We start from the raw sequence: 286540 nt of genomic DNA on the forward strand, positions 1-286540 counted from the left end.
CAGGAGACTGAGGCCAGAGAAAGTGGGCACATACCCAAAGGCACATGAGTTTTCTTGGGTTGCCTGGGTACATCTAAATGCACAGAATTGAGGTATGGGGAGAAAAGGGCCGACTTCCGGAGGGCAGGGAGCGCTGGATGCCTTGGCAAGGGATCTGGAGGTGATCAGTATTGTCTGAGAACCGGGAAGGAGAACAAATGCTGAAGATGGGGACCCAGGGGCGCAGGGGAGAGCAGAAAGGGAATGAAAATCAGGAGGGCAGTTCAAGGTGTGCGGGCACGTGGCGGGGATCCACGAGCAGGAGCAGAACCAGAAAGGGGAGACATTCTCCCCACCAGGATGGGGAGAGTGGGGTCTGGGCTGAAACTGGGGGGTTCCAGGGAGTGAGCGGGGTCTGGGAGTGTCAAGGGGGTGTTCCGAGGATAGCGGGAGATCGGAGCGGTGGAGGGGAAGGGCAGAAGCCAGAGGGTCGCAGGTCCCTGGCGGGGTTTCTAGCTTGCGGGAGGCGGCCCCCGGCGAGTGGGGAGGATCGGGTCCCGGCGGCTCGTAGGGGCGGGGACTAGCCGGAAGCGGGAGCCGGAGCGCCCCGCCCCGGCCGGTCCAGCCCCCGCCCCCCGCCTTCGGGCTCTCCTCCCGGCCGCCTTCCAGCCAGTCCGCCCGCCAGCTCCGTCTGCTCAGACCTCTCGGCTCCACTGGCGGCGCGCGCGGCGGTGAGTGAGGTGCGCGTTGGCTGGCGGCGGGGGCGCGGGCTGGGGTCGCCGACGGGGAGGAGGCAGCGACCGGGGTGCTGATCCGCGGAACTTCGAGCTGGTGGTGGGTGGAGAGCGGGGTCGGTGCGGCGCGAGCACCCGCTCGGGACTCCGCGGGAGTGGTGGCCGTGTCCCGGAATCCTGGCGGGTCCCCGGGGTTCGAGGTGGTTGGAGGGCGTCGGAGTCCCGCCGCGATCTTCCGCGCGGGGCCGGCGAGGCCGGGCTTCCAGTCACTTGGCGCTTGTTCCCGCCGCAGTCCAGGCTGGGTCCAGTTCCTGCTCCCCGAAGTGAGCCGATCGCCCGCGGATCGCGCGCGGTGGGGTCATCCCGCCCCCACCTGAAAGAGCGCCCCGTGTTGGTCACGGGGGCCTCCACCCCGGGAGAGCACACCCCGAGGCTTTTCAAGGAAGTCTTGCCTCGCTTGGTGGCTGCTCTCTCAAAGTTGAAGTTTCCATACTCTTTATCGCCCGGCGATTTAGAAACAAAACCAACCAACCAAACAAAAAAAGCCCAACAGATTTCCGACGCCGGTCCCAGAAATTCGACTTCTGGGGTCCACGATATCTGCTTTTCCCCGCCATCCCCGGCTCCAGGGGGTTCCTCATAGTATTTAGGACCGCTCTCAGCGGACACCGGCGGGTCTAGGGAGCCCACGAGAGATGAAAATTCGGGACACAGAGCAAAGTCAGCCAGGGCCCTGGCTAGAGCCCTCGCGGGGAGGGGGTGTGGGGGGGGGTGCGGGTAAGGTAGGCACTCTGTGAGCGCAGGGATGGGCCGGGACCCCGTCCACTGCCGCTGCCAGATACATGCCAGTGGCACAGGATGGCGAGGTGGACATTGGCCCTCCACGCCCAGCTAGGTAGGTGGCCTCTTTCTCTTTGGTTTCCAGGTCACTGTGATCTGGGCAGTGGGGTCATTGTTGTGCCAGAAACCCTTCCATCAAGGTCAGGACAGGAGGTGATGGGGAAATGGGGTATTCTGGACCGGCTGTGCATTCCAGGGATCAGGCCAGCTGGTCTTTGATTAGTTTTCTGGCTTTTGTGCTTCCGATAAGTGGGGCTGATGTCATTGCATGTCGGACTGAGCTTTGGTGGCTGGGAAATCCAGTTTCTGGAAGGCACAGGGCCTTCCCATCTTAGTGCATCAGGATAAGACTCGCCCACCCGTCTTCCCAAGGGGAGTAAACCCTTGGCTGGGTGAGCTGGTGCTGGTTCAAGGACTGTCTGGAACGCTGGTTGGCCCTGCAGTTCCCCTGGGGCTCTTTTAAGGAACGTTGTGGTTTGCATTAGTGTGTGCTTGACTGCCTCCCTTATCTTCTTACCCACCCACCCCGGAGTCATCTCTGATTGACTCTTACAATGAGACTCACCTGGATACCGTGTCCAGCATGAGCTGGTATCTGGGACTCTACCAGTGTGTTTGGTTTTATCGAAGTTGGATTAGTAGGCCTGCAAGCAGGTGACTTGCTCTACCTGGCGTAGAATAATACCCATGCTGCTCCTGGCTTACCTCTCAACCAGTCCTTGCACTGGGGTTTAAAGGTGCCCCAGACTCTCTAAGAAACATCTATTGTAGATCTACGATGGGAGGGGCCCATCTTCCCCCTTTCCTGTTTCTTGAAGGCATGAATAATAGATGCTTTTATTCACATTTGTGAAAGTATCCTCATTATAGTGTTTTTGTGGATTAAGTGACTCATTGATTGATCTGAGATGGAGGATCAGTTTCTTAAGTCTCTAAATACTAGATTGAAGTCATTTCACTGTCTCTAGTGAGTAAACTTTCCTTTGTTCCTTTAGTCGCTTTTACTGGATGGTTGTGGGGAAATAAAATGCTATTCTAGCCTTGTAAAGGACACAGAAAAAATGGCTCTAGGTTCTGAGGGGTTTATGCTGCAGGTGGAAAGTGGAAAAAAACACAGGTGGATAGTCAGTGCTCAGCAATCCCCTTGACTCAGGAAGGATTGAAAGAAATGGAAAGGAGTGAGCTATGAAGGAAAATTTCATAGGAAAGCAGAGACCTGAGAATACACATCACAGAAGGTACATGTATTCCAAATGAGCAGAAGAGGCTCAGCAAAGCTTTGGAGGAAGTGCAGGCCAGCCCATAGTTGAGGACAGTAAAAGGGAAGCCACTGAGAGCAAAGGAACTGGAAGGCATTTCCAGCCCAACTTCATTTTCAAGGAGATAGGGCATGCTTCCTTGCTTTTACCCACGACTGGCAGTGCTATGGTGCCACTCTGAGAACGGGAGCATGCCCATCAAGGACTTAAAATTCTCCCACTGAAAAGGAATCAACCCCAGCTACAGTGATGGTGGGAAAAAATGAGTTCCATGACTCAGAGTCCTAGAGTCTTGACACTGTGACTTGTCTTCTGTGTTTGTGCTTTTACTGCAATGAAAATAGCTCCCTGGGCAAGGTGGTCCGTCTCACCAAGCAAATAGCCTTCCTTAACTCTGCTGTACTTCAGTACCTACGTCCCTGTCTTTGGTGCCTGTTCCCCTTGCCTCCCAACCATGGCCAACTGGTGTTTACTTATCGGGGTTATTTGAGCTCTAAGTGGTACTTTCCTGGGTCCTCACAATTTCGTCTTACTGTTTGCACCTGTACTGGAGCTCAGGGCAGTCGGGATAACATTTTTGTAGCCAGTGAAGTTGTCTTTTGACTGCAGATTATTTCTGTAGAAGAACTGTGTGTACTTTTATAAGACTTAGGGCCTGGACAGAAGAAAGTAAATATCACGGGTGTCTCATTGGCAATTCCCTGTTTACCTAGTAGGTAGGAAGTTAATTCACCAAGATCCGAATTTCTTCTTCGTGGGTGTTAACATCAGGGAAAATAATGGTGAAGAATTTAAGCTATTTAGCTCATGGGGGTTTTTTCTTTTCTTTTTAAAAAAAATTTATTTATTTTGGGAGATCTAACCCATGCCCCCTGCAGTGAAAGCAAGGAGGAAATCCTGACCACTGGACTGCCAGGGAATTTCCTCTCGTGGAGTTTTAGAATTGACAGCGTTCCTGGGGTAAATGTAAGAGCTTAGCATTGACTCACCCTATCCTTGAGTCCAGGGAGATTATTCATAAAGGCTGCATTGGTATTTTTTAAAGTTATGTAAAAAATAACAATATTACAGAAAGCATGAAAGATAACGAAGAGTATCTGGTATAATCTCAGCCTGTGAATGAAACAGCTAACATCAGTTTTCCTTATTTGGCGGCTTCTTGTCATGGTGCCTGTTTTTTTATGAAGTTGTAATCAGGGTACGTATAATTTTGTCTCCTGATGCAGTCCTATTAATGTTCTCATTGTGCTGTTTCATCAAAAACCGTCATTCATGTGGAAACTGGGGATGTGGTTTCACCAGGAATCCAGGGGGGGAATTGTTTCCCTTTGATTCTGGGGGCGCAGCTCAGCTCCCCAGTGGAAGCATTTTCCATTCCACAAATCACTGTAATTTGTATTTAAGCCATATTTGAACCTGACTCTCAGATTGTGGTCACTTTATCTTTGCCTGGCGAAAGAAACTGAATTCGGAAGATGGAATGTGAAAACACGTCTCTGAAATCTTTCCCTGTGAGCTTCTGTATTTTTAACAGAGGTAGACTGAATTTATTTGGGTTCGTTGGCCTAAGAACCTTAGTGTAATTTCTCACTTCCTCTCCTGAAGAGAGTTGGAGATCCCAGTTTCCCTTTTTGTCTAAATTCTTCCTCCTAATAGATTGTAAAGAATAGTTTTCTACAGAGACCGTGAAAGACCAGCTCTCTTTGACCTCCTCCGCTGGTTCTCCACCTTGTGTACAAACTGGGCTATTTTCTTAGGAGGCCCGACAATTTGCATGCGTGTGTGTCGTTCTTTTTTGCACAGGAATGTCTTTTTCCCTGGGGTCAATTCTCTAATGCTTGTATTCTTTTCTGGGGCCTGGACTGTGGGGGCAGGGAATGGAATGGAATAATCTTCCCCTTTCTCTTCCTGAAAGAACTGAGGATTAAGTTGGTGGTGAAAAAGCTGCCTTATCTTCTCTCTGAAGGCCTTGTCCTTTTGTGTGTTGATCTAATACCTAAATCCAGAAAACTGTTCTATACACATCAGGAGGATGTATTTTTAGAAGTTTATCACCTACCTGTGGCCACCTATTTGTGGCCAGGCATCAGTGTGCAAATGCTGGGAGGAGATTCCTTAAACTTTAAGGCTTATTCACTTAAAATGGGGGTATCTGTGTGTCTGTCTGTCTGCCTACCTACCTGTGTATCTATCCGGTAATTGGTAATCATCTATCTATCTACCTGTGTACCTATCTAGTAATCGGTCAGAGAGAAATACTAGAAACCCTGATCATCACCCCAGCCTCCACTTAATCCTTCCCATTTAACCGAAATACCTGAGGGGAACGAAATACCTGAGGGGAAATAAAACTTTCTTTAAAAAAAAAAAAAGTAAATTAAACTTTAAACTTCTTTTTAATGGCAGCTTGATTTTTTTTTTTTTTTTAATTAAAAAAAGACTTATTTATTTGTTTTTGGCTGCACTGGGTCTTCGTTGCTGGGCAGACTTTTCTCTAGTTGCAGCGAGCGGGAGCTACTCTTCAGTTGCGTACGTGGGCTTCTCATGGCGGTAGCTTCTCTTGCTGTGGAGCATGGGCTCCAGGCAGGCGTGCAGGTTTCTGCAGTTGTGGCGCAAGAACTTAGTTGTCCTGAGGAACGTGGGATCTACCCGGACCAGGTATTGAACCTGTGTCCCTTGCATTGGCATTCAGATTCTTAACCACTGGATTACCACGGAAGCCCTGTTTTGTCTTTAAAAACTGAACTTGTATGCTTTTGGTTTTGTTTTTTTTTTAATATTTATTTATTTGGCTGTGTGGGATCTTAGTTATTGCGTGCGGGATCTAGTTCCCTGACCTGGGGCCCTCTGCTTCGGGAGTCATAGTTCACTGACCTGGGGCCCTCTGCTTCAGGAGTCTTAGCCAGTGAACCCCCAGGGAGACCTCCATCTGATAGTTTAATTTTAGATTTGCCAGAAAGTAGCAGTTACTGCAAGGAGTTTTCCATCCGCCCCTCCCCTAGTTTCCCCGCTGTGAATGTCTTCCCTCATCTGTGAACATCGCTGTGAATGTCTTCCCTCATCTGTGAACATCTTACATCATCACCGCAGGACTTGTGTGAAACTAGGAAACGAGCGCTGGCACCTCACTGTCGCCCACCCTCCAGACACTGTTTGACGTTTCTGCTAATGTCCCTTTTTCTGTTCCCAGACCCCATCCAGGGTACCACGCTGCATTTAATCACACCTTCACCAAGTCTCCTCCTGTCTCCTCAATCTTTCCTTGTTTTTCATGGCTGTTTCTAAGCAGTAATGGGGAAAGATTTTGTAGAATTTCCCTCACATTGGGTTGGTCTGATGTTTGTCTCGTGATTCTACTGGGGTTACCGATTTTGGGGGCGAAGGCCACAGAGATGAAGGGCTCTTCACTTCACAAGGGGGTACAACATGATACCCAACATCGCTGCTGCCAGCTTTCCCTGTAGCAGAGTTCCTCTTTTTCCTCTCTTCATAGACCATTAGCCTTTCCTTCCTCCAGGGGATCTTCCCACCGCAGGGATCGAAACCAGGCCTCTTGCATTGCAGACAGATTCCTTACCAGCTGAGCCACCAGGGAAGCCCAAGAATACTGGAGTGGGTAGATTATCCCTTCTCCAGCGGATCTTCCAGACCCAGGAATCGAACCGAGGTCTCCTGCATTGCAGGCAGATTCTTTACCAACTGAGCTATCAGAGAAGGCCTCACTCAGGAGAGGAAGGGTCAAGATTAAGCTCTACTTCTTAGAGAGAGAAGAGACTTCCCTGTAGCTCAAACGGTAAAGAATCTGCCTGCAATGCAGGAGACCAGGATTCGATCCCTGGGTCGGGAAGATCCTCTGGAGAAGGGAATGGCAATCCACTCTAGTATTCTTGCCTGGAAAATTCCATAGATAGAGGAGCCTGGTGGGCTGCAGTCCGTGGGGTTGCAAAAAGTCGGACACGACTGAACAACTAACACACAGGGGGCTAAGATCCAACATGCCTTGCGGAGCATATTAAAAAGCAGAGACATTACTTTGCTGACAAAGTAGATGGACGAATGTCCATCTAGTCAAACCTATGGTCTTGGGTTTCCCTGGTGGCTCAGGTGGTAAGGCATCTATCTACAATTCGGGAGACCTGGGTTTGATCCCTGAGACAGGAAGATTCCCTGGAGAAGGAAATGGCAACCCACTCCAGTACTCTTGCCTGGAAAATCCCATGGACAGAGGAGCCTGGTAGGGTACAGCCCAAGGGGTCACAAAGAGTTGGACATGACAGAAGAGACTTCACTTTCACTTTCACTTAGAGGGAGGGTGCTTCTACACATTTGGAATTCTTTAAGGAAATTTGTCTTTTCTGTATTTAAAAAATACATACTCCTCTGCTCAATGTTATGTGGCAGCCTGGATGGCAGAGGAGTTTGGGGAAGAATGGATACCTGCATCTGGGTGGCTGAATTCCTTTGCTGTCCACCTGAAACTATCACAATATTGTTACTCAGCTATACTCCAGTATAAAATAATAAGTTTAAAAAAGTAAAAAAAACATAAAAAATACATACTTCTCTAGTTTTCTACTTCTAAGTAAGTAATCAGAATGTAAATTCATAATAAAGATAATGAACATACTATACATTATTCATGAAACTTAATAAGAGAGTAAATCAGAGTTCTCATGCAAAGAATTTTTTTCTCTTTCTTTGGTGTTGAGACTACGAGAGGGTGGAGGTTCAGTAAACTACTTGTAATCATTTCATGATGTGTAAGGGAAATCATTATGTTGTACACCTAAAACTTACACAGTTGTTGCTGTTCAGTTGCTAAGTTGGTGTCCGACTCTTTGTGACCCCAGGGACTGTAGCCCGCTAGGCTCCTCTGTCTTTGGGATTTCCCAGGCAAGAGTACTAGGGTGGGTGGCCATTTCCTTCTCCAGAGATCTTCCCAACTCTGGGATTGAACCCACGTCTCCTGTGTTGGCAGGTGGATTCTTTACCACTTTAGTCACCTGGGAAGCCCCCCAAACTTATACAGTGCTGTATGTCAAACTGGAAAAACTACACCCTGCCATTACACTCTTTGAGCTTACGCCATAGATTGCCCCATCATATATGGGCTATATATGCCATCTATGCGCATGAAATCTCTGGCTAGGAGGTGGTCTGTGCGTCGCTTTCCCCAGAGCTCTGTGGAGGGAGAATCCAGAGAAACAAGGATCCCAGCCCTTCCCCAGAGGGGTGTGATGCGGGCCAGTTAGGGAAACAGAATCTAATTTGCAGACAGGAAGCAATTAAGGCAGATGAGGGAGGTGAACATCATCCAGGGCTGGGATTGTTACAGATAGGCCAGGGGATGGCTGAAAAGACTGCAGGAGGTTAATGCTTACTTCCCTGTCTTCACCTGGTCTCGCTGAAGGAAACAGTTTTATAATTCTCAAAGACATGACAGTTATAAAACCTACAGTTGTCTGGAATATGGCCAAAATTAAGGAAATAAGCAAATAGGAGCCTCCCAAGTAACGCAGATAGTTATCATCAAGACAAATGCCCAGCTTGTTGACTTTCCTTATGGGAGGCTCCCAGGGAAGCTAGTAGCTCTTACTTTACATCGAGTTCTTACCCACGGGAAGCCTTCAGAAGCCTTGAAACAGCAATGGGGGGATGGGATGGGGGCTGTGTGCAGCCTGGGGTGTCACAGAACCACAAGACTCCGAGGTGAGCGTTTTCTTATCTTTTTTTTTTTTTTTTTTTTTTTGCAGACTCTTAAGGAGGCAGAGAGAAATAGGGGATCATTTTAGAAAATGATTAAGAGACTTTCAGGGGAGGGATAGTGAAAAAGGGCCTCGGTCAGATGGTCAGATGATAGCAACCCCAGGAGTTACAGCAACACCAGGAGTTACGAGCCTAGAGTTTTTGTCGTGTTGATTCTGTGATCTGGGGAGAGAAGCCCTTGGCGATGGGCCTTTGGGCCTTTGATGTGTGTTTATACTGACGGGGACTTGTTGGGTGGCTTTTGCTGTGGCTGCTTTCTCCTGGTATTCTAGGTTTTGAGGCTTATTTTTAGAATCTGAATTATCCTTGGCAGGAGTTGCAAACTTGGAGGGGGTTTTTCAAGTCGCTTTTGGGCTGCTGGTTAATGAAACAGAACCTGCTTGGGAGGCGGGGGTCCCTCCCTGAAAGATTCGGCCCCGTCCCCACCTCGCCCGGACCAGGCTTATTTTTTGTTTGTTTTATTTTGGTTGTGCAACGTGCGGGGATCTTAGTTCCCTGACCACGGATTGAACCCGCACCCCCTGCAGTGAAATCGTGGAGTCTTAACCATGGGACTGCCAGGAAGTCCCAGGGCTGGACTCTTGATGGTACAAAGGCTCCCATAACCTGGCCCCACCCTCCTGGCCAATCTCTGTCATTTCCCCAGGGAACACGGGTGTGCCTGCCTCTGCATCCACCTCCTATTTCCCTTGCCCGCATCCTTCTCTTGTCTCAGACCTTCCGCTTGCCTTAGAATCTGGGCTCAGTTTCCCCTTTGTGTCTGCTCCCATGTCTTCCCAGACTGATTCACTTTTCCTCCTCAAATGGGTTCCTTCAGGCCAGTGAGGGAGGGCCCATGCAACCCTGCCCACAGTCCCACATCCGTCCTCAGCTTTTAGAACTTCCCGCATGAAAAATAGACCACAGTGCAAAACGCAAAGAGAAGAGTTTTGCTGTGGCCGATAGGATGTTGGTACAGATTTGGGACTGAGATAGAGGAAGCGGTGGTGTGCATGTCTTCTCACCAAAGAGAAGTAATCAGTAACTTGAAAATCTGTCTGCGAACCCTTAGGGAGGGGCCGAAGGCCAGCTGATGGGCATGAAACACCAGTCATGGGACCAAGGACTGATGATGTCATGTCACCCAGAAGTGGGAGGATGTGAGAGACCAACCTGGGAAGGGCAGATATGGGGTTTGCAGAAGAGGCTCTTTGTCCCTATTAAAAAAAAAGTTTATTATATTTTAAATTTAATTTAATTTTAAAGCGTTTAATTATAAGTATGTTATAATTAATACAAATTATAGAGAATAGATCATAGAACTACACATTTATTATGTTATAATTATATTTAACTTAAATAATTTCTTAATTTTTTAACTATATAGTATTGCTGTGGCTCAGTATACAAAAGACCGAGTCTAAGAGTGAAAAGCATTCATCCAGCTACATTCCCCAGTGTACCTCCCTCCTCCTTTTACAGGCAGCCACTGTTATCTGTTTCTCCCCCCACCCCCCCTTTAGGTTGGGTGGTTCGGTGAAAGCGCTGAGTCCTAACCTCTGCACTGCCAGAGAATTTCCGGTTACTGTATTACTTCCTTGTGTACCCATTTGGAGACATTTCATGCCTATTTTATAAGGAAATGTGTATCCTTCTTCCTTGTACACCAGTGATGGCCTGAGACGATAGACACCATTTGGGCTTTTTTTCACGCAGTGATCTGTTAATATTGCAGGGATATCTGTGTTTCCACACATGAAGTTCCTCGTTCAGTCTTGATGGTCGCATGCCATTCCCCTCTGTGGGTGGAGCGTAACTGGTCTACCCAGTTCTCTGCTGGTGGACAATTAGGTGGTTTCTAGCAACAAGGCAGTGGGTTACCTCTGTGTGCTCAGCATTTGTCACTGCCTCAACGCATGGCGTCAGCTCCGATGCACATACCTAGAGGAGGAATCTCTGGGTTAAAGGACTCCTGCGTGTTACATTTTGGTAGGTGCTTCCACGGTGTGAGACTCAGTTTACCTCCCTATCAGGCCTGGGGGAGAGGCCAGCTCTGTGTTCAAACAGTTTGCCCTTTGCTAAAGGTGAAGATGGCAGATGTGGGGTTGAGGAGTTGAGGGGGCTCTCAGGGTTGTGTGCAGACCCCCAAGTCCCTGGGGTCCTTCCATGGAAGGGCTGACCCGGAAGAAGATGGAGGTGCAAGGCTAAGCTAGTGAGGAAGTCCTTCCAGAGAAGGTGCCAGCAGCCTTGGGAGACGAGGACAGTAAATGGGAAGTGGGCTTGGAGGGGTCATGGCCGAGGGTGGAAGGAGATTGGTGGTCCCGGGTGAATCCGAGGACGTGGAAGAGAAGCTCGCAGGCAGAGGGGCTGAGGATGCAGGCTGGGGTAGCGGGGGCTTTTATTTTTACCTTTCTTATTTAAAACATTTATTTATTTATGGCCCTGCCGGGTCTTTGTTGCTGCTTGGGCTTTGTCTAGTTTCAGAGAGCGGGGGCTACTCTCTAGCTGTGGTGTGCGGGCTTCTCATTGCAGTGGCTTCTCTTGTTGAGGAGCCCAGGCTCTTATCCAGCGTGCACGGGCTTCAGCAGTTGTGGCTCCCGGGCTCTAGAGCACAGGATCAGTAGTTGCGGCGCATGGACTTATTTGCTCCATGGCATGTGGGATCTCCCCGGTTTAGGGATCGAACCTGTGTCTCATGCATTGGCAGGTGGATTCTTTACCACCGAGCCACCAGGGAAGCCCTGTTTTTACCTTTTAATGAGGAACAATTTGAACAAGCTTAGAGATTAGGAGGGGCTTCCCAGGTGGTACTTGTGTTAAAGAACCTGCCTGCCAATGCAGGAGACACCGGAGACACGGATTCGATCCCTGGGTCAGGAAGATCCCCTGGAGGAGGGCATGGCAACCCACTCCAATATTCTTGCCTGGAGAACCCCGTGGACAGAGGAGCCTGGTGGATTGCAGTCCATGGGGTCGCAAAAAAATCAGACATGACTGACTAAGCACAAGCAAGCCTGAGATCAGGAGAGGAGCCAGCTGAGAGGGCAGGGCTGGCAGAAGGGGTCATTGCTGGAGCAGCGTCCCTGGGATGTGGCAGGGCGTGGTGGGGTGGCCATTCTCGTGGGCTTTAAGTAGAGGTTGAGCCCGGAGAAGAGTTCCTGCTGAGCTGAGGGTGGGCGGACAGATGCCTGGGAGCTAGGGTGGGAGGTTGAGGGGCTCAGGTCCCTGCTGGGGGGCACTGCTGTGGGAGTGGGAGAGACCCTTTGGGAGTCCGCAGGGCTGGTGGGAATTGGGCAACCCAGCTAGGAGTGGACAGGTTTGTTTGCTCTGCCTACTGTAAGAGATTACAAGCCTAGTAGCTGAAATAACATGTTTCTTATCATACAGTCTGGAGGTCAGGAGTCCGCAATGGGTGTCACTGGGTGAGACTCCAGGCGCTGTTCTCCTGGAGGCTCTCGGCAAAAGAGAATCTATCTCCTGGTCCTTTCTAGCTTCTTTATTTTGTTGTTCGGTCGCTCAGTCGTGTCTGACTCTTTGGTACCCCATGGACTACAGCACACCAGGCTCACTTGTCCTTCATTATTACCCGGAATTTTCTCAAATGTATGTCCATTGAGTTGGTGATGCCATCCAACCATCTCATCCTCTTTCGTCCCCTTCTCCTCCTGCCCTCAATCTTTCCCAGCATCAGGGTCTTTTCCAATGAGTCAGCTCTTCACATTAGGTGGCCAGAGTATTGGAACTTCAGCTTCAGCATCAGTCCTTCCAATGAATATTCAGGACTGATTTCCTTTAGGATGGACTGGTTTGATCTTCTGTCCAAGGGACTCTCAAGAGTCTCCTCCAGCACTGGTGTTCAAAAGCATCAGTTCTTCTGTTCTCAGCCTTCTTCTTTATGGTCCACCTCTCACATCCGCACATGACTACTGGAAAAACCAACTAACAAACACCTATGTATCTTGGTCCATGGCTCCCTGAGCCTATTTCAAAGCCAATAGGGCCTTTTCTATCTTTGAGGCCCTCCTGCCTCCATCTTCTAAGGACCATTGTGGTTGTCTTGGGGCCACTTGAATCATCTCTTCCTCTCAAGGGCCTTAACCTCATGACAGCTGCAAAGTCCCTTTTGCCATTTAAGGCAACGTGTTCTGGAACTTCCCTGACCGTCCTGTGGTTAAGACTTCGTCTTTCAATTCAGGAGGTGCAAGTTTGATCCCTGGATGGGGAGCTAAGATCCCACATGTCTCCAGGCCAAAACCCAAAACATAAAACAGAAACTGTAAAAAAAAAAAAAAAAGAAACTATATTGGATGGCATCCCCGACTCAATGGACGTGAGTTTGAGCAAGCTCTGGGAGATGGTGAAGGTCAGGGAAGCCTGGCATGCTGCAGTCCATGGGGTTGCAAAGAGTGGGACATGTCTTAAGTGACTGAACAACATATTGTATCAAAGTAAATAAAAACTTTAAAAAAAAAGTCGACATTTAAAAAAAAATCTTTAAAAGATAAAAATAAGTATTAACAAAAAAAAAGAACCACATATTCTGGGAATTGAAAGTGAAAGTGTGAGTTGCTCAGTCATGTCCAACTCTAGGACCCCATGGACTGTAGCCCACCAGGCTCCTCTGCCCATGGAATTTTCCAGGCAAAAATACTGGAGTGGGTTGCCATTCCCTTCTCCAGGAGATCTTCCCGACCCAGGGACTGAACCCAGGTCTCCTGCATTGCAGGTGGATTCTTTGTCGTCTGAGCTGCCAGGAATGAGCCTTCTGTGATGAGGATGTGGACAACTTTAGAGGGCGTTACTCTGTCTCCCCAGTGCGGGTGAGGGTGGGAGGAGCCAACTCTAGGCGGTTTGGACAAACAAGTAAAGGCGTGAAGGTAGTGGCCTGAGAAGGGGCGAGTGTGGTGTCAAGGGATCTGCGTTCTGCCTTCTGCCGGTCTGTGTCGCTGCGAGCAAGCAACCTCCCCCTCCTTGGACTTGATTCCGCCTCCCTGTAAGTAGTTAAATCTAATGCTTTTGTAATGACGCAAGTGCCCAGTGTTCTGAGCACATGCAACCCTGTGAAGGTGGGGGTCCGATTATAATTCCATTTTCCTGATGAAGAGACCGAGGCATGGAGAAATGAAACACATTCAGACTGCCTAGAAGTGACAAGAGCTGCATTTTGAACTGAGGTTGTATGCTTCTTTCTTTCTTTCTTTCTGGCTGTGCTGGGTCTTTGTTTGCTACTCGGGCTTTTCTCTAGTTGTGGGGAGCAGGGGCTACTCTAGGGGCATGGGCTCAGTAGTTGTGCTCCCGGGCTGTAGACACAGGCTAAGAAGTTGCAGCACATGGGTTTAGTTGTTCCACTCGAGGGATCTTCCTGGACCAGGGATCGAACCCATGTCTCCTGCATTTGGTAGGTGAATTCTTTACCACCGAGCCACCAGAGAAGCCCTCCAGGTTTTTGCTCTTAAATATTTGACTTGTCTTAAAAATCCTATCATCAAAAAAAAAAAAAATTCTATGGTCTTAACTTTCTTTGGGCCCTTTCTGTTCCCCTCTATGTGCCCGCACCTGCTCACATTCTTCCATGTCTTCTCTTTTCCCCAGATCATTGTTGGGTATGCAGGCTGTGGTCCACGTCAATCCCTCTGACCTCTTAGAGATGGGTGGTACCCAGCCATGCTTGTAAATAACAGGACCCTCACAGGTGTTTCTGAAAACCCCACACACGGCGGTATCAGGTACCAGGCACACACATCCCACCTCTAACGTCTCTGAGCTCAGTGGCAACGCTTCTCCACCAGGTCAGGTCCTGATTGGAGTCGGCGATCAAGCCCGCGTGTCTTCTGCAATTGCCCAGGGAGAATTTACTCAGCATCAGGAATCACCTCTCTGTCCTCCGTCTCCTTTATTTTTGAACCCTGCTTGCCTGTCGGTCATTTCACCAGAAAGGATTGGAGCTGGGAAGGAAGAAAATCACCCAAGGCTCCTTAAAGCCCCTAGTTTCTGCCGAGCTCCCCCCTCCCATCCTTGCTGGTTCTGAAGCACTGAGGGTGGAGGTGCCTGCAGAAGAGTGAACTCTCTCCCCCTTCTTCCTGTCCACGCACGTCAGCAGCAGTTGCTGACGTTCATGGTGTCTCAGGGTAGAAGGTCATTAGAGTCTCTGCATTTTCTTGACACCCATGATGAAAGACTGTCATTTCTGGAGAATGCATGACGCACCATCTGGGTTAGATGAAGTGGCTTCGGAGCCACACCAGGGACCAGGTGATGAATGTGGAGTGATAGGTATTACTGAGTTTGGGCTGGTGGTATCGAGGCGCCTGTTCGGAGTCCAGATCTTGGATGGATGGTGGAGCTGAGGGAAGCACCCCCTCCTCACTCTCTTCTGAAATCCCAACCAGAACTGGGAGTGGTTGTTGACAGAATCCATGTGCACCCCTTCACCAGAGCCCCAAGATGAAACTTAACATTGAAGAGAAAAAAATCAACTAATCTTGAAGTTTGGAGGGTGTGGCTTTTTTTTTTTTCTTTCTGTTTTTATCTTGTTGGTGTTTGCTTCCCTTTTCAAGTTCTTTCTGCCCACATCTTGATCTTGTGCCTTGACATCGCAGGGTGCCCTGTTGAGAAGAAGTATCACTCTCTCCAAAGAACTCTGGAGGAAACAAAGGATTCCAGACCAGTTAAGCGATTCCAGTTCTGGAGCATATTTGCTGATGCTCAGATCAGATCTGGCCATCACGCTACCTTGAACTGAACTGTGAGGGCCATCTATTACTGAGGTCTGTTGTTAGTGATATCTTCCTATCTATCGTTGTTCAGTCACCTAGTCCTGTCTGACTCTTTGCAACCCCGTGGACTGCAGCCTGCCAGGCTCCCCGTCCTTCACTATCTCTCGGAGTTTGTGCAAATGCATGTCCGTTGAGTCAGCGATGCTATCTAAACATCTCATCCTTTGCCGCCCCCTTCTTTTGCCTTCACTCTCTCCCAGCAGCAGAATCTTTTAACATCTTTCTATTTAAAAAGCTTTATTTTGGTTAGATTCTAAGTTGAAGCTCTTAAGGTTAAGTTCCTTCCATTTATGTTTACTTCCAAATCTGGATGCCATCCAAGATGGATTTTGGTGTCCTTCTTATGCATAGGTATCATCTCCAAATATATGTGGGAATATCGGGGTGACCAACTTGTTCTGGTTTGCCTGGGACTTTCCCAGTTTAAGTACCAAAGCTCCTGTATCCGGGGAAACTGCTCCATCCTGGGTGAACTGGGACAGTGGGTCACCCTGTGAAGTACCCATCATGTTTTGAGCTTAGTTCTGAGCGCTGGGGATGCAGATGTTAATAAATTTCAATCCCTGTGACCAGTAGAACAGAGCAATATGTGTAATGACAGCTAGCACTTGCTAAGGGCATGCGTGTCTCTCATTGCCCTGTGTCCCTGTCACAAGTGGATTCATTTAATCCTCCTAAGAGCCTCGTGAGGAAGAAACTGTGAGTATGCCCATTTCACAGATGGGAAAACTGAGGCACCAAAGTCATGCTCCAGGGAACTCAAAAGCGACTGACCACAGGCCATCTGGCTTCAGACCATGCACCACTGATTTCTGCACCGTGTAGAGAGGTTTGGGAGGAATTAGTTCTTCCCTGGGAAGGCCAGAGATTGCCTCTTGGAGGAGGTGACAGGTGAGCAAGGATATGATGGGTGAGAGGGATTTGCAGACCTGTGGGGAAGAAAGGAAACCGGCAGGCGGGTGAGAGGGGGCAAAGAGGAAAGAGCTGGGCTCGTTTGGGGCCATCCAAGCAAGGCTGCAGACACGTCAAAGATTTGCATCCGTGGTGGGAGGTGAAGTGAGAGGGGCAGGGTGCGGAGTAGCGGTGCAGTGTGTCCTGAGAACCCCTGGGCGACCCAGGACCTTTGGTCACCTTAACTAGGGGGCACATTGGCAGCTCTCTGAAAGACCCCAGTGGTCTCTCTTAAGTAAATGAGCCACTGGATGGCTGAACTAAGGCCAATGGATTGGAGCTTAAATTACAGTCCTTGGCTTGTAATATGGAGACTGTAGAGATTTCTAGCACTGCCTCTTTTCTTTCTTTTCACTTTTTTTTTTAGTTTTTTGCTTCATGGCTTGTGGGATCCTAGTTCTCTGATCAGGGATGGAACCCATGCTCCCTGCATTGGAAGCACCACATTCTAACCAGTGGGCTGCCAGGAAATTCTGCTAGCACTGCCTTTTCTTTTTTTTTTAAGTTGTTGTTGTTCCTCACGTTCACCAGACATTAAAATTCACCATCTGAACGTGTACAGTTCAGCGGCATGCAGTCCATTCACAGCGCTGTGCAACCATCCCAGCTCCAGAACATTTTCATCACCCTCAAAAGAAACCCTGTACCGGTTCCCTCCCAGCACCCTCACCCTGCACCCCCAACCCCTGCACCCCTAGTTGGTTTTCTGTCTGGATTTACCTATCCTGGACATTTTGTATAAATGGATGGAATCACACAATGATTTCGAGTCTGACTTCTCTCAAAGTCATGTTTTTGAGGTTCACCCCAGCGATGTTTTGGAACTGCCGTTATCAGTGACCGAGCTGGTCGGCTGACCATCTCTAGGCTTCCTAAAAGTCCAGCCCCTGCTTCTGAATTTAGGATTCCAGGCAAACACTGCCAGGCTGGGCCCCCATGCCCTTCACTGAGCACCTGTACAATCACAGACAGAGTAAGTTGACTCCCAGAGCTTGAGTGAGCTCCACTGAGGTGTTTCGGGGAATTCTGTTTAGGCCAAGTATTTTTAGGAAAAAAATCTGGTGCTGAAAGTGACTTGGAGTTTATTCTTGCGTCTTGAGGTTTCAGGATCAATTCATTAATCACAGCTCAAAGAGAGAAGATGGCTGTGCCCGTCGGCATGGCTTCTCTCCAGGATTTTGAGGGCTTTTTCCTCCTGTCTTTCAACAGAGGGGATATTAAAAAGCCCAATCTGAGACTCAGATGACGTGGCGTTTGCTCTTTCTTCCCTGGGAGCTGCAGCAGGCGGTAGAGGTATCCCATCTCCACACGGTTTTTTAAACAGACGTGGAATCTCACAGGACCTCCCTGCTGGCCCAGTGGTTAAGACTCCGTGCCCTCACTGCAGGTGGTATGGGTTCGATCCCTGGCCGGGGAGCTAAGATCCCATATGCTGCATGGCACAGCCAAAAAATAAAAATTAAACAGATATGGCATCTCAGAATTCTGAGATCACCTCTTCATTGCTGCTGCTCTAAGTCTCTTCAGTCATGTCCAACTCTTTGGGACCCCATGGGTCATAGCCCGCCAGGCTTCTCTGTTCATGGGATTCTCCAGGCAAAAATAGTCGAGTGGGTTTCCATTCCCTCCTCCACAGGATATTCCTGACCCAGGGATCGAACCTGCGTTTCCTGCATTGCAGGCGGATTCTTAACTGCTGAGCCACCGGGGAAGCCCGAAAGTGAAAGTGAAAATCGCTGAATCATATCTGACTGTTTGCGACTCCATGGACTATACAGTCCATGGAATTCTCCAGGCCAGAATACTGGAGTGGGTAGCTGTTCCCTTCTCCAGGGATCTTCCCAACCCAGGGATTGAACCCAGGTCTCCTGCATTGCAGGTGGATTCTTTACCGGCTGAGCCACCAGGGAATCCCCATTGCTTGGCTCCTCCAAAAAGAGCAGGAATTGCTCTGTGGATATCTACCGTAAGTTGATCAGTGACTCCTGGACCCCTGATCATCATTAAAGAAGCAGATCATTTTGAATTGAAAGTCCTCAGTGACAAAATTAGTTGGGAGTCCTTAATTTGTTGCTGTTGTTCAGTCACTTAAGTCATGTCCGACTCTTTGCGACATTATAGACTGTAGCCCGCCAGGCTCTTCTGTCCAGGGGCTTTTCCAGGCAAGAATACTGGAGTGGGTTGCCATTTCTTCCTCCAGGAGATCTTCCCCGCTCAAAAATCAAACCCATGTCTCCAGCGTCTCCTGCATTGACAGGTGGATTCTTTACCAACTGCGCCACCTGGGAAGCCCCGGAGTCCATAAATGGGCAGGTGTATTTTAGAATCTTGTCTTGGGTATGTGGTGTGAAAGTCTAGAAATTAATCTTCAGAAGTGTGAGGGAGGTAGAGAAAAAAAGAGGTGACCTGTCACCTTGGGTTCAATTGATTTTCCTTTCACATTTCTTTGAAGGGTAAATTGTGTGAAATGAGTTGCTGATTGTGTCTGGATCTCCCAGCCTGGGAGGTATTTTGGTGAGTTTTAAAGAGCTCCAGAGTCCAAGGGGGCATGGATTTTAACCCCAACCCTGCCGTTTCGTCTGTGTGACTTTGGACAAGATTCTCAGCCTCTCTGGGTGCCCAGTTTTTTCATTTGTATTGAAGTCTATTTTGTCTGATAATGAGTATTGCTGGTCCAACTTTCTTTTGATTTCCATTTGCATGGAATACCTTCTCCCATCCTCTTACTTTTCATCTGTAAGCGTCTCTAGGTCTGCGGTAGGTCTCTTTTAGACAGCGTATATATGGGTCTTGTTTTTATATCCATCCCACCAGTCTCTTTTGGTTGGTGCATTTAATCCATTTACATTTAAGGTGATGATCGACATGTATGATCCTATTACCATTTTCTTAAGTGTTTTGGGTTTATTTTTTGTAGGTTTTTTCCTTCTCTTGTGTTGCTTGCCTAGAGAAGTTCCTTTAGTTTTTGTTGTAAAGCTGGTTTGTTGGTGCTAAACTCTCTTAACTTTTGCTTGTCTGTAAAGCTTTTGATTTCTCCATCAACTCTGAACGAGAGTTGCTGAGTAGAGTATTCTTGGTTGTAATTTATTTTCTTTCATCACTTTAAATATTTCGTGCCATTCGCTTCTGGTTTGTAGAGTTTCCATTGAGAAAGCAGTTGATAACTATGGGAGTTCCCTTGTATGTTACCTGGTTTTTTCATTTGTATAACAGGTTGATGGTATTGTAATTTTTCATTCCTAACTTACTGTTGTGGGGATGGGATGATGGCAGGTAAGGGTGTGAATTACAGGGCCCCTTGCAGTAAAGTAAGATACCGTTACGGTTCATCTTAATGTAGTTGTGAATCTGGGGTGGTTGGGGTATGAGTAGTAGATACTGCTCAGCCAAGTAGGACCTCTGTATTCAAAGATGTCAAAATAAGGCTGCTTATCTGCAACCCCTGAGCACCCTTTACCTTCTTCCTGGGGTGAGGACCCAGCAGATTCAAGACCAGAGGAGTGACCCGTGTAGGAGGAAGCGGATGCCAGCTAGCCCAGCCCTGCTTGGCCCCTGTACAGCAGCAGGCAGTGTCCCCCAGTCTGATCCCCCCTCACTCCATCTACCTCCCTTTCTCATGGCTCATGAGATTGAAGTTGCAAGAGGGCTGGGCCTGCCTGGAAAAGAACATGCAGATGTCAAGGACCCTAGGACTTGGTCGGTAAAAGGAATGAGTTCGGACAATTGCATTTATGACACCAAGAAAAGAGGGGTCACATATCAGAAGGACTCAATGAATAAATGTGGGTGATTTGGGATACTCAAATATTAACACCTCTTTCCAAATAGTGGGTTCTCAGTGAGGACCCATGGGGAAAAATCAGTTCTTAGGGGAGGGGAGAGGGGGCAAAAAAAATCTTAGATATCACAATGATGTGTGGCCCTCCAAAACTCAACCCTGCCCAACCAAGTCTTATTTCTTAGTATTTAATTTCTCTTGTTAGGTGGAAATTAAATTATATTCAAATTCATTAATTGAATTTGAATATAATTTTTTTTTTTTCCCTTGAGGAAGGGGGAGAGGAAAAGAGCGGAGGCAGCTGTAACGAAAGCAAGGTTGGGAAGTCCTGCTCTGAACTGGGTTCGATGAATGAGCTACTCCCAGACTCATTTCTGTAGGCCCAGGAATAAATAGCGGTATAACCCTCCCTGACCATTTAAGAGAGTAACTTTCACCCACCCAGCAAATCACTGAGACTTGGAACAAGGGATGTTTTCAGTTAGGGACCCCAGACTTCCAATAGGCATATTTGTGGATGAGAAAATGGGGGCCAGGTTGGTGCAGCTGGTCACGGGCCAATTTCCAAGGTCAGGCCTGGTTCTTCTTGCTCCAGGAATGCATCTCTTCGTCCCTCAGAAATGCCTCTTTTTTATACACAGTGGTTGCATTCAGCTACATAACATTCGGCCCCAGTGCAGCGTGGAAAGGCAGGGCCCCTGGTTCAAGAAGTATTTGGAATTTCAGCATGGCGGCCGCATTCAACTGAGCTTGGCAGGCCCTTGTGCCCATAGGGTCCCGTGGGACTACATGGGTCGCGTGCCCGGGAGGCCAGCCCCAGTCACATTTTCCATGTTTAAAAAATGAGTTTGAAATGCCTCTCTCTGGATTTGGAAGGAGCTAAATAAAAGAGTCATTCTGAGATGGTGAGAAGAGAAATCTCCAGCCCTTAACATTTCCCTGATTCCTGTGGGGGCAGGTGGAAGGTGGGTGGAGAGTCCCCTTCAATGTGTCCTTTTAAATGGAGAGTCGAGAAAAGCTACTCTCAGGGGCTTAATAACAAAGTTAAACAACTGGGGAGGGAGGAGGGAGACCCCCTTGTTTGTTCCTTTATTCCCCCCACAAAGCTCCCCGTAACTATGGCAACCTGAGTTCTGCAGAGGCCTATACCCAAGCCACCCGGGGGGCAACCAAAGGATTCTCAAGGCTGTGCTTTTTTTTGTGGCAGAACTGTGGCTTTGCTGTTTTGTTAAACTCAGAGTTGCTTTCCTGTAGTTTCCAGTTTGTCCCACATGAATTTCCAGAATTGTGCTCTGGAGCGATGGAAGTGTTCTCTGGTGGCAGTGGAGGGTGTCTGCATGTGTCCCCATGTGTCTGTCTGTGTCCGAATGTCCGTCTGCCCTTAAGCGTTTCACATTGTGGGGGAGAGGAGGAGCAGATGGAGGCCAGTTGAACAACCACCCATTCTGGAAGGGTGGTTAAGTGGGTGGCTCGGTGGGCCTCCTGATCTTGGGGGAAATCAAATTAAAAAGAAATGGGGGATAGCGAGAGGGGGGCAAAAAAAATGGGGACTCACTGAAGTGGCATTTCCTGGCCTGGGGCCTTGGGGAAGAAAGCAGGCTGTGGAATTTATTTAGAAAGCTTTTGAAGCAGCTGGTTATGTTTTTTTCTTAAAAAAAAAACACACACACACACACACATAACCCATTCTAGGCTGTTGGCTCTTGTTCTTTTCAGAATTATGAGCGTGTTTATGTGGCTATTTGATCCAAAAGCCGCGTTCCCAAGAGACAGTGTCCTAAAGTTCCAGAAAATAGGACGTGACTACAAGGAAGCTGATGACGGCTAATAAAAGGGGGCAAGGGTGGGTGGGTGTTCATTTCCAGAACAGAAACCCAGGGCCTTCCTTCCTTGAGATGTCTTGGAAAGAACCCCGCCTCCCCCCAGCTTTCTCCCTCCTGCATGCTCTGCCTCAACAGCACAGTTCACAGTTCCCGGCTGAGTTTCTTCCGTTTCGGAGGAGAGAGGCAATCACTCAGTCATGTCCAACTCTTTGCTGCCCCATAGACTGTAACCCACCGGGCTCCTCTGTCCATGGAATTTTCCAGGCAAGAATACTGGAGTGGGTTGCCATTTCCTTCTCCAGGGGATCTTCCTGACCCAGGGATTGAACCCAGGTCTCCTGCATCGCAGGCAGAGTCTTTATCGTTTGAGCCACCAGGGAGCCTTTCCCCTTACAAAGCACTCTGCTTGCAATCGTGGCCGACTGTGCTGTTTTAGACTTTCTGGACCCCCCACCCCCACCCCCGAGATGCTTTCTGCCCTTGTGGTGTTTTAAATATGACTCATTTTTCATAATAAGTGGCGCGGGCAGCTCCGGGGGCTGCCTTTCCTGAGACAGGAAGGGACAGTGAGTCTTTGACGGTCAGCACGGATATAAAGTACCTGGAAGCCCCAGGCGACTGTATTCTCCCAGCTGGGTCTCCTCCAGCCCAGTCCACAGATAGGGGCTGCGGGGTGCGGCTGGCGGGGGACAGCCTGGAGGGGACAGCAGCTGACTTCAGAGGTGACCCTGGTAGAGACGTGTCCTGGGGCTGAGGTCTGTGGCCAGCTTCCCCGCCCACTTCTTCTGTTTCTGGGTACCAGAGGAAATTGACACAATTATGAACTTTAACCACTTTTCACAGTCTGTTTCGGTTTTAAACCCTAAACCTGTTTTCGCAGAGATGTCCTGTGGTCCTTCTGGTTAACTCCTCCTGTACGGTAGACCCCCAGCCCCACTCACACATAGGGGCCTTCGGAACTGTGTTTCTTGTTTCTCTTACAGACCTTCTGCTTCCTTTGCCCTGTTTAGGGTGAACCTTTCTTCTAGAACCTTCCTTGGCTCCCATCGCTGTCCCATAGGACCAGAAAGAGAGCCATGTAGGCAATTCAAAATTGTTTGCTACTGCTTCTGCTGCTAAGTCGCTTCAGTCGTGTCCGACTCTGTGCGACCCTATGGACGGCAGCCCACCAGGCTCCCCCTCCCTGGGATTCTCCAGGCAAGAACACTGGAGTGGGTTGCCATTTCCTTCTCCAATGAATGAAAGTGAAAAGTGAAAGTGAAGTCGCTCAGTCATGTCCGAAGCCTAGAGACCCCATGGACTGCAGCCTACTAGGCTCCTCCGCCCATGGGATTTTCCAGGCAAGAGTACTGGAGTGGGTTGCCATTGCCTTCTCCATCAAAATTGTTTAGTAGCTACATTTAAGAATCCACCTGCAGTGTGGGAGATCTGGCTTCAGTCCTTGGGTTGGGAAGGTCCACTGGAGAAGGAAATGGCAACTCACTCTGGTATTCTTGCCTGGAGAATTCCATGGATAGAGGAGCCCGGCGGGCTACAATCTACTGGGTGGCAAAGAGTCGGACATGACTGAGAGCGATGAACAGAACCATATTTTGAAAAGTAAAAAGAAACAGGTGAAATGAACTTTAAAAAGCATGCACGCTAAATCGTGTACGACTGTTTGTGACCCCATGGACTGTAGCCCACCAGGGTCCTCTGTCCATGGGATTTTCCAGGCAAGAATACTGGAGTGGGCTGTCATTTCCTGCTCCAGGGGATCTTCCCGATCAGTGAGCAAACCCAAGTCTCTTGCATGTCCTGCTTTGGCAGGTGGATTCTTTACCACCTGGGGAGCCCAAAATGAACTTTACCAACATATTAATTCTGGCTATCTAAAAATATCATTTTGATGTGAGAAGTGAAGTGAAGTCGCTCAGTCGTGTCCGAGTCTTAGAAACCCTATGGACTGTAGCCTACCAGGCTCCTCTGTCTATGGGATTTTCCAGGCAATAGTATAGATTTTCCAGGCATTTTGATGTGTAGACATATAAAAAAATTATGAATGAGATATATCACATTCAGTTCAGTTCAGTCGCTCAGTCGTGTCCGACTCTTTGCGACCCCATGAATCGCAGCACGCCAGGCCTCCCTGTCCATCACCAAGTCCCGGAGTTCACTCAGACTCACGTCCATCGAGTCAGTGATGCCATCCAGCCATCCCATCCTCTGTCGTCCCCTCCTCCTCCTGCCCCCAATCCCTCCCAGCATCAGAGTCTTTTCCAATGAGTCAACTCTTCACATGAGGTGGCCAAAGTACTGGAGTTTCAGCTTTTATCATCATTCCTTCCAAAGAAATCCCAGGGCTGATCTCCTTCAGAATGGACTGGTTGGATCTCCTTGCAGTCCAAGGGACTCTCAAGAGTCTTCTCCAACACCACAGTTCAAAAGCATCAATTCTTCGGTGCTCAGCCATTAACATTTTTTAAATGTTTTCACATCCAGGGTGTATTTTACATTTACATCACATCCCAAATCGGATGCTAAAATTTTATCAGAAACGTTTGATCTTGATTCAGAGTTCCTTCAGTTTGCTGTTGAAAAAGTAGATTCACATACCCAAGGCATCCCAGACTTACATAAAAGTGTTCTGATGAATGAATCATGTATCCTTTTGTTGTTGTTGTTGTTCTGACTTCGCTGCACAGCTTCTGGGAATCTTAGTTCCCCAACTAGGAATTGAAGCTGGGCCGTCAGCAGTGAAAGTGCAGAGAGTCCTAACTACTGGACTGCCAGGGAGTTCCCTGTATCCTATTTCGATTTTCTTTTTTTAAGGTTTGTTTGTTTTTTGGATGTTCTGGCTCTTTGTTGCTGTGTGCAGGCTTTCTCTAGCTGTGGCGAGCAAGGGCTACTCTTCATGGCGTGCACGGGCTTCTCTTGTGGAGCACAGGCTGTAGGCACGAGGGCTTCAGTAACTGCAGCTCCCAGACTCTAGAGCACAGGCTCAACAGTTGAGGCCCATGGGCCTACTTGCTCCGAGGCATGTGGGATCCTCCCAGATCAGGGATCGAACCTGTTTCTCCTGCGTTGGCAGGCTGATTCTTTACCACCGAGCCTCCAGGGAACACCCCTGCCACCCACCCCACCCCCATATTCTATTTTAAATTTAAATCACTTAAATATAATTTTAGCCATTCTGTTCCTCGGTCACATTTCAAGTGTTCAGCCAGCCTTGTGTGGTTGCTGGCGGCTGTAATGGACAGCCCAGATAGAGACCATTTCCCCCATTCCAGAAAGTTCCCTTAGATAGTCCAGGCTTATAGAATAAAGTCCAAACATCTCCGTGGGACTTTCAAAATTTTCTAGAACCCAGCCCCCACCTGTCTGGCTTTACTGATTGATTTTTCTGCACGTTCATTTTCCCATGCCTCTCTTTCCACTTTGAAAGCCCTTTCATCTCTTCCCCCAGAGAAATCTCTTCTTTCGGGCTGGGCTGAAAAGCAGAGTGTCCTTGAAGGAGTCTCCCCCTTTCCCCGCGGCAGAATGAATGCTTGCCTCTGCTTCCACGGGTTCTAGAAGAAGAGACAGGGTGCGTGGGAAGCAGCACCAGGCCAGCCAAGCCCCCGGCCCGTGGCTCACCGCCCTCAGAACTCAGGGCCTCGTTTCTCCTGAGACAGGTTTGAATGCATCTTCTAACTCAGCCTTAGCCCTGCCCCGCTGGAAAGCAGAACCAGACAAAGGACAGCACTGTGTCCTTCTCCAGCGGCCCCGGGGGCAGCCGAGCATGGGACCGCAGACAGGAACACGCCCCGGGTCCAGGCCATGTAATTCTAGGCAGGCATCAGCTCTGCGGGGAAAAAAAAAGACTTTTCTTGGCCCTCACAAAAGGAAATATGTGCTCTGATTCTCGTTTGTCAAAATGTGAACTGCTTGGTGTGTGTGTGCCTGTGTGTTTACTTTAAAAAAAAAACTATAACATATTGAAGAAGGAAATGGCAGCCCACTCCAGTGTTCTTGCCTGGAGAATCCCAGGGACGGGGGAGCCTGGTAGGCTGTCCATGGGGTTGCAAAAGAGATGGACACGACTTAGTGACTAAAACAACAGCAACAACATACCATATTAAAGAATATTTTTCCTATTACTTAGGCTATCAATTGTAATCAGATATATTAAAAGCTACAAATACTCCCCAGAATAACTTAATGAATGCATGATAAGAAGTAAAATAAAAACCTCTAGCATATATACAGAAAAAGGGCACATAATTGTACAACTCTGCTGCTGCTATGCTGCTAAGTCACTTCAGTCGTGTCCGACTCTGTGCGGCCCCAGAGACGGCAGCCCACTGGGCTCCTCCGTCCCTGGGATTCTCCAGGCAAGAACACTGGAGTGGGTTGCCATTTCCTTCTCCAATGCATGAAAGTGAAAAGTGAAAGTAAAGTCGCTCAGTCGTGCCCCACTCTTAGCGACCCCATGGACTGCAGCCTACCAGGCTCCTCCGTCCATGGGATTCTCCAGGCAAGAGTATTGGAGTGGGTTGCCATTGCCTTCTCCGAATTGTACAACTCTAGTTTTCACAAAGTGGACATTCCTATGTAACCACCCCAGATGAAGAAAGAGAACATGACTAACCCTCTTCCCCTGCTTCTAGGCTCCACTTCCCCTTCCCAAATTAATCACTTTCTTGACTTCTAGCCCCAGGGTTCCTTTCTGGACTTGAGGTATCTAGCATTACATGGTATGCGTTTCTTGGCATCTGGCTTGTTTTGCTCAGTATTCCTTTTGCCATAGTTTGTAGTTGGGTTTTGAAGGCCTTTGTTTTTTCCGTCCCCTGAAACACTGAGTAAAGGTTGCAGCGATTAATGAAAAAAAGCGACAAAAGAAAAAACATTAGATGTGAAAGATTGTGGTTAGGTGATGGTTTCAAGTGTGAAAAAGCTTCTGCTCACATTTGGCTGATGTTTGCCTTGGGGATTTTTTCTCTCTCTCTCTCTTTTTTCCATAATTTAATTTACTTTTGTCTTCGTTGCTGCTCTGGATTTTCTCTAGTTGTGGCGATAGGGAAGGGGCAGTGGGCTACTCTCTAGTCGCGGTACATGGGCTTCTCATTGCAGTGGCTTCTCTTGTTGCAGAGTGCAGGCTCTGGGGCCTGCGGGCTTCAGTAGCTACAGTGCACAAGGTCTAGAGTACAGGTTCAATAGTGGTGCATCGGTTTTGTTGCTCCGAGGCATGTGGGATCTTCCTGTTTTAGGCAGATTCTTTACCACTGAGCCACCAGGGAAGCCCCTCCCCTGGTAAATTTCTAGTTTTGGGTGATTTTTCTCTTGTTATTATCTACCTTTTATTTATTTATTTAAATGAAAATGCAAAGGATGTGCAATACCCAAGGCAATCATTTTTTTTTTTTTTTTTGGTCAGCATGTGGGATCTTAGTTCCCTGACCAGGGATCGAACACGTGCCCCCCGCAGGAGAAGTGCAGAGTCTTAACCCCTAAACCACCAGGGAAGTGCTCTACCTTTTAGCTTTACATAGGGAATCTCTTGTTAAGGTGGTCCTTCCTGGGTCTGGAAGGGCTGATGGTCATTCCTTTTGTGGCTTTTGAACGAGGCTGGATACTGGTCATTTCCTGATCATCTGTTTATCAGGAAGAAAATGAAAGACTGAGGGTGGAAATGAAGAGACTGGACGGGGGCGGGGATGTCCATGGAGTTGCTGATCTGGTGTCTTCTGGTTTTGCTTTAGGTAAAATGTCTGTTCCAGGATCCTACCAGGCGGCCGCTGGGCCCTCCGCGGTGCCGACTGCACCCCCATCCTATGAAGAGACGGTGGCTGTCAACAGTTACTACCCCACACCTCCAGCACCCACGCCTGGGCCGAACACGGGGCTCATGACGGGCCCGGATGGGAAGGGGATGAACCCACCTGCCTACTACACCCAGCCAGTGCCTGTCCCCAATGCCAATGCAAGTACGTACGTACAACTTGCTGACCCCCTTCCCTTCTACTGCAGAGGGCACAGGTTCGATCCCTGGTCGGGAAACTAAGATCCCACATGCCACTTGGTGCAGCTAGAAAATAATAGGAATCCACCTGCAATGCAGGAGACCCAGGTTTGATCCCTGGGTCGGGAAGATCCCCTGGAGAAGGGAATGGCAACCCACTCCAGTATTCTTGCCTGGAGAATTCCATGGACAGAGGAGCCTGGTGGGCTTCCATCCATGGGGTCATAGTCAGACATGAGTGACTACCACTTTCACTTTCAAATTGATAAAAATAATTTTTTTTTAAAAGGAGAGCCACCAAAGCGACTCTGCCCGAGTCTAGGCAGTCAGTCCAGCTTTCCCTGTTCTGAAATTTCACATCTAGTCTTGGGTTCCATGTCAGGGAGGCTTTTGGCTTTTCCATAATATAAGGCATGGTTCATGAGCTTTCCCAAGTTGGACATCAGCTAGTCCTCTGGTGTTCATCACAGGGGGATGACCACCTATCCCAGAAAAATGTGGGAATGGGAGCTTGATTTGGGAGGCTCTCGCCCTTGCTGCTGAGGTTTGTCTGGAGAACCCTTGCCCCGAGGCTAGGGGTGGAGTAGGAGAGGGAGAGAATGCAGCCCATCGAGCAATGGGTAGGCTACAGCCCACCCCCAGCTCATCTTGAGTGCAGGCCACTCCCGTACCTTCCAGACTTTCTTCATGACCTTTCCCTTTGTTACTTCCTGCTGCTCAGATGCACTCAGGTATGTTGCTGATTCAGTGTAAGCAGCTCAGAGAGTGGGCCCAGGCATCAGCCTGCCTGGGTTCATCAGCCTCCTTGTGCCTCAGTTTTCCCCATCTGTAAAATGGGGCTCATCAAGTACCTACAACCGGGGACTGTTAAGGTTAAATAAAGCTCTATGAGTAATCCTGGGATAAACATGAACTGTCATTTGGGGGCCTTCGCTGGTGGTCCAGTGGTTAAGACACTGTGCTCCCAGTACAGGGGATTCAGGTTTGATTCCTGGTCAGGGAACTAAGATCGCACATGTTGCGTTGCCAAAAGATAAAAACAGTCGTGCTGAAGTGACTTTGACTACTCCAAATGGAAGATAACAAGGCTTTAGACTATTTTATAGATCCCACTCTGATCAATAAGTAACTCATTCTTGCAGCCTCAAAAAACTTATTAAAATTTACCTTAGTGCTAAATTGTGCTTTAATACTGCTCCTCTGCCAACAAAGGTCCGTCTAGTCAAGGTTTTTCCAGTGGTCATGTATGGATGTGAAAGTTGGACTGTGAAGAAAGCTGAGCGCCGAAGAATTGATGCTTTTGAACTGTGGTGTTGGAGAAGACTCTTGAGAGTCCCTTGGACTGCAAGGAGATCCAACCAGTCCATTCTGAAGGAGATCAGCCCTGGGTGTTCTTTGGAAGGACTGATGCTGAAGCTGAAACTCGAATACTTTGGCCACCTCATGCGAAGAGTTGACTCATTGGAAAAGACTCTGATGCTGGGAGGGATTGGGGGCAGGAGGAGAAGGGGACGACAGAGGATGAGGTGGCTGGATGGCATCACCGACTCGGTGGACATGAGTTTGGGTGAACTCCAGGAGTTGGTGATGGACAAGGAGGCCTGGCGTGCTGTGATTCATGGGTTGGCAGAGAGTCAGACATGACTGAGCAACTGAACTGAACTGTTCCTCTGCCGGGGATGGTGTGTGTGCAGGAGCTTTCTATTAATAGGGCTTTCTAGGAGAAGTAAGTCTGGTTAGCTCTGGGTGGTAATGTCCCCTAACACAAAGATCACAGAAGTGGCATTTCAACAACATAAAAAAGAACAGAAGGAAGTTACTTTGACAGAACTATGAGCTTCAACAACTTGGCCAAAAATCAAAAGAAACACACTAAGCCCTGAGGGCTTCGTGATTTCCATCACCTCTGGTGCTCTTCTGTTGCTTGTGGATGTTGTCCACGTCATTTTCTCTTTTTAGCGTGACGTCACATATCCCTAGCGTGTATCAACATGGTCCTCCGACTTTAAAGAACTGGGTCAGTATTCCCTGGTTTGGTAAGTGCCAGCCTTATCTCTGGACGTTGGAGCTAGTTAAGGAGCCCGTGTGAAATGAAGGCTTGTGTACGGAGGATTCACTGTATACCAGCACGGAATGAGGTTCTTTACCATCTTTGTCCCATTTAATCCCAGCGACGGCTCTTACTGCATTTTTTCAATAACACCTTTATTGAGATAGAATTCCCGTATCATAAAGTTCACTCTCTTAAAGTATACAGTTCAGTGGTTTTAGCATATTCACAGAGCTGTGCAACCGTCAGCACTCATTCCAGAACGTTTCCATCACCCCAGAAAGAAACCCCATTCCCGTTAGCAGTCACCCCCTCAACCCCCCTGCTCCTAACCCCTGGCAACCACTAATCTATGGATGAAGAAAATTGAGGCCAAAACCCATCACATCACTGTTTCTGAAATTACCATGTGCAGACCACCTTCATAGAACCACTCAAAAGCTTAAAAATTGGTTTGGGGACCCTGCCCCAGACCTGCTGAATCAGACCATCTTGAGGGCCGGGCCCAGGAATCTGCATTCTGTTAGCTCCCCACTTGAGTCCAGAGATGGTCGAGTTTGAAGCCTGGTGGAACTGGGCCAAGTCTCCCCAGAAACAGTCCTCCCCACCTCCCCCCTGCAATCTTGTGTGTGGAGGTTTCAAGAGCCCCTCAAATGAAAATTCTGGAAGTCTGCCACTGTTCTCTCTTGTCATCTTTCTCCTCTTAACCCAGTCCCCAATTTGTTTTGGTAAAATACACATAAAATTAATTGCCTGAAGCATTTCAGTGCACGGTTCAGTGGCATTAAGTATGTTCCTATTTTTGTGCAATCCCTACCACCTCACATCTCTGGAACTCTTTACATTTTACAAAACAAACTCTATACCTATTAAATGGTTGCTCTAATCCCTCTTATCCCCCAGCCCTGGCACCCACCATTACACCTTTTTTTTTTTTAATGTGGACCATTTAAAAAACCTTTATTGAATTCGTTACAATATTGCTTCTGTTTTATGTTTTGATTATTTGGCCTCAAGGCATGTGAGATCTTTGCTCCCCGACCAGGGATGGAACCTGCACCCCCTGCATTGAAGGCGAAGTCTTAATCACTGGACTGCCAGGGAAGTCCCCATTCTTTTTATCTCTGTGAATTCGGCTACTCTGGTTGGCTCCTTTATGTGGACTCATACGGTATTGGTCTTTTTGTGACTGGCTTATTTCACTTAGCCTAATGCCCTCAAGGTCCATCCACGTTGTAAAATGGATCAGAACATCCTTCCTTTTTTAAGGCTGAGTAATATTCCACTGAATGAATGGACCACATTTTGTGCATCCAGTCATTCACGGATGGACGTTTGGGTCACTTCTACCTCCTGGTTCTTGAGAACAGTGCTGCCCTGAACACGGACGTGCAGGTATCTGTCGAGACCCTGCCCCTCTTGGTTCACACGTAACGGATGTCTCCCCCGAGACCCTGCCCCTCTTGGTTCGCACGTAACGGAAGTCTCCCTCGTGTCCTGATTGGCCGGTGTGTTCTGTTCCCCTCATCAGTTGCCGTGCAGACCGTCTACGTGCAGCAGCCCATCTCCTTTTATGACCGCCCGGTCCAGATGTGTTGTCCTTCCTGCAACAAGATGATTGTGACGCAGCTGTCATACAATGCAGGCGCCCTCACCTGGCTCTCCTGTGGGAGCCTGTGCCTGCTGGGGTAAGTCTGGGCTCCACTCACACCCTGAGCGCTGCCGAATTCCTCTCCTCCAGGATTTCTTCTCCATTACGGGATGTGCCCTGTAGAATGTTGAGCTCGCCTCTCTGGTCTCTCCCCACTGGATGCCAGTAGCTCCCCTGCCCCCGTTGTTACAACCCAGAAATTGTGCACAGTTGGGGACTCCTGCTCTCGATCCTGTCAGGGCCTAGAGGCTGCTCACCTGTCATTTGTTCTCAGACCGCTCCCTGCGTGTCGCGACAGGCGAGGCAGCCGGGTGCATCTGTGCAGGACGATACCCTTGGGGATTTCTTTTTCTTCTAGAATTTCATGATCTAAGTAATAATGTTTGTTTGATTCGGAGAGAAGCTTTAAACAATGTGTACATTAAAATACTTTATAGTCGTCTCTTCAAAACTTCTTATCCTTTTATGACCCCCAGTAGCTTTCTGTTGCCTCCACAAGGGGAGTGTGTAAATATTTATGTCTGAACCGAGGGTATTATGTTGAAAGAGATAATACTTTCTGTCCTGGGAGAAATTTGAGGAGGCACCACGTAATTTTTTTTTTTTCCCCCAAACAAAGGCAGGCAGCCTCCGTATTCCTGGTTGTGTGAGTCACTTGGCAAACCTCAGGCGCTCCTTTCTCTTCCTTGAAGGAAGCGGGCTTTGCGTGTTTCTTTTCAGAAGCCTTGCTTGGCTGTTTCCTCATTTTCTGCTTGTGACCTAAAAAAGAGAAGGAATGATAGTTCTCTTCCTAATTTCAAAGAGAGGCTCAAAGCCCCTAAGAGCTTAATTGACTTCCTTGAGGACTTGTATAGAGTGGGGAAGAAAGGATACTGAAAATGCGACATAGAGGTTCATCATCTTTTGGACGTTCCTGTTGAAACTGACTTTGTCTTTGAAATCAGGGAAGGACAAAATGGAAAAGTTTATCCCATATTGGCCCCTGGCTTTCGAATGGAGGCAGCTTTTTGTGTCCCTTCCTCCTTTTTCTTCCTTATGTGCAGTAGCGTGTTCTCAGGTCCTGCTTCTCACTGCTGTGTGGCTGTGGGCAGGTGACTTCACCTCCCTGTGCTCCAGTTTCCTCATCTGTAAACTGAGAGTGCTAATGCCTCCCTTGGGGGTGGCGGGGTTTGTTGAGGATAAACTTGGTGAGTGTGTGTGCATTGACCCTTGGAGCCAGAGGTTAGGCTTATCTCTGCCCTTATGTGAACCCAGGTAAGCTTAGGCAATAGGAAATTCCATTCATGAGATTGTTTCCTCATCAGGTTACTTCCGGATCCTGCTTTATATAAACCAGTGGCTTCCTGTAAAATGCTGATTTTTTTTTTTTTAAACTGTGTTTTTGGCCAACTTTGGGTATAAGGCTGTGGGGTGTCTTCTGACACCAGCCAATGCTCCAGCACCAGGTGGGTGTCCAGTGATTCCATTCAATTCAGACACTAATGACCTGGAGTTCAGTACAGACCCCCACAGCTTAAAGGCTCACTCCCACAGCTGGCCCCCGACTTCAGATGCCAGTCAAAAGTCCTGGATCCCTGGTCCTTCAGACCAGTCAGGGATCCTGCTAGTTGCTCTTCAGGTCTGATAATACGCTAGAATGGCTCACAGAACTCAGAATGGCACTAGTCTGACTTGCATTTACTGGTTTATTATACAGGAGACAAACGGACAGCCAGATGAGGGAGTAACAGGGTGAGGTCCAGATGGGTCCTGAGAGCTTCTGTCCCTGTGGAGCTGGGATGTAGCCACCTTCTGGGACATAAATGTGTCCACCAACCCAGAAGCTCTCCAAATACAGTCGTTCAAGAGCTTTTATAACCTAGTCCTCAGCCCCTCACCCCTCAACCCCTATTCCACCCCACAGGTCTGTGGTTGGGGCTGAGAGTTGTAAGCCTCTAGTGACTTAGTCTTTCTGGTGACCAGCCCGTCCTGAGCCTGTCTAGAGACCCACCCCAGACACCCTCCGTAGCATACACTCAGGTGTGATGGAGAGCGATTCCTTGTGAATATGAAGATGCAACTCCATCACTCAGGAAATTCCAAGAGTCTTGGAGCTCTGTGCCAAGAACCAGAGACAAAGACGGAATATCTTTCTTCTTACACCTCAGGCTGTAGGAAGGTCCTTCCTGCTGAGAGGTCCTTCCTATGTGTGCCGATGATGGCTTATGTAGGTTAAAGGACATAATTTGTGGGACTTTATTTGGTTGCTGCTGTGAGAAGCAGCTTCTCTGTATGGAAAAACGATCAGTTTTCCAAGACAGAAGTCAGCAAACTACAGTCCAGGGGCCAAATCCAGCCCCTTGTAAGTTTTATTGGAACATGTCACGCCCTTTATGAACAGACTGTGGCCGCTTTCACGCTTCAGTGACAGAATAAGACCCGTGTAGCCTGAAACACGTTCTCCCTGGCCCTTTGTAAGAGAAGTCTGCCGATTGCAATCTAAGACTTTGAAAGATGCCCCAGTGACTGAAGAGTTGATAATACGCCCAGGACAGTCTGTCTGTTGTGACAGCCTTGGCGAGAGTTGGAGCTGCCATAACAAATTACCATAAACCTGATGGCTCCAAACAAAAGGAATTGTTTTCTCTCACCATTCTGGAAGGTTCCCAGGTGGCACTAGTGGTAAAGAACCCACCTGCCAATGCCAGAGATGTAAGAGACATGGGTTCAGTCCCTGGATTGGGAAGATCCCCTAGAGGAGGGCATGCAACCTGCTCCAGTATTCTTGCCTGGAGAATCCCATGGACAGAGGAGCCTCGTAGGCTACAGTCCTTAGGGTCTCATACAGTGGGGCCTGACTGAAGGGACTTAGCATTCTGGAAGCCAGAAGTCCAAAATCAAGATACCACGCTCCTTCGGAAGGCTCTAAGGGCAGAATCTATCCTTGCCTCTTCCAGCTTCCGGAAGTCCAGGTGTTCTGGGTCCTGGCTATATCTCTCTTGTCTCTGCCTCTGTCTTTCCATGGGCTTTGTCTCTCTCTCTGTATTTCTTTCTTCTTTTGAATATTTAGTATGATAGAGTTTTCTTATTAATTAGTTAATTTTATTTCTGGCTGCACGGGGTCTTTGTTGCTGCACACAGGCTTTCCCTAGTTGCAGTGAGCGAAGGCTGCTACTTCTCATGGTGGTGGCTTCTCTTTGCGGAGCACTGGCTCTAGGCGCTTGGGCTTAGTCACCCCACGGCATATGGAATCTTCGCCTGACCAGGGTTGGAACCCGTGTCCCCTGCATTGGTAGGCAGATTCTTATCTACTGCACCACCAGGGAAGTCTCACCTCTCTGTATTTCTGTGTGTCTTCTTCTCTTATCAGGACCCCAGTCTTTGAGTTTAAGGAGCCCACCCGACATGATTAAGGAAGATCCTATCTTGAGATCCTTAATTACATCTGCAAATACCCATTTTTCCAAATAAGACCACATTCATATGTTCCAGGGGTTAGGACTCTGACATATCTTCCCAGGCGGTTCAGTGGTAAGGAATCCCCCTGCCAATGCAAGGGACCCAGGAGACACGGGTTTGATCCCTGAGTTAGGAAGATCCCCTGGAGAAGGGCATGGCAACCCGCTCCAATACTCTTGTCTGGACAATCCCATGGCCAGAGAAGCCTGGTGGGCTACAGTCCGTGGGGTCGCGGAGCCCGACACAGCTTGAGCACGCACGCACGTGCTGTTTGACGGCTGCCGTCCAGATCACAGTAACACGCCGTGTGTGTCCCCTCTTTTGTTCCAGGTGCATCGCAGGCTGCTGCTTCATCCCTTTCTGTGTGGACGCCCTGCAGGACGTGGACCACCACTGTCCCAACTGCAAAGCTCTCCTGGGCACCTACAAGCGTTTGTAGGACTCAGCCAGGCCTGAAGGGAGCCGTGTGCTGCAGGAAGGCCTCTCCGACTCTTCACCCAGCCCCTGCTCCTGGTGAAGGCTCTACCTTGGTGGTCTCGTGTCTCCAGGGGCTCCACCTTCGTGTCTTCTTTTGGGGGGAAAATATCGCAAAAATCACACACCTCCAAACCCCAGAAATGACTGCTCGGAGTCGTGCACAGACATGCAAAGACATTCTCCTTGAGTGCTGGGTCCAGGGTTTTCTGTCTCCCTCCTCCCCCTGACCGTGACCCCAAGTCATTCCATCTTACTGTGATCGTTGTCCCGTCTGAGTATCTTCTGGTGATTTGCCACTGGCTGGCTTCTATTCTTGCCTCAGTGGGCCTTTCTCTCAGTGGTCTCCAAATCAGAAGCCCCAGACTGCCTTATTTTGAAACTGTTCTGGCCCCAGTACGGCTGAACCAACCTTTAGTGCCTACCACCATAGCCATCTGTTTCCACTTCTGATGACAAAAACCTTATAGACTAAGGGCTTGGCTCTCAGATTCTGTAGCTGCAGGCTTTTAAATAGCACATGAGTTCACTTTAATTTTTTAATTTGTCTCTAAGTACAAGCAGGGGTTATTCACACCCACATAGCCATGAGGTCATAAACGCAGGCTAGAAATAGAAGGCTGGATCTTATCACTGATCTGCCTTCTTGGGACCAGATCCTCAGCCACTTTCTACGAAGGGCTTTTTTCTGGTAGAGTGATTGTTTTTTATATTAACACTTTTTGTGACCTTCTTTTGGTCTTAAACACCTTTGAGCATAATTTTGAAAGAAGGGACTTACAGAACCATTATCCATAACCATATGACTGGTATCATCTTCCTATTTGCCAGTGCACACTCACTTATTTTTTTTTTTTTTTGCCTTAACAGGAAAAGTAATGGATAATTTCATCCACTGCCTTTTCTTGGGTTTAGTGTATTTCCTAGAAACCTCTATAATGGAACTCATTAAAGTTGGGCCCTTTTGGGGTTCCTAATGGATGTTTGGAAAGACAAAGCACGTTTGAGCACGTCTGGGTACCATGGTGCTGAAAAGCGTGGGGACCCGACTGTTTCAAAGGCCTCTGAAGTCTGGATTTTATTTTTCAGAAATACAGTTTGTTTGTATAACATCGGAAGACATGATTCCTAGGACTGAAGCAGCAAGCTAGAGTTCTCAGTTCGCTGCTGTGTCATCTTTGAAATCAAGACAAAGCCGGGCTGGACTTTCAAGAGTCCCCGTTTTGATAATGAATAGGCACAAGGAATGCATGTGAATAATACTGTGTAGAAATCAAAGCCTAGACGTTGATCAAAAATCTGTATATTGGGTGAAAACTATAGTCATAACCCATTGATTCAGCTTATTCATTTAACGTTTTGAAACTTCCAGTAATTATTTTTGCAATGACTATAGATATACTTCATAGTACTTTGTTCTCTGCTTTTCAAAAATAAAGTCTTTGGTTCACTCCGTGAACTATTTATCAATTCTTGCCATGTGAAGAAAGGTCTTATGTTGTGTTTCCAGCTGTTGTTACAAAGAGCCTTTATTTGTTCCATAACAGTACAAAGTCCTTCATGATAGAAAACTTCAGACTGGCTGAATATCCTGCGATGTCAACATGAGCGATGGTGAGTTGGGTGGATGGCTAGTGAGTCAGATTTGAACATGAGGCCGTTGGAACCCAGTAAACATCATTAGTGGCAGCAAGCCGTAGCTTTCAAGTTTTAATAAGATGCACAGAAGGAAGCTGTTCTCATTCATGCTCCGAACAAAACATGCTTTGTTAATTGATCGGGGTAGATGTGAGATGCTAGAAGGAGGGCATTGTAACTCGCCAGGACTATGAATGTCATCCCCTCTTTTCCTACCTGGTGATAAAACTTCATTTTGGAAGGTGACGGTAAACTGTGTCATTGCCGTACGACTTTTATCAATTTAAACCCTAACTTCTGGTTTTGAAAAATTGCCACTCACCCCAATCATGAGCGTGTATTTTTCTTTCTCTTGACAAAATTGAAGGCCATGCATATTTAGCAGTTTTGCTCAGATGGTGGCATATAAATTGTCTCAAACTGTTATCCATTACATATGCAGAGTCTTCAAAATCTTCAAAACAACAGCCCTATTTCAAGGACTGTAACATATATAGTCTGCAGAACTTGAAAAATAACATCGGATGCCTGGCACTTGGCGTGTTCAGTAGACATTCCATTTTATCGTTCTAAGTACAGGCTTATCTGTATATTTTTAACAAATTAAAAGACTATTTTGTGCTGCCCTGTTTGTTGGGGACTTGGGAATCTGTTGGAAGCACTGCATCACATTCAATTATTGCAAGAGCTTTATTTTATATCTACTTGGACCTCAAAGAAGAATTTGTATGAATTTCAAACCCTGAATGGCTGTATATCTTGTTTGTATACCTTGAGTCCATCTAGGCCTTGTACATGCAAGTTTGGGTTTGTGTCCTATTAACAAAAAGAAATCAGTTTATTGCATCTGTTTTAGCCAGCTTAGAGCACGTGACTCATTCCTGGCCGACCGCAGCATTACCCATGAAAATGTTTTCTCTGGGACAACTGGCTCCGCAGTTGCTACCGAGAACACTTCTATGGGGCCCTGAACTATTTATAAAATGTGGCTTCATACACTCACACACAAACTTGGCTTCAGTTTTCTCCCCAGCGACAGCCTTCCGTGTTTGGGATATTAAAGTCCTGCTTTGACTTTCTGGGCTCCAAGATCTCTGTGTAGGAGTAAGTGTAGACGTTGGAATTTTACTTACAAAATTCTGATTTGCATTTTGGATCCTATTAAAGTTATCTCCTGTATTTATGACTCAGATGTTTACAATGAGTCGTCTGTTTTTCATGGGCGCACGAGTGAATTGAAAGTAGATCCAGCAAGGGCGATGAAAGAGAGAAACCCGGAGGTTTCTTTCTTTTTTTTCTTAAGTCTGAAGAATGTTAAAGAAACAAGAATCTGAGGCTTGGAAAGACTGGGAAAAAAAAAAGAAAGAAAAAAGTTCATGGCCAAGTGTACAGTCGAGTGCATTTAACTGTTTTGTGACTGTTCTCTGCAGTTTGAGGAAAAGTATTCACACATATAAATACCTTTTTTAAAATTTTTTTACTCTTTCAGGTTATTTTTTTAGAGCAGTTTTAGGTTCGTAGCAAAATTGAGCTGAAGACACAGAGATTTCTCATGTACTCCCTGCCCCATGCATAGCCTCCCCCATTCTCAACATCGCCCACATTTGTTACAACTGATGAACCTACACTGATACGTGATCGTCATCCGGCATCGGTTGCGGGCATTAGGGTCACTCTTGCTGTTGTACGTTCTCTGTGTTTGGACAAATGTAGGATGACCTGTATCCACCATCTCAGGATCATACAGAGTGATTTTACTCCCTAAAAACTTTCCTGTTCCTGCCCGCCTCCCCCAGCCCCCAGCCACTGTTCTTACTGGCTCTATAGCTTTGCCTCTCCCAGATTGTCATAGAGCTGGAAACATACACACGGGAATCAGCCTTCTCAGAGCGGCCTTTTTCACTTAAGAATATGCATTTCAGGTTCTCTACGTCTTTCCATAGCTTGGCAGCTCATTTCTTTATTATTCAGATAATATCTCTTCGTTTGTTGTTGTTCGTTTGGTTGGATTTTGGGGCTGTGCCTCACAGCCTGCAGGGTCCTAGTTCCCCAGTCGGATGGAACCCTCGCTCCTGGCAATGGAAGCATGGAATCTTAACCGCTGGATCCTTTACCCAGGAAAGTCCCAGCACTTAAGCTATTCTTACTGCCCTGTCTCAGTGATCTCCTCGTACCTGGTCTCTCAAGTGGGCAAACTCAGTGTAGCCCGTGTGTGCCGTGTCGGTGTCTTCAGAGAACACAGGATTGTACACCCTGTGTTTATGTAGCTGTGTATGTGTGAGAATACTACTGGGTTTAGGTTTAGCTGCTTGTTGCTCAAGAAGAACCCGACTCCCCGCTGTTGATCGGGGCAAGAGCTTTGAAAGGGGAGTTTAAGGGAGGCACAGGTAGGGGGTGGAGCTATATGCAGAACAGCAGTCCATTCCCACAATCGCCTTGAAGCTGGTGGTGCCGTGGCCTGAGGAACATCATCTTGATTGCTTTAGGTACAAAATTCCAGGGTCAGTTTGCCAGCGTTTGCTTGAGGCCAGTTCTCAGAATTTTGTAATTTGGAGCAGCTTATGTCATCGCTGCTGTCTGGTCATCTTGCAGTTAACTTCTTTCACCCCGTGGGGGTTTTAGGGTCTGCAAAACACCTCAAAGGGTATGGCTCAGAATATTACCGATAGCCCTTGAGAAACTAAAGGCCCTTGACTTGTTTAAGGGCTTCACTACTGCTATTTTGTCTTGCTCGACTCTTCTTGTGTGTCTGCATTTTCTCACTTCTCTGATTAAATGTATTCCTTGGCTAAAGTTTCTCTACAGACAAGAGGCAGGCAGAGGACATGGAGTGGTCTGTCCTGGGGAGATGCTCTGTTACAGGGGGGAGTCACAGTGCAAAGTGAGTGCCAAGGGCAACACCTGGGAACCTCTAGTCTAGCACGTCTGTGGTTTTCATGTATCATTTTTTAAAAACTGTTTTGTATTGGTGGTAGAGCCAATTAACAATGTTGTGATAGTTTCAGGTGAACAGCAGAGGGGCTCAGCCGTACGTATCCATGTATCATCAGTTGACTTCTGCTGTATCCGAGGAATTGTACAGCTTGGATGCCAGATACCCCTGCCTGGAAAGCGTGAGCCTCGACCCAGCACTGCCCTGCCTGCCAACACTTCCTGGCTTTTTGTTGGCTGTTGTTTCAAATTTATGTTTAATGGGAGGATAATTGCTTTACAGTGTTGTGTTGGTTGCTGTTGCCAGTAACTTGAATCAGCTATAAGTATACATGTATCCCCTCCCTCTTGAACCTCTCTCCCAACAGCACGTCCCACCCCTCTAGGACGTCACAGAGCACCGAGCTGAGACCCCTGAGCTATACAGTTGCTTCCTGATAGCTGTCTATTTCACACATGATGGTGTACATGTGTCCGTGTTGCTCTCTCAGTTCGTCTCACCTGCTCCTTCCCCCTCTGTGTCTCTTCTCTCTGTCTGTGTCTCTGTTCGTGCCCTGCAAATAGGTTCTTCGGTACCATTTTCCAGTGGCTTCTTTATTGTTTCCTTTAGGCTAAAATTCATGTAACATTTTAAAAAAATTTTACATTGGAGAATAGTTGCTTTACAGTTCTTGTGTTACAATAGTTGTGTACAACACAATATAGTTGTGTATATTGTGTACAACAATCGTTGTGTTAGCTTCCAGCATACACCAAAATGATTCAGTTATGCATATATCTGATCTGAAAAAGAATTAGAGCCTTTTCCCATATAGGCTTTTACAGAGTATTGAGTAGAGCTCCCTATACTATACAGTGGGTTTCTTGATGATCTGTTTTATGTATAGTAGTGTGTATATGTCAATCAAAACCTCCAGTCATGTAACATTAAAGTGTATAATTCAGTGACGCCTGGTGCATGCACAGTGTTGGGCAGCTCACCACCTTTATATCGAGTTCCAAAGCATTTCTATCAGCCCAACACAAAACTCCGTACCCTTAAGCAGTATCTCGTCACTCCTCCTGCCCCAGCACTGGGCAACCACCCATTTGCTTCTGTTTCTCTGGAATTACCTATTCTGGATACTTCATATAGACATAATCACACTTCATGACCATGCACATCTGGTTTCTTTAACAGGTGTCACGTTTTCAAAGTTCATCCACACTGTAGCATGTACTCAGGGCTTCGTGCCTTCCAGTGGCTGAATAGTATTCCATCGTAGGGGTATGCTGCATTTTGTTTGTCTCTTTATCACATTTTGGTGATTGTGAATAAGCCCGCTGGGAACATTTATTGGCAGTTTTCTGTGTGGGTATATGTTTTCAGTTCTCTTTGGGTTGGAATTGCTGGGTCATATGGTAGTTCAGTTTAACTTCTTGAGCAACTGCCTGAGAGCTTCTTCTTTTTTAAGTTTGTTTGTTTGTTTGTTTTAATATTTATTTATTTATTTGGCTGCCTCCGAGTCTTAGTCGCAGCACTCAGGATCTTTGCTTGTGGCGTGTGAACTCTTAGTTGCAGCATATGGGATCTAGTTCCCTGACCAGGGATTGAACCCAGGTCTCCTGCATTGGGAGCACAAAGTCTTAGCCATTGGCCCACTGGAGAATTCCCCCAATGGCTTCGTAAAGCCGCTTCTGGCTTAGACTACCATTTGGAACTGCTCTGGCCTGGAGAACTCTGCTCTGTCCTGCAGTGTGAACTGTTTGGAGCAGCCAGGTAGCGACAGAGCTGGGCTTGGAGCAAGAAGACCTGTGCCCTGGGCTGGCCTGCCCCGGATCCTCAGCCGACCTGAACCCCACTCGGTCCTCTGGCACTCGTGATCTTGGGTGGCCTCAGCTTGCAGCGAGGCTTGGCTTCCCAGCCAGAGACAGGCCAGGTTGCTGTGGTGAAAGCACCTGGTTGGTGGTCAGCGACAAGGGCCCTGGCCCTTTGGCTCCTGCAGAAAAGACGGGAAGTAGTCAGCAAAGTAAAGTATTTATTAAGAGGGGAGAAACAAGTGCAGTACATGTAGATGGCACACAAGCGGACTTGGGGGGAGAGAGTTGTGCCCTCGTGGCAGCTTGAATCACTTTTATGGGGTATTTCTTCCGGGTTTCCTTTGGTTAATCATTTTGGTTTGCCTGGCTCACTTCCCATATTTTCTATATCTCAGGATCCTCCCATGTGTGCGCACGCATCTCTTAGCCAAGATGGATCCGACCAAAAAGGCCTCTGGGTGGAACGTCCCTTGACACAACTCCCCTTTGGTCTCCAAGGAGCCTTTCTGTGTGTGTGTGGTTGGGAAGGTCTCCTGACTTCAGGAAAGAGACTTAGGTGATCTGGACAGGGCCTAGCCTTCTCCTGTAATTGTCCAGCTTGTCTCATCTTGGAGTTTCGGACCACGGCGGGTAAATCTCCCACCACTTTACCCTGGGGGGACCCATCTACCGCCTGCCTCACTCCCACTGAGCCTGAAAGAGGAGGAGGGGTGGATGGTGCATCTCGGCTCCTCTGTGTGGCCTCTGAGAGGTTCAGCTGTTGGTCCTTTGTTTACCCGTATGCCCAGCATGGGAAATAGTAAAGGGCGGGGTGGGAGCACTGACCTCTGCCTCATGGAACTGATGGTAGAGGGGGAGAGAGAGACATCAAATAAGAAAACCTAACACTTCCAACCTGTTACAAACCAGGAGGGAAAAGTGGAGGAAAATAGCCGACTGTAGTGATTTTACTTGTGGGGGAAGGGCACCTCATCCTCGCAAATTATCCAGTCATTCTGATGTTTTCTTCTGCCCAGGGGGCAGCCTTTATGTTTCAATGCCAGAGGAGTCTGAAAGCTGTGTTAGGAAAGTTCATTTCTGTTCTGTGTCTTTGCGTGATTTCATTTGTTCTGTCTCCCTCTCTGGGTAGAATCACTGGATGCCTTCCATTTTCTTTGGAAGAATGAAACCTAACCATTTTCTCTAGCTCCTGTCTCCAGATTTCCCCTTGATACCAGGAAGGGCAAGGCTGGCTTCGAGTAAGTGGGTGGATTCTGGCCAAGTGTGGTCAGTAGAAAATGTCCCATTGGCCCAGAGGGCCACAGGGTTCTCCCAGGTGCCTGCCCACGGTCCCCTCGAACCCGAGTATCCTCAATAAGAGTCTGGTGGAGAAAAGGGAAAGTGAGAAACACTTGACAATCAGTTCTAGGGTTTCCCTGATGGCTCAGATGTTTAAGAATCCACCTGCATTCAGGAGACGGGTTTGATTGCTGGATTAAGATCCCCTGGAGAAGGGAATGGTTACCCACTCCAGCATTCTTGCCTGTAGAATCCCATGGACAGAGGAGCCTGGCGGGCTACAGGCCATAGTGTTGCAAAGAGTCGGACACGACTGAGTGACTTAACACTTTCACTACTTTTTTGCTTTCAGTGGGGTTGTTTCTTTTGCTTGGTTCTGGGCATGGGAGGGGTGGGAGCTGTCCCAGCAGAGAGAGCCGGGGAGGTAAGAACCCTAACAACTCTTTAAGGTTATTTTCTAAGCCATAATCTGCATTTCTTGTTCATGTCTAAAATTAAAGTGGGAGGAAAATAAAAACCCTTATCATAAGCCTGATGGAGGGGTGGTGGGTTGAGGTCTCCCCTTTCTGCACATGCTTGAACTTGAAACCCTTACACAGCAGGGAGCTCCCAGCAGCTGGGGGTGGGTGTTGGGGAGGGGTGTTGGGAGTGGGATAGGGGTGGGGACTCTAAACTCATCGGTTTCATCAGTGGAATCTGATCACTGCTGCCCACAATGATGTGATTTAGAGACACTTTCCCTAGTTTCACTAAGGGCCTTTTTTTTTTTTAAAGGAAGTACAGTGAATTCGGGCTTCCCAGTGGTGCTAGTGATAAAGAATCTGCTTGCCAATGCAGGAGACGTAAGAGATGTGCGTTCAATCCCTGGGTTCAGGAGATCCCCTGGAGTAGGAAATGGTACCCCACTCCAGTACTCTTGCCTGGAAAATCCCCTGGACAGAAGAGCCTGGTGGGGTACAGTCCGTGGGGTTGCAAAGAGTCAGACACAACTGACTGAATGCACACACACATAGTTACTTAGAGTTAGTTTCAGTTGTATAACCGTGATTCAATAAATTGCATTATTATAAAATGTGGGCTATATTCCTGTGCTGTCCAGCATATCCTTGTAGCTTATTTGTTTTATATTTAGTAGTTGGTGCCTCTTAATCCCCCACCCCATCTTGTCCCTCCCCACTTCCTTCTCCGAACTACTAACCATTGGTTTGTTCTCTGTGTCTGTGAGTGTTTCCATTTTGTTATATTCTTTTGTTTACTTTATAGATTCCACACATAAGCTGTGGTTGTATTGGTTTACTTTTTCCTGCTTTGTGGTTTTTCTAACTAGGTATTTTCTTCCTCATTTCATCTTCTTCCTGCTGTCTGTCCTAAAGTCGTAGATGAGCTCTGGGTGTGTGTGTGTGTGTGTGTGTGTGTGTGTGTGGTCTCTGTGAGGGTGCATGGGGGTCTGGACTTGTGTGTGTATGTGTGTGTGTCTGTGTTTGTGTGTGTATGTGTGTGTCTGGGCTTCGTCATTGTGCATGTGTGTGTGTATATGTGTGTCTGGGCTTCATCAGTGTGTGTGTGTGTGTGTATGTGTGTGTCTGGGCTTCATCAGTGTGTGTGTGTGTATGTGTGTGTCTGGGCTTCAGTGTGTGTGTGTGTGTGTGTGTGTGTCTGGGCTTCGTCAGTGTGTGTGTGTGTGTGTGTGTGTGTGTAGTCTCTGTGAGGGTGCCTGGGGGTCTGGACTTGTGTGTGTATGTGTGTGCGTCTGTGTTTGTGTGTGTGTGGTCTCTGTGAGGGTGCCTGGTGGTCTGGACGTGTGTGTGTATGTGTGTGTTGGTGGATGTTTGGGGAGGGGTAGTTCTAGGTGTCTGTGATGTGTGTTTCTCTGTAGTCACCGTGAGTGGTTCTGTGTGTGTATGTGTGTGTCTGGGCTTCATCGGTGTGTGTGTGTGTGTATGTGTGTGTCGGCTTCATCAGTGTGTGTGCGTGTGTGTGTGTATGTGTGTGTCTGGGCTTCATCAGTGTGTGTGTGTGTGTGTGTGTGTAGTCTCTGTGAGGGGGTCTGGGGGTCTGGACTTGTGTGTGTATGTGTGTGTCTGGGCTTCGTCAGTGTGCATGTGTGTGTGTATGTGTGTGTCTGGGCTTCATCAGTGTGTGTGTGTGTGTATGTGTGTGTCTGGGCTTCAGTGTGTGTGTGTGTTTGTGTGTGTGTGTGTGTAGTCTCTGTGAGGTGCATGGGGTCTGGACGTGTGTGTGTGTGGGTGTGTTGGTGGATGTTTGGGGAGGGGTAGTTCTAGGTGTCTGTGATGTGTGTTTCTCTGTAGTCACCGTGAGTGGTTCTGTGTGTGTGTGTGTGCGTGCGTGCGTGCGTGCGTGCGTGCACACTTGCAGGGAGAGAGAAGTGACAGAGCTACTCAGAGCTGCATTCCCTCCGGGTTTCCCTTCAGTCCCCGAGCTTGCGAGGCCTCCAAGGACTTCAGGCCAACCTACCCAGCAGGGAATGGCTGTCACCTTGCTGATCTCAGGGACTGAGAAGGTGAGAACAGTGGTTTTTCCACTTCCTACACGTAAACCACTTGCAGTACGGCGTGGGCGTGAGCGTGCCTGGCCTCCCTGACCTCGTCAGTCACTCCCCATGGTAGACAGGTGACTCTGCTTGAGAAAGACTTCCTGAACCCTCCACTGCAGGACCAGGCCTGCCCATCGCACTCAGCCTGGGCTGCGGGAGCCTTTACAAACCTGTGCGGTCTGGCCACACTCCAGACCAACTGGATCGGAACCTCCCAGGGTGGGGCCGACTTCCCTACTGGGCACCTGGGGCATTTGATATTGTTAGGGGCTCGGGGAAATGAACGATTTTTAAAATATTTTTAAATTGTATTTATTTATTTTTGGCCATGCTGGGGGTTTGTTGCTGTGTGGGCTTTGCTCTAGCTGCCGAGAGCGGGGAGGGGCTGCTTGTTGCAGTGGCCTCTCTTGTCGGGAGCACAGGCTCTGGGGTGTGCGGACGTCAGTGGTTGCAGCTCACGGGCAGTACTGCAGACCCCGGGATCTGGAGCGCAGGCTCAGTAGTTGTGGTACACGAGCTTCGTTGCTCTTTAGCATTTGGGATCTTCCTGGACCAGAAATCAGACCTGTATCTCCTGAATTGGCAGGTGGATTCTTTAGCCACCAGGGAAGCCCTAAAATTTTTTAATAGGAGGGAAAAGCCTGAATAAAATAATAATGAACATATAATAATGACTCTAACCTGGACTACATTGCTCTTCCTATCAATGCAGCCTTAAAATATACCTTTCAATATAGGAATAGTTTTAAGGACAGAGGGGCCCAGGTCAAAGGCCCTGGTCTACTGTTTATGGGATAGAATCAATCTTGCCTCCCTTCTTTCAGTAAAGGTTTACTGAGTGTGTAATGTGCAGGGAGGTCTTCCCAGGTGGTTCAGTGGTAAATAATTAGCCTGCCAATGAAGGAGATTCGGCTTGGATCCTTAGTTCGGGAAGAGAAGGAAATGGCAACCCACTCCAGTATTCTTGCCTGGGAAATCCGATGGAAAGAGGAGCCTGATGGGCTATGGTCCTCAGAGTCGGACACGACTTAGCCACTGAATAACGGCAACAATGTGCGAGGAGGCAGCCTCCTTGGTCTTGGGGAGTTTAAGTAAGAACTTCATCATTTGGACTTCCCTGGGGGCTCAGACGGTAAAGCATCTGCCTACAATGTGGGAGACCTGGGTTCAATCCCTGGGTTGGGAAGATCTCCTGGAGAAGGAAATGGCAACCTACTCCAGTATTCTTGCCAGAGGAGCCTGGTAGGGCTACAGTCCGTGGGGTCGCAAAGAGTTGGACACGACTGAGTGACTTCACTTTCCTTTCATCATTTTAGGATTGTTTTGCATGTTATGATAAAGTTATCTTGTGTAGAACACTTCTATAGGCTTCGCCAAGACAAGAACTCTTCCAGATGGAAAAGAAAAACATCTTCACCAGTTTACAGATAAAATAATAACAGACACAGAATAAGCTGCTGAGCAACCCACAGCTCAGTGAGGACTTCTGATACTATTAATAATATATACCTTGGTCTTTTTAAATATAGATTTCTGGGGCTTTTGCTCGGAGATTTGGATTCAGAAGGCCTGGGAAGGGCCCCAGGAATATGTATTTTTATATAAAAGCACCCAGCTGGTTCCTAAGGGTAGGTGAGTTTAAGAAATGCTGCTCCATGTGGCCTGGGGCCAGATCAGCCGAGAGGAGGAACTGAAGTCAGCCCAACGGAGGGGCCCACTCGGCACTATTGACGTCTGGGTCCAGATCTTGGGTGGGGGCTGTCCTGTGCCTTGTTGGATGTTGAGGAGCATTCCTGACCCCTACTCACCAGATACCAGAAGCACATGCCCCAGTCGTGACAACCAAAAACTCTCCAGATGTTGCTCAGTGTTCCCACGGGGACAGAATCACCCCACCGAGAGCCCCCTGGGCTAAGTACATGGGCTGAATCCGACGTTTCCTGTGTTTGGGAGGTGGGGCGTCCTTCACTGCCTACGTGAGTGCTCAGTTGCTCAGTCGCGTCTGACTCTCTGTGACCTCTTGGGCTGTAGCCCACCAGGCTCTGTCCATGGGATTTTTTCAGGCAAGAATACTGGAGTGGGTTGCACCTGTCTTTAAAACATAAAATATGCCCATTTCCAAGACTCCCCTGATGTCCAGTGGCTAAGACTCCACACTCCTAATGCAGGGGGCTGGGGTTTGATCCCTGGTCAGGGAACTAGATCCCACATGCCACGACTAAGAGTGTTCATGCCACAACAGAAAAGATCCCACGTGCCACAACCAAGATTGGTGCAGCCAAATAAATAATCAAATTTAAAAAATTTTAAAAAACATTTCCATCAAAAGGAACGGAGCACAGACTCCTGCTACCATGTGGATGAACCGTGACAACATGGCACTCAGTGAAAGACGCCAGTCAGAGAGGCCAAGTCCTATGAGTCCATTGGTATGAAATGTCCAGAATAGGTGACTTCGTAGAGACTGAGCACAGATTGATTGCAGGTGAGGAGCTGCTGCTGTGGCTGCTGCTGCTGCTGCTGCTAAGTCGCTTCAGTCATGTCTGACTCTGTGCGACCCCATAGACGGCAGCCCACCAGGCTCCCCGTCCCTGGAATTCTCCAGGCAAGAACACTGGAGTGGGTTGCCATTTCCTTCTCCAATGCATGAAAGTGAAAAGTGAAAGGGAAGTCGCTCAGTCCTGTCTGACTCTTAGCGACCCCGTGGACTGCAGCCCACCAGGCTCCTCCATCCATGGGAGTTTCCAGGCAAGAGTACTGGAGTGGGGTGCCATTGCCTTCTCCTCAGGTGAGGAGGGAGAGTACTTAAAGGACATGGGGTCTCCTTTGGGAGTGATGAAAATATTCTGGAACTAGATAGAGGGGGTGGTTGTACATCATGAAATGTACTAAATGCCATTGACTTGTTCACTTTACAACAGCTAATTTTTTTAAATTTATTTTTAATTGTAGGATAATTACAGTATTGTGACGGTTTTTGCCATACATCAACATGAATCGGCCATGGGTATACACATGCCCCCTCCCTCTTGTATCCACCTCCCATCCCTCTTGGTTTTCACAGAGCACCCATTTTGGGTTCCCTGAGTCATACAGCAAACTCCCACTGGCTTACAATAGCTAATTTTATGTTAGAAAGGTTTCATCCCAATTTTTTTTAAAAAGTGCCAATTTGTATAAAGTGATAGTTGGTAGGAAGGGACTGGACTGAATCGTGAATGCAGCATAAATTGGATCTGTAAATGAGGTCATGACCATTCAGTGTAATAAGAAACATAACATGTAATTAAGTAATATTTTTAAAGCAAGGATAGAATTTGAGGGCTGAACCTCAGTACTGCTGTCTTTGGAACTGGTACAGTGCCGGGTTACAGTAAGTATGCCATATGAGCTTGTTGAATTTGAGAAGCAGAAGAACTGAAAGCAGATCCATCAAGAACTGTCACTGAGCCATGTGCAACCTGCTGTATGGCTGAGGTGTATCATTTCAACTTCCTGGGCTGAGTTCCTCTCTTCTCTAAAAAGAGGCAGGCTTATTCTTCCAGTTCTAAAAGTCTGTGCTGGGAAATGCACAGATTCAAGGGAAGGCTCTGGAACATGCCAGAACATGCTGGAACATTCCACGGGCTGGCTCTCTTAGGGTATCAGAGGCAAGCTCCTGGGTGAGCTAGGAAATCCTTCAGGACACAGGTTTGGCATTCAAGTGTTGCAGGAAGGGGGACCGCTTCCAGGGCCTAAGAGTGGGCTCTTGTCTAATATTCTGACATAAGTTGTCTGAGGAGACACATGTGCTGACCAAGCAAGAGACTTTATTGGGAAGGGGAGCCCGGGCAGAGAGCAGGAGGGTGTGGGAACCCAGGAGAACTGCTCTGCCATGTGGCTTGCAGTCTCGGGTTTTATGGTAATGGAATTAGTTCCTTGGTTGTCTTTGGTCAATCACTCTGACTCAGGGTCCTTCCTGGTGGGGCACGCGTTGCTTAACCAAGATGGATGCCGGCGAGAAGGAGGTGGTAAGACACGTGGTGTCTCCTTTTGTCCTTTCCGGATCTCTTCCGGTTGGTGGTGGCTCATTAGTTCTGTGTTCCTTACTAGGCTCTCCTGTCGTAAAGTAACTCATGCAAATAGTTATAATACTATGGTGCCTGGCCAGGATGAGTGGCTTCAGTCTGTTTCCCCAACACAGGAGTCTCAGGACCAGGCAGTTTCCAGCTTTGATAAACAGGGTCAGAATAACCTAGCAGGTAGACTAAACCAGCAGTCCCAAACTTTTTGGTACTAGGGACAAGTTTTGTGGAAGACAATTTTCCACTGACCGGGGAGTGGGGAGGATGGCTTCAGGATCACCTTTATCGTGCATTTCACCTGTGTTGTGTTAGATTCTTTGCCACCCCAAGGACTGTAGCCCGCCAGCCTCTACTGTCCATGAAATTCTCCAGGAAGAAGACTGGAGTGGGTTGTCATTCCCTTCTCCAGGGGATCTGCCTGACCCAGATATTGAATCTGAGTCTCCTGCATTGCAGTCAGATTCTTTACCATCTGAGCCACCAAGGAAGCCATTGTGCACTTTATTTCTAGTATTATTATGTCAGCGCCACCTCAGAGCATCGGGTATTAGATCCTGGAGGTTGGGGACTGCTGGACTAAACTAAACAAGAACTGGCCACCTGGGTTCCCTCCCAGCCATCTGCTTTCAGGCATGGTCTGCGTCAGCCCACTCGGCTTACGTGAGGATGGAGCCACCTCTGCAGTCATCTGAAAGCCCCCACATTCTTTTCATAGGTGGGCCATGGGGGTCGCCTCCCTCCCTGCCTGGCCCGTGAATGCCACCTTTACAGTGACTCTTTTACATTCACTGGCCTGAGGCAAAGCATTTTTTCCTTGGGTCATGATTAATGGAGCCCATCCCCTGAAAGCAGAAACAAATAAATGCTTGAGCTCCTCACTGAGCTCACTTATTAGCTCGCAGCTGTTGTGAATGGAATACCGGGCAGGTGTGTCTGTTTGGAGGAGATGGAGGTTGGGACCAGGTTAATAGAAAGCTGAGAGGCTGGCGCAATGGCTGATGGGTCTCTGAGTAGCAGGTGATGGGGGAGAAGGTTCTGGGAGGACCCGTCTGCCAAATACAGAGACGTGCTCAGACGCCCCTGTAGAGTCTTCTCTGCAAACAGCTACTGACGGGGGGCTTCTGGGTAAGAACTTGTTTGTATGCTTTTGGTAACAGCTTTATTGAGATGTAATTTACATACCATGTTATCCACCCTCTTAAAGTGTGCAATTCAGTTTTTTTTTTTTTTTAGTATATTCACAGAATTTTGCAACTATCGCCACAATCTGTCTTAACATTTCTCTTACCCCCGAAAGACACTCACCCACTCCTAGATCTAACCAAGCACTAAGCTATGTTGTCTCTACAGATTGGCCCATTCTGGACTTTTCTTATGCTTGTAATTGTATACTTGTATTCTTGTACTTGCTCAGTTGTGTCCGACTCTTTGCACTCCATGGACTGCAGCACACCAGGGTTTCCTGTCCTTCACTATCTCCTGGAGTATGCTCAAACTCATGTCCATAGAGTCGGTGGAATTGTATAGTATGTGGATTTTTGCATCTGGCTTTTCTCTTAGCACATTTCTGAGGTTTATCCTTGTGGCACGTGCTGGTACTGCATTCCTTTGGATGGTCAGATAATCTTCCCTTGTGTGGGTATACCACATCTCGTTTATCCGTTCTTCTGTGATGCCTACTGTTTTCTAAGGAATTCATGGGTCTAAAATGACTATTCATTGTAGTGGCTGTTCAAGAAAGAATTAGCTGGGCGCCATTTGTCAGTGAAAAGTCTTTTATTATGGTGGCAAGCCGAGGTTGGAACTTTGGAGGGTGAAAGGGGCTGTTGTTTATGATTATACCAGGCAACGGGTGTGAAGTGGGGCTGTGCTGGGCAAACCCAAGGGGTGGATGCCTTCGTTCCAGGGCTAAGTGAGAATGCTGAGCGGTCTCCTTCGGCAGACCCTGGGCTGAGGACTCTGGGTCCTCGAGAGGCCCAAGTGTAAATTTTTTTCAGGCCTGGTCAAGTAATGACAAAGTCCCTACCTGACAGCACCCCAACCCCATCCCTGGGGGAGGATGGAGAGGAGCTGTGCTCCCTGGCGTGTTTGGTGACAGCCAATGAATTGCAGTCTCTGAGGGGAACTGCAGACCAGGCCCAGATCCTCCAGGCTGCTCTGCAAGCCTGCATTCCTCCTCTTTATCTGGGGTTGAGGGCAGGAGCCTGCCTCGGGTGCCCCTGCTATGACCCCACTGGACTCAGAGCCTCCACTCCCCTCCCCCACCCCCTCCAGCTCAGGGTCCATAAACTGCCATAGAATTTTCTGGGGGGGCTCCCTCAGTAAGTGAGAAAAGCCTCACATTTGGGCTGATCCCTTCCAGGTTGCTGGTTCCCAGGGGGCAAGTCAGCGCTTTGTTGGCTGTAGGAAGTGATGCAAAGTTTAACTCCTTTCATTTGGGGCTGGCTGGTTGCTTGACCAGGCAGCTCAGCTCGCTCACTCCCAGCTGAAGCTGGGCTCCTGACATTAGCTGGAAGGGGGATTGGATCTTTGATTGTGAAGTGGTGTCTGGGGGTGGGGAGGGGTGGAGCTGGTGTATTAAATTTAGAATATGCAGACTATGACTGTCTGAAATAGGCCCAAGCTCCCACTCTAGGGAGAAAACCCAGGGTTGTTTTGATTAAAGGTATAGTTTCCATACATTCACGCAAATGAAATAAAGTCACAAATGTATTATCTGCAGAAACAGTGGAGGTAGCCTGCTTTGCAATCAGCTGGGTGTCAACTTAAAAAATATTCATGGCCTAAAAGTTGAGAATTATGTTTTATTTGGCGGGAATTTTTAGGTCGCCAAGCCTGGGAAGCAGCATCTCAAGTAACCCTGAGAGAACTGCTCTGAGGAGGCAAAGTGGTGAGGGAGCCAGGTTATATAGATTTGCAGCATTCAATTAAAAAATAAATTAAAAAAAAAATCCCAGGGAAGCAAAAAAAATTTTTTTTTGGCAACAAAAGGCGGGTAGTCTGAATGTCAAAAGATTATTGCTAATTAAAGGAAAACCAGGTATTTTAAGGAACTTAGAGCTTTTCTATGTATGGGTAGATGCAGGAGTCTGGGCTCACTGAAATCTTTCCTTTGGTATACATCTCGTATCTGGGGCCGGTATCCTGTTTTCACATCCTGGGTTTCCTTAGGACTCACGGTAGGGACTGGCTGCAGCCTGATGGCTATTAGAGGGCGGGCTTCTTTCCCTGTCTTCTCAGGGGTCACCATTGGTGGTGGCTGCAATCACTGATGACTGTGACATCCACTGTTTACTGATATGGCAGGAAATATTCCATTTGTCGTGGGGGAAGGACAGTCCTCTACCCCAGGTCACAGCGAGCAGGAGATAGAAAGTGAGCACCTGTATGGTTCCTGACCTGTGGCTGGGGCAGAGGTCACTCACTTTTCCCAGGCTCTAAGTGGTTAAATAACTCTTAAGTGGTTATTTTTATTTATTTATGTTTATATGTATGTATTTATTTTTGGTTATTTCTATTTTATTTTTTGTTATTTTTATTTATTTTTGATTATTTTTATTTACTTTTAAGTAAATAAAAATTTACTTTTAAGTATTTCCAGATAAAATACTATAGGTTTATTTAAAACAATTCTCACCTTGAGTATGCAAAATACAAACACCACAAAATGTTCATTTTTTTACTTTATAGTTTACCAATATACAAAATAGAAGTTTGCTTAAATTTAAAGTACATACTTTTTTAAGGCAAAGAACTATATAGAAAAAAAAATTGTTCTGCTTAAGGCATACTTGGGAATAAACCATTGTACAAATTATTGCACATCTGAAACCACGGTGCATAAGACTGCAGAGAAAGGTTAAAGTAAGCCAGGTGCGTTTACCTGACTTAGGTTTAAGTGTTTCTTCCTTTTTCTTTTTAATTTATTTTTGGCTGTGCTGGGGTGTTGGTTGTTGCTCAGGCTTTTCTCTGGTTGCAGCATGCGGGCTTCTCATTGGGGTGGCTTCTCTTGTCGTGCAGTCTAACCTCTAGGACACATGGGCTTTAGCAGTTGTGGTACATGGTCTTAGTTGCTCCGAGGCAAGTGGGATCTTCCTGGATCAGGGATCCAACCCGTGTCGCCTGCATTGGCAGGTGGATTCTTTACCACTGAGCCACCAGGGAAGCTGTAAGTGGTTATTTTTAAAAGTGCTCTGGGAAAAGCAAAGCAGGAACTTGGTGGGGGTCGGTGGGGTAGGGGATGGGGAATCCTAAACCCAGAGCCTAGAAGTCCAGACTCTGGGTGTCAGCAGGGTTGTCATACTATAAAATGTTTGTAGACAGAAAAAAAAAACCAACCCTGCCTGTCACGTCATTTCATTAAATAAAGAATGTTGTGATCACCAGCCACTGCGGCTGCCCTGGAGGGGAGTTCAGGGTGGAGAAATTCAGGACACAACAGGGCAAGAAATCGAGAGATGAGTTGTTGAGCAAGGAATAGCGACTTATCTGGAAAGCCAGCAGACTGAGGATGGTGAACTAGTGGCCCCTCCAAACCGTCTTCCCTGAGACAGAATTCAGGCTTTTCTGCTAAAAGGGAATGGGAATGGGGCGTCAAATCCTCCTCCTGTGGAGACTCTGGAGACTCCTTTTTTTCTCCTACAGTCCTTCACAGGTGGGCCAGGTCAAGATGTTTCCTTTAAGATAAACAAAGGTATTTTAGCTTAAGGCTCATTCTATGGAAGGCAGGGTTCCCAGAGATGGGCCTCTAAATTTATAATTGAAGCTTCTAGGCAACATTCCTTTCATGATTAACTTGTAGCAAAGGCAACAGAATACAAAGGTTAAAGAAACAGATCCAATATGGGGTCAGATTTGTTCCTCTCTATTGTAATACTGGCCCTAGGTAAGATGTATATTAAAGGAGTAATTTGGGGCTTCCCTGGCAGCTCAGTTGGTAAAGAATCCTCCTGCCAATGTAGGAGATACAAGAGACAAGGGTTCGATCCCTGGGTTGGGAAGATCCCCTGGAGTAGGAAATGGCAACCCACCTCCAGTATTCTTGCCTGGAGAATCCCATGGACAGAGGAGCCTTCACAAGCTGCCAGTATTACATCCAGACTTCTTGGCCCTTTCACTTATAAACTATTTTTAAATAAACATATGCCCCAGAACAAAGTTCAAATGGCACGGAAACAGGAGAGAGGTGGGCAGGGCATAACCTTTAAAAGGATGACGTGACAAACTGGTTAGAACCAATTAGGTCCAAGATGGTGGATGATTCGACTCCCAATAGATCTTGACCTCATTATACACTCATTGTAATATAGTAGCATGAGCTAAGTGACACCCACCCACCAGCCCCATGACAGTTCCAAGGTTGACCATCAAAGGACAAAATTGGGAGGTGGCCCAGTTCCTGGAATCTTCCCACTCATTAGCCTATGAGTTACCTAGCTCATAAAACCTAACCACCCCGTATTTCTTGGCCTTTCACCTTCTGAGATGGCCCACACTCTATGCAATGTATATGTCTCTAAATAAATTCACTTCTATCACTTTGTCTCTCATTGAATTCTCTTTTGCCGTGAGACATAAAGAACCTGAACTTCCTGAAGTCCTGAGACCAGGTGAAAATGTTAGTCATTCAATTGTGTCCGACTTTTTGCAACCCCATGGACTGAAGCCTACCAGGCTCCTCTGTCCATGGAATTCTCCAGGCAGGAATACTAGAGTGGGTTGTCATGCCCTCCTCCAGGGGATCTTTTGGACCGAGGGATTGAACTCAGGTCTCATGTATTGCAGGCAGATTCTTTACCACCCAAGCCACCAGAGAAGATGAGGAGAGGTGTGCAATCTCAATTAAAAGACAGTGGGTTCAAGTCCCAGTGTGAGTTGCACGGTTTCATTAAGTGAACAATGGGCTTTCCTTCACAACTCTGGTGGCTTATTCCGTTGTTTTCCCCAGATGAAACCACTCTTACCAGTTCCTGCTGGGTCCTTCCAGAGAGTTCTATACATTAACAATTGTATTTTCTGTCTTCTATCTTTTAACATACAGTCCTGGCATAAAACCTGCAATACCCGGCATCTTGTTGTTGTTTTTCTTTCTTTAACAAAATATTTCAGATCTGGCCCATTTTTTCCCTAAAGTTACACATTACTCCATTGTGTGGATGTATTTCTTTGTGTAATTCACCTGACCTGTACAAAGGACAGGGTGGTGGCCTCTAGCCTTGGGCTATCACAGGCACTGATGCTGGGAATGAGCTTGTGGATTTGTAAGCAGATAGGAGGTCTTCAGAGAAAGGGAACCAGGCATGACTTTCTTGACAAAAAAGAAGCCATTTTTAGCCTAAAGCCATCTTGCGATCTAGGCCTGGCCACAAGGCTTGCCCTTGAACAGGACTCAGTAATTAATGTTCTTAAGGGAAGTGAAGAAATGCAGGAGCAAAGAAAAAGCAGTCAAAAAACAGTAGTTTAGCAATAAAACGGAATCCCACTTCCTCCTCAAGGGATGTACGGAACAGTCTGCTACATCTTTGAGTTCTATAGAAACTAAGGTTCCCACCTGGGTGGAGGGTGGGATGATGGGGTCAACTTTCCTGATTTCAATCAACTAAAGCTTGGACTCTGTTGACTTTGGTCCCAGCACTATGCTGAATTTTCCTTTGCCCAAGCCCCTTCATGAATATGCATGTACTCTTAACTTAAAACTACTCCAATTTTGCTGTTCAGGAGACACAGCTTTGGGAAAGATGACTGCTATTCTCCTTACTTGAAAAAGTAATGAATCCTCCCTTCTATCGATCTTTGGCTTTCTTGTTTCATTTGGCCTGACACCCACCAAGAGGTGAGCCCAGTTCTCAGGTAACAGATTTACTGTTTTTCCCTCGAGCAAGTACAGTGGTGGTCACGTAGCCCCGAAGATGTCCACACACAAGACCCTGGAGCCTGTGAGAATCTTATGGCCAGGGGACTTTGCAGATGGGGTTAAGTTTGTGGGCTTTAATATAGGGAGATTATTCTGGATTATCTGGGTGGTTTCAAGGTGGTAAACTGAAGGGAGTGAACGTCGCTTAGTCGTGTCTGACTCTTTGTGACCCCGTGGACTATACAGTCCATGGAATTCTCCAGGCCCAGAATACTGGAGTGGGTAGCCTTTCCCTTCTCCAGGGGATCTTCCCAACCCAGGGACTGACCGAGGTCTCCCACATTGTGGTCAGATTCTTTACCAGATGAGCCACAAGGGAAGCCCAACAATACTGGAGTGGGTAGCCTATCCCTTCTCTAGGGGATCTTCCCGACCCAGGAGTCGAACCAGGGTCTCCTGCATTGCAGGCGGATTCTTTACCAACTGAGTTATGAGGGAAGCCTCCAGGGAAACTGAAGAATGACCCCCAAATATATTCACATTCTGACCACCCAAGGCCTCGTACCTGTGGCCTTAGGGGCAGGAGTCAACAGGTAAGAACCTTGAGATGGGGTTCCTGGATGATCCTGGTGAGCTCACTGTCATCACAGTGGTCCTTGAAAGGGGGAGATGTCAGAATTGGAGGAGCAGGTGTACCAGGACGGAAGCAGAGACTGAAGTGATGGATATTAAAATGAAAGAAGGGGCCACAAGCCAGGGAGTGTAGGAAGCCTCCAGAAGGTGGTAAAGGCAAGGAAATAGATTCTCTCCCCTCAGAGCCTCCAGAAGAAATCAGTCCGGACAGCATCTTGATTTTAGCTCAGGAAGATAGATCCTTGTCAGACATCTGATCTCCAGGACAGTAAGAGAATAAATGCCCATGCTCGTAGGTCACTGTTTCTGGTAATTTATTATCATAGCAACCATAGGAAACAAATACTCCCAGTCTATCACGTGAGCAGATAACTTTCTCTGGCTGGAGGTAGAAAGATGTAATGGAAGGAAATACTCAAAGCACACAAGGGACCACGAGGAAGTCCTGAAAAGGAAAGTGGGCAGGCTCTGGGAGCAAAGTCAGGCTTCCAACTGGAAATGGACACCTCAGTCCCGCAACTGCAAGGAACTGTGTGCCGCCAACAACCTGGATGAGCTTGGAAGCAGATTCATCCTGTGAAATAAAATTCATATTTTATGGCAAGAAAACTTGAAACATAAAAATTTCTCTTCTGTTCTTTGGCCTCCCTTTGGCTCTCTGTGCATTGTGTATCTGCATTATGAATCTGTTGCAGTTCAGTCACTCAGTCGTGTCCGACTCTTTGTGACCCCAAGAACTGCAGCATGCCAGGCTTCCCTGTCCATCACCAACTTCCGGAGCTTGCTCAAACTCATGTCCATTGAGTTGGTGATGCCATCCAACTATCTCATCCTCGGTCATCCCCTTCTTCTCCTGCCTTCAGTCTTTCCCAGCATCAGCGTCTTTTCCTGTTGCAGGGAGGAAGCCAATTCTGACTCCATGTTGGAACTGTTTCTTTGACTTGCCTTTCATTGCTTTTGTTGTTATAATCATACAGAATGGTTTGCCTCAGAAAATTCTGCCCCTCTGCCTGACTGTTAAACACAAGTGCCTTTATTCAGAACCCTGTCCACGTGTAGATGGCAGGAAGGAAGACATTAACACATCCCATGCCTGAGGTGCCATTCTAGGAGATGTTTGCAAGATGAATGGCCTTTTTACTTTGCTTCCTCACTTCCCCTCATCTCTGATCTATAAAAGAACCTGGCATCCAGACCCCAATAAAATGGTTATTTTGAGGCACTAGCTTGCCATCTTCTAGGTCTGCCGGCTCCCCGATTAAAGTCTCTTCCTTGTCTCAACACTTCCTCTTCCGGACTCATTGGCCTGTCATGCAGCGAGAACAGCGAGCTTGGGCTCAGTAACAAATCGACAAAACTTCTTCTATTAGCAGCATTGCCTGAAAAAACACATGCCGTCTGAAAGCTGAGAGTTGTTTTATTTGGTGGAAAATTTTAGGACTTCAAGCCTAGGGGACCGCATCTCAACTAACCCTGAGATAATTGCTCTGAGAAGGGAATAGAAGGGCAGTGGAGGAGTCAGGTTATATAGAAGTTTGCAGCAAAGGGCGGGTAGTCTAAGCATCAAAAGATTTTTGTTAGTTAAAGAAAACTAGGTATCTCAAGGAATTTAGCTCTTTTCTATGTGGAAGATGCAAGAGTCTGGGTTCAACTGAAATCATTTCTTTCATATGTATCTCAACCATCTGGGGACAGTATCCTGTGATTTTTCATATCCTTAGCTCCTTGCTCACTGTAGGGAGTGGTGGCAGCCTAAAGACTTCAGGATCACAGAGATTGTTCTTTCTGGATGCCACTGGGGCTCAGAAATTCACTTTGGAGGGCTGGAATCACTAATGACTGTGATGTCCTTGTTTACTGAAATGGCAGGAAATACTCCATTTCTCAGCAGGAATACCTGTTCAACCATAAAGAGCAACATTCTCCCAGCATAAACATGACGATTCCCTAAAATATAACATTTCTTCTTGAGCTTGTAAGGGGTCACATGACCTACTACAATGATGCTTCGATCTAGATTATATAAACTGTCAATAATGTCTTCTGATGTACAGTCCTCTGTCTCAAAAATATTATATAACTATGCTTTGACTTCTAATGGGGATAATAGTTCTCAGAGCTTTCTGAGATGCTCTTCCTGGGTTTGCTCAAATAAAATTGTCCATTTCTTTCTTAGAATGACTAATTTTTCATCAACAATCCCTAGAGCCTCCAGGAAAGAACACAGCCCTTGGTGGATTAAGAAATGGCACATCTAAGAACACTGAAGTAGTATGCAGCTGTAGAGAAGAACAAGTCAGATCTGTGACGTTTTGTTAAAGAAAAAAATAGGCACAGTGTTCCATGTTTTAGGTCACCATTATACATTAAAAGATGGGACAGAAGGAAGAAAGAACATGTGGCTTTGCTTGGCAATATGTAAAATCCCCTGGAAGGATCCACCAGGAAAAAGTAACACCTTGATCTCAGCCTGTGAGGTTTGAAGCAGCTGAGCTGTTGTTGCATTTGTTGCTCTTCTGTCCTCCAAGACTTTGAGATCATAAATGGGTGTTGTTTTAAGGCACTGAACTGGTGGTAATGTGTTATAGCAGTAGTAGGAAACTAGGTAATTAAAAAAAAGTATCTTTTGTAGATTTGGGTCAAAAGTATATTTAAAAGTGTATTTAAGTGTATTTAAATTTCCTTGTTCAGTCACGAAGTCGTGTCTGACTCTTGGAGACCCTATGGACTGTAGCATGTCAGGCTTACCTGTCCTTCACTGTCTCCTGGAGTTGGCTCAAACTCATGTCCATGGAGTCGGTGATGCCATCCAACCACCTCATCCTCTGTTGCCCCCTTCTCCTCCTGCCCTCAACCTTTCCCAGCATCAAGGTCTTTTCCAATGAGTCAGCTCTTCACATCAGGTGGCCAATTGGAGCTTCAGCATTAGTCCTTCCAATGAATATTTGGGTTGATTTCCTTTAGGATTGTGTAGTTTGATCTCCTTGCTGTCCAAGGGGCTCTCAATTAAATTTTCAGTTCAGTTCAGTTGCTTAGTCATGTCCGACTCTTTGTGACCCCATGGACTGCAGCATGCCAGGCCTCCCTGTCCATCACCGACTTCCGGAGTTCACTCAAACTCATGTCCATTGAGTCGGTGATGCCATCCAGCCAGCTCATCCTCTGTCGTCCCCTTCTCCTCCTGCTCCCAATCCCTCCCAGCATCAGGGTCTTTTCCAATGAGTCAACTTTTCGCATGAGGTGGCCAAAGTATTGGAGTTTCAGCCTCAGCATCAGTCCTTCCAATGAACACCCAGGACTGATCTCCTTTAGAATGGACTGGTTGGCTCTCCTTGCAGTCCAAGGGACTCTGAAGAGTCTTCTCCAACACCACAGTTCAAATGCATCAATTCTTCGGCGCTCAGCTTTCTTCACAGTCCAACTCTGACATCCATACATGACCACTGGAAAAACCATAGCCTTGACTAGATGGACCTTTGTTGGCAAAGTAATGTCTCTGCTGTTTAATATGCTGTCTAGGTTGGTCATAACTTTCCTTTCCTCCTCAAAGGTTGTGCTCATTTCCGCCCTGCTGTAGTACATGGGATGCTTGCTTCCCACACTGTAGCCGTTTATCTCAGTGCTTTAGCTTGGTCTATCTGGCAGAACAGGGTATCACCTGGTAGACTTAGGAAGTTTTACTGAGGTATAATTGACATACAGCAAACCATACATATTTAAAGAGAACAATGCGATACATTTTGACATGTTTATGCCAGTAGAACCATGATCACAATCAAGATTGGGAAAACACTCATTAACCGCAAATTTCCTCATTCTTTGTGATGTAAATTCCTCTTTCCATGCAACTCGCTTTCCAAATTTTCAGTTTCTAGTATTTCGTGTAAATGGAGACACAGTTCTCCCCGCTCCAGCATCTTTCAGAATAATTAGTTTTAGGTTCATCTATATCCATGTATATACCAATAGTTTGTTTCTCTTTATGACTGAACAGTGTTTCGTTGTGTGGATTCACTACACTGTGCTTATTCATTCACCTATTGATGGACATTTGGATTGTTGCCAGTTTTGAGCTTTACAAGCAAAGCTGTTATGAATATCCATGTCCAAGTCTTTGCATGGACCTATGCTTTCTTTACTGTTGGTTAATTATCTCAGAACAGAGTGGGTGGGTCAAACAGCAGGGGTATGTTTGACTTTTGGAGAAACTCACCTGGTAGCTTTATTTTGTATTTCTTTTATGGCTGAGGTCGTGTCTTTAGTTTGATAATTTATTTCTGCATTGTTTTCTGTGAATAGGATGCTCATACACTCTGTCCATTAAGTTCTCTGTCTCTATTTGTAGTGCTGTTTTCATCATATGGTAATTCCCACGTGTACTTGGCTCCTTTCGGGCTCCTCTCTTTTCCACTTGAACATAATATGGAGCCAGAGGACACCCGAACAGTAATTTACAACCCCTTCATTTTGCCAATGAATAAATGAGTCCAGAGAGGTCAGGTGACTTTTCTAAGATCACACAGCTAAATGAAAAAGTAAAGAGATGGGCTACCCCTCCCCACCAACCCCAGTGTTTCCAATCACATTAGTAATCAATGTGGAGCAGTCTTCACTTTGAAGATAAAAGATATGGCAGAAAATAGAAGTCACACAGTGTCTGGTCTCAGATCACAATGGAATCAAACTCTAAATCAACATCAGAAAAACTGCTAGAAAAATCCTCAAATACCTGGAGACTGAAACACAGATTTCTAAATAACACATGAGCCGAAAAGGGAGTCTCAAGAGAAAGTTTTAAGCATTGTGAGCTACATGAAAATGCAGCTTGTCAAAATGTGGGATTCAATGCAAGAAGTGCTTACAGGGGGATTTATAACACTGAATGCATATATGAGAGAAGGAGAAATATCTAAGGTCAACAAACTTCTTCCTGAGGAAACTAGAGAAAGAAGAGCAGATTGTAGAAAGCAGAAGAAAAGAAAGGATAAAAATCAGAGCAGAAACCAATGAAGTTGGGACAGGAAACCAGAGAGAATCAACAGATCCGAAATCTAGTTCCTAGAAAAGATAAGTTGACAAGCCTTTAGCCAGGTTAATTAAGGAAAAAGAGAAAGGATGCAAATTGCTAACAGCATAAATGAGGGATGAGACATCTTTACAGATCCCATGGATGTTAAAAAGATAGTCAAGGAATAGAAACAACTCTATGCCCACAAATCTAATAAACTACATGAAATGGACCAATTCCTTGGAAGACATAGTCTGCCAAAGCCCACACATGAGAGAATAAACAATCTAAACACACATATCTTTTACAGAAATTGAGTCAAGAATTCATAACCTTCCAACACAGAAATTACCAGACCAAGTGGGTTTACTGATGAATTCTACCAAACATTTAAGGAAGAAATTACACCAATTTTCTACATTCTCTTTCAGAAGATAGAAGCAGAGGGAATAATTCCTAATGAATTCTAGGAGGCCAGCTTTATCCTATGAAAATCAGACAAAGACACTAAAAGGAAAATTATAAAACAATATCTTATGAATCTAGATGCAAAAAAAAAAAACAGCAAAATATTAGCAAATCAAATCTAGCAATCCAAGCTTTCCCCCTGAGATCAGGTTCAAGACAAGGACATCTCTTTTCACTACTCCTTCTCAACATCTTATTGACAGTCCTAGGTAATTCAAAAATGTAAGCGAAGGATACACAAGGAAGAAATAAAACTATCTTTCTTCACAGATGACATGATCACCTATATAGAAAATGTGAAAATATCAACCAGAAAGAAATCTGAAACTATTCAGCAATTATAGCAAGATTGCAGGATGCAAGATTAATATACAGTAGGGACTTCTTTGTGGTCCAGTGGTGAAGACTGTATATTGGCAGTGTTGGGGGCGTGGGTTCAATCCCTGATTGGGGAACTAAGATCCCATGTGCCATGTGGCCTGGACAAAAGATTAAAAAGTTTAATATACAGCAGCCAACTGCTTTCCTATCTACTAGCAATGAACATGTGGAATTTGAAATTAAAATCAATACCATTTATATTGTGTGTACTCAAATGTGTCTGACTCTTTGTGACCTCATGGACCGTAGCTTGCCAGGCAACATGCAGTTGCAGAAGACCCAGAGTAGCTAATACAATATTGGAGGAGAAAAAGTGGGAAGATTGACACTACTTGATTTCAAGACTTAAAATAAAGCTATAGAATTCAAGAGAGTGATACTGGTATTAGATAGATCAGCAGAACCCAGAAACAGGCCCTCATAAATATAGTCAACTAATCTTTGGCAAAGGTGCAAAGGGAATAAAATTGAACAACGACAGTCTTTTTAATAAATGGTGCTGGAACACTTGCCAAAAAAAAAAACTAGACACAGACATCACACCTTTCACAAAAATTAGCTCAAAATGGATCACAGATGTAAATGTAAGTCACAATGATAAAACTCTTAGAAAAAAATCGAGATGACCTGGGCTTTGATGATGACTTTTTAAATTTAACACCAAAGACACGATCTATGGGAAGAAAAAAAATTGATAAGCTGGAATTAAGTAAAATGTAAAATGTCTGCCTTGCAAAAGACACTGTCAAGAGAATGAGAAGATCAGTTACAGACTGGGAGAAAATATTTGCAAAAAATACATCTGATCAAGGACTATTACCCTAACATATCCAAAGAACCCCTGAAACAACAATAAGAAACAATTAAAGTGTGGGACAAAGACCTTAACAGACACCTCGCTAAAGAATGTGTACAGATGGCAAATAAGCATATGAAAAGATGCTTTGCATCTTATGTCATCAGGGAAATGAAAGTTAAAACAATGATGAATACCATTACATGTTTGTTTATTTAGGATGTGCGGTGTAGCATGTGGAATCATAGTTCCCCAGCCAGGAACTGAACTCAGGCCAAGGCAGTAAAAGCCCAGAATCGTAACCATTAGGCAGCCAGCAAACTCCCAGTACAGCTACTTTGGAAAACAGTGCAGTGATTTCTTACAAACTTAATTACAGCCTCACCATATGATCCAGCAATTTACTGGATCATATTACTATTTACCCAAGTGAACTGAAAACTTATATCCACACAGGAATCTCCACATGGGTGTTTATAGTGGCTTTAGTGTAATTGCTAACATTTAGGAGCAACCAAGGTATCCTTCAGCAGGTGATATAAACTGTGGTACATCTAGACAATGAAATATGATTCACCTCTAAAGAGAATTGAGCTATCAAGCCATGAAGAAGACATGGAGGGAACTTAAATGCATATTGCTACGTGAAAGAAGCCAATAGTAGGCTATGAACTGTGTGATGCCAGTTACATGGCACTTTGGAGAAGGCAAAACTATAGAGACAGTAAAAACATCAGTGGTTACCAGGGATCGGGGAAAGAGGGATGAACAGGCAGATTACAGATTTTTAGGGCAGTGATGTGATACTATAATGGTGGATATATGTCATCATACATGTGTCCAAACCCATAGAATTTTCAGCACCCAGTGAACCCTAAGGTAAACAACGAACTTTAGGTGATAATGATCTGTCATCTAAGGTTCATCGGTGGTAACAAATGTACCTTTCTGATGGGGGATATTGACAGTGGGGAAGGCTAGGCATGCGTGAAGGCAGGGGTATTTGGGAAATCTCTATGCCTTCCTGTCGATTTTGCCATGAACTAAAAACTGCTCTGAAAAATAAGGTCTTGAGAAACATGGCTGAAGTGTTTATAAAGGGCACATCGCCTATGAAAGTCTTTACCCGCTTAAGAAGAGCTCACTGCACCCCCTACCGGTCAGTTCTCTACAGTGCGGCATCTCCTGTCTGCTCTATAAAATCGTGCTGTCTTTGTTGTTCAGTGGCTCAGTCGTGTCCGACTCTTTGTGACCCCATGGACTGCAGCACGCCAGGCTTCTCTGTCCTACACTATCTCCTGGAGTTTGCTCAAACTCATGTCCACTGAGTCGGTGATGCCATCCAACCATCTTCAATCATCCCCTTCTCCTCCTGCCTTCAATCTTTCCCAGCATTGGGGTCTTTTCCAATGAGTCAGCTCTTTGCATCAGGTGGCCGCAGGATTGGAGCTCTAGTTTCAGCATCAGTCCTTCCAATGAATATTCAGGGTTGATTTCCTTTAGAATGGACTGGTTGGATCTCCTTGCAGTCCAAGGGACTCTCAAAAGTCTTCTCCAACACTATAGTTCAAAAGCATCAGTTCTGAGGCACTCAGCTTTCTTTATGGTCCAACTCTCACATCCATACATGACCACTAGAAAAACCACAGCTTTGCCTAGACGGACCTTTGTAGACAAAGTAGTCTCTGCTTTTTAATACGCTGTCTAGGTTTGTCATTGATTTTCTTCCAAGGAGCAAGTGTCTTTTAATGGCTGCAGTCACCATCCACAGTGGTTTAAAAAGCAGGCTTCTTATTTTTGGTGGCTCTGACTTGGGAGTGATGGGCCTTATTTTATCCTCTGTCTTATTTCAGTACTAGAAGCTTTCCTCCAGTTCTTTGCCACCCCAATCCTGCAAATTCTTTCAAGGAGGAAGCAGCTTAGTTTTCGGTGGGAGGATGAGGAGGTAGGAAGTCTTGGCTAGGAGAGGCTGATTGTGAATCAGATCCTTGAATCCTGGTGCTCCATCCAGCCAGTGCACCAGGTTTTTGTCCGGTAATGATGGACATGGGGAAGAGAGGCCAGAGATGCTGGGAGCCCTACCCTGGTCAGTTCCAGTAGCCTGGGTGATGGCAAACCCAAATGGCCATCAGAATGTCCTGGGGAGAGGAAGCGGGAGAGCCGCCCCCCACACCAGTGGTTCTCGTTTTCCAGGCCTCTACTGTGATGCTGTTATGTTAATTGAGAAATATCATATAGAAAGTTGAACCGTTTTAACTTTGCTTTTTAAAAAAGTAATCTGTATTTGTTTGGCTGCACCAGGTCTTTAGTTGCTGCAAACACGCAAACTCTTGTTGAGGCATGTGGGGTCTAGTTCCCTGACCAAGGATGGAACCTAGACCCCCTGTACTGGTAGCACGGAATCTTAACCACTGGACCACCAGGGAAGTCCCTGTAAGGTTTTCTTCCAGATTCCTGACTGTGAAAGGGGAAGGAATCTAGACGTGTGGGCAGAGACCAGAGTCTCCTGGAGGAGAAGATGGAGAAAGTGACAACCACTGAGCAAAGCTGCCCAAGTTAACAGCTTAGGGACCCTGGAGCAACCCTGGGTTAAAATCCTCAGAAGCTGCGTGACTTTGGGCAAGTGACTTAACCTCTCTGTGTCTCTTCTTTTTGTTTGTACAATGGGATGCTGCTAGTTCAGCCTGGCGGGTTGTTGGTGATGGGGGTGGGCGGTGGGAAGGTTTGACTGAATGAGTTAATGTTCAGTGAGTGTTTTGCCTTGTACCTGTACAGGTTTTTAAAAAATTGAGATATGTTTGCCACTTGACATTGGATAAGCTTAAGGCATGTGACCCATTAGTTTGATACATTTATACTGCAATACTGTTGCCTTTGTAGCCTTAGCGTCATATATAATGTATTTCTTATAGTGTTGGGGAAACTTCAGATCTAGACTCTTAGCAAGTTCAGTATTTACAATAGCATTTTGTTGTCTGTAAACACTGTACTGTGTATTAGGTTCCAGGACTTATTTCTCACCCAGTCACAAGTATATAGTTTTCTAACAATATTACTATCAAGTCTTCGAAGTCCTGAGAAATCTCTCCTCCATAAGCTGTTCCCAGTGATTCCCTGACTAGGGCTCTCCTTAGTACATTTCATGTTTTTTGCGTGTGCCTCTCATTTCCCTTCTAGAATTTTAGCTCATCCAGGCCAGCCCAGCCGCATATCGTTTTCTGCTTTTTCTCACAGTATTTAGTAGCACGCCCTGCCCATAACGCATCGTGGGGCCCCAGGCAGCTGTAAGCTGAGTGGCCATTGCCATCTTCAGCCCTGTGTGTTGGGAGTTTCTGTGCTCACGCAGTACAAATGCTTGAGCTGCAGGAAGGGAAGGTGAAATTACTGGTTTCAAAATATAAAAGAAAATGACTCGGGCTTCCCTGGTGGCTCAGTGGTACAGAATCCGCCTGCCAGTGCAGGAGACACGGGTTCGATCCCTGGTCCAGGAAGATCCCACATTCCTCACAGCAACTAAGCCCGTGTACCACAACTGTTGAGTCTGTGCTCTATAGCCTGTGAGTGGCAGCTCCTGAAGCCTGTGCGCCTAGAGCCTGTGTTCTGCAACAAAAGAAGCCTGCACACCACAACTAGAGAGGAGCCCCTGCTCACTGCAGCCAGAGAAAAGCCCCCACAGCTACAAGGGTCTAGCACAGCCATAAATAAATAAAATTTAAAAAAGAAAATGGCCCAAGTCTAAAAGCATAATTGGTTATTTCCATAGAACATAACGTGTCAGTCAAGTTGGTGTTCATTTAAGAAAGCTACATTTAACTGTTAAGAGGTGAATGAACAAACAAATGTGCTTTACCCACTCGATGGAACAATATTCAGCTATAAAAAGGAATGAAACACAGAGGCTAGTACATGGCTGAACCTTGAAAATGTGGTGCCCAGTGAAAGAAGCCAGGCATAACATGCCACGAGTTGAATGACTCCATTTCTAGGAAGTGTCCCAAAGAGGCAAATCCATGGAGACAGGAAGCAGACCACTGGGGACCAGGGACTGGGGTGACGGAAATGAAGAATGACCGCTTGTGGGGGGTGGGGGTATCTTTCACGGTGATGAAAATGTTCTAAAATCGGTGCTGGTATTGGTTGTACAAGCCTGTGGGTGTACCAGAACTACTGAATTGTGTACTTTCAATGGGAGAATTGTATGACCTATCTCAATGCACGTGTGCTCAGTCATGTCTCTTTGCGACCCCATGGACTGTAGCTGGCCAGGCTCCTCTGTCCAAGGGATTTTCCAGGCAAGAATACTAGAGTGGTTTGCCATTTCCTTCTCCAGGGGATCTTCCCAACCCAGGGATCAAACCTGCGTCTCCTGCACTGGCAGACGGATTCTTTACCATTCTGCCACCCATCTCAAAGGGGTTTGTAAAAAAGCACATGTGGGGCTTCCCTGGTGGTCTAGTGGTTAAGACTCTGTGCTTCCACTGCAGGGGGCATGGGTTCGATCCCTGGTTAGGGAAGTTCCCTGCATGTCGCATGTCATGAGTTGCAGCCAAAAAAGAAAAAAAAAAAAAGGAAAGCACACTTATTGTGGAAGCAGATGCATAAGAGGAGGGGCTAGTCCATGAGACCTGCAGGGGCTGAAAGAGGTGGTAGCTGAGGAGCTCGGCTGCCTGCAGCCCGAAAACCAGGGGGTGCCGGTGGATGGCAGGGAGCCTGGGAGTACGTGTGAGTGGACCCTCAGGCTTCCCAGAAGACTTGCCCTGCTTCTCTGCTGGTGGTCCTCATGTGTGCAGGAGGGAGGCCTTGGGCCTGAAGCATGGAAATAAGACCCCTCAGCTGCGGAGAGCCATTTCTGAGGCTAGGCTGGCCCTTCTGTTTACTTTGCCCACCCTAACTAAGTACTGGGAATAACAAACCCCAAATCAGACCTCAGAACTCAATATGGTGGTGATGGTTGCATAATGTCACGAATGTACTCAATGCCACCAAATTACCACTTTCAAATGGCTAAAATGATAAATGTTATGTTCTAGCCATTAGACCACACACAAAAAAGGGCCAACCATGCTACACTGCCTTCTGCCCCGAGAGCTCTACAAGACTTGAAGAGGCAAATCTTTTTCTTTTTTTCCTAGACAGAAAAGGGATTTTTTTTCCCCCTCACTGATCAGAAGCACCCCCTCCCTCCCTCCCTCCTGGGGCTAAGAACTTTTTTAGAGGCTTCTGATTGGCTGGGTCTTTGCCCTGGAAGCCCCCTCCTCTCCTTCCTATCCCCTGCTTGCTGGGAGAGTGGATTGAAGCTGAACCCTCTCCTTTGGGAGAGAAGGCTCCTTTCTGGACTGTTTGGAGTTGCCCTGCAGAGAAAGGCTGGTGGCGTGGGGCTGCCTTGGGCCAGCGGCAATGCCAGCGCTCCTGGGCTTCCTTGGTCTGGTCCTGTTCTGGGTGCTGGTGCCAGCGACTGCAGGGAGTAAGTAAAGCTGCTCAACCCTATTCTGTTGGGGCGAAGGGGCGGCAGCCCAGATCCACTTGGGATGGTGTTTTTATAGCCAGATGCCTGTTTACCAGTCCTTCTGCACATTCTTGGTTTTACCTTTCATGCGGGGAGAAGGAAGGAGAGATTACAAGTGGGTCCCTCGTCTCTCTCTCACTCCCATCTTCCACCAACATCCTCTGGAATCCAGAGTCCAGATTTGAAATCCTAAGTGAGGAAACTCTGACTTCTAGGCTCCCCAAGCCTGTGTGCAAGGATGCTTAGCAGTCTGCACGGTAACAATGTGAGATGAACTTTAATTTGTTGTCTGTTTATTGCAGGAAGGTATAAGACAGTGCTATCTACTAAAAATACAGTGCAAGCCAATATGTAATTTTAAATGTTCAAGTAGCCACATTTAAAAAGTGTTAGAAGGTAAAATTTTAAAGCATTTTTAAAATTTTATTTTGGTTGCCCTGATATTCATTGCTGCGCATGGGCTTTTTCTAGTTGTGAGTGGGGGCTTTTTAAAAAGAAAAACAACTTTTAATTTTGTACTGGGTTTAGCTGATCAGCAATGTTGTGGAAGTCATTTCAGGTAAACAGCAAAGGGACTCAGCCATACATATGTAAGCATCCATTCTCCTAGCGGAGGCGTCTCTTGTTGAAGAGCACTGGCTCAGTAGTTGTGATGCGTGGGTTTAGTTGTCCCACAATATGCGGAATCTTCATGGACCAGGGATCCAACCTGTCTCCCTTGCATTGGCAGGTGGATTCCTAACCACTAGGATCACCAGGGAAGCCCTGAAATTAATGTAAAAGTATATTGTAATTGTTGTTCAGTCGCTAAGTCGTGTCTGACTCTTTTTTACCCCATGGACTGCAGCACACCAGGCTTCCCTGTCCTTCTCGTCTCCTGGAATTTGCTCAAATTCATGTCCATTGAGTCAGTGATGCCGTCCAACCATCTCATCCTCTGCTGCCCCCTTCTCCTTTTGCCTTCAATCATTCCCAGCATCAGGGTCTTTTCCAATGAGTCAGCTCTTTGCATCAGGTGGCCAGTTATTGTACTTGACCCAAAATATCTAAAATATCATTAGAAAATGTAATCAATATAGAAATTATTAATGAGTTTTATTTTCTGTTCTTCGAAATCCAGTGTGTCCTTTATACTTAGAACATTTGAATGCTAAATATTCATTGCAAATGCTTGATCTCTTATTAGATATCTTAAAATGTTGAGTTGAAAGAGATGAATGAGGTCATTATGCTTTTGACTTTGGGAGTGGGGCATGATGAGGTTTTAGTATTGAGTGGAGAAGTGCTTATTTGAGACAGTAAAGATGGGAGATATGAAACAGTCATCTCAACCATTCTGGGTAAGACAGAAGTAGGGGTTAAAGTCAAGGCATGGATCCTGAGGTTTTATCAAACAAGGTAAATTTGGGCATGAAGCAAGACTATTTATGGTGTATTCTGTAGAATGTGATAAGGCAAGAGTGGGGCTAAACATGCAAAGAATTCTTGAAAACACTAGGTTTATATCATAGTACTATGCTGCTGCTGCTGCTAAGTCACTTCAGTTGTGTCCGACTCTGTGCAACCCCATAGATGGCAGCCCACCAGGCTTCCCCGTCCCTGGGATTCTCTAGGCAAGAACACTGGAGTGGGTTGCCATTTCCTCCTCCAATGCATGAAAGTGAAAAGTGAAAGTGAAGTCGCTCAGTCGTGTCCGACTCTAGCGACCCCATGGACTGCAGCCTACCAGGCTCCTCCATCCATGGGATTTTCCAGGCAAAAGTACTGGAGTGGGTTGCCATTGCCTTCTCCATCATAGTACTATATCACTTTGTTTTATATAATGTGCTTTGTGGAGAATGACGATTCCATCATTTAATAAAAATTAGCTCAAATCCCCACCCCCAATTCTTTCACATACTGAGTCGTTTCAAACATCTTTTAAAGTTTTCCACGGGGAGTGGGAGGGAGGTTCGAGAGAGAGGGGGCATGTGTATACCCACGGCTGATTCACACTGGAGTATGGCAAAAGCCAACGCAAAGTTGGAAAGCAATAATCTTCCAATTAAAGCATTAAAAAAATTTAATTAAAAAGTTTTCCGATAACTGACTTGAGCATAGGTTTTAAATTTTATTAAAATTACATAAAATGAAAGGCTTCTTCATAGCACCAGCTACATTTCAGATGTCCACTAGCCACATGTGGCTGGCAGATACTTCCCAGACAGTGCAGGTCCCGTCACAACTGTTTTGTTCACTGTATTTTCCCTTGTTTGCCTCTCACACAGTTGGTGCCTAGTGAGTCTGTGTAAATAAATGAATGGGAATCAGACCTGACCTCTGAGAAAGCTGAAATGAGGCTCGATTTCATTCCTGAGTGGTAGAGATGACATCAATTTCAGTCCATTTCCAGTCTGTCCCTAGAAGTGATGAAAAGATTTATCACTCCCCAGTTTTTGACATTTCCCCCTTCTTGGTTGATACGTTTAGTAGGATAATTGAATGGTCTTTGTTCTTCAGAAACTTTTTTTTAAAGCTTTAGATATGTCTTTGTAAGTGCTTGAAAAATGGAAGGGAAACAGACTTGGTTCAAGCAGAATGCTCTCCGAACACCCCTTCTTCCTGGGAGCTCGTGGTAGACCCAGGCTTGCAGGCATCACTGCTCTTGGCGTAGCTGGGCAGAAAAAGCTGATGCAGAGGTTATCGGTGGAACAAAGAAGCTGAATGCTGGATCTGTGCACAACTGGGAGTTTAATGGTTATGCACGAACATGTTTAATTTGGAGCCCAGGGTTCAAGTGATCAAAGAGCTGAAGGCAAGTTGGCAGGGAAATTGATTGAGTTAAATATCTTTGAAATGTGATTTTATCCATTGATATTCTACTTTAATGCAAAGAGTATTTTGTTGGATGAGCCAAAACATTCAGGGGAAGCAAAAACTCTGCCAAATACCCTACTGTTTTCTATTATTGCAAAGGTTTAAATGAAATGGCATAAAATATACTTTGCCCCCATTTTGGGAAACTATATTTTTCTTAAGGGATTAAAAACAGGCTGGCACATGTCATGATTACCAGTTGAGGCACAGTGGGGTGGTTTTGAGAATAGAAATGCTCTTACTGGAAAGTCATTCTATGAAAATGGCTGCAGATGGACCCCTGGCTAAGGCTGTTCTGAAAGGATATGGATGATGTCCAGGAAATGCCAGGCATGTGGCTGGAAGAAAGAACAATGAGGAGTAGGTGGAAATGGGGAGTCTTCAGGTGAGGGTTGGGATGGGCGGGTGGAGAGAAGACGGGCCAGGGAAGAGGTCTGAGGGTCCCCAGCAGAGCATCCTTGGCAGCCTGAGGAGGTCCCTGGCTGTTCTGCTCATACCCTCATTGTCTTGCAGCTTAGATGGTGGGTGAATGAGGTATTATGAGATCGACCAGGGAGCTGAGCCAGATACCATCCTTCACTGCCACAGTCTTTCGGGCTTGCCTTTGTTGGTTCATCCATTCCTTTATTCACTCACTTATTCCTTTGTGACAATGTAGTGGTTAAGGCTGTGGACTCAGGATGCCTGGGTCCAAACCCTGGCTCCTCTCCTAACTATGTCTCAGGCTCTGGGCCTCCGTGAAATGGGAGTAATGATCGCACTCATGACAGGGAACTGTCAGGATTGAAGGCGCTGAATATATAATTTGTTTGGAACAGCGCTTGGCACATGATAAATGCTATATGCTACATGTATTCATTCATTCATTCATTCCAGTATCGACTGGGAACCAGGCACTCGGGGATGCAATTTTGATGAAGATGACCAAGATAGTGAAATCATTAACATTTTTATAAGCATTGTGAAGAGAATAGGATGTTAAGATAGGGACTGACAAGGGGGGGTTTACTCTGGACAGGGAGACATGCTCACGCTGGGGTCTGAAGGAGCGTAGGACGTGAGAACTGGAGGAAGAGTGTTGAGACCAGAGGGAACAGTGTGTGTAAAGGCCTTGAGCTGGAGAAGGAGCAGCATGACTGGAGGTCGGGTGGGGTGAGATATGGCCAAAGGGGCAGACAGAGGCCGGCTGGCTTGGGAAGGATTTTATCATGAATGCATGTGGGTTGGGGTGGTTGGGGAGAGACTTAGGAGCTCTTACGCAGGGAGTGATGCGATTAGATTAAGGGCTTTAAAACATGACTGTAACTGTTGGGAATGAACTGTGGACACGGAACAGTTGGAAGGCTACTGCAGTGGTCTAGGTGAGAGAAGATGAGGCTTTGCCTGGAGCAATGGCTGTGGGGATCGAGACATGAATGGAGAGAGAGAAGGATGGAGTAAGGGAGAGAGGGATGGATAGATGGATAGAAAGATGGACAGAGAGAGACCGACGGATAGATGAATGAAAGGAGGGGTGGATGGGTGGATAGAGGGAGGGAGAGACAGACAGATGGCTGGAGGGAGGGAGGGGTCCACAGAGAGGTGGATGGAGGGAAGGAGGGATGAGCTGACGGAGGGAGGGGGGCTGGAGACCTGATGGAATTGGCAGCACTTGCCGACACGTGGGGCTTGGGGTGATGATAAGAGAGAAGGGGAAGCACAGCTTCCAGGTTGCCAGCTCGAGCAGTGGGAGGACCGTGGTATTAGTATCCAAGATGGGGAAGAGTGGGGCGGCTGGAGGGTGCATGGAGGTTACTCCCAGCTGCGTGCGAGAGAGGAGAGCGGGAATTAATCTCTTTTTGTCCCCCTGGCCCCTTTAACGTCCTCTTTCCAGAGCAGGTCAGTGGCCTATGGGAGGGAGCTGTCACATGTCTCCTCCTGGCCTTGCCCTGGTTCCATCTGATTTGTGATTTCAGAAATGCCAGACTCGCTGGTGGGGCAGGCGGCCTCCTGCATGACTTCCTGCACAGGTGAGTTTCTCCGGACACCTTATCACACTTCTGGTGAACTCAAGACGAGCGGGGTGGTGGGAGGGGTGTGGGTTTGGGGAGGCGAAGCTGATCATGGCCAGGTCTAATTAGGGACAACCCCTGAGGGCCTCAGCCACATTCCCAGGGAGACCAGTGGGGAAGAGCAAGACTAGTTCTGCAAAGGCCACCCAGTCATCAGCATTTAGAGAAACAAATCACACACTCAGGTTAAAATGTCCTTAAACCATCCCAGCCCTAAAGCCCTGGGGCTTTCCCTCATACTCTGCGGTCTCCAGGTGGAGTAAAATCTTCAGCCAAGTGATTCTATTTGCATCATGGGGTGGAGTAGATGAGAGAAACTGGGGGCAAATAGCTTAGAAGGAAGCATTTTCGGAATGTGAGATGTGGTTGTATTTTGAGCACAAAGAAATGAACATGAATGTGTTCATTCAATTTCAAAGCCCAGGAGAAGGATGAGCTGTCATAATTAATGCTTTAATGGTGTTTTGCAATTGGTCTGTGGTCTAAATAGAAGGTTCGGGAATCACAGACTCTCTGCTCTTGAGATCCGATCTACCCCAGAGTACCTCCCCCACATCCCCACTATCTCCAATACCTCCAGACTAGCCAGTTCTGCAGCTCTGTGTTCTGAAAAGATCAGGGAACTCTGTCCAACCCACCCCGCTGTCCCTGCTGATATCCACCAAGGCAGTAGATGAGGAATCATCAGTCAGTCAAGGTTTGGATTCCAGCTCTGCAACCTTGGGTAAGTTAGTTAACCTCTCTGAGCCTTGGTTTCCAATTCTGTAAGATGGAGAAAATAAGAGTACCCACTTCAAAGTTGTTATGAGGCTTCCAAAAGCTAATGTAAAATAGATCAGTGGTTCTCAACCAGGATGACCGTATCTACCAGGGACATTTTGCAAAGTCTGGAGACATTTTTGCTTGTCCCAACTGGGGCGTGCCACTGGCATCTGGAGATGCTGTTGAGCATCCTATAATGCACAGAACAGCCCCCACAACAGAATTATATGGTATCAAAATATTGATACCACGGAGGCTGAGAAACTTGAGTGTATAAAGCCCTTAGAAGAAGGCCTCGCACGCGAAACACTGGGTAACATTGATTAAGCACTCCTTGTGATTATCTTCGTTTTCTTCTTCACTCTCTTGGGGTCTGCAGCCTTCCCCTGAGCTGGGAGCAGGAAGCTCACCAGCCAGATGAGAGGGGAAGGTGACAGTTAGGATGCCTAAGTAGTCCAGGTGGAGCTGAGTCTCAGAAGGTGTCAGATTGTCAAGGTGACACCGTGTGCCCTCTCTCTGCCCTCCAGGGTCAGCTGATCCTCACCTCCCCGTGGGCACCAGATACGTCTATCACTTTTCCACTAACACCAGCACCAGCCTGCAGGGGGCCCAGGTGGAGGGGAGTGGCCTTGGTCTGCAAGGCTTGGTCACCCTTGATGTGCTTGGTCCTTGCCAGATGGCCTTACAGGTGAGTATCACTGAGTAACCAGGGGGTCATGTTGACATGGGGGAGGGCCACAGGGAAGCCACAGCGCCTGAAATCAAATTCAAGCGAGGGCTCTAGAGTAACATGGGAATGTGGCACCATTTTGGTTGTAGAGGGTGCCAGGGTAGATCCAGTGTTGGGAGGAGTGGAGATTAAAGAAGGAGTGAAGGGTATTCCTTGGAGCAGGTATAGCCACAGGATGGGATCAAGCTATGTCCTTGGGAGAATCAGTTCAGTTTGGTTCAGTTGCTAAGTTGTGTCCAACTCTTTGCGACCCAAGCACACCAGACTTCCCTGTCCTTTACCATCTCCTGGAGTTTGCTCAAACTCATGTCCACTGAGTCGGTGATGCCAGCCAACCATCTCATCCTCTGTTGTCTCCTTCTCCTCCTGCCTTCAATCTTTCTCAGCATCAGGGTCGTTTCTAATGAGTCAGTTCTTTGCATCAGGTGCCCAAAGTATTGGAGCTTCAGCTTCAGCATTAGTCCTTCCACTGAATATTCAGGACTAATTTCCTTTAGGATTGCCTGGCTTGATCTCCTTGCAGTCCAAGGGACTCTCAAGAGTCTTCTCCAACACCACAGTTCAAAAGCATCAATTCTTTGGCATTCAGCTTTCTTTATGGTCCAACTCTCACATCCATACATGACTACTGGAAAAACCATAAATGGAGGGTCACAATTGGGAAATTGTAGGTCCCAGGGGTGAGCAAAATCAAACCAAATCAAGGCTTTGTAAGCAAAGGAGCAGACTATGATGGACAGCCCAGACCCAGCTGGGGACTCCAGGCCTGCCCTGGGCATCTCTGTACAGGCACACCACAGAGAGATTGTAGGTATGATTCCAGGTCACTGAAATAAAACAAATATTGAAATAAAGTGAGTCACACTAATTTTATGGTTTCCCAGTGTATATCAAAGTTACGTTTGAACTAAATTGTAGTTTATTAAGTGTGCAACAGCATGATGTCTATAAAAAGTACATAATTAAAAAATACTTTATTGCTGAAGACAGCTAGTTATCATCTGAGCATTCAGGGAGTTGTAGTAGTCAGATTAAAGATCACTGATCATAGACCATGCTAACAAATATAATGAAAAAGTTTGAAATATTGTTAACACCACTAAAATGTAACACAGATGTGAAATGAACGAATGCTCCTGGAAAAACTGAAAGACTTGCTCAATGCAGGGTTGCCACAAACATTCAATTTGTTAAAAAAAAAAAAAAAAAAGGCGGTATCTGGGAAGCACAATTAAGTGGAGCACTGTAGAACGAGGTCTGCCTTCATAGACAGTGGTGGTACTGGGTTAGGTCAAAGTGGAATTATGAGCTAGATTCTCTTAGTGGCTGTAGTGATGAAAATCTTTTTCATCAAGATTTTCCTGAAGCTTTCTCATGTTCCTGCAAGCGGAAATGCCTGACTATTCTCTGGTCTCTTTCTGATGACGCTCATGTGTTTCCTGGACAAACCTTCCCACTCTGCATAAATGGCTGCCTAGTTTCCACTGAAGTCTCATGTCCCATTTGTAAGGGGTTTTTGAACTGACTGGAGTGTTTGCTGATGAAAGTTTCTCAAAACTGCTTTGTTATGTTTTCATGTAGACCACAGGATGGAGTCTTTTGTGAGGTGGCTCTGAGCTGCCTCTGACGTCCTAAACTATCCAAATATTGGTTTCGGTCAGAATTGCCACTTTGCTGTCCTTTAAAGTCCATCAAAACTGTAGAGGTTGTTTTTTCCACAGTCTTCACAAGGCAAATTGTGTACTGCTGCAATTTTGTTTGTTTGATTTGTTTTTAGCATTAAAAAAAATGGATACTGTTGAACGTTGACAAGGGCAGAAAGAAGGGGCTTGTTTCAGAGACTCGTGGCACAGTGAATTCCCTGGCAGTCCAGTATCTAGGACACCATGCTTCCACTGCAGGGGGGCACAGGTTTGACCCCTTGTCGGGGAACTAAGATCCCAAAAGCCACACAGTGTGGCAAAAAAAAAATTGTGTCATAAATGGAAAATGTACAGCCACTTAGGAGGCAATCCATTAAGTATATTTTTGTAGGAAAAGGGTGAACATAAGTATTAAGGACAATGAATTTTACAGATTGAACACTCCTGTGTAGCCACCTCCAGATCAAGAAACTCCCATAACCTCCCTCTTTCTCTCTTCCAGTCCCTTCTCCCAAAGGCTCCCCTGAGTTCCAGCACCATGGATTAGTTTTGTTCATCTTTGAACCTCTCTTTAATGGAATCATGCAGGAGGTTCTCTTTTGTGCCCGGTTTCTTCTTATTTTTTATTTTGATTTTTTTTTTTGATCATGGTAAAATATACATAATATAAAATTTATCATTTCAAGTGTTTCAATAGCAATATGTATCCTCCTGTTGTGTAACCATCACCACCCTCCACCCCTAGAATGTTTTCATCATCCTAAGCAGAAGCGCTGTACCCCTTAAATGACATGTATATAGTTTATTTATTGGCTATGCTGGGTCTTTGTCGTCGCGCATGGGCTCTCTCTAGCTGCGGTGCTTGGGTTTCTCATTGCCATGGCTTCTCTCATTTCAGAGCATGGGCTCTAAGGCACGTGGGCGTCAGTAGTTGCTGCTCTCAGAGTCTAAGCATGGGCTCTGGGCTCAGTAGCTGTGGTACACAGGCTTAGTTGCTCCATGACACGTGTGATCTTCCCAGATCAGGGATTGAACCGGTGTCCCCTGCATTGCAAGGTGGAGTCACACTCTCTGGACCACCAGGGAAGCACAGGATTAGTTACTCTGAAAACGTGAAATCACGGGGCAGTGAAACCATGTGATACTATAATGACAGACACATGTCATCATACGTTTGTCTAAACCCATAGAATGTACGACACCAAGGAACCCTCATTTTTATTAGGGGCTTTGGGTGATGGTTATGTATTAGTATAGGGTCAGCAGTTGTGACTAATGTCCCACTCTGGTGGGGGATGTTGATAATGCAGAAGTCAGGGGGTACATGGGAAATTTCTATACCTTCCTCTCAGTATTGCTATGAACCTAAAACTGCTCTAATAATAATAATAATAATAATAATAATAATAAAAGTGAAATCAGTCAGCTTAGGGATGCAGGGTTTTTAAAAATTGTTTTGTTTTTGGCTGTTCTAGTTCTTTGTTGCTGCCTGGGCTTCTCTTTAGTTGGAACTAAAGGGCTACGGTCTAGTTGCCGTGTGCAGGCTTCTCATTTCAGTGGCTTCTCTTGTTGCGAAGCACGGGCTCGAGGTGCTCGGGCTTCAGCAGTTGCTGCTCCCGGGCTCTAGAGCACAGGCTCAATAGTTGTGGTGCACAGGCTTAGTTGCTCCGTAGCATATGGAATCTTCCTGACCTAGGGATCAAACCCACATCTCCTGCATTGGCAGGCGGATTCTCTAGTGCTAAGCCACCAGGGAAGCCCGGGATGCAGGTTTTACGGGTGATTTTATTTTTCATCTTTAGAGAGTCCATCTTCTTTAGCAATAAGTACACACATGTGTGAAACCATGGTGATCTGGGGACATCCAAGTCTTCTTTTCATGATGACAAAGCACTTTTTGTTTGCTTTGCAATCCTAGCTTACTTTCGTTTATACTGTGTAGCCATATGAATCTCTCACTCAAACTTCCAGGGCCTTTTGGGGAAAAATGAGAAGCTAATGGGGCTTCCCTGGTAGCTCAGCTGGTAAAGAATCTGCCTGCAATGCAGGACACCCAGATTCGAGCCCTGGGTTGGGAAGATTCCCTGAAGAAAGGGATAGGCTACCCGCTCCAGTATTCTTGGGCTTCCCTGGTGGCTCAGCTGGTAAAGAATCCACCTGCAATGCGGAAGAAGCTAATGAGAACTTTCTGTACAGTGAGTGGGGAGCAGAGGGGCCTGACTGTTTAAATTATTTACCCTGGAGATATTCAACGTCTACCACCTCACATTAGAACCTTCTGCTCAATGGGCAGATCTCCCTGCCTACCCCTCCCTCACCAGCATGAATCACGAGGAGGACCAGAACTACTTTAGCTGGGGGAGGGGGCGCTGGTGTGGTCCTGGAATATCCCAGGAGAGGTCACCAACTCAGTGCATCCTGCTTCAGCTCCAGCACTTCCAGCTGACATCCATCCTGGGGTCCAAGGTGGAAGTTCTGAAGCAGTCGGAGAGTTTGAGGTAAGATGCTGGGCCTTGCTCCCCATGGGGCTCCCTTTTCCAATGGCCACTGGGTGCACCAGATTGTATTGAAAGAATCCAGTTAGGGTAACCCCCTTACATCAGAAAAAGGCCATTTTGGATTGAAGTTCAAAGAGGATTCCATCTTTGTTTTGACCTTATAAACACCCAGACCATTGATGAGGACCATTGGGGGTTGTTGTGATGTGGGAGCCTTGAGGGGCTCCAAAGAGCTTCAGATAGCCTTCCCTTATCTGGAGGAAGGAACTCTCGCCCCATATTTTCCTGGATGTCACTCTCAGCATGTCCAGATTTTATGTCTGCCCAGCACCCTCTGGGCTTCATCTTTAAGAACATTCTGGAAGACACTGGGCACCATTGAGGCCTGCCCTTCTCCTCCTCCTCCCTGCTGAGATGGGGGTTTTCCCTGGAGACCCATAGCTTCTTTCTCCCTCCCCAAGCCAAGCTCCCCTTGGTGACCCAGCCAAGCCTGGAATTCTCCCTTGGCGTGTTTCCCAGGGACTCCTGAAGTGGCTTCCGGGCCACAAAGCTCAGTCCAGCCGCCAGTCTGAAGACAAGCCCATCTCCGCAGATTCCTCTTCCTTTTTAATTGCAAATTCATTTGTTTAAAAAAAAATAATAAAGCCTTTGTGCAGGGATACAGGGATGGTGGAGCTGTCAGGGGCAAACGGATCCCCACTGAAAAGCTTAGGGGGTCCTCTTCGAGGGGCCAGTCAGGGCTATTGTCCCTGGGGAGTCTCATCAGAAATGCTAAGTCAGTGCGCAGGGCTGTCAGCTCCTGGAGAGACCAGACTGACACTAGTTATTCCAGAAGGGTCGGGAGCCATTAGCATTTCTCTTGAGGCCTGAGGCCCTGGGGGCTGCCACGGTGGGTGGGGGAGGGGGGCGGGAGCAGACTCCACGTGGAGCTGGAGAGGGGGCAGTGACCTCCCCCGGGAAGTTCAGTAGGGACTCTTGTGTCCCCCAAGGTTCTGCTTGCTGGCTGCCCGGTGGGGTTTGGGGCTTTGCCAGTTTCCCCGTCATCACGGGGCACCTCCCTCTTCAAAGCTCCCCACACAAAGAGCAGTACTCCCCAAGCCCTCACCCCCAACTCTATCCTCTCCCTCACCAGGCTATACCAGACACAGGCTCCTGGTCTGTGTCAGGTGAGGGGTGACGGGAAGGGCACTGGGCTGAATTCTGGACCCAGCTCCTCCCAGACTTGCTGCGTGATCCTCTCCAGTCGCTCTCCCTCTCTGGGCCTCGTTTCCTCCTTCTACAGTGCTGGAGCCTAAGTCACTTCTGCCATGGTCCGTGTGCGGGTTGGAAAAAAATTTCCAGACACCAGGCAGAATGAGAGGAGAATAAAGTTTGGTAGAGTGGGAGACCCTGATAGAACAGCAGGCTGGCTCAAGGGAGAGCCAAACCCTTTTGCAGGCGAGCAGCCACTTTTTTAGAGCCTCAAGACAGAGAAAATTCCTCCTGGAAGGGTGGCATTATGTCATTGGTTGGGATGCTATAGGGTGGGTATTTTACTTAATGGGGGTCAGGGTTAGATCTGGAGGCTCATGGCAACAGTTGCTATGGGGTTTGGTCAGTTCCAGAGATTTTTATCCTGTGACCTTGGTGCAGGGCTCCACAACTTCCAGCTCAGGGTGTCCGAGACCTGTGACCTCCAGAGCCATCCTGCCTGGGTTCGGATCCCAGCTGTGGCCCTGAACAAGTCACCTTACTGCTCGGACCCTCAGGTTCCTTCCTATATAACGTGAATGGGCTGGGAAAATAAGTTTTGCAATGCAGGACGCCCTGGGAAGTTCAGCTTTTTCTTTTTTTCAAGCTGGGTTCACCCATTTTATTCAGGTGGTGACAAGGCTGGGAGTAGCTTCAAGCATAGACTTGGCTGTCTTTTGTGTGGTTTCGCTGAGACCTGGCTGGAGAGCTGAGCTGAGTTAGGAAGCCAGGCCATTTGGGCGGGGTGTGGGGATAGCTGGGTGCTTCCTACGGGACTGACCTATGGGAGGGGCCCACGCTGGAGGGGCACGGTTGCGTAGCAGAGAAGAGGTGCCCTGGGGCCTTAGATGGGCCAGTGCCCCCTGACGGCCACCCCCGCGCAGCGCTGTCCTGGGCCGGGAGCCCCTGCGCCTTGTCCTGCAAGCGGGGCGCGTGGTCCGCCTGTGCCCCCGCCGAGCCGAGCCACGCTGGGCCCTGAACGTGAAGCGGGCGGTGCTGAGCCTCCTGCAGAGTCATCCAGGTGTCCGCGACCCCCACACCGTGGAGGAGGTGAGTTCTGAGTCTCGAGAGGCGGGTGGGTGATGGAGTGACGGGGAGCAGGGCGCTGACTGGGTCCCGCTCGCCCAGGTGGACATCCTGGGCAGGTGTCCCACCACGTACCAGCAACTCGGAAGCAGGCTGCACAAAACCAAGGCCCTGGGGCAATGCTCCCTGCGCCGGGTGCGCGCCTCCCTGCGCTCGCAGGCCCTGCCCGCTGCGGAGGAGGTGAGAGCGGGGCTCGCCCCCACCCTGTCCCTTCTTGGCCCACTCCCTGTTCTCTTCTCCTTCCCAGGCTCTGTCCTTTCCCTCCCCCACTTGCTCATCTCTCATCCTCCTCCCCCCTCCCCCCCCCCACCGCCTAACGCCCCCCCCCTCCCCCCACCGCCGACTTCCCTGTCCCTCCTCTTCCCGTCTCCTTCTCTCTCCCCGTCTCCTTCTCTCTCCCCCTCTCCTTCTCTTCCCCACTCTCCTTCTCTCTCCTCCACGGTTCCCTGCAGATGAAAGTGTTGTGTAAACAGTTCAGTTCAGTCGCTCAGTCGTGTCCAACTCTTTGCGACCCCATGGACTGTAGCACACCAGGCCTCCCTGTCCATTACCAACTCCAGAGCTTGCTCAAACTCATGTCCACTGAGTCGGTGATGCCACCCAACAATCTCGTCCTCTGTTGTCCCCTTCTCCTCCTGCCCTCAATCTTTCCCAGCATCAGGGTCTTTTCAAATGAGTCAGCTCTTCGCATCAGGTGGCCAAAGTATTGGAGTTTCAGCTTCAGCATCAGTCCTTCCAATGAACAGTCAGGACTGATTTCCTTTAGAATGGACTGGTTGGATCTCCTTGCAGTCCAAGGGACTCTCAAGAGTCTTCTCCAACACCACAGTGTAAACAGTAGGCATCTATATAAGGATAGGAGGTGATCACTATTAACATGACTAATACAGAGTCTCAGCATCTAGAAGCGGCTGCAGGACTGCAGATACCGGCTTTCTTCATTTTCCAATTGAGGCTTTATCCTTCCTCCCCTTGGGGTGACTTCTGACTGCTCTTTCTTGCCTCCCTTGGTCTCCCACCTCTGTCTATGGGGAGAGGGATCCTGAAGCTCCAAGGTAGTCCCCACTGGGCTTCCCCCAGCCTTGGCTGTTGCTACCAATTTGGGGGTTCCTGGGGGTTCCCTCACTCCCATGGTCTGAGCCTCCGCCTCTTCCCCACATGGTCCAGCAGTCTGGCCTGGCCTCCCGTCTGACCTGCGTCCAGAGTTTGCAGGCCGGCGTGCTGCGGGAGGCCTCCTGCACACAGCTGGACACCGCGGGGCCCCTCTCCAGGGAGGCAAGTACTGCACCGATGTGGACCTTTTCCTCGCTCTCTCTGCTGCAGGAGGTACCCCTGGACCCAGCTGTCACAGGTGATGGGGGTAGGGGTGGGCTGGGGTGGCCCCTGGACCCTTAGGTGAGCCTCCCAGTCTCCTCTGACCAGAGGGGCTCCAGCAAGCAGAGGCTCCACTGCTGTGTCCCTGTCTGGACACCCTTGAACACCTTCTGAAAGTGGCCATTGTCAGGGTCGGCCTCTTTTTCTGGAAGTTTCTGTTGGCGCACATGGCTCTCAGGCTTGGTCTTGGCTTCCTCTCTGGGTCGTTCTCAGTGGAGATGGCATCTTCTGGTTCCCAACTTTAGTGGGAGAATCTACCTTACACCTGATGACCCTTCGACCTGACCATTTTGGGAGCGAGCTGACTCAGGTTTCCTGATTTTTTGGAAAGTTCCTGCCAACATAGAGCATCCCCTGGAGCATGGTTCCCTTCTATGATTTTTGTACAGAAAGAAACAAAGCAAGGCATGCATCTGAGGGAAAGAGATATATATATTTTTCCACGGTGAAAAAAATGGCTGTCTCCCTGAATCAGGAAATAAGGGTGGTTAATTCTTACTGCTGACAGTTTGGAAGGATTTACTGTGGGCCAGTATCTGTGCTGAGTGCTTTATGTGGATTATTTAATTTAATTCCCATCATGACCCCATTAGGAAGTTACTGTTGTTTGTAGTTATATTTTTTTCACTGAAGGAAGCTGTGTCCAAGAAGTAAAACTGACGTGTCTGAAGTCACAGAGCTAATGAGAGGCAGAGCTGGGACTTGGACCCGTGGGGTCTTTTCCACAGCCCTGGTGGATAATCAGGTTTGTCTCAGAGAACAGACTTGCTGCCTGCACCACCCCAGGGAGAACCCAGCAGATGGGGACTGAAGCCCTGGGTCTTCCCAGCATTCCGTTTGGTTCCATGGAGCACAGGCTGAGATCCTAGGCTGACCTGCCCCCCGAGGCTCCCTCAAACACAGACACTGGCCATCACTGGGGCATCTAGTTTCAGGACCTGCCTGTTGGTTGACCATTGAGTTGAATGAGCTTTTCATCTTTTTTTTTTTTTTAAACAGGTGTAATTGAGATGTAATTCACATACTGTGTAGTTCATGCATTTAAAGTGAATAATTCAGTGGCTTCTAGAGTCAGAGTTGTCCATCCATCATCAGAATCAACTTTATGACATTTTTGTCACTCCAGAAGAAACCTTGCACCCATTGGCCATCACCTCCTGTTCCCCCAGTTCCTGGCAACCACTAATCTACTTTCTACTGCTAGATTTTTCCATTCTGGACAGTTTGTATAAGTAGAATGAGATAGTATGTGACCTTTCATAACTGGCTTCTTTCACTTCCCATAGGTTTATCCTATGGGATGAACCTATCTTCCCATGGTTCATCGTGTTGTAGTATGTGTCACAGTTTCATTTCTTTTTCTTGCTGAATAATCTTCCATTCCACGGAGGAAGTTTCCATGTTTCGTCTGGCAATCCCCAGAGGGTTTTGGGGTCACCTTATTGGGCCCATCCCTTACTGATGGGTGCATGGACTGTTTCCCGTCTTTTGCTTCAGCAGGAATGCTGGCATGATTTTCTTGTGTGTGTTCCCCTCCCCTGTTGCCAGAAACATACTGGAGGGAGCCTTGGCAGGGTGTGGGAGTGGCTCCCAGGGGTCCTTCCACTCACTCTGACATTTCCCCCCATGCGGTCATCCCTGCTAAGAACGTCTCACCTCAGATTCAGACAGTGGAGACTTAACCCCGAGCAGCTTGTTGTACGAGTGGGAGGAGACCCCATCCCAAGCTACAGTGGCCACAGGGGCTGCATCAGTGAGGAGGCTGTGCCTGGCTCCGGCCACAAGCTTTGAGGTAAGTGGCTTCTCCAGCCCCAGGCCAGGGTCTGCCTGGGGCCTGGGGTCCTGGGAAACCCTCCTCTTCCTACCAGATCCTTTCAGGTGCACTTGGTAGAATATTCAATATTAGAGATGCTGGGTACTGTTGGGCAGGTTATGCACTGCACAGCTGTGCCTGGCTGTGAAAGCAAAAGGAAGAACTCTACCAGGTGTGTGCAAACCTTGACCTAGTGCTGACGGGAGAGGAGCCTGGAGGAGGCCTCCTTCTCATCGGCCTGTCTGCGGGCACATGGGCCTTTAGGGCCCCCAGACCAACCTTCTGGACCTGGCCTGTCCTAGAGATCTCTCAGGACACACACACTGTACACGCACACCCCCACACACACAATCTGGAGGAAAAAACGCAACACCCCCCCCCTCCCCGCCACATACCCACCCCACCCACACACACACAATCTGGAGGAAGAGATGGCAACACACACCCCCCCACACACATACCCACCCCACCCACATACACAATCTGGAGGAAGAAATGGCAACCCACTCCAGTATTCTTGCCAGGATGATCCCACGGAGAGAAGAATCTGGTGGGCTGTAGTCCATGGGGTCACAAAAGAATCAGACGTGACTTAGTGACTAAACAACAACGAACACACACAAAGAATATATTGAGGCTTCCCTGGCAGTCCAGCACTTAAGACTCTGCACTTCCACTGCTGAGGACCTGAATTCCATCCCTGATTGGGGACCTAAGGTTCCACAAGCTGTATGGTGGCCAAAAAGAGGAATGTATTGAATTTGTATAAAATATGTTGAACATGTAGTCAGTAAATATAGACTATATGTATGTATGTACTGAAGACTCAGATACACACACACACTGTACATTTTGCGTGTATGTAGCAGAGACACGCTTGCAGCTGGCTCTTCACTGTTTCGGGGGCCGGGAGCCAAGGCCCCAGCTCATTGCTCTCTGGAACCCCTGACCTGGGGGGCTCTGTGGGGGTCAGAGAAGAGTCAGAGAGCAGCCCCAAGGAGAGGGCCCACAGCCCCGCGAGGTGGTGCTCCAAGCCTGAGGCTAGAGGGTGACAGAACTGGCTGTTCGCCCAGGCACCCTGGCCCCCTCGGCAGGGACTCTCACCCTGGCACTCCTGAGCCCCTGGGGCGCCCCGTGCACTGTCAGATGTTTAGCTGCCTCCCTGACCTCTACCCACCAGTGTCAGCATCGCCTCCATCCCTGTCACGATAACCCAGTGTCTCCACGTGTTACCCGAGTCCCCTGGGGAGCACGCTCACCCCCACTGAGAACCACTGCTCTGCCTCCTGTGTTCCAACCTGCCTCCTTCCCTCTGGCCCCAGAGCCTCACCCCCGGCCCCCTGACCGGGCATTTCCCCAGCAGAGGCAGCTCAGGGCCAGGCATGTCGTCGGCCTGTCTCCCCTCCTGCAGCCTGGCAGCAATGGCCGCAGAGGGCGCAGGGCGGCTGTCCTGTCTTTATAGCGCTAACAAGGAAGCAAATTGTTCCCACCAGGGAGGTCCCCTGGGCTGGGGTGAATTGCTGAGGACTTTGTTCCTGAAAATAGCTTCTTGGGGATGCCTGAGTGCACATCAAGCGTGCTTCGCATCCCTCTCCCCGGGAGAGGGCCCACCGGTTACCAGGGGGATGGCCCGTGGGCTTCCGCTGGGAATGCCTCTGCCCCACCCCATTGTTGGTAGGCAGGAGACAAGATGGGTTTTTCAGTTTGGAAACAAAACCAGGGCTTGGGACTCAATAGAGAGCAAATTCCCCAGCCTGACCCTCTGCAGAGAGGCCCCGGGGATTTCGATGTGAGGGGCAGAGGCCTGGGGTGGCCAAGAGCCTGGTGGAGTGAAGGAGAGGATGGGGAGAGAAGGTGGGCGGGTCAGTGCCCCCCGCGTCCCCAGGCTGCCAGGGAGGACGCCTGAGGAGCGCACAGCTCCTGACCACCATTCTGGGATACTCAGAGCACCCACCTCCCAGACACTGACTCAACACCGACTCTGTACAGCCAAGCATGGATGGTGGTGTGCCAGGCTGGCTTGTACTGACTTGCCAGAGCTGATGGTTAGCCTCTGGACATCCCGCAGGTTGGTTGCTAAGCAGACATCACCAAAGATGAAGTTATACTCTAATGAGAACCTGCTGTATAGCACAGGGAGCTTTATCGGTCCTCTGTGGTGACCTAGATGGATGCTGGAGCTAACTCCCTTCAGTTGTGTCTGACTGTGACCCCCATGAACTGTAGCCCGCCAGGCTCCTCTGTCCATGGGGATTCTCCAGGCAAGAATCCTGGAGGGGACTGCCATGCCCTCCTCTAGGGGAATCTTCCCAACCCAGGGATTGAACCCAGGTCTCCTGCGTTGCAGGTGGATTCTTTACCCTCTGAGCCACCAGGGAAGCAGCAATACTCCAATTAAACAAAAGATTGTTATACCCCTTTACAGTGAAAATGAGTCATATTCAAAACGAAGGTAATGAGTACTCAGTATCATCGTCTGCTAGTTATTTCACTACATTTTTATCTTTGCGCTGGTGGTCACTGGCATCCACTGTGGGTTAGAAACAAGCCGCGATGGCTTGCTTCTCTACGGTGACTGCACGTCCGCGTTCAGTGATGTTACCTCGGCTGCTGGTAATGGCCACAGTGGGAGTATTGATACCATGGAAACTGTCAATCGGGGCTTTTTATCTCCCCTCTCCAGGGCCTTGAGTACAGGATGCTGGTTAAGAGTGTGGGTTCAAGTCTCAGCTCTGCCACTTAGTAGCCCTGTGGCCGCTGTCACCTGACTTAAGTGCTCTGTTAAGTGAGGAGAGTCATAGCCCCTCGTAGGGTCAAGGTCAAATGAAGTGGTGCCTGTAACGTGCCTAGAGCAGCGCCTGGCCCTCAGTGGAGGCTCCACGCAAAGCAACCATTGTTATTGTTATTACTGCTATGCATCAATGTTGCTGAGGAGGGCATGGCAACACACTCCAGCATTCTTGCCTGGAGAATCCCATGGACAGAGAAGCCTGGCAGGCTACAGTCCATAGAGTCACAAAGAGTCGGACACGACTGAAGTGACCACACACACACCCACACACCCACACCGGCTCCGCCAGCAAAAGTCACACAATCGGGATGCTGCCTACCCTGGGGGCAGACACTCTGGTGGGAGAGTTGGCCCATGACACCTGTTTCCTGTTTGAGTCCGGCTGAAGTCAAGCTGTGTGCACAGAACTCAGTCCCAGCCACTGAGAGCAGAGGAGGCCTGAGCGATGCAAGCCCATCCCTGCAGCCGTGGACCCCCGGCTGGGTGGGGTGAGGACTCACTCTTGACCAAACCCAACAGGAAGCCAGGAACCTCATCACTCTTTCTATGGCTTTGGGTTTGGGCTGAGGCAACAAATCTGAGACTGAGGGGGCATGGGGGAGGGAAGGCAGGATGTGGGGCCAGCATCCCAAACCCACTATCTCCTGAAACTCCTGAGAGGTGTGGGCTCTGAATAGAGTCCTTTATTTCCTCGAGTGTTTGGAGACTTGGTGACTGTGCTGGTCAGACCTGTAGACAAGGGGCGAAAGCTGCAAACCCCTGCCGATTAGCCATCACTGTTCATAATTCTGAAAAACGTTCACATATTTTCTTTAGTTGGAAATATCAGACACTTTGTGAAATATGGGAGGACTCATTACAATAATTACGATCATCGTAACATGTTGTTTAGTTGCTCAGTTGTGTCTGACTCCTTTGCGACCCTGTTGACTGTAGACTGTCAGGCATCTCTGTCCATGGGATTTCCCAGGCAGGAATACTGGAGTGGGTTGTCATATTCTTCTCCAGGGGATCTTCTTGGCCCAGCGATCAAAACCACGTCTCTTGCATTGCAGGTGGATTCTTTCCCACTCAGTCACTGGGCTTTTATTAGAGCATAAAGTCCACGAATATACACGCCATCTCTCCTTTTCACCCCCATGTCCCTGGCCCATGTATGCCTGGCACATAGTAGGTGCCCAAGAGCTTGTTAAACTAAAAAATAAAAATGGGCCAGCCTGTGTGCCAGGAGCTTAGGATTCAGTGGAAAGAAACCCATATGAGTAGCCTCATCTCTTTGGGTCTGTGAAGCTGTGGGAGGTACTGGAGTTCCCATGTTCTTTGGAGCCATGTTGATGGCTCAGCTGATAAAGAATCTGCCTGCAATGCAGGAGACATGGGTTCGATCCCTGGGTTGGGAAGATCCCCTGGAGAAGGGAATGGCGACCACTCCAGTATTCTCACCCAGAGAGTCGTGTGGACAGAGGAGCCTGGGGGGCTACAGTCCATGGTGTTGCAAAGAGTTGGACACAACTGAGCGACTAAGCATATCTGGAGACAGGGGGATGGATGAGGTGACCTTTGGGGTTCGAGTCTCTCACGCTGCCCCCTCTGATTTCCAGGCCACAGAACTGTTCCTGACGCTGGTGTCTGAGCTCCGAGGCCTCTCTGCGGATGAGCTCATTGGACTCTGGGGACTTTCTTTTAAATGCCGAGACAACTGGTAAGGGGCTGGGCCAGGAGTTGGCTGGGGGGTCCTGGTGGGGCTGGATAATCTTGCTGCTGTTCTAGGTCACCCTCGAGAGATGACCGTGACATTTCAGCTCATCCCTGTGATATGTTATCTCATTCCTGACTTGTCCTTCTGTCTGGGGACATCTGCCAAGAAGACGATTAATCGGGGAGCTTGGAGGTTCCCACGGGGGCTGGAGACTGGAGGCTGCGGAGACTGGAGGCTGCGGGGCCTGGCGGGGATAAAGACAGGCATTGTTCCCTCCCCACACAGGGTGCCTCTGGCAGGGAGCCGGAATTAGCATTCCAATGTGCCTTGGGTTCCCTTTTGCTGGGAGTGGGGGTTGCTGAGCAGGGCTGGGATCCACCCCCACACCCTGCTGATATGGGGCCAGCAAGGGGTATAGAGAGGCCCCAAGGGTGGAGGGGAAGTTCTGAGTCCTGCCTCCAGGGGCAGAGGACTGTAGAGGGTTGAGGGGGAAACCTGTAGCTCCTTTCCCAAGTTCAGCTGTTCACTAGGCCCACAAGATCCAGATTTCAGGTGTGTGAGCTTTTCAAAGGCTCTCAGATCTTGAGACCTGAAAAATATTTTATTGACTCAGAAATAAGAAAGAAATCCCCCCAACCCGCTGCAGCCCACCATATCAACATTGTTGTTTAGTTGCTAAGTTGTGTCTGATTGTTTGAGACCCCATCTTAGCCCACCAGGCTTCTCTGTCCATGGGATTTCCCAGGCAAGAATGCTGGAGTGGGTTGCCGTTTCTTTGTCCAGGAGGTCTTCCCGACCCAGGGATTGAACCTGCATCTCCTGCATTACAGGCGGATTCTTTACCACTGAGCCACCAGTATGTTAATCGTTCAGTCATGGCTGACTCTTTGTGACCCCATGGATGGTAGCCCACCAGGCTCCTCTGTCCATGGGGATTCTTTTTATTTTATTTTTTTTTACTTTACAGTATTGTATTGGTTTTGCCATACATCAACATGCATCTGCCATGGTGTACACGTGTTCCCCATCCTGAGCCCCCCTCCCACCTCCCTCCCCATACCGTCCCTCTGGGTCATCCCAGTGCACCAGCCCCAAGCTCCTGTATCCTGCATCAAACCTGGACTGGCAATTCGTTTCTTATATGATATTATACATGTTTTAATGCCATTCTCCCAAATCATCTGCCCCCCTCTCCCACAGAGTCCAAAAGACTGTTCTATACATCTGTGTCTCTTTTGCTGTCTCACATACAGGGTTGTCGTTACCATCTTTCTAAATTCCATATATATGCGTTAGTATACTGTATTGGTGTTTTTCTTTCTGACTTACTTCACTCTGTATAATAGGCTCCAGTTTCATTCAACTGATTCAAACTATTAGAACTGATTCAAATGTATTCTTTTTAATGGCTGAGTAATTGTGTATATGTACCATAGCTTTCTTATCCATTCATCTGCCATGGGGATTCTGCAGGCAAAAATACTGGAGTGGGTAGCCATTCCCTTCTTCAGTGGATCTTCTAAACCCAGGGATCAAACTCAGGTCTCCTGCACTGCAGGCAGATTCTTCAGACAGTCTGAGCCACCAGGGCAGCCCGTGAATCAACATTATCACATGTCTATTTGAAGGACTACAAACTTAATAGCTAATAATGCACAGATACCTTCCAAGCCTTTTATCTGTGTTCACGCATTTAATCCTGACAATGACCCCATGAGGTAGGTGGTTTTATTCCTATGCAACAGTTGTAAAAGGAAACCAAGGCACAGAGCAGTTAGGAAACTTGCCCAAAGTCACACAGCAGAGTTTAGATTTGAACCCAGGTGGTCTGTGCTTATCCATCAAATTCTTAGGGTCTTAAATATAAGTGATACTTGGGCACATTTTAGCTGTCTTTGCTGTAGGGAGGGGCCTCTGAGTCTCCATGTGGAGTTCCCTATTCCCCTGGTGACTCACCCTACTTGTCACTTGGGATATTCCCACAAATCCCTGTGTCTCGCTTGTCTACCTAGATGTTAGGAGTCAGGGAGGTGGGGAAATCATCCCCAAATCTAGAAGTTTCCAAGACGACTGATACTCTTGAGAGATTTCTCTTGCCCTCACCTCGTCCTCCATTTCTGCCCAGAGCCTGGTTTTCCTGGGCCCAAATCTATAAGGGAAAGAGAGGAAATACAAGGGCAAGAGATGGGAAGGGCAGGTGGGATATCTCCAGAGGAAGAGGCTTGTGTTCCTGAGGCCTCATGATCATCTTGGAGCTGGCCCAGTCATGAGCATTCCCATTTTATAGATAAATAAATTGAGGCCAGAGACTGTTTATGGGCAGATGGTGTGTGCGAGTCAAGGGTGGGTGGGATGCCTGGCCCTCTGAGTCTGTGGATGTCACTCATCAGGGTTGATAAGGTGGGGGGCCCAATCCGCTCCACCCTGTGTACCCTGCTGCCTGTGTGACCCATCCCTGGGAGCCTCCCATTTCTACTGTAATTGAGGCACCCATTCAGCCATCATCTCCCCATTTAGACTCATCACTATGCAAAGGTTCAAAACCTTTCCTGAACATACAAACCTTTCTGTAATTTCAAAAAAAGAAAAAGGAAAGATTGTGATGTTGGGCTGAGAGCATTAGAGGTTTACTGAGGGGCTTCTGTTTAACGCGGGGCCACCTGCCAGTTGTTGACTCCTGTTCTACGCAAGGGATTCTTATCCTATGAGGTGAGTGTGGTTGGTTTGGGGAGAGCGGTGGGCAGGGACTCACATCGCCCCAAACTGCTGTGTCTCTAGAGTGGGCTGAATTGCCAGGGTTTAGACTGGGTTTCCTTGGCAGGTCAGAGGGTAAAGAATCTACCTGCAATGCAGGAGATTCGGTTCAATCCTTGGGTTGTGAAGATCCCCTGGAGAAGGTGATTGGCAACCCACTCCAGTGTTCTTGCCTGGAGAATGCCATGGACAGAGGAGCCTGGTGGGCTACCGTCTGTGGGGTTGTACAGAGTCAGATACAACAGACCGAATAACTTTCAGACAGGGCTGCTGGTGTCTCCGGGGCCCTAAGAGCACAGGATCCCCACCAGGCTGCCTGGGTCTGGCTCAGCCCCTTTCTGGGTGTGTGAGCATAGACACGTCCCTGCCTTACCTCTCTGAGCCTCTGATTGCTCCCAGATGACCGGAGGCTACATGAGGGAGGCGTCCTGGAGGACACTTGGGCGTGTAGGCCGCCATCGTGACGTTCCCTGGGCCTCTCTCCGTGTCAGGCAGCCGCTGGTGGATGCCCTGCCCTCCTGTGGCACCGAGGCCTGCGTGGGCCTCATGGCAGAGCTCATCATGTCCGGGGAGGTGGAGGCAGACGAGACAGAGGCGTGGCTCTGGTCGCTGGCCTTCGTCCCGGAGCCCACAGATGCTATGGTCCGCGTGCTGCTGGTGAGCCCTGTGCCCTGCCCCAACCCATGTGGCCCCACCCCTGCTCTGCTGCTGATTGGACGCAGCAGGGAGGGACGGGGGACCTGCTGTCCTCCAGGGTTTGTGCCTCTGCCTGGTGGGGCCAGTGGAGGCAGATCAGAGAAACGGGGTTTGAGTCTCAGCAGTGTCCCAGCCAGCTGCATGATCCTGACCTATCTGAGCCCGTTTTTCTGGTCTGTAAGACGGAGATCGAACAGTATTTGCCTCTTGGGCTCGTGGTGAGAAATGAGATGCTGAATGTAAAGCACTTCTCTGGATGCCTTGTGGGGAGACCCAGCAGTTTAGAGCTGCTGTTGTTCTTGTAATCAAGCGTATTTAATGAGTCTCAGGATTAAGAAAGCGTGTGAAACTAGGCTAGGGATTTTTAACAACCCAAGGAGGTCCTATTTAACCCCCATGATGCCTCTATGATGTAGGTGCTCTTATCCCTCCCATTTTACAGATGAGGAAACTGAGGCCCTAGGAGGCTGGGCAGCTGGCCCAGGTGATGCAGCTGCTGTGCCTTTTTCTTGAACCGTGGGGCGTGTCCTCATTCACCTGGGAGCATGTCCTTAGTCGGGGGGCGTGTCTTCACCCACCAGGGGGCGGGCTCACTTGTCACTCCTCACTCTGCCCTCCCAGATTGACAGGGGGCCAGGATTCAGAGGCCACCAGTGGGGAGTGTATGGGAGACCCCTGGGCTGGCTGATGCGGGGGAGGGGTCTCCAGCAGGATCTCAGTCCCTCATGCTGGTCGGACTCTTGACTAACTGTCCAGGTGGAGCATGGGGAGCACTCACCCCTGTCCACCCCCCACGCCCCCGCCCCTGATGCCTGCGTTACAGTAGGGCCAGTCCATGCAGGCTGTGTGGTTGGCTCCGTTCAACAGGGAACCAGGCACTGAGTCACAGCCAGGCCAGGACTGGACCCAGGGGGCATTGCTCACAGCCTAACAGGTGACACGGTGGCCACACAGACAGCAGTGCCCTGCAGGGCCCGCGGGGACTCAGCCAGTGCCGGGCGGGGTTGGGCGTCCCCTTCTTTCCTTTCTTTCTCTCCTCTGTTTGCTCAGCAGAAGTGCAGAAGTGTGGGGGGTGGGGGACTTAGGGCGCAGACCCTGGTGCGCGATACCACCCCAACCCCGCATTAGAACCCAGCCTAGTCCCTTACCAGCACGACCTTGGGCAAGGTGCTTTCTTTGCCTTGGGATGGTGTGGACTGATAGGCGTTCTGATGTGGACTAAGTGTTACATACACACTGGTGTCGTGGCTGTGGCCACTTGCCAGGGACACACAGGGAGCAGAGCAGGTGGGTCCCTGGGCTGTTGGAGTCCAGGCTCTTCGCTCGCCTGTCTCCTGCCGTTTCTCATCCTGCTAGCCCAGAGCTTGTGCCTCTCAGGGCTGTATTTGTTCTCTCATCCCATCACAAGAACGCACTGACCCCCAGTTGTGACAGCTTATTCTGTCTCCAGCCTGGCCATGTGTCCCCTGTCAGCCTGAAATACTGTTGTCCAACCTGGATGCAAGAAAAGGTCTTCTGGGACATTAAAAAAATAATAATTTTATTGGTTGATTTAATTTTGGCTGTGCTGGGTCTTCACTGCCGCGTGGGCTTTTCTCTAGGTGCAGCGAGCCTGGCTACTCTAGTTGTGGCGCGTGGTCTCATTGCCGTGGCTGCTCTTGTTGTGGAGCACGGGCTCTAGGGTGCACAGGCTTCAGTAGTCACAGTTCCCAGGCTCTAGAGCACAGGCTCAGTCTTTGTGGTGCTTGGGCTTAGTTGTCCCGTGGCATGTGGAATCTTCCTGGACCAGGGATCGAACCTGGGTCTCCTTGCATCGGCAGGCAAATTCTTTACCCCTGAGCCACCAGGGAAGCCCCCTGGGGTATTTTAAGAAATGCTCCCTGCAGGTCCCCCACGGGCAATTTATTTACACCCTCAGGAGTCCGGGCGGGGGTGCATCTGTATTTTTAGGAAACATCCTGTGGGGAGGCTTGTGAAAGACCCCTTACCAGGCTTCTTGGCTGGGGTGGGGGCCGGTTTCTGTCCCCAGCCTCTGCTGCAGGCCCCGGGGGCCAGGTCCAGTGCCTTCCTGGGCATCTCAGCTCTGGTGCACAACCTGTGTATGTCTCTGGATGGGCCCTGTGAGCAGCTGTCTGGTGTCGGCTCCCTCGTGAGGATCCTGGGAGATGCCGTGGGTGCCAACTGCACCTTCCGGGAGCCCTCAGACGCTGATCAGGTGAGGACAGCCCACACCTGGGCATGGGCCCTTGAGGGGGTCCCTGCCAAGCAGGCGAGCTGTAGACTGGGCGGGTGGGCTGGGCGCCACCACCGGCCTCAAGGCCCCACCATCATCTTGTTTCAGCTCCTGTTCGTGCTGAAGGCCATTGGCAACGCTGGCCGGGCGGCCACGGCTCTCACCCCCAAGCTGAGCACTTGTGCCTCCCTGGAGAGCTGCCCCCCTGAGATCCGGCTGGGGGCTATCCAGGCCTTCCGGAGGGTTCCCTGCTCTGCAGACGTGAGCGCCTGGGAGTTATTTCACTGGGCTTGGCATTGGGCAGGAGTGGGTCTTGAACCACTGTTAATGCACGTCTTCGCTTGCTCATTCATTCATCGCATTTAGTGAGCACCTACTATGTGCCGGGCACTGGCATGAACCAGGTGCCCAGGTCTCTGCTGTCATAGAGCCTATATCTGGGGTGGGGGGGCATGTATTCATCGAATACCCAAGTAAGCGAGTGATTACAAACACGCCACACGTAAACGATCTGTGCTGCAAACCCGCTGGTTCAGGAGTCAGCAAGGTCCTTGGTCGACATCCAGCTTGTTGCCTGTTCTTGTAGGTAAAGTGTTGTTGGAACACAGCTCTGCCTGTTCATTGACGTGTGGTCTGGGCTGCTTCCTTGCTATGATTGTGGAATTGAGTAGTTGCAAGAGCAACTGTATGGTCTGCAAAGGCAAAAAAAAAAATTGACCATCTTTCCCTTTACAGGAAGTTTGCTGACCCTTGGACTAATGTGGCTCTTGTCTCATTTAGAGTCAGGGTCCTTCCTGTGATTTGACCACTGACCCACGAGCACCTCTTGGCTTCATTTCCTGCTTCCCTCACCCCCGCTACTCCTGCCCAGCCATGCTGGTCTCCCTGTTGATCATCAAGCCTCCTGGGCTCACTTCTGCCTCAGGCCATTTACACACGCTCTTCTCCTTTCCTGGAATGCCTTTCCTCTGTATTTCCCTAGGCTTTACTCCTTTATCTACAGAAGGTTTTTACTTAGAAACCACTTTACTGTGGGGGATCTTCCTTGGCTTCCTTTCACCTGCAAAACCGACCTTTTCAAGCTCCCCTAGGCATCCGGCTTCCCTATTTTATTTTTCCCTTTTTAGCAGTTATGGGCTTATCAGGTGGTACTAGTGGTAAAGAACCTGTCTGCCAGTGTAGGAGATGCAAGACACATGGGTTCAATCTCTGAGTCAGGAAGATCTCCTGGAAGTGGGCATGGCAACCTGCTCTAGTATTCTTGCCTGGAGAATCCCATGGACAGAGGAGCCTGGAGAGGGATACAGTCCATGGGATTGCAAAGAGTCAGACACTACTGAAGTGCCTTAGCATGCAGCAACGTACTGTATGTTCTCCTGCTTTACTATCTGTCTCTCTGCACCAGAATGTAAGCTTCAGATGGACGAGTGGGGTTTGTCTTGCTCACAGCTGTTCCCTTGCACCTGGCTGGGCACATGATAGGTGCTCTGTTAATATTGCTGCATGAGTGGATGGGTGGATGGCTGTGCTGTGAAGGGAACCAGCAGGTGCTAAGGGAGGGAATCGCGGGGTACGGGAAGTGGCTTGCTTAGGAAGGTGGGCAAGGGGAGTATCTGTAGAGGGAATACCTCCTGTGAGTCTGCTGCTATGGTGTTTTCATAGATGTTTCACAGATGATGTTTTCTTGGAATGTAGCCACACCTGCCTGTTTACCCATTGTTTGCATGGTGCTCAGTTGCTAAGTCGTGTCTGACTCTGTGACCCCATGGACTGTAGCCCACCAGGCTCCTCTGTCCATGGGATTTCCCAGACAAGAATACTAGAGTGGGTTGCCATTTCCTTGTCCAGGGGATCTTCCTTACCCAGGGATCAAACCTACGTGTCATCTCCTGCACTGGCAGTTTGAGTCTTTACCACTGGCATCACCTGGGAAGCCCTTACCATTGTTACCTGTAGAACTTGTTAAGGCTCTGGGCTGGGGCTCTGGGAAGTTAGGTATTAGCAGTGACTGGGCAAACTCCCACGTCCCACAGTCGGGCCACAGGTGAGAGTGTCTGGGAGCAGTGGAGACTTTGGGAGAGCCAGGTCGAGGCAGCGGGACTCCTGCTGGAGCCAGGGCAGACAAGGGGACATGGCGCTCTTGGGTGGGGGTGGGTGTGCTCTGGGTGATGGCTTTCCCTTTGCCCGAGGCAGCGATCCGTGCTCTCCAGCCTGTACCAAAACGCCGAGGAGGATCCTGAGATCCGCATCAATGCCTACCTGGCCCTGATGAGGTGCCCGGGAGAGGAGGTGTTTGCCCAGGTGCGGCGTACCCAGGCCGGAGAGCAGTCCACCCAGGGTGAGCAGCTGCAGGTGGGGGGCAGGGGCTGGCCTGGGTGCCACCTGATGGGGGCGGGGTTTCCAGAGCACTCTGCCTCCATCCCTCAGGTGTCTTCCCATCCCTTTCTGTTCCCCTTCTTTTGCCACGCCATCAAGACAAATAGCCTCACATGCTCTCCTTACCCCGGTGGCAATTGAACAACCCAGAAGTTGCTTCTCTCTGATCCTCAGTTTCCTCATCTGTACAATGGGGTGACAGTCGCTGAGCTCCTTTCTAGCTTTGGCCAGGTTGTGGCACACCACCTAAAGGAGAGAGGAGAGGAGGAGAGACTCGAGGCAGATCAGGGACAGTGTCTGCGAATCTCAGACCCCTTGTGGGGTCAGAGAGTTCCTTTTAAACAGGTAGAACTTCATAAAATAGGCTCAGCTAATTTTTGAAGTTTTTTCCCTAGGACACAGTGATTTGACATAATTCACAGTGAGTTGAGAGTCTGGGGACTGCCTGACTGGGTTCAGGTCCCAGCTCAGCCACTTCCTACCTGTGTGCCTTTGGGCAAATGACCAAACCTTTGTGAGCCTCCGTCTCTCCATCTGTGAAATGGGGGTAATAACAATACCTTCCTCATAAAGGAAGCATAAAATGAATGGATACAAGAAGGCATTTAGAACATTGTAAGTGCTGTATGCATAGCTGTTAACTGTCAGTGTTATTATCACTACTGCTGTTATTGTTGTTGTTCAGTCATTCAGTTGTGTCCCACTCTTTGCGACCCCATGGATGGCAGCGTGCCAGGCTTCCCTGTCCTTCACCGTCTTCCGGAGTTTGCTCAAAACTCATGTCCATCAAGTCAATTATGCCATGCAGCTATCTCATTCTCTGCTATGATTATGCAGCCAAAATTTCAAAGCAGACGGCAAGATACAAATGGAAAGTTAAAGGCCGCCTTCCTTGCCTAAGTCCTATTTCCTGAAGGCACTGACTTTGACCATTCTCTTGTGTGTCCCATCAGAACATGTAGTGCGTGTATGAACATGGATGTGTTACTACCGTAACAACAGCAGCAACTCCGGATCACGGTGTACACACTGTGCCCCTTGTCTCTGCCTTCAGTGTGTCCAGGGGCTCTTTCCACATCAGGGCACTTGGGCTCTTAGCTGCAGCTGCGGGATTCTCCACTAGGAGCTTAAACCATAGTCCGCTTTACCAGTCCCCAGTGATGGGCATTTAGATTTTTTTTTCTGGTCTTTTGCCATGAGAAACAGCAACCAAAATGAATGTCTCTGTCCATCCCCCTTCAGACCCTTTTGCTAATCTAGCCGGAGGATAATTTCCCAGAAGTAGCCAACATAAAAGGCTTCCCAGGTGGCGCTAGTGGTAAAGAGCCCAGCTGCCAACGCAGGAGACGTTAAGAGATGTGGGTTTGATCCCTGGGTTGGGAAGATCCTGTGGAGGAGGAAATGCAACCCACTCCAATATTCTTGCTTGGAGAATCCACATGGACAGAGGAGCCTGTCAAGCTACAGTTCCTAGGGTCTTAAAGAGTTGGACATGATGGAAATGACTTAGCACGCACACACTCAGCCAACATAAAGGTGTGCACACACGTTTAAAAGTCTGATGTGATGCTGCTAAACTACTTTCTAAAGAAATGACGCCTCCCCAGCCCCCAAAGGGAAAGAAATGGTGCTACTCAAAGCCGCAGTTTGTTCTTGGCAGTTTCTAGGGTGGGATGGGATGTGGGGCTGTTCTACACCAATAGACCACTGGGCCAAGCCCCTCAGAGGGGGTCAGCCAAGGGGCAGCCTTAATAGAGACCCTGGGGTATCAGGCTTGTGTGTTGCCTGATGGGAACAAAAACATTCTCACCTCTGTTTCATGGTGGATTGTTCTAGAAGCCCCCTGCTGGGCATTCTGAGAGCCTGGGATGAGCAAGGGGGTTGGTGTTCCCAATTAGAATAATATCCTCTGTTGGACTGCTTCCACTGGGTGCACTCATTTCATTTTTAACTCTCCAGAGAGCCTCAGAGGGTCCCCATCACGGATTGCATGTTTACCCTTTCCCAACCCTAAAAGATACTCAGTCCTTTAGGTCCAGACTCTGCCCTTGACTGATCTGTGCAAACTGCCCTGGGAGATGGGTCATTATAGTTCATTTTACCGATGAGGCGACTAAGGCTCAGAGAAGTGGAGTGACCAGCCCAAGGTCACACAGCTCATGAGTGGTGGAACCGGGATGCAGGCTCAGGTCTGACTTTCAAACCAGGGCTTTCCCCACTCTCTCAAACCACTCCAGTTCCCACTGGGCTCCAGTGGGCTCCCTTTTCCTTCAGGAAAGTACATCAGAATGCCCTGCGCAGCCTAGATTTCCAAGTTCCATTAAGGCGCTTCTGTTTGCTGTTTATCTACAAAAAGGACGTGGTTCTCAGTAGCTAGGCTCCTGAGAAGCCCCTGGTGGGTAGAAATAGCAGGACCTGGAGCGGGGGGCTGGGGGTGTTTTCTCTGTACTGTGTCAGCTGTGGTTCCTCCCTCATCGCCCTCCCCTCCTCTCCCCACTGGCTGCAACTGGACTCCAGTGGGCTCCTTTGTGTGGAGTCATCTCCTGCAGCTGTTGGAGACGGACGACCCCTTAAAACAGAGCCTCCGGGAAGCTGTCCCTCAAGACATTCTTAGCCGGGAGTTCCATCCAGAGGTGTGGAAACACTCGTCCTACTCTGACGTCACCTTCCGCTCAGGTATGGGCATCTCTGGCCAGCGCTGTCCTCCTTGGGGACCACAGAGGCTTGGGGACCCGGGAGTTCTGACTCTGGAGGACATGTGGATAAGCCTGAGGCCATGTCTGTTGCTAAATGTCCAGATAGTCACATGCCATCTGCTTGATTTTTTTTTTTCCTGTATCTTCATAGCAACCTGGCATTTTTGTCAGAAGAGGTAAAAAATAGTTAAATATGAGCCACATCATAGCATTCAATAAAATAGTACTTCCGTCTTTTCTCTAAACTGGTTCTTTTAAACTTACTGTTATGCTAAAAGAAAACCTCTTATTGCTACTCTTAGCAGAAGATTAGTTTAATTCTAAAAATAGGGTTGTCCTAAAAAGAGATGCGGTGACCATGAAACACTGTTGTTGAATTCTCACGGGTTCTTGCCTGCTGAGGGCGGTGAGAACTGCTTTTCCCTGGGTTAAAAGGGAGATTAGCATCAACCAGAGACAACTGCTTCCTTGTAATTAAACAGAATCAAAAAGAAACCCCATTCTAGGTTAAGTATCCAACCCCCCTCAGCTACTTGGAAAACTAGGGGGCAGGGTGGGGTGCTGTGGCTGCCCCCACCTATCAGCAGATCTGGGTACATTCGTGACCTTCCCTCTGCCCTTGGTAAGGCTTACTTCTAAGCTTCCTGTCCTGGCTGAGAGGATGCACCGTGTGTCTAGCCCTGTCTCCAGCCCCTTGGCTGTCAGCTCCTGCCCGGTGAGTGGTGTGGTGGGCACTGATCCTTTCTCTCTCTTCCAGCATCAGGCAGCCTGGGAGCCAACCTGGAGGGGACCCTTCTCTTCTCTCCAGCCTCCTTCCTCCCCCGTTCTGCCACAGCCAACCTGACCATCCATGCTCTTGGTCATGCCTTCAACCTCCTGGAGGTAAGAGGGGGCCTTGTTTCAGTCTCTTCAGGGTGTCTCCTGGGCTTGGGGCCAGAAATCATCCCATCCATCCATCTTTCCATCCCTCACTTGTTATCTATCGATCTACTCCCAGCCCCCAACCTCCACCTACCCATTTATCTGCCCATCCACCCATCTATTTATCCAGCCTACTGACCCATACATAAATCCATACCTTTATGACCCCCATATCCCTCCTGCTCTCCCTCTCTCTCATCCATCTATGTGCCTCCCATCTCTCTCCATCTACCCTCTCACCTACTCATTTATCTTACCAGTCATACACCCATCCACCCACCTATCTATCTATGCACCCACTTAGCTATCCATCCACCTATCCATCACCCCATCCATACAGTCATCCATCCATCCTTCTCATCCACCGATCCATTTATGTACCTTCCCACCCATCTCTCCATTTACACTCTGATCCGATCATCTATGTATTCTCTCAGTCATCCGCCCATCTATCTGCCTGTTTATTAATACTACATACCTACTCATCTGTCCACATGCTCTTCTATATGTTTGTACATCTGTATCCATCCATCTTTCCATCCATGCTTCTATCCTCATGCATCTATTCGTTCACATACCCCTACTATCTCTTCGTCTACTCTCTCATCCACTATTTATTCATCTACCCTTCCGCCCATCCATACGTCTGTCTGTCAGTCTCCCCACCCGCCCTTCTCTTCATGTGTTCTTTCACTGACCTATCCACCCTTGTATCCGTCTGTCCATGAACCTGTCATCAACTGCACAGTATCCATCTTCTACCTAACATGTGCCAGGAACTATGCTGTGTGCTGGGCTCAGAGAATATGATGATGATCAAGAGATGTAATTCCTGCCTTCTTGGTGCTCACAGCCCAGAGAGGTAGACACATAAGAAATGAGTAGACACGTTCATAAAACAACGGCAACTTTAAGTAGTGAGTTTAGAGATCTGAAGGATGGACGGGAGCAGTCATGTGAAAAACCGAGGTAAGAACCTTCCAAGGGGAGAGAGGGCAGTGTGTGCAACGTCCCTGAGATGAGAGAGGGCTTAGTGTGTTTAAGGAACAGAAATAGATTAGAGAACAGGAGGAGAATGTTAAGATGGGAGCTCGGGGAGGGAGCAGGACCATGTTGAGGAAGGGTTTCAAGTTGGGGAGTGACACGCGATTTGAGTGTGGAAAATGATTTGTAAGGGGAAGCAATGGAAAAGGGATGATCTCTGAGGTCATGTGCCCAGCAAGCTTTGAAGTAATATAACACCTTGGGGCCCTTCCATCTCTTCCCCCAGGTCCCTGGAGCTTGTCTGAGGAAGGGCTCTCTGTGCCCTATCCCAGCGCTTTCTAATTTATGGAGAACTGGGGACTTACCATCCAAACTTTGCCTGCTGGGCACCTGAGCTTAGATCTGCCAAGGGCTGAACTTCTGGTAATTTCTCTAAAAATGCCATCATAGACAGCTAGATGAGAGGTCGGAAGGAAAGGATGTAAGAATGAGTGAATACGTGGGTGGATGGATAGGTAGATGAAATGAAGGAAGGACTCATTAATTCATCCATCAGATTTTGAGAATCAGTCAGGTCATCTGTTAGGGTTCTCCAGAAAAGTAGAACCAAGAGGGTTATAGAGGCTGACAGGTCCCAGAGATCTACAGTCAGCAGAGCTGGGAGACCCAGGGGAACTGATGGTGTACTTCCCGTCCAAAGGCAGGAAAAGTCAGTGTCCCAGTCTGAAGACAGTCAGGCAGGAGGAACACCCTCTTATTTGGAGGAAGGGTAGCCCTTTGTTTCATTCAGGCCTTGAACTGATTAGATGAGGCTCACCCACATTATGGAGGGCAATCTGCTCGACTCAGTCCACTGGTCTAAATGTTAAACTCATCCAAAAACGCTCTCACAGAAACATATGTAATAACACTGGACCAAATATCTGGGCACCCTATAGCCCAGTCATGTAGACACAGAATTAACCATCTCACCAGGCATTGAGTGCACTTGGTGAATGAGACACAGGTCCCTGCTCTTATGGAGCTCAAAATCTTGCAGGGAGACACACAAATTAGTCTGAGTGTGACCTTGGAGTATTGTGCTTGACACTCAGAGGAAGGGGTAATAAATTTGGTTGAGGGTGGGGAGGGGAGATGTATGGAGCCGGTAATATGGGAATTCAGGGAAGGCATCCCAGAGGTGGTGACATTTGAACCAGGCCTCAAAGAATTGATCAGAATTCTTGCTGTGTGGCATTTGCCAAGCAGATGTGGAGCTGAGATTTTATCTCTCGACATTTGGGCCTGGATGGGCCCTACGGAGCCTGGAGGCCCCTGTTCAAGCTCCCAACCCCACAGCTCTTGGTTACTATTATAACCAAGTTACTGTTCCCTGAGCCCCTGACTTTCCTTCCCAGTTGGGGCTCCGTCTGGAAAATGCTGAGGAAATGGCCCGCAGGCTGTTTGGCCCCAAGTCATTCTGGGGGCAGGAAGAGGAGAGACAAGCCCAGGCGAAGGAGCCCCCAGAGGCAGAGCCAGGGCCCACACTGCAGCCGGCCGACCCCGCCTGTACAGGAGAAAGGTCCAGAAAGATGAGAGACTTGCAGCAGAAGGTAAGGGAAGCACCTGTGCCCACCTCATTTCACCCTCCCCCCTGTCAGGTGCCAGCTTGGGCTTTGGGACTGGGGGACTCAGGTGTCCATGAACTCTGACCCTGCCCTCCCACCCCTACCCCCTTACAGAAGCAAATTGCTGGTCAGATCTCAGCAGGGAGCTGCTAGCCTGCCTTCTTTTGAAAAACCATTTGATATATCACATACTTAGAAAAGTACCCACCTTGGAAGTGTGTTTCCATCAGTGAAACATCCTTGTAACCGGCACCCAGACCCTCATAAGCTCCCCAAAGGCACCCTTCTGCCTCTCTATTCTGGTTTACCCACCCATAACCAGAGGTAAGCAACCACTGTTCTGACTCCTAATAGCACTGAGTAACGTTAAAAATCAGCCTTGTTGAGGTGTAATTGCCCTACAATAAATGGTATGTGTTTAAAGTGTTGACACATACTGTTTGACAAGTTTTGACATATGTAAATACCGTGAAGGGGCTTCACTGATGGCTCAGTGGTAAAGAATCTGCCTGCCAGTGCAGGGGACAAGGGTTCCTTCCCTGGGTCAGGAAGATGCCCTGGAGGAGGGAATGGTGACCCACTCTAGTGTTCTTGCCTGGGAAATCCCGTGGACAGAAGGACTGTGGCGGGCTACAGTCCACGGGGTTGCAGAGTTAGACATGATTTTGTGACTGAGAAACAGCAGCAATACACCATGAAACCATCATCGACTAAATCAACATATCCATCACCCCCAAAGGTTTCTTAGTGCTCCTTGATCCCTTCTTCCTGCTCCACCCCTGCCCCCCTGTTGTGATATGCTCTTTCTGTCACAATAGATGAGTTTGCATTTTCTGGAATGTTGCGTAAATGGAATCATGCAGCATATACTTTTGTCTTTAAAGCATGTGCTGCTTTCTGGCCTCACTTCCTCTATTCAGTGTAATTATTTTGCGATTCATCCATCGTGCAGGGTGTACGAATAGTTTATTTCTTCCTGTGGTCAAGCAGTGTTCCATTGTAGGGATGGACCACAGTCTGTCTACGTGTTCACCTGTTGATGAACGTTTGCGTTATTTCCGGTTTGGGGGCTGTTACACGTAGGGCTGCTATGCACATTTATGTACGGGGTGGTGGTTTAGTTGCTAAGTTGTGTCCAGCTCTTGCAACCCCATGGACTGTAGCCTGCCAGGCTCCTCTATCCATGGGATTTTCCAGGCAAGATATTGGATTGACTTACCATTACAAATCTACATATAAACATATGTTTTCAGGTTTCGGGTAAATATTGAGGGATGGGATGGCTGGATCATATGTTTAATTTTTTAAGAGATAGCTAAATTGTTTTGCAAAGTGGTTGTACTATTTTGCATCCCCACCAGCAGTGTATCAGAGGTCTAATTCTTCCACATCCTCGCCAACACTTGGTAGGATTAGACTTTTTAGTTTTAGCCATTCTAATAGTGTGCGGTAGTATCTCATGGCTTTATTCCCTAATGTTGCTAATGTTGAGCATCTTTTCATGTGCTTATTTGTCATCCATGTGTCTTTGGTGAAGTGTATGTTCAAATATTTTGTCCTTTTTTAAAAAAAATTGGGTTTCTTAAGAGCAAGTTTTGAACATTCTTGATCTATTCAGAACACAAGGCTTTTATTAGCTGTGTGACTTGCAAGTATTTCCTCCCAGTGTGTGGCATGGTCTTTCCATTCCCTTACAGTGTCTTTTTCTGGCCATGCTGGGCCTTCCCTGTGGCGTGCAGGCTCCTCTAGGTGTGGCGCCCGGGCTCTAGAGTGCATGGGCTCGGTAGTTGCAGTCGTGGGCTTCTCTTGGTTGTGGTGTGTGTGCTTAGTTACCCCACAGTATGTGTATCTCAGTTTCTCAACCAGGGATCAAACCCATGTCCCCTGAGTTGGAAGGCAGATTCTTAACCCCTGGACCCCCAGGGAAGTCCCAACAGTGTCTTTTAAAGAGCAGACATTCTTGATTTGGATAAAGTCACGTTTATCCATTTCTTTTATGTCTAGTGTTTTGGGTGTTAACATCTAAGAAGTCTTTGCCTAAAGCAGTGTTACAGAGATTCTTGGAACTCTCTGGAGACTTCCAGAGTTCTCTGCGCAACATTTTCCCCTCTTGTACTCTGCCCTGCAATGTCCAGTCACCTTGGTGTCCCCAGGCTCCCAGATCCATAACTCCAAGAGTCTGCCCTGCCCCACTCTGTTCCCCTCCCAGCCCCTCAGCCTGAACTCCCTCCAGGCGGGGAGCTGAGGCTCACCTTGCTATTTCCTGTCTCTTGGTTGTTCATCTCTCATTACCTGATGGTGTCTAATGTCTTGGGAACTTTCGTTTAATCTGTTTCATCTGAGTTTCGAGTTGCTCGACATGGGGAGGTAAATCCAGTCCCTGTTACTTCAATCTGGTTGATAGTAGAAGTCACGTCTAGTTCCTTTTGTGAACTTTATGTAAATGGAATCATTTACGTGTACTCTTTTGGGAAAAAAAAAATGAGGTGACATTCACGTAACATAAAGTTCAGTTCAGTTCAGTCGTGTCCGATTCTTTGTGACCCCGTGAATCGCAGCACGCCAGGCCTCCCTGTCCGTCACCAACTCCCAGAGTTCACTCAGACTCACATCCATCGAGTCAGTGATGCCATCCAGCCATCTCATCCTCTGTCATCCCCTTCTCCTCCTGCCTCCAATCCCTCCCAGCATCAGTCTTTTCCAATGAGTCAACTCTTCACATGAGGCAGCCAACGTACTGGAGTTTCAGCTTTAGCATCATTCCTTCCAAAGAAATCCCAGGGCTGATCTCCTTCAGAATGGACTGGTTGGATCTCCTTGCAGTCCAAGGGACTCTCAAGAGTCTTCTCCAACACCACAGTTCAAAAGCATCAATTCTTCGGCACTCAGCTTTCTTCACAGTCCAACTCTCACATCCATACATGACCACTGGAAAAACCATAGCCTTGACTAGACGGACCTTTGTTGGCAAAGTAATGTCTCTGCTTTTGAATATGCTATCTAGGTTGGTCATAACTTTCCTTCCAAGGAGTAAGCGTCTTTTAATTTCATGGCTGCAGTCGCCATCTGCAGTGATTTTGGAGCCCAGAAAAATAAAGTCTGACACTGTTTCCACTGTTTCCCCATCTATTCCCCATGCTGTTTAAAAATATACAATTCAGTGATATGTGATACATTCACAGGGTTGTGCAACCACCCCATCTGTCTAGTACAAAACATTTTCATCACCCCAAGGAGACCCCACCTCCGTTAGTGGTCACGCGCCGTACCCTCATTTCCCAGCCCTGCCAGCCATGAATGTGCTTTCTGTCTCGATGGATTTATCTATTCTGGACATTTCTTATAAACAGAATCATACACTGTGTGGCCTTTTGCGTCTGGCTTCCTTCACTGAGCATGTTCTTGAGGTTCGTTTGTGTCATAGCATGTATCAGTACTTCATTCTTTTTTTCTATCCCACAAATAATTCCTTTCTTAATTGAAGTATAGTTGATTTATTCTGTGATGGTTTCTGGTGTACAGCAAAGTAATTCAGTTATACGTGTGCGTGTGTGTGTGTGTACATATGCACTTTCTCAGATTCTTTTATGATATTGAGTATATTTCTCTGTGCTCTATAGCAACTTCCCTGAATGGACTTCCTGAACTTCCCTGCAGTGGTACAGTGGTTAAGACTCCGTGTTTCCACTGCAGGGGATGAGGGTTCAGTCCCTGGTTAGGAAGCCAAGATTCCACATGCCTCATGGTGCAACCAAAAAAGACAAAATTTAGGAGCTTCCCTCATGGCTCAGCTGGTTAAGAATCTGCTAGCAGTGCAGGAGACCCGGGTTCGATCCCTGTTTCAGGAAGATCCCCTGGAGAAGGAAATGGCAGCCCACTCCAGTCTTCTTGCCTGGAGACTTCCATGGACAGAGGAGCCTGGTGGGCTATAGTCCATGGGGTCACAAAGAGTCAGACACGACTGAGTGACTTCGCTTTCACTTTCGTGCAGGAAGTCCTTGTTGTTTATCTGTTTTATATATAGTACTGTGTGTATGTTAATCCCAAACTCCTAATTTATCCCTCCCCGGCCCCTTTACCCTTTGGTAACCGTAAGTTTGTTCTCTATGTCTGTGGGTCTCTTTCTGTTTTGTAAGTAAGGTCATTTATATCATTTTTTAGATTCTACGTATAAGTGATATCCCGTGATGTCTGTCTCTGACTTTACTCAGTGAGATCATCTCTAGGTCCATCCACGTTGCCGCAGATGACGTTATTTCATTCTTTTTTATGGCCGAGCAGTATTCCATCGTGTGTGTGTATCTCTCATCTTCTTTATCCATTTATCTCTCAGTAGACACTTAGATTGCTTCCATATCTTAGCTGTTGCTGCTAGAAACATTAAGGTGCACGGTGTGAAGCGCTCTTGATTTGCATTTCTCTAGTAATTAGTGATGTTGAGCCTGTCAGCCATCTGTATGTCTTCTCTGGAGAAATGTCCCTTTAGATCTTCTGCCCGCTTTATGACTAGGTTGTTCTGACACTGAGCTGTGTGAACTGTTTATGTATTTTGGAAATTAATCTTTTGTCAATTGCATCACCTGCAAATATTTTCTCTCAGTCCATAGGCTATCTTTTTTTGTTTATGGTTTCTTTTGCTGTGCAAAAGCTTCTAAGTTTGATTGCTACTATTGCTGCTAAGTCGCTTCAGTCGTGTCCGACTCTGTGTGACGCCGTAGACAGCAGCCCACCAAGCTCCTCCATCCATGGGATTTTCCAGGCAAGAGTGGGGTGCCACTGCCTTCTCCTCTAAGTTTGGTTAGGTCCTGTTTATTTTCCCTTTTATTTCTTTTGCCTTGGGAGACTGACCTAAGAAAACATCGCTACGATTTATGTCAGAGAATGTTTTGCCTATATTCTAGGAGTTTTATGGTGTCATGTCTTATGTTTAAGTCTTTAAGCCATTTTGAGTTTATTCTTGTGTATGATGTGAGAATGTGTTCTAACTTCATTGATTTACAAGCAGCTATATAGCTTTCCCAGCACCACTTGCTAAAGAAACTGTCTTTTCCCCAATATATATTCTTATGTCCTTTATCATAGATTAATTGATCTTAGGTGTGTGAGTTTATTTCTGGGCTCTCTAACGTGTTCCATTAACCTATGGTTCTGATTTTGTGCTTCATTCCTTCTTAAGGCTGGATACTATTCATTGTATGGATGAACCATGTTTTGCATGTCCCTTTACCCACTCATGGACTTTCGGGCTGCTCCCATCTTATGATTGTGAATAAAGCTGTCCACATCCTCTTTTTTGTGTCTGACTTCTTTTGCTTAAAGTATGTTTGTGAGATCACTCTGTGTTGCTGTGGGTGCTTGCAGCTTGTTCATTGTCCTTACTATATAGCATTCCATGGTGTGAACAGACCACAGTTTCTTTATCCAGTTACTTTTGATGGGCTATCCATTTACTGTTAACAGTTTCCTTATCCATCTTTAAAGCCAGCGTCTGATGTTTAGGTAGTACATTCTTGTGCATGTCTCTGTGGTGAATGTGTGTGCATACACTTGCTCCGTGTGTGCACAGTAGTGGACTTGCTGGGCAAGGGGTGTGTGTGTGTGCTTCCTCTGGTTTCCCACTTGATACTAGTACTAAGTATTTTTCTTACTGAAAACTTACTGTATGTAAACATTTTAATACCCATTCTGTGGGTGGGGACCTTACTTTACATAACCTTTTCCCCACCAGTGGATACTGAGGTTGTTAGTCCCCTTTTGGTCTTATAAATGTCATGTCCATGTACATCTGGGGGTGATCAAGCTGGTGGCTGAGGCATTTCCTCACCTGTTCACTCACTCACCATCAGCTGTGACCCACACACAGCCCAGGAACACAAAGATGATCAGGGTGTGGTCCCTGCCGTCAAAAGCCTCTTGGACTAAGTCTGAAGCCAGTGAGTAACTTGAATGAGGGCTGTGGATTGGATATAAATGTTTTTTCTTAGAATCACAATCCCACAATTTCTTAGAATAACACAATTGGTCTGTTATTTTCTCACTTTTTTTAAGGCCTTTTTTTTTGTTTAGGTTTCTTTTTTTTAATCAGTCAGTTAACTTTTGTCTGCTCTGGGTCTTTGTTGGTATGTGCGGTCTTTCTCTGGTTGTGGCGAGTGGTGGCTGCTCTTCATTGTGGTGCTCGGCCTTCTCACTGCAGTGGCTTCTCTCGTCGCGGAGCACAGGTTCTAGGTGCTCGAGCTTCAGGAGGTGCAGCGTATGGGCTCGGTAGTTGTGGCACATCAGCTTAGTTGCTCCGTGACGTGTGACATCTTCCTGGACCAGTGATTGAACTTGTGTCCCCTGCCTTGGCAGGCGGATTCCTAACCACTGTGCCACCAGGGAAGTCCTGTCTTCTCGCTTTTGGTATATATTCACTTTGCAAGATATATTTTGCACAAGTGCAGTGAGGAGTGGGACTTCCCTGGTGGCTCAGATGGTAAAGTGTCTGTCTACAATGCGGGAGACCTGGGTTCGATCCCTGGGTCAAGAAGATTCCCTGGAGAAGGAAACAGCAACCCACTCCAGTACTCTTGCCTAGAAAATCCCATGGATGGAGGAGCCTGGTGCAGGCTACTGTCTGTGGGGTCACAAAGAGTCGGGCACGACTGAGCAACTTCACTTCTTCAGTGATGAGGGACAGTAGTCCTTGGCCTGAGTGCTGGAGAGACAGCATGGTGGGGACCGTGGTAGACAGGCTTGCAGCTCAGGCCTCGGCTCACTGGCAGCCACCGCTCAGTTCTGAATGCCTGTTGCCCTTTTGGAGAGGGGGAGACTGGGAGGCAGTGGGAGACAGGCCAATATTTCTCTTTTTTTTGAGAAGCTGGGTATCTGGATTTTATATAAAATCTTCCAGGTTTTAAATAGTAGAAAAAAAAAAAAAAATACATACTGCCTGAAAAATAAAGACCAAGAAGCTGTCACAGACCAGAGGAGACTGAAGAGACTTGATACCAAATACCATGTGGTACTGGATTCAATCCTGGAACAGAAAGAGGGTGGAAGGGAAAAACTGGTGAAATCCGAATAAAGTCTGGAGTTTAGTTAAAAGCATGTTGGTGTTGGTTTCTTCGTTTTCACTGTGCGTCTTGGTCGTGTAAGATGCTAACAGTGGAGGAAACAGGGTGAGCTGTACATGGGAGCTCTCTGTACTAGCTTTGCAACTTTTTCTAAAAATTTTTACTGAAGTGTAGTTGTGGCTCAGCTGGTAAAGAATCTGCCTGCCATGTGGGAGACCGGGGTTCGATCCCTGGGTTGGGAAGATCCCCTGGAGAAGGGAAAGGCTACCCACTCCAATATTCTGGCCTGGAGAATTCCATGGACTATATATAGTTCATGGGGTCGCAAAGAGTCAGACACGACTGAGTGACTTTCACTTTCATAGTTGACTTACAATATAGTGTTAGTTTCAGGTTTACAGCAAAGTGACTCAGGTTTCCATATATGTATGTGCTGTGCTTCGTTGCTCAGTCATGTCCGACTCTGTGCGACCCCATGGACTGTAACCCTCCAGGCTTCTCTGTCCATGGGGATTCTCCAGGCAAGAATACTGGAGTGGGTTTCCATGCCCTCCTCCAGGGGACCTTCCCAACCCAGGGATTGAACCCAGGTCTCCCACACTGCAGGCGGATTCTTTACCAGCTGAGCCACCAGGGAAACCCCCATATATGTGTATCTACTCTTTTTTAGATTCTTTTCACATATAGGTTATTAACAGAGTATTGAGTAGAGTTTCCTGTGCTGTATAGTTACTTATTATCTATTTTATATGTAGTAGTGTGTATGTGCGGAGAAGGCAGTGGCAAGCCACTCCAGTACTCTTGCCTGGAAAATCCCACGGACGGAGGAGCCTGGTAGGCTGTAGTCCATGGGGTCGCTATGAGTCGGATTCGACTGAGCGACTTCACTTTCACTTTTCACTTTCACGCAATGGAGAAAGAAATGGCAACCCACTCCAGTGTTCTTGCCTAGAGTATCCCAGGGACGGCAGAGCCTGGTGGGCTGCTGTCTATAGGGTTGCACAGAGTCGGACACTACTGAAGTGACTTAGCAGCAGCAGCAGCAGTGTGTATGTGTCAATCTCAATCTCCCAGTTTATCCACCCCGCTTTCCCCTCTGGTAACCATAAGTTTGTTTTCTATATCTGTGACTCTATTTCTGCTTTGTAAATAAGTTCACTTTAGTATCATTTTTCTGGATTCCACATGTAGGTGATACCATATGATATTTGTCTTTCTCTGTCTGGCCTACTTCACTCAGTATAACAATCTTTAGGTTCATCCATGTTGCTGCTAAGGGCGTTATTTCATTCTTTTTCATGGCTGAGTAGTATTCCATTGTACCACCTCTCTATCCATTACTCTGCTGAGGGACACTGGGGTGCATCTATGTTTTTGAATTGCAGTTTTGTCTGGCTATATTGCTGGATCATATTCAGCCTGGATCTTTGAAAGCCTCTATTATTCACACACGCACATTGCACTGGGTGTTGGGTAGACTGTGCAGGTATAAGAAAGTATATCTGTAGGTTCTGCCTGTGGACCATGAGTTTTGCAAGTCCTGTTCTGAACCCCACAAGCCCTTGACCTTTCTCTCCAGCTGCCCCTTCCCCCTCCCAAGGTCCAGGGGCCTTGCCCGGCTAAGCCAGACCTGTTCCTGGTCACAGGTGGCCCGGAGGCGCGGGGAGCGGCAGGCGCTGAAGTGTCAGCTGAGCATGAAGGTGTTCGGGCATGAGTTGAGCTTTGTCAACTGTGGGGCGATGGGGAGCCGCGTGACTCACCAGTCCCTGAACCTGGCTGAGCTTGCCATCAAACTCCTGAAGGTACCTCAGGCTGGGCTTGGCCCATCCCTGCCGTCTGACCTGATGATGTTTCCTTTGATGCTTTGGGGGAATACTAAAGTACTTTCAAACTCAAGAGCATGAAATTTGGAACCAGACTGCTCAAGGTCAAAAATTGGCTGCACCGCTTACTGCCTTGGGCACATTGTTGAATTTACCATGGCCTCAGTTTCTGCCTCTGTGAAATGGGCATGATAGAATAGTAGTAATAAAATCTACTTCATAGAGCGGTTGAATCAAATGACTCAGTGCAGTAAAAATGCAGCAAAGTGGAGTGTGCCTGACACTTACTAAGTGCTCTGTACCAGGTGTGCAAGCACGGCCCACACCCTGGGTGGGCCTGGATGCCTGACCTCTGACTATGACCTGCAGTAAACTGTCTTGGTTCAAACCCTAGTTCTGCCGGTTTCTAGCTACATGGGCTCAGCTGGGTTATTTTTATCTCTTTGGGGGCTCTGTTTTCTCATCTGGAAACTGGGGACAATGATAAGGTTCTGTCTGAGGGTTGTGAGGGGCGAGTGAGGGGGTCATGTGCACTCTACTGTTCTCTGACTGCAGGGCCAGGAGGTTCAGGTGAACCGGAGGCTGAACCTGGTGATGGAGGAGCTCACGTTTCCCACCATGTCCGGCCTCCCAGCCCGGTTGACCCTCAATGTCTCGGCTGCCGTCGGCATCCGGGTCCGAGGGACAGCCGACTTCCAGCAGCGCTCAGATTTCTCTGTGAAAGGTTACGTCAAGCCCAGGTAACTGGCTCCTCAGATCTGGGGGACATAGGTGGATCGGGGCCTCCCCCTGCAGAGAGCTGAGGCATCAGCATGGGGTGAACGGGGAGCCCTGCTCTGCTGACTACCTTTATACCAGCTACTGTAGATGGAGTGTTTTTTGTGCCAAGAGACTAAGGAGATCCTGGGCAGTTGTGCCCACTTTACAGATGAGAAGACTGAGGCTCAGCAAGGTACAACCCCCATGCCCAAGGTAGCACAGCAGCTGGGATTCACAGCTTGTGTCTCAGCCCCGCTCTTCCCTCTGCCCCCTCTGCCTCTTGGGGGAGAGGGTGGGAGGAGAGGGAGGCGGGGGCATTTAAGGTACAGGAACCCACATGGCCACACACAAGGTGGACACTTTTCTTATTTCCATTAAGGGTTAAGGAAATTGAGACTCACAATGAGTGCACAGCTGACCCGGGGCCACACGGCATCAAGGATTTTGAGCAGAACAATGCTCACCTCTCCCAGGCCTGCTGGGTGACTCTCCCAGTCACTAAGCTGACCTGCCTTTCATTTCTGGGTCCAGTGTGGGGAATGTGGGTGTCCTGTGCTACCTTTTGTTGGGCATAGAGACCTTGGGCTTGGGCTCTGACAACCAGGGCTCCAGACTGGCTGTTCCATGTCCCAACTGTGGAACTCATGCAGACGGCGTCACCTCTGTGAGCCTCGGTTTGTCTGTCTATTAAATGGGGCTAATGATGGTGAGGGTTCAGTGGCAAGGTATAGAGTGCTTGGCCCACGTGGAGTGTGTGGTCAGTGATGGCCACAGCGGAGGAGCCGCTCTGACTCAGAACCATGGAGTGAAGCTGGCAGGGGGTTCGTGGGTGGTGTGTGGGTTGGCACTGGTTTGGCTATTGCCTGGGGCCATAGGCTGCAGCCATGTGCTTCTTCCTTAGCGCGCTGCTCCAGATCTCGGCGCAGATGGGCACAGTGGGTGCCCTGGGGCAGGCCGGGCTGAGGTGGGTGACTGGTGTCCGCGGCACCGCCAGCCTGGATGGTGGGATCCAGGCGAGGAAGGGCCAAGACCTCAGGGTGCATCTGAATACACCAGAGGAGGTCGTGGAGCTGTTCCACTTCAGGTGGGTTCCCGAACCCGAGGAGGGAGCCCGTGAATATGTCTGTGTGTGAGGCAGGGTGGGCACTGGTGTGGGTGTGAGTGTCTGTGAGAGAGTGCATGCCTGTGTCTGAGTGTGTGTGCCTACAGGTGTGCCTGTGAGTCTGTGTATGTGATTGCATGTCTGTGGGCGTGTTTGTGAGACAATTTGCCCATGTCAGTGAGCGGGGTGTATCGTGTGTGTGTGTGCGTGTGTGTGTGTGTGTGTATGTCAGGGTAGGGTGGGTGTGTCTGTGACAGGGGCTGAGGGAGACCGGGAGGTGGGGCCTCCCACAGTGCTCAGATCTTTCCGGGGGTCCCTCCTGGGGTCTGCTCTTCCCCAGCCTCCTGGAGAGGTGATGCTTAGAGAACAGTGAATTCAGAGGAAACAGGAGAAGCCAGACTGCCCCCACCCCCACCTCCTCCCTTCCCTTGCTGGAGGCACTGTTGCCCACCCGACCCTCTCTGGGCAGCAGCCAGTGGGGTCTCCTTTTACTTGTCAATTAAATCCTTTCACGCTCCCCCTCCCCTATTTAAAATCCCTTGCTTGCATCCAGAATAGCCCAGCTAGCATGCTTTCCCTGCCGGATGGAGGCCCTGCCCACTCCCTCACCTGTCTCCTGCCACTACGCCACCCCTCACTCCCTCCCCACCATTCTGACCCCCTCACCACCCTTTTGTCAGTGGTCCTAAAGAGCGCCCTTTATTCTCACCCTAGGGCCTTTGCACCTGCCGTTCCCTCTGGGATGCCGGCTCCTTCTCATCCTTTGATTCTCTGACCATATATTACCTCTGCAGAGTGTCCCCTCCAAACCCCCCAACTAACCAATGCCTTGCTGTATCCCCAAGATGGATGCTATGCCCATGCCATCCCATAATTTAGGTTTTTCATAGCGCTTGTCACCCCCTGTGTTCATGGACTGACTCCCCCACCAGCGTGCTGGTGCCCCAAGGGCCTGTCCAGTTCCGGGTGGGACCTGCCTCAGCATCTCGCCCTGGTGGTTTTATGGATGAATGCAGTGATTCACCTGGCACTTCCTCCCTTCCCACCCAGCTCTCAGCTGTATCTCATCACTGGGGATGGTGTGAGGAGCCTCAATCACCTTCCCAGCCCTTCCGAGGCCCAGTCCTGTACCAGCAAGGAAGGTGGGTGCCAGCAGGCCCTCCGTGTCATTGTCCCAGGATGGGCATCTTGGGGGCTGAGGGGTAAGATAACAGCTCCAAATTCCAGAGTTATCTTCTGCCCAGAAAGTACTTATGCCCCTTAGCTCAGTGATGCTCTGTCTAGACTCTGTGTGTTCAGTTACTCAGGTGTGTCCGACTCTTTGTGGCCCCACGGACTGTAGCCCGCCAGGCTCCTCTGTCCATGGAATTTTCCAAGCAAGAATACTGGAGTGGGTTGCCATTTCCTGCTCCAGGGGATCTTCCCGACCAAGGGATTGAACCCACGTCTTTTGTATCTCCTGCATTGGCAGGTGGGTTCCTTACCACTAGCACCACATGTGAAGCCCTCCCTATACCTTATGAAAATAAGCCAAAATAGCTTTAAAAGTGCCGAATGCACAGAGATGTTTGTTGCATCATTATTTACAGAGCAAAAAAAAAAAAAAGGTGGCAACTCAAATATCCAACAGTAGGAGAATGGCTTATTATGACGGCCTTTGAGCTAAGAATAGACTTTTATGTTTCCAAACAGTGAAAAAATAATCAAAAGAAGACTATTTCAGAACATGTGAGAAATTAGTGAAGTTCATAGTCCAGTGCCCAGAAATGAAGTTTGATTGGTGCAGAGCCACTCCCGTTGTCTGTGGCCTTTCTTCAACAACAGCAGAGCTGAGTAACAGCAAACTGCGGTCACGGTTGTGTGACCAGCAAAACCTCAAGTATTTACCATCTGGCCATTTACTTGAAAATGTTTGCCAACTCCTGGTTTAGTAAAATACTGAGATACCCCGTAACTTTTGAAGTCTGTAAAGAAGGGCATTTTTTAAGTAGATTTTTTGCATTTCCCTTTTTACGTGTGTTTATATGTGTGTATTTTTGGCTGCGCTGGGTCTTCACGGCTGCACGCAGGCTTTTGTCAGCTGCGGTGAGTGGGGACTACTGTCTCCTGTGGCGCATGGGCTTCTCACTGTGGCGGCTTCTCTTGTAGCGGAGGGCGGGCCCCGGGGCAGAGGCTCAGCAGTTGCAGCACACGGGGTCAGTAGCTGTGGCATTCAGGCTTAGTTGCCCCATGGCATGTGGGATCTTCCTGACCCAGGGATCAAACCTGAGTCCACCGCATTGGCAGGTGGATTCTTGACCACTGGACTACCAGGAAAGTCCTGAACTTCATATTTTAATAGCAAGAAAACTCCTTGATGATAACATCAGGTCAAAGGCAACAAAATTGAGAAGGAAGAGAAGGAGGTAGATCAGTTGCAGATCTTGCAATCATTTGGGGGGTAAAGTGGGGGAGGAGCCTACTTAAGTTACTTCTTTAGGCTAAACCGTGTCCTGAACACTCACTGAGCTGTAAATCCTCCCAGCTACAGCATGGGGCTGGATCTATTATCAGTCTCCATGGACAGATGAGAAACACCAAAGCACAGAGATGTTAGGTAACTTGCCCAAAGTCACACAGCTGGGCAATGGCAGAACGGGAATGCGGATCCAGGCTTTCTTGCTCCAGAGTCTGGGTCCTACCTCGTACTGCCGGATATTCTGATAGTCTATACGAGGGGTCCTGAACCCAGGGGTGATTTTGACCCTACCCTTGCCGGGGGACAGTTGGCAATGTCTGTTGACATTGCTGGTTGTCATACTGGTGTGGGAGGTGCTAAAGGCGTCTAGTGGGTCGAGCCCAGGGCGGTCCCCCACAATGAGGAATTATCCAGGTCACGGGTTGAGAGTGCCAAAGCTGAGAAACCCTAGTCTACACAGCACCACCTGCTATGATTAATGACTAAATGATACTGTTTCTCCGAAGAATGTGGAGGTGCTCTTTCTTTGCTGATGGGAGCATCCGTAGCTCCGCCCGGAGCCCTCAGCTCTCTCCTGACTGGCGGTGCCTGCTCCCTTTCCCACAGCAGCCCACACCTGGGGATGGCAGCTCTGCACTGAGGTGCGCTGGCCGGCACCCGACCAGCCCTCCCTGCTCTCGGTGCCTGTGTTCGCAGCCGTGACGCTGAAGAAGCAGGACCAGGGGCTCCAACAGTATCTGCTGGAAGCTGCCTACACCCTCCACCCCCAGGTAGGCCCTAGGGAACCTTCTTCTTTCTCATCTGGATTCAGGGCCTCCCTAGGTCTTCTACTCAGGGGTCAGTGTTGACCATCACTCATAAAGACGGGGGCCTCCTCCCCGGAGCTGTTGGGCTGGGCTTGTCCTGCTGTAGTTCCCCTCCTGCCTCAGTACCCTTGCACATGCGGCTCCTCTGTCTCTGGCTGTTGGCTTGTTAACGCTGAATCAACCTTCGTAGCTCCACTCAAGAGGTCACCTCCTCAGGGAAGCCTGCCCTGATTGCCCTGAAGTGGCCATGTTCGTATGTTATGTGCTCTAAGGGCACTGTGTTCCTTCCCTTTCAGTCACATTTGTGTTCATTATTGAAGCTGGTTAATTAAGATCTGTCTTCCCCACTAGTCACTCAGTTCCTGGGAACAGATCCAGTGCCTTTCTCACTCCTGGGTCCCCAGCACCTGGCACAGAACAGACACTCAACAGCCTCCTATCTGACCTCCCAGTTCCCACTCTTGTCTCCTTCCCGTGTGTTTTCTACCAGCAGCCAGACAGACCTTCCAAAATCCCTAAAGGATTGTGTCTGTCCTCTGCTTGGGACTCTGCAGTGGCTCCTTTCTTTCTGACCTACAGGCTTTCAATGATCCAGCCGTGCCGGCCTCTCCTCCCCATCTCCCCACTTTTTGACCAGGTTCACCGCTCTCCAGACACACTGACCTCCTTTTAATTAAATACCAAGCACATTGCTGCCCAGGGCCTTTGCATTGGCAATTTCCTCTGCCCGGAACACTCTTTCCTAGACATCCTCTTGACTCTGTGCCTTGCTGCCTCCTGGTCTCATCAAATGCCCCTTCTTCAGAAACAACTTCCCTCCCCTGACCACCCGGTCCAGAACAATGACCCCTGACTCCGAGTTTGTCAGCAGAGCACTCACAGCCACCAGCTGCCGTCTCACTTCCTTCTGTGTCTGGAGGTCCTGTGAGTGTGGAGTGGCTGCCAGGAGGGCAGGACTTTGTGTATAACACTCGGCTGCACCCCCTGTACCTGTAATGGTGCCTCGCACGCAGCAGTGAATGTTACTTGGTTCTGGGTGAATGTACGATGGTGCAGGATACACTTACTTACAGAAACAGACTCACAGGCTGAGAACGAGCTTATGGTTGCCAGCGGGAAGGATGGGGCAAGGGATGGTTAGGGAGTTAGGGATGGACATGTACAAACAGCCGTATTTAACATGGACACCCAACAGGGATCTGCCGTACAGCACGGGGAACTCTGCTCAATGTCATGTGGCAGCCTGGATGGGAGGGGAGTCTGGGGGAGGATGGATACATGTATGTGTATGGGGCTGAGCCCCTTCATTCTCCACCTGATACTGTCACAACATTGTTAATCAGTTACACCCCAATACAAAATAAAACATTTGTGTTTTTTTTTAAAAAAAGCAAAGCACACAAAAGCTGGGAGATGAGCACGCTGAGCTGGTGAAGAGGCCCAGGGGGGTCCAGGCAGGTGTGTGTTGCAGCTGCTCCTGAGTTGTCCTGTAGGACTCTCCTCCAGGATGTACAGCCCCAGACTCCTGGTTTTAGGGTTCTTGTCTTTCAAGGACAAGAATGACCATAAGAACTCAGGTTTTGGGGTTTTTTTGGAAACACACATTTATTTACTTTTGGGTCTTCATTGCTTTTCTCTAGTTGCGGCTAGTGGGAGAGCTTGGGCTCCTCACTGCAGTGGCTTCTCTTGTTTCGGATCATGGGCTCTAGAGTGTTTGGGCTTCAGTAGTTTCTGCATGTAGCCTCAGGAGCTGCAGTTCCCAGGCCCCAGAGCACAGGCTCAGTAGTTGAGGCGCATGGGCTTAGTTGCTCTGCAGATTGTGGGATCTTCCTGGACCAGGGATGGAACCTGTGTCTTCTACGTTGGCAGGTGGATTCTTTACCACTGAACAATGGGGGAGGCCCAGAACTCAGGTTTTTTTCAGGTGGGGGGACCTGGTTGGGTTCTCGGTCTTGAGGACTCTGCTGTGTTTCCAGAAGGACTGCTGGCTCCCTCAAGAAGCCTCAGCTCACATCTTCATGGGCACGCCCGGATCGGAAGTGCCCAGGGACGTCGGGGTGGACATCACCTACAGCTGGCCTCAGGGGAAGTTCCGTCTCAAGCTGCTCCATCCCAAGAAGAGAATTGAGCTTGATGGTAAAGACAGTGGTCCCCTGTCACTCTGCCCCCGGCCACAGGCCGGATCCGTGGGCCAGATACAGCCCTCTCACTGTGGACTCCTCAGCCACCTTCTGAGGTTGGCACTACATAGAGCCCGGTTTAATGGATGAGAACCCCGGGGCTCAGAGACTAGGAAGCCAGGAGGACATCCCCCAGTGAAGGCAGGGGTGGATCCAGGATGTTGAACCCTGGTCTCTAAACTCTCATGTTGTCTCCCAGGAAAGATCGAGACTGTCCAGAGGGCCCGCATGGGTCACCTGGAGTTGATCCTGGATGAAAGGGACGTCTACTACATCAAGGTTTGCACCCCGTCTTCAAACCCCTGGTGTTGACACCTGCCACCTCCCAGGACACTTCCGGTCCCAATCCCTGCTTACTCATCACCACCTCCTTTGATGTATTTTGTTTCTTTTTTAATTTATTAATTTGTTCGATTGCATCGAGTCTTAGTTGTGGCATGAGGGATCTTTGCTGCAGCATATGGGATCTTTTGCTGCGATGCGTGGACTCAGTAGTTGTAGGGCATGGGCTTAGTTGCCCCGTGGCATGTGGGATCTTAGTTCCCTGACCAGGGATCGAACCCATGTCCCCTGCATTGGAAGGTGGATTTTTAAAAAATCTTTATTGATTTATTGGGACCTTAGTTGCATCACATGGGACCTTCACTGTGGCATGCAGGACCTTTCAGTTGCGGTGTGTGGGTTCAGTTGCCCTGAGGCATGTGGAATCTAGTTTCCTAACAAGGAATCAAACCCAAATCCCCTGCATTGGTAAGCAGATTCTTAACCACTGGACCACCAGGGAAGTCCCTCTCGTACTTTAGCTGTTCTTCTCTATCCACCTACTAGGACCATCTAGTGTGAAAACAAAAATGGGTTCAGATCTTACCACCATCGATGTCAAAAATTGATAATAGTAACACAGGAGCACGCTTTAAGAAATTCAGAGTAGACAAAGGTATAAAATGGTAAGTCAAAGAGTGCTACTCCCCAGATTTCCAGAAGAAATGTCAAGGCACACACCGAGAAATCTGTGTGAGTTTTCCAGGGCTGCTCTATCAAAGTACCCTGAATTTTAAGGGGCTTAAACAATGGAAATTTTCTCATAGTTCTGGAGGCTAGAAGTTCAAAATCAACATGCTGGCAGAGTTGGTTCCTGCTAAGGCTCTAATCCATGCTTCTCTCCTGCTCTCTAGTAGCCTTGGGGATTCCTTGGCTTTTAAGTGGCTGTCTTCCGCCTTGTCTCCTCATTGTCTGCCCTCTGTAGGCATCTATGCCCAAATCTCTCTTTTTGTAAGTTTCCCAGGCCGGATTAAGGTCCACACAAATGACCTCATCCTGCCTTCATCTGCAAAGATCCTGTTTACCAGTATGGTCACATTCACAAGTCCTGGGGGTTAGCTTTGGAGGGAAGCACAGTTCAGCTCACAATATAGATTTGAAAAACCTTTCAGTTCTTCAAAAACATCTATTTGTTTGTTTTTGACTGTGCTGGCCCTTTGTAGCTGTGTGATCTTTTTTCTAGTTGCAGGGAGCAGGGACTACTCTCTATTTGCAGTGTGGGGACTTCTCTCGTGGCTCCCGGGCCCTAGAGCACAGGCTTGGTAGTTGTGGCTTGCTACTGAGTTGCTTCACCACATGTGGGTTCTTCCCAGACTGGAAATCAAACCTGTGTCCCTTGCATTGATGGGTGGATTCTTTACTACTGAGCCACCAAGGAAGCCCTATAGGTACTTTTTAAGGTTTTCAACCTGGAGGACCTAAATGGGACTCAGTGGATCCTCTGAAGCCCCTGCAATTGTGCAGAAGTTTTGTGTCTGTTCTCCTTCTGGGGAGAGGGTTTAGACCTTCCAGCCAATGCTCAAGCAGGTCTGTGACTCCAAAAAGGATAAAATGAGCAGCTGGAGACTTGCTCCTGCCAAGCAGGACCTCTGGGCCCCTTTGGCCATGAGTCTGGTTGTTCTGTATCTGTCTCCAGTGGATTCTCAGAGAGGTCCGACTTGAAAATTAAAGCCAGGGTTGGAATTTTTGCAGCATGAACACACTCTGAGCTCCCAAATCTGCTTCCTGTCTGGTGCGAAGACCAAGTGTCAGGGGAGAGCATCTTCCTCTTAGAACCCCAGCTGCCTGCTGGCTGAGACTATGCATCATTTCAGAGCTCCCAGGAGCCCTGAAGCAATCCTGCTTTGCTAAGCACACTAGTGCTAATTGCCTGCCCCTCCATGCAGGCCAGCCTGCTGCTCTCCAGAGGGCTGTCCTGCAGGCCTGGAAGCATTGGCCTTTAGAGAAACTCCAGTTCTAGCTGCCTCAGATTCATCACGATCCTGGTAACAGCTGGAGCTTCAGAACTTTGCAAAGCCTTTTCTAGGATGGGCAGGGGACACATATGGCTTTGACTCTGGGTCTCTCTTTTAGTCCTCTCGGTAAGCCTGCAGGAAATGAGGAAGCTAAGGCAGATGAACTCAGGAATACAAAGCAGAAAGGCTGGGCTCAAGTCAACTCAGAGTTTGTGGGCTTTAAGGACAGCGTGGAGGAGAGTGTTAGATGTCAGTGCCCTCTCCCCTGTGCAATGATAGAGCATCCCTAAGTCCCAGGTTGCTATTGATCCAGCTCAGCTGTGATTACTGGTTCTCGCTCTCTTTTTAAAAATATATATATATTTATTTGGCTGCACGGAGTCTTAGTTGGTGCACATGGGATCTCCGATCTCTCCTGCGGCTTATGGGATCTTTAGTTGCAGCATATGGGAACCTAGTTCCCTGACCCAGGACCCCCTACCTTGGGAGCGTGGAATCTTAGCCACTGGACCACCAGGGAAGTCCCTGATTAGTGGTCTCTTTAACTGATAAGTATTCTGGTTTGGATGAGAAATTCTATAATCATGCTATGCTCGGGCTGCACTTTGCGAAAGCTACAGCTAACTGCCGAGCAGCTTCTGATACAGACCGGAGAGAAGCATTAGCAAGACACACCATGAAGTGAGAGAAGCGGAGCAGAGTGGAGAGTCTGCGTCTGTTTTTGTGCAGAGCAAGAGGCAGCGTGTGTGTGTGATTGAGTACACGCGTACACACGTGTATATACACATGTATGTACACGTGTACATACAAGTACACAGAGACAGACTCATATCTGTAGGCCCACACTGTCTCTGGAAGATGCACAGATGCAGGCACGGTGGTTGCCTTTGATGGAGGCTGTGAGACCAGGAAGGGGAATGAAACTTATTTTTCATTGTCTTTATTCATTTATGCAGTAGCTGCTTATTGCTGCTGCTAAGTCACTTCAGTCGTGTCCGACTCTGTGTGACCCCATAGACGTCAGCCCACCAGGCTCTCCCACCCCTGGGATTCTCCAGGCAAGAACACCGGAGTGGGTTGCCATTTCCTTCTCCAATGCATGAAAGTGAAAAGTGAAAGTGAAGTCGCTCAGTCGTGTCCGACTCTTAGCCACCCCATGGACTGCAGCCTACCAGGCTCCTCCGTCCATGGGATTTTCCAGGCAAGAGTGCTGGAGTGGTACCTACAATGTGCCAGGAAGACAGCTCAGTGGAAGAGATAGGCATATAGAATTCTCTCCTTTTGGAAGAGAATGGGAGAGATCATAAAATACATAAGCAAATTGTGATGCTAGGTGAATGTAAGCACTGTAAGAAAAGGGAAATGATGAGCTAGATACAGGGGTCTGGACTATGAGAAAAAGGGTCTGAAAGTTGGCTTCAGTTTTTTACTTAATCATTTGGCTGCACTGACTCTTAGTTGTGGCATGTAGGATCTTGTTCTCTGACCAGGGATTGAACCTGGGCCCCCAGATTGGGAGCACAGGGTCTTAGCCACTGGACTGCCAGGAAAATCCCTTCAGTTTTAAATAGGCTTACAGGGTAAGCCTGACTGAGGAGATAACCTTTAGCAAAGACATAAGGAATGTGCAGAAGAGAGCTCTGTATATCACTGGGGGAAGGGTATTGCAGGTAAAGTGCACAGCACGTACCAAGGTCCTGGGGCAGGAATGTGCACAGGATGTCAGAAGCACAGCCTGAGGCCCGTGTGGTTGGATCAGCACAGGAGAAGGGATGGAAAGTGAGAGGACAGAGCATGTAAGACTTTGCGAAAGAGTAATCAGAGGACACTGATTTGTGACTGTCATCAAGGAACAAAGGCAAAAACAGGATTTACAAGAGAGAAAAGACCCTGATGCTGGGAGGGATTGAGGGCAGGAGGAGAAGGGGACGACAGAGGATAAAATGGTCGGATGGCATCACCGACTCAATGGACATGAGTCTGAGCAAGCTCCAGGAGACAGTAAAGCATGGGGAAGCCTGGCGTGCGGCAGTCCATGGGGTCACAGAGAGTTGGACACGGCTGAGTGACTGAACAACAGCATAAAGCAGTGGACAGTCTGGGAACAGTGAGGCTGTTGTTTCATCTTTTGGATAATCAGATCAGCTGGCAGCCAGCAGAGAGGTCTGTAGGATGGGTCTACAGTTGGCACAGCCATCAAAGTTGGCAGCCGCAGCTGCTATGGGTTCTCTGGACAAAGCTCAATCATGGAGACATGGAGTATGTTTGGGGTCATCTGTGTCTTACCTGCCGGGGTCCTCCCTTGTACCGTTTGCTTTGTCTGGCTAGGGCTGCGTGGCTGACTTCCGGAGCTAGTCTGGCTTATTGCTGTTGTTTTTAAAATATTTATTTGTGTGTTTGTTCATTCAGCTGCATCGGGTCTTCGTTGCAGCGTGTGGGCTCTCGAGTTGTGGCTCAAGTGCTTAGTGGCCCCACAACATGTGGGATCTTAGTTCCCCGACCAGGATCGAGCCCATGTCCCCTGCATTGGGAGGTGGATTCTTGACCACTGGACCTTGTTGACCTTTGCAAGGGCTTTGGCTTTTACCCCGAGGAAGATAGGCATGCCATCATCTCCTGTGCGTGGAAGTGCTCCCCCTGGTCACCAGGGCAGGAGCCAGGAGAGCGGGGAGAAGGTTGTCAGCAACACAGGCATGATGAGCAGGCTCAAGCCGGGGCAGTGGTGGAGGTGGCCAAAGTGGTTACATTCCAGAATATTCTGCAGGGAGAACTGGCCAAGAGTCCCTGACAGATTGAAAGGGGGGCAGGGGGGAAGAGTCATTCATACTTTGTCTGAATTTGAATAGGAATTACCCATTCCCTGGTGGCTCAGAAGATAAGGAATCTGCCTGTAAAGTGGGAGACCTGGGTTTGATCCCTGGATCAGGAAGATCCCCTGGGGAAGAAATGGCAACCCACTCCAGTATTCTTGCCTGGAGAATCCCATGGACAGAGGAGCCTGGTGGGCTACAGTTTATGGGGTTGCACAGAGTTGGACATGACTGAGTGACTGACACTTTCATTTTCACTTACCTATTGTGAGCAATTTTGTAAGAAATTTGAGAAGGATCAGCCCAGAAGCATGTTAACCTGGCTTCATCTCCTGCCCTCTGTCCAGTCCCGGTTCTTGGGGTCAGGGTGGGGCCTGTTAGCTGAGCCCATCCCCGCAAATGATCTGGGACCTTTCCAGGGCCGGAGCAACCTGTGGCCAGCAGTGGGCAGTGAGGCCCAGCGGTTTGAGGCCCAGCTGGAGGTCAAACTGGTGACATCGGGCAGCCCTGTGGTCCTCACCGGAAACCTCAGCCGGCAGGCAGGCAGCCGGTTGGCCTTCTCTGTGTCACTGAGCAACCTGCTGGGTGATGAGGCCCACGTGTCAGGTAGGAGGAGGGTGGTGGCCCTCCCTGCCACCTTTCCTTAGTGACCAGGCTTCGGGAGAGGAGGGGAGGACTGAGTACCCCACTTGTAGTCCCCATCACCCCAACTCCCAATATTCACATTCCATTTAAGGAAAACCCAGACCTTATATCTGCTTGCAGTCTCTGCCTCAGTCCCCAGTGCGCTCAACTGGCCCCATGAACCATAAACCGGCACCTTTTGGACTGTCTAGGTTCTGACCCACATTACATGTTACAAGATGGGTAAAAAACATGTTTTGCATTTTTGACCCAAATTGCATGGGGCTCCGTTTGGATCTTGAATACACAACCTGGCCTGGATACCCACCCACCTGACCAGGCGCCGGCCCTGGTGCTGGAGCTGGCGTGGAGCCCTCCCAGCGGTGCTCCTCATAGGGTGTTCTGGTAAATTCCGAGGGAGTGATGTGAGTGGCTGGCCCTGGTGACCAGCTGGCCTGTGCATTTGTGATAGTCTTAACCATCATGACTGTTCTTGTGATCAGGCTGAATGTGTAGCAGAAACAAGTTTCAGAAGGTGAAATTTACCTGACGACCCTTGACGCACTGTCATTTCTTATCTGTCTGATCCCATTTTGTCTTATTATACTTTATTTAAAACCTTTTGGTCTGGACCCACAAAAGTGACTTTTGGGGTTGCCAGCTGGACAGTAAAAATGCTATCAGCGGCCCTGATGTCAGCGGTCCTTGGTAGAGACTCAGGCATTGGTTCTACCGGGACCCCCTGGACTGCTCCCCCATCCTTTCCTCGCCTGGCACCCTGGGGCACGGCCCATGACCACACTGTACCTGCCCTCTCTCCACCCGCTCTCCCCACAGCGCTGCTGGAGAAGAAGGTGAAGGACGGGCTGCAGGTGGTGTCCCTGGGTGCTGAGCTCTTTGTGCCAGGGCTCGTGGGGCTGCGTGCCCTGGGCCAGCTGCAGCGGCTGGGCCACCTCTGGACCAGCTACCTGAGGATCAAGTACGGCCTCCGGGGTATGCCTGTGTGCTGGTGGGGGGCGAGCTGGGGAGTGGCTGGACTTGTGCCCTTTCCTGGGGCGGTGGCTCCGAGGGCTTAGGTGCCAATGTCACCTGGGGTGTTTTGGCCTTACCGTATAGCTCCTTAGCTAAAGAGTCATTCTATTAGCTTTGAATGGAGCTAAGTCCCTGCCCGTTAAAACAAGAAAAACTCTGAGTATGTGTATTGGTGCATTGCTTAGTTGCTCATTCGTGTCTGACTCTTTGTGGCCCCATAAAGTGTAGCCCACCAGGCTCCTCTTTCCATGGAGATTCTCTAGGCAAGGATATTGGAGTGGGTTGCCATGCCCTTCTCCAGGAGATCTTCCCAACCCAGGGACTGAGCCCAGGTCTCCCGCATTGCAGGTGGATTCTTTACTGTCTGAGCCACCTGGGAAACCCTGAGTGTGTTGGGGTTGGGCATAAATCAGTCTCTTAAAACCTCCCAGTTGGCAGATTCCAATGAGTGATGTTAGTTGAGGCAGGTCCAGAGGGCTGGCTGAAGCAGGGCTGTGCCGGATGCTCCTCTGCTCAGAATGAGGATGGAGGGCTGCCTGGCAGAGGAAGGGCAAGGGTCTCTGGGTTGCTCTGCACAGGTCAGGCCAAGCAGCTGGCTCAGGAGTGCAGCACCAGCCAGAAGCTGTGGGCAGAGAGCGGCTCAGAGGCCGCCTACAAGCTGGAGCTGAACCACAAACTCCACTGCACGCAGATCCCAGCTTTCAGTCACAAGGTGGGTGCTTGAGCCAGTTGAGGGGGTCTGGAGAGAGCCCCCCACAGGGTCAGGGAAGTGGTGGGTGAGCACCCTGAACCCATCTTCAGAGAGCTCAGTTGCTCAAGGTCATGTATGGGGATGGATCATGGATTGGAACTTGGGTCTCATCTCCCCTCTGTTCAGCTGGTGTTTATTGAACACCTGCTCTATGCCCAACCCTGGGGGAGAGCTGTGCTCAGGGCAGCCCCCGGTCTCTGTCATCCCATTGCTGGGTGGGGGCCAGAGAGCAAGAGACATGGGCCAAATCGCGTGAATTATAAATGCCATGGATGATAAACAGGGCAGAGACTGAACGAACACAGGGGAGTCTAATCTGGACGGGGCTGCAGGAAAGGCTTCTTTGGTGGAAATGTATTTTAAGCTGAAAAGTAAAAAATGAGATAGTTCTGTTCCCATGGAAGTGTGCTATAGCCAGAGGGAACAGTACGTGCAAAGATCCTGGGACTGAAGGGCGAATGGAGGGCTTAAGGAACTGGCAGTTCACCAGAGTGATGAGCGGCGAGCCACAGGGAGAAGTGGCTATTTCTCGGTTACTTTACTTTGTTTCCAGTTTGCCTCTTCCTCTGACCTACTGCTTCCACGAAGGCGGGGCTTCTGGCTCCTTCCTTCCTGGCTATCTAGCGCCCAGTGAAGCGCTTACCTGGTACCTGGGGAAAAATGTGTCCAATAATTGAATGAATGGATGAGCCTGTGTTGCCTCAACCTGTGGTTCAGAGGCAGGAGGAAGCAGAAGGATGCCAGGAGCCCCCAGGTGGGGAACCCTGATCCTTGTAGATTCAGCTCAGGGAACCAGAGGCTGCTGTGGGAGAGGGGAGCAGGGGGAGGTCTTGGGCTGTTATGAAGATCAGGCGTTATCTTCCCATGGTGGGCTGGCTCTTTCTACTCCTTATCAGGGCATGGATAAGGCTCAGGTTGGGCCTTCTAGTTTCTCACCTCGGGATAGAGGGTGCCAGAAATATAGTCATAAAAGTAAATCATATTCAAATGCAAAATTTTATAAAATCAAAATCAGTGCAAAAAACCCCTCCAAAATCCATACCTATTACAGAATTCTCTCCCCAAATAAGCAAGCCTTGCACCTCGGGATGGGTGGCAGCGAGTAGACTCAGGACTGGGTACACAAGGCTTCCTCGGGGGTCTCCCTGGGGGGTGTGTCCCCAGGTCCAGCTGCGGCATGAGGAAGGCTCGGGCCACCTGCGCTGGGAGCTGGAGGCAAGCTACGGGAAGCACTGGGATGACAGCCGCAACAGGAGGCGCCTCCGCATCCTCCACACCTTCCAGAATGACTCAGGCCCAGCCCTGAGCAATCACGTCCTGGAGGTGAGTCCCGCCCCCTCAGGGCCGGTCCCTGGAGCTCAGCATGCATGTGGCAGCAGGTTCTCAGTTACACGGACGCAGGAGCTAAAACTCAGGCCCAATATATGGAATTTAGAAAGATGGTAACAATAACCTGGTGTACGAGACAGCAAAAGAGACACTGATGTATAGAACAGTCTTATGGACTCTGTGGGAGAGGGAGAGGGTGGGAAGATTTGGGAGAATGACATTTAAACACGTAAAATATCATGTAAGAAACGAGTTGCCAGTGCAGGTTCGATGCACGATACTGGATGCTTGGGGCTAGTGCACTGAGATGACCCAGAGGGATGGTATGGGGAGGGAGGAGGGAGGAGGGTTCAGGATGGGGAACACATGTATACCTGTGGCGGATTCATTTTGACATTTGGCAAAAATAATACAATTATGTAAAGTTTAAAAAAAAAAAAAAAAGCGAAAAAAAAAAAGAAAACTCAGGCCCAGAGATCTTCCCTTTGGCATCTCCGGCCCCCGTGTCCCTGGGGAAGTTAAACATTTGCTGGTGTGCCTTGCGGCAGTTTGCAAGGGGGCTTGGGAAATGCAGATTTCCAGCTGTAAAAATGCATTTTGGAAAAGGTTCACTTGCAGGGTTTCCTGGAAGGTGCACTCTTTTTGGAAAATCAGAAGTAGCTTGAGAGCCTAGCCTCTGAACATGCTCTTACAAGGCACATATTATCTTTCTGAGTTTCTTTTTCAGTTGTTTTTTTAAAATGTTTCAGTTCAGTTCAGTCGCTCAGTCATGTCCGACTCTTCACCACCCCATGAATCGCAGCACGCCAGGCCTCCTTCTGTGGTCAAATATACATTACATGAAAGCTTCCCTGGTGGCTCAGATGGTGAAGAATCTGCCTGCAGCGCAGGAGACCCTGTTTCGATATCTGGCTAGGAAGATCCCCTGGAGAAGGAAATGGCAACCCACTCCAGTATTCTTGCCTGGAGAATTCCATGGACAGAGGAGCCTGGTGAACTACAGTCCATGGGGTCGCAAAGAGTCGGACACGACTGAGAGACTAACACACACACACGACATGAAATTGACCACGCTCACCATTTTTAGGTGTACAATTCAGCGGTGTTAAGCTCATTTATATTGTTGCGTGGCTGTTACCATGGTCCTACCATGGTCCATCTTTTTCATCTTGTAGAACTGAAACTCCGGACCCATTAAATAGTATCTTTCCATCCCACTCCCCCAGCCCCTGGCAACCACCATTCTATTTCCTGTCTCTCTGAATTTTAGGACTCTAGGTACCTCATGTAAGTGGGATCCTATAGTATGTGCCTTTTCGTGACTGGCCTGTTTCACTAAGCATAATGTCCTCAAGGTTTATAAGTCTGAATGAAATTCCGTTGTATGGACGGACCCCATTTTGCTGATCCATTCATTCCATCAGTGGACACTTGGCTTCAAATACCTGTTTGAGTCCCTGCTTTCCAGGCTTTGGGGGTATATACCCTGAAGTAGAATTGCTGGGTCATGCAATAATCCTACTTTTAACATTTTGAGAAACTGTCATACTGATTCCCATAGCAGTCGTACCATTTTACCACCCCACCATCCGTGTACAAGGATTCCAGGTCCTCCACATCCTTACCAACACTTCTTTCTGGGCTTTGTTTTTTTTTAAATAGTAGTCATCTTAATGGGTGTGAGGGTCTCATAGATTAGATTTGCATTTCCCTAGTGATTGATGATGTTGAGCATCTTTTCATTCTCTTATTAGCTGTTTAATTATCATCTTTAGAGAAATGTCTTTTCAAATCCTTTAGTCCTTTTGAATCAGGTCGTTTTTGTTTATTTTCTTGTTGTTGCTGTAGTTCTTAATGTATCCTGGATACTAAACCCTTATCAGATGTATGGTTTACAAATATTTTCTCCCATTCCATGGGTTGCCTTTTCACTCCATGAATAGCAATCTTTGTTGCACAAAAGGGTTTAATTTTTACATAGTTCAGCATGTTTATTTTCACTTTTGTTGCCTGTGTTTTGGGTGTCGTGTTCAATAAATCAATTGCCAAATCCAGTCTCATGAAGCTTTTCAATCACGTGTTTTCTTCTAAGAGTTTTATAGTTAGGTTTTTGATCCATTTTGAGCTAAACCTATGTATGGCGTAAGATAAGGGTCCAACTTCTTTCTTTTGCATCGAATACCCAGTTTTTCCAGCACCATTTGTTGAAAAACGTGTCCTTTCCCCCGACCGTAAATGTGTGAGCTTATTTCTGGGCAATCTATTGTATTCCATTGGGTTGTATGTCTGTCTTTTAGGTCACAAAATACTGTTTTGATTACTGTAGCTTCATGAGACCTCCCATTGTGTTCTTTTTCAAAATTGTTTTGGCTATTTGGAGTTCCCTTGAGATTCAATATGGATTTTAAGATGGACTTTTCTATTTCTACCAAAAAAAAAAAAATACCATTGAGATTTTGATAAGGCTTGCATTAAGTCTATAGATTGTTAGACTTAGATTGTTAGCCTATAGATTGTTGGATCTTAGCAATATGAAGTCTTCCAGTCTACACACACAGGATGCCTTTCCATTTATTTGTCTTTTCTAATTTCTAATTTCAGCAGTTTTGTAGCTTTCAGTGCCTTCCTGCTTAACTTCATTCCTAAATATTAAGCTGATTTTAAATGATACCAGTACTCCATGAATAAATTCTTGTTAAAAAATACAACATTTAAAATAGGGCTCAAATTCCCTTTCACAGTTACCATCTCAGTTCCTGGTCCCCTCCTCAGCTGCCTGGAGAAAGCCATAATTATGGTCTGCATCACTGGAAAGGAGACCTTTTTCTATATATTTGCTCTGTGGCCCTGTTACGCACACTTAGTTTTGTTTGGGACGTCATGCTGTGCTTCCTTTAGCAGTGGATCTTAGAGAACGTCCCTTGTTGTCTTATAGAAGTCCACTCCATCTTTTTCAAATACCTGCATCATGTTGCATATGCTTCTGTCCTGCATTTTATTAGGCCGTTTCCCTCTTGGTGGTTTCTAAGAATGCATTCCTGAACATCTTTGGGCTTGCCTCCCTGGGCACATGTGTCAGGGGTCCCTGGGGCAGATGTCACAATGTAGAATTTCTGGAAATTTGGGCCTTTTTCATTTGCTGGCTTTATGTCAATTTGCCCTCCAAAATGTCTAGGCCCATCACCTACCTCCCAGCCATGCCCAACAGGAGTAATTTGCATTTCTCCCCAGTACTTTTAGCTTGAAAAATACTGCTGACGTGGGTGGAAACGGTATCGTGTTGTTTGAATTTGCATTTCCTGATGACTTAAGGCTGGGAGACACTGTTTTGTATATTTATTCTACCATTGCATTACCCTTTCTGTGAACTGATTTTTCGTATTGTTTGACATTTGGAAAAAATTAGTATACTTGGCTTTTGGTTGGTAGGAGTTCTATATATAATTGCAGTTTATACATCATATTAATGTTCTAAATTGGAAAAGTTTCTTATTTCTGGAAAACATCTGGCCCCCAGGGTTTTAGTGAAGTGATTAAGAGATTTGTGGCAGCATTTCTGCAAGCCTTCCAAAGTGTGGCAGATGCCATGTGAGGTTCTGGGGAGACAAGAAGCAATAAAGTAATCTTTATCTTTAAGAAGCTGACAGTGAGTAGAAGAGGGAAAGGCAGAGTGGTCAGTGATGAGTCATAAAGTATCACCAGACCATGTGTCAGGATCTTTGTATTATCTCATTTAATCCTTGTGCGGCAAGTATTATCTGTTCTCACTTTATAGAAGAGAAATGGTGTAACAGACTTGTATGAGGTCTCTCAGCTACTTTATGGCAGAACTGGGATTCAAAGTCCAGTCTGCCTCAGGCTATTCACCTCTTGACTGGACTGGATTGTGCCAGAACTAACTTACTATAAAATAATTGACTAAATGATCAGTCAAGAGAAAACACTTCCCAGTTCATTCTATGCAACCAGTATTATTCTGATGCCCAAACGAGACAAAAACATCGTAAGAAAAACTAGAGACCATTATCTCTTATAAATACAGATGCAAAATCCTCAAGAAAACACTACCAAAACTCCACTGGGCAATCTATAAAAAGAATTACACAATATGACCAAGTAAGATTTATCCCAGGAATGCAAGATTGGTTTAACATTTGAATATCCATCAATGTAATATATCATGTTAATAGAATGAAGGACAAAAGCCACATGATCATTTCAAAAGATGCAGAAAAGTATCTGGCACAACACCCCAGCAGTCTAGCAGTGGAAGGGCACTTCCTCAACCTGATAAAGGCCGTTTGTGACAAACCCACAGCTAACATCATACTTAATGTTGAGAGGCTAAATGCTTTCCCCCTAAGATCAGGGAAAAGATACGATGTCTGCTTTTCACCACTTCTTTTTCACATTATACTGGAGGTTCTAGCTAGGACATTTAGGCCAAAAAGAAAGAAAAAAGGAGTAAAGAAAAGGCATTTAGATTGGAAAATAAGTAAAATTATTTCTATTTACAGATGACATGATCTTGTACATATGTTATAGTCAGTCGCTCAGTAATGCCTGACTCTGCAACCCCGTGGACTGTAGCCCACCAGGCTCCTCTGTCCCTGGAATTTTCCAGGCAAGAATACTACAGTGGGTTGCCATTTCCTTCTCCAGGGGATCTTCCCTACCCAGGGATCGAACCCATGTCTCTTGTGTCTCCTGCATTGGCAGGTGGATTCTTTATCACTAGCGCCACCTGGGAAGCCCAATCTTGTATATATTAATAGAAGACCCTAATGAACTCACCTTCCTCAGTGATCAATGCAAGGAAATAGAGGAAAACAATAGAATGGGAAAGACTAGAGATTTCTTCAAGAAAATTAGAGATACCAAGGGAACATTTCATGCAAAGATGGGCTCAGTAAAGAACAGAAATGGTATGGACCTAATAGAAGCAGAAGATATTAAGAAGAGGTGGCAAGAATACACAGAAGAACTGTACAAAAAAGATCTTCACGACCCAGATAATCACGATGGTGTGATCACTCACCTAGAGCCAGACATCCTGGAATGTGAAGTCAAGTGGTCCTTAGGAAGAATTACTACGAACAAAGCTAGTGGAGGTGATAGAATTCCAGTTGAGCTATTTCAAATCCTGAAAGATGATGCTGTGAAAGTGCTGCACTCAATATGCCAGAAAACTTGGAAAACTCAGCAGTGGCCACAAGACTGGAAAATGTCAGTTTTCATTCCAATCCCAAAGAAAGGCAATGCCAAAGACCATTCAAACTACCGCACAATTGCACTCATCTCACACATTAGTAAAGTAATGCTCAAAATTCTCCAAGCCAGGCTTCAACAGTACATGAACCGTGAACTTCCAGATGTTCAAGCTGGATTTAGAAAAGGCAGAGGAACCAGAGATCAAATTTCCAACTCCACTGGAGCGTAGAAAAAGCAAGAGAGTTCCAGAAAAACATCTATTTCTGCTTTATTGACTACGCCAAAGCCTTTGACTGTGTGGATCACAACAAACTGTGGAAAATTCTTAAAGAGATAGGAATACCAGACCACCTGACCTGCCTCCTGAGAAATCTGTATGCAGGTCAGGAAGCAACAGTTAGGACTGAAACAACAGACTGGTTCCAAATTGGGAAAGGAGTACATCAAGGCTGCATATTGTCACCCTACTTACTTAACTTATATGCAGAGTACATGATGCAAAACACTGGGCTGGAAGAAGCACAAGCTGGAATCGATTGCCGGGAGAAATATCAATAACCTCAGATATGCAGATGACACCACCCTTATGGCAGAAAGTGAAGCGGAACTAAAGAGCCTCTTGATGAAAGTGGAAGAGGAGAGTGAAAAAGTTGGCTTACAACTCAACATCCAGAAAACTAAGATCATGGCATCCAGTCCCCTCACTTCATGGCAAATAGAAGGGAAACAATGGCAACGGTGTCAGACTTTATTTTGGGGGGCTCCAAAATCACTGCAGATGGTGATTGCAGCCATGAAATTAAAAGATGCTTGCTCCTTGGAAAGAAAGCTATGATCAACCTAGATAGCATATTAAAAAGCAGAGACATTACTTTGCCAACAAAGGTCCGTCTAGTCAAAGCTGTGGTTTTTCCAGTAGTCATGTATGGATGTGAGAGTTGGACTGTGAAGAAAGCTGAGCGCCGAAGAATTGATGCTTTTGAACTGTGGTGTTGAAGAAGACTCTTGAGAGTCCCTTGGACTGCAAGGAGATCAAGCCAGTTCATCCTAAAGGAGATCAGTCCTGAATATTCATTGGAAGGACTGATGCTGAAGCTGAAACTCCAATAGTTTGGCCACCTGATGCAAAGAACTGACTCACTAGAAAAGACCCCGATGCTGGGAAAGATTGAAGGCAGGAGGAGAAGGGGATAACAGAGGATGGGATGGTTGGATGGCATCACTGACTCGATGGACATGAGTTTGAGTAAGCTCTGGGAGTTGGTGATGGACAGGGAAGCCTGGTGTGCTGCAGTCCATCGGGTTGCACAGAGTCGGACACAACTGAGCAAATGAACTGAATGAACTCACCAAAAAAAAAAAAAGTCTATTAGAGCTCATAAATGAGTTCCTCAAAGTTGCAGGATACAGAATTAATATACAAAAATTAATTGTATTTCTCTACACTAGCAATGAAAAACCTGAGGAAGAAATTAAAATAATTTCATTTACACTAGCATAAAAAGAATAATACTTAGGGATAAATTTAACAAAAGAATATAAAATGAATACTCTCAAAAACTACAAAGCATTGTTGAAAGGAACTAAAGAAAGGGGGAGGCGGGTGGGAGGGGGGTTCAGCATGGGGAACACATGGACGCCCATGGCTCATGGCTGATTCATGCAAATGTATGGCAAGAACCACCACAATATTGTAAAGTAATTAGCCTCCAATTAAATAAATTAAAAGAAACTAAAGAAAACCAAAATAAATGGGAGGGTATCTCATGTACTTGAATTGGAATATTTAATGTGAAGTTTACAAGACTTCCTAAATTGATCTGCAGATTCAACAATCTCTCTCTCTCCCTATCAAAATCTGCACTATCTTTTTGATAGCTGATCCTAAAATTCATATGGAATTTCAAGGGACCCAGGGTAAGTAAGACAGTTTGAAAAAGAACAAACTTGGAGGATTCACTCTTCCCCATTTCCAAACTCACTACAAAGTTACAGTAATTAAGAGTATTATGGTAGTGGCATAAGTCTATACTTACAGACCAGCAGAATAGAACCCGGAATTAAAAAATAAGCCCTTACAAGAAAAAATAAAATAAAATAAAAAATAAGCCCTTGTACTTAACACTTGGTTGATCTTTGACAAGGGTGCCAAGGTAATTGTAGAGGGGAAACAACAATCTTTTCAACAAGTGGTGTGGGACAACTGAATAGTCATGTTTAAGAATATGAAGTTGCACACTTACTTCATATCATATATAAAAACTAACTCAAATAGGTTATAGACCTAAATACAAGAGATACGAAACTCTTAGGAAAAAAACATAAGAGGAAATCTTTATTACCTTGGATTTCTGAGATACGACACCAACAGTATGACAAAAATACACTGGATTTCATCAAGCTAAAAACCTGGCACTTTCTTGAAGGTCCAGTGGTTAAGAATCCACCTTTCAATGCAGGGGATGGGGGCTCAATCCCTGATCAGGGAAATAAGATCCCATTAGCCACAGGGCAGCTAAGCCCACGTGCCACAACTAGAGGGGCCCACAGGCTATAATGAAGACCCAGTGCAGTCAAAAATAAGTAAATAAAAATTTTAAAAACAACAGAAAACCCCAAATTTGTCTTCAAAGGACACCATCACGAAAGTGAAGTAACAACCCACGGGATGGAAGAAAACATCTGCAAATCGTATATCTGATAGAGGAATTGTATCCAGAATAGATAAAGAACACTTACAACTCAACATGAAAACGATAAAGGATTTGAATAGATATTTCTCCAAAGAAGTACACAGGTGGCCAATAGATACGTGAAAAGTTGCTTAAGCTAATTAGTCATTAGAGAAATTAAAATCAAAACCGCAGTGAGATGCTGCCACCAGCATGCGACTCTCGATTGCTCAGTTGTGTCTGACTCTTTTTAGCCCCATGGAGTGTAGTTCCTCTGTCCATGGAATTTTCTGGGCAAGAATACTGGAGTGGGGTGCAGTTTCCTACTCCAGGGGGTCTTCTCGACCCAGGCATTGAACCCACGTCTCTCGAGTCTTCTGCATTGGCAGCTGCATTTTACTAGCATCAGCTGGGAAGCCAGCCCACACTAGACTAGCTGCAATGAAAAAAGAAAGAAACTAACAAGTGTTCGTGAGGATGCAGGGAAATTAGGACTCATATTGGTGGCATCATAAAATGGTGTGATTGTTTAGAAAAAAAGAGTTTTATGTTTCTTTAAAATATTAAACACAGAGTGACTGTATGACCCAACAATTCTACCCCTAGGTACTCAGGAGAATTGAAAACTTATGTCCACACAAAACTTGTACTTGAACACTTATACCAGCTTTATTCATAATAACCCCAAAGTAGAAACAACCCAAATGTTCATCAATGAATAAATTGACAAATATATTTATCTATACAATAGAATATCATTCAGTAATAAGAATGAAGTTCTGGGGTGGGATGGATTTGGAGGTGGGAAAAAGGTTCAAGGGAGAGGAGACATATGTGTATCTATGGCTGATTCATGTTGATGTATGACAAACCAGCACAACATTGTAATTATCCTCCAATTAAAATAAGTAGAATTTAAAAAGAAAAAAATGAAATTCTGACACATGCTACAACATGGATGAACCTTGAAAGCATCATGCCGTGTTAAAGAAGCCTGACACCAAAGGCCACATACTATATGACTCTATTTGTAAGAAATGTCCAGAAGAGGTAAATTAATAGAAACAGAAGGTAGGTTTCTGGAGTGTATGGGAAGGAGGCAATGGGGAGTGACTGCTAAGGGGTGCAGGGTTTCTTTTGGGGGTAGGCTGGGGCAGCTCCTGGTAGCCAGGGAGCTCAGGCTGCAGTGGAGAACCAGTGGAATGTTCTAGGTTGGAAGCATCCTCATAGTTAGCACCAGATCTGATTAGCGTCGTGGATGTGGGTCTCCAGTTTGTGTTGCAGGTGCTGGAGAGGCAGGTGGATTACCGAATGCAGCTGCACCACCTGAGCGTCCGCCATCCCCACGTGGAGACCAGCACACACCTGAAGGGGCAGTACAACGGGCGTCTGCCCTTCGTGGCGGGCGTGCAGTGGAAGGACACGTCCCGGGCCACCCTGTGGAAGTGGGAAGGTGAGTGGCCTCTACGGGGTGTCCTTGGCTAGCGGTCTTCACTCAAGTCATGCCCACCGTCTGCAACAGCCTTCCCTTTGTCTGCCTGGCCATCTCCAGACTCAGGGCTTTAATGTGTTGTAGGAAACACACAAACACATCCCGATTTCTTACCCTTACTAACAGCTCTACATTACAGGGCCTTGCCTACTTCTCCGACCTTATCTCACCCTACTTTCCCCATTGCCCATCACCCTGCAACCCTACTGGCCTCTTTCTGTTCTCCAGACATACCTCAGGGCCTTTGCACTTGCTTTTTCTTCTCCTTGGAACACTGTCTCCCCTTTAAAAAGATGGATGTACCATAGTTTATCTTTGAATTAATTTTTTTTATTGAAGAAATACATAGTTTGAAAAGTGAATTAGACTATGACATGGAAATTGTTGAAGGTGGGTGAATGTTACATGGGAATCTCATCATAGTATCTGTATTCATGTATAGTTGAAAATTTTTTTAAAGTTTTAAAAGTTAAAGTTATAACAAACACAGTAATTTTCTGCTTCATGTCTTCCTATCCCAAATTTTTCTTGAAATGGCAATCACTGTAAATTCTTTTTACTATTTCTTATCAGACCTTCCATCTTTTAATCACACTTACTTCTTGCTTTTTCTCTCTTAGGCATTTTTATTCTCCATGTATTTCTTATTATAGAGGATGAGAATTTAACTTGCACCATCTCTTTTAAAATATGTATTTCCTTCTCTTCCCCCCATACAGTTACAGTTTGTTAGTATTCAGTGTTGATATAATTGTGTCCCTCACAGCTGAGACACCTGGTATACTAGAATTCTAACTTTTTGTTTTTTTTCTAGAGCTATAGTAGCCTTTCCCCACTGTTTGATTAATTTTCTATTTTCCTCCTATGATTATTCCTAGAATTTTTAGCAACAGTGTAAAACTCTTCTCCAGAGGGTCACACACTTCAGATTACTTGTCAGCTTCAATCGGTTCTCATAGTTTTCTTGTCGACACTTCCTGGAGCCACTGCTGCTCCAGGGTAGACCAGCTGTGTCCTGGGACATCCCCCCACCATCATTCAGGGAGTGCCTTCCACTTCTCTGGGCCACAGTCCCTGCTTCTTGCACTCATGTGCTTTCTTGCTTGACTCTTTTGTTCCAATGGAGCACATCCTCCAGTAACTTCTTGAGAGAGGATACATGGAAAGTGTATTTGTTAGCTAGGGCTGTGTTAACCAATTACCACAAGCTGGGTGGCTTAAAACAGTTTATTCTCTTACAGTCTCCAAGACTAGAATTCTGAAGGTGAGGCATCAGTAGGGCCATGTTCTCTCTGTGACCCTGGGTAGAATCCTTCCTGCCTCTTCCTAGCTTCTGGTGGTGGCTATTAATGCTTGACGTTCCTTGGTTGGTACATTGAGTTACATTAGAGTTACATTGCTCTAATCTCTGCCTGCAGGAGACACAAGTTCGATCTGTGGGTTGGGAAGATCCCCTGGAGAAGGAAATGGCAACCCACTGCAGTATTCTTGGCTGAAAAACCCCATGGACAGAGAGCCTGGTGGGCTACAGTCCATGGGGTCACAAAGAATTGGACATGACTTAGCGACTAAACAACAGCAACAGTCTCTGCCTCTGTTGTTACATGTTCTGTGCGTGTGTGTGTGCAAACTTCTCTCTTCATATAGATACCAGTCATGTCAGACTTCGGGCCTCCCCTACTCTGTTAAGTGTCTGTGAACCCTCAGTGTGTCCAGCTCTTTGTGACCCTATGGACTGTAGCCCACCAGGCTCCTCTGTCCATGGGATTTTTCAGGCAAGGATACTGCAGTGGGGTGCCATTTCCTCCTTCAGGGGATCTTTCATCACTGAGCCACCTGGGACTCTGGTATGATCTCATCTTAACTAATTTTATCTGCAATGACCCCATTCCCAAATAAGGTCACATTTTGAGGTACCCGGGGTTAGGGCTACATATCTATTCGAGAGACACAATTCAACCTGTAACAGGATGTAAACATTTTGAAACCCTGAATATTTAAACTGTCTTCATTTGATTTGGCTGAATAGAGAACTCTGGGTCGGAAATGATTTCCCTTTGAGATTGTGAAGACATCGTTCCACTGTCTATGTGAATCAGTTGACAGGTCTGGTGCTATTTCTGATCCATCATCCTTTGTCTGTGACCCTTTTGTCTGGAAGCTTTTAGGAGCTTCTCTTTACTCCTGAAAGTGAAAGTCGCTCAGTCATGTCTGACTCTTTGCCACCCCATGGACTATACAGTCCATGGAATTCTCCAGGTCAGAATACTGGAGCGGGTAGCCTTTCCCTTCTCCAGTGGATCTTCCTGACCCAGGAATAGAACTGGGGTCTCCTGCATTGCAGGCAGATTCTTTACCAACTGAGCGATGAGGGAAGCCCTTATTCCTCATATCTTCACATCTTACGATGATGAGCCTTGGTTTGGATCCATCTTCATTCACTGTGCTAAGGACTTGGCATATAACCCTGCAATGTGGAGACCCACCATTTGAGTCTAGGTAGTTTTCTTATACAGTTTCTTTGGTAATTTCTTTCTGTGTTCTGGAATTCCTGTTGGTCAGATAGATGTTGGTCCTCATAAACTAAACCTCTGATTTTCTCGTTTCTCTCCTTTGTTCCGTCTCTTTGTCCTTTTGTTCTGTTCTGAGGGCTGATTTCCCCAGCTTCATCCACCAGCCCTCCTGCTGACCTTTTTAGTTTTGTTTAGCTTGTATTCCCAAGAGCACTTTTGTGTTCCTGCAAGTTCTTCATGAATGCATTACCTTCTCTTCTCTATGAATGTAAGTTACAGAAGTGGGGGGCTTTGATCTGTTCCCCCTGAGTTTCTTTTTTCTTTATGTTTCTGAAGTTCCTTTTAGTAGCTTTCCCCACATGCCAGGTAAGAGTAGGGTATGTGCTTTTGTTTAAGATTCAGTAACTTGGAACTTGTTTGGAAGGAGGTTCTATGGGAGGGGGAGGGTGTGTGTGCTCTTTAAAAAAAAAAATTACTTTGTTGAAGTATAGTTGAGTTACAATGTTCTATTAATTTCTGCTGTACAGCAAAGTGATCCTGTTTTATTTATTTATACACACACACACACATTTTTTCTATTCTTTTCCATTATGGCTTATCATAGGATATTGAATATTATTCCCTGTGCTATACAGTAGGATCTTGTTGTTTATCCATTCCATATATAATAGTTTCCATCTGTTAATCCCAAACTCCCAATCCATCCCTCCCCTTGTTAACTATAAGTCTATTCTCTATGTCTATGAGTCTTTTTCATAGATCAGGTCATTTGTGTCATATTTTAGATTCCATGTCTAAGTAATATTACATGGTATTTATCTTTCTCACTTGCTTCATTTAGGATGATAATCTCTAGTTGCATTCACATAGCTGCAAATGGAATTATGTCATTCTTTTTCATGGCTGAGTAGTATTTCATTTGTATATATGTATGTAAATCAACGTGAGTTTGAGTGAACTCTGGGAGTTGGTGATGGACAGGGAGGCCTGGTGTGCTGCAATTCATGGGGTCACAAAGAGTCGGACACAACTGAGCAACTGAACGGATGTATGTATGAGTGGGGGTGCTCTTGTTGACTGATGGACTTCCCTGTTGGGTGGGGTCCTGGCTCTCCCTGAGGACCCTGGGCCCCGTATCTGTGGACCATTGTTTTTCAGTCACTCTGTTCTTCTGTGGAGCAATCTCCCCATCTCCTGTGGAACTGGCACCTCAGGTCAGGGCACCTGACTACACTCTACTCAATATCTCCCTGTTCTCAACTTGGCAGCTCGCCCTCTACACTTGCTCTGCTGGGCCCCCCTGAATCCTGGCCTCTCAGCCTCAGTTTCCCCACATAGTGAATCTCCTATCTCCACTAGGAGGTGGGGGAGTGCGCCCTCTCTTTGACAGACTCCACTGCCTCTCATTCAGGGTTGAGCTCAAGGGTCCTGTTCATGGGAGTCTTCTCTGATCCTCCTAACCTTGGTCTAACTCCCTCTTTCTTTTCCTTCCTAGCACTCAGCATTTTCCTCCTAGGTAGGGCTTCCCTGGTGGCTCAGATGGTAAACAATATGCCTGCAAGGCGAGAGACCTGGGTTCGACCCCTGGGTTGGGAAGATCCCCTGGAGGAGGGCATGGCAACCCACTCCAGTATTATTGCCTGGAGAATCCCCTTGGAAAGAGGAGCCTGGCAAGCTACAGTCCATGGGGTTGCAGTCCAAAGAATCAGACAGGACTGAGCAACTAAGCACAGCATAGCACAGGTCTCATATGTTTATTCAGGATTTCTCCCCCACCACTGCCCCCAGACCGCGAGTTCCATCAAGGCAGCAACTATGCCTCCTGTTCACTGCCACGTTCCGAGAGTCTGGAGCAATATTTACTGAACTAGCCCTTGAGCGAGTGGGAGATTTATTACAAAGTATGAGAGGGGTCCAGTGACTGCTTTTAGTTCCCTGTGGAGGGGCAACGTGCTATGTAGAATGTCAGCTTTTTGATGATGGTGATGACTGATCTTTACTCTTCCAAGTGGATGCTTTCTCTGTCCCAAGACACAGTGATTGGTACTACTGTACGCATTTTACAGATGAGGGAAGCACAGGCTCAAAGGGGTCACATAGCTTGCAAGAGTAAAGGCCATGCTCTTGATCACCTCACTCCAGTGCCCCCTCTCCAACTTTCCTAGCGTTTCTTCTAACATATCTTCCTGAAAACATTTCAGACATACAGAAACGTGCAAAGACTGCTGCAGGGAACACCTACATATTCTCAGTGTGGATTCTACTATTAACATTGTACTCCACCTCTCTTGTTACCTATCTGTCCACTTAGCCATCTGTCTTATTTGTTGGTAACAGGTCAAATTAAGTTGTAAACCACGGTCCATCTCACCCCTCAGCATTTCAGTATGGTATCATTTACTAAGGTGAAATGCCAACATCTCCCGGGTACCAGTTGATGAGTTTTGACAGGTGCACCGATCTGTGAAACCTGAGCTCCTGTCAAAATTCAGAGCATTAGAGTCATTCTAGAAGGTTATTCTTGCCTGGAGAATCCCAGGGACAGAGGAGCCTGGTGGGCTGCCATCTGTGGGGTCGCACAGAGTCGGACACGATTGAAGCGATGCAGCAGCAGAAGGTTCCCTTATGTTCTATCCCCAGTCATTCCCAGTTATGAGATGTGCTCTGCAGTGACCGTGATGACTCTACAGGGGTCTCTTGCTGCCTGCCAGAAGCCCCCTTCTTGCCCTGGAGATAACTACTTTCTTGTTCTCTGCCTGTCGCAGGAGCCTTGAACCTGAATAGTCCCTGGCTGATGGTCTCCATGGCTCACAGGCTCTACTGGCCTAACAGAGCCATGTTCCAGACTGTGTTGGAGCTGACGCTGGGCAAGGCCTGGACCCTCAAGAATTTGGTGATGAACGTGGCCTGCAGGGGCCAGGGCCTCCAGAGGCAGGGCAAGATCCACGTCTACACCCCGGCTACCACTTACCTCCGGGTGCGCATGCTCAGCCACGCCCCCTGCCCACCCCCTTCACCAGCGGCCAGGGAGGCTGATGTCTTGTGGTTTAAATCTTGTGAGCAAAGGGTTAAAACTGAGGTTCGGGGGTTTTCCATACTGGGTCCCAGATGCGTGAGGTCTGGTTCACTCAGTATTGACACTCTTCAGAGTTAGTTGCCAATGGAATTTGGGAGAGTGGACCGCAAAATAAACCTCAATGTCTCATGTTCTTGCTTAGCAGCTGATACAGTAAAATATGAAAGTAGGTTGAGCTGGTACCTTGGAAACATGTAGATAGGAGGCTTTTGCCAAAACGCAGAATGAAAACTTTGAGGATGGAGGTCAGTTTTATACCACCTGCCGAGTGAAGCAGCATAGCAGAGTTTGGAAGGAAAGCAACCAGAGAAGGATTTCCATGGTGTCACATGTGGGAACCTGGTACATCAAGCCTCTCCTTGTGTTGGACATAGGGGAGGGGTGGTCCAGGCCTCACTTGGGCTCAGGAGGAGGCAGCTTGGTGGACATGTCTGGGGACAGCATGCTACCCTCGAGGCAGGGGCCAGGTGGCACCAGGGTGGACTCAGAAGGAGCAAGTGACTCCCAGCAAGGTTAGGGACCTCGAGAGGGCAGCTGTGTGACAGATAAGGCCAGGACAGGATGTAAGGAGGGGTCGGCAGGCCCGCTCCTGCAGGTGACACAGCCCAGGGGCGTGATGGTGGCCTGGCCTGGGAGAAGACAGCAGAGGCAGGTGTTCAGATTGCAGAACTTACTTGAAGGTGTAGATGACTGACTTGCTTATGGATTGGTTTGGGGAAGTGAGGAAGAGACAAATGACCCCAGGTTTTTGGCTCAAGCAGTTGTATAGCTATGGTTTTTCAAGTAGTCATGTACGGATGTAAGAGTTGAACCATAAAGAAGGCTGAGTGCCGAGTTGATGCTTTCAAAGTGCGGTGCTGGAGAAGACTCTTTGAGAGTCTTTTGGACATCAAGGAGATCAAAGCAGTCCATCCTAAAGGAAATCAACCCTACATATTCATTGGAAGGACTGAAGCTGAAGCTCCAATCCTTTGGCCACCTGATTCGAAGAGCTGACTCATTGGAAAACACCCTGACGCTGGGAAGGATTGAAGGCAGGAGGTGAAGGGGCACCAGAGGATAGGACGGTTGGATGGCATCACCGACTCAATGGACATGAGTTTGAGCTAGCTCCAGGAGATAGTGTAGGACAGAGAAGCCTGGCGTGCTGCAGTCTGTGGGGTCACAAAGAGTCGGACACAACTGAGCTACTGAACAGCAACAAAGTTGTGTAGAAGCAGGTGCCATTTGCTGAAATGGGGCCCGTAGGTTCTGGGGGTGACCTGAGGTCAGTGATGCATGGGGTAAGGTCTTGGGTAGTTATAGTATTTGGCAGGAGGTTTGGTAATTCCCAAACTCCGTATTGGCCCCATTACCTCTCCTTATGAGTCCCCTGAGGGAGCTGTATGAACAAGGGACAGAGGCCAGCAGGGCACAAGGCAGAGGCTTGTTGTTCCTAGAGGGGGTTGGTGTTCCTAGAGGGGCTTGTGCAAAGGGCAGTGGGCTGGGTACACAGCTCAGCACAAGGCTAAAGAGTTCTACTTTCCCCAGCCCCAGTACAAGCCCAAAGAACACCTAGCTCCTCCCATGGCTCTGAAAACCATGACAGTGATGCAGGGAGAGAAGGCTACCCCTCTGTTCCCTTGTGTGCCCTTCAGGAATGGCATTGGAGGGGTTTTGAAGGATGAATAGGAATTCACCAAGTGGGACTGAGAGAAAGGCACTCCCAAGATGAGGAAATAGGGTGTGCAAAGGCTTTGGTCAGCCTCTTCATCCTCATTGCAGGTTTCCACGGTGACAGCCTTGGCACAGAGCCTCTTTAGCAGCTGGAGTGAAATAGAATCAGCCTGGAGCGAAGCAGTGCAGAGCGAGATTCATGCTGAGAACAGCCAAGACCGTAAGATCCTGCGCTGCTGGTTGAAGGGCCCCCAGCGGGAGCTGAACCTAACGGCAGCCTACAGGCACACGGAGCAGGTAAGGGTCCAGGTGGCCTGTGCTGGAGACTTTGCCATCGAGAGACCCTGAATCCCGTATCTGGGATGGGGAAGGCTACTAGTTTGGCCTATAAGCCTCCCTGAGCCTCAGTTTCTTTATCTATAAAATGGACCCCAGCCGTACTAGCACTGACTGCAGAGCAAAGGTCTGCCACCTGGTACTGGACATCCAAGTGCTTCATTCCTCTTGGGTCCCTGGTGAGGTCTTGCCATAGCGGCGTGCCTGTGTAACCTTGAGGTCTGATGGTGTGGAGGCTGCAGCCCATTTGATCAGCCCTTCTCGGTGGTCATTCCTGGGGTGATGAGTGGGCAGTGGGGGCTGCCCCTGGAGACCCCCAGGGCAGGATGTTTTGCAGCTTGGACCCTCTGGACATCCCTCCGCATCAGCCTGGTCCTCATTGCAGCCATGGAAGAGTCATGTATTGCTGACGGCTCTGGGGACGGGTGCCAGGGGCCATCCTGAGGGCCTGCAGCTGGAGGGCGTACTGGAGGAGCTGGTTCAAGACAGGAGCTTGTACCGGAAGCAGGGAACCTTCTCCCTTCGGTATGTGTGGCTCCTTCCCCCAGTCTGCTTCCCCCGAGGTGTGGTGCTTGCCTGGGTCTCCTGTTCTCCAGTGTGGAGGGTCACCAGGGAGTGGGGTGTGCCATGTGGCCTGGAGGGGCCCAGACAGAACCCAGAGCTCGGAGACGAGCCCTCTCCCTGAAAGCCCCCACGTCCTTCACCCCCTTTCATTAGTGTGCCGAGGTGGGCACAAAAAACAGTCTCATCACCCCAGGCTGAAAGCTGCTCTGGGGGAACCATTTCAGTTCCTGGAGGCACAGCTGGTTGAAAAGCCTGTTCTTTGTTGGGGGGTGAACAGCACAGGGTTGGAGTCAGAAGACCCAGCCTGAAGTCTAGGCTGTGTGCTGACCAGCTGGGGGTCCTTAGCCATCTACTGTCAGAACAGCAGCAGTAACCCAAAACTAACAGCCACTGCATTTGCCAAGGTCTCATCCATTTTTTAATCTCATTTATATTTATTGAGCACCTACTGTGTGCCAGGTTTTCCCTAGTGGCTCAGATGGTAAAGAATCTGCCTGCAGTACAGGAGATGCAGGAGACCCGGGTTTCATCCCTGGGTCTGGAAGATCCCCTGGAGAAGGGAAATGGCAATCCGCTCCAGTATTCTTGCCCGGAGAATCCCATGGACAGAGGTGCCTGGCAGGCCACAGTCCATAGGGTTGCAAAGAGTCAGACACGACTGAAGGGACTTCGCACGCATGCACATAGACAAAGTCTTTTTTTAAAAAACATTTATTTGGCTGCATCAGGTCTTAGCTGAGGCACACAGGATCTTTGTTGCAGTGCGCAGGCTTCTCTAGTTGCATTGCTCAAGCTTCTTTCTAGTTGTGGCATGCGGGCTCAGCAGTTGGAACGTGAGGGCTTAGTTGCTACGCAGCGTGTGGGATCTTAGTTTCCTGACCAGGGATCAAACCCACATCCCATGCTTTGGAAGGTGGATTCTTAACCACTGGACCACCAGGCTAGTCCCCTGTAACAAAGTCTCAACTCTGCAAGACAGTGACAGGCCCCTGGGGCACAGATGTCCTCTGACCCTGCCAGCCGCTTTAATGCTTTCGGCCTGTTCCCCACTCTCCATGCCAGGCACCCCTGGACTGTGCCCCTCCCGCAGCGCATCCTCCTGCAGGAGACCTTCACGGCTGACAGGCGGCACCAGCGTTACTCCTTGGAGACCAGGGTGGTCCTCGGTGCCCAGGAGGAGACCCTGCAGACCGTGGTCCTGGGCTACCAGGCCGGGCACCCCTATGTGAGTGGACTCCAGGGTTCAACGGGGAGGGTTCCATCTGCCTCTGACCCATCTGTGTGTGTGTGTGTGTGCACACACGTGTGCATGTATGTGGTTGTCCCTCCCAGGTCTGCGCGGGCCTGACCCACCCGTACGACGGCAGGGCCATCCCTAGGAGCTTGGACGGGTGCATGGTTTTGTGGAATCGGCACGTGGTAAGTGAGGGTCCCAGAGCTCTTTTCACCCCGGTGGTCCCCGGTTCAGGTTGCCATCTTCTCTCAAATGGACGAAACAAACGGAGAATTCCGGCCTGAGTTTTCTATTCTGCTGTCTGCCTAATTCAATCTACTTGAGAGCCTGAGGGAGTTTTTCAACACGCCAGCGTAGTCATTGTCGCCCCCTTACTTAAAAACCCTCACCTCTTCTCTTGGGAGAAAGACCCCAGCCCGGACCCTGTGCTAGTCCGAGACCGTGATTGGGACGCATCTGCCTTTTTATCCTGAGAGCCACAAGGCCTGGCGCACAGTCAGTGCTTAAATGAACAGCTGTTGGCGGGTGCTGTTGAAAGTCCATTCTAGGACTCCCCTGGCGGTCCAGTGGTTAAGACTGTGCTTCCAGTGCAACGGGCACAGGTTCAATTCCTGGTTGGGGAAGTTCCACATGCTGCGTGGTGCGACCACAATTTTAAAAAAAGAAAGAAAAATGCATTACATACCTAATTTAGAGCAGGGGTTGATCAAGTTTTTCTCTGAAGGACCAGATGGTAACTATTGTAGCCTTTGCAGGTCATACAGCCAGTGTTGCAACTACTCATCTCTGCCTTTGTAGCTTACAAACATTGTAGGAAACACACAAATGAATCGGCACAACTGTGTTCTGATAAAACGTTTGCTGTGGGCTGAATGTTTGTGTAACCACCCACTTCCCCAGATTCATATGTTGAAGCTCTAACGTGATGGCATTTGGAAGTGCGGGCTTTGGGTAATCAAGGTCATGAGGGTGGAGCCCTTATGATAAGATTGTTGTTCAGTTGCTCAGCGCTCAGTCATGTCCGACTCTTTACCATCCCATGGACTGCAGCCCGCCAAGTTTCCCTTCCTTCATTATCTCCCAGAGTTTGCTCAATCTCATGTCCATTGAGTTGGTGATGCCATCCAGCTGTCTCATCCTCTGTTGCCCCCTTCTCCTCCTGCTCTCAATCTTTCCCAGCATCAGGGTTTTTCCAATGAGTCAGCTCTTTGCATCAGGTGGCCAAAGTATTGGAGCTTCAGCATCAGTCCTTCCAATGAATATTCAGGTTTGATTTCTAAGATGGACTGGTTTATCTACTTGCAGTCCAAGAGACCCTCAAGAGTCTTCTCCAGCACCACAGTTCAAAAGCATCAATTCTTCTGTACTCAGCCTTCTTTATGGTCTGACTATCACATCCATACATGACTACTTGAAAAACCATACCTTTAACTCTACGGACATTTGTTGGCAAAGTGGTGTCTCTGCTTTTTAATACACTGTCTAGGTTTGTCATACAGCTTTCTTCTAAGGAGCTAGTATCTTTTAATTTTATGGCTGTAGTCGCTGTGTGCAGTGATTTTGGAGCCCAAGAAAATAAAGTCTGTCACTGTTTCCGTTTTTTCCCATCTATTTGCCATGAAGTGATTAATCTTAATGATAAGATTAGTGTCCTTCCAAAAAGAGGATCAGAGCTGAGCTTTCTCTCCACCATCTGAAGACACAATGAGAAAATAGCCATCTGCAAACCAGCAAGAGGTTTCTCACCAGAACCCGTCCACGCTGGCACCTTGGTTTTGGACTTCCGGTCTCCAGAACGGTGAGATGTAAAATTTCTGGTGTTTGAGTCATGCAGTCTGTGGCATTTCTGTTATAGCAGCCGAAACAACTGGATTTGCAAAATCAGGCTGGCCAGTTTTGTTTTTTTTTTCCTCCAGTCTGTAGTTTTTAACCCCTGACTTAGAGGGTCTTGGCATTTGTCTTCTAGGAGTGAAACTCGTTTTTGCCTGTGTGCCCTTAGCAAGTCATCTTGTGTCTCTGGATCTCAGTTTCCTCTTCTGTGCAGTGGAGACAGCAACCCTCATCTCTTACGCAGTGTTATGAGGATCGAAATGGAGTACAGTGATCTTTCTTGAGTACTTGTTGTGCAGTTGCTAAGTCATGGCTGACTCTTTGTGACCCCATGGACGGCAGCATGCCAGGCTCCTCTGTCCTTCACTGTCTCCTGGAGTTTACTCAAACTCATGTCCATTGAGTCAGTGATGCCATCCAACCATTTCATCCTCTATCACCCCCTTCTCCTCTTGCCTTCAGTATTTCCCAGCATCAGCATCTTTTTTAGTGAGTCAGCTTTGTGCATCAGGTGGCCAAAGTATTGGAGTTTCAGCCGCAGCATCAGTCCTTCCAAGATTGTACTTGGGTACAATCTCGAGTACTTACAACATGACTATAGGCCCTCATCCAAGTCTCCTTCCTGACCCCTCTAGGAAAAGACGCTCCAAGAGATGATCCCATTCTCCAGCAAGCATGTATTGAGCACCTGCTGTGTGCCGGGCCCTGGAGAAGGAAGACAGTGGTGGTTTCTCCCTTGGGGATATCCACAGGTCTGGGGCTGGAGCTAGGCCAGCTGCTGTACATGGAGAGAGACCTGTGTTTCTGGGGCCTTACTCCCCTGCCTGTCAAACTGGGCCGTGAGCAGCCCCCAGGTTTGGGAGTTGGAGGTCCTGAGGGGAAGCCATGGGCAAGATGACGGCCCAGAACACCTGCACAAATGTTTCCCGGTGGTGTGTCCTGTTTTCTAAACCGGAGATTGCAAAATGGCGAATGGGCCAAATCCAGTCTGCAGATGTGTTTTGTTTGGCCTGCTTAGCATTTAAATTAAAGAAAAGAAAGTGTCAACATTTACATCAGAAGATTTGGAATAAAACCCAGATCTCTGCTTCTAATTATAAAAAATTGGAGGATCTGACTCACTGGGCCTAAAACCCCACCTGACACCAACAGGCTAGAACCAAGTAGGTGGGGATCCTTTAATTTAATTTAATTTGACTGTTTTTTTCTAAAACCCTGTGTACTCAGTCATGTCCAACTCTTTGTGACCCCACGGACTGTAGCCTGCCAGGCTCCTCTGTCCATGGGATTTTCCAGGCAAGAATACTGGAGTAGGGTGCCATTTCCTTTTCCAGGGTTTTAAAACCGTATCTTTGTTTAATGACACACATTTTTCACGTCTCTTGGACCTTTGTTTCTTCCTCCTCCATCCTGGCTCTGAAATAAAGCAGTGTATTCTTTGAGAGATGTTCACCAATGATAAAATTCTAGTGGCAAGACATTGTTTAACTTCTCAGGCAGCACAGGTGGGAAAAGATGGCAGCCTGCTGCTTGTACTTAGCGTGTGGCAGAAGCGAAATGGTTGTTGAGTGAATAAGTGATTAACTCTGTGTATGTATTTCCTGTTGCTGCTATAATAAATTGCCACAAACTTAGCGGCTTAACACAGCAAATTTATCTTACATTTCTTGAGATCTGAAATAAAAAATGGGTTTCACTTGGCTGAAATCAACATGTTTCCAGGATTGCATTCTTTCTAGAAGTTCCAGGGGAGAATCCTTTTTTTTTTTTTTTGCCTTTTCTAACTTCTAAAAACCACCCATGTGTCTTGATTTATGGTCCCTTTCTCTGTTTTCAAAGGTAGCAGAGTAGCATCTTCCTCTCTCTGACTGTGACTCTCTTGTCTCCCTCTTATATGAATCCTTGAGGCTTCCCGGGAAGTCCAATGGTTAAGACTCCATGTTTTCACTGCAGACGGTGCAGGTTCAATACCTGGTCAGGGAACTAAGATCTCACGTGCTATTTGACCAAAAAAAAAAAACCCAACACAAACCAAAAAAGCCTTGTGATCAGCTCATTGGATAATCCAGGATAATCTGCCCATCTCAAGATCCTTAATTGTAAAATCTCTTTTGCCCTGTAAGGTAACAGATTCCCAGAGTTCAGGGTTCAGGACATGGACATTTTGGGGAAGGTGGGTATTTTTCTGCCTGCCAGAAATTAAACATTCTTCTACTTAGCATGGCATTGCCCTTGGGGTTTCAGGCTATAACTACAACTAGCAATTCTGCATTCATCTAGATATTTGTTGAGCACCTACTATGCACCTGCGCCATGCTGAGTGTTACAACTGCAGCAGTGCCTAGAACAATCACCCTTGTGAATGAGACACAGGCCCTCAAGCCTACCCTGCTCGCCCCACCTGTGGGCGCTGGAGTTTACCATACACATCAGAGACCCCCCTGTGCACCTGCCCCGCTTTCTTTCCTGTGACTGGCGCAGTGCAGACTGCTTTCACCCATCAATTTTGGGACCACTTTGATTGCTGGGTTCCGAGGGTGGCCTTTGCAGGCATTCAGAGATGCGGAGTCCCCTCTCTCAGGGCCGTCGGTTCTTGTACAGGCTAAGAACAGAGGTGTTGAGGCCACTCTGAAAGTCAACCAGAAAGTCTTGCTGCATCTGAAGGCTCTGCACCATGACAGATCGCGGCATGGTGAAGTCTGGCATAACCTGGCCCTGGGCGTGGCTCACTCCTTCCAGGTACCCATCCCTGGGCTGGGCAAATGTTGGTTGGTGACCTCCAAGCAGAGCTCGACTGTTGGCGAGAGTGAAAGGTCCTGTCTGTTCTTTCCTAGCTGAGGTTCCCCCAAGCCCTGAATGTGGACGGGGACGTTGTCTTCAGACAGAGTCACGAGGGAGCATTTGACTGTGGTGTGGATGCACGAGCTACCATCAACCGCAACGTCACGTCCCAGGTCAGAAGACTGAGTTCTGCCTCCTAGCTGGGAGAGGAGGGGATTTAATGTTAGCATGCGGGTGTCCTGTATGGGAGGTGGCAGGGTGGCCCTGGCAAGCTGAGAGCACAGGCTTTATTTGGGCAGCGTGCATATGATGAATCGGGGTGCACCATTGTGACAAAAGTTTGCTTTACTGTGAAAGTTTATTCTGCAGTCATGTCACACTTCATTGTGGGTCTACTCCACACACTCACTCAGGGACCCAGGCTCCCACCACCCTGTGGCTCTGCCCCAGCTGGCTAGATGCGGAGAAAGAGGGTGAGAATTTTGCAGGAGGTTTTCATTGGTCAGGCGCATAAGTAATTCCACTGGCGGGAACTCATCACTTGACCCCCACCCAGCTGCAAGGGAGGCTGAGAAATGTAGTTTTAGCTGTATGTCCTAGAGAGAAAGGAAGTGCATTTTGGTGAATATATAGCAGCCACTGTGGGTATATTCATTAATTCACCACATATAGATAGTGTCTCTGCTGCATGAGAGGCTCTGTGCGATGTACTGGGACTGCACGGATGACTGTTTCTGTTCCCATCTCCAAGGAGCTTTCAGGTTCAAATCCTAGCTCCACTGTTGACTTGCTTGGGTAAATTATTCAACCTCTCTGAGCATCAGTTTTTCCTCCTGTGAAGAAGGATAGTAATACCAGCCTGTGAGAGCAGGGGTGATGATTGAATAAGATGATGATTGTAAAACCAGCTTCCCAGTGCCTGGTTCATGCTGCTGCCAAGTAGCTTCAGTCGTGTCCGACCCCGTGGGACCCCATAGACGGCAGCCCACATGGCTCCCCCGTCCCTGGGATTCTCCAGGCAAGAACACTGGAGTGGGTTGCCATGTCCTTCTCCAATGCATGAAAGTGAAAAGTGAAAGTGAAGTTGCTCAGTCATGTCCGACTCTTAGCAACCCCATGGACTGAAGCCTACCAGGCTTCTCCACCCATGGGATTTTCCAGGCAAGAGTACTGGAGTGGGGTGCCACTGCCTTCTCCTGGTTCATAGTCAGGGTCAAATAAATGGCAGCTGTGAACACAGGAGGCATGAGCAGACACCGTGGCAGGGGGAGGATGTGGTCTGCAGTTCGAGAGCTGTCCTCTCAGCCCCGTGTCTGGGGCCTCACTTCTCAAGCTTCCAGGTAAGGCAGTCTCCATAAGATTTAGGCTGAGAACCATCCTGAAAGGATGGTGGCTTCAGGCGTCTGCTGTGGGGCCTGGGTTTGGGACACCTCTGGGATGACCTGTCCCTCCTCAGTGCCCAGCCAGCCGCCTTCTTGGGTTCTGCATCTCACTCTTTGCTCCCTCTGACCCCCTCACCCTTTTCTACTTCCCCCTCCCAACAGGTCTCGGTCCAGCTGAACGGATCTGACTCCCATTCGGTGGTTTCCTTCCAGCTCAGACGTCCCCGTGGACCCATGTTTCCTCCAGACTTGCAGGTACAGATGGTAGTCCCTTCGGGATGACCTCAGTTACCTGCCAAGTATTGTCTTTGAGCAGCCAGCTTGCTGGGAGATGGGGCAGAAGGAAGGGAGGATGGAGGGGAGGGAACAGGGGGAAGGCCACACCACGATGCTAAGCTTAGCCAGACAGCCCCTCCAGAATCAAGAACAGATGGGAAGGAGATTTCCAAATCGGTCATTTGGAAGTGATTGTCTAGGCAAGAAGGGTTTTCAGCTCCCTGGAGGGTGAAAGGATCACATTTCACCCTTGAAAATGGAGAGAGGCAGAATTGTCCTCAAAACCCTGCCCTGTGGTTGGGTCTGGAAGAAACTGTATGAGCCTTCAGAATGGCTTTTTAGATCCCAGAGTATTTTGCCCAGTGTGGGGTAGAAACACACAGGGTTTCATTCTCCAGTGAAAGGAAGAGGCAGGGAGAGGCGTGCAGGTGGGAGGGCTGTGCTTTGCTCCCCCAGGGCCAGCTCCATAGAAAGCCCCCCATCTTGGTTACTTTGAGAGTATGCCGTGTACACAGGAATTAGGCTGCGGGCTGGGAACATGGAGGTGTAGGTGGGTAATCCCCACTGCGATGAGGACCAGAATTTGATAGCAATTTTTAAATGCCTGCTGTGGCCTCAGTCCTGTGCCTGTGGGTTTTGAAAACTTGAGGGGAGCCCCAGAAGGGCTCTGAAGAATGGAAGCTGAACGGTCTCAGAGGTGTGTTTTCGCATGTGTTGGTAGCTCTGAAATCAGGATGTGTCTTCAGACCCACACTGGTTCATTGTCTCATCAGCAGCCTTTTCACTTTCAAGGTGTATAAAATCATGGCACCTGTCAGACTGGAAAATGTGCCATCGCCAAAGTCAGTTATAACAGGAGCTGATGGCCCTTGAATGTTTGCCGTGTGCCAGGCTCTGGTCTCAGCCCTTGATGTGGATCATCTCATGGATGCCTCGTGGTGCTGCTGATCGGCATTTTGCAGATGAGACTCTGAGGCACAGAGAGGCAATGAGCCCTGTGCAAGGTCATGGAGCACATAAGTGGAGAGTCTTGGATGGGCACCCAGGCAGGCTGGACGTGGAGCCCAGTGTGGCCCCAGCACTCATGGTGAGGGAGGAGGAGTCCTGCTGGACCCTTGGGTGCTGGGTCACCTAATGGATTCAAGCTTTATTATTACTTTTTTAAAAATTAAGAGTATAGTTGATTTACAATGTTGTATTAGTTTCAGATGTACAGCGAAGTGATTTAGTTATACTAAATACTATATATTTAGTTATATGGGTTGGGAAGATCCCCTGGAGAAGGGAACAGCTACCCAGTCCAGTATTGTGGCCTGGAGAATTCCATGGACTGTATAGTCCATGGAGTCGCAAAGAGCTGGACACAAATGAGCGACTTTCACTTCATATATGTATATATATCTCCACTCTTTTTTAATGTTCTTTTCCCACATAGGCCATTAAGAGTATTGAGTATATTATTACTTTTTAAAACAGCAGGAGCCTTTGCTCACATTATCTCTGTGTTTGAATGAGGGCTGGGCCTGGGCGGCAGGAACCCAGCCTTCTCAAACCCATCTCCCCCAAAACATCAGGTATCTTTTCACTGATGTTTCTCAACCTAATTTTCATTACTGCATCCCTGACCAAGGAGGCTTGTTGGGCACTTTTCCCCTAATTGTCCCCTCTATGAAAATTTAAGTGCACACATGTCCTGTATTTCTGTTATGTGCGGATGCATATCTGGGCCTTGTATAAGAAGTTATTTTTTTTAACCAAAGCCCTCTCACAAGAACCAATTATGCATTTAAAGCGATATTGCCCCTGTTGAGAATGCATGCTCCACAAGACCTCTCGGGCCCACAGAGTCAATCAGAGAAGACACGGTGTACCCTGGAAGTTCCCAGCCTCAGCTGCACGTTAGAAGCCGGTGGGGGCAGTTTTATTAACAGAACATACCTGGACTGCAGCCTGGAGATGCTGAGTTGATTGGTGAGGGCATCCCAGGCACTCTTCTAAAAAATTAATAAATCTCAGTTTTTACAGCAGTTTTAGGTTTACAGGAAAATTGGGCAGAAAGCACGGAGAGCTCTCACAGACCCCTGTTCTCCACACGGTTTCCCACTTACCGACAGCTTGTGGGACTTCCCTGGTGGTCCAGTGGTGGACGGTGCTTGCACTGCTTCGGGGTGCCGGCTCGATCCCTGGCCGGGGTCTGAGATCCTGCATGCCGCATGGCTTGGCCAAAATAGAAAAATAAACAGATAAAAGGAGAATGTTTAAAAGATAAGCCAAACATCTTGCCTTAGTGTGGTACCTTTGTTAAAATGGAGGGACCAATATTAATTCATTATGAACTAAAGTGCATCATTTACTTTAAGGTTCTCTCCTTGTGCCATTCATTCTGTGCGCTTTGCCAAGTGCGTAATGTCATAAATCAGCTTACAGTAGTTTCACTGCCCTAAAGATCCTCTGCGAGCCCTCTGTTCCTCCTTCCCCCTCTCTTACCCTCTGGCCACCAGTTACCATTTTCTGTATTTTTAGTTTTACCTTTTCCCCTGGAACATCATACAGTTGGAATCATTCAGTTTGTAACCTTGAAGTGAAAGATTGGTTTGTTTCATTTAGAATGTGCTGTTACAATTCCTTTGTGTCTTTTCACGGCTTAATAGCTCATTTCCTTTTATCACCGAATACTGTTGCATTGTATGGGATACACTGCTGTCTATCAATTCAAGTAGCGAGAGGCCAGGCATACTTGTAAAAGCTCCCCATGTGACTGTAATGTGCAGACTGGGCCAGGCCAGTTTCTACCCTGTAGTGGGGGAACCGAAGCCCAGATCAGGATGTGGGCTTCAGATCCTACAGAGTTGGTGGAAGACTGGGCCTCGCTGCTTGCACCCTACTCCTCCCCACATCACTCTGGGGGCCTGGTCAGGCCTTTGCTCCAACCTCACCCCAGGTGCGAAACTGAAGTCGTTCAGTCATGTTCAACTCTCTGTGACCCCATGGACTGTAGCCTGCACCAGGCTCCTCTGTCCATGGGATTTTCCAGGCAAGAATACTGGAGTGGGTTGCGATTGCCTTCTCCAGGGGATCTTCCCAACCTAGAAATCGAATACAGGTCTCCTGCCTTGCAGGCAGATGCTTTACCCTCTGAGCCACCAAGGAACTCACCCCAAGTGTGGCCCCTCCTTATGCACCAGACATTCTCCCCTTTGACCTCCAGAGCTTCTAGTGGTTCTCTGGGCCCCAAGGGGCACTGTGAGCATCCTTTTCTGTAACTGAATTGCCCAGGGTCTTCTGCTCCCCACAGCAGCCCTATTTCAGGCACAAGCATGAATTTTAGAGCCAGGCAGGCCCAGGTTGAATATGTGAGTCTCTGAGCCTCAGTTTCTCCATTTGTAAGACAGAAATCCCACCTCCTAGGTAGTGGGAAGGACAAGGTGATCCTGTTCCTGTGCAAGGAGCTGGGGTCAGGGAAGGCTTCCACCTGATCTTCCCTCTGTTTTATTTCTCTTCCTGAGTATTTGCTGTCCACTGTGTTTGGTGATGCTCAGTGCTGGAGTGACTCCGGAAGACTTCCTGGAAGAAGAGGCCCTCCTGCATACCCAGCTCCCACAGACCCTTCCTGTCCTTCCTCTGCTTTTTTTTTAAATAGTATCTTTTATGAAAATAAAAAAGAGGGGTTCCTCTGGTGGCTCAGATGGTAAAGCATCTGCCTGTAATGCAGGCAGGGCCAGGTTTGATCCCTAGGTTGAGAAGATCTTCTGGAGAAGGGAATAGCTTCCCACTCCAGTAGTCTTGCCTGGAGAATCCCATGGACAGAGTTACTTGGCAGACTACAGTCTATAGGGTCGCAAAGAGTCGGACGCGACCAAGTGGCTAACGCTTTCACTTCTACTGTTTTATAAAAGTGTGTATTTATTTATTACATGGCTCTGTTGGGTCTTAGTTGTGGCATGTGGTGTCTTCCTCGTGTCATGGGAGATCTTTCTTTGCAACATGCGGATCCTCTACTTGAGCCGCAAGGGCTCAATAGTTGTGGCTCGCACGCTAAGTTGCTCTGTGGCATGTGGGATCTTAGTTTGTCCCCTGCATTGCAAGGTGGATTCTTAACTACTGGAGCATCAGGGAAGAACCCCCAACACCGCTGCTTCTGAACACTGTCCTCTTTCCCCGCAGGTGCAGGCGGCTGCCGCGCGCTACAGAGAGCACAGCGTCAACGGCTCCCTGTCTGTGCACGTGTCTGGCGAGGAGCTGGTTCTGCTGGAGGCCAGTGCGAGACAGGACAGCCGGAGGAACACCCGGGGCTGGGGTATGAGTGTCCTCCTACACCAGGAGGTCCTCAGAGCCCCCAGGGCTGTTCAGCTGCAGCTCTCCAGCAAGGTCGCCCCAGCCAGGTGAGCATCCCCAGGTGGCTTCAAGGAGGGAGGGGGCCTCTGAGGTTGAAGGGCTGAAGTCCTGGGAGATGGGAAATCATCACCCAGAAGTGCCCTCTGGGACCATCGCTGAATGGGGTGGGACCATCCGTGCCATTCTTGAGTTTAAGGCTTGAGGAGGTAGAAGGGAGGAAACATTCAATTTTCCACTTTGATCTATTTTCCTTTCTTTTTTAGTTATAACAGCATTCACAGTTGTTGTTAAGTTGCTAAGTTATGTCTGATTCTTTTATGACCCAGTGAACTATAGCCTGCCAGGATCCTCTGTCCGTGGGATTTCCCAGGCAGGAATATTGGAATAGGTTGCCATTTCGTCCTCTTGGGGATCTTCCTGGACTAGAGATTGAACCTGTGTCTCCTGCATTGGCAGGCAGGTTTTTTACTGCCTAGCCACCTGGGAAGCTTTATTCCCAAACTTCAAAGGGTTTGAGGTAGATTATGAAAATGTACATTGTTCTAGGTCAAGAACTAGCAAACTTTCAGGAAAGGACAGGATGGTAAATATTTTTGGATCTGCGGGCCACACGCTCTCTGTGGCAGGTATTCTGCGATTGTAGTACAAAAGCATCGTAGACAACATGTAAATCAACGCAAGTGGCCACGTTCTGATAAAACTTTATTTACTATACAGGTGGGCTGGTTTTGGCCCACAGCTTGCCAATTCTTATTCTGGGTTTCAAAAAAAAAAAAATACATGAGGAAGTTCGGGTGAAGGGAAGGAAAAATGGGAAGATGATCAATGTGGCATCAGTAAACGAAATGCGTGCCTTTTTCTAGAGTGGAGCTGATGATTTGACTCTGAGCTTCCTAACAGCCAGGGCAAAGTAAGAAACCAAACAATGGCATTATTTGTAAATAGTGCCTTTCCTTAGGGAAACACACACACACACACACTCACACCTGTGTGAGTGTGCACCAAGCAAAGCATGGCTGATCTTGTCCCTGGTCTTGGTATTCCCATGGAAAGCAACTACCATGATGTCATATATAGAGCTTACCATGTGGGACTTCCCTGGTCGTCCAGTGGTTGAGACTGCACTTCCAATGTAGGGGGCATGGGTTCGATCCCTAGTCAGGAAAGTAAGTTCTTACATGCTTCGTGTGTGCTAAGTCACTTTAGTCATGTCCGACTCTTTGCGACCCCGTGGATTATAGCCTGCCAGGCTCCACTGTCCATGGGATTCTCCAGGCAAGAATACTGGAGTGTGTTGCCACGCCCTCCTCCAGGGGATCTTCCCTATTGAGACATCAAACTCATGTCTCCTGTAGCTCCTGCATTGGCAGCTGGGTTCTTTACCACTAGCGCCACCTGGGAAGCCTTACGTGACTTGAGTCAAGAAAAGAAAAAACCCAAACAACAACAAAAAAAACACGTGGGTGATTGGCACCATGTCACCTGCCCCGATTCTCCAGGAATTTTAAGAGCAGGCTTCCTGGGACTGTTTTGTCCCTTGTCCCCCGCCGTAATAACATAGACTGATAACTCATTAGCAATGTCAGTTCAGCATCAGTAGTTCGATGCTTTCCTCCTCTTTACAGAAGAAGAAACTGAGGTTCAGGGAGTTGTGTCTTTGTGCAGAGCCCCACAGTGAGTGGGCAGCAGCCCTGGGATTCAGCCTCCCATTTGACTGACCTCAAAGCCCGTGATCTGAGCCCTCTGTTACACTGCATCCCTGCGAGCTGAGGGCCCAGGAAGGCGATCCCATGATGGGTCTGAACGTGGGGTTCAGGGATTCGTACGGCCAGACTGGCTTACTTGAAGGGGAAAAACACCATTTGCTGCAGAGATAGCTGCTGATGTTTTCCACGCCCCATCACTTTCCTTCCTAGGATCTGGCTGTTTTCCAAAGCCCTGCTGGACCAGAGCACAGTGCAGCTCTTCCTCAAGGCCTCCGAGGCGCGGAGAGGAGGCCGGGTCCTGACCCTGCGGACCCAAGCCCAGCACACAGTGGCCGCCTGGACAGCCCTGCCCCGTCTCCTGACCCTCGTGGGGGTGCTGAAGCAGAAGGAGGTGCTCAGAGAGGGTGAGAGCCTGGGGAGCACTGTGGGATTGTGGGCGAGCACCCTCTGTGGATCCTCCATGTAGATGAAATCCTGCACATACTCAAGTCCACAGATGCTCTGTTCCAGCATCACACACACTCGTGATGCTCTTTGGTCAGCAGTTAGTACCTTGGGCTTCGCTAGGGGCTCAGCTAGGGGTACAGAATCTGCCTGCCAGTGCAGGAGACTCCAGAAACATGGGTTTGAACCCTGGGTCAGGAAGATCCCCTGGAGGAGGAAATGACAACCCACTCCAATATTCTTCGGGCTTCCCTGGTGGCTCAGAGGGTAAAGAATTTGCCTGCAATGCAGGAGACTGGAGTTCGATCCCTGCGTTGGGAAGATCCACCGGAGAAGGGAATGGCAACCCACTCCAATATTCTTGCCTGGAGAACTCCACAGATGGGGCTGCTAGCAGACGGTAGTCCATGGAGTCACCAAAGAGTTGGACACGCCTGAGCGAGTAACACTTTCAGACTAACACTTTCAAAATGAATCTTCTGCTGTCTAAATACTAAACAGAGGGAGTGACTGGATGAGACACGTGGGACTGAGTAATTTTCTTTTTGGAGGTTGGAGTACAAACTGGTTTTGTTGTGTTTTGAGATTAATCCATATTGTCACAAGTAGCAAATGTCATTTCTCCATTGTAGTCCATTGTATGAATATTCCATGATTTCTTTGTACATCTTACTTTTTTTTTGTTATTATGCAACACATTTTTAAAATTGAAAACCAAACTAAACAGGCTACCTTGTACAGGACTTGTCAGAGCCTTAATGTGCTAATGATATTGGAAATATCCAGGAAGCAGGGCTGAGTGCAGTGTTCCCTTCTAACACTTGTTTTATCTTTTGGCTGTGCTAGGTCTTCGTTGTGGCATGTGGGCCCTTCATTTATGCCATATGGGCTTTCTAGTTGTGGGACATGGGCTTAGTTGCCCCTCAGCATGTGGGATCTTAGTTCACCCGTTCAGTTCAGTCACTCAGTCGTGTCCAACTCTTTGTGATCCCATGGACTGCAGCCAGGTTCTCTGTCCATCACCAATGCCTGGAGCTCGCTCAAACTCATTTCCATCGAGTTGGTGATGCCATCCAACCATCTCGTCCTCTGTCGCCCCCTTTTCCTCCTGCCTTCAATCTTTCCCAGCATCAGGGTATTTTCCAATGAGTTGACTCTTCAAATCATGTGGCCAAAGTATTGGAGCTTCAGCTTCAGCATCAGTCCTTCCAATGAATAGTTCACCAACCAGGGGTCAAACCCACATCCCCTGCTCTGGAAAGCAGTTTCTTAACCCTGGACCACCAGGGAAGTCCCTCTAACAATTTGTTTTTCTTCCAGTTTTATTGAAATATAATTGTCATGTAGCACGATATTAGTTTGTGTACAGCATTGTGATTTGACTTACATACATTAGGAAATGATAATCACAGTAGGTTTACTGAACATCCGTCATCTCATTTAGACACGAAATTAAAGAAATAGAAAATTTCTTATGGTGAGAACTCTTAGGATTTTATACTCTTAATTTTCATATATGACATATAGCAATGTTAATTATATTTATCATATTGTATATTACATTCTTCTGTGGGAGGAAATGGCAACCCACTCCAGTATTCTTGCCTGGGAAATCCCATGGACAGCGAGCCTGGCAGGCTGCAGTCCATGGGGTCTCAAAGAGTCAGACAGGACTCAGTGACTGAGCATGCATATTACATTCCTAGTACCTCTTTATCTTATAACTGGAAGTTCAAACCTTTTAAAAAATGTTTTATAGTTGATTCACAATGTTGTTAATTACTGCTGTACAGCAAAGTGATTCAGTTATATATACGTTCTTTTTATGTCCTTTCCCTTTATGGCTTATCATAGGATAGTGAATATATAACAGTGATATATTGTAATCACTATTCATATAATCATCATAATATGTTATAATCATCCTAACATGATGTTATAATCATCATGATGTTATGTGATATATCAGTAGGAGCTTGTTGTTTATCCGTCCTTTATATAAAAACTCATCTCTGCTAACCCCAAGGTCCCACTCCACCCCTCTTCCAGCCCCCTCCCCTGACAACCACAGATCCGTTCTTCACTCTGTGACTGTGATTCTCTTTCTGTTTTGCCGTGGCTGTTGTTCAGTTGCTAAGTCATGTCTGTTTCATGGATAGGTTCACATGTGTCATATTTTAGATACAACACATAAGTGGTATCATTTGGTATTTGTCTCTCTCTTTCTGACTGACTTCATTTAGCATGGTAGTCTCTGGTTGCATCCGTGTTGCTGCAGATGACGTTATTTTGTTCTTTTTATGGCTGAGTAGTATTCCGTTGTATGTGCACCACGTCTTCTTTCTCCATCCATCTGTCAGTGGACATGTAGGCTGTTCCCACATCTTGGCTCTTGTGAACAGTGCTGCTGTGAGCTTAGGGATGCGTGTGTCTTTTTGAATTATAGGTTTGTCCGGATATATGCCCAGGAGTGGGATTGCTGGAGCATATGGTAATTCTGTTTTTAGTTTTTTGAAGAACCTCCATCCTGGCTCAAAACTGCACAGTGGCTGCACCAATTTATATTCCCTCCAAGAAGCATGTACATTTTGATTGCCTTCATCCAATACCCCATCCCCCACCTCTGATAACCATAAATGTGACCTTTTTTAAATTGAAGCATAGTTGATGTCGGAGAAAGCAATTGCATCCCACTCCAGTACTCTTGCTTAGAAAATCCCATGGACGGAGGAGCCTGCTAGGCTGCAATCCATGGGGTCGCTAAGAGTTGGACACGACTGAGCGACTTCACTTTCACTTTTCACTTTCATGCATTGGAGAAGGAAATGGCAGCCCACTCCAGTGTTCTTGCCTGGAGAATCCTAGGGACGGGGGAGCCTGGTGGGCTGCCGTCTATGGGGTCGCACAGAGTCGGACACGACTGAAGTGACTTAGCATAGCATAGCATAGTTGATGTATATTATATAAGTTACAGGGAGAAGGCAATGGCACCCCACTCCAGTACTGTTGCCCGGAAAATCCCATGGATGGAGGAGCCTGGTGGGCTGCAGTCCATGGGATCGCTAAGAGTCGGACACAACTGAGCGACTTCACTTTGACTTTTCACTTTCATGCATTGGAGAAGGAAATGGCAACCCACTCCAGTGTTCTTGCCTGGAGAATCCCAGGGACGGAGAAGCCTGGTGGGCTGCCGTCTATGGGGTCGCACAGAGTCGGACACGACTGAAGCGACTTAGCAGCAGCAGCAGCAGCAGCAGCATAGAAGTTACATGTTGAACAACATAGTGACTCACAACTTAAGGGTTATGCTCCATTAGAAGTTATTATAAAATATTGACTATATTCCCCATGATATATGGTCTATCCCTGTAGCTTTTTTACTTTGTACATAATGGTTTTTACCTCTTAATCCTCCATCCCGCTTCCCTCTCCCCCTTGGTAACCACCAGTTTGTTCTGTATATCCGTAAGTCTGTTTTTGTTTTCTATTATATTCACTAGTTTGTTTTATTTTTTAGATTCCACATATAGGTGATATACAGTGTTTGTCTTTTTCTGGCTGACTTATTTCACTTAGCATAATACCCTCCAAGTCCATCTATATTGTAGGAAATGGCAAAATTTCATTCCTTTTTATGGCTGAGTAGTATTCGTGTGTGTGTGTGTGTGTGTGTGTGTGTGTGTATTATGTCTTCTTAATGCATTTGTCTGTTGATGGATGAATTGCTTTCATATCTTGGCCATTGTAAATAACACTGCTATGAGCATTGGGATACATATATCTTTTTGAATTAATATTTTCTTTTTGGATATATACCCAGGAGTGGAACTGCTGGTTCATATGGTTGTTCTATTTTTAATTTTTGAGAAACCTTCATACTGATTTCCATAACGGCTGCACCAATTTACATTTCCATCAGCAGTACACAAGGGTTCCTTTTTCTCCACATGCTTGCCAACATTTATTATTATTATTATTTTGATGATAGCCATTCTGCCAGATGTGAGATGATATCCATTATGGTTTTTATTTGTATTATTCTGATGGTTAATGATGTTGAGCATCTTTTCATGTGCCTATTGGCCAACCTGCATGTCCTCTTTGGAAAAATGTCTACTCAGGTCATCTCTCCATTTTTTACTCAGATTGTATCGTCTTTTCTTGATGTTGAATTATGTGAGCTGTTTATGTACTTTGGATATTAACCTTTTATTGGTCGTATCATTTACAAACATTATCTCCCATTCAGTAGGTTGTCTTTTTGTTTTGGTGATGGTTTCATTTGCTGTGCAAAAGCTTTCAAGTTTAATTAGAGTCCATTTGTTTATTTTTGCTTTTATTTTCCTTTGCTTTAGGAGACAGACTCAAAAAAATATTGCTACGATTTATGCCAGAGTGTTCTGCCTATGTTTTCCTCTAGGAGTTTTATGGTTTCTGGTCTTATATTTAGGTCTTTAATCCACGTTGAGTTTATTTTTGTACGTGGTGTTAGAGAATGTTCTCCTTTCATTCTTTTACATGTAGCTGTCCGATTTTCCCAGCACCAATTATGGAATAATCTCATTTTTTATGAGTTTGTTTTTGAAATGTAATTGACCTGCAACACTCTTAGTTCCTGTTACACAATATAGTGACTGGATACTTCTGTATGTTTCAAACTGATCACCAGGATGAGTCTAGTTAGGATATGTTACCATACAAAGATATCACGTAGTTATCGGCTATGTTTCCCATTCTGTACATTTTATACCCATGACTCATTTATTTTGCAACTGGAAACTTGTAGCTCTTAATAGCCCTTACCTATTACCCCGGCCCACCTCCCCTGTGGCAACCACCTGCCTGTTCTCTGCATCTTTGACTCTTTCTGTTTTATGTTTGCTCACTTATTTAAGATTCTATATATAAGTGAAATCATATAGTATTTGTCCTTCATAATACCCTTATGTTGTTGAAAATGGCAAGATTTCATTCTTTTTTGATTGAGTAGTATTCCATTATGTATGTATGTACTGCATCTTCTTTATCCATTCATCTATCAATGGACACTTAGGTTGCTTCCATGGCTTGGCTATTGTAAATAATGCTGCAATGAAGGTTCAATTCAGTTCAGTCACTCAGTCGTGTCCAACTCTTTGTGACCCCATGAACTGCAGCAAGCCTTCCCTGTCCATCACCAGCTCCCAGAGCTTGCTCAAACTTATGTCCATCGAGTTGGTGATGCCATCCAACCATCTCGTCCTCTGTTGTCCCCTTCTCCTCCTGCCTTCAATATTTCCCAGCATCAGGGTCTTTTCTAAGGAGTCAGTTCTTCGCATCAGGTGGCCAAAGTATTGGAGTTTCAGCTTCAGCATCAGTCATTCCAATGAAAATTCAGGACTGATTTCCTTTAGTAATGAAGGATATATTCTAGATTTCATTTAGAAATGAATGATTTCATTTAGCAATGAAGGTAGGGGTGCATATATCTGTTCTAATTAATGCTTTCATTTTCTTCAGATAAATACCCAGAAGTGAATTTGCTGGATCACTTGGTAGTTCAATTTTTAACTTTTTGAATTATACTGTTTTTCAAAGTGGCTACATCGAATACTTTTTATTTTGACATTTTAGTCTTACAGAAAAGTGATTACAAAGAATCCCAGAGGCTCTTTACCTGGCTTCACCAATTATTGACATTTATCACAATTGCTTTTATCATTTTTATTCTCTTTTTTGGTCTCCCTGTATGTATATGTGTCTATAGAACATTATTATTTGCATACAAATTTTTTTATTTTTGGCCACATTGCACATCATGTGGGATCTTAGTTCCCCAACCAGGGATCAAACCCACACCCCCTGCAAAGGAAGCATGGAGTTTTTAACCACTAGACTGCCAAGGAAGTCCCTAAAATTTTTTTAATTCTTGAACTGTGTTTTAATAAGCTTCAGACGTAATAGTTCTTCACCCCTAAATAGTTGTGTTTATTTCCAAAAAAATAAAGACATTCTCGTACATTCTTCAATACAGTTCTTAACTCAGGAAATTAGCGTTTATATGTTGCTGTTAGCTACAGACTTTATTGCGATTTCACTGGATGTCCCAGTCATGTCCCTTATAGTAAAAGAAAATCCTGAATTGTGCTCTACATTTAGTTGTGTTGTTTCTTTGGTCTCTTATTCTGCATCGGTTCTTCTGTATTTCTTTCTCTTTCACGATCACATTTCAAAGGGTGCAGGGCAGTCGGTTTGTGGAATATCCCTCGTGTGGGCTTTGCCGGATGCTGCCTTACACGGCTACTTTCAAAAAAGCCTTGTTGGCAGCGTGCCACCGAGTGTCACTTTGTCCCTGTGCTCTTGGTGACATCAGTCTCGATCACTTGGTTAAAGTGGCCTCTGCTAACTTTCTTCCCTGTTAAGCATCTTTTCCCTTTGTACGCTAACTTCATAAAACAAGTTGAGAAGTACTTTATTCCCTTCTGTTTTCTGAAAGAGCTTGTGCAAGATGGGTGTGAACACTCCTGTAATTGTCTGATGGACACTACCAGGGAAGCCATCTGGAATTTTCTTTGTGGAATTTTTTTTTTAGAAAATGAATAGATTTATAAATCTATGTATATTTTCTATTTCATCCTTATCATTCTGTGTAAATTCTGTTTTTCAAGGAATTTGTCCATCTCAACTAAGATGTCAGCCATATTTGTAGTGGTTTATTATATGTATTATAATCTTTTTAAGGTATCTATAATGATACCTTCGCTTTTGTTCTTGACGGTCGTTATTATGTTTCGTCTCTCTCTTCCTTATTAGTCTAACTAGGATTTTGTCAATTTTTAAAATCTGTTCAAAGAAACAAATGTTATTCTTTTAAATGTTCTGGGTTTTTTTTGTTGTTGTCTCTTTTCAATTCCATTGACTTCAGACATTATCTCTATTATTTCCTTTCTTACACTTAATTTGGGTTTACTTTGCTGTGCTTTTTATGATTTATTTATGGCAGCTCCTCAACCCATTGACTTTTAGACCTTTTTCCTTTTCTAATATAAGCATGTAAAACCATACATATTCCTTTAGCTGCATCCCACAAAATTTGATGTTGTGAATTTTTATTATAATTTGTTTTAAAATATTTTCAGATTTCCCTTATGATTGCTTCTTTCAGCCATGCATTTGAAGTCTATTGCTTAATTTCCAAATATTTGAGATTTTTCTAGATAGCTTTTTAATATTTAATTTCGTTATGGCCAGAGGATTTCTTCTGTAGGATCAGTCCTTTAATATTCGTTGTGACTTGTTTTATAGGCCAATCTATATCTGTCTTGTGAACACATCTTATGCAATAAAAAGAATTTGTATTCTGTAGTGTTGTTGGGTGTAATGTTCTATAAATGTTAGTTAAGTCAAGATGCTTGGCTGTATTGTTCTGATATATACTTCTACTGAATTTTTTTGCCTGGTTATTGTATCAAGCAGAGAAAGATGGTAAACTTGCCGACTATGTGGGTTTCTCTAGCTTGTTTCATTTGGTTTTTGCTTCATGTATGTGCGTGGCATACTGGTATTGGGTGTATAAGCATATGTGATTATTATTCTTAGTGAGCGGCCAGGTCTATCCTTAGGAAATGGCCTGCTGTCTCTCCCACAGTTCTTTGTCTCGAAGTCTATTTTGTCTGATGTTAATGTTGCCACTCTTGCTTTTCCTTAGCATTTGTACTATATATATATTTCCATCCTTTTTCTTCCCGCATATTTACTTCCTTAATATTTAAGGTACATTTCTTATAGCCCACATACAGTGGGATTTTGCTTTATATATCTAGTCTGACAGTCTCTGCTTTGTTATAGTATTTAGTTGATTTATGTTTATCATGATTATTGATGATTAGATTTATGTCTACTATTTTGCTGTTTTGTTTTCTACATTGTCATATACTTTTTCTTCCTCTGTTATTATTTTCTTTTGCCTTCTTTCTGATGATTTTAAGAATTTTAGAACTCAGTTTTAACTGATCTATTCCTCTTTCAACTATGCCTCTGTATATTCTTTCACATTCTACTTAAGAGTTTCTGGTATGATTTCTCTTCAGTATGAAGAATCACCTGTAGCATTTCTTGGAAGGCTGGCTTGCTGACAATAAGTCTCCTTAATTTTTATTTATTTGAAAAGGTCCTATTTTGCCTTAATTCTTAAAGGATATTTTTAAATGTATATTTCTTGACACATTTGGATAAACTTTCATATTTGCTTCTTCAGAGATTTCTTTCTGACCAGTTCTCATTGTCCTCATCTGTGGTTTCCAATTGCACATGTTTTAGAAGTTTCTGCATTGTTCCACAGATCTCTGAAGCTCTGTTGATCTTTTTAGTCCTTTTTCCTTTGCTTTAAATATCTATCAGTCTGTCTTCAAGTTCACTAGCTCTTTCTTCTCCAAACACCCCCCAATAAAAAATTTTTAGATTGTCCAATAATTTTTTTCAATCACAGATTTAATATTTTTTAGTTCTAGAATCATCACTAGGTTATTTTTATTTCTGGTTTTCATTCAATACAAGAATATTTTCCTTATATTTTCGAACATGGTTATAAGAGCTGTTTTAAAATCTTTGTCTGCTAATTCCAGTGTCAAGGTCATCTTCAGGTTGATCTCCCTTGACTATTGATTGCCCTTTCTCTTAAATGTGATTTACATTTTACTATTTCTTTGTACATTGAGTAATTTGAGATTGTACTCTGGACATTTTAAGTGATGTTAAGACTGATTATTTTCTATTTCTCTGAAGAGTATTATTATTTAAAAAAAATGTTTAGCATGCAGTAAACTTGGCTGGTCTCAAAATCTAGACTCTGTCTTTCTTCTGGTGGGCTGCAGTCGAAATAATTTTCAACTCTTTTATCTTAGCAGGTCTGCTTAGAAGTCTGTCCCACCCTTGTTCAAGGATTAGCTTTGGACAGACTTCATACATAGAATTTGGGATTCTCCCCTGTGGTTCTCTCTGGAATTTCTCACTTCACTTTCCATTTGCTGTCATCACCCTGAACTCTGTTCTCTGATTCTGTAATTGGTAAGACCATGGATTTCTGTCTGAGTTTTGCTCATCCTTCTTGGCACCAAGAAGAGTAAAAACATGCAGCTCAACTATCGCTGGTCCTTTCCTCCAAGTGTTAACTCCCTTCCATTGTCACTCTCTAGTCACTTCAGATAATTGTTTCATATATTTTGTCCAGAACATGCAATTGTTACCTTGAGAGGGTTACTCAATTGAAGTGTCCCCACCACCATTAATGGAGATAAATCTCCTGTGTCTTTTTGATATATCCCTATCATACCTTGGCCACTTCTTCCTTTATGGCCAAAAAAATGTCTCAGTCTCACGTTACACTTTCCCTAATATGGAACAAGCCATTTCTCCAAGGATTCCTGACTCCTTTTGTGCGAAAATAGTATTTAAAAACTAAGATCTGGGATCTAGATGTGTTTATGTCTTTCTAGGCCTTCTGAATGAACAGACCAAGAAAACAGATGGATGTGTACATACATACACACATATCTTTTCTGTCTATAGGTATATAAGTTTACAATTACTAGTTCATACTGATGCTCTTAATTCCAGTCCATCATGAAAAAGTTCATTCTGTTTCTTTCCCCCTTTCATATTTCTTATTCCTCTCTTCAACAGCAAGAAATCTGGCTCTACTTATGCACAATATATTTAGTTATTTGTTCAGCCCCAGAATACATAGAAAGTCAGAATTACTAACCTATATCTTTGAGGAAACAAAGCCTTTTAATTAGAATTCGGTATTTGTTTAGAGTTCTTCTGAGGGTATAAATCCAAACGGGGCTTCTCAGGTGGCTCTAGTGGTCAAGTATCTGCCTGCCAATGCAGGAGAGGTACTAGACATGGGTTCCATCCCTGGATCAGGAAGATCTCCTGGAGTAGGAAATGGCAACCCACTCCAGTATTCTTGTCTGGAAACTTCCATGGACAGAGGAGCCTGGTGGAGTATATAGTCCATGAAGCCGCAAAGAGTTGGACACGACTCAACACAAAAAAATAAATACAAACATGGTATTTAAACTTTAGTTGGCGTTAATCTCCCACCCATCCTGTGTGATGCTGTTAATCATTTGAAATACAATTGGTTCACTGGTTTCTGTTTATATTCCATTTTCAAGTTTCCAATCTATCAATTTTGTGTGTTTATTTTTTGATTATGTGAAACTGCAAGGTTCCAAAAGTCAGGATTTCACAAAAAGGGATTTTTTGCCCAAATATCCTTGACCATCATGCCCTGGCTGAACATCTGTCCAGGGCCCAGTTTTTCAGAAACTAAAGACTCTGCTTTTCTACCAACCTTGGGGAAATAGAATCATTCTCTCATCTTGGAGTAATATTAACACCAACCCTCCTAATTCCTAATTGGTTAAATTGTGGCAAAACCAAATTGCAGGGACTTCCCTGGCAGTCTGGTGGTGAAGACTTTGCCTTCCAACACAGGCGGGTGCAGCTTCAATGCCTGGTCAGAGAGCTAAGGCCCCATTTGCGTCCTGGCCAAAAAAGCAAAGCCTAACACAGAAGCAATATTATAACAAATTCAGTAACGACTTTTAAAGTGCATTTTTTTTTAAAGAAAGCTAATTGCATAATAAAATACATAAGACTGTATGACATAGGTTTGAAAAAACTTATCAAATAAAGAAAGTTATATCAGGATACTGTTCTCAAGTTTACTTTGATTTACACTGGTAGTCTCCCCTTCCTCTTTCTGAAGTTTGTCATTTGCAGCTGATAACAGACTCGCATGCTGATCTTAACACACATTGCTTTATTTAAAAAAAAAACAAAAAAACTTTACAATGTTGTGTTGTTTGCTGCTGTGCGGCAAAGTGAATCAGCTATACCTGTACATATATCCCCTTTTCTTGGATTTCTTTCCCATTTAGGTGGCCACTGAGCATTGAGTAGGGGTCCCTGTGCTACACAGGAGGTTCTCATTCGTTTCCTGTTCTATACATCGTCGTGTATATATGCCAATCCCAGTCTCCTAGTTCATCCCACCCTCCCATTTCCCCTCTTGGCATCCATACCTTGTTCTGTACGTCTGTGTCTCTATTTCTGCCTTCCAAAGAAGGCAGTTTTCGAGGTATACTTTCTTGGGGCACAATTTACATACAGGGAAGAACCCTTTCAGTTCTGATAAACTGGTGGTGTACCCACCAACGTAGTCTAGATGCAGAACAATTCCATCTCCTCCAGAAGTTCCTTCCTGCTGCTCACTGTCATTAGCCTTTGCCCCACCCCCAGTCCCTGGCAGCCACCCAGTTGTCTGTCCCTGTAGCTTGGGCTACTCCAAGATGTCAGGTGAATGGAATCGTATGGTACGGAAACTTTGAGTATGACATCGTTTGCCCTACATAATGTGGTTGATATTCAGCCAAGTTGTATATATCAGTAGGTTTTCCCCCTTTTGTTGGTAAGTAGTATTCCATTGTGTGGATATGCTGCAGCTTTAAAAATATTTTACTTATTTATTTGACTGCATTGGGTCTTAGATGCAGCATATGGTATCTCTGGTTGCAGCACACGGGCTCAGTAGTTGGGCACATGAGCTTAGTTGTTCCATGGCATGTGGGATCTTAGTTCTCCAACCAGGAGTGAACCTGCATAGAATTCTTAACCACTGGACTACCAAGGAAGTCCCAGTGCTGCAGTTTATCCATTCACAGCTGAAAGCTATTTGTGTTGTTTCTAGTATTTTCAATTATGAATGAAAATGAAAATCACTCATTCGTGTCCAACTCTTCGCAACCCCATGGACTCTGTAGTCCATAGAATTCTCCAGGCCAGAATACTGGAGTAGGTAGCCATTCCCTTCTCCAGGGAATCTTCCCAACCCAGGGATTGAAACCAGGTTTCGCACATTGCAGACAGATTCTTTACCAGCTGAGCCACCAGGGAAGCCCAAGAATACTGGAGTGGGTAGCCTGTCCTTCTCCAGCAGATCTTCCAGACCCAGGAATAGAACCAGGGTCTCCTACATTGCAGGTGGATTCTTTACCAGCTGAGCCACTAGGGAAGCCCCCAATTATCCAATTACGAATAAAGCTTCAACCATCATGGGTCTACCGGTTTTTGTGGGAACATGTGATTTCATTTCTCTTTGGTAAATACCTAGGCATGGGATTGTTGTGTTGTATGGCAAGTATATATTTATAGGAAATGGCCAGACTATTTGTAGAGTTGCTGTACCGTTTCTACTCCCAGCAGCAGTGTGTGAGGATCCTAGTTGCTCTGCGTCTTTGCTAGCAATTTGTATTGTCAGTTTTCGGCTTTGAGTTTCGTTTTTATCGTTCTAATTGATTTGTAATTGTATCTCATTTTGGTTTTAATTTGGATTTCCCTCTTCCTTGGTAGCTCAGCTGGTAAAGAATCTGCCTGCAGTGCAGGAGACCCTGGTTCGATTCCTGGGTTAGGAAGGTTCCCTGGAGGAGGGCATGGCAACCCACTCCAGTATTTTTGGCTGGAGAATGCCCATGAACAGAGGAGACGGGAGGCCACAGTCCACGGGGTCTCAGAGTCAGACACGACTGAGCAACTAAGCACACAAATGACTAATTTTGTTGACCGTCTTTTCATAGGCTTATTTGCCACTGGTAAATCTTCTTTGGTGAAGTGTCTGTTCAGACATTTCGCCCACTTTAGGGACTTCCCGGGTGGGTCCAGAGGTTAAGACTCTGAGCGTCCAGTGCAAGGTCAGTCCCGCTGGGGAGCTAAGAGCCCCATGCCTCGTGGTGCCATGGCCAAAAAACAAACAAACAAAATTTTTGCTCATTTTAAAAATTGAGTTGCTTGGGTGCTTATTGAATGTGGGAATAATTTACAAGTCCTTTATCAGATATGTATTTTGAAAATACCTATGGCTAGTCTTTTTTTAAAAAAAAGTGATTTTATGTATTTATTGGCTGTGCTGGGTCTTTGTTGCTGTTGGACTTTTCTCTAATTGTGTCTTCTGTGTCTGACTTACTTCACTTAGTATGATAATCTCTAGGTCCATCCATGTTTCTGCAAATGACAATATTTTCTTTTTATGGCTGAGTAATGTTCTGTCGTGTGTGTGTGTGTGTGTGCGTGTGTGTATCACATCTTCTTTATCCATTCATCTGTTAATGGATCCTTGCTGCTGCTAAGTCGCTTCAGTCGTGTCCGACTCTGTGCGACCCCATAGACGGCAGCCCACTAGGCTCCTCTGTCCCTGGGATTCTCCAGGCAAGAATACTGGAGTGGGTTGCCATTTCCTTCTCCAATACAACTGAAAAGTGAAAGTGAAGTCGCTCAGTTGTGCCTGACTCTTAGCGACCCCATGGACTGCAGCCCACCAGGCTCCTCCGTCCATGGGATTTTCCAGGCAAGAGTACTGGAGTGGGTTGCCATTGCCTTCTCCAAATGGATCCTTAGATCTTGGCTATCCTTAGATGCTGCTATAAACATTGGGGTGCATTTATCTCTTTAAATTAGAGTTTTCATCTTTTCCAGATATATGCTCAAGAGTGGATCATATAATAGTTCTATTTTCTTTTTTTTTTAAGGACCTGCATACTGTTCTCTATTAGTACCAGTTTGCATTCTTACTAACAGTGTTGGGGGGTTCCCTTTTCTTCTGTGGTCAGTTTTTATTAATTTGTGTGTAGGTTTGGGCAGGGTTCGTGGTAGCTTCTTTACATGTGGACTTCCAATCAATTCAGCACATTTTTTGAAAGGAGTGTCCTTTTTCTACTTTGCGCTTTTGTCAAAAATCAACTGAGCATTTGTGGTGGGTTTATTCTTGAATTCTATACTATTCCATGGACACTATTTCAATTTTCTTCACAGTAATCAAGTGAAGTTTTACTCTTGATTATCCATGTTTTCCGGATAAGGACACAGGTTAATCTTCTAGAGAACATGGAGACACAGGGCCCTACAATGTAAAGAATCTGTAAAAAAGATGATTGCAAGATTCTGTGAGAAAGTTCTATCTGTATGGAAAGTACTCTGTGACAGTTTAGCATGCGCTCGGTGTCTGGAAGCATAGAACGAGGGTGTCTAACCAGGGCTGTGGCTGCAGAAGGGTTAAGGAAGGCTTCCTGGAGGTAGTGACCCCTGAGTCACTTGAATAAGAGGAGGGAACTTGGGCAGTTTGACCACATTAAGGCCCTAGTGGAGACTGGTGGGGGTCAGGAAACCTAAATGGTTTTGATAAGAGTGAGAATATCCCTAATGCATGACTTATGTATGGCCTGGGTCAAGGGTATGGAATCTTTTTCTCCAGGTGGGTAGAAGAGACCTCTGAGCAATTTTTTTCTTCCTAAAATTCCAAAATTCCCAGGTCTCAGTTTTGTTGCCTGTAAAATGGGGCCATTCCATCATGGTGATATGTGATTCTCGTGAGCAGGATTCAGCAGCGCTGGTGTTAACAGACATGCCTTATCAGGCTTACTGCTTTTATCCAAAGCTGCTTTATTTGTGAATTAGGTTGTTTGGTCCTCGGAGCATCCTGGGGGTAGGGGAAGCTGATTTCATTTGCTCCTGTTCTCAGATATGCTCTCTCTGACATGAGTTAACATTACATCATGGATCTAGGAACTTTCTGCCCCTGGGTTCTATTCTTTCTTTCCCAAAGCAGCCCAGTGCCCTGGGCTGACGCCCTTCTTTTTTCGGACTATTTCCCATCCTTTGCAGGTACTATCAAGGTCACTGCCGACTCAGCCGTGCTGGGATTCCTCTTGCGGGACAAGCACGAGAGGGCAGGGAACAGCACCAGCATGCGCAGTGTGACCTGCATCCTTGCCCAGAACAGCAGCCAGGCCTTGCCAGGAGAGCTCCGGCTGAGCGGGCGGCTGCAGGCCCAGACGGGAAGCCTCGGGGGCCAGGCCAGCCTCCGTGCTGACACGGCCAGCCTGGCTCTGGGCGGGGTCTGCACCTGGGGCCCTGGGCACGGCCAGCTCTCTGGCAGCCTGAGTCACAACATCAGCGCTTTGAGTGAGGCAGGTAGGAGGGGCTGAGAGAGCCCAGTGGCTTCCTTCCCTGAAGACTCCCAGGGCCTGCAGCCAAGGGACTTAGAGCCCCCGGTCCCTAAATCCACCTCCCAGCTCTGTTTCCTTCCCCCACCACCTTCTCCCAGTGCCTCCATCTTCCCTGGGCTCTTTTTCAGCCAGAACACCAGTTGCAACCCAGTACAGACACACCCAGGCTCCCCAGGTGGCTTAGTGGTAACGAATCTGTCTGCCAAGCAAGAGACGTGAGTTCGATCCCTGGGTCAGGAAGATCCCCTGGAGAAGGAAATGGCAATCCACTCCAGTATTCTTGCCTGGGAAATCCCATGGACAGAGGAGCCTGACGGGCTACAGGCCATGGGGTCTCAGAGTCAGACACGACTTAGCAGCTAAGCTACCACCACCACCACCACCACCACAGACACACCTCCAAACTAGAGGGCAGATAGCCCCTGCCACCTGCCCCTCCTCCCAGGACTCCCCACCCCCAGTCCAGCTTCTGGGCTTGGAAACCTGGTTTAGCAGGACTTCCAGGATGTTCTTGGCACCGCAGTTAGGAAATAGCTCAGACACCCCCAGCTCTAGCTTCTTGGGGACAATTCCATGGGCCTGGGGGTCCCGAAGGTGCAGCAAGGTGAGAGCACAGGATCAGACCCCTGCTTCCTAAGAGCCCATCCCTACCTTTAGGGAGCGAGGAATCCAAAGGGGACACGGGGCCTGTTACTTGCCAGGTGTGGCCATTGTGGTCTTAGGAAGGATCTGGGAGGCGAGTTCGCCTCAGGGCTCAGGGGACCCTCAAGAGAGAAGGCGGGCTGTCAGGGACCCTGTTCTGGCTCCCGTGGGGCATGCCATCTCTGTGGTTCCTCTCGCCCCCAGGGCTCTCCTCCGAGGCAGGGATACTCCTGTCACACACCCACGTCACTTCCAACTTCTCAGTGCACGTGATGCTGCGAAGTTCCGGGGGTCAGCTGGATGGGGCCCTTGGCCTGGAGGGCGTGGCCACCAGTGCACCCGGCAGCCAGCTCCGCGCCAGCCTCCACCACACGGTGCCCGGCCTCGGGCGCTGGGGCCTCCCCTTCTCCGTGGATGGCTGTGGACACTTGCAGGTGGGTGAGAGGGCTGGGCCCGGGGCCTCGTGGGAGGAGTGGGTCCGAGGGACACCCACAGCTGTGCTTCTGCCCAGCTGGAGGGACCCAGTCTGGAGGCGGGGTTGGTGGTGAGCGTGGATGGCGAGGAACTTGGTGGAGCCAAGGAGAGGAGGGGAGCAGGTGACCGTCGGGAGCTGACCCTGGGGCTGCACCCCAGCCTCGTGAGGCTCCAGGTAAGTAACCCTTAGGTCTGTATGTGGGTGGGGCCAAGCCAGGATCACTGCCTCTGCAACTTCTCTAATAACCTACCCATTTACCACCAGCTTGCCCCGCCCACCGCCCCCGCCCCGCCCACCTTCCCTCCCAGGCTCTCACCAAATTTCCCGTCCTCCCTTCTTCTCTTCCATCCTTTCTCCTTTCCTCCCACCCTCCCCTCCCATTCATCCACATTCCCTTCCTTTCTTCCTCCCCACCCTGTCTTCTCTTCTGCCCACTTCTCTTCTCTTCCTGTTAATGCTCCCTCCCCTGCCCCTGTAAGTGGCAGTGGAGTAGAGACACTCTGGGTTTATCTGGTCCGCTGAGACGCGCACCCATCCGTTCACGTTCTGAGTACCTCCCCTGGGGAAACCTGGAACACTGGCCAGCTATCTTTTACATTGGTCTCAAGAACGAAAAACAGGAAACCACCTTTGTGCCCATCACTGGTGTGGCTAAACGGCATCCAGAGTGTGCGGGAGGCAGGATGAGTGAGCAAGGTGTGCGGCCCATAAGCCAAGCTGCTTCATCACTTACCAATTGCATGACTTCAGGCCAGTTGCTTACTCTCCTGTGCCTCAGTGTTCTCATCTGCAAAATGGGACTGTTAATAATGCCTGCCTCCCACAGTTACCTTGAGGATCCAATGAGGAACCAGTGAGAGCCTGGCACACAGGCTCTGTGAGGACATGAGTTCTGGTTACTTCCGGCTGTGACGATGCTGTGGGTTAGCACTTCGTTTTGCACAAACCTCTCTTTGAGGGTTATCTTCCCAGGGAGGCCTTCACTAGGGGAGATGGGGTCAATTGGATCTTAACACTCTGTCCAGGGTCAAGGTTGGGGAAAATACCTCATGCCTACACATGCCCCCTGCCCACCCTGCTGGCCATCCTAGGTCACCTGCAGAGGAGATGTCATGCCTGCCTAGCTGTCAGGGCTTTGCTGGGGGGTACATCGCCAAGTGGCTTCTTGAGGTACCAGAGTCTCTGTCACCATCAGGGCAGCAGAGATAGATGGTGGTCTGCCTCCGGGGAAGGCTGGGGAGGGGCAGGCACAGTCTGAGCACCAAGGCCTTCCTGCTGGATGGCTTAGGGAAGGCGGGGCCCACTGCCAGGCTGACCTGCACAGTCCCCTCCTGCAAGCCCTTAGCATCCTCAGGGACCTGCATCTGGGCTCCCAGCCCAGCCTGACAGTGGATGGGTGGTTCCTTCTGTAAACACAGTGACAAGGACCCAGGATTTAAGTGTTTCAAGCCAGCCTTTGCCCTGGGGGTGGGAGTGGGGGGTGTCTGGGCTGGTGACAGGCATATTTGGGCCTTTCAGGGAAGACGGAGCGTGGGCCTTACAGGCACACATGCTGCCCAGGCTGGGCCTCAGCCCAGCCCATGAAGCTCTGAGCTCTCCCGGGCCAGGGCCCAGGTGAACAGTAGGTTATCTCCTTCAAAGGCAAAGCCTGGTGGGGAGGCCCGCGTGCAGGGCTTGGATTCCCTCATCTCTAGCGGCACCCAGTGTCTCCTGGACCAAGAGCTGTGGGTGAACTGGACCTGGTCAGGGCTGCCCTGTGGACAGCTGAGCAGACAGCTGGTTGTAGGGCTGGCTCAGCAGAGCTTTCAGCCCAGCTGGCTGTGGGGCACCAGGCAGTGAGCATAGCCCTGGGCATGGCCCTGGGGGAGGCGCACACTCGCCTGGCCTGGCTGCCTGCTGGTTCCCCTGGAGGAGCCGGCCCAAGGAACCAACCTGCTCGGGGAGCAGGGGAGACATGAATCTGGAGGTGTTGAATGGGTGCTGCTGGGTGTCCCGCCTGGGGCACTGCCTGAGGGCCTGGGAGCCAGTGCTGTGGGCTCGACACCTGGCTGTCCAGGTAGAGGGAACGTCCTTGGGGAGGACAGTCTCTGCCAGTGTCCCCTCTGTGAGCACAAAGCGTGTGACGCTTTCATGCCTCCAGCTTGAGTAGTGGCAGTGGGTTCACCCAGCACAGGGAGACCCAAGGGCCAGAAAACTCAAACTACCACAGCTTTCTGCCCGCTCCTGCCACTAACCTGCTGTGTGACTTAGCCGGGCCTTGACCTCTCTGAGCGTCAGCCTTGTCATCTGTATCCTGCGGTGGCAGTATACAGCGCGTCCCCACCTCACGCTGTCGAGCAGGAAGCGGACCAGTGCACGTTAAGTGCCGTCTCAGTTGGGTACCCTCTCTTTTGCCCTGGTTTCAGCTACCAGGGAATCATAATCTCATTTTACAGATGTGGAAACTGAGGCTTAGGGACGTGAAGTCACCTTCCGAGGGTTGCACAGTGGCCTAGATGGCAGGAGGGTTAACCAAGGGAATTGAGGATCAGGATTGAAGGGGTCTTAAGGGGCAGATGGGCTGCCTACCCCCAGAGGAAACTTAAGACTAGGGGGGCATGTGAAATGAATAGCTACACGTGTGAGAAGGACTCAGAGCTGGCGGCAGGAGGGGAGGGTGTTTGCTGCAAGGACTAACTACGCAGGAGGGTTAGGACAGGAGCTGTGAATGGGTGGAACTTCCCTCTGAGAGTCATGGCTTGGAATTCCAGGAAAGGGCTAGAAAGGGGGCATTCCTCAGTCCTGGAGCAGGCCAGTGACATCCAAGCAGGAGAGCCATGCCCTGGCCCCATGGGAGGCCACCCCGAGCTCCATGGCCCCTCTTGTGGTCTCCATTTGGCCGCGGTGGAGCTGATACATGCGTTCACCCCATCACCGGAGGCGCTGTCCCCGCCCCAGGCAGACAGATGAGTGCTGGGTGACAGGAAGGGGCTGAGGGCAGCTCCTGGTTCTGTCTTGGGGGTGCAGACTCCCCCCAGAACCCCAGATCCTGAGAATTATACCACTTAGAGGCACACTGACTTCCATTTGGGGCAGAGTGCTGGGTGACAGGAAGTGGCTGAGGGCCAGTTCCTAGTTCTGTCCTGTGGGTGCAGACTTCGCCCTGCAGAACCCCAGGTCCTGAGAATATACCACTTAGAGACACAAGTAACTTCCATTTGGGGCATTAAGAGGGACATGTCCAGACCAGAGAGGTTGAGAGGCCTGCACTCTATTGTGGAAAAGAGAGGAGAAAACAGAGACCTCAGGGGAGGGGGCGTTTTTTGTTTTTGTCAGTCTCTCAGTTGTGTCCGACTCTTTGTGACCCCATAGACTGTAGCCTGCCAGTCTCTGTCCATGGGATTCTGCAGGCAAGAATATTGGAGTGGGTTGCCATGCCCTTCTCCAGGGGATCTTCCCAAGTCAGGGATCGAACCCAGGCCTCCTGCCTTGCAAGAAGATTATTTACTATCTGAGCCACCAGGGAAGCCCCAGGTGAGGGGGGCATGAGGGGCCCCAAACTGCTCTCAGTGGTTAGATTTCTTGACCGCCCCCACCCACCCACCCCGGGAGGCTGTTTTCAGCTCTTCAAAGAGAAGAGAGGTGGTGGGTGCCCCCGGAGGATGAGGGCTTTCTTGACCACCTGTGGACAAACGGACAGTGGGCACACTTCATGGGGTTCTGTAGGGACCCCCTCACCTGGCCTTTCTTGGCAGCAGAATCCAGCTGTGCTGGCACTGAACAGCTCCTTCCTGGTGCACACCTTTGGGGCCAGCCTGGTGGCTCAGGTATCGTCTGGGGACACCTTCGCCCGAGCCCACATCCACTCAGCCTGTGGCCACCGTGCTCATCTGGACACTGGCCTCCAGCACGCGTGGCCTCCACTTCAGGCACTGGGAGTCCCCCCCAACAACCACATCCGAGTATCTGTGGGGGGAGATGAACCCGCCCGGGCCCAGCTGGAGGTGGCCCTGGGCCTGTGCACCCTGACCGCCCGTGGGGACTTCAGATCAGAGGCCAGCGTCACACACAACTGGACCCTGGCCCTGGTGAATCACTGCCCTCTGCTGGAGGTAAGCCCCCCGCCCCACATGTCAGTGTGGGTTCCCACCTCCCTTTATAAATTATTAACCACCTACTGTATGCCCAGCTTTGCACTCAGCATGGGAAACTTTGGGCTATTTTTTTCTTTTGCTGTTGTCTCTTAAACTGGGGGACTCATTGACTGCAAAGCTTTGAGCCAAAAACAGGACCAGAATTCAATTTTTCTCCTCTTTTGCAAAGGGCCCTCCTGAGACACTGGTTCGCATCTTTTCTGTGGTTCAAGTTGGTTCTGTTCTTATATCTCACTTCCTGCATCCCTGGGGTTAAGGATCCAGGAGTAAGAATGAGACTAGTGCAGAGAAATAATATGAATGCTGAGTACTCTCTGAGGCCCCTTGAATCCTCACCCCCGGGGGAAAGGGCTGCTTGTACCCCCTCGTCCCCCATGATACACTGGGGCCCAGAGAGGTGGGGGGACTCATTCATTCCCATCTTGGATCTGTGCTTCTGTGTTGGGTGTGTCTTAGGCCCCAGTGGAGCACTTAAGACCCCAGTTGCTTAAGGTCTCTGCCCTCCAGCAAGTGTACATTGATGTTCGTGATCTCATTCCAATAGCCAGTGCTTTCTGGATGCCTGGCTTTGGATTCACAAGGATTAACTTACTTCCATCTCCCAGCAATTTATGATCAACTCCCATTTTAGAGATGGGTAAACTGAGTCCGTGTGTTTGGAGAGACCGAGTTAGTGGTGGAACGGGAATTTGAGCCCACATCTCTTGATGGGGTACCCTTGGTATCGCTCACCTTGAAGAAGGAGGTGCTGATAGAGTTTAGGCCGTGGGGCCACTGCTGCCCTCTTCCCACCCAGACGCGTCTCCAGCTACCCCACCTTGACTTCTGGTGTGTGTGTGTGTGTGCTGAGTCACTTCAGTCGTGTCCTACTCTTTGTGACCCCATGGGCAGTAGCCCACGAGGCTCCTCTGTCCATGGGGTCCTCCAGGCAAGGATACTGCGGTGGGTTTCCATGCCCTCCTCCAGGGGGTCTTCCCAACCCAGGGATCGAACCTGCATCTCTGTCTCCTGCATTGGCAGGCGGGTTCTTTACCATTAGCGCCACCTGGCTTCTGGCACTCACCTGAAATCCAACCACTTTCTCTATATTCCAGGCGACAGGAATCCCGCAGACCCTGCACTCCGAGGGCAGCCTAAGCTGGGGCCCCTGCGAGTTCGACCTGACCACGGACTTCCATAGTGACCGTGGAGATGCCCACCTGCAGTTGGCCCGTTCCTGCGGGCCCCAGACCTTGGTCCTGGGGCACCTGGCCCACTCCCTGCCCCTCCTGGGCCGACTGGGCCTGCCACCCCGGAGTGCCATCAGCCTGACCGTCCAGCCTGGCCCCGCCCCCCACAGCTCCCTGTCCCTCCAGATGGGGCCGTGCCGGCTGCAGGGTGCCCTGGAGCAGCACACTGAGAACCAGAGCACGTGGATGCTGGCCACCGAGCCGGGCTGCCCGCTGCTGGAGGTGTGTAGAGCGGGCCCACGAGGTGCCTGGAGAGGAGCTTCCCGTCAGCGTGAGGCCTGAGCCTGGCTGACACCCCCTCCAGGGACTTCCCGAGACCAGCTACTATTTCCCCAGAGCCCTGTTGGACCCGTGACCCCTCTTATCTCTCATCCCGTGTTCCCATTTGACAGATGAGGAGATCGAGGCTGGGTGAGATTAGAGGCATGCAGTGCCATGGAACCTGAGGACCACAGGCTCAGAATTTATGAGTCTGTCTTTTTAGTAAAATTTTAAGAGCAGGAAGGGAATGAGAGGAACTCTTCTCATGACAGTTGGAAACAGTTGCATCTTGGTTTCATAACCTGTTAAAAACCACAGGCTGGGTTCTATATGAGCCGAGGGACAGTCTGAGGATTGTCCTGTGATGTTTGGGGGAAGGGGACCCTGTGACTCAGGAAAGGGGGAAGCTGGAGTCTAGGTCAGCAGACAGGGCTGGTGCCCTCATCTGAGTGGCACAGGCCCCTGCCCTGTGTCTCCTGATGGAGCTTCCTGAGCGTAGAGACAGGGTCTGGTCTACTCGGCATCCCTGAGTAGGGCTGGGTGCTGGCAGATGTTCTGTCTCTGTTAATCAGGGCGACACAGGATTGGTCCACAAGAGAGCAGAGCATCATGGGATGAAGCAGGCCTACCCACTAGGACTGTCTACGATGATGGAGATGTTCTTTGCTATCCAGGGCAGTAGCCACTAGCCACAGGGAGCTACTGAGGGCTTAAGACAATTTTACTCATGCTACAGAGAAACTGAATTCTTACTTGGGCTTCATTTTAATTTAGATGGAACCAGCCCCATGTGGTTACTGACTATCCTAGTGGACAGCAGAGAGGTGAAGCACAGACTGAAAACAGATCAGGTTCAAACCTTAGCTCCTCTACTTATTAGCTATGTGATTCTGGGCAATGACTTCACCTTGTTGAGCCTCGGTGTTCCCATCTGTAAAATGGGGACTAGTAACTACCAATCTCAGAGTCATTGGAATAGCGTGAAAAGAGAACATTCTGATGAAGCACTCAGCATGAGACTGTGTGTGTACTGAGTGTTCTCTGATGGACAACTGTTGTGTGTTGTGGTTGAAGCTGCAGTTTTGTTGTTACTGTAATGGGAGAGGAGCGGGGGTGAGGAAGAGGGCTGAAGATGGAGAATCGGGCCACTTGGTGTGGGACCACCCTCTGACCCCTCTCTCTGGGGTCCAGCAGGGCCTGGGCCTCCAAGCAGAGACACAGCTCAGCGACTCCCTGCAGGCCTTGGGTGGGGAAGCAGAAGCGTCAGGGGTCCTTGCAGCGGCCAGCCAGACTGCTTCCTTGACCTTGGTGGTGACTCTGCACCCATCCGAGGCCACACTCCAAGCGAAACTGAGGCCCATGCTGCCTGCACTGCATGCGCTTCCCCCGGAGACCTCGCTAACCGTCCATTGTGGGTGGGAGGCCGGGAACCGGCTGCGCCTGGAGCTGCACACTGGGGCCTGCGAGCTTCAGGGCAGTGGTGAGCTGCAGCTGGACCACCGGCTGCAGTGGCGGGTGGTGGCCGAGAGCTCCTGCGAGGGCCTGCAGGTACGTGTGCCGGGGGTGAGCACGAGGGGTGAGTGCCAGGGTCTCCAGGCAGGAACCCTCCTTTTTAACCACTGCCAAAGTGACAGAGATGGGGTGAACTCTGGAGGACTGGAGAATCTCCTCTAAGCCCTAGACATACAGCTGTAAACACGGCAGAGATGAGTGCCTCCCTGGGCAGACAGGCAACCCCCAGGATAAATCACCAAACTGTGGAGTGTATTACACAGGGGTGAGGGCAAAGGAGAGAGAGAAAGGGGAAAAGGGGGTCATGAAAAACAGAGCAGATACTGCAATTTTATATGTCGGTCAAGGTTGGTCCCCCAAACGGGGTGACATTTAAGCACAGACCTGAAAGAGAGGAGAGAGTAGGATTGTGGGTACCTGAGGAGAAGGTTTTCTCTTTTCTTAAAAAATATTTGTTTCTATTTATTTATTTGGTTGCACCAAGTCTTAGTTGAGGCATGTGGGATCTTTAGATGTGGCATGAGAACTCTTAGTTGTGGGATTTGGGATCTAGTTCCCTGACCTTGGATGTGGCATGCGAACTCTTAGTTGCGGGATTTGGGATCTAGTTCCCTGACCAGGGATCGTACCTAGGACCCTTGCGTTGAGGGTGTGAAGTCTTAGTAACTGGACCACCAGAGAGGTCCCAAGGGGAAAGGATTTTCTGGGCATGGCCAGTGTAAAGGCCCTGAAGCAGAGCTGGAGAGGGAAGGGCATTCTCTAGGACTGGGATCAGCAAACCGTCTCTATGAAAATCCAGATAGCAAATATCTTAGACTTTGCAGGCCATTCAGCCGCTGATGTAACTACTCAGTGCTGCTGTTGTAGTGCAATGTGCCATAGACAGTATGCGGAGAATGGGCATGACTGTGTTCCAATAAAGCTTTATTTACAGCAGGCAGCGGGCTGGGTGCGGCTGGTGGGCAGGCGTTTGCTGACTTCTGTTTTATAAAAAGCCCATGGGGTGGGAGCACCCTCAGATTCAGGATCCATCACGGAGGTGGAGAGATAGGATTGGAAAGAAGTCAGATGTGGGTGTGAGAAGTAGGGGAGCCAGATGGCGACTGTGTAAGAAGAGGACTGGGGCTGCTGCTGTTCCTGTGATAGGAAGGACGTGGGTGGAGAAGGAGGGTTGGGAAGGGGGTGTCGCTGACTCACAGGCCCTTTATGGATGTGTTAAATCTGACAGGGCTCTCAGGAGGTCAGCTGTGGTCTGAACTGGAGGTCTCCTCCTCTTGGTGGTCACATTTAAAGCCACAGACTGAGGACTTCCCTGGTGGTCCAGTGGTTAAGACTTCGCCTTTCAATACAGGGGTTGCAGGTTCAATCCCTGGTCGTGGGGCGAAGATCCCACATGCCTCAGGGCCCAAAAACCAAAACATAAAATAGAAGCAATATTGTAACAAATTCAATAAAGATTTTTTAAATGGTCCACATCAAAAAAGAAAAGAACTCTTAAAAAAGTCACAGACTGGCTGAGATGGCTGTGGGGTAGGTGAAGACTAAGCACTCAGGTTGCAAAGCTGGGGAAGATGAGAGGGAAACAGCCAAGGGTACCAAGAAGAACAAGCCAGGAGGAGGAGGAACCCCAAGGGAGAAGGAGAGCTCATGGCTGGGGAGGAAAGTGTTAATAGGGTCAAACGCTGTGTCAGGCGGGTGGAGCCAGGCAGCTGTCCTGGGCACTGGAAGGCCAGGAAGCCCAGACTGTGAATAAATGTTCTGCCCCCTGTTCCTGGTGGCCTTGAGCATATCCTTGTTCCTCCCGGGGCTTCAGAGTCATCATCGTAGATGGGTGCAGTGACCTCCTCCACTGTCATGATTAGATGGACCTGCCCTGTGGTCCGCGATGCGCTGGTGGGCGGAGCCTAGGGAGATGCCCACGTGGGCCGGCCTTGCAGCCTGCTTCCTGAACAGGCTCCCATCCCCTCTCAGGAGCAGGTGTCTGGGTTCTGTGAGCCTGGGGAGTTGGAGGGGTTGGGGGAGGAGAGGAGGGGAAATACCTGTTTCAGAGCTGCCAGTGTTCTAAGGCTCTTGACCAGTTGCTTTCACGGGATGTGGTTCTCTTGGGCATAAAGATGTGATCTTTGTGGTTTGGGGAATTGGGAAGGGGGCCGGAGGAAGCTCTTTTGACAGTGCAGGGCTACTGAAGTGGGGCCCTCTGGCACTCCTAAAATCTGACCCAAGTCACAAACCCTGTCCTGTAGAGACTCATGTGGGCACATCCTCACCCCATTTGTTTTCAGTTCAAGGGAGATCATGGGACCCCTGATGCGCACTTGAGACCCACCCTAGTTAAAAAGTCCTACTTCCATCTCTTTCAACCCTTCCAGGCCCTGGGGGTCCCAGGCCGAGTCAACAGCTCCGGCTACATTGTGGTGAACTCCACGGCCATGGACGCTCAGGTGCTGGTCACTGTGGATGCCAGCACGCTACGGGGGCTGCTTGTCCTCAGTACCACCGAGGTGAGGGTGCAGACCAGGATGGCCTGGGATGCCGGGGCCAAGTGCTCCTGACGAGAGAAGCATTTGGATACCAGCTGAGCTCCAGAGAGGACCCTGGCAGATGAGAGCTTCAGGGTCCATGAGTAGAGGAATGAGACTTCCGAGGAGAAGTCCCTCAGCTGCCCCTTCCCCTTCCTAACTCCCCAGGGGCCATCGCTTATCTGACTCTTCTAATGTCATGGTCACAAAAGCACACAGCCTGCTCGCTTTTGCATCTGCCTCCTTTTATTCAGCATGACGTTTGTGGGATTCACGTGGTCTGTATTCTTTTTCACCGATGTATAGTATTCCACGGTGTGCTGGTATCACAATTCATCTGTTCGTCTTATCATTAGCATTTGGGTAGTGTCTAGTTTTCTATTATATATTTAATTAAGTAAGTAAGTACATTCTGATTTTATTTTTTAAATATCTTCATTGTGATATAATACACATGACAAAATTTACCATCGTAACCACTTTCAAGTGCACAGTTCAGTGGCATTAAATACACTCACATGGTTGTACAGCCATCACCACCGTCAGTGTCCAGAAGTGTCTTCATCTTGCAAAACCGAAACTACCCACAATACAACAACTCATCATTTCCCGCCCCCACCCCCAGCTCTACTGAATTTCCTTCCTTTTTAAGGCTGAAAAATATTGCATTGTATGTATGAATGGCCCATATTTTGTTGATCCATTTATCCATCAGTGGACACTTGGGTTGCTTCCACCCTTTGGCTGTTGTGAAGAGTGCTGCTATGAGTGTGCAAATATCTCTTGGTGATCTCTCACATGAGTCTTGGTTTTTCTCGCTCTGTTATAGAGCCAGCAGGAGGTGAACTTGCTGCTCACACACAACCTGCCTCAGCCCAACCCCTTGGCCCTCCCAGCCCAGATCTTGCTGTACCTGACCAACGAGAGGCTCGGGCCCAGCTACAGACACACCCTGCGGGTCGGAGTGGATGGCAAAGAGGTGGGGGCTCTGCCAGAGTGAGGGGGAGCTTGGTGGGGCTGGGAACTGGCCTGATGGCCCTGGTCCCACGTCTTCCGCCCTGACATGTATCCGAGGAGCTGACCTTCACTCGGTGGCCAGGGCACATCTCCCTGGGCTGCAGACTCCAGCACAGCATGCCTGCACTGCAGACGCTGTGGGTGGAGGACACAGTGGCCCTTCAGGTCAGCCCTGGCGAGCGGCAGTGATAATGGAAACCATTCATTCATTCAACAAACCTTTTTGGAAGTACCTCTGAGACAAGGGGATGGTAGAACAAGCTTCAGACCTCCCTCTGAGCCTCAGCCTTACATCTGGAAATTGGGGCTGCTGATACTCATTTTTCCCTGGTGGCTCAGCTGGTAAAGAATCCGCCTGCAATGTGGGAGACCTGGGTTCGATCCCTGGGTTGGGAAGATCCCCTTGAGAAGGGCCCACCCACGCCAGTATTCTTGCCTGGAGAATCCCATGGACAGAGGAGCCTGGGGGGCTACAGTCCATGGGGTCACAAAGAGTAGGACACAACTAAGTGACTTTCCCTTCACGTTTCACTTTCAGTATTCATTTCCTTCACCCAGCCACGCCCCCAGGACTGTTACACATTCTCTTCCTCTAGAGCCCTCTCCCTCACTCCCAGCAGACCAGAGCTCGTCCTCAGCCCTCTTTTTCCACGTTGTCCATACACATTCCCTTCACGGTCTTAACCGGTCTCTCATATCAATGGCATATCTGCACTGCCATGTCCCCCATCTCTTCCTCCCCTGAACCCCAGATCAGTAGGCCCACCTGCCCACTGTATCTCCATTCAGATGCCTGGCAAGGCACCTCCGACTTTAGCTGTTCCAAAACCAGAAAGGCCAGCCCCCCAGACCAGCCCCTCCCTGTCTCTCTCCATCTTGGCAAGCAATGCCTAGTCCATCCTTCCCACCGTGTCGTCAAACCCTTGAAATCAACCTCAATTGGCCAAGCCCTCATCCAGGAACCCCCTAAAGCGGCACCTCATTAGAACAAAAGACTCTATCACCCAGGAAGTTCCAAGGGACCTATGAGCTCCGTGTCATATTCCCCTGTCACCCCCATCACTCAGTCTACAAAGCTGTACGAGTTCTGTGCCAGGAACTGGGGTCAAAGACCAACCGTTAGCAGGAACTGGGACCAGGGGCCGCGGTGGCTGCAGCTTCATTGTGCCATGCCCTTCCTTGCCCCTCCCCAGCTTTCTCTTTTCCATCGACTTCCCATCATCCGACACGTGATGCCTTCCGTGTTGTCCCGGCCTGACTCCCACTGCTGGTGTTTAAGTTCCACGTGGTAATGTAACAGTTCAGACATTTCTGTCTGTCTCACGTGTGGCAGCCTCCGAAGGTTTAACAGTACCCAGCAAGTGGTAGGTGTTCAGTCAGCATGGTTGAACGATGGAGTGACACCTCCCGCTTTATAGCTGCTGCTGCTAAGTCGTTTCAGTCGTGTCTGACTCTGTGCGACCCCAGAGACGGCAGCCCACCAGGCTCCCCCGTCCCTGGGATTCTCCAGGCAAAAACACTGGAGTGGGTTGCCATTTCCTTCTCCAGTGCATGAAAGTGAAAAGTGAAAGTGAAGCCGCTCAGTCATGTCTGACTCCTAGTGACCCCATGGACTACAGCCTACCAGGCTCCTCTGTCCATGGGATTTTCCAGGCAAGAGTATTGGAGTGGGATGCCATTGCCCGCTTTATAGAGCGGGCGACTTAAAGCAGGAATCTGCTTGCCACCTGCTGCCACGCACTGTGTGTTCTGATCGTAATGGCTAATGTGCTGTTGTGGCTTCAGTGATTAACTCACAGGCACATTGGTGGGGAACTCGCAAACTCAGAGCCTTTGGGGCCCCCTGGAGAACTCCAGTGTATCAGGTGAGCTGTAAGGGGACCTAGAGAGCTCACACCCTGTCTAAAGTCTTCCCAGTTGTATATTTTTAACTTTTTGAGAAAAAGCTTTTTTTTTTTTTAAATGTATTAACTTTTGTTGGGGTGAAATACATCTTTACCATTTGAACTGTTTTGTTAAAAGATATTTTTATGCGGACCATTTTCTAAAGTCTCTGTTGGATTTCTTACAATATTGCTTCTGTTTTATGTTTTGGTTTTTTGCCCATGAGAATCTTAGTTCCCCAGCCAGGGATTGAACCCTCACCCTTCGCATTGGAAGGCAAATTCTTAACCATTGGACTTTGAGGGAAGTCCCCTGACCTATTTTAAACTGTACAATTTAGGTATTTAGTACACTGATAAATTTGTGTAGCTACTCTCTAATTCAGAGCATTTTCACCTCCCCCCCTCAGATGGGAGCCCTGTTACCCACGAGCAATCACTCCTCAGCAGGCACCTCCCCGCCCTCTAGTACCAAGCAGCACGTGTGTAGTTTGCCAGGTGTAACCCAGCTGTTCCTCCATCCTGGTTCCTCCCACTCCAGTGGTGTGGACCGTACAAGACCCCAGGGTTTGGGCGAGTGGGTCCTCGCTGGGCCAGGCTGGCTTTCTCTGCTCAGGGTGGTCCTGCGTCTCCTGGGTGGTGTTCCAGGTCTCTGCGGACGTTGACAGCAGCGGCGCTGGCTTTGAGAATTCAGGACACGTCTCGTCGGGGTCCACGTCTCTGAACTACTCCGTGAGCTGCCATCACCGCGATGGGCGCCTGGAGTTCTCTGGTTGGAGCGAGCACAACAGCTGGGCCCTGCGGCAGGCGGGGTTCCCTGGAGAGGCCCGCCTGGGCGCCGAGCTGCAGATGCAGAGTAAGGCGGCTGGACCCTGCCCGGGAGTGGGAGTCGGCCCCCCTACACTGACACCTGCCCGCCAGCCTCAGGCCCGGCGTGACTAGTTCCAGGACTAACCAGGATGCCCTTGGCCTTGGAATCTGACTCTTAAAGGAGTGGGTATTCACTTCCCGGGGTGGTCAAGGGAACGTACCACAAAACGGGTGGCTTAAAACAACAGAAATTTATTCTCCCAACTTCTAAAGGCTGGAAGTCAGAAATCAGGTGTGGTCAGGGCCATGCTCCCTCCAGAGTCTTTAGGATTCAACCCTTACTGGCCTCTGCCAGCTCCCGGTAGCCCCAGGCATTCTTGCACTTACGGCTGTATAATCCTGGTCTCTGCCCCCGAGTCTCTGCCTTTCTTTCTGTAAGGATGCTAGCCATTGGATTACGGCCCATCCCAACCCAGCACCTCACCTTGGCTTGCTTTGTGGTTTAGTCGTTAAGTTGTGTCCGACTCTTGCGACCCCATGGACTGTATCCCACCAGGCTCTGTCCATGGGATTCTTCAGGCAAGATGACTAGAATGGGTTGCTACTTTCTTCTCCAGGGGATCTTCCCGACCCAGGGACTGAATCCGGGTCTCCTGCATTGCAGGTGGATTCTTTACCAACTGAGCCACCAAGCCTATTTCCAAATAAGGGCGCATCCACAGGTCCTGGGAGTTAGGACTTCAAACATAATTTTTAAGGGGAAATAGTTTAACCCATACTGGAGGAAGAAGGGAAGGTAACAGTAATAAGAGTGTTTTTGTTATTGTTTGGTTTGGTTTTTTTTTTAATGAGGAATTTTATTTTTATTTGTTTATTTGGCCACACTGGGTCTTAGCTGTGACACCTGGGATCTTTAGTTGCAGCATGCGAGCTCTTAGTTGCGGCAGGTGGGATCTAGTTCCCTGACCAGGGATCAAACCCAGGCTCCCTGCATTGGGACTTGTGGAGTCTTAGCCCCTGGGCCACCAGAGAAGTCCCAAGAGCTGGCGTTGATTGAGTGACTATGTGTATGTAATCACTGAGGCAAGCTCTCAGTACATAGCTCAGTGAGTCTGCTCGACAACCCCGTTCACACCAAGGGAAGCCTGAAGCCCCCAGTGGGGCCTCTGGGTCATCAGACCCTCTGACCTCTCTCCTGGCCCCTGCTCATTCCACTCCTTGATATTCTTCCAGCACGTGAGGCTTACTCCTGCCTCAGGACCTTTGCACAGGCTGTTCCCTCTGCCTGGAATGCTCTTCCCCACATGACTCCTTGTGGGAGAAACAAGGAGGCAGCCCCTCACCACCTGCTTCTCAAATGTCATCTCCTCATTGAGGCCTTGCCTCTCCCCCTATTTATTTGCACCCCCACCTCCCTCCAGCTCTCCCCACCTCCCTCCAGCTCTCCCCACCTCCCTCCAGCTCTCCCCACCTCTCTCCCAGACTTTGTCTTTCTAACAAGCTGTGTAACCCACTTCTTAAATATTCTTATTTCTCACTTCCCACCTTCCATCCACCCCACACTCCACTCTTTGTTTGCAGAGTGGCAGATAGTAGGTGATCAGTTAATCATCTGTTGAGTGAATGGGTAGCAGGGAGTGGTGAGTAGCACCATCCCCATTCTGCAGGGGGGGAACAGAAGCTCAGAGAGGTTGAGTCACTTGTCCCATGCCACACAGCTGGCTCATGATGAATCCAGGCAGCGTGACTCCAGAGCCAGCCTCTGATCCAGCCCCGCCCCGCCATCCCGTGTGGATGGCAGAGATCAGGACCCCCGCATGGCCCCACGTCTCCTGGATGGTCCTCTTCTGGCCTCAGAATCTTCCATCCTTGGCTCTCAGCCTCCTGCAGGGTGAGCAGGCGCCTGGATCAGACAGGGGACTGTCTCACAGACTGCTCTGAGGAAGGGTTTGTCGGGGCTGCGGTGGGCCAGTGATGGGACAGGTGTCCCAGGAATGATTCCGCACGGCCCCAGTTCCTGGGCCAGGAGGCCTGGGGTGGGGTCTTCAGCCACGGTGGCCTCTCACCGCCCCCACTGCTGTCTCTCAGGGGGCGTGTTCTGCCCGTCAACATTCTTGGTGTCCCCACAATCAGGAACCTCCCCAGGCATAAGGGGACTGAGTCCCCTTGGATGTGTATTTGCTCCCCACTCACGCCCCACACATAGTAGGTGCACATGGGTGAATACTGCATAATGAAGGAAGGAGACAGACCCATCGTGAGACCTACTATGTGCCCAGTACGCAGATGTGTTATCTTAGTTAATCTTGGCGATGTCTCTTGAGGTGGGTAGCCTATGCCCACTCTGTAGGTGATGAAATTGAGGCTCAGAGTTGCCAGTTTGTCCTTGTCTGCCAAGGAGGGCCCCCCAGGTGATGGGGCTGAGCGAGATCCCAGAATCTTTCATGGAGGAGTTTCTTCTGTCTGCTGAGCTGAGTTGTGGCCTAACTCAGAGGCAGGGGACTGGAAGAGATGCCCGCACATGCTGGGGGAGGGTGCAGACCCTTGCCTGGGCCAGGCAAGCTGCAGGTCAGTATCATTTGATATTGATTTGATATTGTATTAACCCTGGAGAAAAGCATCATTGATTTGTTCACTCCCTCATTAGGTTCTGGGCACTTGTGATGTGTCTGGGGTGGTACTAAGTGCTGGGGTCACAGCAGGGAAGGAAATATATAAAGGTCCTGCCCTCATGGAGCTGACCTGGCGAGAGAGGAAGCAGGACGGGCTGGGAGGTACTTTAGAGGGGCAGTCAGGGGAGGCTGCTCGGAGGAGGTGTCATAGCAGCAGTGATTCCAATGAGAAGGAGCTGGCCAAGCCAAGACTGAGGGAACCTCACGACAGATGCTGTCACAGGGACTCAGAGGTGAAAGGCTCGCCCAGGTCAGTCTCACTGGTATCCACAGGGTGCGACCCTAAACTGGAAAGGGAAATGAACCCCATTTCCCAGCAGCCTTTGCCACTCTCTGTCTCTAGAGACCCAGACGCAGGCCCGTGTGGTCCTCCAAGCTGGGGACGATGGGATCAGCATGGACGCGGTAGCCCTGGTGGCCCAGCCAGTGAATGGCCCCCTGGAGCTGGTGGTGAATGTCAGCCACACGGCACCTCTTCTCCGGAGGCTGGGCCTGCCCTTTGCCAGCCAGGTGAGGCGTGGGTGGCCAGCCCAGGCAGGGGCAGACTCCCCTGCTAATTCTGTCAACTCCCATCCTGTTCCCAGGGGCAGAGGGCCACTGTGTGCACAGTTGATGCGAATGGTCTTGCCTTGTGTCTGTCCAGCACTTTACAGTTTGCAAAGGCTTTATTAATGATGATAATTGTAACCAGTGGCCTCTGTGCTCCCCGCCGTGGGGCCGGTGTGGATGGGCTCCTGCACCTGCGTTCCAGCTCCTGGTCCTGTGTCCTTTCCATGCTTCTGCCTTTTAGTCAGAATCAAAGCCCAGCTTGCATTTGCACAGCACCTACTGCATGCTTGGCACTGTTCTGAGGGTCCCATATGCACTGGCTCATCTCCTAACACCCCAGTAAGAGGCAGAGCAGCACAGTTGCTATACATGCCGTGTCTGGAGGCCAGTCCCAGCTCTGTCATTTGCTGGCTGGCTGTCCTTGGGCAGATTCCTTAGCCCCTCTGTGCCCTCAGTCTCTTCATCTGTGAAATGGGGTAATAGCGGTACTGTTAATGTGAGGGTTGTGAGGATGGAGTGAGTCAGTACCAGTGATGGCCCTGGGATGGTGTGTGGCTCGAGCCGACGCTTCAGAAGCCTTTGCTGCTCTGATGCTGCTGGTGATGCTGGCCGCTGTAGTCATCAGCATCCTTGGGTCACAGGTCCATCTCTCGGTGACCTGCCCAAGGTCATGTAGCAAGTAGGCATCAAAACAGGGGCTCAGACTTGGTAGTGGGTCCTTCCTGAGATGCGCCCCCACACCCTCTAAGACAGGAACTGTGCTGAGTCCCCATGCAGCGGGCCAGTGGCGCTTGGTGTGAACTCAGCTTGCTTAGTGGGGCCCTCCCTCTCCCTCACGAGCCATGGAACATGTATCCAAGTCTTTTCCAGCCTTCTGTTTGGGGCTATCCAGCAATCCTCCTGCCCCTCACTCCCCTCTGCCGTGGGAGGAGGGGCAGTTCCCGGAGTCCAGGGGCCCAGGATGTCACTCTTCCCGCAGAGGGTCTGAGTCACCGTGACCCACCGCTGAGCAGCACTTCATCTGAATCCCCTTTTCCTGCCCTTAGCCTGGGTGGTGGGGAGGTCTGTAGGATGCCGGCTCTTTGCCGATGTCTGGGGTACAGGTGGACACTGGGGACCCATGGCTGGAAACCTGGGCTGCGGCAAGAGAGCCGGCCAGGGTGGGCAGATGGGGCCGAGTCTGATGGGCATCTGCCCTGCCAGGCTGGTGGGCGGACAGGGATGTGAGGGTCCTCAGGCCCCCCCTGCCTCCAAGCCTGTCTCCCCAACCCTCACCCCATCCTGTTCCCTCTTCAGCTCATGTTCTGGGAGCTCTGGGGAAAGGAAGAGATGCATTCTTCCCTGCAGCTCACGTGCGATTCTCAAACCAGCCTGGTCCTCAACATCCAAGGCCACAACCAGGCACTCAGGTGAGGGCTTTGCCACACTCTGGGAGCCCCAGGGGAAGAGGAATGAGTGAGGGAGAGGCCTCAGCTGAGCACCTGACCCACAGCACTGCTTCAAACCCTCCCCACAGCCCCACTGTACAGAGGTGGAAAGGGAGGCTCAGAGAGGCCAAATGACTTGCCCGAGGTCACACAACTAATAAAACATCTTTGACCTCTGGGGCTCGGGATACGAATGAGGAGTTCTTATTCTCCCAAGCTAAATGCATCCCAGGCCTCGAATAGTAATAACTAGTATGGCTCTTCAGTCTGGGAACCTTCTGGGGCGCCATGAAGTCAGGTGGGTCACCAGGCTCCAGGTGATGGAGGGCGATGAGGAAACTGCTGGTAATGATATAGACCAGCGGTTCTCAGCCTGGGGCATTGGGCAGTGTCTGGGGAAAGGTCCGGTTGTTACAGCCAGGAAGGAGGGTCTACTGGCTCCTCGCAGGCGGGGGCCGCAGCTACTGCCAGACCTCCTGGAATGCGCAGGTCAGGCCACAACGATGACTGGTGTGGCCCACGGTGTCAGCCGTGCTGAGGTTGGCACACGTGGTGTAGGGACACGCCTGGACAGGGCAGCCCCCAGGGCAGGTGGCAGTGGGGAGCCATGAGTGCCTGGCCTGAGGAGCCGAGGGAGGGGAGCTGTGAGCCCAGGGCTGCAGGAGGGGGCCAGGCTTAAAGTTCGCTGTCCAAAGCGAGAGGGCCCCATGGGTGGGCCCACAGAAGACCTGCCGCTGAGTACCACCCAGCCCCTGTGCTGGAGGGGAGACGGAGGCACTTGCCCACCATGCCAGGACCAGGCGGAGGCCAAGCTGGAATGCAAACGTGCATCGCTGCAGCCCTGATCGTTGTAGCCCACGGCCGTCAGGCCTCCGGGCATGTTAATAGCCCTTCATTGGGTTGCTGCCATGTTCTGGGTCTCCAGCCCTCTGCTGGGGTGGTTGGCTTGGTCCTGACCCGGCCTGCACAGGGCGCCCTCAAGCCAGGCCTCTCACGCCTTCTTTGCTTCCAGCAAAGAGCTGCGGCTCTCCGGCCAGCATCACCTCCCTGTCCTCCTTGGCCGCTGCCCCAGCAGAGCCTCCGCCTCAGCCAAGGTAACCGTGTCCCGGCCACCCCTGAGCCCCTAACTGGTTCCAGATGCCCTGCCCGAGGCGGGTGGGGGCCGCGCAGGCCGGCCCCGCTGCTGCGGAGTGTTAACACATCACATGTGTCCCCCGGCCTGCAGCAGGCCCCGCTGGGCCACCCTCGGAAACCCCTGGCTCCAGGTTTCCCAAACAGGCCCGGGTTTACATTCCTGGGCCGGCCTTGCAGCCCCCACCGGGGCCCACGAGACCCCCAGGAGCCAGGGGAGTCTTGCCCACCAGTGCCTGGCGCCACCTCCCCCCAGCCTGGCACGCTCCTGGGCGCTGGATGACGCGGCCTTTGAGCTGAGCCAGCCTCACCCCCCAGGTGCTCCATCTGCCTTTCCCACGGCCTCTGCGTGGCTTCCTGCCCTGTGTCCACAAGTCCTGTGTTCACCTGGAACCCCGGGATATCGCTATCTCAGGCATCTGCTCTGAGTAGCGTCTGGGGTGCTGGGCGTGGACAGGAGGGCCCGTGAGAGCTGCGATTCCCTTCCCTCGGTGCTTGCCAGTGTTTCTTTCTGTCTGCTCCCCCTCCCCGAAGCAGGAGATCCTGGAAGGTGTGCCCAGGACCTGGCCTAGGGCCCAGCATATAGTAGGTGTTTAGTGAGAGACAGGGAGGGAATGAATGAATGAATGGATGAGTGGATGAGTGAGCACACACACCAGTTGGCCGCTTCCTTATCCTGCCAGCCACCCAGCTTTGTAAAAAGCACCCCCCACCGGCCTTGGCCCAGGCTGACTTTGTTTATAGAGCACCTACTGTGTGCCCGGCTGTGTACCAGCACCTCACACACAATCTCAGAGCTCTGCAGACTTCACTCACCATCACTCAAGGAACCTCTTAGTTTTCCCCCAATCTTTCTTTTCAATAATTTCCAACCTATAGAAAAGCTACTATAGGGCAGTGACCATTTACCAACTGGTTTTCCCCCCAGTTTTATTAAGATGTAATTGACGTACAGCACTGTTAGTGTGTACAGCACATTAATCTGACTTGCATCTACTGTGAAATGACTGTAAAGAGTTAGTTAAATCTGTTATCTCAGAGAGAGATAGAAAAAGAAAAGGAAAAAAAAATCTTGTGATGACAACTGTTAGGATCTCTTCGCTCTCTTTTTTAAAATTAATTTTATTGGAATATAGTTGATTTACACGTTTAGTTTCTGCTGTACAGCAAAGTGAATCAGTTATCCATATACATATATTCACTCTTGTTTAGGTTTTATTCCCGTATAAGGTCACTACAGAGTACTGAGTAGAGCTCCCTGTGCCATACAGTAGGTTCTTCCCAGTTCCCTATTTCATCTCTGGCAGTGCGTATACATCTGTCCCAACCTCCCAATTTATCCCTCCTTTCCCTTGGTAACCGTAAGTTTCGTTCTTGCATCTGTGACTCTGGTTCACTCGTACCATTCTTACCAACTCTCAAATACATCATCCAGCAGGGTTAACGGCAGCCACCTCGCTGTACGAACATCCCTGGTATTTATCTTATATCACCAACTCTTAATATCTTGCCGCGTCTTTCTATTTATATTTACATAGGTTATATACTTGTATATATTCACACACATATTTTTGTACTGTGACTAATATTGAGCTGTTTCTGGAGGCATGTCCTTACTCATAAATACTGCAGCTGGTGTTTCCTATAACAAGGGTATTTTCTTGTATAACACAGTAGAATTACCAAATCCAGGAAATTTAACATGTGACATAATGTCACTGTTGAGTATACAGCTCATCATAAAAATTCCCAGTTGTGCAGTAATTCTGCTTTCTCAATAAGGTCCTTCTGAGCTGTTTTGTTTGTTTTAAATCTGGGATGCAGTTCAAGATCACCCCGGGCATTCAGTTGTCCTGTCTCTTTAGTTTCTTAACATCTAGGACAGAGGTCTGCAAGCTTTTACTGTAAAAAGCCAGATAATAAATATTTTAGCCTTTATACCCAATACCCTCTCTGCTGCCACTACTCAATTTTGCATTATAACAAAACAGCAGCCATAGACGATATATAAATAAATGGGCTTGGCTGTGTTCCAATAAAACTTTATTTACAAAGCAGGCAGTGAGCCGAATTTGGCGCAAAGACTGACCCCGATCTAGCGATTCTCTTCCTACCACCTACCTTTCTTTCCTTTAACATTTTATTATTATATTTCTCAGACACTGAAAGATTCAAACAGCTTCCTTGTGAATACCCACATACCTGTCACCTGGATTTTTTCATTCATATTTCGCTTTACTTTATCACACAGCTCTCCACCCATCTTAATTTTTAATGCATTTCAAAGTAAGTTCCTGATACTGATATACTTCCCCCTAAACATTTCTTATCATTAACCACCTTAAAGAAGAACTCCTGTGTTGAGCAACAAGGATTTACTGTATACACAGGGACTGTAACCAGTATCTTATAATAACCTATAATGGAAAAGAATCTGAAGCTGTATACCTGAAACTAACACAATATTGTAAATCAACTATCATTCAATTTTTAAAAAGAAAGAAAACTTTCACGTGGATGATTTTGCAGTGTCCAAGCAATCATTTGCAAAAATGCTCTGTTTGAATTTGTCAGGTTGCTTGTGTAAGGTGTGATTCAGGTTGGACATTTTTGACAGGGGAGTCACTAAATTAATGATGTTTCTGGAAAGCTCTTAGAAATACCAATTCTTGACCCAGTTTCTAGAGGCTCTCTTTTTACAGGTCTTAGGTGGGGGCCCAGAGTCTATATTTCTAGCATGTGCTCTGAGTGATTCTGCTCTTCAACCAGCCTGTAAATTAGCACATGATTTCACATAGGGTCCATATCAACACATTAATAAAGTGCGTTTCATCATCCCAGTTTATCTGGTTAGAGAGTGAAGTCCTTGGGGGTTACGGAACTAGCTAGAGGTCACTCACCCCATGCTTGGAAGAGCCAGAGCTGGGTCCTGGCCTGTCTGATGCACCGTCTGCGTGCTGTCCTCTGCTCCAGACTGCCCCCTCCCATTTACAGTGATAATTAGAATGCCTGCCTGCTGCAGGCTGGTCGCCACCTGCAAGTCAGTGTTAGAGCATGAAGGGCGTGGGAGATGCTTGTCCTGGCCACACCTGGGGGTCTAACCTGAGCTTAGGACCCTCGTGCGTGCTAAGTCGCTTCAGTCATGTCTGACTCTTTGCGACCCCATTGACTGCAGCCCACCAGTTTCCTCTGTCCATGGGATTCTCCAGGCAGGGATACTGGAGTGGGTTGCCGTGCCCTCCTCCAGGGGATCTTTCCTGGACCTCATGTCATCCCAATGCATCTCATCCAGGGAGCTGTGGGTCTTTAAGTCTGGGGGCTTTGGGAGGCAGAGAATACTTCCAGCACCTTCCTGAATGTTCTATCAGAGACTTGGCTGAGGAAATCCGCCTTGCTTTCCTTCTGACCCAGCTACGATACTCTGAGGGTGGAGCCGAGGGCACATTTGTGTTGATGGTGGAGGAGCATCATTTCCACATGGGTGCCGGGCTCGCAGCTGCGAAGAACAGCCTTACCAACATCATCAAGCTGGAGCAGAACTTCCCCCAGGTGCGTGGAGGAGGCCAGGGCAGGCTTGGCGGCGGGGGGACGGGGGGGATGTTCCTGGGGCAGCCCATTGAGAAAAGAGGAATTGTCCGGTTTCCTGGGAGGATCCACTGCAGGCAGGGCTGTGATGTGGGCAAAATTTGCTGGAATGGATTCTCAGCTGGTCTCAATGTCCCTTCTTCCCTTCCCCCCTCCCTCCCTTTCATGTTATTTACTGAGCATCTACTAGGTGCCAGGCCAGACACTGTTCCAGAAGCTGGCGATGTTGCTTAGAGCAGACTGATGAGTCCGTCCTCTCATCAAATGTAGTCTAGTAGGGAGACTGCACCTGCAAAGCATCAGAGACATGGGCAGGAGACGCATCAGGGAGATCCCCTGAAGAAGGAAATGGCAACCCACTCCACTATTCTTGCCTGAAAAATCCCATGGACAGAGGAGCCTGGTGGGCTATGGTCCACGGGGTCATGCAGGAATCAGACACGACTTGGTGACTAAGAAACAACCACAAGTGGGGAGACTGATCAACAACAAAAAGAAAATCAAATAAGAAAAATATACCAGACGCTGATACCTACTATAGAAAAGGGCTTCCCTGGTGGCTCAGATGGTAAAGAACCTGCCTGCAGTATGGGGTGATATGAGCGGGAATGACTGGGGAGCTGTTTAGGTGGCCAGCAAAGGCCCCACTAAGGAGGTGAGTTAACCATTTGGAAACCTGGTGACAGGGCCTTCCAGGCAGAGGGAACGAGATGTGCAAAGGGCCTGGGGCAGGAATGACGTTGGCACGTTTGAGGAACGGCCACTGTGCAGGAGCAGAGTGGGTGAGGGGGAAAGAGCAGGCAGGAGTGCAAATCTAATCATGCAGGGTGCATCAGGCCACAGAGAGGAGTTGGGATTGTATCCTCTCTGAAATTGGAGGCCTTTGAGGACCTGATCCAAAGGGTGCTTTCAGACTCCTCTGGCTGCTGTGTAGTGAGTGACCTACAGGGGGCAGCAGAGTCTCAAGTGGATGGTGACTGCAGCCATGAAATTAAAAGACGCTTGCTCCTTGGAAGAAAAGCTATGACCAACCTAGACAGCATATTAAAAAGAAGAGACATTACCAACAAAGGTCCGTCTGGTCAAAGCTATGATTTTTCCAGTAGTCATGTATGGATGTGAGAGTTGGACTATAAAGAAAGCTGAGCACCGAAGAATTGATGCTTTTGAACTGTGGTGTTGAAGAAGACTCTTGAGAGTCCCTTGGACTGTAAGGAAATCAAGCCAGTCAATCATAAAGGAAATCACTCCTGAATATTCATTGGAGTGACTGATGCTGAAGCTGAAACTCCAGTCCTTTGGCCACCTGATGCAAAGAACTGACTCATTGGAAAAGACCCAGATGCTGGGAAAGATTGAAGGTGGGAGGAGAAGGGGACAACAGAGGATGAGATGGTTGGATGGCATCACCGACTCAATGGACATGAGTTTGAGTAGACTCTGGGAGTTGGTGATGGACAGGGAGGCCTGGTGTGCTGTAGTCCATGGGGTTGCAAAGAGTCGGACACCACTGAGTGACCGAACTGAACTGAACTGAACTAAGGGTCTCAAGAATGATGGTGTCTTGGACCGAGATGGCGGCAGTGGTGATGGGCTTTAGAGACATTTAAGAGTAAACTCCCTTCCTCCCCCTAAAAGTCTCCTCCACCATCCTCCTGTGGCACCCAACAGCAGGGAGAGTGCCCCTTGCTGAGCCTTTGCACAGGCTGTTCCTTCTGCCTAGAATGCCCTTCCCTATTTTGTCAAGCAGCCTGTTTCTCTGTATTCCTTTTCCCCCTTGAATATCTTCCATGGCTTCTCTTGTCACCTTGCCCCATCATTTCCTAATTCTGTGACTGTCTCCCTACCAGCCTGGAGTCCCTGAAGGGCCACGGTCAGTCTTGGTTATCTTTGTCCCCCAACCCCCAGCCCTGGGTCAGGAACATCACACCAGCTCATTAAATGTTTGAGAAATCCTTCTACCAACCACAGCAGCCCCTCGTGGCACCGTCCGTGGGTCCAGCCCTGAGCTGAGCACATCACTCCCCTCGTCTCACCGAAGTCAGCACTATTATTCTTACCCCAGTTTATAGACGAGGAAACTGAGGTTCAGAGAGGTCAGGAAACTAGCCCAAGGCCACACAGCTTGGAAGTGGAGCTGAGAGGCCGCCCTCCTCTTTACAGGGGGCGTCAGCCTCTGGTTTGTCATAGCCCTTCTGCCCCCTTGCTCCACTCCGTTACGTCATCTACCAGCCCAGTAAACAATTAGAGCTTTGCTTCTTGTCTTTCCTTTTCTGAAAGCTGTTCTCCTTTGCTACCCTCAGCAGAAACATGGGCTGGGCTCCCCAGTGACCCATCTCCATCTTTTTTTTTTTTTCCCCAGTTCCACGCCCTTCCTGGGGAGCTGGTCCTTCAGACCTCATACGAGCGAGCCCGTGGCACCCAAGTCCTGCACCACACGGTGCTGTGGGATGGGCAGGGCGTGGCCCTCAAGGGGAGCCTCAATGGGAGCCTCTCCATGCCCTTCCTCAAGCCCGCTGGGACCCTTGGTCTGCAGGGTGAGTCTCCCAGGAGCCACGCATTCACCCATTCACTCAGCATCATCACTGAGTGCTTGCTTATCCCAGTAACTGTTCTAGGCACTGGGGGTCCATCGGGAAGCAGCATGGCCCAGGTCCCAGATCTCAGGGAGGAGGGCTGTGAGCAGGGATACACACCGAACAAGATAACATCAGAGTGTCTCCAGGAGTGAGAACGCCTATGAAAACAAGCAGGGTTTGGTTTTGGGGGTGGAGGGGGTGGAGCTCCTCCAGGTGGGTGGTCTGGGAAGGCTTGTCTCAGGAGGTGACTTTCAAGCTGAGCCCCGAGTGACAAGGTGAAGCTCTGGGGAGATCATCATGGGCGGAAGAGGAGGAACAGCAGGTGCAAAGGCCCTGGGGCGGGAATAGGTTTTGTGGCTGGAAGAATAGCAGCAAGGTCAGTGTGGCTGGAGTGGACTGACGGGAGGAGCAGAGGGGAGGAGATGAGGTGGGAGAGGTTAGGGGAGCCAGGACACACATGGTCTCAGCCTCTGACAAGGAGTTGGGGTTTATCCTGGGTGTGATAAGGCAGGAAGGCAAGGTTAGCGTGTGGAAGATGTGGCAACCCCCTGCATCCCCGAGGGCTTGCAAGCTGAGGCTGACTGCAGGTTGGCAAGGGAGGTGAGTGTGGCCCCAGCAGGGGCACCCGTGACCCCCTGAGGCTCTCCAGGAAACAGCCCCATCCCCAAGGGCCATGCAGACACACGGGCTGTCAATTCGTGTTTGAGGAGTCTGCGTACACAGAGCAGAAACTGACCTGCTGGCCTGCCAAGCGGGAGACGCAGTGCAGACCCTGGCCCGGGGCGGGCACGGCTTGCTGGGTGGCCCAGTGGGGTTCCCCGGGGTCAGGGTTGCCACATGTGTGCCCTCAAAGCAGAGAGAAAAAGAGGATCCTCAGCACGCCAGGGCAGTGTTTGTCGTGCGTGCCCGTGTGTGCGTGTGTGAGTGTGTGCACGCTCGGGGGCCCATGGATGGGCTGAGCAGCCTGTGGACCCTGCTGTGTGGTTACTGGGCGCAGAAACCAGCGGGTCTGGGGCAGAGGGAGTGAGGGGTTGCGGCTCTGCATGTGGTCAGTGCTCCTGGACTGGTGACCAGATGATGCCTTGAGAACCAGCTTACAGCCACTGTCTCTGGATACAGCTCCCCAGGATCCATGTAGGAACAGTCCCCTTCCAGAGGGTTCAAAGGTGGTCTTTGTCTGCAGCAGAGTCTCAGGTGGACTCCTGCTCTGGGGGGTCTAGGAAGGCAGGAGCAGTTGGTGGCCTTATGGGATGGAGTTAGATGGTGCCGGAGGTCAGGGCAGCTGGACTCAGGCTTCAGAGATGAAGGAAGAAAATTGAGGGCAAGGAGGCCGTGAGGCCTCAGCCATGGGCTGTGTCGTACCCCAGGATGGAACGAGAACATGGGGCAGCTGAGTGTGACCAGGCGGGTGTGGAGCATTCAAAGTGGCCGGGGTAATCGTGTGTGAGGGGCCTGAGAGTGATATCGGAAGGCATATCCGTCAGCTACTGCTGTGTAACGAATGACCCCAAACTCAGTGACTTACAGAAGTAAGAATTCATCACTGCTAACAAGCCTGTGGGCAGCTCTCTGGTCTTGCTCATGCATCAGGGTCAGGCGCTAACTTGGATAGGTGGTGCTGCTGATTTTGGCTGAACTTTCTTACTTGTTCACGGGCTGGTTGGCTGTCGCCTGATCTGGGACAGTCTCTGCTGAAACATCCAGGCTGTCCTCTGTGTGGTGTCAGCGTCTGGCAGGCCAGCCTGGGTTTAATCTCACTATGGCTGGGCAGGGGTCCCAGAGAGCCAGATGGAGCTGAGGCCTTAAGGCTGAAGCTGGGGATTTGCAGTGTCAACTTCACCAAACTCTACAAGCCAGTCACGAGGCCAGCCCAGGTTCCAGGGCCAGGGCAACAAATTCCACCTCCTGATGGAGGAGATACAAGGCTTCTTGAAGTCCTGGAATGGGGCTCTCATGGGGATGCTGATGGACTGTTGAGTGGCAGGGGGACCAAGTGAGGGGACAGCTTCTGAATTTTGTGCAGATTACGTGCGTGTGTGGCCCCAAAGTGGCCCCCGGCACCCTCTTGGCCTCAAGCTGATGCCCCCCCTCCCTGTACGCCCCTCCCTGCCCAGTGGAGCTCACCCACCCGCTGCCCCTGCCCCTTCCATGGCACTGCAGCTTCCGCCTGACCTCCGAGCATTCAGCACGCCGTCACCAGGATGACCTGGTTGTGGGCTGGGATGGCAAGGACCAGGTAGGTGTTGGGCTGGAACAGGACCTGGGAAGCCCACCTTGTGGCCTGAGTGGGGCATTCGGGGCCCTGCCCTGCCCAGGAGCATTATGGGTCCAAATGGGCTGAGCCCCGGTCCCCAAAGGACCACGGGAAGAGCACTGGCGGGGAGGAGGGAGCCTGGGTCCCAGCACCACCTGGATGATAACAGGAAGACCAGTGGCTGACGCATAGCGACGGCCTCTTGTGTGCCAGGCAGGCCAGCCCCCTTTCATAGATGAAACTGAAGCTCAGAGGGGAATGGGGCTACTGAAAGGCAGGGCTGGGATTCAGATCCATGAAATGCTTCTAACCCCCAGTCCCCTCTCTGTCGTATGCTTGTCCCTATCTCCTGCTCTCCAATCCTCAAGTTACTCCTCTGAAAAATGGGCTGAAGCTCCCAGAGGGCCTCCCCCAGTGGTGGGCCAGCAGTCCTCACTCCCTTGACCCTGATGAAGGAGGTGACCTGTGCTGGGTGGTGGAGAGGCCCTCTCTGGGGGAGGCCTCCCGCTCAGCCTGTCCCCTCCCCAGGTGGCGCTGTCCTCCTCTCTGCAGCTGGGAAAGGGCAAGCTGGCCGCCCGCCTGGCCCTGGCTCACCCTTTCAGCCTCTCCTGGCGGCAGGCCCAGGCCAGTGGCCTTGCTGAGAGCAGGGGCGGCAGGCAGAGCTGGCAGGTGAGCGGGGAGCAGCCACGGGGCCCTGGGTAGACGGCTCTTGGGGGTGGGTGAGCCGCGTGGCTGAGGCCATGGGTGGGACATCTGGGACCATGTGCGGGGGAGGAGGATCTTGTTTGTCCATCAGAGACGAGGACGTCTCTGGAATCACAGTGTCCTGAAGCTGGGAACCCCGGGGGGGCCTTGATGCATTCATTCCTTCACTGGGACTGTATTAAGCACCTAATGTGTTCCAGGTCGTGTTGAGATGCGGGTGTAGTCCCTGCGTTGATAAAGCTCATTTTAGGGGGAGGAGCAGTTCGCGAGCATGTCTGGTTCATCACTGATGCGCTGGTTTGTTTAATTGGTCACTGCAGGGGTTCACATAGGGCAGCTTGGACTCTGCATCTGACTGGGAGGCTCTGGGCAGTCTTCAGCACCTCTCTAAGCCTGGGGTTTTTTTTTTCTGTGAAATGGGAGACAGTAGGCCAGTGTGTGCCAGGCAAAAAGACCAGAACTCAAGAGAATGAATGAATAAAAAATTAAGAGTTGTGATAAGCCCTATAAAGAAAGTAAGGAGGGTACTAAGAGAATCACTGGGGTCCGGTGGGGAGGGGACTTTAGATGGGGTGATCAGAGAGGGCTTCATGGAGGAGGCGGCTTGTCAGCTGAGGACCCGTGGATGAAGAGGAGCCCGGACGAGCTGGAGGAGCAGCGAGTGCAAAGGCCCTGAGATGGGAACAGGCTGGGAGCTTCAGGAGGAGCCAGAGGCAGTTAAGACCAGCACGGAGGAAATGATGGGGTGGGGCCCGGTGAGCAGGGAGACCAACTGTCTTAGCTCGGGGCTGCCATAGCAAAACATCACGGGTTGGGTGGCTTAAACCACAGACTAGAGGCTAGAAGTCCAAGATCAAGGGGCCAGCACGGTCAGGTTCTGGTAATAGCCCTCTTCTTGGTCTGAAGCCTTCTCTCTGTGTCCTCACAGTTGGGGAGAGAGCTCTGTGGGGTCCTTCTTACAGAGCACGGATCCCATCATGACCTCCCCCCCCAACCCCATCTAACCCTAATCGCCTCCCAACACCTCCTGATGTTGTCACATTGGGGATTAGGGCTTCAAGCCACAGGCCCCAGTGAGGGGCTCAGATTTCACTGCCCTGGGAAATGATGAGTCTGGGTGTTGAGAATGGGGATTTTTCCACCCAGTAAACACTTCTGGTCTGCAGTCTAGGCATGGCTCTGCACTCTTACAGACATAAGCTGGAAGAGAAGTCAGTGTCTCAACTCCCGCTTGCTGCTTCCATCCCCTAGAGGGTGGGCAGGGAGACCACCAGCTTCTCCACCTTCCCCCACCCCAATCCACGACACACAGATGGGGGGACCTCAGCCTTCCTCTGTCCCACCTCTCCCATCCACCTGCCACTGGCCGTGTCTCCACGCAGGTGCAGCTTGCCTGGAACGGAGGGCAGCCGCTGGCCTTGCAGCTCACCTGGGCCAACAGGTCCTCGACGCAGAGCACCTCCTGGGATGGTTGCGTGGCTGCCTCCCTGGGGCAGGTACACTATTGCCTGCCCTCCCGACCCGGCACCGGGCTGCCCCAAACCCCGGGCCCTGTGCTGCCCCCCGTGCCCCAGTCACATCCACATCCTCTTCCCCGTCAGCTCCAGGACACCTGGGGCCTGGGCACCCTCAGGGCCTGTGGGGCCTTAACGCAGACCCCAGCTGTGCTCAGCGAGTGGCTGGATCTGTCCTGGGACGGACGCCAGGTGCGGCAGAACCTGACTTACGAGGTGAGGCCTGGGGAGCTGGGTGGCCCCACCAGCTGCAGAAAGTGCCTGACTCTGGGGCCTTAGGGTCCTGGGTGTAAGTGCTCATTGTGCTGGGGGGCCCTGGGCAATTCATTTCTCCACTGCAAACCTTGGTTTTCTCATCTGTGAAATGGGTACAAGTATCCTTCCCTGACTGTAATGTCATGAAAGCACTGGGAGGTCAGGAAAGCAAGGTGCCCAGCATGAGGCGGGCACTTGGGGAGCAGACAGAGGAGTGGGTGAACCCAGTGGGCTGCTGGAGAGGGGTGGGGGGAGGTGGGGAGCTCAGGTTCCCAGAGGTGTCAGGGTCAAGGTCTCACCAGCATCACCATCTGCCTGGGGCTCCTCATGGACTGAGTGCTGCTCTGCAGAGCCTGGGGCAGGGGCTGGGCCATGGAGAGATGAGGGCAGCTGGCCTGGAAGTGCCCTTGTCCCTTCTGGGTTTCCTTAGGCCCACAGCCCCTCAGTCTCCCAACAGAGGTCCTGCCCGGAGTGTAAACGCCCGCTGTGGGGCTGCCCGGGGCTCTGATGGGGTTCCTGGCACCTCTTCTCCTCTCATGAGGGTCTCCTTCTCTCTTCCGGGATGAGGCCCCATACCAAGATGCCTTCTTCCTTCCAGAGGCGCCAGCCATTCCTCCCGGACAAGATCCATGCAGAGGCCATGCTGGAGCATGTCCTCGGGGCCCCCTGCTCCACGCAGAGCTTCTGGGGAGACGTGGAGACAGACCATGCCCGCTGGGTGCGCCACTCCCTGCGGCTGGGGCTCTGCCACCTGCCCACGGTGAGTGTGTCCCCGGGGAAGGGCCCAGGGATCCAGCGGTAAAGAGAGAGGAGGGTGCCCACCCAGGGCAGGGGTGTGAGTGAGGGAGCCGGGTCCCGTCATCATGGGTCCTCACAGGCCTGCAGGCAGCCCCGGGCAGGGCGCTGTCCTCTCTGAGTATCTGGTGTTTCATCTGAGGGATGGGAGACACAGTTGGTTCCAGCACGTGGGGTGATGGGGAGATTTAAGATGTGGCACTGGGAAAGTGCTCGACATGTAAACCAAGCTGCTGTTTTCATTGTTGTTAGGGGGAGGGGTTGGGACCCCTATCCCCCAACATTCCCCTGGGTTTGTTAGCTAGTTGATTGTTCTTTCCTGCCTTCCTCCACCCACCTTTTACCCATCTTTCCAGCCATCCATCCATCCATCCATCTACCCACTCTCCAATCCATCCTCCCATTCATCCATCCATTCCTTCATCCTCCCCATCTTCCAGCCTCCTCCCTTCCATCCATCCTTCCATCTATCCATCCTTCCCCTTTCCCGTTCCCCACACCCTCTCATCTCTCTAACAGTCCCGGGGGTCACAAACTTTTCCTCCAAAGGGCCAGGTAGTAAATATTTTATTTATTTAAAAAATTTGTTTTTGTTTGTGTTGGGTCTTTGGTCTTTGTCCGTGTTGCCGCGTGAGGGCTTCCTCTAGTTGCGGCGAGCAGGGGCCACTCCCTTGGTGCGCTGCACGGGCGTCTCACTGCGGTGGCTTCTCCTGTTGCAGAGCACGGGCTCTGGGCACCAGGGCTTCAGTAGTTGCGGTGTCCAGGTTTAGTTTCTCCGTGGCAGCTGAGATCTTCCCGGACCAGGGACTGAACCCGTGTCCTCTGCACTGGCAGGCAGATTCTTAACCACTGAGCAGCCAGGGAAGTCACAGTGAATATTTCAGGTCTTACAGACCATGTGGACTCTGTTGCAGCCACTCAAGTCTGCCATTCAGCCGTGAAGGCCACCGTGGAGGACGTGTAAATGAAGGGGTATGGCCAGTCCCAATAAAAACTATTTACAAGAACAGGCAGTGAACCAGATTTGGCCCATGAGCCGAAGTTGCCAGCCCCCAACCTGTCCATCCATTCAGAGAGCATTTGTGGGTCTTTCTTATGCCAGGCTCTGTTCTAGGTGCAGGCACAAGGATGGTGAAAGGGACAGACCAGGTGCCCGCCCTCCCGAAGCTCAGAGTCCCGTGGGTAGAAGAAGATAAACAAGACAGGTGTAGTGAATGCTATGAAAGAATGAAGCAGGGAGAGGGGACGAATGCAGAATGCGGTGAGAACAGCCAGTGCAAAGGCCCTGTGGCCGGAGCATGCTTATAGATGTTTGAGGAACACAGGGTGGCTTTTACAGAGAGAGCAAGGAGGTGAGGTTAGGAAGATAATGCACGTCCACAGGACCCGCCAAGGAGACCGGCTTCTCCTCCAAGTGCAACGGGAAGACAGAGGCTTTGAGCATGGCGACAGTGTCTGATTTGCATTTTTTTTTTTTAAGGTAAAATGGAGGAGGGGCTATAGGGTGGGACAGGAGTGGAGGCTGGGATAGGCTATTGTGACTGTCCTGGCGTGAGGGGCTGTCGCCTGGACCAGGGCCCAGCAAGAGGAAGCTGTGCTCCTGTGCCTCCCTGACCACCGACATGCCTGCCTTCTTGTTCCAGGCACTCTCAGTCTCTGGGGAGCACACCCTGGGCAGCGGTGAGCTCCTGCTACATTCCAGATGCCAGCTGGGCCTCGCCCCAGACCCAGATCACGGCCTGCACCTCAGCCTGACACTCCACAACCACAGCAGGCCCCGGACGCATGACTACTCCGGGGAGCTGGAGGTAAGGTGGCTGCCCGCCCCAGAGGAAAAGACCCTGATGGCCATCTGTCCCTGTCTGGCCAGTGGACCACCACTGACTGGGCAGCCCTGCCATCTAGTGGCCAGTATTGGAACTGCAGACAGGCACACGGAGGGGGCCTGAGCTTACTTGCAGTGGGAACCCCTGGGCCTGCCCACCCCTGACCCCCAGCCCTCCACCACCAAAACAGCTCCTCTGCTGCCCCAACACCAGCCTTTCCCATAACCAAGAGGCAATGGCTGGACTGCCTGGGCTTGAACCCCAGCCCCACCTCTTCCTAGCTAGCAATTTACCTCCCCTCTCTGTGCCTCAGTTTCCTCACCTCTAAAGTGGGGGATAATCATTGCACCTGTCCTACCTCCCATGGGATTAATATCATAGGGATTAAATATCTTAACGTGTACGTTGCTTAGAACAGTGCCGGGTACAAAGCCAGCACTAAGGATTAGCTTCTTATATTGTGTCTGTTCACTCACTCAGTCGTGTCTGACTCTGTGACTTCATGGACTGTAGCTCACCAGGCTCCTCTGTCCATGGAATTTTCCAGACAAGAATACTGGAGTGGTAGCCATTTCCTACTCCAGGGGATCTTCCTGACCCAGGGATTGAACCTGTGTCCCTTGCATTGGCAGGTGGATTCTTTACCACTGCACCACCTGGGAAACTCCAGCTGCTATTACTATTGGCTATTATTGGCCCAGTCTTATCTTGTCTCTCCCTTTCCTGGCAACCCAGGGAGGTAGAAAGGGTTCAATACCTGCCCTGCCCTCATCTGGCCAAACGGTATTGGAAAGGGACCTCTCCAAGCCCCATTTCCTTACCTGAAAGTGGGGGTCAGATATATTTCATAAGGCGGTCAGTGGGGTTCTGGGCACCCCTTCTCCACCCACGCAGCATGGGTGTAGAGTAGGTGCCCCATCACTGCTGCCATAAGCCTATCTCTGTGTCTCCCTGGCCTTGACCTTGTGACTTTCCCTTTACAAGCCTCAGTATTCCCCTCTGTCAAATGGGAACAATCCCACCTCCTCTGCAGAAGTGTTGGGAAAAAAAGAAACAGCTCGCATGGCACATGCACACAGGAAGTGCTCATGCGATGGGCGTTTCCTGCCAGTGTCCAGAGCTGGACGAGGCGTTTCTGTGTCTGGAGCTCACCCAGCCCGTTTCCGAGCCCAGAAGCTGTGATGGTTTCAAAAGCATTATCCTTTCTGAGGCTTGCCAAGGCTGGCTCTCATTTCTCCGTTGGCCAGCCAGGCTGCGAGCCACCCCCGCATGTGTAATCCCAGTGCCCCAAGGTTCACGTCTCCCCGCAGTGGGTGGTCAGGGAGCAGCTGGTCCCTCTGCTTCCATCCCGAGCCCGTGGGTGGCTGGTTTTGACCGCTTCTCCCTTGCCCATGCCCTCTCGCTCCATTTTGGGGTCTGTGGCATGGGGGGGGGGCTTTCCCAGCCTGGTTTGGTGTTCACGCCAAATGGAGAAGAGGGACAAAATTCGGGGGGGCAGGCACTCATCCCAGCTGCTGGGGCCCCAGCCACTCAGTGCCTAGGACAGAGCTCAGACGCAGGAGGCCATCTACGAGGAACACCCCAGGTGTGGTCTGCTGACGCCTGACACCCCCCCACCCCCGCACCGCACCAGGCTCACTGCCTGAGCACTGTGAAATCTCCCAGGAATTCCTGGGCGCCACCCCTCCCACCCACTCAGAAATCTGCTGGAAGGAGACTCAGGAAACGGCATGTTTTGCGAGCACCCTGAATTGGATTCCTAGGGCTAACAAATTACCCACCAACTGAGTGCCTTAACACGACAGAGATTTCTTCTTTCACAGTTCTGGAGGTTAGAAGGCTAAAATCAAGGTGTCAGCCGGCCGTGCTTCCTCTAGAAGCCCCAGGAAAGAATCCTTCCTTGTCTCTTCCAGCTGCTAGGGGCCACCAGCAATCCAGGAGTTGCTTCATTATCCCAACCTCTGCCTCTGTCAGCACATGGCCTTCTCTTTTTTTAATATTTATTTTTATTTATTTGGCTGTGCTGGGTCTTAGTTGCAGCATGTGGGATCTAGTTCCCTGACCAGCGATTGAACTCGGGACCCCTGGAGAAGGAAATGGCAATCCACTCCAGTATTTTTTTTTAAATATTTTATTTATTTGGCTGTACCGGGTCTTAGTTGTGGTGTGAGATCTAGTCCCTGACCAGGAATTGAACCCTGGCCCCCTGCACTGAGAGCATGGAGTCTTAGCCACTGGACCACCGGGGAAGTCCCCACCTGGCCTTCTTATAAGGACGCCAGTCATTGGATTTAGGTGTCCTTATATATGACTTCATCGCAAATTTATTTCATCTGCAAAGAACAGACATGCAAATGACACCATGTTCACAGGTGCCAGGGGTTGGAACCATCAGATCTTTTTGAGGAACACAATTCAACCCATAACAGACCTCCTGCACACATTCACACAAATACACACACACACACACACGAGTTCTGATTCCTGATAAATTTTGAGAACCACTGTTCTACATCTGATCTTACAGATTTTGAAACTGGGGTAACACACTTACTCTGGGCTGCACCGCTTGGGAGATGCAGTATTTGGACCAGAATACAGAGCAGCTGAGTTCAGGCCTGAGGGGGCTCCCATCCCCCACAAATGCATCTCAGTCAGCCTGTTGCCTCCCCTCCCCGCTGGGTCTCCCTCAGGGTTCCTTCCCTTTAGGCCACTGAGGGTTTTCCTGACTCTGCCCCACCCTGGGTCTGGAAGATCCCCTGGAGAAGGAAAAGGCAACCCACTCCAGTATTCTTGCCTGGGTGGTCCCATGGATGGAGGAGCCTGGAGGGCTGCATACAGTCCATGGGGTCTCGAGGGAGTCAGACACGACTGAGCACACACACTTGGAACTGTTTTATCGGTATGTCATGAGCTGTTCCAGTCAGTTGTTCCACTGGCTGTCCACGGGGTTGCTAAGAGTGGGATGCAACTTGGTGATTGCACAACCACCCGTCTTGTGTCCCCTCCCCTCCAGGCTGGTGGCCACAGGGGCTGGGACAGACTGCTCAGTAGCCTGGCCTTTATGCCAGCCGCCACCCACAATGTCTCCTTGACCTTGCAGAGACATCTGTAGTGGTTCTCCTGCAGATACGGAAAACCTCGCCAGGTGGGAAATACACTCAGGTGCTGGGGATGTTGAAATGCCAGGGCCCAGCCGCTCCCCCCAGTCAGTTAGGTCAGAATCTCTGGGGTGAGGCCTGAGCATCAGGAATTCTTAAACCATCTGGATGCCATATCCGTGCGCAGTTAGGTCCCTGGATGTGGATTTTAATAAGCATTTATGCAGTCGGTAGGGATTCTGAGCCCTGTGCTTCCCTGGTGGCTCAGATGATAAAGAATCTGCCTGCAACGTGGGAGACCCGGGTTCGATCCCTGGGTTGGGAAAATCCCCTGGAGGAGGCCATGGCAACCCACTCCAGTATTCTTGGCTGGAGAATTCTTGGACAGAGGAGCCTGGCGGGGTACAGTCCATGGGGTCGCAAGAGTCGGACATGACTGAGCGAGTGCGCATGAGCATGAGCTGAGGCCTGTGGCAGGGTCGTTGGGTGAGGGGGACCCAGCGCTTGCTCCTGAAGGTATGGGGTGGGGTGGGCATTGCCTTTCCCCCAGAAGGTTCAACCTCGGTCTCCCCAGCCACCTCTCCCCAGGTCTGGGGCAGCAGAGGGCAGGGGCCAGGTCCCACTCAGGCCCCTGGCCCCTCCCCCAGCTCCATGGCCCCAAAGCTCAGTGGCTTGGCCTGCTGGGCCGCGTCTCCACCTCGGCTTCTCGAAGCCTGGTCCAGCTGGAGGGAAGCGTGGACGACGGGGATGAGAAAGTGAGGCTGTCAGTGTCTCGGGCCCCGAACTGCCTCCAGGCCTCGGTGGCCCACGAGGAAGGTGAGTAGAGGCGCTGGGTGTGGCTCGGTGGGGCTCAGCTTGGCCCAGGAGAAGTCAGAGATTGGGGTGATGCGAGCTCAAAAGTCAAAGGCAACCCTGGTAGGGCTTCGTGGCCCCCCAGCCAGGAGGAGAGGAGCTCTCCATGGCCACCTGGATTGACTGTGATGCCAGCAGAGGCTGGCAGAAGGTCTGGATCAGAGGTGGGTGTGGGGATGGGGAAGAAACCAGGCTTTGGGAGTTGGGGGGGGTCTGAAGGTTGACGTAGGCAGCTCAGTTTGAGGCCCTCAAGTCCCAGGGCCATTGAGACCCTGCCTGTGGGAAGTAGGGAGCTATAGGAGACTATGGAGTACCAGAGGAGTGGGCAGCTGGGAGGCGGATGGACTAGTCCTGGGCTCAACAGCAGGTCCCTTCCTGGCCCCAGGGAGCCAAGAGGAGAGCGTGCTGCTGCGGGCCTGCGCCCACAGGCAGGCGGCGGAGGTGGAGGCTCTGCTCCGGGACCGAGGGCAGCCCGTCCAGCCGCTGGTTCGCTTGACCCTGCAGGCTGCCAACCAGAGCCTCCGCTTGGCTGCACGCGGCTGCCAGGGGACCCTGCTGGGCCACGTGGAGGTGAGATGGCTGGGGGTGGGGGAGGAGTGGCCATTCCTACCACCCCCACCCGAGCCCCACCCAAGGCCACAGGCCCAGGCTCCCAGAGTCCAGCAGAGCCAAGGAAAGTGGAGGCAGACAGCCCGTAGCATGGCACGCGGGTCCACAGCCCTGCTGCTGGCATCGAACGCTTTCTGCCCGCTGCATTCCCGGGGGGCCAGCCTGTCCCTCTGTGTCCGCAGTCCAGGGTAGCTGCTCTCGGGTCCCAGATGCAAGCGGGGCTGGAGGAGAGGATCCACAGCTTGGATGCCTATGTGAGACGGTTCCAGCGCCTGGTGGGTAGAGTGCACTTGGGGTGTCACTGGAGAAGGGAGGGAGTGTGGGGCTGGGGGGGTCACTGCTCTGCTCTGTCTGGGGCCCCCTCTGAGGGCACGAGGGGTGCAGATGGCCCCAGACCCTCATGCTGATCCGGCCTCTGTTCTATCCGCCCAGGTACAGCCAGCGGGCGCCCTGGATGGCATGGCCGGCCTGCTTCTGCGGCTGTGCCAGGCGGGGCTGGGGGCCGTGCAGGACGGCGGCCGGGCGGTGGCCGCGCTGTGGGGCCTGAGCCCCGCCGGGCGGGTGCTCACCCTCCACGTGCCGCTCTCCCTGGAGAGGCTGCGGGCAGGTCTGGAGCAGCTGCGGAAGGAGCTAGAACGTGAGTGCAGGGGCAGGGGGTGCCTGACCCCAGAGCCCCCGACCCACGCCTGACCCCAGGGCTCCCGACCCATGCCTGACCCCAGGGCCCCTGACCCGGGCCCCTCACACTTGGCTCGGGGCCCTGGTTCAAGCAGGAAGGCCACCAGATTTCCAGCGGGCCTGCACCCCAACTTCCTTTAGAGTCCTCTGCCTTATTTCCTCATGGACCTACACCCTTCAGACTTGGGGAGCAGTGTCCATTTTTTTGATTTATTGCTGTTTTTGGCTGTGCTAGGTCTTTGTTGCGGGGCAGGCTTTTCTCTAGTTGCAGCGAGCGGGGCAGGGGGGCTACTCTCTAGCTGTGGTGCACAGGCTTCTCGTGGCGGAGCACAGGCTCCTCGGCATGTGGGATCTTCCCTGACTGAGGACCTAACCCGCATCTCCTGCATTGAAGGCAGATTCTTAACCACTGAGCCACTGGGGAAGCCAGCCATATCCGTTCCTGTAGGTCTCTGAGCTCATTTCCCTCATGTTCACCGCCTCACTTCTTCTGGACCTCTGCCCGAGTGTCTTCAGTCTCTGCCTGAATTCTTTAGGGCGTACAGCTTTATTTCTGCAAAGCCCGCTGCTGTAGATCCCAGGGCCTGTTTCTGGCTCTGTGATAAGCACCAGGGAGGCCATACCGGTTGTGACGGCTGCTGTCCCTAGCGCCCTCCTGGCGACACCGGGACCCTCCAGCCTCTCCCAGGGTCCAGGACCACCAGGGCTGACAGCTGGCCCAGTGGGGGACCCCAGGACCCTGCCCAGCACCAGGGCGGCCACCCTGAGACTGGCCGGTGCTTGAGCCAGACTGGCCGTTCCGTGTCCTCTCACCCCTGCTTGTGTGTCTAGTCAGAATCCCAGGGCCACCCTGGCATCGATGACTCACTAGCACTCAACTCTCAGCTTGGAGTTGCACCCGCAGCCATAGGGCCAAGATACAGAGCCAGGCCGTGGAGGGACAGGTATAGAGGCTCCAGGGAGACCCCCCCCAACCAAGGAGCTCCCAGACTCATCCTCCAGTGGGAGCGCGTAGGATGCCCTCACCGCCCCCTGCTTCAGATTGTGACAACACCTGTCAGACATCAACTGCCCAAGGGAGCTCACTAGAGGCTCCGCACCCAGGCTTCTCATTGCGGGGTGGTCAGGTGGGAGCCCCTGCCTGGCACAGACCCATGTCCCAGACTCACAGAAGGAAAGGGGGTGTTCAGCATGTTGTCTGTTGCACCCCAGGCCCAGGAGGGCCCTCTCACTAGGTCTGGGAATGGTAGGACTCCCCCAGAATCCAGCCAGGGGCTGCCCTGGTGAACAGGCCTTGCAGACGGGCAGCCTCGGGCCTGCCGGGTTGACGTCCAGTCTCTAGTGCCGCCACCTCATTCCAGGTCGCAGGCTCTATTTCCTTCCCGGGGGCCCGGGTTGTCTGGGAGAGGCGGGCTGGTTTCCCTGCACGGGCCTGGCAGGCGGCCAGCAGTGTTGCACTTGCCGCCAGGCCCAGGAGGCCTCACGGGGGGTGGTGGCTGCCTTCGCAGGGCCCCTGGCCACGCTGAAGGATGCCTACCTGGAGGTGACGGTGCAGCCCCTGGACAACGTGTGGCGGAAGCGGGCGGAGGAGGCCCTGCGGCAGCTGCAGGCCTGGGTGTCCGGGACACCGGGCACCTGGGGGTCCGGACCCCTTGGGGCAGCGCTGGAGGCCACAGGGGGCGCCCTGGAGCTGGTGAGGTGGGGCACAGGGGTGGGAGGCGGCGTCTCAGGCAGGGATGGCCCTGACGGCTCTCACGGCCCCCACCCTGTCCAGGCCGCCCACCAGATGCTGTCTTGGGCCGACGCTGCGCTCTCACGGGCACTGAGGCGGCTCCGCAGACCCCTGTTGGACCTGTACAGCTTCTCGGCCAGGTGACTGTTCCGCTCGGAGGCCCTGCCCCACGCCAGGCACACCTTCCACCTCATCCACTTCCCTGCCAGAGGCATTTTCATCCCCATTTTACAGATCAGAAAACTGAGGTCTGTTCTTCATTCTGCAGATATTTTACAAGCGCTCTCTCTGAGCAGGTGGGGTTTTAGATGCTGCAGACGCAGTGGTGAGTGGGACAGGTTCTGGCCCTCCCCTGGCTGCCTGGGGAGACAGTGACCAGGTTATCTGCCCCTCGGGGGCGGCAAGCCTTCCTGTAAACGGCCTGAGAGTGATGTGTACAGGTTTTGTAGCTAGCTGGCCCCTCATGTAGCCTTGGTCTTTTGTTTCTGTTTAGAATTCTTTGAACATGTCAAAGCCATTCTTAGCTTGTAGGCTGTCCAAAAACAGGACCACAGGCTGGATTTGGCTACAGACCATAGTCTACCCACCTTTGAGGTAGTACGTGTGCCAAGTCGCCTTAGTCAGGTACGATTCTTTGTGATCCCATGGACTGTGACCCGCCAGGCTCCTCGGTCCATGGAATTTTCCAGACAAGAATACTGGAGTGGGTTGCCATTCCCTTCTCCAGGGGATCTTCCCAACCCAGGGATCAAACCCATGTCTCTTACGTCTCCTGCCTTGGCAGGCAGGTTCTGTACCATTAGTGCCACCTGGGAAGCCCCTGAGCTAGTATGTTATCTAACTGCCACAGGGAAAAAAGGACATGGGGGCATTTTTTTAACATTAACCTTTTAATGAATTATTAGTTTGGCCAAGTGGTGCAGCATGCAGGATCTGAGTTCCCGAACCAGTGATTGAACCCATGGCCCCTGCAGTGGAAGTGCGGAGTCTTAACCACTGGACTGCAAGGGAAGATGCCGACGGGGGCATTTTACAGAGTGAGGCCATGGTTGGCTTCAGTGAGAAGGCAGCATCTGAGCCTTGTAAGGGCGAGGAAGTGAGCTGGGTATAGTCATGGGAAGAGAGTTCCAGGAGGAGGGCAAAGCCGGTGCAAAGGCCTGGGGGAGCAAATGCATCTGCTGCCGGAGGAATATGAAGGAAGCCGGGGGAGCTGGAGCGGAGGGTGGAGGAGTTAGGGAGATAACGGGCTTCTGGAATACACAGGAGGTTTTGAGCTGAGGAAGGACATGCTCTGCCTTTCATTTAATAAGATCCCTCTGGCGCCCATGTAGAGAATAAAGACTGGGGTCAGGAAGTGGGGGATAGAAGTGGGGGGCCCAGTTTAGAATGGTCCAGGCAAGGTGGGAGGGTGGCTGCACCGGGCAGTGGCAGCCATGGAGGAGCGTGAGGCAGTCAGACTCTGAACAAGCCTGGAGGACTGGCCGACAGGTTGGATGTAGGTGGTGAAAGAGAAGAGCTGGGGATGACTCCAAGGGTCTTGGCTTTGATGACTGAAAGGGTGGAGGGTTCATCTGTGGAGTAAAGGGGGTAACTGGGGTACAGGGATCAGCTTAGAGCTTTTTCAGTTGCCTATGGCTGCTGTAGCAAATTACCACAAGTTCAGTGGCTTAATGCAACACAGATGTATTATCGTGTGGTTCCAAGGGTCAGAATTTCAAAATGAATTTCAGGTTCTTCCCTTTTCCAGCTTCCACTGGCCACCTTTCCTTGGCTCGTGGCCCCTGCTGCATCTTTAAAGCCAGCAGTGTAGCAGCTTCTCCCCTCTGACCTTTGTCCTTGTATCTTTCCTCTGATCCTCCTGCCTCTTACGAGGTCCACTGTGATTCCACTGGCCACATGGAATCCGTCTCAGAATCTTTAGTGTGGTCACACCTACAAAGTCCCTTTGGCCACCTAAGATGATGTAGCCTTTCAGCAGCTTGGGCGTCTCTGGGGCTGTTGTTCAGCCTGCTGTGCTGGAAGTGGGTGGTGTGGGGCTCCTTTCTGGCCTGTTAAGTTTGAGTTGCCCTCTAGACACCCCACCGAGGCAAGCTGAATTTCTGAGGCCTGGGCCATCAGGCACTTTGGGAAGGGTCAGGAGGCCTTCGTGCTGGGGTCTCCCAGCTCCTCTGTGCTCCCCCTAGGGACCGCGCGGTGGTGGTAACGCTGCCGATGCTGCCAGCAGGGGATGAGCCCCTGGATGTGGCCCGCGTGACCAGCCACCTGATGGAAGAGCTGCTGCTGCGGCCGCTCCGAGCGCTGTACGGGACCAGCGTGCTGGCCGAGTACCACCGGCTCAAACGTGGCCTGCTGGGGGCCCCCTCTGGATGTAAGTCCTGTGCTCCTCCTCTCTGGGGGCCCCTCTGCCCTTTGGGATGCAGTGGCGTGGCCTGGCAGGGACAGATGGACAGTGGGACCATCCCCTGCTGGTACAGGGACACCCTAGCATCACGGTGCTGGGCCCATCTGCTCCCAGGCTGAGTGCCGAGGTTACTGGGCTTCCCAGGGTCACACAGGACTAGGGCTGGGCTGCGGATCCAAGGCATTTGTCCAGAAAGTCACAGCCTGAGTCTGAAGCCCAGCACAGAGGCATGGCGAGTGGCTGAGGACCAGGCCAGCTCCCTCCGGGGGGAACTCTGCAGGAAAAGCATAAAACAGACCTCCAGTTGTAGCCAGAAGGCCACTAATCGAGTCCAGACTGTCAGGCAAGACTTCGGGCCAGAGGCAGGGCCAGGAGCAGACACAGCTCCAGGGGCTGGGACCGCCTGGGAGTCTGCGTTCTCTCCTCCGAGTGTGTGCTGGTGAGCCATTCCACCTCTGTGCCACCCGGAGGGGCAACGTGGCTCACTTGGGAGGTAACAGGTGCATGCCTTTGGCACCCGGGAGAGTCTCAAGTCGGTGGGCAGGGCTTGGCAAGGAGTGCTGTGTAGCCTGGGGTGTCTTGTGATCGCACAGGTGAGGACAGGTGGGAATGCAGACAGGTGGGAGCCGCTGGAGTCGGGGACACTTGTCTGGCAAGCAGCGGGGCAACCAGGAATAGCCTGGTCCCTGGGTTCCGCATGTGTGACCTGGGGTTGGCCGTGACCTTTGGCTCTGACACCTGACGGAGGGACCCTCCTTGTGAGGCCATCATGGGGTGGCCTGGGTATGTGTTTGACAGACGGGGCTTCTCTTATCTGCTCCCTACCCAAGCCTCTGCTCCTCTGCTGGCCCGGTAGGTCAGAACTGCCCTGTCTCGGGACACCTTCTGCTCACTGTGAAGAGGGCAGGGCCCAAGTGGCACCTCCCTCCTGTGGGACAGAGCCTTTGTACTTTTTTCAAAAATAGTGAACGTGTCTCTTTGCCGTAGCTTCAGTGAGGGTACAATTCAACAAATTGTGACCTTCCGTCAAGGGTGACAAGAAATGAGAGACAAATGGAAAAATGCCATTTGTATTCATCTTTATAAATAAAATGATGTGGTTAGTTCAGTTTGGAGGCAAAGGTGTGGAACCTGGTGTAAATCCTTTTGTTTCTGAAGTATGGATGTCACTGATTTACAATATGGTGTTAATTTCTGCTGTACAGCAAAGTGACTCAGTTATACATATGCTTTTTTAAAATATTCCTTTTCATCTGTGGTTATCGATATTGAATGTAGTTCCTCATGCTGTACATACATACATATTGAATACAGCTCCCTACGCTATACATACAGACATTGTTGATCTATTCTACACATAATCGTTTGCATCGCCTAACCCCAGCCCCTCCCCCTCCCCCTTGGCAACAGTGAATCTGTGCTGTGTCCACGCGTCTGTTTTGTAGACAGGTTCATTTGTCATATTTTGGATTCCACGTGCTCGTGACGTATGGCCTTTGTCTTTAACTGTTTATATTGGAGTATATTGATTAACAATGTTGTGTTTGTTTCAGGCGGACAGCAAGGTGATTCAGTTACACGTGTCCGTACATCTTGTTGTTTAGTCTCAAAGTCATGTCCGACTCTTTTGCGACCCCATGGACCGCAGCCCGGCAGGCTGCTGTGTCCATGGGGTTTCCCAAGCAAGAGTGCTGGAGTACTCTGCCATTTCCTTTTCCAGGAGCTCCTCCTGACCCAGCGATCAACCCTGCGTCTCCTGCACTGGAGCCACCCGGGAAGCCCATACGTATATCTTACTCGCCCATACGTATATCTTACTCGTTTTCCAATTCTTTTCCCATTTAGGTTGTTACGTAATATTGAGCAGAGCTCCCCGTGCTATATAGCAGGTCCTTGTAGGTCATCCGTTTTAAATATAGTGGTGTGTGTTGGGTTGGCCAGAAAGTTCACTCTGCAACATCTTACAGAAAAACCCAAACGATCCTTTTGGCCAACCCAATACATGTCAATCCCAAACACGCTTTAACTGTCCCTCCCCCACCCGTCCCCTCTTGTATCCATAAGTTCATTCTCTAAGTCTGTGAGTCTGTTTCTCTTTTGTAAATAAGTTCATTTGCATCATTTTTTTTTTTTAAGATTCTACATATAGGAGATATCTGTCTTTCTCTGTCTGACTTCGCTCAGGATGGCACTCCCTAGATCCATCCGTGTTGCTGCAAGCGGCATTATCCCATTCTTTTTAATGCCTCGTGTCCCACTGCACGCACGCGCCCCATCTTCATTCGTTCATCTGTTGATGGACGTTCAGGTTGCCTTCATGTCTTGGCTCTCGTGAGCAGTGCTGCTATGGACACAGGGCTGCATATATCTTTTTGGATTAGAGTTCTGTCTGGATATATGCCCAGGAGTGGGATTGCTGGATCATATGGTAATTCTATTTTCACTTTTCTGAGGAACTTCCATACTGTTTTCCATAGTGGCTGCATCAGCTCACATCCCCACCAACAGTGTAGGAGGGTTCCCTTCTCTCCATATCCTCTCCAGCATTTATTGGTAGTTTTTCATGGTAGCCATTCTGACCGGTGTGAGATGGTGTTTCATTGTAGTTTTGATTTGCGTTTCTTGAATTATTAATGATGTTAAGCATCTTTTCGTGTGCCTGTTGGCTATTTCTTCTTTAGAGACATGTTTATTTAGGTCTTCTGCACATTTTTCTATTGGGTTTGGGTTTTTTTTTTTTTTTTTCCTCTATTGAGCTGTATGAACTGTTTTATATTTTGGAAATTAAGCCCTGGTCGGTCACGAACATTTTCTCCCATTCCGTAGGTTGTCTTTTCATTTCGTTTATGATTTCCTTGGCTGTGTAAAAGCTTGTAAGTTTGATCAGGTCCCATTTGTTTCTGTGTATTTCTATCGCCTTGGGAGGCTGCAGGTCGTCCATTTAAAGTGTCCGATTCAGTGGCCGGCGTGCATCCATCAACATGGTCAACTACAGAACCTTCCTCACCCCCAAAAGACACCCTGCATCCCTTAGCTGTCTGTCCCCATCCCTCAACTACACCCCAGTCCACTTTCCGTCTGTGGATCTGCCTGTTACAAACTTTGTATAAACGGAATCATGTAACATGTGCCCAGGCTTCTCACCCGGAGTTTCCAAGGGTCCCCAGTGCCAAAACGTGCATCCCCCCTCGGTTCCTTCTTGTTGCCGACTTGGCTGTAGACTGTTCTTCTCGGGGCGTCCCTAGAGCTCAAGCTGTCTAGAAGCTGGGGTTCCTGGAGATAGACCCCACTCCCCAGGTGGGCTGCCCCGAGGACACCAGCCAAGGAGCAGGCCCTGGACACCCTGGGCTGCCCTGTGGGCTCCGGTCCCCACCCCAACCCTGCAGCCAGCGCAGCGGGCCCCACTCACCCTGCCTCTGGCTGTTTCTATCCAGACCATGCCATGGTGGCCGGGACCAGGTACGTGGTGACCTTTGACGGCCAGGTGTGGGGCATTGGTGACCGCTGTGGCAGCCTGCTGCTGGCCCAGGACTTTGCTCACAACACGTTCTCGCTGATGCTAAACCGGACAGGCTCGGGGCTCACATCGTTGACCGTGGGGCTGAACCACACCATCCTCGCCCTCTACCCCAGCCTGAAGGTGAGCCTGGCGAGCAGGGTGGGAAGGTCACCGGCCACTTTTCCTGCCTCCTGCCACATCCACACGTGTGTGCCCTGTGGAGCCTGTCCTAGCCCCTGTCTGGCCCACAGACCTACAGGCTGTACAGCAACTCCCTGCCCAGGGAGAGCTGTCTGGACAGGGACCTGCCTCCCGCCAAGACCAGGAGGGACGACCCCAGGATTGAACTGACCAGTGAGGACGGCGTCTCCATCACCTGTGACGTCCCCGCCGGCCTCTGCAGCCTGACTCTGAGCGTCTGGCAGCACGGTGGGTCTGGGCCCCCGCTCACAGCCTCCGAGTCGGTGCAGTCAGCTTCTGGGGCTGAGACTGACAGTTCCCAGCGAGCAGTTACTCCTTGTCCTTGGGAGGATGAGGGTGGGAGGCCCAAGGATGCTCTTGGGCCTCTGCTGGTCCTTGGGGTTCACAACCTGAGCAGATATCAGAACAGCCCAGAACTGGAAGAAGTGCAAAGCCCATCTCTTCCAGCTCTGATCACGGTCAGTACTGGGACAGCCCCTACCTCAGGGAGTGTGTGCATGCTAGGTTGCTTCAGTCGTGTCCGACTCTGCAACCCTATGGACTATAGCCTGCCAGGCTACTCTGTCCATGCGATTCTCCAGGCAAGAATACTGGAGTGGGTTGCCATGCCTTCTTCCAGGGGGTATCTTCTTGACCCAGGGATCAAACTGAGGGGTGTGCAACTCTGGATGCAGCCGGCTGGTTGACCACTGCACTGTTTTAGGAGCTACACTGCATGGTCAGCTCCTTCTCCTTTGATTCCCCCCACTGTTGTCCCCTGGGACAGGTGGCCAACGTTACTCACCCCCATGTCCCCAGCCTCGAGCAGCGGCACCAGGCTTTGAGCCCAGGGCTCTGACCCCACGTTCTGCCCCCTCCCCTTGACCTGGTTGGGACGTCCCAGGAACACTGAAGAGCTTGCATCCCGGCCACTTGGGAGAGGGCTGGTGGACAGAGAAGGGCCCGGGAGAGGAACAGACGCTTCCCTCACCGTCCTTATTCTCCTCTCTCTCTGGAGAAGAAGGTTCAGAGCCAGGGCTGCTGTTCAGGGAGGTCAGCCTTGGAGGACGCAGGGTCTGGCCCTGCCCCTAACCCTGGCCAGCGGGCTCTCATGGCCCGTCCTGCCTTCCCTGCTCCACAGGCCTGTCCGCTGGTCTTCTGGGCACCAATGACAACGAGGCCGGCAACGAGCTCATGCTGCCAGATGGCACACTGGCCAGCAGCCTGGAGGAGTTCGCCCTGGCCTGGCAGGTGAGCCGCTGGCCAGCCCGCCCTTCTGCGTGCCTGGGCATCATCACTAGGATTCTGGGGGTGGAGAGGGAACTGTCCATGTGGATTGGCCGTGCACGCGAGCAGCATGGGAACCTCATCTCCAGGGCTCCAGAGGTTCTCCATCCTAGGCCGAGGGGGTGGTGGTCCCCTCCTGCAGCTGGGGCACTCAGTGGAGCCTCCCAGGAGACAGAGGTCCAGGCAGGAGGCCTGAGTCTTGGGTTCACGCCCCCAGGTGGCTGGTGACTGCAGAGCCGTGGAGAAGACTCGGCCGGCATGCCCGGAACAGAGCCCCACCTGCCGGGCCTTCTTCCACGACCCCCACTCCAGCCTGGCAAGCTGTTTTGGAGTGGTGAGTGTGCGGCTGCAGAGGCCACGCAGCAGGTGGGCTGCGGGACGGAGGAGGCCCTCGCCCCGATCTAGCCTACGCCCCTCCTCTGGGCTACTCCCCGGGGTGCGGTGGGCAGGGACATTGACTCTGGGTGCCGCATTTCAGGTGGACCCAACACCCTTCCTCAGCCTGTGCGCCCGGGACACCTGTGGCACCCAGGAGCGCCAGCCTGCTTGCACCCTGGCTGCCGCCTACGTCCAGCTGTGTGCCAGGGGCTTCGTGCCCGTGGACCCGCCTCCACAGTGCGGTGAGTGGCTGCGCCGGCAAGCGCTCTGACCCCCTGCTTCCATCCCGGAGGGAAAACCCATTCCTTTCTCTTTGCTTCCGCCCAGAGGACACACACACAGTTGTACAGTGAGCTAAGAGGCAAAGCAAAGTTACGTGCAAAGGAGCACTTTTTAAAAAAAATTTAACTTTTATTTGGCTGAGCCAGGTCTTTGTTGTGGCACGTGGGCTCCAGCTCCATGACCAGGGAAGTCCCAGGAGTTAAGAAAGTTACTAAGAAAGAGAAAAAGAGGCCCCAAACTCCCCCACACTTCACTCCAGGTCTAGCGAACCTGGTGACCTCTGGTGTAGGACACGAGAGCTTGGGGAGGTCAGGCAGCTGTAAGGCAGTTGCTGAAAATTAGAGCCACAGGCCTGTGCTTAGAGGATGTGAATGTACACACCCTACAAGGTCTGGAAACCCTCGGGCACACCTGCAACCAAAGTCGTGTGTGTGATTCCCATGGCTCAGACACAGAAGTTGGCTACTGCAGCGAACAACGGCAGTGGACCCCTGAGAACGGAGCAAGTGCTCATGACACATGTAAGAGAACAGTTAGGCAGGCTTTACCGGGGGTCTGGAGATGTAGGGACCGCTGCAGTAGGGGCAGAAAGATATTGGGCTCATCTCTTAACAAGGAGAAGTAGGCATTTAGAGTCCAGGAGCAGGGGGAGAGGGGGTCAGTAGATGGAAGATTACTAAAAGGAGATTCTGGCTAAACTGACCTAAGAATTGTTGCTGAAGGCAGGCTCGGGAGATCAGACATCACCCAGTTGCAGAGGTCAAGGTGGTCAGCTCTGGAAGGGACTGACCTGCTAAAACTGGACAATGAAGACATGCTCATGGAAGCCCAAAAGTCAGGACCTAGGCTGAGAAGAGTTCTCAAGGAGCCTGAGTAGAGTCTGGTCAAGGAGAAAGTCTTTCTCCAAGACTTTGGGATGCTAGAATTAAAGATTATCAAAGATAAGCACAATTCCAGAACTGATTTCTAGAAATGAAAAATTATTCACAGAAATTTAAGACAACGCATTGTTGAACCAGGCGATTTTTCCAGAAACCAATGCCTGGGGCTGGCAATTTGTTATGTAACTGAATATTGATAGGTGTCAATATTCTATAACATTTAGGTAACAAAAATGTATTAATTCATCTCTGGTCAGTAAGTTGTTAATCGCAAAAGAGAAAATTAACTGGAAAATATGAGAGGAGGAAGTTGAAGTGAGAATTTTAGAATGAGAAAGTTCTCAGGTCCAAGGAGCAGAGTGGGACTCCCCCGGCAGTCCAGTGGTTAAGACTCCGAGCTTCCACCGCAGGGCACGTGGATTTGACCCCTGGTCAGGGGACTAAGATCCCACATGCTGTGTGGCGTGCCCAGCCCCCACCATCTGCAGTGATTTTGGAGCCCAAGAAGATAAAGTATGTCACTGTTTCCATTGTTTCCCCATCTATTTGCCATGAAGTGATGCCATAATCATGGACCAGATGCCGTGATCTTCATTTTTTGAATACTGAGTTTCAAGCCAGCTTTTTCACTCTTCTCTTTCACTTTCATCAAGAGGCTCTTTAGTTCTTCTTTGCCTTCTGCCATAAGGGTGGGGTCATCTGCATATCTGAGGTTATTGATATTTCTCCCAGCAATCTTGATTCCAGCTTGTGCTTTATCCAGCCTGGCATTTCACACAATGTACTCTGCATATAACTTAAATAAGCAGGGTGACAATATACAGGCTTGATGTACTCCTTTCCCAATTTGAAACCAGTCTGTTGTTCCACGTCCAGTTCTAACTGTTGCTTCTTGACCTACATACAGATTTCTCAAGAGGCAGGTAAGGTGGTCTGGTATTCCCATCTCTTGAAGAATTTTCCACAGTTTGTTGTGATCTACACAGCCAAAGATGGAGAAGCTCTATACAGTCAGCAGAAACAAGACCGGGAGCTGACTGTGACTCAGATCATGAACTCCTTATTGCCAAATTCAGACTGAAATTGAAGAAAGTGGAGAAAACCACTAGACCATTCAGGTATGACCTAAATCAAATCCCTTAGGACCACACAGTGGAAGTGAGAAATAGATTTAAGGGACTAGATCTGATACAGTGCATGATGAACTATGGATGGTGATTCATGACATTGTACAGGAGATAGGAATCAAGACCATCCCCAAGAAAAAGAAATGCAAAAAAGCAAAATGGCTGTCTGAGGAGGCCTTACAAATAGCTGTGAAAAGAAGGGAAGTGAAAAGCAAAGGAGAAAAGGAAAGTTATACCCATTTGAATACAGAGTTCCAAAGAATAGCAAGGAGAGATAAGAAAGCTTTCCTCAGCGATCAACACAAAGGAAAGAGGAAAACAACAGAATGGGAAAGACTAGAGATCTCTTCAAGAAAATTAGAGATACCAAGGGAACATTTCATGCAAAGATGGGCACAATAAAGGACAGAAATGGTATGGACCTAACAGAAGCAGAAGATATTAAGAAGAGGTGGCAAGAATACACAGAAGAACTGTACAAAAAAGATCTTCATGACCAAGATACTCACGATGGTGTGATCACTCACCTAGAGCCAGACATCCTGGAATGTGAAGTCAAGTGGGCCTTAGGAAGCATCACTACGAACAAAGCTAGTGGAGGTGATGGAATTCCAGTTGAGCTATTTCAAATCCTGAAAGATGATGCTATGAAAGTTCTGCACTCAATATGCCAGCAAATTTGGAGGACTCAGCAGTGGCCACAGGACTGGAAAAGGTCAGTTTTCATTCCAATCCCAAAGAAAGGCAATGCCAAAGAATGCTCAAACTACCGCACAGTTGAACTCATCTCACATGCTAGTAAAGCAATGATCAAAATTCTCCAAGCCAGGCTTCAGCAATACGTGAACTGTAAACTTCCAGATGTTCAAGCTGGTTTTAGAAAAGGCAGAGGAACCAGAGATCAAATTGCCAACATCTGCTGGATCATTAAAAAAGCAAGAGAGTTCCAGAAAAACATCTACTTCTGCTTTATTGACTATGCCAAAGCCTTTGACTGTGTGGATCACAATAAACTGTGGAAAATTCTGAAAGAGATGGGCATACTAGACCTCCTGACCTGCCTTTTAAGAAACCTATATGCAGGTCAGGAAGCAACAGTTAGAACTGGACACGGAACAACAGACTGGTTCCAAATAGGAAAAGGAGTACGTCAAGGTTGTATATTGTCACCCTGCTTAGTTTATATGCAGAGTACATCATGAAAAATGCTGGACTGGAGGAAGCACAAGCTGGAATCAAGATTGCCAGGAGAAATATCAATAACCTCAGATATGCAGATGACACCACCCTTATGGCAGAAAGTTAAGAAGAACTAAAGGAGCCTCTTGATGAAAGTGAAAGAGGGGAGTGAAAAAGTTGGCTTAAAGCTCAACATTCAGAAAACTAAGAGCATGGCATCCGGTCCCATCACTTCATAGCAAATAGATGGGGACATAGTGACTGACTATTTTTCTGGGCTCCAAAATCACTGCAGATGGTGACTGCAGCCATAAAATTAAAAGATGCTTACTCCTTGGAAAGTTATGACCAACCTTGACAGCATATTAAAAAGCAGAGACATTACTTTGTCAACAAAGGTCCATCTAGTCAAGGCTATGGTTTTTCCAGTGGTCATGTATGGATGTGAGAGTTGGACTATAAAGAAAGCTGAGCGCCAAATAATTGATGTTTTAGAACTGTGGTGTTGGAAAAGACTCTTGAGAGTCCCTTGGACTGCAAGGAGATCCAACCAGTCCATCCTAAAGGAGATCAGTCCTGGGTGTTCATTGGAAGGACTGATATTGAAGCTGAAACTCCAATACTTTGGCCACCTGATGCAAAGAGCTGACTCATTTGAAAAGATCCTGATGCTGGGAAAGATTGAGGACAGAAGGGGATGACAGAGGATGAGATGGTTGGATGGCATCACTGACTTGATGGACATGAGTTTGAGTATAGAACAATAAATGGATCAAAGTAGCTTTGTGAGAACCCTAGAAACTAGTTAAGCAGCAGCAACAACCAAGTGAGTGCCTGACTGAGAAAAAGTCTCACTCCAAACAGTAGGAAATTTCATGGCTTTTTTTTTTTTTGGTTGCCTTCCCCAGTACGCTGTCAGAGAAGGCAGTCGGTTCCTGGCTCCTGCTTTGGGGTGGAAGGAAACGAATGGAACTTGCTTGCAACGTGCTGACTTGTCTGGGACCTGCTGGGGCACAGGTTCCCGTCTCTGACTCAGTGGTGATGAGAAGGCTGGCATGGTTTGGGTATCATGTGGGTGGTTGCCGAAAGCAGGAGTAGGTGCTGCTGCCAGAGACAGCCGCCAAGAGTCTGCAGGCCTGCAGGTGACTGGGGGCACAATTATGGACAGACGGATACAATACTGTATCTAAATCCCTGAGAACTGGGGGTGAGACGGCTAGTCTGCTGGGAATCTGGAGTTAAAGCATACACAGACCGGCCTAGGGAAGATACACAGCTAGAAAGTATTTGAAAGAACCCTGAACTTTCATACCAGGATGCTTAGTGAAGGCCTTCCCCTGAACAGGGGCAGTCTGCAAAGAATGGGAGAGGTGGGTGTCTTTTCAAACGCCCCGTTCCAACAAAAGATGACAAGACATGCAAAGAAACAGGGAGACAGGGCCCATTCAGAGAAACGGAGTAAATCTCCAGAAACTCTCGAGAAATAGGCCTGTTCCTTACTGGTAGGTTTCAAAACAACTTCTTAAATATGCTCAACAAGCTGAAGGAGAAGAAAGATGGCAGACAACTAAGTGAAATCAGAAAAATAATATATGAGAAAAATGAGACTCTCAACAAAGAGGTAGAAATTATAATAAAGAAACAAGTTCAGGAGCTGAAAAATTGAATAATCTGAGCTGTCTTCAAGAGACTCACTTTAGATCTAAGGACACACATATGTAGAAAGTGAAAGGATTGGGGAAAAAGGTATTGCATATAAATAGTAACTGAAAGAGAGTACACTTCAATAATGGATAGAACAACCAAAGAGAAGATTAGTAAGGAAACAGAGAATTTGAATAACACTGCAGATCAACCAGACCTGACATATATATATATGGAACACTTCACCCAATAGCAGCATTGTTCTCAAATGTACATTGACCATTCTCCAGGTTAGGCCATAGAACAAGTCTTAATAAACCTCTAAAATTTCAAGTCATACACACTCTTTTTTAGTCACAAAGAAACCAGAAATAGCAGAAGGAAAAACCAGACAAATCATAAATTGTACAAAATTAACACACTCAAACACCCAATGGTAATCACAGGGTAAATTAGAAAATATCTTGAGACAAATGAAAACTATGGAATTGAGGAAGAGCAGTGCTAAGAAGGAAATGTATGGCTGTACATCCTTACATTACAAAAGGAGCTAAAATCAACAACCCAAGTTCTTAAGGATTCTTGAAAAGAAGAAATCAAACTCAAAGCTTGCAGAAAGAAGGAAATCCTAAAGATTAGTTCAGAGATAAATGAAGTAGAAAGTAGAAAAATGAAAGTCAATGAAACCAAAAGTGGTTTTTTTTTTAAGATCAACAAAATTGACAAATCTTTAGCTAGATTGACTAATTTAAAAAGAAGACCCAAGTAAGTGAAAATCTGAAGTGAAATCAGGAACATTACAACTGATTTTTATAGGACTAAAGAGGATTATGAAAGAGTACTGTGAACACTTGTATGACAAGTTGGACAATCAAGATGAAATGGATAAATTCCTAGAAACATATGACCTGCCACAACTGAATCTTCAAGAAATCTATAACTAGCAAGCAAGTTGAATCAGTAATCAAAAACCTCCTAGCAAAGGAAAGCCCAGGACCAGATGGCCTCTCTAGTGAATTCTACCGAGGATTTAGGGAATTGAAATCAAGCTTTCTCAAACTCTTACAAAAAGTTGAAGCAGAGGGATCATCTTTAAATCCATTTTATGAGGCCAGAATTATCTTGTTACCAAAGCCAGACAAGGACACTTCAAGAAAACTACAGAACAATATCCCTGATGAATACTGATGCAAAAATCCTCAAAAAAAAAAAAAAAAATACGGTTGGCCCTCTATACCTGTGAGTTCCACATCCACAGATTCAATCAACTATAGATTGAAAATATTTGAAAAAAAAGTCCGGAAAAGTTCCAAAAAGCAAATCTTGAAGTTGTTGCATGCTGGCAACTCTTTACATAGCATTTACATTGTATTTAGGTATTCTAAGTAACCTAGAGATTATTTAAACTATACGGGAGGATGTACATGGGCTGTATGCAAAAATTACATCATTTTATATAGGGGACTTGAGCATCCACAGATTTTGGTATCCATGGGAGGTCCTGGACTCAATTGGATACTGAGGGACAACTGTACTGGTGAACAGAATTCAAGAGCACATTGAAAGGATCATACATCATAACCAGGTGGGTTTACTCCTGAAATGCAACAATGGTTCAACACAGAAGATCAATGCAATGCACCATATTAACAGAATGACGGGAAAAAAACACACACTCATCTCTAAAGTTATATTAAAGCACTAACTCAAAAGAGATAAAATACATAAATATTAGAACTAAAACTATAAAACTCTTAGAAGGAGACATAAGGGGGGGGGGTCTCCCCTGGGGGTCCAGCAGTTAAGAATCTGCCTGCCACTGCAGGGGACACGGGTTTGATCCCTGCTCTGAGAAGATCCCACGTGGTGTGTGTAGCTAAGCCCGTGTGCTCGTCCTGCTCTGCAACAAGAGAAGCCACTGCAACGAGAAGTCTGTGCGCCACAAGTAGAGAAAGCTCATGTGCAGCAACGAAGACCCAACACAGCCAAAAATATAAATGAATCTTCAAAACGAGAATAAATAGACCGACTGGATGTCACCAAAATTAAAAAGTTCTGTGTGAGAAATGACACAATCAACAGAGTATAAAGACAGCTTGTGGAATGGGAGGAAATACTTGCAAATGATTATCTGATAGGGGATTAATATTCCAAATAGACAAAGAATATCTACAACTCAACAACAAAACCTGTTTAAAAGTTGGTCAAAGGACTTGACTAGACATTCCTCCAAACAGGATATACAAATGACCGATAAGTACGTGAGAAGATGCTCAGTATCACTCATCGTTCGGGAAATGTGAATCAAAATCACAATGAGATACAAATTCACACCCATGAGGGTGGCTACTGTCAAAAACTTAGAGAACAGCGTTAGCAAGGATATGAAGAAATCGGAACCATTGCGCACTGTTGGTGGCAATGTAAAATGGTGCCACCAATATGGAAAACAGCATGGCAGTTCCCCAAAAAATTAAAAATTAAATTACCATATGATCCAGTCATTCCACTTCTGGGTATAATGCCAGAAAAGAACTGAAAGTAGGGTCTCAAAGAGATGTTTGTACGACTATCAGAGCATCATTCTTCACAATAGCCATGAGTTTCAAGAACCCGAGTGTCCATCAACAACTGAATGGATAAGCAAAATATATGTTTATGTACAATGGAATATTATTCCGTCTTAAAAAGGAAGGCAATTATGACACAGCGCAGCCTGGCTGAACTAGGACATTGTGCTAAGTGAAACAGGCCAGTCACAAAGAGCCCAATACGCATGATTCCCCTTATATGAGGCACCTAAAGTTGTCAGATTCACAGAGACAGAACATAGGATGGTGGTTGCCATGAGCTGTTCTAAGGGGATAACGGGAGTTGTTTAATGGGGACAGTTTCAATTTTGCAAGATGAAAAGGGTTCCTGGGATGGGGGTTGATTGCACAACAAAGTGAAAGTAACTGAACGCTACTGACCTGTTGAGATGGTCAACTTTTTTGTTATGCGTATTTTGCCGCAACTAAAAACCTTTGAATGAGAAACTTTTACTTCATATGCTAGGCATGGTGATACAACTCTAAACTGTACTTACAACTGCTGTAATTATTAAGAAAAAAATAAATACACTTAAGGAGACAAAATTCTTAGAGCAAGAACCACAGTACAGACAATAGACACAAACGGGAATTCAGAAGTGGGTTTTTCCAACACAGGCTGTACATTCTGGCAGGGAACTAGAAACTATTAAAAGTACAATATCATGTCTGAAAAAGAACCAAAGATAGAATATCAACAGATGACAGAACAGGCATTCAGTAAGCTTCTCTAATGCTCATACTTTTCTTTTAAACATTCTCTTAGCAAATGAGGGCTGGGAGGGGCCTTCCTTAACCTGGTAACTTGGGGTATTTGGTACCCAGCCTTTAACATCATAGCTGATGGACAAACATCAGAAGCAGGTTGGCAAGGAGACAGACACTGTTGTCTCTGCTTTTATTTCGTATTGTATTGATGACCCCGTCACACAGAGACCAGAAAAAGAAAGTAACAGAGATTAAAACTCACCTGCTAGAACTCCCCCGGTGGTCCAGTGGCTAAGCCTCTGCATTCCCAATGCAGGGGGGCCCGGATTCAATCCCTGGCCAGGAAACTAGATCCTGCATGCTGCAACTAGAGATCCCGCGTGCTACAACCAAGATCACAGAGCCAGTGTGCTGCAACCAAGACCCGGCACAGTCAAAATTAATAAATATTAAAAAAAATTTTAAACTCACCTGCTGGTGGCACCTTGCTCAGAGAGGTGCAGAGGATTTGCCTGGGTCTGTGACCCCTTAAATTGAAGAAGTCCCTGCTTCAGAGTGAACTGGAACTCAAGGGGTAAGGCTGTGGCTCCTTCTGAAAGTGCAGAGAAGTCATCCAGAGGTCAATGAGTGTTCCAGAAACATCTGAATATCCCTGCTGCTTCCATGACCTGGATACCCTCTTTCCATCAGGATTCAGCTCCTAAACTCCCCCTTCACCAATCGACTAGATAGCTTAGTGGTGTCTGACTCTCTGCGACCCCCTGAACTGTAGCCCACCAGGGTCCCCTGTCCATGGGACTCTTCAGGCAAGAACACTGGAGTGGGTTCCCTTCTCCAGGAGATCTTCCTGACCCAGGGATGGAACCTGCATCTCCTGCGTTTCAGGCAGATTCTTTTACCCCCTTACCCACCAACTTTGGGTACATCATCTGTACTCCCAAAGCATCAGGTGCTGGGGTCTGGTCCTCTCTCAGGCTGGGAACCATCTCCCCATTAAAAGGGGGAGATACTATTTTAGTGGGGGCCACTTGAGGCCTGACCCTGCTGGGCCTGCAGTGTGCCAGGGGCTGTAACAAGAGCCTGCAGCCTGATTCCAGGAAACAGGGAGTTCCCTGTCCTCTGGGTCCACAAAGCCTTATACTTCTCTCCTCTTTTCTCTGCAGTTTGAGATTCTGCTTGAGGCAGCACCAGGCTTGCCAAAGATCTGAGACTTCCTCTCCTTCTGCCACAATTCCATCTCATCCAGTTACAATCTCATCTCATCCAGCAAGGTCAAGATTCTTGTCTGGGGTAGAATGATGAGCACAAAATACCAGGAAGTCAGAGAAGATCAGGACTGAGGTGGATCCAGGAAAGAAGGGCTGTTAGTGATTTTGAAATACCTCTGGGGGCGATGGAGCCCACATTGGTCTGGATAATTCTCCATCTTCCTCAACACCTGCCCTGTGATCCAGGAGACAGCCTGGCCCGCTGGATCCCGCTCTGGAGAGGGAACGCCACTTCAGAACTATTCTTGCCTGTGATATTTCTTCACTCGCCCGGCTGCTATTTCTGAAGCCTCTGCTGTATGAGTCAGGCTGCCCCGGGTCTTCCTAGCTTGGGATTGGCTTCCCCTGAGGCATGAGTTTCCTTGAGGGGAACGGATGGTCCCAAATCCCTTAATCAAAGCCTGGTTGGGTGCTTCCCTCTTGGCACAGATCCTGATTCTAAGGTTGAATGTTCCAGGGGACTGGTTTCCACAGAGCTGTGCTCTGGGCATTCAGCCCCCAAGGGTACAGCCTGCAGAGTTGTTCACTTACTTTGGGGGAAGGCGTTGCCCTTGAAAAATTAAAGCTGGCAGAATCCAAGCACACGTGTATTAGATTGGTGGAGTCAGCTGTTCCACTGGAGGGATGGGGTGGAGGGGGGAGGCGTGGATGGCTGTGAAACCTGTTCACCAGTAGGGGGCCCCCAGGACCCTCTCTACACCGAATCAAGAGTCCAGAGCAGTGGTGAGCTATCAGCCATAAGGCTCCGTGCTACCAGAAAGCCAGATGCTGGTTCTCAGCTGTCCTTGGCCTCCCCACATGCAATCCTCGGCACACAGCAGGTGCTCAGTGAAGTTTAGAAAGAGGAACTCAAGAGGGTTTTAGACTTTCCAGCAGTAAATGCAAATGGGGGATCTGGTCCTGCTCATTCCCACACTCTGGAGGGGATGCTGTGTTGCCATGGTTATTACAACCAGAAGACTCCAGAGTCCAAGCTCTGCTCTTCAAAACACGTTTGCTCGTCCCTCTGACTTTATAATAACCCAATGAGGTGTGGACGATCCCCGAGTACCAGAAGCAGCTGCAGCAACAGGGTCAGAGAGCCCAGGGCACGTACCCAAGGTCACACGACTAGCAGATGGCCAGGCTGGCGCTGATCTGGGCCCGTCTGCCCCAACCACAACCATCCGCCTTCCACTTCATGGGGGCCTTGTACCGTCTATGGGCATACCTCATTTCATTGCACTTTGCAGACACTGCGTTTTGGGGGCTTGGGAGGGTTGTTTACATTTTATGAATGGAAGGTTTGCAGCAGCCCTTTGTTGAGGAAATCTGTCAGTGCCATTTTCCTCAGAGCATCGCTCATTTGGTGTCTCTGTGTCACATTTTGGTAATTCTCACAATATTTCAGACTTTTTCATGATTATAATATGTGTTATGGTAATCTGTGATGTTACTACTACAACTAGCATTTTTTTTAAGCAATAATTAAGATATGCACACTGGTTTTTTAGAAACAATGGTATTGCACACTCAATAGACTACAGTATAAACATAACTATTATAAGCAGTGGAAAGCCAAAATGTTCCTGTGACTCACTTTATGTCAGTGGTCTGGAACTGAACCCAGACATCACCGAGGTGTGCCTACAGTCTGATCTTTACAAAAGAGTCAAATGAACTTCAGCTGTATCCCAAATCATAATGTGGAATGCTTGTTCATTTTTTCCTAAAAGGCATCAAAACAGGGACTTCCCCAGTGGTCCAGTGGCTAAGACTCCACGCTCCCAATGCAGGGAGCTGGGTTCAATCCCCCTGGTCAGGGAACTAGGCCACAACTGAGAGTCCGCATGCATGCTAAAGAGCTCACACGCCACAGTGAAGACCGAAGATCCTGTGTGCCCCAACTAAGACCTGGTGCAGCCAGATAAAAAAGATTTTTTTCAAATTATTATAAATACAAGGAAAAAAATAGACATCAAATGACCCAAAAGCCATCTCATGCCTGAACAGAAATGCACCCACTGAGGTGCTGTGTTGGGCCTTGGAACTCAGCCCTGGAGGAGGAGGGAAGGGGGCGATGGAAGGCAAACCTGGAGGCCGGCGCCCTGTAGGTTTCTAAATCTGTGCAATGGCTCAGGGAGTTCTGGCCCAGGAAGGAAACTGCAGAAAGACTTGCCAGCCTGCCTCCCCGCCCTGTCCCTCACACACTGACCAGGAACCTAGCAGTGGGCTGGGGGCACTGGGGGCACTGGGGGCCCTAGGACGGAACACAGTTCCTCCTTCTCCAGGCTGATTCAACACCAACACTTGGCAGTTTGTAGTGTGTGGGGGTGTGCATGCACATGTGTGGCATTTAGAAAAACAGGGAAGGATTCCATTAAAAATTACCTATAAATAGCGCATAAGCCACAACTATGGAGCCTGTGCTCTAAAGCCTCGAAGCCACAACTAATGAAGCCCAGGCGCACTAGAGCCTGCGCTCACGACAGGAGAAGCCACAGCAGTGAGTGGCCTGTGCACCACAACCAGAGAAAAAACAGAAAACCCATGCAGCAACAGAAACCTAGCACGGCCAAAACTCAAAAAAAAAAAAAAAATTTTTTTTTAATACCTATAAATGTTCATACCTACAGCCAACTAAGAGCAGGTCCAGGTAAATTCCTGTGAAATTGACTCTCCATGAGATAATCTGGTAAAGGGTCAGAGAAGGCAATTCAAAAACTGACAAGTAAACATTAGGCAGAACATTTAACATTACTGGAAATCAAATGTGAATGAGAACAATAATCATAACCTAATTTATTACATTATAAAATAGATACATAAATAATAATACCCAGAACTGTTGAGGCTGTCAGCAAAACCCCTCCCCTCAAATTCTGTAAAGGGCAGTTTCAGTTACGAACAACCTCAGTAGCAGGTTTTGAAAGTCTTAAAACTATTCTTTCCTTTGACCTAATAAGCCCACTCCTGGGCCTTTATCCAAAACGAGGGAGTGAAAGGAGATAAATGATTCCAAAAGATTTCAAAATAATTTTATTACTCAAGATAATAAAAATTAAAGACAGCCAACAGAGAAATTTTTTTTAACTTGTAATATATTGCAAACACTATCTTGAACTCATTTGTCAAAAAGTTCAGCATCAGGCAGTGTCTTAACATAAAAAAGAATTAGCTTCCAAGTAAAGCAGAAGAGTGCATAAAAATCTGTAATAATAATGACTGCATATGGACAAAAGCTGGTAAGGAATAGAAGAAAATGGAAACTCCATATAGGAAGGGCATGACATGTAGCTGTTTTTTTTTTTTTTTAAGTTAATTTGATTATTTTTCTTTTAAAATTATCTTTATAATTATTATGATGCTTTTTGTCCCTGAGAGTTTTTAAAGGTTAAAAAGGAAGGAAGGAAGAAGACAGAAAGCAACCCAATTGTCCATCAGTGAATAAACAGATTTTAAAAGTGGTCTCTCCTTAACAAGATTAGAAACCAATCACAAGAAAAAAAAAAAAACTAAAAAAATAAACCAACACGAACACATGCAGGCTAAACAATATGCTATGAAACCACCAACGGATCACTAAAGATATCAAAGAGGAGATCAAAGAATACCTAGAGACAAATGAATATATGATGATTCAAAATCTGTGGGACATAGCAAAAGCAGTTCTAAGAGGGAAGTTTATAACAGTATAATCTTACCTCAGGAAACTAGAAAAATCCCAAATAAACAACCTACCCTCACACCAAAAGCAACTAGAGAAAGAAGAACAAACAAAACTCAAAGTTAGCAGAACAAAAGAAATCATAAAGATGAGAGCAGAAATAAATGAAATAGAGATGAAGAAAGCAATAGAAAAGATCAATGAAACTAAAAGCTGGTTCTTTGAAAAGATAAACAAAATTGATAAACCTTTAGCTAGACTCATCAAGAAAAAAAAGGACAGAGCTCAAATCAATAAAATTGGAAATGAAAAAGGAGAAGTTACTACAGACACCACAGAAATACAGAAGACCATGAGAGGAAAATAAAAAGGACAACTTAGAGGAAATGGGACAAATTCTCAGGAAGGTGTATACAATCTTCCAAAATGAATGAGGAATAAACAGAAAATATGAACAGACCAATCACAAGCAAAAGGATCGCTGGTGGCTCAGATGGTAAAGAATCTGCCTGCAATGTGGGAGACCTAGGTTTGATCCCTGGGTTGGGAAGATCCTCTGCAGAGGGGAATGGCAACCCACCCCAGTATTCTTGCCTGGAGAATTCCATGGACCGAGGCAGGCTGGCGGGCTAAAGTCCATGGGGTCACAAAGAGTCAGACACAACTGAGCAACTAACACACAATCACAAGCACTGAAATTGAAACTGTGATTAAAAAATTCCCAACAAACAAAAGTCTAGGACCAGATGGCTTCACAGGCGAATCCTATTAAACATTTAGAGAAGAGCCTATCCTTCTGACACACATATCCTTCTGAAAATATTTCCAAAAACTGCAGATGAAGGAACACTCCCAAACTCATTCTACAAGGCCCTGATACCTAAACCAAACAAAGATATCACACAGAAAATTACATGCCAACATCACTGATGAACATAGCTGCAACAATCCTCAACAAAATGCAGCAAATGGAATCCAACAACACATTAAAAGGACCATACACCATTATCAAATGGGGCTTATCCAGGGATGCAAGGATTTTTCTTTTTTTATTTTATACTGGAGTACAGATGATTAATACTGTTGTGATAGTTTCAAGTGGACAGGAGAGGGACTCAGCCATACATATACATGTATCCATTCTCCTTCAAACTCCCCCCCATTCAGGCTGCCACATAATAGTGATCAGATTTCCCTTATATGCAGAATCTACAAAGAAACCATACCAATGAACTTATTTATAAAACAGAAACAGACTCACAGACATAGAGAATGAACTTATGGTTACCAGGAGAAAGGATGGGGGAAGGGATGGTTAGGAAGTTTGGGATAGACACGCAAGGATTTTTCAATATCTGCAAATCAATTAGTGTGATTCAACACATTAACAAATTGAAAAATAAAAACCATATGATCATCTCAATAGATGCTTTTGACAAAATTCAACAGCCACTTATGATTAAAAAAAAAAACTCTCCAGAAGGTGGGCATAAAGGGAACCTATCTCAACATAATAAAGGTCATATATGATAAACTCACAGCTAATATCATACTCATAAAGATCATATATGACAAATTCACAGCTAATATCATACTCATAATATCATAGTGAAAAACTGAAAGTATCTCCTCTAAGATCAGGAACAAGACAAAGGATGTTCATTCTCACCACTTTTATTCAACATAGTTTGGAAGTGCTAGCCACAGCAATCAGAGAAGAAAAAGAAACAAAAGGATCCAAACAGGAAAAGAAGTAAAACTGTGACTGTCTGCAGATGACACGATGCTATTCACAGAAAACCCTAAAGAGGCCACCAGAAAACCACTAGAGCTCAATGAACTTGATAAAGACGCAAGGTATAATGTTAACACACAGAAATCTCTTGCATTTCTATACCCTTTCAATATGAAAGATCAGTAATTCAGGAAACAATTGCATTTATCACTGCAACAGAAAGAATAAATACTTAGGAATAAACCTACCTAAGGAGGCAAAAGACATGTACTCATAACACAGTACAGATACTCATGAAAAAAGTCACAGACAACACAGATAAAGAGATATACCATATTCTCGGATTGGAATAATCAATATTGTGAAAATGATTACACTACCCAAAGCCATCTACAGATTGAATGCAATCACTATCAAATTACCAACAGAATTTGTCACAGAAATAGAACAAACAATTTTTACCATTTGTGTGGAAACACAAAAGACCCTGAATAGCCCAAATAATCTTGAGAAAGAAAAACAGGGACTTTCCTTTGGTCCAGTGGTTAAGACTCCATACTTCCACTGCAGGGGGCATGGGTTTGATCCCTGGTTTGGGAACTGAGGTCCTGTGTGCCACAGCCAAGAACAAATGACAACAACAACAAACAGAGCTGGAAAAATCAGGCTCTCTCACTTCAGACTATACGACAAAAATACAGTAATCAAAACAGTATGGTACTGGCACAAAAACAGAAATAGAGACGAATGGAACAGGACAGAAGCCCAGAGACAAGCCCATGCTCCTGCGGTCACCTAGTCTATAACAAAGGAGGTAAGAATACACAACGGAGAGAAAACAGTCTCTGCAATAAGTGGTGCTGGGAAAACTGGACAGCTACATGTAATCAGAATGAAATTAGAACACTCCCTAGCATCATACACAAAGATAAACTCAAAATGGATTAAAGATCTAGATGTAAAGCTGGACATTATAAAACTCTTAGAGGAAAACATAGGCAGAACACTCAACACAAATCACAGATCTTTTTTGATCCACCTCCTAGAGTAATGAAAAAGCAAAAATAAACAAATGGGACTTGATTAAACTTAAAAGCTTTAGCACAGCAAAGGAAACCATAGACAAAACAAAAAGACAACTTACAGAACAGGAGAAAATATTTGCAAATGAAGTGACCAACAAGGGGTTAAATCTCCAAAATATACAAACAGCTCATGCAGCTCAATTAAAAAAAAAAAACAAAAAAACAATCAAAAACATAGGCAGAAGATCTAAATAGATATTGCTCCAAAGAAGACATACAGATAGCAAGAAATACCAAAAAGCACACGAAAAGACATTCAACACTGCTAATTATTAGAGAAATGCAACTCAAAACTACAATGAAGTACCACCTCAGGGACTAGTCAGGATGACCACCATCAAAAAGTCTACCAAAAATAAACACTGGAGAGGATATGGAGAAAAGGGAATCCTCCTACACTGTTGGTGGGAATGTAAATTGGTACACCCAATATGGAGAACAGTATAGAGGTTCCTCAAAAAACTAAAAATAGAGCTATCATATGATCCTGAAATCCCACTCCTGGGCATATATCTGGAGAAAACCAAGATACACGCACTCCAATGTTCAATGCAGCTGCTGCTACTGCTAAGTCGCTTTAGTCGTGTCCGACTCTGTGCAACCCCATAGACGGCAGCCCACCAGGCTCCCCTGTCCCTGAGCTTCTCCCGGCAAGAACACTGGAGTGGGTTGCCATTTCCTTCTCCAATGCATGAAAGTGAAAAGTGAAAGTGAAGTCGCTCAGTCGTGTCCGACTCTTAGCAACCCCGTGGACTGCAACCCACCAGGCTCCTCCGTCCATGGGATTTTCCAGACAAGAGTACTGGAGTGGGGTGCCATTGCCTCCTCCGGTTCAGTGCAGCACTTATTTACAATAGCCAAGATATGGAAGCAACCTAAACGTCCATCAACAGATGAATGGATAAAGATGTGGTATATTACTGAATATTACTCAGGCATAAAAAGGAATTAAATGATGCCATTTGCAGCAACGTGGATGGACCTAGAGATTATCACACTAAGTCAGAAAGAGAAACACAAATACCATATGATGTCACTTATATGTGGAATCTAAAAAGGATACAAATGAACTTATTTACAAAACAGACCCACAGATTTGGAAAACAAACTTCTGGTTACCAAAAGGTAAAGTTGGTGGGGCAGGGATAAATTAGGGGGCTGGAATTAACATATATGCACCGTGTGTGTATATGCGCACACACGTGCTCAGGCATATCTGACTCTCTGTGACCCTGTAACCTGCAGGGCTCCTCCATCCACGTGATTCTCCAGGCAAGAGTGCTGGAGTAGGTTACCATTGCCTCCTCCAGGGCATCTTCCTGACTGAGGGATCAAACCAGCATCTCCTGCCTTGACAGGTGGATTCTTTACCTCTGAGCCACCATATATTCACTACTATATATAAAACAAGTAATCAACAAGACCTACTGTATGTCACAGGGACCTCTACTCAACACTCTGGAATAATCTAGAGGGGAAAAGCATCTAAAAAAAGAATAGATATACGTACATGTAAAGCTAAATCATTTTGCTGCAGACCCGAAACTAACACAACTGCCTTCAGCTCAAAACAACAGTTATACCTAAGTGGCAGATTTTGGGGTGGCACGTTTGCTCCCCTTCACCGCTCAGTCCCCTTCTTGCCGTCTGTGGGGTTATGACCACATTAAAGGATGGCCATTGTTTAAGGAGGAGTCTGAGTTTTACAACAGAAGTGGAAGAGAAAAAGCAGTTCATGTGGACCCTTGTCAAAGTGAGGAGGAGAGCTGACCCACTCAACCCACATCTTAGGAAAACCTGAGTCAGCTTTTATTACCTAATCTCACTTCTCAATTATTTTAAAGATGGGGAAGGAGTGGGTGGAAATGAGGTCATGCTGAAGCACTCTGGCCTGTAAACTTGGAATTCAGCTTCCCAGAGAGGAGCAAGATCCCTGGCTGTCCAATAAAGGATGCTTTCCAGTGAGTTCCTGCTGACTCAGGGCATCTGGGATGTGATGTGTGTCTTATTTTATTTCTCCCTGGAAGCATGTATGCATTCTCCGAATGTCAAAGTTCTCACAAATTGATAAATGAACAGAAAAATGACAACCTTAAGTCAATCCAGGGGGACTGGTGGGGAGAGGGGTTGAGCTGGTCAAGATGAAAAGGGGACTGTCAAGGCTGACTATGTAAACAAATCTGAAAACTCAAGAGCAGATGGATATTATCTAGGGGAAAAAATAACGTGTGTGCATGTTCAGTCATGTTCAGCTCTTTGCAACCCCATGGACAGCAGTCTGTCAGGCCCCTCTGTCTATGGAATTTTCCAGACAACAATACTGGAGCAGGGTACATTTCCCTCTCTGGGGTATCTTCCTGACCCAGGGGTCAAACCCTCATCTCTTGTGTCTCCTGCATTGGCAGGTGGGTTATTTACCACTTGGGAAGCCCTAGGTACCAACAAGCACCAAGGGAGAAAATATCTAACTAGACCAGAAGAAACTGAGAAAGTTGTTAAAAAAGATACCAGCATCCCCAAAGCCCCCATGGTGGGAGTGGGGAGAAGGGACCCTGACCTCAGGCCGGGATGCTTTCCCAGGTGAAATCAGCCAGTTTAAAAGCTAACGTCCACTCTCTGTAAACTGCTCCAGTGCCTAGAAGAAGAAATACCTCCAAATTCTTTATCAGGAATCTGTTGAGGCCAAAACCCAACCACTATAGCACAACAAAGGAAAGCCACAGGCCAACCTCATTTATGTAAAAAAAAAAAAAATCAATGCAAAACTCCAAAATAAAATATTAGCAAATAAAACCCACAGGATCATTGAAAGGGAAAAAGTCACCAGAAACAGGTGAGACTTGTATGATATAACAAGGAAGTTTTGATATTAGGACATATTTTAATTCACTTTACATTAATATATTAAAGAAGAAAAATCATGATCTGTAATAGATGTTAAAAGGCATTTGACAGCATTTATCATTTAAAAACAAAATCTTTTATCAAATTAGAAAAGGTATACTTCTAATTTGAGATATCTAATTAACATATCATTAGCAAGATAAAATTATACACACAGACACACACACGCGTGCACCGAGCCCCCAAATCAGACTCATCTGTAATAACTCAAAGCAACAGAAGTCTCCATGAGACTCTGGCACAAAACAATGCCCTGCACAACTGCTTTGTATGAGGTTTCTAGCTGATGAAAGTAGGCAAGAGAGAGAAAAAAAAAAGGAAGCCCTTTAAGAAGAAAGGAAGAGGTCAAATAATTATGTTTACTCTGGAAAAATTCAAGGGAGGCAACCAGAAAAGCTGGCAGGCAGTGAGAGATTTCTCTAGGGGGTCAGACACAGAAGTAACCTACCAAAACACCTAGCCTTCCTATGCATAAACAGCAAGCACATGGAAAAGTTAGGAAAATATTCCACTTACAAGAATCAGTTCAGTTCAGTTCAGTCACTCAGTCATGTCTGATTCTTTGTGGCCCCATGAATCACAGCACGCCAGGCCTCCCTGTCCATCACCAACTCCCGGAGTTCACTCAGACTCACGTCCATCGAGTCAGTGATGCCATCCAGCCATCTCATCCTCTGTCGTCCCCTTCTCCTCCTGCCCCCAATCCCTCCCAGCATCGAAGTCTTTTCCAATGAGTCAACCCTTCGCATGAGGTGGCCAAAGTACTGGAGTTTCAGCTTTAGCATCAGTCCTTCCAATGAACACCCAGGACTGATCTCCTTTAGAATGGACTGGTTGGATCTCCTTGCAGTCCAAGGGACTCTCAAGAGTCTTCTCCAACACCACACTTCAAAAGCATCAATTCTTCGGTGCTCAGCCTTCTTCACAGTCCAACTCTCACATCCATACATGACCACTGGGAAAACCATAGCCTTGACTAGATGGACCTTTGTTGGCAAAGTAATGTCTCTGCTTTTCAATATGCTATCTAGGTTGGTCATCACTTTCCTTCCATGGAGCAAGCATCTTTTAATTTCATGGCTGCAATCACCATCTGCAGTGATTTTGGAGCTCCAAAAAATAAAGTCTGACACTGTTTCCCCATCTATTTGCCATGAAGTGATGGGACCAGATGCCATCATCTTAGTTTTCTGAATGTTGAGCTTTAAGCCAACTTTTTCACTCTCCTCTTTGACTTTCATCTGCCATAAGGGTGGTGACATCTGCATATCTGAGGTTATTGATATTTCTCCCAGCAATCTTGATTCCAGCTTGTGCTTCTTCCAGCCCAGCGTTTCTCATGATGTACTCTGCATAGAAGTTAAATAAGCAGGGTGATAATATACAGCCTTGACGTACTCCTTTTCCTATTTGGAACCAGTCTGTTGTTCCATGTCCAGTTCTAAGTGTTGCTTCCTGAACTGCATATAGGTTTCTCAAGAGGCCAGTCAGGTGGTCTGGTATTCCCATCTCTTTCAGAATTTTCCACAGTTTATTGTGATCCACACAAAGGCTTTGGCATAGTCAATAAAGCAGAAATTGATGTTTTTCTGGAACTCTCTTGCCTTTTCAATGATCCAGCAGATGTTGGCAATTTGATCTCTGGTTCCTCTGCCTTTTCTAAAACCAGCTTGAACATCTGGAAGTTCACAGCTCATGTATTGCTGAAGCCTGGCTTGGAGAATTTTGAGCATCACTTTACTAGAGTGTGAGATGAGTTCAACTGTGCGGTAGTTTGAGCATTCTTTGGCATTGCCTTTCTTTGGGATTGGAATGAAAACTGACTTTTTCCAGTCCTGTGGCCACTGCTGAGTTTTCCAAATTTGCTGGCATATTGAGTGCAGCACTTTCACAGCATCATCCTTCAGGATTTGAAATAGCTCAACTGGAATTCCATCACCTCCACTAGCTTTGTTCGTAGTGATGCTTTCTAAGGCCCACTTGACTTCACATTCCAGGATGTCTGGCTCTAGGTGAGTGATCACACCATCGTGAGTATCTTGGTCATGAAGATCTTTTTTGTACAGTTCTTCTGTGTATTCTTGCCACCTCTTCTTAATATCTTCTGCTTCTCTTACAAGAATAACCCCCTAATAAATCTCCAAGCAATAAGTGCACAAACATGTGCACAACCTATGTGAAGAACTCTATAAAAGCTGGGAGGGAGGTAAAACACTTCAAATGCAAAGAAAGCTGTGCTGCCTATGTTCCAGTTTAGAAAGGTTCAACACTAGAGAGATGGAACTATCAATACTAGTTGTTAGGGAATGGTGGGATTGGAACCCTCACACATGCTGGAGGGAATGTAAGATGGTGTGGTCACCGTAGGAAACTAACAATTTCTTAAAAAGTTAACAATATATTTACCATATGGCTCAACAGTTCCACTTCTAGGTATCTTACCCCAGAGAAATGAAAACATACACTTAGACGAAGACAGTGCACACAGCCCCATCAGCTGCTCAGTGAATGAACAAACTGGGGCATGGCCACACATGGGGTGTGCTTAGTCGCTCAGTCATGCCCAACTCTTTGCGACCCCACGGACTCCCACCAGCCTCCTTTGTCCAGGGGTTCTACAAGCAAGAATACTGGAGTGGGTTGCCATTTCCTTCTCCAAGGGATCTTCCCAACCCAGGGATCGAACCCAAGTCTCCCGCATTGCAGGCGAATTCTTTACCATCTGAGCCGATGCACATAAAAGGAACACAGATGAATCTCAAAAACATTATGCCAAGGGAAAGAGAGATGCAAAAGACCACATATTGTATGATTCCATTCATATGAAATGTCCAGAAAAGGAAACTAGACAGAAAGAGAACACCGGTTGGTTGCTGCCTGGACCTGAGGGGGAGGAACAGGAAGTGGCTGCAGATGGGCACAGAGACATCTTCTTGGGTCATGAAAAGTTTCTCAAATACGTAAAGATGGCAGCACAACTCTAAATTCACTAGACATCATTGTGATGTACACTTAAAATAAGTGATTTTTATTGTTAAAAAATAAAGCCATTAAGACTTCCCTGGTTGGTACAGTGGATAAGAATCTGCCTGCAGATGAAAGGGACATGGGTTCAGTTCCTGGTCGTGCACCGCAACTACTGAGCCCATGGGCAGCAACTCCTGAGTCGGGAGCCTAGAGGCTGTGCTCTGCACCAGAGAGAAGCCGCTGCAGCGAGAAGCCCTGGCACGTAAAGAATAGCCCCCACTCACTGCAACTAGAGAAAGCCTGTGTGCAGCAGCAAAGACTCAGCACAGCCAAAAATAAACAAATAAATTTAAAAAATAAAAAAGCCATTGAAAATAATTGAAAAATTAACTTCATAAATTTAACAGAGAATAACACAATCTCAATAAAAATATCAGACAGGGACATACGTACATGTCTATATATATGTTTGTGCATATTTTTTTAAACTAGACAAGCTGATTCTAAAGTTGATGAAATTTTAAACAACAACCAGAAATTTTCTGAAAACAACAATGAAGAAAAACTAATCCCAATAGGTAGGAAATCAGATTATACTGCAATAATTAAAACAATTTCATACCAACAAATACACATGGATGTATATTTATACATATGTATAACAAATCAGTGGCACAGAAGAAAATGCCAAATACCCTACGAAACTAATAAATTCAGGAATTTATTATGCCACTAAAGACTTCAAAGCCAGAGGTGGGGTGGGCATTCTCTAGTTATTGGTATTAGAACAACTGGGCAGCATGTGGGGAAACATTGTTAGGACCCTCTATGTTATTCCTTCCACCAAAATGAATTCTGAATAGAAGATTTAAACACAAAAGGTTAAATAGTAAAAGTACTAGAAGAAATTTTTTAAACCATCTCTTGTTAGGAAAGTCCTTTCTAAGCATGACTCAAAACCCAGAAATCCCATTTATACACAATCTAATAAAAAGTTTTAAAAGTCTGCAGGGCCAGCCCCAAAGGATTATCCTCCCCCGTGTCATGTGCTGTGTGCTCAGTCATGTCTGACTCTTTGTGACCCTGTGGACTGTAGCCCTCCAGGCTCCTCTGTCCCTGGGATTCTCCAGGCAAGAGTACTGGAGTGGGTTGCCATGCCCTCCTCCAGGGGATCATCCCAACATAGGGATTGAACCCGTGTCTCTTACATCTCCTATATTGTGGGAGGATTCTTTACCCACTCAGCCTCCTGGGAAGCCCCCCGCCTGTCATAAGCAACTCAAAAACTAAGCAGAATATATAAAACAATTGCTTGCAGGAATCGGGCAGTGCAGCACAGAGCTGCAATCCTTGAGAGAAGGGAAGTTCTTGAGATGAAATCTCACCACAGCTTTCTTTGGAAAGGAGCACTTTTCAGACTGCTGAGTGAGGATGTATAGCTTACATAGAAAGCAGCAGTCTTGCTAACTGGAGGAAAGGGAGATCAGAGTTCAAGGATGTTAGGGTATTTTGGACTTGTGCGACAAGGCACAGGAGGGGAAGGAGTCACACAGAAATCTGCAAGGAGGATCCTTAGATCCTTGACTAAATCCTAAACTGCATCGGCACATACTGAGACCCTGTGAGGTGTAATGGAAAACCCATTCTAGCAAAGCTGAAAACCAAGCCTTGACAGGGTCAAGGGTGATCAGCCAGCCAGTGATTTAACTGTCTGTAAGAACAAAACTCAATATTCTTTAGGGAAATAATATATCTGGAATTTTTACATGTTATCCACAAAGCTTAGCATACAATTCAAATTACTAGCTCTGTGAAATAGGAACACACTGTTAATAACAGTAGATCCATGCATGACCCAGAAGTTGGAATTAGCAGATATATATAGGTGTGCTAGGACTTTAAAATGTGTTAAAGAATCTAGAGGTAAAACAAGACAATGGGTGAAAATTAAAAAAGAGAAAATGGAAACTCAAAGAACCAAACAGAAGTTTAAGAACTGAAAGATAAAAATGTTGGAAATGAAAAATCCACTGAATGGATTTAAGAGCAGACTGGACACAACCCAAGAAAAAAATCAGTGACTAAGGACTGGTAAGTAGTAATTATCCAAACAGAAGCACAGAAATAAACAGGAATTAAAAATAAAAATCACAAGAGAAAAGAGAAAGAAAGAATGGATTCTAAGAAATGTAACTGGAGTCCTAAAAGAAGAGAGAGAGAAAATAGGGCAGAAGAATATCTTAAGATAGAGTGTTGTTCGTTCGCTCAGCTGTGTCTGACCCTTTGCCACCCCACGGACTGCAGCACGCCAGGCTTCCCTGTCCTTCACCATCTCCTGGAGTTTGCTCAAGCTCATGTCCATTGAGTCATTGATGCCATCCTCCAGGCTTCCCTGCTGGCTCAGATGGTAAAAATTTGCCTGCAATGCAGGAGACCCAGCTTCTATCCCTGGGTCTGGAAGATCCCCTAGAGAAGGGAATGGCTACTCACTCCAGTGTTTTGGTGCTTCTCAAGTAGCCCAAACAGTAAGAGACAACAGACAGTAATTCATTACAGTTGACTGAAGATCTCAAAACAGATTCAAGAAGCTTAGCAAACCCCAAACAGGATTAATACAAAGAAGACCACACCTAAGCACCTGAAACTAATGGAAACTAAAGAAAAAGAAAAAATCTCAAAAGCAGCTAAAGGGTGAATAAATTACATTCATGGGAGTAACAGCAATAGTGACAGATGAATTCATTAGAAGCAGTAAAAGGCAGAAGAAAATGGAATGACACTATCAACTGAGTATTTTATATCCAACATCATCTGTCAAAATGAAGGCAAAATAAAGAAAATTTCATGCAAAGATGAGAGAATTTGTCGCCACCACATCTTTGGTGCAAGAGATATTAAAAGAAGTTGTTCAGGGACTTCCCTGGTGGTCCAGTGGCTAAGACTCCATGTTCCCAATGCAGGGGCCCAGGCTAGATCCCTGGCCAGGGAACTAGATCACACGTGCCGCAACTAAGAAGTTCGCATGCCACAGTGAAGATCCCTCATGCTGCAACTGAGACCTGGTACACCCAAATAAATACATTTTTTAAAAGCTAAAAAAAAAAATTGTTCACACCTAAAGAAAAACGATCCTGTGTGGAAGCCCAAATGTGCAGAATAGAATGAGGAACAATCCAAAGAACTAATTTTTACAAATGTTTTTCTCCCGCTCATCTGAACTGGGAAAGGAAGGGATGAGAAATTTTTACCCTCTTCTCTCAACTGGGTACTACAGAGAGATCTGGAAGAGTGGACTTTGGTAAGAATTTTTATCCTCCACTAGCTCCTGCCAGTTTACTCAGAATCCCATCTTCAGGCTCCAGGGCAAGTAGAGCATCCCAGAGGGTCCCATCTGCATCACCAGGAACGGAAGGGGAGAAAACTATAATTTACCCCTCTATCCTTCTGAGTTCTTGGCTGAGACCTCTGTAATAAAAGGCAGAGGCATTTCCTAGGTGCTCCAGTGGTTAAGAATCTGTCTTGCAATGCAGGGGATGCGGGTTTGATCCCTGGTTGGGGAACTAAGATCCCATATGCCTCTGGGCAACTAAGCTCATGTGCTGTAACTAAGATCCGACGCAGCGAAATAAATATTTTTTTAAAAGACAGATTAACAGAAAAATGAATAGACATTTATTAACATATCCACCTCATGTAAATGGGAGATATTGAGGGGGAAAATGAGTTAACACTCAAAGTGGCCTGAATCACCAGCTTAAATACTATCCTCACCTAAAGACGAAAGATGTGATGAAATCAGTAGTGGGGAGGTTACCAGCATAATTAACAAGGGGAAGAGAGGGAGACACCTTTACAAATAGAGATTTCCTTTAAAAAGTAAATTCCCCTTACAAAAGGGTAACTTCTGCTCTGTTTTTAAAGCTTCTCATGTATCTGCCATTGTCTCAAAATAATCTTATGTCAAAGAAACATTATTTGGGGTGGCATATTCTGTTACCCTTCCCTACTTTGGGGGCTTCCCTGCTGGCTCGTATGGTAGACTCAGCCTGCAATGCAGGAGACCCCGGTTAGATCCCTGGGTTGGGAAGTTCCCTGGAGAAGGGAACGGCAACCCACTCCAGTATTCTTGCCTGGAGAATTCTATGATCAGAGAGGAGCCTGGTGGGATGCAGTCTGTGGGGTCGAAGAGAGTCAGGCCCGACTGAGTAACACTTTCAGCACTTTTGGATGGAATAATTAAAAACTAAGAAATAGGCCTTTTTAAAAAAATGAGGAATACTAAACACTATACCATCTTTTCCTCAACTTCCAGGAATGTTTCTATTTCCTAGCAGCCAGGCCCAGCTCTGCGATTCTTACAGTTTCATTAGGCTTTAGGAATCCCTTTTCCCCAAAACTAGAAACAACAAACTGCCCACTGACTGAAGAATAAACAAAATACGGTCTCTCCATGCAATGGAATATAATTCAATCGCAAAAAGGGATGGAACACTGAAACATGCTACAACATTGGTGGGCTATGAAAACATCATGCTAAGTGAAAGAAGTGTAAAAATTAAAACAGAAACCTCATTTAAAATGGAGTCAGGAAGCCAGAAGGGGAGTTCTTACGTCCCACGACTGGATGTCAATTCCAGACACAGTAAGAAGAGATGTAACTTGCGTCTCCATGGTACTACTTTACCATCCTAGCAGGAGGAAGGAAGATTTTCTCCTCACCTAGCAACTGCCCAGCTAATGAGAGACTGTCACAATTCAGCCGATGAAAAGCCACTATACTTCAAACTTGCAGTTTCCTCTAATGGACTCTCTGTTTAGAACACCATCTCTCAACTCGCCTTTCTCCTCTATCAAAGAACCTACCTCTCTCTTGTTCCATATATTTGCCGGTGGTTTGTCATAGATGGCATGTCCTGAATTGCCATTCTTTGCTATTCCCAAATAAACCTATCTTCCTGGTGAAAATAACTGGCTGTTTTATTGTTTTAGGGCAACAGAAGCCAGACACAAAGTGCCACATGTTACATAATTCTGCATAGATGAAATGACCAGGATAGATCGATTGAAGGGGACAGAAAGGAGACTTGTGGTTGTCAGGCATGAGAAGGATGGCAGGATGGGCGGTGGGTGGGTGGGGGGCAATGGGTATGGAGTTTCTTTCAGGGGTGATGAAAGTGTTCGGAATCACTGGTAACGGTTGAACAACCTTGTGAATACACCAAATGCCACTGGACTGTACACTTTAAACATGAACTTCATATTCTGTGAATCATATCTCAATTCTTGAAGAAAGACTAGTAGCAGGAGGAAAGCGCTGAAAATGATACTTTGGTTTCATAATAAAACAAGGGATTTAAAAAAAGAAAGAAAGAAATCTCTTTCAGTTTCTGCACACTTCCTTCGTCTCCTCATCCATCCACCCAGAGAATTTTGTGTGTTTCCACCCAGTAAAAGGCCTGTGTCTGCCTTTTGGGGACTTGGAGCCTGGCAGGTAAATCAGAAGTGGGCCCTAAGTAAAAGGAGAGGCGTCCCATAGCCCCCCTGGGATCTGAGCCTCCCACACTCCATGACTCACTTAACGGAGTAACAGCCTTCCTTCCCGTTTATCATCTGGGAGAAAAAAATTAAATGGCACTTTTCTTTTTTCTGCCAATAATTTATATAAGCCAACTTTGCAAACAATGGTTTCCTTAGCAACTTCTGACCCATTCTCTTCAGACGAATTCTCTCCAGTTGGACTGTCCTTTTCCAGCCAATCTAAGTTGATCTTGAAATCTCACTTAAAACAGAAAAGTTGGGGTTTTCACAAATGGGCAAAGCATCAGCAGGAATGCCCAGGGCTGAGGGCCAAGGAAACAAGAAATAATGTTTTAGTTTATCTTTCCATGCCATTGTGAATTCTGACAGTGATGATTTGCTTTCAAAGTTCATCAGTTTGGCATCTGATAGCAGCAAAAAAAAAAAAAAAAAACCACGAAAAAACCAAAACACATAATCCAAAAGCACAGACAGGACAAATTAGGAAAAAATGGTTTTGGAAAATGTTGACTTGGGGAACGACAACTGTAATGCATTGTTACCTGATTTTCCTTTGAACCCGTGACAAGATGATCAGACCAGGGACCTCCCTTTCTGGAGAAAAGACGCTGCCTGGAGCCCCGCCCCCTCTGCGAAGCCGCACAGCACACGCAGCCCACCTCCCGGCTCTGCTCATCTCACCAGGTTTCCCAGACCAACAGAAGAGCTGTGGTCACTCACCCAAAGGGTGTGTGTGCTTCTGAGTCAGTCACTAAGTTGTGTCCGACTCTTTTGTCGCCCACCAGGCTCCTCTGTCCAGGGGATCTCCCAGTCAAGAATACTGGAGTTGGTTGCCATTTCCTACTCCAAGGGATCCTCCCAACCCAGGGATCAAGCCTGTGTCTCGAATCTCCTGCACCGGCAGGCGGATTTACCACTAGTGCCAGGTGTGTACTAAGTCGCTGCAGTCGTGTCTGACTCTGTGTGACCCCCTGGACTGCAGCCCGCCAGGCTCCTCTGGCCATGGGGTTCTCCAAGCAAGAATACTGGAGTGGGTTGCCATGCCCTCCTCCAGGGGATCTTCCTGACCCCGGGACTGAACCTGTGTCTCTTATGTCTAGTGCACTGGTAGGTGGGTTCTTTACCACTAGCACCACCTGGGAAGGCCCTAGAGCAAGCAGAGTGACCAGATTCATTCGTGTGCTGTGGATCAGCTGCCTGCCTCGTGCTCTCTCTCTCCAGACTAGGGCCGGCTTCACGAGTAAGCAAAGCATACAGCCAGGGCCCTGTGCTCAGACGCCCACTCCCCACACTTTGCTGCGTGCTCTGAGTCGCTGTCTTGAATCTTAATTTTTGAATGAGGGGCCCTGCGTTTTCATTGTATGCTGGGACCCACACTTTATGTAGCAGGTCCTGCTAGAGAGTCCTTTAATGCAGATGCTCGGGTGACCGGCACAGGTCAGTGTTAACACAAAACAAGGGGCTGGCCAGCCATGGAGCCCCTCCCAGCAAGGAGACCCATCCCTGACTCTAGGTTCAACTGACTCGGAGCCCCCTCCTACTGGAGCCTTAAACAGCTGAGTAACTGACCCCCCAAGACTATTTTGAGATTGACAGCCCACTTCTGCAAGAGCAGATCCATTTCACATAACTGTGGCATTAACAGTAACAAGAGGCGGGGAAAAACAAGGGACTTCCCTGGCTGTCCAGAGGTTATGACTCTGTGCTCCCATTGCAGGGGGCACGGGTTCCCTCCTTGGTCTGGGAATTAAGATCTTGCAAGGCCACATGGTACATCCAAAAATAAAATAGCAAGAGGGGCCATTGCCAAAGGACCAGGACCTGTTGCACGTGTTGTGTGTTAAAAACTCCTGGGCGCACAGGACCCTGTCTGCCCTTACTGTGTTACTCGGAGGGGTCTGTCCTGAGCGGAACAAGACCTGACCAACACCCTTCGCAGTGATGGGGCACTTCCCAGGGTGTGCAGAGGCGGTGTCCGCAGGGTGACCAGCAGCGCCCGGCAGCTGGCCAGCTGTGCCTCAGTGGCCTTGGTGGCTCAACCCCACAACCAGCCCAGTCACCACCCTGGGCTCCGTCCATTCCCTGCTGTGCACCGGGATCTGAAAGGCCCTTCCTTTCCCGCAAAGCCTCTTCTGGGGCTTTGGGAAGGAAGTGAAGAGGGAGACAGGAAACCGCAAACCCTTATAAGTCTAATAGCAACGTCACTTTTTGGTCCACGGCCCTCTCCTGGGGACACGCTGGCGCAGTTGGGGTGGGGGGCTGCACCTGCTACATTTCATCCTGAAATCACCCCCCTAGGGAGGGGAGGGTGTCATTCTCCCATTTTATAAGCAACACTGTAGCAGCACTGCAAGATGAGGCCCAGGCACTGAGAGAGGCCGGCAAAGCCAGGACAGGGACACGCGGGGTCTCTCTGACCTGGGGTCAGTCGTTTGTTTCTGCAGTGCTCGGACCAGAGGGGCCGTGGTGCCCATCTGGGTTGTGGATAACTCTGCTGGCAGAGGCTCGCCTCTCAAGGACACCGGTGGGGCCAGGGCTGAGCCAGATAATCAGTCCCTAGGAACATTCTCTTACAGAGAAACCCAATGGGGAAGTGACCGTGGGACCATCCATCGCCTTCTGCATCTCTGAAAAGCCAAGCTCTACACTTACAATCAAAAAGCCTCAGGGGCTTCTCAGCTCAGAGACAACTTAACAGTTGGCAGTTTCCTTTTCCCGTTTGGGTCCCAAACTGCCTCCAGAATTTTCAAAGTGTTAGTCATTCAGTCATGTCTGACTCTTTGTGACCCCATGGACTGTAGCCCACCAGGCTCCTCTGTCCATGGGATTCTCCAGGCAAGAAGACTGGAATGGGTTGCCATGTCCTTCTCCAGGGGGTCTTCCCAACCCAGAGATTGAACCCGGGTCTCCCGCATTGCAGGCAGACCCTTTACCGACTGAGCCACCGGAGAAACCCAAAGGCTAACTTTAAAGCCAGAATGAACCCCTACTCTCTGCTATGCCCGACACCTGTCTCTTGGAGCCTGCCTAGAACGCTGGTGACCCACTGACTCTCTTGTCCCCTAGACCAAGCTGGCAGTAGCCGCAGGACCCTCAGACGCTAGCATGAGAACTTTGCCTGCTGTGATAACCACCCTGGGAGCCCATACTCCCTGCTTAAACCTTCTGGGAACACTTACAGCCTGAGCACTGCAGAAAGGATTATGGCAACAGAGAAGAGGCATGTTTTTCCAATTAGTTATAAACCACCCATGTTGGAACATTTGCAAAACCAGCCGCTCGCTTCCACATTATCCAAGATACCTCCTTCTTTCTTTCTCATTAGTATGTTTACAAGGTTTTTAAGCTGACTTGGTACTCAAGGCCCATAACCATGAAATAGACAGGATGCTTGTGGCAAAATGCCTACACCAGAATACCAAGGCCCAAAGTCTCATCTTCCGTGAGCCAGGCAAGGAGGGAAGAGATGGAAATTAACCTCTACCTACAAGCATTCCCCACCTCGGGCGAGTAACACCCTTCAGTGCGTGCAATTACCTTTGTTTTAGATTTGGATATACATTTTACTACACACACATGTTTTTGAAGAAGATTTCCTGGCTGACATTTCTCACCCCCTGCCAAGTCTGGTCTAGGCTGCCAAGGAGAGGAGACCAAGATCCCAAGCCATGAGCTCATTCTCCTTAAGGGGCCTTGTTGGAAAAGCAGGGAATATGGGGAGAGCAGGGGAAATGCCATTCTCACGCCTACAGAGTGGGTCTCGCAATGGGCAGGCAGCTCTGAGAGCAGGAAGTAAGAACAGCGGGAAATGTGTGTGATCATGGCCAGAGTGTCAGTGTCAGATATGGGCGTGTCGATCAGATATGAGCTAACCAGGTCAGTCTGACTCCCGTTTTGCAGATGAGGAAACAGAGGCTAGAAGAGGTTGAGGGTCCCAGGCCACACACACCTTGAGCGGTGGTGGAGCTGGGCTCTGAAACCATACGGGGGAACCACTGACTGAAACTGCCTGCCCTGGCCAGGCCCCCTAGTGACCACGGGCGTGAGTTATCTTAGACAGGAAGTCCTGGTAAGGAATGCAGAACTAACAAGCTACCACCAACCAGAAGAATTCAAGGAAGGTCACAAGGAGAGAGGAGACGCAAGTCCATATGTCCTGCCAACCTCCCGGAATCCTTCTCGGCTGAGTGAAGCACATGCCACCAGGAAGGACCCTGAGTCAGAGTGACTGGCCAGAGACAGCCTAGAAACTAACCCAATTACCAGACAACGCAAGACTGCGAGCCATGTGGCAGAGCAGTTCTCCTGGGTTCCCTGACCCTCCTGCTCTCCGCCCGGGGCGCCCCTTCCCAATAAAATCTCTTGCTTTGCCAGCACGTGTATGTCCTTGGACAATTCATTCCAAAGTGTTAGACAAGAGCCCACTCTCAGGCCCCGGAAGGGGGTCACCCTTCCTGCCACAAAACCACGTTGTCTGTCTTTAGAACCTGCTTTAGCCCGTAAGCTGTTGCATTTGGAGGGGCCTTGTGATGGACAGAATTCTAAAGATGCCCAGTCCCAGGAATCCCACCCTCGGTGTGCACACATCTTCTCCCAGTCATCCAATCCAATGCTAACCTAGGTATGGCTGTGAAGGCAATCTGGAGAGGTAACGAAAGGCTCAAATCAGTTGACCTCGAGACGGATGGGCCTGACCTTATCGTACGAGCACTTTAAAGTGGAGCCACGAGGACAAATGAGGAGATCAGACTGGAAGCACGAGAAGAATCTGACACTGTTTGGGGCTTGAAGAATGGAGGGGGATGCATGGCAAAGGATGAGGATGACTCAGGAGCTAAGAGCAGGCCCTGACTCACAGCCAGGAAGGAGATGGGGATCTCAGTCCTGCAAACACAAGGAACTGGGTTCTGCCAACAACCTGAGTGAGCTTGGAAATGGCTTCTTCCCACAGCCTTCTGAAAAGACCTCAGCAGAGTGATTCGGTGGCTAAGACTCCATGCTCCCAACACAGGGGGCCCTGGTTTGATTCCTGGTCAGAGAACTAGATCCTGTGCTAAGTCCCTCAGTCATGTCCAACTCTTTGCAACCCTATAGACTGTAGCCCACCAGGCTCCTCTGTCCATGGGGACTTTCCAGGCAAGAATACTGGAGTGGGTTGCTATGCCCTCCTCTAGGGGATCTTCACAACCCAGGGACTGAACCTGTGTCTCCTACATCTCCTGCATTGTAGGAGGATTCTTTACCCACTCAGCTACCTGGGAAGCCTGACAAGATCCCACATGCTGCAACTAAGACTCAGCACAGCCAAATAAATAAATATTAAAAAAAAAAAAAAATGGACCTCAGCCAGCCGACACCCTAACTTCAGCCAGTGAAGACCTGGGCAGAAAACCAACCGTGCCGAGTCAGACAAGCTGCTGAGTTTCTTAGGAGCCACTACAGTCCTTGCCCGTGGTCTGAGCACCAGTTCCGGCTGCCACAGCTGCCAAAGACTCCACGTCCTCAGTGCCTCTTCGGGCCTCTGAGCTGCCCCTTCCAGCTTCCACGGGCCCTTAGAGCACCGTTCTTCTTGGCCAGAACCAGGTAAGCGGGGCGAGAAGAGGACTGCCCTTGAAACTAGAAGATGCTGTGCAAGTCTTGAGCCTCTTGGGGGCCTCACCAGCTTTAACTGCTGACCTCAGGGTAAGACAGCCTACATCTGTGCCGCCCAAGACCAACTGTAGCCATTAGCCGCAGACGGCTGTTTAAATTCAAATGCATGAAAATTAAGTAGAATTAAAAACTCAGTTGGGTGAGTTGGCTTGCCGGATAAAAATAAAGGCTGCCCAGTTAAATTTGAATGTCAGGCAAATAGATAATTTTTTAGTATAACTGAGCCCCAAATACCACATGGGATATACTTACACTAAAAGAAGTTTCTGTTTCTCATTCAAATTTAATTGGGCAGCCTCTTCTTTTTTAAACTAATTATGTCAGAAGTTTTAGATCTACAGAAAAATCATGACAACAGCACAGAGTTCCGACATACTTCACAGCCAGTTCCCTTCCTTATCATTTCTTACATTTATATGCTACCTTTACTGCAATTAGTGAGCCACTGGTAATGTTATTATTAACTAAAGTGCATGGTCTGTTCAGACCTCCTTAGTTTTTCCCAAGCGTCTTCTCTTCACTGTTCCACAATCCCATGACCCCCTGTTACGCTGAGTCATCAGGCCTCCTTAGGTTCCCCCCAGTTTAAATAGCCACACGTGGTGTTGCTTGCCCTGGCCATGATGATTTCTCAAGCTTGTCTTGTTTTTTTGATGACCTGGACAGTTTTGAAAAATGCTTTGTAGAATGTCCCTCAATTGGGACTTGTCTGATATTTTTCTCATGAGTTATACTGGGGGTTATGGGTTTGGAGGAGGAAGGTCACAGAGGTTGAGTGCAGAGCTCAACACAGAGCAAGGGCACGTGCTTTGGGGTTTTTTTTTTGGGGGGGGGTTGCTGCATCTTGCAGTGTGTGGGGATCTTAGTTCCCCAACCAGGGATCGAACCCACGCCCCCTGCAATGGAAGCACGGAATCCTAACCACTGGACCGCCAGGGAAGTCCCAAAGAGCACGTGCTTTCAACGTGACCACAGCTGGTGCGGAGCTTGCCCCCCTGGCCGAGGTGTGCTCGTCAGGTTTCTCCACCTCCTATACCCTCCCCATTCCCATGGCGTCCTTTCTGGAGTGGTCACCACGCACCGCCCGTGCTTGAGGAGGGGGAGGCATCCTGTACTTTCATTTATTAAATTCAGCAGCCCTATCCGTGGCACCCGGCACATGTCATGCTCCACAGCTACCGGAGGCTAGTGGCCGTCACAGCAGACAGCATTGAGTCAAAGCACGCAGGCCGTCCAAACACAGGTCCTTCACATACCACCTCCACTACTGTTCACTTAACATTTTCCTTTAAATAGGCTCACTTAAAAAAAAAAAAAGCATGCTCCAGAGCCCGCTTGTGGCAGCTACTGAGCTTCATGCTAGAGCCTGTGCTCCACAACGAGAAGCCCCCGCGATGGGAAGCCCCCGCGATGGGAAGCCCCCGCTCGCTGCAACTAGAGAAGAGCCTGCATTGTGCTGCAATGAAGACCCAGCAGAGCCAAAAATAAAAAAAAAAATTTTTTTTAAAGGAAACCGGATATCAGTACCCTAAGAGTCCGCTGGTGGCAGCCCAGCACATCCAAGAACACCTGGAGGGGTCCGGCCCGGCGCTTCCGTTGCTTTTTCCACCCTCTGTTTCTCCTCCTCCTCAGGGAAGCGGGATGGTGAGTGGCCCCCTTGGCTCCGGTCCTGTGAGCTTCGGAGTTCTTCACTCGGCCTTCCTCTGGCCAAGGCCCAATTCCTCTGGACGTCAGGATACCCACCCGAGGAGGCAAAGGGCCCAGGGGTCAACCAGTGCCGGGGAAGCTCTGACTTCCGCCAGGTACCTCCAGGCCCGGAAGCTGGAGAACTGCAGCCGCTGCACCTGGTTGCTTACAAGACTCACCTGGAGAGCTTTCTAAAGCTATTTTCCCGAGCCCCGGCCACGTGGATTCAAATGAAACATGTGGGTATACCGATATTCACAGCAACACTATTTACAACAGCCAAAACATGGAAGCAACCTAAATGTCCATTGACAGATGAATGGGAAAAGATATCGTGTGTGTGTGTGTGTGTGTGTGTGTGTATAGTGAAGTCAGTCGTGTCCGACTCTTTGCAACCCCATGGACTGTGGCCCACCAGGCTCCTCCGTCCATGGGATTTTCCAGGCAAGAATACTGGAGTGGGTTGCCATTTATTTCTCCAGGAGATCTTCCCAACCCAGGGATTGAACCCAGGTCTCCCGCATTGTAGGCAGACTCTACTGTCTGAGCCACCAGGGAAGTCATATATATATTTATATATATATATATATGTTTATATATATATTTATATATATTATATTTATTATATATATAAATATTTATATATATATTTATGACTTCCCTGGTGGGGGAATATAATATATATTATATTATATTAATATATATTATAATATAATAATATATATTAATAATATATATTATATAACATATATATATATTACTCAGCCATAAAAAAGAATGAAATAATGCCATTTGCAGCAACATGGATAAACCTAGAGATGATCATGCTAAGTGAAGGAAGTCAGAAAGAAAAATACCAGATGACATCACTTACATATGGAATCTAAAATATGAACCTATCTCTGAAAAAGACCGATAGACATAGAGAACAGACTTGTGGTTGCCAAGAGGAGAGTAGGGGACGAACGGATTGGGAGTTGGGGGTAAGTAGATGCAAACTACTAGATGTCGAATGGATCAACAACCAGGCCCCACTGTATACACGGAACTAGATTTCAATAGCCTATGATAAACCTGATGGAAAAGATTGTATTTGTGTATAACTGAGTCATCTTGCTGGATAGCAGGAATTAACACAATATGCAAATCAACTATACTTCGATTGAGTAAATAAATGAACAATGATGATGTGGGTGGAAACGAAGTTAAAAGCAGCCCCTTGGGGCTGATCATCAGCCATTTCAGGCAGTCTCCTGAGGCTGCCGTGGAGGCCCAGGCTGGGCGGGTCTCTGGGAGAGTCAGCCCTAAAGACCCCAGGGCAAGGCAGGGTACTCCCTGTTTGATGCAACTCCTTTTCCTCTTCCCTTCTCGTGGAAGCAAAGCTTAGTATTTTACTTCCAGTTGCTAGAGCTTCATTGTTCCTTCTTTCTTCTTCTCTATCTTTCTTGCATATCACGTCTCTGGTCCCTGGGATCAGGCCCAGAGCTAGACTGCCTACCCTCTGGGTTGCACCCATTGTATTTGGGGGAGATTAACTTGTTTGTTAATTTATTTGGAAAACTCAGCAGTGGCCACAGGACTGGAAAAGGTCAGTTTTCATTCCAATCCCAAAGAAAGGCAATGCCAAAGAATGCTCAAACTACCACACAATTGCACTTATCTCACACGCTAGTAAAGTAATATTCAAAATTCTCCAAGCCAGGCTTCAGCAATACGTGAACCGTGAACTTCCAGATGTTCAAGCTGGTTTTAGAAAAGGCAGAGGAACCAGAGATCAAATTGCCAACATCCACTGGATCATGGAAAAAGCAAGAGAGTTCCAGAAAAGCATCTATTTCTGCTTTATTGACTATGCCAAAGCCTTTGACTGTGTGGATCACAATAAACTGTGGAAAATTCTGAAAGAGATGGGAATACCAGACCACCTGACCTGCCTCTTGAGAAACCTGTATGCAGGTCAGGAAGCAACAGTTAGAACTGGACGTGGAACAACAGACTGGTTCCAAATAGGAAAAGGAGTACGTCAAGGCTGTATATTGTCACCCTGCTTATTTAACTTCCACGCAGAGTACATCATGAGAAACGCTGGGCTGGAAGAAGCACAAGCTGGAATCAAGATTGCCGGGAGAAATATCAATAACCTCAGATATGCAGATGACACCACCCTTATGGCAGAGAGTGAAGAGGAACTAAAAAGCCTCTTGATGGAAGTGAAAGAGGAGAGTGAAAAAGTTGGCTTAAAGCTAAACATTCAGAAAACTAAGATGATGGCATCTGGTCCCATCACTTCATGGCAAATAGATGGGGAAACAGGGGAAACAGTGTCAGACTTTATTTTGGGGGGCTCCAAAATCACTGCAGATGGTGATTGCAGCCATGAAATTAAAATACGCTTGCTCCATGGAAGGAAAGTGATGACCAACCTAGATAGCATATTGAAAATGGGCCAAAGAACTAAATAGACATTTCTCCAAAGAAGACATACAGATGGCTAACAAACACATGAAAAGATGCTCAACATCACTCATTATCAGAGAAATGCAAATCAAAACCACTATGAGGTACCATTTCACGCCAGTCAGATTGGCTGCGATCCAAAAGTCTACAAGCAATAAATGCTGGAGAGGGAGTGGAGAAAAGGGAACTCTCTTACACCGTTGATGGGAATGCAAACTAGTACAGCCACTATGGAGAACAGTGTGGAGATTCCTTAAAAAAACTGGAAATAGAACTGCCTTATGATCCAGCAATCCCACTGCTGGGCATACACACTGAGGAAACCAGAAGGGAAAGAGACACGTGTACCCCAATGTTCATCGCAGCACTGTTTATAATAGCCAGGACATGGAAGCAACCTAGATGTCCATCAGCAGATGAATGGTACATATAAGAAATAAGAAATAAGAAAGCTGTGGTACATATACACAATGGAGTATTACTCAGCCATTAAAAAGAATACATTTGAATCAGTTCTAATGAGGTGGATGAAACTGGAGCCTATTATACAGAGTGAAGTAAGCCAGAAGGAAAAACACCAATACAGTATACTAACGCATATATATGGAATTTAGAAAGATGGTAATAATAACCCGGCGTATGAGATAGCAAAAGAGACACTGATGTGTAGAACAGTCTTATGGACTCTGTGGGAGAGGGAGAGGGTGGGAAGATTTGGGAGAATGACATTGAAACATGTAAAATATCATGTAAGAAACGAGTTGCCAGTCCAGGTTCGATGCACGATACTGGATGCATGGGGCTAGCGCACTGGGACGACCCAGAGGGATGGTATGGGGAGGGAGGAGGGAGGAGGGTTCAGGATGGGGAACACATGTATACCTGTGGCGGATTCATTTTGATATTTGGCAAAACTAATACAATTATGTAAAATTTAAAAATAAAATAAAATTTAAAAAAAAGAAAAGAAAAGCAGAGACATTACTTTGCCAACAAAGGTCCGTCTAATCAAGGCTATGGTTTTCCCAGTGGTCATGTATGGATGTGAGAGTTGGACTGTGAAGAAAGCTGAGCGCCGAAGAATTGATGCTTTTGAACTGTGGTGTTGGAGAAGACTCTTGAGAGTCCCTTGGACTCCAAGGAGATCCAACCAGTCCATTCTGAAGGAGATTAGCCCTGGCATTTCTTTGGAAGGAATGATGCTAAAGCTGAAACTCCAGTACTTTGGCCACCTCATGCGAAGAGTTGACTGACTCATTGGAAAAGACTCTGATGCTGGGAGGGATTGGGGGCAGGAGGAGAAGGGGATGACAGAGGATGAGATGGCTGGATGGCATCACCGACTCAATGGACATGAGTTTGAGTAAACTCTGGGAGTTGATGATGGACCGGGAGGGGTCACAAAGAGTCAGACACGACTGAGCGACTGAACTGAACTGAACTTGTTTGTTGGGATCCACGGGGTCACAGATGGAGAGGAATCGCTCTCGGGATGAATTCCACCCAGACCCGCCCCCTCGACCCCCACCAACCAGACCCAGATGATTTAGATAATGACATTTAGCTGAGATGTTAGACTGAGTTGTGCCTTATATGGGATGGGGCTTCCCAGGTGGCGCTAGTGGTAAAGAACCTGCCTGCTAATGTAGGAGACATAAGAGATCAAAGTTCGATCCCTGTTCGGAAGAGCCCCTGGAGGAGGGCATAGCAACCCACTCCATATTCTTCCCTGGAGAACCCCATGGATGGAGGAGTCTGGCAGGCTGAAGTCCATAGGGTTGCAAAGAGTCAGACATTACTAAAATGACTTAACCTGCACGCACGTAAATGGGATGAGACCTTTGGGAGCCTTGGAACCAGGTGTGTGTATTTTGCATTTGGGACAGACCTGCATCTTTAGGGGGCAGAGAGCACTGGATAGGCTGAAGGCCTTGTGGCAAAGGTGTCTACATCCTAGTCCCTGGAGCCTGTAAATAAATATGTTACCTTGCACAGCAAAGGAGACTTTGTAGATGTGATTAGAAACGGGGAGATCATCACCTAGTGAGCCGAACCTAGTCACGGGAGTCCTTAAGAGCCCAGAAACTTCTTGGGCGGTAAGAAGGAGCAATGATGGGGAGGGAGAGACAACCACGAGACTTTTCATGTCTTCGGAGCCTGGACCTTCTCAGGAAGCGCTTAGTGACAGACCAGTGAAGCGAACATTTTTTTGAGCACCTGGATTCTCTAACGGCCGTGCAGACAAGTGGCTTCACCTCTCTGACCCTAAACACTCCTTTTCTGCAGATGACAGAAACAAGGCTCAGAGAGGTGAAGCAACTCACCTAAGGCCACCCAGTAAATAAAGAGCAGGGCTGAAATTCAGAAGCGGGACCGCGGGAACCCATCTGGTTGCCAAACCCTACGCCGCCCCCATATCCCGCCGCTGTTAGGGCTTGGCCCTAGTGGGCGAAACTCCCCGGGGTGGAAAGCCAGGAAGCTTATGGCCCGGTTTATTCCTTTGCTTCTTTCCCTGGCTTTCCATCCTGGTCTCTGGCTGGCAGACCGTTTCTGATGGAACAGGGCAGTTCTGCAGGGGACCGACCAGCAGGGGGCGCCAGCACCCGCGTAAAGACCCAGTGGTCCCAGAGGGTCTGATTTTCTCAGAATGGAGGTCCTGGTCCCCTCCCCCACAGAGAGCCACGGCCACCCAACCGGCCCGTCTTGGCCACAGCCTGCTGGCCACATGTCCTTGGGCAGAGAGCTCCATCTCCTTGGCAGCAGTTTTCCCGGGGGGCAGGGGGCGGAAAGCCCCTTCCCCGGGGCCGTTGACACAGTGAAATAAAATAACAGCAGGGGTAAGGTTCCCAGGCTCCTAACCCTTGCTTGAATTTGCATTCTTTATCAGGAGATGTTTAATGGTTCTTGCAGGACTATCATTTCAGATTCTGCCCAAACCACATGAGTCTTTTATTTTGACTCAGCTGTCTCTCTCCTTTTCCTCCAGTCTTTAATGTTTTCACCAAGTCTTCCCTGTTTGTACTTCAGTAGGCTCTCCGACAATGTTCTGGCGGGCGCCCTGGGGCTGATTATAAACTACCCGAGCCGGTTTGATTCAAGAGGCAGCGGCAAGGGGGCTCCTTGCATGTGGGGAGCTCTTGAGGGCTGAGTGTCAATTCAGGAACACGGTGTCTTTGCACATCTATCTCCTCCGTCTTCCTACCTGAAAAACCAGCCTTTCATGGAACACGCACTGACTGCCCATGTGTGTTGTGCATGGACAGACGGACACCTAAGACCCAGTCACATCACCGGAGGCCCCTTCCATGGGGACAGAGATACTAACAGACCTTTTGGAGCAATTTCTGTGCCTGTCTGTAGATCTGTGTGGGGAAAGGGCTTCTCTTCAGGTTCCCATGATCTTCTTGGGTCTCATCCACTCTACAGACTGGTCTCCAAGCCCAAAGTCAGACAAGCGAGGGCAGGACCAGGACTGCCCAGGTGTGGCTAAGCCCCTCTCTGCCTCAGCAGGCAGGGACCCCCAAAAGTGGTCCTTTGCACTGGCTCCAAGATGTCTGCTAAATGCAGGTCACTACGGCCGAAGGTGTGTGTCTCTCTCTTGATGTGACACACGGGGGCAGCTGCTGAGTGAACCTGGCCTGTGGCCCGAGGCTTGGTGACCCTGGGTCCTAGTCCATTTGGTGACCAACATTTCTCAGGGCCTCGCAGTCATGGCTGGATCCCCGAGGTTGGGAGGCGATTCTGTCCACGGCGTGTCCTCCTGATTCTTTTCCTCCTCACCATTAAATCACATACAACAGGCTATGAGAAAAAATGCTTGACTTTTTTCATGTGGTCTTTCCTTCTTCCTGCTTCACCTGATGCATAAGAATTTTGTGGTAAAACTACAGCTTTACAAGAATATGCAACAGAAAGATTTAGGGAACTCAGTGATCCAAAACCAGCTAAATGAGCTGGGTTTTTTTTTCTTCTTCTCTCTCTCTCTCTTCTTTTTTTCTTCTAATGTAAAGCAGTTCCAAGAAAAGTGAAGTCACGGCCCAGGGTGCTTATTTTCAGTTCTTAGAAAAGAGCCAATTTCAAAAGGGAAGCTTTGCAGCCGGAGCACACAGCCTGCCCTTGTCTGGTGAGGGGAGCTTGCTGATAAACCAACTTTGATTTGGCATCAGAAAACTAAAACCCCCGCCTGAGATGCATCTTCATCTGGTGATGTCAAGGAGGAAACGCGAGGCGAAACAGTGAGAGTTCTTAATATTCCGGCAGACCGCAAGAGCTCAGCTAACAGCTAAGACGCCGGGAGGGCCCAGGGCCAGCTCCGAGCTCCCTGGGAGCCATCGGCGTCTGCGGGGACTTGTCGGAGAGACACAGGCACCCTCGTCTCCCCACCTCCCACGCTCCTGAGGTAGTTCACTGCCAGGCGGCCCTATCGGCCCAATCAGAGATTTTTCATTCAGGCGTTTGTTACCAGGAATTAGGTGAGGATGGAGCGGGCAGGATATGGTTCTCGGCAGCCTGGGTTGGTCTTGGAGCAGAAGAGCCGGCTTCAGATAGAAGAGCCTGACCTCAGCAGGGCGGACTTCAATTTAAGGGCTTAGGGAGGCTACCGTACAATCAGCTCCAGGGTTACTATCGGGAAATCCAGGCTAATTGTGGAATAAACGGTTGGCCCAAGAATCCTATGACAGAGATGGCGTGGACAACATCAGAATGCAATGTCAGTGTAATCAAAAGTAAATGGTCAACTCTCTCTCCCAGCCAGGGGGAGCCTAAGGAGACATGCTGACTCTGTCATAGGGTGTCCTGGATGGGCTCCAAGAACAGGAAGAGGACACTGGAAAAAAACACTAAGGAAATCTGAATAAAGGGTAGAATGTGGTTAATAACATCTCAGTGTTGGTTCACTAATTGTAATTAATGTGTCATATTCGTGTTAAGATGTTAATAATAGGGGAAACTGGGTACAGGTAAATGGGAACTCTTTGTACATTCTTTGCAATTTTTCTGTGGACCTAAAACTATTCTAAAATACATATATATATATATATATACACATACATATATATATTTTTAAGAGGCAACTGAAGGATGTAAGTATGAACTTATTACCAGCAATAATCATTTGAGGCCTACCAAGTGCCAGGCACATGTAAAAGTGATTTACACACTTCCTCACTTATTCCTCACACCAGTGCTGTGAGCTCAGTATAATCTGCATTTTATAGATGAGGAATCCAAAGCACAGAGTAGGTGGGACAGATGAAGGGCTCATATTCAGGTCTACAGGGCTGCAGAGGTCCCAATGAGGCTCAGCAACAGTGACCAAACTCTGAACATACACTGACTCGAAACAAACTTCAGACAGGCAGCGAAACCCAGACCGGCAGGAAAAACAATATGCGTTTTCCGATTTCCCCACCTTTAAAAGAAGATGCTAGAGTTAAAAAATATAGCATACCCAGGGACTTCCCTCGGGGTCCAGTGGTTAAGAATCTGCCTTCCAATGCAGGGGACGTGGGTTCGACCCGTGTTGGGGAACTAAGATTCCACACGCTGTGGGGCAGCTAAGCCCACGCGCAACAACTAAAGAGCCTGCACACTGCGACCAGAGAAAGTCCTCAGCCCGCAACGAAGAGCCCGCACAGCCAAATACATATGTGTGTGTGTGAGTACATATATATTTATGCATATGCATATATATATGTATATTTATGTAAATATGTGTGTGTATGGGGCTTCCCAGGTGGCTCAGTGATAAAGAATCTGCTTGCCAATGCAGGAGCCCTGGGTTTGATCCCTGGCTCGGGAAGATCTCCTGGAGAAGGAAATGGCAACCCACTCTAGTATTCTTGCCTGGAAAATCCCATGGACAGAGGAACCTGGCAGGCTGCAGTTCATGGGGTCGCAAAAGAGTTGGACACGACTGAGCGCCACACACACACACACACACACACACACACATATGTATGTGTGTGAGTGTGGATATATAGCACATCCAAAACACAGACACCACCACACGCTGGTGAGGCTGTAGAGCAGGAGCTCCGCACACGGCTGAGGGGAAAGCAAAATGCTGTAGCTGCTTGGGAAAACAGTGCTACAGACTGAATATGTTGTCCCCTCCAAAGGACCATAGGCTGAATGTGCGCCCTCACCCTGCCCCAAATTCATAAGTTGAAACCCAGCCCCAGTGTGATGGTTTATGGGGCCTTTGGGAAGTGAACGGGATGGGATCAGTGCCCTTATAGGAGGCCCCTGGGAGAACCTCAACCTCTGCCATCACATGAGGGCATGGGGAGAAGGCCTTGAATCTGCGAGCACCTTGACCTTGGCCTCCAGAACTGGAAAAAGTAAATTTCTGATGTTTTTAAGCGCCCCCCACCACCCCCACCCCGCAGCCTATGGGGCTTTGTTATAGCAGACTGAGACAGTCTGGCAGTTTCTTACAAGGCTAAGACATAGGCTGACCATATAGACACTAACTGGCTCCCAGGCATTTACCGTGGTGTGTTGAAAACGTATGTCCATACAAAACCTGTGCATGAATGTTTACAACAGCCCTATTAATAACTGCCAAAAACTGGAGTCAAACAGATGTCCAACAATAAGTGAATGGATAAGCAAACCATGGTACATCCATCCAATGGGGGATTAGTCAGAGTAGAAAGAAATGAACTATCGAGTTACAAAAGTACACGGAGGAACCTTAAATGCATATTGCTAACTTGAAAGAAGCCAGTCGGAAAAGGCTACAGACTGTGCAATTCCAACTATCCGACGTTCTGGGAAAGGCCAACTATGAACTATGGAGACAACAGGAAAATCAGTGGTTGCCAGGGGTTACAGGGCAGGGAAGGATGAACAGTTGGAGCACAGAGGTCTTTCAGGGTCCTCTGTGCTATAACGGTAGATATGTTATGCATACTGTATGTCACAAAGACTGACTCTTGATGTCATTGATGTACTTGAGTTAATAATACTGTATCAATGCTGCCTCATCGATTTTAACAAAGGTATCACCAATGTAAGATGTTACTAACAGGGGAAAACTGAGGGCATGTAAAGTAACTCACTGTAAGTTCTGCTCTTTTTTTTTCCCTAGAAATCTAAGATGCCTAAAAAATAAAATCTATTAAAAAGAATACAGCATAGGAAACAATTTATTGGTGGTAGAAATCAACTCCAGCAAAAGTTTACAGCAATGGGGAACAAAACCTGACCCCCTCCCTCCCTTGGCATTTACAATCTAAGGAAAAGTGAAGGCTGGGTAAGAAGCAGAGAGCAGCCACCCAACATTCAATACAATCACAACCAAACTCCATTCCCTACAGAAAACACCGTGAAGACTCTTATCTAACCAGCAGGCTGCCCCTCTCAGGGTCTCATCAAAAGTTATGAAGGAGGAGTTTAGTTCATGCCTGCAAGTCATTCTTCATCTTGATTTTCGTTTCAACAAGAAGTTCTGAGGGTGTTTCAACATCCCCAAGGGAAGGAAGAAGGGCAGGCATCCACGTCCAGCTCTGCGGAGAAGGGACCTCACGTTTAGGGCTGAGTGGCATCTGAGGCAGAAAGAGGGCTGTGTCTGTGAGAGGCCCCAGAGCCTGCAGTCAGAAAATGCCGTTTGACTTGCAAGCTGGATATGGAAGCTGTGGATTGAGGAGACACGGGGCCGTGAGGTCATTCCTTTTTTACGCAGCCTCTTTTCCTGCCCATAACCATGCTTTTCATCTCCACGGGCCGTGACTGAGGTTCAAATTCGGCCTCGTAAAACAGGGCCGCGGTGGTAATGGAAAAAGCATCATCACTTGTAAAACTTGGAAAATGCAGCATGAGGTTTCTGTGTGCTTCAGGGAGAGAGAATTAACACAGAGAGAGCAAAAAAAAAAAAAGAGAGAGAGAGAGAACAAAACATCTGCTTTTCATCAGCAAACAGTCAAAGCGAAGGGCAGCAAGGGCTGAGTTCACTGGAGTGTCCCAGCATTTAGTGGTCCTGCATCTGGACCGCTCAGAGCAAAGCTTTCTGATAAACCTTTGAGAAATATATACTGAGTGATGTCTATGAAATCCACATGGTAAGAATGCAAGTTGCTCCAGAACTTCAGTTGTTTTTTTAATCGCCGGTTCCAACATCATCTAAGGAATATATATGCCTGTGTAAATCTTCCACTTCCAGCTCCCACAAGCTTTCGTGGAGGGGATTATCTGAAAGATCTGTCATCTTCACAGCCTGCAGGCAGGGCTCGGGGCTGCAGGCCTGAATCACTCCCATCACCATTACATACTTTCCTGGAAGAAGAAAAGCTGGGTGGTAAAAGTCCACACTGATAGAGAAAATACAAACAAAACAGAGACAGGAGTCCTTGAGAGGGTTTAACTTTATCAGGGAGGCAAACTGGAGACCCCCCACCCCACAAAAAAATGCAGACAGTAAATACCAAAATGCCAAGGTGATTAAAATACTTATATATCGATAGTAAATTCCACATTTAACCTGGAGAATGACATCCGTATCTTCTTTGGCTTCTGGTTTTCAAATGTTAATCAGAGCACACTGCATAAAGCTATCCTGCCTAAGAAATGGAAGAGATGCTCATACCAGAAGATGAGTTGTAATTCGATAATCTGCTCTAAGGCAGGGCCAGAAAACCCTGAGCTTTTCCCTTCTCCCTGTTTTTGCTCAATTGACGAGCCTGCGACTGGTCTCCATGCACAAGACTGGTCCTCTTTCTGCACAGACAACTCCTGACAGAGGATGGCTGGATGGCATCACCGACTCAATGGACACGAGTTTGAGCAAACTCCGGGAGATGGTGAAGGACAGGGAAGCCTGGCGTGATGCCGTCCATGGGGTCGGGAGGAAACTGAACAACTCTGACAGCCCCAAAGCAAAAATCTAATTCCCCTTCATGTTGCCACAAGAACTGGGCAGTGAAACCACGTACCTCGGATTGGGACTACAAACCCATGGCCTTCCAACTGAGATCACAGACCTGGTTTAGGGACCCAATGAAGTTCAGGTTCTTGATGTCTTATTGCAGAAAGAATTCAGTGAGAGACAAAGTGATAGGTAAGAAGTGGATTGATACAGAGAGAAACACACTCCACAGACAAGAGTGTGGGCCATTGCAGAGGGCAAGTGCCTCAAAATGTGGCATGGTTAGCTTTTATGGGCTGGGTAACTTCATAGGCTAATGAGTGGGAGGATTATTCCAACTATTTTTGGGAAGGGGCGGGGATTTCCAGGGGTTGGGCCACGGCCTACTTTTTGTTCTTTGATGGTCAACCTTGGAACTGTCATGGCGCCTCTGGGTGTGTCATTTCACTTGCTGATTGAGGATCAAGGTCTAGTTGAAGTTGACTTGTCTGCCATCTTGGACCCATCTGATTCTAATTGGTTTATGTTGTGTCCTCGGGCTGTCTCATTTTTTCAGAAGTTGTGCCTTGCCCCTTCCCTCCTGTTTCAGCAGGGGCGGCACCCCCCAAAACACCCTATCGGTCCAGCTGCCTGGGACCAATCTCTACCGCCTCCTGCCATCAGCTGGGCACACGTAAGCAAGTCATGGAGAGGGCAGGCTGCCATTCAATGATCTCATGACATATTAACCGCAACGCTCTTCCCATTCCCTTGGGGAAGTGGCTCTCCTTGAAAGCAAAACTTGGCCAGTCTTAACCACACAAAACTTAATTGTGTTAAAAAAAAAAAAAAAAAAACCCAAACACAGCAGGAAAAGCAGACATGCGGCCAGCCTCCACCGCATGCCCCTACAAGGCCGCTTTAATCATACTGCTTCCAACATCAGGGCTGGGTTTGCATCCAGGCCCCGGGGCTCTGACGGAAAGAAGCCAGGAGAGCTGATACCTTACCCTCTGGGCATCAGCCCCTGGTACTACATACTGAGGTTTCCCTGAACCCATCTCTACTTTCAACCTGAGCAAGTGACTCTGGGCTCCTCAGTGATGGAGGCTCATTATAAAAATACACTTGACATACCCCTCTAAATAGGCCTGAAATACTCGGGGAGATGGAACTCTAGGAAAATGACTTAAGACCCAGGAAAAGAAGAACAAACCCACAGAGATCCCAATAGGAGAGGTAATCCACACACGGGAAATCTGCACACAACGAGGCATACAACACAAATAGAAGGTTGTGTTATAACACAACCCAAAGGACTGAGTTGTTCTTGCCTTTCATGATCAGCCAACCCGGTTACTTAGTCTGGTTCCTTCTACCCACAGCCTCTCCCCGGATGAGTCTCTCTCCACTGTCTCTCCTTCCCCACTGTGCCCCGTCTCTTCCCCACTCACTCCCTTCCATCTGGCCTTCATCTCATGACCTCACAGGCCTGGATCAGTTGTCCCTCTTCAGCGCCCACGGCACCTTGCACTCAAGCTCAAGCCTATGACACATCACTTTGTGTTTTAATGGCTTGGTTACTCTTCAGGCTCCCTGTCTGAAAGTAGTTACCAACTTGTCAATCAAACCTTGGTATTAATTAGCAAGAGGAAATGGCAAGGCCCAGGCATGCAGGCATTCAGGCCAGTGGGTAAGTCAGATGGGTTTGTCAATGTGCAATGACCACTGAGGTACCTGTGCTGTGCTCAGTCACTCAATCTTGTCCAACTCTTTGCAACTCCATGGACCACAGCCCTCCAGGCTCCTCTGTCCTTGGGATGTCCCAGGCCAGAATGCTGGAGTGGGTTGCCATGCCCTCCTCCAGGGGATCTTCCCAACCCAGGGATCAAACTCTGGACTCCTGCATTGCAGACAGATTTCTTCTTTACTGTCTGAGCCACCAGGGAAGCCCACGCAGGTACCGACTGGTACCAACCTTATGCCAATGCTGGAGCCACCCATGGGAGACAGCCCTAGCTTGCCTTCAAAGAGCATTGTTTAGGGACCAAGACACCAAACAGCTCAGGCTACATGCTACACCAAGGGCCGGAAAACATTTTCTGTAAAGGGTTGGATACTAAATATTTTAGGCTTTGAAGGTCACAAGGTCTCTGTTGCAACTATTCAAGTCTGTAGCTATAATGAGAAAACATCCCCAGACAATACCTAAATGATTGTGTTCCGTGAAGACTTTATTTATGGACCTGGATATTTGAATTTCATATACTTTTCACGTGTCATCTTTCACACGAAATCTTTCGTTTTTTCTCAACCATTTGAAAACGGAAAAATCACTTAGCTCATAAGCCAAGCAAAAAGAGGTGGCACCCTGAGGTTTGTAGACCATGTCTAGATAAACACTGCAATGGAGGGCAGAGAGAGAGGAAGGCTGAAGGATGGGGCTGGGTGGGGAGAGAAGCGTGCAGGAGCATTACATCGTAAAAGCAATGGTCACAACCCTCACTATGACCCAGGAGCTGTGCTAAGGCCATTTTTAAAATGTACTGAATCCATACAACAGGCAGCAACTATTAGTCCCTTTGAAAGGCGATCCAGAAAGGTTAAGAACAATTCTCCAGGCAGAACATCCGAAAAGGGCCCGAGCCAGTTCAACCTAATGCTGAGAATAGTCGTCAGAAAGACACAGACCCCACCCTGTGGTAGTCTTGCCCAGTGGTTCTCAAAGTGTGGCCCCCAGGCCAGCAGCACCTGGGAGCTGCTTAGAAAGTTCTCAGCCCCATCCAGGCTAACTCTGAGGGTGGCGCCTGCCAGCAGTTTTAACAAGCCCTCAGTGTAAGTCTGATGTGCGCTCAAACGTGCACACCACTAGTTTAAAAGGAGAGTAGTGACTACAGCCTGACAGTCCCATGAGGGACGGGTACAGCAGGGCCCCCCCCACTCCTGGGAAGTGGGGAGAGCTTCCCTAAGGAAGGTACCCTTGAGTCCAGTCTTTAGCGATGAACAGAAGTTCCCCACTACGGTATTTTCCAAAACTTGAGGTGGCGGGGTGGGAATCACCCCTGCGGAGGAGGCTTTGTTCCTGATGCTGGGGGGTCCCTCTCCCGGAGATTCCAGCTGGAAAGGCTGGTGCAATCCTAGGAACTCGTATTTTTTAAATGGGCTGCGGGTGATGCTTATCATCAGAACGGCTTAGGTGGCGCCTGGCTGGGAAGGAGCAGGAAGGAAGGGTATGGAGCCTGGTGACCATCATGCTGCTCCTGCGGCACTGCAAAAAGACCTGGAGGTGGGACGGCCCGGCCCCGCCTTTGGGCGGTACAAACCGAGGGCTAGCCAAGGGTTCGAATCCCGCCGTTACCTGGGACGAGGCAGGGCCGCCCGCGCGGCACCCGCTCCAGGCCGCGAACCGAGAAGGACCCGCTTGGGTCCCGCAGCCGCGCCTCACCGCAGCCGGCCTCCACCACAGTGCCCTGCATCCACACGGCCCTCAGCTCCAGCGGCTCGCGGCCCACCGCCGCCCGCGACAACCGCCACGAGCCCGGGCCGCCCTCCGCGTCGCGCCGCAGCTGCTCCGCCAGCACCTTGATCGGCGGCGACCGAGGCAGCCTCACGGCCGTGGGGCCACTGACGGACAACGACTCCGTGGGCGCCGCCATTCTGCCCCGCCTTCGCGTTCCCGCCAACTTTGATGAGCGGGAGGCCAGGTCCGCGGCTACCAATCAGAGGCGCGCTGGCGGGGCCGGCCAATGGTCGGGGTCGGGAGGCGGGGCCGCCACGCCGAGCGGCCCCACCGCGCCCCCCATCACAGGAGTGCGCATGCGTATGTGAAGTAAATAAACGCCCCGCCCCACAAGTTAGGAATGAACGGATGAAATGAATTAAAAGAGAAAAAAATAAATGAAGGAGGGAGGTAAAGAACTCCTTGTCTCCACGTACCTCAAAATTTGGTGTGCACGCAAATCATTTGAGGAATGTGATAATTCATCTTTACATCGCCTGGCCTAGCACGATTCTCTGAGGCTAATCAGTTCAGTTCAGTCGCTCAGTCGTGTCCGACTGAGGCTAATAAATACTAGAAAATACTGAAATGAACAGTAGCAATGATGAAGCTATGTTTATTGTCAGTTATCAAGAATCGAGTGGAGAGATAAGGCTGGAGAGAGGGACACGTACAGCTAGTAAAATTGCCCATTTTTTATTACTATGTTTATTTATTATACTTTATTTTTGGGGCTCCAAAATCACTGCAGATGGTGACTGCAGCCATGAAATTAAAAGACGCTTACTCCTTGGAAGGAAAGTGATGACCAACCTAGATAGCATATTCAAAAGCAGAGACGTTACTTTGCCAACAAAGGTCTGTCTAGTCAAGGCTATGGTTTTTCCAGTGGTCATGTATGGATGTGAGAGTTGGACTGTGAAGAAGGCTGAGCACCAAAGAATCGATGCTTTTGAAATGTGGTGTTGGAGAAGATTCTTGAAAGTCCCTTGGACTGCAAGGAGATCCACCCAGTCCATTCTGAAGGAGATCAGCCCTGGGATTTCTTTGGAAGGACTGATGCTAAAGCTGAAACTCCAGTACTTTGGCCACCTCATGTGAAGAGTTGACTCATTGGAAAAGGCTCTGATGCTGGGAGGGATTGGGGGCAAGAGGAGAAGGGGACGACAGAGGATGAGATGGCTGGATGGCATCACCGACTCGATGGACGTGAGTCCGGGTGAACTCCAGGAGTTGGTGATGGACAGGGAGGCCTGGCGTGCTGTGATTCATGGGGTTACAAAGAGTTGGACACGACTGAGTGACTGAACTGAACTGAACTGAACTGAATAACATTATAAAATAATTTAAGTTAATAAGATATGTTACTATATTTTTCACAAAAGGAATTCATGTTCATTATAGAAAATTTAGGCAAGGAAATCTAGAATCAGAAAAGAATTGTAGAAATCATTCAGAGATATCCACCCACTGTTGGTGTATTAGTATCCAGGTTTCAAAATATATACACACAAATATTGTTTTGTATATTGCTTTCAGTTAATAATAAATATCTTTCCAAATCAACAAATATCCCTCTGCTTCCTCTTGAGTGACTGTATAAGATTCTATTTGTCTCATCACCTACATGACCAATATCCTAGAGGAGGACATAGGCTATTTCCAGCTTTTCACTTTATAAATTGTTACAGCGAACCTTACAGTGAACCTACTTTTTTGGTTCATGTTTCGGATAAATTTCTAGAAGTGGAGTGAAAGTCGCTCAGTTGTGTCTGACTCTTTGCAACCCCATGAACTATACAGTCCATGGAATTCTTCAGACCAGAATTCTGGAGTGGGTAGCCTTCCCTTCTCCAGGGGATCTTCCCAACTCAGGGATTGAACCCAGGTCTCCTGCATTGCAGGCAGATTCTTTACTGGCTGAGCCACAGGAGAAGCCCAAATGCTTCCTAAAACTTGCATGTCCTCAGTCAGTCAAATCCTAAACCAACCAATCCTGTAAGTCAAAACCAGTGGTCAGGAGACTTTGTCCTCCTGGGACCTACTGCAATACCAGGCTTAGAGTCTTCATCAAGAGCTCCATTTTTATAAAGCAGCTAAGATGTATTGGAAAAGACCCTGATGCTGGGAAAGACTGAGGGCAAGAGGAGAAGAGGGCGAGAGAGGATGAGATGGTTGGATGGCATCACTGACTCAATGGATATAAATTTGCCCAAACTCTGGGAGATAGTGAAGGACAGGGAAGCCTGGCGTGCTGCTTGGGATCCATGGGGTCATAAAGAGTCAGACACAACTTAGCAAATGAACAAAAACAAGACGTACTGAACAAGGCTCTGTCCTTAGAGCTTTGTAGGGAGACTGTACTACAAAGGTGGGGAAACAGGTTCACAGAAGCTAAGTGGCTTGCCTGCAGCCTCCCTGGAAGTAGCCTCTGTAGGGTCCTGGGCTCTATACCTCAACCCTAAGCTGTAGAGTAACCAGATTCCTAACTTGGAAGGAAGTGGGGATTTTAGCCAAGAGAGAGTCTCACCCCTTCTAGCCTGATGGGTCCCTACTGGCCTTACCCAGGGAAGGCCAGGAAAGTGAGGGGGAAGGGAGTAAAGACAGGAATTTCCCATTGTTCTCTTGGCCTTCAAAACACAGGTCCGGGGGGCTCCTGCCCAAGCGGAGTGGGTGCACCGTGGGTCCCACCTGGGGGCTGCTCTGAGGTAGGTGTGAAGGTGGTCCTGGGTGTGGTGGCAGCAAGTCCTCCCAGAAGAGGAAAGCATCTTAGGTGAGAGGGATGAAGAGGACAGGGAAGGGGGAACTCAAACAGAGGGAAGGGGCGACCCAGAACTGAGTTGGAATGGGTCGCCTGAGAATGGGCGAGTGACATGGAAGGAAAAGAAGGAGAAACTGGAACGAAGATGCAGCCTGAACCACACCTGAGAGTCTTTTCCTTCCTTACTCTTTGGACATGACTGGTACCTGAGACTTTGATTTGGGGCCCATTTGGTTTTTAAACTTAAGGAGAGATCATAGTATCTTGATCGTCTTGCTTTCGCCACACCCACTATGTCCTGCTGCGGTAGGGTTTCTTCTGCTTGGGAACCTAGCCCTTCAGATCACCTTTCTTTGAGATTTTCTCAGATCAGATCAACTTCCAGGCTTAAAAACAGTGTGGGCTTCTTTGCTTTGGCCATAAGAAGGCTTTAGCCTACAATGTTGAGCACGACCTAACATCAGCGTTCCCTCACCCATACAGAGGCTGCTGTAACCTTAGATAGAGTTGACCTACTCTGCTTTATGACTTTTCCTCTTCCTTCAGTTTAAATTATTCAGTTTCCTTTACCATGTGACTGCTTATCTTGACAACCAGTAACTAGGTAGTGTGACTGAGAGGTCTGTGTTTTTTTTCTTAGAACTGACCTGGATCATGATTTTGAGATTAAATACCTATGCTGAAGCTGAAAAACAAAACAACCCCACAAGTCTGGGGACCTTCCTAGTGGTCCAGTGGCTAAGACTCCGAGCTCCCAATGCAGAAGGTCCAGGTTTGATCCCTGGTCAGGAAAATAGATCCTGAATGTTGCAACTCAGAGTTCACACACCACAATGAAAGATCCCACGTGCCGCAACAAAGATTGCAGATTCTGGGTGCTGCCACTAAGACCTGGAGCAACCAAATAAATAAATAATATTCAACACACACACACACAAATCTGAACATATCAGTGCTCAGTTTATAACCTCCTGATGGTGTCATTCCTACACCTGGAATATGAGCATTCCAGCCAGAGTGAAATGCACCAGGAGGGCCCAGAAAGGAGAGAGAGAAGGAAGCACTGAACAAACGGCTAGGATTTTAGAACAGCTGGGAGACAGAGTACAAACAGAGGAGTGGGAATAAAGGAGGTTGTACTTACATAATAACCTCACTCCTTATCCCCGTTTTAACAGATGATGAAACTGAGGTTCAGGCCAATGACAAGTTTAAGGCCACACAGATGGCGAGGGGTAGAGTCAGAATTCAATCCAAGTCCATCTGACCCCACACTTCATGCTCCTTTGACCACACCTGCATCCCACCTCCCCATCAAAGATGCCTCCGGACATTTCTGCTTATGCTTCTCTCTGCCCGACGCGCCTCCCCCAGCCTCTCCCAGCTGGCTCAGTCACCACGTGCCTGCCACCACCAGGACCGCTTCTCTTTAGGGAGCCCTTCTTGAGCCCAAAACTGGAGTCAACGCGTACCTTGCAGACCAGGCAGCTGACACCCCAATGCAGGGTTTTGCAGCCTCAGTCCTAGTGACAGTTGGGGCTGGGTAACCGAGTGTTGAGGGAGTTGTCCGATGTGCCTTCTGGGATATTGAGCAGCATCTTTGGCCTTCACCTCTAGCTGCTGGTAGCAGGTGAGCAACAAAAAGTGAGGTAGCAAGGTGGCGACAAAAAGTGGCTTCGGGTGTCACCAGTGTCCCCTAGAGGGTGAAATCACCCCCTGCTGAGAGCCACTGCCCTCATCTGCAGACTCGCCATGTTCTATCTTGAACTATAAATACTTGAGTCTGAGTCTGTCTCACCAGCAGAACAAAGGTTCAAACTCTGGGGCCAACAGCGGCCGAGCAGGTAACCCCTGTGGAGCAGTGACACGCTGGGCTTCGCAGGCCCCAGCCGAGGGGCCGATCACACTCAGCCAGTGGTTGCCACATGAGAACGTGGGTCCAAGCACTACATTTTAATGTATAATCTCCACATTTAAAAAAGTGTTGGCAACGTATTCAACTCTAAAACAGTGTGCATGCATACTCAGTTGTGTCCAATTCTTTGCAATCCCATGGACTGTAGCCCGCCATGCTCCTCTGTCCATGGGATTTCCCAGGCAAGAAGACTGGAGTGGGTTGCCATTTCTTACCCCAGGGGATCTTCCCAACTCAGGGATCGAAACTGTGTCTCTTGCATTTCCTGCATTGGCAGGCAGATTTTTTTTTTTTTTTCTTTTTTTTAACCACTGCACCACCTGGGAAGCCCCTAAAACAGACAGACAAACATACAAAGACTCTGTGGTCCTGAATGCAGCCTGTGGTCATCCTGGCTCAAGGGCAGACAGTCTGCAAGTGAGGCCCCTAGAAGGTGAACTCTGGTCCTGGCACTGAGCAGCTTGCATGTTCATTTATGGAAAGCTCCTTGGAACCTCCTGCAAAATATCCACAGGGCTGGGCTGAGTGTTTTACCAGTTCTAGGAGTTGCAAAATTAGGTGTCTCAAATTATTGTCCTGAGTAGACAGCTGAGGTCTGCCAATACATGCTGGGTGAGCCCTTCCTTGGTGGAGGGCTATCTCCCTCCCCTCCTGCCACCCTTACCTGGGGCCTGGAGCCACCCTTGTGCAGGGCCTTCCCAGGCCCCAGCTTCCCAGTGAGATCACAGATTCCTGGAAGGGAGTTTCCTGCCATGAGGACAAAGGTAAGGCAAGGGAAACGTCTGTGCCTTGGCCTCACACTCAACCCACTCATTCACCAGATCAAATAAAAAATGCTTCTGATCGCCAGGAACAAAACCAAACCCCAATGCCCAAGGAAAAGAGTTTGCTCTGGAAGATCATCAATGCAGTAACAAGGAGATCAAACTGGTCAACCTGAAAGGAAATCAACCCTAAATATTCACTGAAAGGACTGATGCTGAAGCTGAAGCTCCAGTACTTTAGCCAGCTGATGTGAAGAACTGACTCAATGGAAAAGACCCTGATGCTGGGAAAGATTGAAGGCAGGAAGAGAAGGAAATCACAGAGGATGAGATGGTTGGATGGGACACTGATTTGTGACTGTTGTCAAGGAACAAAGGCAAAAACAGGATTTACAAGAGAGAAAAGACCCTGATGCTGGGAAGGATTGAGGGCGTGAGGAGAAGGGGATGACAGAGGATGAGATGGTTGGATGGCATCATCGACTCAGTGGACATGAGTCTGAGCAAACTCCAGGAGATAGTAAAGCATAGGGAAGCCTGGTATGCTGTAGTCCATGGGGTCACAAAGAGTTGGACATGACTGAGCAACTGCACTGAACTGAATGGAACATCTACAAAATGGCAAAAGCTGTCATTAGCCGAGCGCTTACTATATACTAAGCACCATGCCTTGTGCTTTGTGTGCAGAGTCTGTAATTCCTCAGAACAACCCTAAGATGTAACTGCTCTTTTTTAAAATTTTATTTATTTATTTTTGGTTGCACTGGGTCTTCATTGCTGCTCACGGGCTTTCTCTGGTTGTGGCAAGCAGGGGTCACTTTCTAGTTCTGGTGCGCAGTTTCTCCTTGTGTGGCTTCTCTTGTTGCGGAGCCTGTGCTCTAGGCACTCAGGCTTCAGTAGCTGCAGCTCGCAGGCTCTAGAGCTCGGGCTCAGTAGCTGTGGCTCGAGGCATGTGGGATCTTCCTGGAGCAGGGATTGAACCCATGTCCCCAGCATTGGTAGGTGGATTCTTATCCACTGTACCACCAAAGAAGTCTGTAAGTGCTTTTCTTAAGTCCATTTTATAGATGGGGAAACTGAGGTATGGACAGGTGATGTGACCTGCCCAAAACCACACAGCTGGTAAGAGGTAGGGCTAGGGATTCCAAGGCTTGGGACCTGGACAAAAAGTCCCTCTCCCATATTTTTCCATAATCAAGACCTCAGAGAAGTGGGCTCTTACCCGCTATCCTGCGTCATCACCAAGGTGAATTCCTCAGGGAAATTTTTTTTAAGTACAGGTTCTGTCAAAAAGGGGCTTCCCTGGTGGCTCAATCAGTAAAGAATTCACCTGCAATGCAGGAGACCCAGGTTTGATCCTTAGGTTGGGAAGATCCCGTGGAGAAGGGAATGGCTACCCACTCCAGTATTTTTGGCTGGAGAATTCCATGGACAGAGGAGCCTGGTGGGCTGTGGTTCATGTGGTCGCAAAGAGTCAGACAAAACTTAGCGACTAAATGACAACATCTAGTCAAGGCTATGGTTTTTCCTGTGGTCAGGTATGGATGTAAGAGTTGGACTGTGAAGAAGGCTGAGCGCCGAAGAATTGATGCTTTTGAACTGTGGTGTTGGAGAAGACTCTTGAGAGTCCCTTGGACTGCAAGGAGATCCAACCGGTCCATTCTGAAGGAGATCAGCCCTGGGATTTCTTTGGAAGGAATGATGCTAAAGCTGAAACTCCTGTACTTTGGCCGCCTCACGCGAAGAGTTGACTCATTGGAAAAGACTCTGATGCTGGGAGGGATTGGGGGCCGGAGGAGAAGGGGACGACAGAGGATGAGATGGCTGGATGGCATCACTGACTCGATGGACATGAGTTTGGGTGAACTCCAGGAGTTGGTGATGGACAGGGAGGCCTGGCGTGCTGCGATTCATGGGGTCGCAAAGAGTCAGACACAACTGAGCGACTGAACTGAACTGAACTGAAATGATAACAATGGCATTTCTAGCCTGTATGTGAGAACAAAAAGTTGTAAGGACTTGAAGGTTGGGGCTGAAACAAAAATCCTATTGTTTGCAGCTGTGATTGTCTATTTAGAAAAACCAAAATAAACTACAGGTAAATATTTAAACTAAAAAAGTTAGGTAGAGGGCTTCCCTGGCGGTCCAGTGGTTAAGAATCTGCCTGCCAGTGCAGGGGACAAGCGTTCGATCCCTGGTCCAGGAAGACCCCACTTGCCATGGAGCAACTAAGCCCGTGTGCTGCAACTACTGCAGCCCACGCTCCTAGAGCCTGTGCTCCGTGACAAGAGAAGCCACTGCAACGAGAAGCCCGTGCACCGAAACGAAAAGCAGCCCCTGCTCATTGCAACTACAGGAAAGCAGCAAGGAAGACCCAGAGCAACCAAAATATACACTAATTTTTTTAAAAACTTATTAAAGAAAAGGTAAGGTAGATTGATGGGTGGAGAGAGGGAAGGACAGGAGACCAGATCTGTGGTAAGATAAATTTCATTGTAGAATCTCAGAGGCGGATGCATGGGACCCACTGGACAATTCTTTCAAAAGTACAGAGATGGGGGATAATTCTAGGTTCCAGGGCCACCCCACAGCCTTCCTAAGTCAGATTCTTGGGGAATGGGACCCTAGAATGACTCTGAAGCCCAGCCAATATCCAGCCCCACCCAGTGACTAGCATGCTTCCTATGCCTTCATCACAGAATATCACCAGAAGGTCACTGGACAGACTGTTGCTTCTTAGTCTCTGGAGCCCCTTTTCCATGACTCCACGCCAGAGCATGGGGTCCTCCTTGCCACAGGCCCCAGCCATGGAAGTCGCAGTGCAGCCAGCTCTGGGGTGGGCTCAGAGATCAGGACGAAGAAGCAGAGTGTCATGCCTTTATGCATGATGGCTGGCACTCCCGGGCCTCTTGCACCAGTGGTGATGTCTGTTCTCCACTGCACACTCATGGTGGCCGGCCTTTTTGCAGCTTCTTGGAGGAGAGCTGAAGCACTGCCCACATTTTTTTTTTTTTTGCTTCATGTTTTTATTTTTTGGCCTCACTGCGCAGCAAGTGGGGTCTTAGTTTCCTGACCAGGGATTGAACCTGTATCCCCTGCAGTGGAAGTGAAAGTCGCTTAGTCATGTTTGACTCTTTGTGACCCCATGGACTGTGCATGGAATTCTCTAGGCCAGAATACTGGAGTGGGTAGCCTTTCCCTTCTCCAGGGGATCGTCCCAACCCAGGGATTGAACCCAGGTCTCCTGCATTGTAGGTGGATTCTTTACCAACTGAGCTACCAGGGAACCTATCCTGCAGTGGAAGGGGAATCTTAACCACTGGATCATTAGGGAAGTCTGTCATAACCCACATTTTAGAAGTAAGATCCATACTTCCAGGCTAATGATAAGAGCAACTGCTTCTGCCATGACCACTAGAAGCTAGGCATGGTGCCAGCTGCTATATCTATGTCAGCTCAATCATCCACAAACCTCTGCCAGGGACCTAACTCCACCTCCACTTTACAGAGAAGGAAACAAGAAACGAAAGCAATCAAACCCATGTGGCGCTGACACGGGAGAGGCAAATACATCAATGGAATGGAACTGAGGGTCCAGACATAAACTCATATGTCTAGGGCTAGTTGTTTTTTGATAAGGGAGACAAGATCATTCAGTGAGGAAAAAACAGTCTGTTCAATGAATGGTTCTGAAACAACATGCAAAAGATGAAAGTTGGACCCCTGTGTACATACTAAGTCCCTTCAGTTTTGTCTGACTCTTTACGACCCTGTGGACTGTAGCCCGCCAGGCTCCTCTGTCCATGGGATTCTCCAGGCAAGAATCCTGGAGTGGGTGCCATGCCCTTTTTCAGAGAATCTTCCCAACCCAGGGATTGAACCTGCATCTTTTATGTCTCCTGCATTGACAAGCAGGTTCTTTAATACTACAGCCACCTGGGGAGCCCACTGGACTCCCCTCTACCTCATACCACATACAACATGGATCAAAGACATATACATGATTTTGTATATGGCAATGAACTCTTGGAAATGACATCAAAAACACAAGCAACAAAAGAAAAAAAACAAATCGGACTTCATCAAAATGAAAAATGTTGGCACAACAAAGGACATTATAAAGAAAGAAAAAACAATCTACAGAATGGGAGAAAATATTTATAACTCATAAATCTGATGAAAGTCCAGTATCCAGAATATATTAAAGAATATTTGCAAGTCAGTAACAAAAAGGCAACTCAATTTAAAAATGGCCAAAGGACTTGAAAAGAATTTTCTCCAAAGAAGGTATACAAATGGCTGGTAAGACATGAATAGACAGATGCTCAATGTCATGAGTCATTAGGGAAATGAAAAAAAGCACTGTCAGTATTCTTGCCTGGAGAATCCCACAGACAAAGGAGCCTGGCGGACTACGGTCCGTAGGGTCGTAAAGAGTCGGACACGACTGACATGACTGAGCAGCACGGATGCTGTCTGACTCCAAAGAGCTGACCGTCCCGGGTCTGCTTCTTACTCCCCCGACGTGAGCCCACACCCTCTAAGGGCCTCTATGGGCCAGTCCAGGTTGCTGAAGCAGAATCAGATCTCCTGGCTGAGGGGTGAGAGGTGGGGCTGGCCAAAGGTGGGGCTGGGAGACGAGTTAGTCTCCATGAAATCCGGGCACCTGGTGGCCAACATCCATTAAACAGTTTCTGAGCTTCAGCTTCCCCTTCTGGGGAGTTAAGGAGCTAGACCACCCTAACTCACAACTCCCCTGCGGACAGGACCTCTATCAGCAGCCCGACTTGATAATGAGCTCCCCAGGACTTCAACGTCTGGCCTCAGAAAGAAAATCCTCTGGTCCAAGGCAAGGAGATCCTCACACCTTGCCTCTCATGACAACCCTGGCTAGTAACACCCCCATTGCATGTGAAAACATGGCCAAAAACATGGACAACCCTTCCCCCATAAGAGCTAGAGGTAACAGTTTTTGAACATTTGCTTTATGCCTTACATATGTCATCTCGCTTCATCCTCATGAGGCAGCAGTGTTATTATACCCATTTTACAGATATAGGATACTGAGGCCCAGTGCAGTTTAACTTATTCAAGGTCAAATGGAAAAGAGTCATGCACACTCACCTTACAACCCAGTGTTCCTATTCTTGAGTGTCTAGCCCAGAGAAATGAAAACTTGGGTGCACACAAAAATACAGATGTTGATAACAGTCTATTCATTATCACCCAAAGCTAAAGACAACCCAGATGTCATTCAACAGGTGAATAGGGATGCAAACTGCAGTACACACACACCATGAAATACTACTCAGCCATAACCAGGAATGGACAACCGAGACACACAGCAACCTGGACAAATCTGAAATCCATTTGCTGGGCAAAGGAAGTCAGACTCAAAAGTTGACATACAGGGGCTTCCCTGGCCGTCCAGCAGTTAAGAATCCACCTTCTAATGCAGGGGACACGGGTTTGATCCCTAATCTGGGAATATTCCACATGCCACGGGGCAACCTGACCCGTGAACCACAACTACTGAGTCCACCCTCCCTAGAGCCTAGGCTCTGCAACGAGAGGCCACCACAATGGGAAGCCCTCACACACAGTGTAGAGTAGCCCCCGCTCACCGCAACTAGAGAAAGCCTGAACACAGCAACGAAGGCCCAGTGCAGCCAAAAATAAACACATTAATCAATCAATTAATTATTTAAAAAATGAGCTCACTTTCAAAAGAATGTTGACACACTGGAGCTTCCCTGGTAGTCCATCGGTTAAGAATCTGCCAACCACTACAGGGGCTCGGGTTCGATCCCAGGTCCGGAAAGATTCCACATGCCATGGGGCAACTAGGTCCCTGCGCTGCAACTGCTGAGCCCACGTGCCTAGAGCCTGTGCTCTGCAACAAGAGAAGCCCAAGCACCGCAATGAAGAGTAGCCTCCACTCAACGCAACTGTAGGCAGCAAGCCTGTGGGCAGCAGCCGAGACCCAGCATAGCCAAAAATAAACAATATTAATTAATTAATTAAAAAGCATGAGCTCGCTTTTAAAACATTGAAATATTGTATAAGACTCCATTTATATGACATTCTCCAATGGCTAAAACTATAGGGACAGAAAACTGATGATGAGTGGTGGCCAGGGGCTGGCGGAGATGGAGGGGCTGACTGCAAAGGGGCGTCCGGAGAGGACTTTCGGGGTACTGGGATTATTTTGTGTGCTGGTTGTGGTGGTAGTTATACCACACAGTCTCTACCTGTGCTAAAACTCCCAGCACCGGACATCCCTGGTGGTCCAGTGGTTGAGAGTTTGCCTGCCAATGCAGGGGACTCAGGTTCGATCCCTGGTCTGGGAAGATCCCACCTGCTGCGGGGCAGCTAAGCCCGGGTGCCACGACTAGGGAGCCTAATCGTTCTGGAGCCCAGGCCGTGCAACAGGAGAAGCGGCCGCAATGAGAAGCCTGTGCACAGCGATGAAGACCCCGCTAAGTCAAAATATAAATCAATTCCATTTTGAAGAATTCACAGAACTGTACATGCGCGTGCGCGCGCGCACACACACACACACAGAGCAGCCCTGGGAGAGATAACTACATGATACTGACAACAGGTTGCCTGCTGTCACTGGCTGTGGCCCAAGTGGGAAACGCCACTTCTTCTTCAAGGGACGAAGCCTAGGAAACCCAGGGAAGTTCAGAAGTATGCAAATGAATGCTTAAGGAGATGGGGGCGGGGTGGCTGCTAATGGGTAGAGTGTCTCCTTCAGAGCTGCTGAAAATGATTTGGAAGATGAATGTGGTGGTTGTACAACATTGTGAATGTACTAAATACATGGAATCGTTCACTTTAAAATGGTGAATTTCATCTTTTTTTTTTTTTTAAAGTTCCAAGCTGTGGGTGGGAGGGGAAAATGTCCAGGGTTAACTGTGCCCTAAATCTGTCCCGAAGAAACCAGGCCTCAGAGAGGTTAAGTAACTTGCCCAAGGCCACACAGGCAGTAGGAGGCTGACCCTGAGTTAGTCTGCCTTCAAAGCTTGAGTCCTTTCCATGGGCAGATGTGATTAAATGAGTTAAATATTACCCCAGACAGTGACTGGTTATTACCTAGAAGCTCTAGCTGACCTTGTCTCCTTTGCCGAGGACGACCGCTGATCAGTATACGCGTGACTTCAGA

General features: G+C 48.5%; 3 protein-coding genes across 8 annotated transcripts; 2 read left to right on the forward strand and 1 right to left on the reverse strand.

Annotated features, from left to right (window-relative positions):
* The first annotated feature begins 650 nt into the window (after nucleotides 1-650).
* Nucleotides 651-36948, forward strand: LITAF (lipopolysaccharide induced TNF factor). Of its 6 annotated transcripts, none has more exons than XM_086375742.1 (4): nucleotides 651-8521; nucleotides 27606-27830; nucleotides 31447-31603; nucleotides 35335-36948. In XM_086375742.1, the coding sequence occupies exons 1-4, from the start codon at nucleotides 8473-8475 to the stop codon at nucleotides 35441-35443; spliced, it is 540 nt and encodes a 179-aa protein (XP_086231868.1). In that variant the 5' UTR covers nucleotides 651-8472; the 3' UTR covers nucleotides 35444-36948. The 6 variants fall into 6 exon arrangements, with proteins under 6 accessions (XP_086231868.1, XP_086231870.1, XP_086231869.1 ...); XM_086375744.1 differs by having other exon boundaries at nucleotides 651-719; XM_086375743.1 differs by having other exon boundaries at nucleotides 651-710.
* A 13427-nt stretch (nucleotides 36949-50375) lies between these two features.
* Nucleotides 50376-234494, forward strand: APOLTP (apolipoprotein lipid transfer particle homolog). Its single transcript, XM_086375601.1, has 72 exons — nucleotides 50376-50403; nucleotides 50755-50868; nucleotides 74200-74253; nucleotides 75585-75745; nucleotides 79858-79928; nucleotides 82043-82208; nucleotides 82287-82424; nucleotides 83415-83595; nucleotides 85265-85410; nucleotides 89824-89924; nucleotides 93167-93332; nucleotides 95401-95586; nucleotides 95713-95865; nucleotides 97798-97942; nucleotides 100498-100656; nucleotides 101434-101558; nucleotides 103979-104173; nucleotides 112887-113042; nucleotides 113619-113803; nucleotides 114724-114906; nucleotides 115975-116066; nucleotides 117989-118152; nucleotides 120165-120324; nucleotides 120568-120647; nucleotides 125874-126060; nucleotides 126916-127071; nucleotides 127689-127822; nucleotides 129026-129184; nucleotides 138346-138526; nucleotides 143844-144055; nucleotides 145919-146107; nucleotides 146532-146671; nucleotides 147773-147935; nucleotides 148043-148129; nucleotides 152376-152513; nucleotides 152609-152728; nucleotides 154100-154192; nucleotides 158378-158595; nucleotides 160465-160658; nucleotides 175402-175710; nucleotides 176592-176821; nucleotides 176899-177036; nucleotides 180600-180953; nucleotides 182090-182446; nucleotides 183680-184033; nucleotides 186367-186498; nucleotides 187591-187698; nucleotides 190065-190272; nucleotides 193242-193408; nucleotides 194744-194856; nucleotides 195887-195968; nucleotides 199417-199554; nucleotides 201953-202127; nucleotides 204284-204405; nucleotides 204952-205092; nucleotides 206511-206624; nucleotides 206730-206858; nucleotides 207496-207657; nucleotides 209336-209500; nucleotides 213267-213435; nucleotides 213857-214041; nucleotides 214263-214355; nucleotides 214513-214717; nucleotides 216267-216451; nucleotides 216533-216630; nucleotides 218674-218858; nucleotides 222326-222531; nucleotides 222642-222819; nucleotides 223712-223821; nucleotides 224075-224191; nucleotides 224336-224477; nucleotides 233811-234494. The coding sequence occupies exons 1-72, from the start codon at nucleotides 50376-50378 to the stop codon at nucleotides 233813-233815; spliced, it is 11256 nt and encodes a 3751-aa protein (XP_086231727.1). The 3' UTR covers nucleotides 233816-234494.
* Nucleotides 234495-268721: 34227 nt separating this feature from the next.
* On the reverse strand, nucleotides 268722-274105 carry RMI2 (RecQ mediated genome instability 2). Its single transcript, XM_086375748.1, has 2 exons — nucleotides 273792-274105; nucleotides 268722-269865 (listed from the first exon to the last, which is right to left on the reverse strand). The coding sequence occupies exons 1-2, from the start codon at nucleotides 274087-274089 to the stop codon at nucleotides 269690-269692; spliced, it is 474 nt and encodes a 157-aa protein (XP_086231874.1). The 5' UTR covers nucleotides 274090-274105; the 3' UTR covers nucleotides 268722-269689.
* Nucleotides 274106-286540: the final 12435 nt, after the last annotated feature.

This window comes from Bos grunniens, chromosome 25 (assembly GCF_055505025.1).
Source record: "Bos grunniens cultivar Pamir isolate PY7600 chromosome 25, Bosgru_T2T1.0, whole genome shotgun sequence".
In the NCBI taxonomy this organism is placed as follows: Eukaryota; Metazoa; Chordata; class Mammalia; order Artiodactyla; family Bovidae; genus Bos; species Bos grunniens.

Coding starts and splice junctions, on each gene's coding strand:
- LITAF (XM_086375741.1), top strand. CDS start 10,474: ATGGCGTCAGCTCCGATGCACATACCTAGAGGAGGAATCTCTGGGTTA. Junction 10,547..27,605: donor CTCCTGCGTGTTACATTTTG/GTAGGTGCTTCC, acceptor GTTTTGCTTTAG/GTAAAATGTCTGTTCCAGGA. Junction 27,831..31,446: donor TGTCCCCAATGCCAATGCAA/GTACGTACGTAC, acceptor TCCCCTCATCAG/TTGCCGTGCAGACCGTCTAC.
- RMI2 (XM_086375748.1), bottom strand. CDS start 274,089: ATGGCGGCGCCCACGGAGTCGTTGTCCGTCAGTGGCCCCACGGCCGTG. Junction 269,866..273,791: donor GCGGCCCTGCCTCGTCCCAG/GTAACGGCGGGA, acceptor TTCTTCTTCCAG/GAAAGTATGTAATGGTGATG.
- APOLTP (XM_086375601.1), top strand. CDS start 50,376: ATGGTCTGCGTCAGCCCACTCGGCTTAC. Junction 104,174..112,886: donor TGAGAGACTTGCAGCAGAAG/GTAAGGGAAGCA, acceptor TCCTGGTCACAG/GTGGCCCGGAGGCGCGGGGA. Junction 152,514..152,608: donor GCGTGGCTCACTCCTTCCAG/GTACCCATCCCT, acceptor GTTCTTTCCTAG/CTGAGGTTCCCCCAAGCCCT.